The sequence below is a fragment of the Macaca mulatta genome, chromosome 17 (assembly GCF_049350105.2).
Source record: "Macaca mulatta isolate MMU2019108-1 chromosome 17, T2T-MMU8v2.0, whole genome shotgun sequence".
Classification (NCBI taxonomy): Eukaryota; Metazoa; Chordata; class Mammalia; order Primates; family Cercopithecidae; genus Macaca; species Macaca mulatta.
The window spans coordinates 104,956,850-105,244,593 of record NC_133422.1 but is presented as its reverse complement, the minus strand read 5'-3'; the positions used below and the strand labels follow the sequence as shown (position 1 = coordinate 105,244,593).

At 46.9% G+C, this 287,744-nt stretch overlaps 4 protein-coding genes and 2 long non-coding RNA genes across 55 annotated transcripts; 2 read left to right on the top strand and 4 right to left on the bottom strand.

The window, feature by feature from the left end:
• Positions 1–74,279: 74,279 nt before the first annotated feature.
• On the bottom strand, positions 74,280–100,678 carry LOC114673481 (uncharacterized). The gene is made up of 6 exons (XR_013407759.1): positions 99,051–100,678; positions 98,446–98,515; positions 98,151–98,208; positions 81,258–82,884; positions 76,482–78,193; positions 74,280–75,420 (listed from the first exon to the last, which is right to left on the bottom strand). It is a non-coding gene; the product is annotated as an uncharacterized LOC114673481 (long non-coding RNA).
• Positions 100,679–111,229: 10,551 nt separating this feature from the next.
• On the bottom strand, positions 111,230–118,508 carry ING1 (inhibitor of growth family member 1). 4 transcript variants are annotated; one of them, XM_015121334.3, is made up of 2 exons: positions 116,577–117,565; positions 111,230–113,064 (listed from the first exon to the last, which is right to left on the bottom strand). In XM_015121334.3, the coding sequence occupies exons 1-2, from the start codon at positions 116,722–116,724 to the stop codon at positions 112,361–112,363; spliced, it is 852 nt and encodes a 283-aa protein (XP_014976820.2). In that variant the 5' UTR covers positions 116,725–117,565; the 3' UTR covers positions 111,230–112,360.
• A 1,589-nt stretch (positions 118,509–120,097) lies between these two features.
• Positions 120,098–185,988, top strand: CARS2 (cysteinyl-tRNA synthetase 2, mitochondrial). Of its 28 annotated transcripts, XM_077974001.1 has the most exons (18): positions 126,437–126,680; positions 126,958–127,008; positions 131,092–131,209; positions 131,988–132,654; positions 132,807–133,035; positions 140,857–140,966; positions 142,057–142,128; positions 142,250–142,355; positions 147,265–147,348; positions 153,711–153,840; positions 163,274–163,407; positions 166,734–166,801; positions 176,013–176,079; positions 179,808–179,946; positions 180,959–181,082; positions 182,535–182,633; positions 184,882–185,088; positions 185,799–185,988. In XM_077974001.1, the coding sequence occupies exons 7-18, from the start codon at positions 142,057–142,059 to the stop codon at positions 185,868–185,870; spliced, it is 1,302 nt and encodes a 433-aa protein (XP_077830127.1). In that variant the 5' UTR covers positions 126,437–126,680; positions 126,958–127,008; positions 131,092–131,209; positions 131,988–132,654; positions 132,807–133,035; positions 140,857–140,966; the 3' UTR covers positions 185,871–185,988. The 28 variants fall into 28 exon arrangements, 26 of the variants coding, with proteins under 26 accessions (XP_077830126.1, XP_028693140.2, XP_077830120.1 ...); XM_077974000.1 differs by lacking the exons at positions 126,437–126,680; positions 131,988–132,654; positions 132,807–133,035 and adding exons at positions 120,098–120,402; positions 122,873–123,001 and having other exon boundaries at positions 140,857–140,954; XM_077974011.1 differs by lacking the exons at positions 131,988–132,654; positions 132,807–133,035 and adding an exon at positions 142,872–142,908.
• On the bottom strand, positions 184,265–184,529 carry LOC144336197 (uncharacterized). The gene is made up of 2 exons (XR_013407758.1): positions 184,388–184,529; positions 184,265–184,304 (listed from the first exon to the last, which is right to left on the bottom strand). It is a non-coding gene; the product is annotated as an uncharacterized LOC144336197 (long non-coding RNA).
• On the bottom strand, positions 185,915–250,529 carry NAXD (NAD(P)HX dehydratase). Of its 20 annotated transcripts, none has more exons than XR_013407737.1 (12): positions 211,974–212,171; positions 205,572–205,722; positions 203,672–203,717; positions 202,659–202,747; positions 202,319–202,381; positions 200,400–200,508; positions 193,261–193,311; positions 193,080–193,184; positions 192,244–192,364; positions 190,118–190,238; positions 187,452–189,053; positions 185,915–187,361 (listed from the first exon to the last, which is right to left on the bottom strand). XR_013407737.1 is itself a non-coding variant. In XM_015121446.3 (11 exons), exons 1-11 carry the CDS (start codon positions 212,144–212,146, stop codon positions 188,903–188,905), a joined length of 1,053 nt encoding a protein of 350 aa, XP_014976932.2. In that variant the 5' UTR covers positions 212,147–212,171; the 3' UTR covers positions 187,136–188,902. The 20 variants fall into 20 exon arrangements, 8 of the variants coding, with proteins under 8 accessions (XP_014976932.2, XP_077830143.1, XP_077830140.1 ...); XR_013407738.1 differs by having other exon boundaries at positions 185,915–186,815; positions 187,851–189,053; XR_013407744.1 differs by lacking the exon at positions 211,974–212,171 and adding an exon at positions 250,187–250,529 and having other exon boundaries at positions 187,136–187,361.
• RAB20 (RAB20, member RAS oncogene family) lies at positions 250,515–287,336 on the top strand. The gene is made up of 2 exons (XM_001082373.5): positions 250,515–250,965; positions 286,211–287,336. Exons 1-2 carry the CDS (start codon positions 250,794–250,796, stop codon positions 286,741–286,743), a joined length of 705 nt encoding a protein of 234 aa, XP_001082373.2. The 5' UTR covers positions 250,515–250,793; the 3' UTR covers positions 286,744–287,336.
• The last annotated feature ends 408 nt before the right edge of the window (positions 287,337–287,744 follow it).

Here is a 287,744-nt window from a genome sequence, read left to right as displayed (position 1 = left end):
GTAAAACAGGGACAAACAGGCCTCTTAGAGCTGGGAACACATGGTGTGTGGCATCTATAAATACATGTGTATGCAAATGTACACCATGTATGCATATATTTATTAAATAGATATTTTATATATAATAAAATATATATTAAAGATAAAAGACATTAAAATGCTAGCAGTGTTGTCTGGTGGTGGCAGTCGAAGTGATGTAGTAACTGCTTTTTTCCCTTATTTCACCGTGTTTCACTGTTTTCTACGTGGAGCTTACATTTCTTTTAGAGTAAGATTACTTTAAGAAACAACAATAACAAAGTAAAAACCACCTCCTGTAGAGTCAATACAATTTCATCTAAATCACAGTGAGGTTTCTTTCCTTATGGACCTTGAAAAGCTGATTCTCAAACTTACATGGAAATAAATGAAGGACCAGGTACAGCCAGGACCCTTGTTCTTCAGGAAGGACATGGTTGGGGATGTGCCCCCTCAAAGCTCAAGACAACTCCAAAAGCTAAGTCTTTAGAACAAGCAGCTGGGCAAGACCATGAATACACGGGTGGTGCCACAGAGCAGGCCAAGCCCACTGTCACCCAGAAAACAGACCTCCATTAAAGCAGGCCTGCCCTGTTTAATAATAGCATATGCATAAGTATGTAAGCAGCAAATAAACACTACTCAATAAGTAGCACTGAGGCAACACACTAAACAAAGGAAAATGAGATTACATCCCTACTTCACATTATATTTTTAAAAATCAATTCCACATGGATTAAAGACTTCCATGTGAAGAAAAAACCACTATGAAACTCTTACACGATGAGATAGAGGCTATCTCCTAAACCTCACAGCAGGGGGGCTCGTAATACACTCACACACACACACAATCATGAAAATAACCAATAAACTGAACTATGTTAAAATTGAGAACTTCTACTCATCAAAGGACACCATCCCACCAAGAGATTAAAAAGACAAGCCAGGAAGTAGAAAAGAATGCCTGGGCATGTACCTGACAAAACATTCATATTCAGCAGATGTGGAGAATTCATATCAGTCAACAAGGTAAATGACAAACAACCTAATAGACAAGTACTCAAAAATCCCCACCAGACGATTCACAGAAAAGGAAACAATAAGCTACCATTTTATACCTAAAAATCGGGCGACAGCGAATGCTGGCAGAAATTTGAATGTAGCAAAAAAGGGACTTGTGCTCAATTCTGAGGAAGATGGAAACTTGGGAGACCACCTTGGAAAGAACTGGGCATTATCTGGTAGATGTGAGCATGTCCGTTCCATGGCCCATAACAGCCCTTCTTTGTTGTATGCGTGGAAAAATTCTGGTCCTTCTGTAGTAGCATAGTAGGGATGTATAGAAGAATGTTCACACCAGCATTGTTTGTAATAGTAAAAACATGTAAGCAATACAAACAACTCCATCAGTAGTAAGCTAGATAAATAGATTGTGGTCTGTTCTGTGTTAGAACACTCTACAGCAGTGATGCAGAATGAAATAAAGCCACTTGAATTCACATGATGTATCTTGAGCAAAGAGAAGTCATAAAAGACTATGTAATGTAAGATTCCATTTGTGTAAGTTTCACAAACAACAAAACCGAGCAGGATGTTTCTACACTGAGACATACATAGTGGAAAACGCAAAGGAAAAGCACAGGAACGGTTGCATGCCCTGCAAGTGGTGCCTCCTGTCCAGGGGCAGGTCAGGGTACCCACAGGTAGGGGTGTGTCACCGGGGGTGCATATGCAGGTGTTTGTCCTTATTCTTTTTCCTTAAACAGATATGCAAATTTTATGTACTCTTTACATATGTATAATCTATTTTGCAACATAAGGGGAACAATAATAAAACATTTGGTAAGAAATATGTATTATTTTTCTTCAATGTTGAAACATTTTCTGTACAAGAAGAGGAAGAAGAGGCTGATGAAGACTATTTTTAAGGGGATTAATTGATATCCTTGAGGGCTTTGGGGTTTGGTGTTGCTGGTTGCTATTTTTATCTTTTCCAAGCCTATGGTCTCCGTTTGCCTTACTACACCTTAGCAATGACTGTGGACTTCAGGGCATGTGGTTGTGGGAAACAGCAGGAGGGGGAGCTGCCAGCCAGGCCACACTGGCAGGGACTCTTGTGGGACCTGCCAAGCCCATAAGGGCCTCCTCACAGTGCCACAGAAGCCTCGGTTCTTGTAGAGGGACCACTGCCATCAGAGTTGTCCAGCCTCAGCCCCACCTCCACCCAACTCACACCCAGCAAGCAAACTCCAATCCCACAGCAATGATCACTTGGCCCTGCGTACAGCTCTGCCTTTAAGGAAGGAGCATGGGAGCCCCGGCCGCTTCTGTCCTGTCCACTTGGTTACCACTCTTGCTGTAAATTAATACTCATCTCAGATTCTTGTGAGTTCTTTTAGCATCCATTCTTAAGTACTTGATCAATTATTCTGTACTATCTACTGACTTACTGGGCCTATAAAATTGAAGCCAAACCCTGAAATGTGGCAATATCACCCTGTCAAGGCAAACATCACAGTGGGAACCTGTGTGGTCCCACACAGGTTTGTACAGGTGACAACTGGCTTTGCTCCCTGCCTTTCCAACGTGTTGGAAGGAGCTGCTGCAACATTTCCATTTTGCAGATGAGAGTACTGAGGTGGCAGGGAGGTTGGGTAAACTGATCAAGGTCTTTCGAGCTGGAAGTGGCCACACAGACTGGTTCCAAAGTCAACATCAGAGTGAATGGCAGATGATGGGGCCCCTGCTGTTCGTGCACCAGGGTTGCCTGTGAATCAGAGCTTTGTGGTTTAGGGAGTGAGCCTGCCACACATTTTTGGTGAATTTGACAGTGGAAATGTTCCAGCGTAGACCCATCTTGTTTTTGCATGATTCCCCCTCTTGCCTTGATGAGACGATGCCCAGCTGGTCCAAAGGCCCCATGACCCCTGCTTCTGGGATACTATTTAGTCACTTCCCAGAGCAATATTTATTCCTTAAGTAAAGAGAAATGGATCCATTTACACATTTGTGACCACAGGGAAAGGCACCTGATGCTCAGGAATAGAGCTCTGCCCTCTCTTTTCACCAACAAGGACACAGAAGGGTCACGAGGCCATGAAATGCACTCACCCTTCTGTCACACTGTTCTGAAAAGCCTTCTTAACCGTAACCTACCCCATAGGCCTCTCAAAAGAAGTCGATGGAAAATCCCGTGCAGGACACGAGAAATTGACTAATGTTGCAAAAACACACCTACTTCTGAATGATCTGGTTACCAGAAGACTTTTCCCTCTGGAAATTCTCCGAGGCTGCCTGGCCCCAGGGCGGGGGTGAATCGTAAAGTACCAAGGAGCCCAAAGCCTTAGAGCACCTGGCTCAGTGACTAAAGAAAGCAAGATGGCGATGACAGGGTTGAGGCTGGGAAAAAGAGGGAGCAATTAAAACAAACAAACAAAAACGCAGAGGCCAGAAAGGTCAGAGACCTAGGAGCAGCTGGCAGAAAAGAAAGCTTCAGATGTGAGCAGCAGGGCAGATGCTGCCGCCAGGAAGCCCCTTCTCAGACACAAAGCCCTCCACAAAACGATGCTCTAGGTGGATTTTCTTCTGCAAACCTTACCCCATCCCCAATTAGAAGGATTCGAAGTACTGAATTAAGGGTTTTGAGCATAGAAATACATTGAATATTTGGAAGAAAACTAATAAAAGCTATCTCTTACTATATTACCCATCGCAGAACGGAATGCATATACACCACTGTCATAGCAGCTTCTCTAGAAACGAGCACAAACAAAAAACCAGAACCAACAGGATATGTGTATACGTATATATAGATTACTTTGAAGGAATTGGCTCAGGTGACTATGAAGGCTGGTAAATTTGAAATCTGCAGGCTGGGCCAGCAGGCTGGAGACCCTGGGAAGACCATGTCTGCAGCTCCCGCTTGCTCAGGGAGGTTAGTTTCTGTTCCATTCAGGCCTTCAGCTGACCTACTAGCAAGCCCACCCACTAGCAAGGGTCGCCTGCTTTACTCAAAGTGCACGGGTTTAAATGTTCATCTCATCCAAAAACATCCCGACAGGGATATCTAGAGTGAGGTTTGACTTCACATCTGGGCCCAGCCACGTGGACACATAAAATTAAGCATCAAAACCATGTAGACGTGTGTTGTTGACACTGAGAGGAAGGCAGGGCTTGGCGCACAGCTGTGACTGCTGTTCGTGGGTTTAGTGTGCTCCAATGTCATCAAAGCTTCATGAGGACAGAGATTTTTTTTTTCTTCACTATGTTTCCAGTGCCTAGCATTTAATAAATAAAACAAAATAAAATAAAACACTGTTGACCACATGACTGTGTTGCTGTTGTTTGGAATTAGTTCGGCTGTGCGTGCACTCATTTGGGAATTGGTCCCCCTGCTGGACAGACTAAGGTGGCACCAGGGTCCCCACCTCCTGGTGTGTTCGTGTCTTGCTGGAATTCTCTGTCCTTGATGTGGGGGGACCTGTGACTTGCTTCTGACCCACAGAATATGGTAGAGGGATAGCATGTCTCTCCCATGATCCAGGGACATTCCCTGGCCTCTGCCCACAGCTGACTTGCTCTGCTGGCTGATGTAAGAGGCCGCACTGGAAACTTCCGTGTGGAGAGAGACTGAGGGCGGCCACTGACAAGCAAGGACCTGGGGCCCTCAGAGAGAAAGTGAACTCTGCCAACGGCCTGTGGGAACTTCCAAAGAGGTGAATTCTTTTCCAGCCCATCCTCGGATCCTCCACATGAGAACGCAGCCCAGCCCACACTTGACCCTGCCTAGTGAGAGCCCGGGCAGTGCACCCAGCACAAGTGCCCGGAAACCATGAGTGAACGCATGTATGTCTGGCTCCAAGCTGCTCAGCTGGTTACTCAGCTACTGAAAATGGATGCAGCCCCCATACAGTTGCTCCTGTAGGAGTGGGAAGACAGCCAGTTGGTGAAAGAACCCAAAGAAGATCCATGTCTGAGGCCTGGGTTTGCCAATCCGTGTCACCTTGGGCAGTTCTCCGGCTGATTTCTCTGGAGATCTGGGCTCCAGTGGATCTGTCCGAAACGGCCCTCACTTAGCCGGGCAGGAGGCAGCAAGTGCGCACTGTGGGCAGGAGTGGTTTCTGCAGGAGGGAACCTGCCTGAGCGAAACACCCAGAAGAGGGCAGGAGGCAGGAGGCAGGAGGCGAGACGGGGAAAGGAAGATAATCCGGAAAGTTCCACTGCAGGAAAGACAGTCCTGGTGGCCAGATGGCCTCTCAGAGGCCCCTTAGTACACTGAAGACTTGAACCCTTACGGAAATGGAATTGAGACAAGCACAAAGCAGAGTGGAACGAAACAGAACAGGGCAGACGCGGGCACAGGGGACTGCAGACGAATCTCTGGGTGCTTAAGGAATGGAGACTGCGGCAGGCCAGCGGGGGCCAAGTCCCGGGGCCGCAGATGCCTGTGTGCGGGGACAGGTGCTTGCGTGCGGGGCTGACAGAGGCTGCTATCCCGGAGCTCCGTCTCCACGTGTGCTGACTCGTGGTTCAGGCGTAAGTGACCGCCCCAGCCCCTGCTTGGCAGAAAGGCCCAGCATCCAGGGGCCTCTGACCAGAGGAGGTTTCGTCATGTGTCAAAGGACCAAGGCGAGGGCGCTGGGCTTCCCTGTGCTTCTCTGCAGGCCTGGCCGTGGAGGGAAGGGCTCGGAGAGTAAGCGCATGCTCTGGGCACTGTCATGCGTGCAGTGGCCCCAGCACCCGTGAGTGTGTCGGCCAGGCCGTGCGGCAGCGGGGACCACACGTTTGCGGCTCTGGCTTCAACCGACCTGGGCTTCAATTCCGAGTTCCACCTCTTTGGAGCTGTGTGGCCATGAATAATGGCTCAACCTTCCCGAATGATTTTTTTCATCTGTAACTATGGAGAAAATTTTAACAGCCACATGAAAGGATTGTTGAGGGCTTGCAGTGAGTTTTTTGAAAGCACTAAGTAAACATCCTACACAGTTCTCAAACCCCGGCTAAATGGGAAAAGCCCCTTAAGGATGGGGCCGTGTTAGTAGGTTACTCTCAGTCCTCAGCACTTCCACATCCATCATTTCTCTTAATGAATATCTGTGAGGCAGGTGTTATATAAATAATATTCCCTAACTGCATTCAAAAGGAGGGCATCCCGGGAATTTCAGGCTTTTGAAGGAGTGTGGCCCTTGTCACCCCAGGTAGCAGGGCCGCTGCCGCCAGAGCTGTCAGCCAGGGTGAGGATCTCTTTTCTTTGAGATCAGGACTAAACTGACGAGCTGAAGCCAGCTTACCTTGGATGTGGATCATTTTGGCAGTGTTCAACTTGGAGACAAGGAAGTCTGCGACATATTGTCAGGGGAGGCTCCAGGCAGAAGGTCACTTCCTGAGATGTCTGGGGAGCACTGTGGCAGGAGACCCCCATTTCCCAGCAAATGCTTCCTTACTCAATCTTTCGGCTACCTGGACTTTACTACATCTACAGAGCCATCATTGGCTTCTAATGATGAGTCTGAGGCACTGGGGCACCTTCTGAATCATCAGAGCCAGACGAAATTGTGTGTTATTGAGATGTGCTGTTCCCATCTTTGTAAAGAGGCCATGGATGCATGCAATGAAAGCTTTTGCTGAGCCAAATACACTGTTAGCACGACCATCTTCCCAGCCCTGACATATTGCACCAGACAAACACGAGATGTCAACGACGCTGGGAAAGCACGGGCATGTTCAGCCAGGCAGTGTGGGGACAGACCCCCGGTCCCGAGATGAAAATCTCCAGCCAGCCCAGCGTTTCCCAGCAGGGAGCACAGAACACCATGAGGCCTCAAGATGTTGCTTTCCTAAAACAGACCAGCATGCCTCATGGATTTTGGGCTTTAAGTGCCCCCATTTCCCTTCTCCTAGACCTCATCCCCAGCACTGCGACGCTATTCGGGCTTGAGCACCCAGTTGGGAGGTTAAACTTTCCCAACCTGGGCTCAACCTTGGTTTCGTCTCTCAAGTCTTAATTTTGCTTCAGCTTGGTCTGTCTTGCTGGTTTATGCTGTCATCTAATAGATGGCCAGCAATGAAGATGCTTAGTAAAAGCTGTTGAAAAGATAAAGTTTTTAATTGTTTTATTTTACTATTTTATTCACTTCTTGAATATATAACATGCACTGGCACACCCCTCTATTCCTCCAGCACTTATTTCTACTATTCAGAGATGAGCGCGCTTACCAGTTTCTTGGCAATGCAAGTATTATATAATGCATTATCTGCATAAAAATGTCATATATACACATACATGTGTATACACATATATATTATATGAGCGACAGTATCCTAAATGTACTTCACATTGTTTTCATTGTTCTTTTTTTTTACTTCTTCACATTAGCTTTTTAAACTTTCTATATTGGAAATTGTTTCATTTCAGCACATACATTCTCACTCTTTGAAATGGTTTCATAGCATTTTATCGTATGGCAGTACCAATATTTGTTGAACCATCCCCACTAACAGACATTCAATTATTTCCATTCTCTTGCTTTGACAAATACCACCGTGCTCAGTGCACTTGTGCAGGAGTCGTTCTGCACCCTTGGGGTAGATCCATAGGCTAAACACGTAGAGTTGCCGGACTGAAGACTTCATGCATATTAAATTTTGTTAGCTGTCGTCAAAGAAACTTCCATGGAAATTTTACCTGTTTACAGTTCCAGCAGCAAAGATAAACTGCGATTCCCCTCCCCCTGCCCCAACCATCTTTACAAATACAGTGTGGGAACAAACTTTATTTGTACTATTCCTTGCCAATCTGATAAGCAAACAAAATTATATTTCAGTGTTGTTTTAGTTTGCATCCTTACTGTAAGGAGTTTGAGCACCAAGGAACTGGTTATGTATGTGTGTAGTCTTCAGGTACTTTTCCCATCTTTTTATTAAGTTCTTGTCCTTTTTAAATATTTTTAGGAATCAATATTTAAAACACACAACACAGTTAACCGTGTTGGCCATCTTCCTCTGATGTGAAATACATGTATTTTTCCTAATTTATTATAATTTAATTTTGTTTCTGGTGGTGTTTGCCATTCAGGAATACTCAGTTTGAGAGTTTGGGGAGTTGATCAAATTTCTCAATCTTTTTTCTGGCTTAAAGATTTTTGTGTCAGAATTAAAAAGGTCCTTTCTGAATCAGAGATCATTTAATAATTCTCCCAGTTTTTTCTGTTACTTTGGTTTCATTTTTTCATGTGTAAATTTTCCATCCATATGAAATTTACTTTGTAAATTTGAGTAGTTGGAATCCAGCTTTCTCTTTCAGATGATCACACACTTCTCCCACCAATTTCAAATGCCACTTTATTACATAATAATATGGCATCATTTTCTGGACTTCCTAGATAGTTCCATCCTTCTATTCACGAACTAATGCCACGTTATAATACGTTTTAATATATGGGATCTTTATTGTTTTAAGTATTTTCCTGGGTTTTCTTGATTGCTTAATATCTATACTACTATTTTAAATGATTTTCTATTTTCAAAAATTATATACTCATATAGTTCAAAACAAATCAAAATGAGAGCCAATGAAATAAATCTCCCAGTCTTTCCCCCAGTCATCCTATTTCATTCCCAGGGAGCAGCCAATGGACTGCATTTCTCCTGCATTTTTCCAGAGACAGTTCATGTAAATCTCATACTTATGTGCCTTATAAAGTTTATAATTGGTTTTTCTCATTTTAAAAAATCCTCAACACTTCTCATATTTCAAATGGGATCAAGCTTAACTTATAAATAAACTACAGAGAAGAGATTTCTGTATGATGAGGTAGATCCCTACCCGTGAACATACTATGGTTTTCCACTTGTTTTATCTTCTTTATCCTGAAGTACTGTGAAGTAGTAGCAGTATCCTGTAGTATCCCGAGTAGTTGTTGTTATTATAAAAGCTGTCCTTTATTCCATCAGGTCTTCTGTTTGTAGTTGGCATAAATGGTTATTAATTTTTGCATATTAATTACACAAATATATGAGATCCTAGCCACCTTATTAAATTCCCTCAATTGCATGAAATTCTAATTAAAACAAGCTGCCCTTCTAGGGCTCTGATGACTTCTGTGTGGGGTAGCAGGAACAAATAAACAAGGAATGATTACATCTTGGACAATGCAGCACTTTACTGACAGTCATCTTCTGAGAACCACACACCACACAAACCAGGAGACCCCTAGGGACCCCCTGAGATCAAGCCCTCTCCGGCACACATAGCCCACTGCCCACTGTATAACAGGATTTGGTTTCTGCAGTTTAACCATGGTGTGTCTAGATTTCTTTGTATTAAGGCTGCCTAGGTTTTGTGGAGTTTCTTAACAGACCTGCAGTGATTACAGCAAGGTTTGAGAAGAAACAGAAACGGGGACTCTGAGTCATTTTGGAAAAGCTTACCAAGATCCTCTAGTTCTTTCCCTAGAAAGGTCTTGAAAAATCAATATAAATTCTTGGCCACGTTTTTGGGTTATTTCCAACTGGAAAATCAGGTACTTTTTCTGGGCTCTACTGACGCTTTGCTTATTTTATGGCAGTTTTTTTGTCTCTCCATCTGAACCTGTGCCAAGCCACCAGGCACCACTGCTCTCCAATGTCCACTTAACGAACCCCCCACAGCTTGGACAAGATTCCACAACCATTTCTTGGAAAGCGTATCATGACTTCTGCCTAAAAGTAACTTTTTTTGTGGTGAAAACTTAAGCATATGGCTTGTCATTGGCACAGCTTTCCTTGGTCATGGTCTAATGCAGACCAAACTAGAAATAACCGAAGTTAATGATTCTATTTGGTCATCCTCAAATACTCAAGTGAATGAGGTCTTTTAGTGACAAAACTGCCCATGGAGGTAACAGCTACTCGCACATCCTTGACCAACACAGGCTTCCTCTGTCCCTGGCACCGTCATCCTCATTGACTGGTTCTCAGCTTCAGGAGAGACTTCAGTAGCAGAACAGGAGAGGGGGACCAGTCAAGCCAGGGCAGGGCATGGGTTGGCAAATGGAGTTGAACAACTTGGGCTGTCTGTGTGTGGACACTGGCCTCTCCCAGCCACATGTTCACAACTAGTGGCCCAATGCACCCACCTGCCTGGGCCTAGGTCCCAGGTTCCCCTTCAGGTCCTGATGTAGCCACTGTCCAGCACCACATGGGGCAGCCTCCCCAGATCTGGAGGGGGCTCCACATGCACTTGGGAGCCGCATACTCTGTCCTCCCGGACAGTGTGGGGTTTGTGTACAAAAGTGCCAGGGCAGGTATGCCTGTGCTTGTATTAGAGTTTCAGAACAGTCTTAAATATACTCCCTGAGCTGCTCGGAATGGTAGGCATTCATTTATTTATTTTTGTTTATTTTAATCTAGGACAGCTGCAGAAAAAAAAAATATATTCTCAATGCTAAATATACTCTTCCTGTTTAAATATGGGTTAAGTTACAGGAAGCAAACTAAAGTCCTCCTTTATCAGAAAGAAGGGAGAAGAAGAAATGAAAGAATCAAATGGAAATGGGCCCATGTGCTTTAAACACACATATGATCTCATTTAACTCTCTGGATGGCCAAATGAAAAAGGCATTTTACTCTATTTTATAAATAAAGAAACCAAGGTCTAGAGTAGTTTAGTGACTTGCCCAAGAAGGTAGGAGAACCAAGATATGAGGTCAGGTACATCCAATCACAAAAACTTCCCAAGACTCCGTGACAACTTTTTAATAAGTACTTTTGCATGTGGGCAGAGAGATAAAGAACAAAAACTTCCAAAGCAGAAGCAGTCCCAAGGCACCACTGAGAGTTCGGAAAGGGACCTCCGTCCACTTCCCAGGGGAAGTCTGGACCCTGACACCACTGCACAGGGAGGGTCTGAACCCTGGCTGTGCACCTTGGAGAGGGGGGCTCTGAGCGCCCTGCTGTGTTGTCTGTTGCTGAACCTGGGTGCAGCTTTACATTCTAGGCTCAAATACTCACAAGCACAAGGTCAAGTCATTCTGCATGAATGTCCAGCTGGCCTTTAGGAAGCTGGGCAGGTGCAAGGCAATTCTTCCTGTGTGGAGATGCCTGGCACATTCTAAAACCTCCATCACTTCTAGCCCTGCCCACCAGATATCCTACCTAGATACCAGCAGCACTGCCAATAATCAAGATGGCAAAAGTGTCCCCACAGACACCAAACAGCTCTAAGGAGGCAGAACTACCCCTAGTAAGAGCCACCGAAGTGAGGTATTAGCAACAGAAATGAAAAAGTAGACTGATGGCTGGGCACAGTAGCTCACGCCTATAATCCCAGCACTTTGGGAAGCTGGGGGATCACTTGAGCCTAGGAATTTGAGACCAGCCTGGGCAACATACTGAGACCCCATTTCTACAAAAAAAAAAAAAAAAAAAAAAAAAAAATTAGCTGGGTGTGGTGATGACGCCTGTGATCCCAGGTACCCAGGAGGCTGAAGCTGGAGGATGCCCTGAGCCCAGGAGGTCGAGGCTCCACTGAGCTGTTGTCACACCACTGCACTCCGGCCTGGGTGACAGAGTGAGACCCTGTTCCAAAAGAGAAAAGGGGAAAATAAAGTAGACTCAATGTTTGTAGGGACCTCTTAAGAGTTGTGTGACCTTGAGAAAGTTACATTAGGTTCCCTTCTGAGCCTCAGTTAATTTATCTGTGAAATGGCGGCTAAGAATCACCTCTTCTCCTCCTTCATTAGGTTGGTCTAAATACCAAGAGTGACTTTTGAACTTTAAACCCTGCTGCACCCTCCAAATCCCTGCAAGGCCCCTGAGCCCTGGCCCACTTTCCCTCTCTGCCCACAAGATCATAGGCATGGCTCCTGTCCCATTTTCTTTGGCACAAAATTCTATTCATTTGATGATTTGGAAAGCAACCTAATCGGTTAAATAATACTTAGGCATAAATGGATGATAGCCACCATCTCTTCCAAAGTGTACCTGCGTTCTAAGAGATGACTCCCAGAGGCAAATCTACTACACGCAGAAGGAGATTCTCTGAAGTGGCTGCGCAGAAGTAACTAGGTGTCTGCTGCACCTTGGGTTGGAGATACACCATCCAGTGGGCAGAGTTGAGATCAGGGACAGAGAGCTCTAGGATTGGCCACTCAATGGCAGTCAGCTTCTCTGTGCCTGGGTCTCCTCTCCTGTAAAATGAGGGTAAGCAACGTTCCATCTAAGAGCACCTGTGATGAGATGAGCCGGTCACATGAAGGTGCTCTACAAACGTGAAGCAGTAATTAGGATTCATAATGCTCTCCTGCATGAGGAATGAACTGCTTCGCATGCTAAGAAGAGTGGCCTTGCTTCTCTAGGGAATGGCTCAGAGGAGGATTGTGTGCTGTTTATTTGTTGATGTAAATTTACAAGTACAACTTCTATCTTTTGGACACTCAGCATGTGAAGGCGCATCGGCAAGCATTCCTTTAAGGGTCACTGCTGATTTTACAATTTCAGGCTGCATGTTAAGCAGAAAGTCCTTTTTAGAACACACCGTGAAGCCCTGAGGACGGTCTCCATTCTGAGTCACAACCATGACATGAAAAGAGCCACAAGCTTTGGTTTCCAGTCCTGGCAAATCCCTCACTGCTTTGAAAACACAAATACATTTCTTAACTTCTCTAGGTTTCAGGTTTCCTGAACTAAAAACTAGGCACAACTATTGCCTGAAAAATAGTACCTGCATCTCATTGTTGTGAGAATTAAATGAGATAATGCATGTAAAAATTCACTCTGCGATACAGTCAAGATAGTATTTGGTTTACCACCTTCAGTGCAGTCATTTATAATTTTTTTTTATCTTACACCCCCCCATCTGCGAAAATGCTTGAGCAAACCCACCCAATGCACACATAGGTATCTATAAACTATACGTCCCACCATGCTGGCATATGATGTATATTATAAAACAATAAAAGGTCTAAAGTATGATTTAAAAATTAAACAGTACTCTAAAGTAATTTTAGATTATTTGTCATATTAAAACCTTTTATGCTTACTAAAATAGTACTGTTGTTCATATTTTTAGTGGCAAGCAGTGTGATTGAACACACCTCACTATTTTTGAGAATCTTACTTTAACATTTTCTGATACAGCACCTGAAGGTCTGATTCTCAGTTCTGTTAATTTCAGTACTTGATTTTAGTGGCTGTCAAACTGATCTAAAGTACTTCTCGAAGAAGCACAGATCCAGATAGTAATGCATAATGGACTTATTGAATCGTGTTACTCATGTTTCAATTTCATCTTCCAATTATGTAAACATTTTTTGTTGAAACTCAGCTAGTAAATATTTTTCCTGATACCAATTAGCTGTTCTGGCAAACTAATCAGAAGGTTTACATTTCAATATGGTCATGTACCAGCTAATGATGTTCCAGTCAACAACAGACCACATATACCATGGTGGTCCCGTAAGATTATTAACACTCTATTTTTCTTATTCCTTTTTCTATGTTTAGGTATGTCTACATACAAACTTACCATTGTATTACAGTTGTCTACAGCATTCAATACAGTCACATGCTGAACAGGTTTGTAGCCTCGGAGCCATAGGCTGTACCATCCATACTATGTATGGTACATACTAGTGCAGTGATACACAGCCTACTGCACACCTGTTCAGGTTCGTGGCCTAGAAGCCATGGGGGCATACTAGGTGTGCAGTAAGCTGTATCACTAGGTTTTTGTAAGTACACTGTCATTTGCACAATGACAAAATCACCTAAGGACATATTTCCCAGAATGTATTTCCATCATTAAACAATGCATGGTTGTGTTTTTTAACAAATGGACTTAAACTCACCGTTGCTGGGAGGATTGTAAGATAAGATAGAAAATGATAACACTATTTTTTCAAGTATGCAGACAGGAACATTTTCACAGGTGACATCATTTTTGGCAATAATAAAAATTTTAGCCCATCTGCTTTCAAGAGGTTCTCTCGTTTTTTTCCCCAAAAGATGTTACTTTCTTACTCATTATTTTTTAAAATCACATATTTTGAAGGAACAAATTAACTGTTTATTGTGATTTTTTTTTGCATTTGCCAAGAAACATACTTTTAACAAACATTTGTTTTTCTAATAATACGTCACAAATTTTGAACAACTGGGTTTTTTGTAAAAGAAAACTGTGTAATTCATCTTTAAGTTCAACACCTTTCTAACTACCCTGCTACAATTTATCCAGAATAACTTTGCGTGTTACACAATATTTTCATGGTCATTCCCACCTCATTACAAAGTATTATAAATAGTTTTATATTTAAATGTCTGTTTTTTATCTTTAAATCAACATATTGGTGATGTGTGGCACCTGGCTCACTCTGCTTGCTGTAACTTCATGCAGCACACAATGGGTGAGTTTCACGTGTCTTGTAGCAACTGTGATCTCACCCCAGATTCATTGTTTTGTTAACTTCAGTCCATGAAGCTAATAGTTTTTTCATCAAAAACTTTTTGTTGTAATAAATACTGGTAAGAACATATGTTCTAGGCCGGGCGCGATGGCTCACGCCTGTAATCCCAGCACTTTGGGAGGCCGAGGCGGGCGGATCACAAGGTCAGGAGATCGAGACCACGGTGAAACCCCGTCTCTACTAAAAATACAAAAAATTAGCCGGGCGCAGTTGTGGGCGCCTGTAGTCCCAGCTACTCGGGAGGCTGAGGCAGGAGAATGGCGTGAACCCGGGAGGCGGAGCTTGCAGTGAGCCGAGATCGCGCCACTGCACTCCAGCCTGGGCTGGGCGACAGAGCGAGACTCCGTCTCAAAAAAAAAAAAAAAAAAAAAAAAAAAAAGAACATATGTTCTATGGCACATATAGGGATAAATATATCTTTTTAAAATTTTGCTTTTTAAACAGAATACAGCAAATATCATGAGTCAAGACACATTGGAGATATATATACACACACACACACACACACACACACACATATATATATACCTGGCCTTGATTAGAAACAAGATTATAAGATATTTGCAGTCTCAAAGTGTTTCCCCACAAGATACTTATTAATTACAAAAGGAAAAATATTAACTTTATAGGAGAAATCTGCCAGACAGGCCCTTACCCCAGAGATCAAGTTCAACATCACCAGCAGATCCTATCAACCTCATGTACCCGCCACCTCCATGAGAGGAGCTGAGAATGACTGTCCAAGTTGGAGAAGTCAAAGGAAGCCCCACAACCAAACACCACGTGGGATCCAGGATGGGGTCCGGTTGGAAAAGGACTTGAATGGGAACCTGTTAAACTTCAGATAAAGCCTGAAAATTCATTCATAGTGTGGTGTCAGTGTTAATTTCCTTGTTTCAATTGCTGTACTGTGGTTATGTAAGTGTTAACCATTAGGGGGACTGGCTGAAGGGTATGTGGGAACTCTCTGTACTCCTGCAATTTTCCTGTAAATCTGAAATTATTTTTAAAATAAGAAGTTAAAAAGGGAACATCTATACTTTGCTCCAAGCATGTGGCAAATCTCCCACACGATGTAGCCTGTTCTATCCTATTTCCTTCAGTCTTCAGCGACGTTTCCCACATGCGTTCCAACAGTATTTTATGACAAGGAAATGCATTTTGGTTTGCCACTCTGTTATTTTCTTTGTATTTCAGCAATTTGAACCACAGCTGGAAGTGTTTCCTCAATAGTATTCGACTAAAATTGCTACTAAGTCCAAAAACTCAAAAGAGGCTTCTGGAAATTTATCACACGCTTCCTGAATTTTTATCATGTACTGTAGTGAGGATCTTACAAATGATAAGAGTTTGTCTCCATCTCCAAGTGTCTAGTACTAGACTGTCTTGTTTATCTTGATTTGAGACTGTTAGTATTTTCAAGACACAGCATATAATTACGGAGTGGGTCACCCTTGGCGACCGGGCATGTAAATCCAGAACTCAAATAGTCTTGGTCATTGTGATCTGTGCGGCCTTCTTGTCAGACGTGATGAGATTGTCACTGTTGAAACCTGTAGAGCGGCCAACACCAGCTCGTGGGAGGGGTAGAAAGGCCATCTTTGTCGTCCAACATTGTTTGCTTAAGTTTGCATCTTCACAAACAGTGTCAGTCTGTGATTGTATGCAGGTTTCTGTTTAGCTTCCCTTAGCAATGATTAGTTTTCCTTAAAACCAGATAATTTGTAAATCCAGTAAAACAAGTACCCTTCAGCTATTTATGAGATCCCAAAAAAAGCCACTAAGGCACCACTGCCCCTCTGTGGCTGGGGACTTTTCCCAGGACACCCGCCCATCCGCATGGCAGTGACCACCGAGACACAAATGCAGCAAGGGTCCCAGTGTTGCTCTGGACATCACATATTGGTAACGTTAATTTCCCCATTTCTTAGATGAAAATAAACGTAAATAGTTCAATTTCTTTTCTTCCCATTCTCCAAAGCTGCACTTCCAATAAAGTAGCCATCAGACACATGTGGCTATGTAAATGTGACTGTAAACTAATCAAAAATAAATACAATTAGCATTCAGTTCTGCATCCACACAGGCCACATCATGAGTGCCCAACAGCACAGTCCCAACCTGAGGGCCACACGTTGCAGAGCAGATGCAAACCTCTCCACTGCTGCAGAATATCCTGCTGGAAACTGAAGCTCCAAAGCTTGTCCTGCGCATTGCCCTCTGAAGCTGTGACTTGATAGTAGCATCCCCTCAGTCGAACACTGGGGTGAGCTGGTGACCACCAAGCGCTAGTGCACAGGCTGTACCCAAAAGCCCCGGGCTGCGGAGTCTGCCATGGCAGAGGCACTCCTGTCAGCCTCCCTGGGCAAGGTTTTTCATGACTTTGCTTCTCCCCGCTGCTGGAGAACCCAGGCAGGCCCTAGGATGCCCTTTTCACCCTCTGCTGTGCTTAGCATCATCTGAGAAAATCATTACCTCAGGTCTAATTCCCCATAAAGGTAAATAATAGCTCAAACTGTCAAAACAGATACAGGATTATTATTTGCCCTGTGGTGTCTTCTGGGGCAGCTTATAAGAATGTCAAAGAAATACAATTTCTTGGTGAAAATCCTTTAGAAGGTGTAACTACGTCCACAAAATGGGGGGGGGGAGAGAGAGAGAGAGCGAGCGAGCGAGTGTGAACACCTTGAAGGAGAGGGGAGGGGCATCCTGGCAGGGGGGAGGAGGGCTGCCACTGCAGGGGAGCGGGACGCGAGGAGTGAGCAAAGCACTGCAGACAGATGCTGCCCACGGCACAGGCAGCCGCCCGGGTGGTTGAAAGCATCGCGTTAGCATCTGCACATCTGTATTTCCAGCGGCAACTCTTGTTTGCCTGGACAAAGAAGCAAATGCCACTTTCCAACACTGGACAAATTACATGGGTGGGAGCTGAGATACAATCAGTCAATCAATCAGCCAGCAGCCCTGATCCCCTCACACCTAATGACAAAGAAAGTCCTTCCATGAGGCCGGGTGCAGTGGCTCAAGCCTATAATCCCAGCACTTTCGGAGGCCGAGGCGGGTGGATCGTGAGTTCAGGAGTTTGAGACCAGCCTGATCAACATAGTGAAACCCTGTCTCTACTAAAACAAAATACAAAAATTAGCCGGTGTGGTGGTTCACACCTGTGATCCCAGCTACTCAGGAGGCTGAGGCAGGAGAATCACTTGAATCCGGGAGGCAGAGGTTGCAGTGATCTGAGATCGTGCTACTGCACTCCAGCCTGGGCAACAGAGCGAGACTCTGTCTCAAAAGAAAAAAAAAGAAAAAAAAGAAAGTCCTTTCGTGAACAGCCTCTGTGCTCTCTGAATGTATGGTGGAGAGGAGTCTTGGAGGGCACTGGCATGACATTTCCAGCTGCTATGGCGAAGGGAAGGGAAACAATGATGAAATATAGTGCAGTAGGAAAAACATGTTTTCTGTCCACTTCTCACAAGGCGAATGACAGAGAAGATGAAGTTGGAATTCTTTCCATTTGCTTTTGCCTCATGGATCGGATCCTGGAGGGAGAACGAAATGCGTGGGCTGCCAGTGTGTGTGTGGAAGATCTACAGCTCATTTCTGTAACAGGAAACAACATCTGTTTCTACTCAGGGACCAAATCATATTTTTCAAAGTCTGGCTGAGCAACTGGGTTTCCTTTTACTGGCAGACCCAGTGTGGCGCCTCATGCGCTGGAAGCTCAGCGCTTTTTCCTAACTTGCCCTGTCTGCTGACCTACCAGGAAACCGGAAGGCTTCTACCCTTCCATCCACTCATGGTCCCATAGTTTCCTCAGCCCTGGCCGGAACTGCAGTCAGCGCTGGGGGGGAGGACTGGGTGCCGTGCCCAGCCGGTCCGCCTCTCATGCTGAGCCCGACAGCGTGATCCACTCTCTGTTCTGACGCTAGGCTTCCCTTCCTTGGGTGCCCAAGCTGAAAGAAGTCTTTGTCCATCCAACAGGGAGAGAAAAGTGCGCTAAGTTAGTTTTCTAAACGGAGGGCCAGCACACATACCACCCAGTACAGAAGTGCACAAATCTTAAGTGCACAGCTCTGTGACCTTCCCATGTGTGCCTCAGGTCCAGACCCAGGACATGCCCAGGGCCGAGAGCTTCCTCTCATGCATCCCCCCAGCCCATGACCCATCCACCCAGAGGCAACGCAACTGCGATTCCCAGAAGAATCCATTCTTCCTACGCAATGTTTTGCATCTGGCCTCTCCATGGACCTCCCGGGCAGCCTGTGGTGTGGGGGACTTGTGAGGCTAAGGAACCTGCTCAATGGACCTCTAGGTGACCCCTGCCAGAGCTGACTAGGAAAACGCTACCAGCTGTCACTTACTGAGTGTCTCTATGCACTGGAAAGCGCACTGAGGGCTCTAATCTTTTTAACAGCCCCCCAAGTGGACACTGGCTATTTCTCGTGGCCAGGCTGCATAGCTAGTGCGTGATGGATTCTGACTTGACCCAGGTCTGTGGCTCTTTACTCTGCCCCACCAGCTCCTGCACTTGCTTTCTCCTTCCCGCCTTCTCCCCGTGCCAGGGCTGACCTGTCCACTGCACTTAGGGCTGACCTGTCCACTGCACTTCGATGGGTGCAGAGTGTTCCCAGGGAAGTGAGAGGTAGACTTGAGAGCCCAAACCCTGCCAGGGCACGCCAGCCACAGTTCCCAGGATGGCTAGAGCTGTTAGCCCCGCCTCCCTACTCCAAGTTCAGTGCCATCAGTTTGGCAGCTTGAAATCAACAAACACTATCCCACAAGGCTTCTACTTATCTCAGGACAAAGGTGAACTGAGGCTTCGGGATCCCGATGGCCACGAGGGGATGCCCAAGCTTTGTCTGAGGATTTGCAGTGGATGCCTGCTCAGCAGGACTACCCAATCGCAGATTCTTCTTTCTTCCATTTTAAGCCTCTGTTCTATGCTGGGCCACATCCATACAAATGCTTTTCTTCCCTCCACTGGGAAACGTACTAGTATTTGTTCCAGTGCAATCTGATCTCAAGACACGGCCCAGTGCTGCATCTTTCTCCAATCTCCTAGGCTGGCTCTGACGCCCCCACCCAAGTCCCAGCCTCGAGGCTCCTAGCGTGGCTCTGGGCCCATCGAATCCACTTTGGGCCCCTTCAGTTTTGCAACCCCTCTGGACTCACTTTCAAATGTTTTTCCATCTCAGCACCCACCTCACTCTTCTCATCCAAGAGGTTCCCTAGTCCTTAGAAGAGGACTTGGAAGCAGCTCTAGGACGACCCCCAAGCCAGTCTCTGAATCCCTGCCACGGCAAGAGGCCATAGGGCTTGGAACAGCAGAACAGAAAGTGAGTTTGGGAGGCTGGCATGTGACGAGAATAGGCTTGGGAGGCAAGTGCAGGTGGGCTGGGATCCAGGCTCTACCACTTTCTGGCTGTGAGACCATTGGCAACTTATGTAACCTCTCTGAGCTCCAGGGACTTTTTTTTTAATTTGTTAAAAAAAAAATTAGAATAACTGTTTCATTGGATTCTTGAGATGATTAAGATCATCATTAGGATATGTTTAATATATTCTGTATTTTTAGTAAAAGATAGCTATTTTTTCTACCACTGACTTCTCTAAATGTATGTATTTCCTTTCCTATAAGACAGGAATAATACTCTACAAAGTCGTCCCAGAGGAGGAGTGAAGTCAGTCTGCAGTGGGTGGACCGGGTTCTGTGGTGAAAAAGGGTATCTTCCTCCCCGTGTGGCTTTCACCGGCACGAGTTTAAACACTCGATCACAGCAACCGACTAGGAGCTAATCTCTCAGGGCAAGCACATGTTAACTAAGTCCATGAGGCAAGTGTATGAAACAGTGATGCCAGTTTACTCATTTGCAAATGCAGTTTCCATGAGAACTCGCTCTCCGCTGGCAAAGCCTCTCTCTTGCCTGGAGGACAAGAAGTACTCACAGCCCATTTCCTAAGCCGATTCCCCTGAGCAAGGTCAAGGTGAGCATCACTCACGTTTCTTCAATGATTCTCCTTGTTGTAAGCTTCCCTACCCCAACAGCTCTAAAAATGCAATAAACCCTAAACTAACATAAAAAAGACAGACAGTGCCAAGTGCTGGTGAGGAAGTGAATCAGCTGGAGCTGGCACACGCTGCTGGGGGAGTGCAGATTGGCAAAAGGACTTCGAGAAACTGCGTGGCAGTATCTATAAAACTGAACAAATGCCTATCTATGACAAGCAAACCAGTTCTCACATTTCTGGCTAACAAAAATGTCAGATGTTCACCAAAGAACATGGACTAGAATGTTCACAGCAGCTTCATTTGTGATAGCCAAATGCTGGAAATTGCCAAAAGCCCATCGGCAGAAGAATGGATAAATATAATAAAATACTATTCACCAGCGAAGCACCTAGATGACAGTGACACATCTAGCGAGTGGCAGGGCCAGGGTTTAAGCCCAGGCACAGCAGTGCCAGAACCTTGCTCTTAACTGTGAGATGACCCCCGCCTCTGGTGCAATGTGCCAGCCACAGTACTTACAGCAATGAGCAACAGAAACTGAAGCTGGCTCTAATCAGAGTACAATTTATTCTGAAGAGAAAAAAGATAGAAAAAGAAAAGAAAGAAGAAAATTTAAAAAAGAAAAGAACAGAAAGAAAAGAAAAAGAAAAAGAAAAGAAAAGAGAAAGCAGGCTGGACCTCCTGAGAACTTGGGTGTGGAAAACCATCCCAGGGACCAAAGAGGTTACTCTGACCACACTGGTCCTTTAGCTCTTCCCCGCTGGCCACTGCTCCCTTTGCCTCTCTCTAGATTCTGTCCCTCCCCTGGTCATATTTCCTGCTCCCTGCTCACAGGCTCCCAGCAATGCTGGCCCTGGCTCTGAACTTCCATTCATTCAACTAATGGCAGTTCTTAGGACTGACTGGTCTCAGTTATAGTAATTTGTAAATATTAATTTACCCACCTAAATAATTCATACATGCACATGATTTTCTTTAAATCAGAAAGGGATACATAAAAAGTTTCCTGACTGACCCCAAGACACACCTCCCTCCTCCAAGGTCACCCTTATGTTAATGCTTGTTATACCTTTCTACAGGCATTCTGTATATAAAGAGTATTTTTTTAAGCATCCAGGTCGGTGAATAGAAAAAAATCCAGAATAGCCAATGAAAATCCAAAGACGTGCCCAATCTCACCAGTAATCAGGGAATGGTAAATTTAAAATGTAAGAAACCAGGCTGGGTATGACGGCTTACACCTGAAATCCCAGCACTTTGGGAAGCCAAGATAGGAGGATCACTTGAGGCTGGGAGTTCAAAACCAGCCTGGGCAACATAGCAAGACTTCATCTCTATAAAACATTTAAAAATTAGTTGAGTGTGGGGGTACGCACATTCCTGGCTCAAGTGATCCTCCCATATTCAGCTTGGAGGCTGAGTATGAGAGTCTGGGAGGATCACCTGAGCCCAAGAGTTTAAGGCTTCAGTGAGCTGTGATCATACCACTGCACTCCAGCCTGGGTGACAGAGCAAGACCCTGTCTGTCTATATATACATACACATACACATATACACATACAAATACATATACATATAATGTCATGCATTAGATTTTTTAATGTCATGCATTTTTTAGTGCTTTGTCATAAAACCTAGAAGTTTGTCCACTAAGATATACTCTGACCAACACTCACAGTTTACACAAGACATGTGTGCAAGCGCAGTTGTAATAGAAAAAGGGGATAAACTATCACATAATTATAAGATAGAATGCCATATAGCCATTTAAAAATAGGTCTACAGGTATCTATTCAACATATAAACAGGTTTCTTTCTTGATCTACGAGTTCTACTCAAAAGCATAGGTAGATTTCAAAATCCAAACGCCATCCCAGTTTCTACTTGTGGATGTCGAGAGCTGGAAAGAATATTTATCGCTTTCACCCTTATAACAAGAAGAAAGGCGAACTACAAATTTATGACTCTTCTTGAACCCATGAGAACACTGAAGTCAAAGGACATGGCTTCACTAGGAATTGGAGGAGAAATGGGGGCCCAAGGCAGAGGCCAGAGACAAGACACAGGTACCTGCTTACCAAGGGCAGATGCAGCCAGACACCATGAGGAGAAGCCGCTGGGAGAGCACAAGCCCTTGGGGGCCAGATGTAGACTGTTCCTACCATTTTGTAGTTTTTCCTACATCAGACCAATCAGACACTCAGGAAGAACAAGAGGAGTCTTGAGCAAACTTCCCTCACAGCATAAGCCTAGAAAACTTGTACTGAAGCATCATCAGAACGTCAGCGAACACATGCTCTTGGCCAGCACAGGCTAAAAAAGCGCTAAGTAAAGGCCAACACTGGAATACTTCTGGGCAGCGGGGGAGCAGCCTCTGCAGGAGGAACACAAAACCCCACCCAGACCCTTCCTGTCTCCTTTGGAACAAAAGCCTTAATCTGGGGAGGGGAGCACCAAATTAGTTATATTTTAAAGCATTTGTCAAATCCACTGCACCTGGGGTTAGAGGGAGGGAAGAGAAACAAAACAATCTACCTTTGGGAGGACAGGTGTACATTCTGGGTCCAGAACGACACCTGCCGAAGGGCAGAAGCACGTCTGAAAGCCACACCCGTGAGACCCAGGCAGGCAGGGTCTGGATTCGGTCCAGCCTAACACTGAGCATGATGAGAACATTGCGGGGCACATTCTTTTTTTTTTTTTTTGAGACGGAGTCTCACTCTGTCGCCCAGGCTGGAGTGCAGTGGCCGGATCTCAGCTCACTGCAAGCTCCGCCTCCCGGGTTCACGCCATTCTCCTGCCTCAGCCTCCCGAGTAGCTGGGACTACAGGCGCCGCCACCACGCCCGGCTAGTTTTTTGTATTTTTAGTAGAGACGGGGTTTCACCGTGTTAGCCAGGATGGTCTCGATCTCCCGACCTCGTGATCCACCCGTCTCGGCCTCCCAAAGTGCTGGGATTACAGGCTTGAGCCACCGCGCCCGGCCGCGGGGCACATTCTTTTCCCTTTCACCAGGTAGCAGGCATCAAGTCAAAGTCACAGTGGGATACTTCTGAGGGAGCTGCAAAGACAGACTCTCACGGAGACCCAGGGCCAAGAAGCCCCACAGCTGAGGGTATAACAGACACAGAGAAGAACCTTCTGGAAAACCAGCCCTACTCTAAAGACAAGCTAATGTCACAAGATCTTTTGGGTGTCACTTTGCCAGCCGGAAACCTCTGTGGCCAGCAGCACCTCTGCTTGGGTTTTGCTCACACCAGCTGGGCTTGTCTTACCCACTCAGCCTAGCAGGCTGCGCTCAGCTCATGATACTGGCCCAGATTCCACACCTGCTAAAGGTGAGCCAGGCGCAGAGTGGCGAGGGGTGTGTGGGCGAGCACGCGCAGGGTCCAGCCACTGTACACAGCCTGGCATGTTGGCTGCTGTGGCAGGGCAGGCAGCCCCAGGCGCCGGCACAGATGCCAGCTCTGTGAGAGGCTGAAACTGGACCAGACGTATCACAAGCAGGTTCCATTGCAGGCACCAACATCTGGACAAGGGGGATGTGGTGGCACCTTAGCAGGGACACCAGGAACTCCAGAGCCCCAAAGAGGGTGTTACAGCATATCACAGCCCTCAGTCAGGGAGCCCTGAGGTCTGGGCTCCCAGAAGAGCCACAGCTCTTCTCACCTTCTCTTTGCAACATGGTAAGCCGGGGACATGTTTCAGCCCTGCTTGTGTTACAGCCCATTCAGTCCCGCCATTTGGTTGGTGCTGAGTTCTTGTCTTACATCCAGGAAGAATGAGGTATGAGAATAATTGGAGGGCGAACAAGGCAGGGAGGAGCTTCACTGAGCGACAGGACAGCTCTTAGGAGACCTGGAGTGGGTAGCTGCTATCTGCAGGCAGCTCATCGTGATGAGTATCCAGCTCTCAGTGGAGAGGAGACCCAGAGTGGACAGCTCCTTTCTGCAAGTGGGTCATCTCAACCAGTGTGTAGCCCTCAGCAGAGAGGAGGCCCACAGAGGTTAGCTCCTTCCCACAGGCCAGTTGTCCTGACTAGTTGAGGAGACCTGAAGTGGGTAGCTCCGTCCCACAGCTGGTAGTCCCAATGTCTCTGAGTCTGGCTGAATCCAGGGTCTTTATGGGCTTCAGAAGGGAGAAAGCGCATGCTGATTGGTCTATGGGTGGCCATGGGTGGGCAAGAAAAAGCACCATAAGTTCTCACTCCAGGCTGTGGACTCCACTCAGAACTGACAGCCAGCCCCCATGCTTCAGGCCATCCCTGGCTTGAAGGTAGGGCTTCACCAGGGACCCACCCCTTTCTGCCAAGGAGCCTGTCTGCCTCCTGCCACCATCAACATGTTGTCCACATGCTCACGCTGTTTGTGCTGAAGGAATGCCCAGAGGCCCATACTGAGGTGCCCTCAGCACCTCCTCAGCCTCCCTCCCATACTCGTTGGCACCCAAAGCTCAGAGGAAGCCAAGACAACAGGGGGCTGGCATGTCAGCACAGCCCTGAGTGTGTGCAAACCCAACCAGGTTGTAACAGCACCCAGGCTTGGCCACAACTATGCTCCAGCCCCAAATGGGTGCTGGGAGCAGGGACAAGCCAGGTGGCAGGAGCAGGAACCTTAGAGCCTGTGGAGAAAGGCGGCTTCCTGGGCCCCCAAGAGGTCAGCGATACCTGGGTCTGGAGCCATGGCTGGCAGGTGCAGTTGCGCCCAGGAGTGCAGGGCTCCCACCCTGCCAACTTGGTAGGGGGAAGGGCTCCCGCCAACTTCACAGAGCATGCAACCCTGGCCATGCTTACCCCTGTTGCAGGTGGTGGTATCTTTGCAGGAGCCACTCCAAATGGGCCACTACTGCCATCCCTAACACTAGACCAATTTGAAGCATGCAGCACACCATGGATAACCATAGCAATGACAAACCTCAACCCCAGCCGAACTGACTAGACTAACCCAAACCACCACCCTCAACACCTAGCCAAAGTAAAGACATCGTCATTTTCTAACTTTAAAGTACTTTCCTTAGTTTCTGACCTCCCGTTCAAGATGTCTAGCATTCAATACAAAATTATGAGGAATAGAAAAAGGCAAGAAAAACAATACACGCCTAAAAGACAAAGCAGTGAGCAAAACCAAATAATTCAGATATGAGTGTCATATGTTGGATGGATGTTGGAACTAAATGATGGGGAATGTAAAGTAACTGATTAACACGTTAAAGGCCCTGACGAAATAGGAAGACAATGCAAGTTCAGAGAGGTAATGTTATAATCCGGGTGTTTTCATTCCTCCCAAATTTGTATGTTGAAGCCCTAACCCTCAATGTGATGACATCTGGAGAGAAGGTTTGGGAGATAATTAGAGTGGGGCCCTTGTGAGGGATTATTGTCCTTATATGAAGGGAACAAGATCCCTCCCTCATTTCCTTCCTCTCTCTCCATGTGCATGCACCAAGGAAGGCAATGTGAGAGTGCAGTGAGAAGATGGCCACAGGCAAGCCAGGAAGAGAGCCTTCACCAGGAACAGAACCAGCTGGTATCCTAATCCTTGACTTCCCAGCCTCCTAAACTGTGAGAAATAAAGTTCTGTTGTTCAAGTCATCCAGTCTACGACATTTTGCTATGGCACCCTGAGATGACTAAGACAGGTAATTCTAGCAGAAATAAAGAGTGCTGAAAATTGAATAAGTGAAGGTAAAATAAAATTCATTTTTTCTTGTTTTTGAATGCTCCAAAAGATAATTGATTATCTAAACCAGAAATAGTAGTAGTGTATTGTGTGCTTATTTATGAAATATCATAGCACCAATGGTGGGAGAGAGGAATTTGGGACAAAGAATTACAGATTCTTACACTACACATGAAGTTGTAGACACTATAAGAAAGGATCAATTGGAAATGCTAGATATGAAAAGTGTCACAATAGTGATGATGAATGCCTTTGAGGACCTCAGTAGTAGAACTGACACAGTCAGGGAAAGAATCAGTGAGCTTAAAGACAGGTAGAATTACCCAAACTGAAACACAAAAGAAAAATGAGTAAAAGAAAAAATGGGACAATCTAAGAGCTGTAGGAAAATGTCTAACAAGTACATTATTGAAATAGCAGAAGGAAAAGAGAAAGAAAATGAGACAGAAGAAAATTCAAACAAATAATGCTGAATATTCTAAAATTACCAACTGACAGTAAGGCATACTTCCAAGAAGCTCAGAGATCACCAAAAAAGATTGAAAACAACAATAACTAGGCATATGCTATCCAAATAGCTGAAAACAAAAGGCAAAGAGAAATTTGCAAAGGCAGTGAGAGAAAAAAAGACCTCTAACATACAGAACAAGCAAAAATGCAGCAGACTTCTCATCAAAAGCCATGTAAGTCAGGAGACAATGGGTGATATTTTTAAGTGCTAAAAGAAAGAAAACTGTAAACCCAGAATTCTATACCCAGCAAAAATATCTTTCAAAATGCAGAATAAATAAACAAAAACTGAGAGAAATCATTGACAGTGATATACACCACAAGAAATGTTAAAGAAAGTTCTTGAGACAGAAGGACTATGATATCTGTGATTGACAGAATGTCCCCCCACCCAAGATGTTCAGGCCTTAATTCCTGAATCTGTGAAGAGGGTATGTTACATGGCAAAAGGGAGTTTGCATATACAGTTAAGATTATGAATTTTAAAATAGGAAGATTATACTGCATTATCAGGGTGGCCCAAATCTAATTACAAAAGCCTTTAAAAACAGAAAATGTGGCCAGGCATGGTGGCTCACACCTGTAATCCCAGCACTTTAGGAGGTTGAAGTGGGCCTACTGCTTGAGTTCGGGGGTTCCGAACCAGGCTTGGCAACATGGTGAAACCCTGTCTCTACAAACAGTACAAAAAATCAGCCAGACATGGTGGTGTATGTCTGTAGTCCCAGCTACTGGGAGGGCTAAGGTGGGAGGATCGCTAGAGCCCAGGAGGCGGAGGTTGCAGTGAGCTGAGATGGGGCCACTGCACTCCAACCTGGGTGACACAGCAAGACCCTGTCAAAAAAAAAAAAAACGTAACAGAGAACTCTCTTTAGTCGAGGGCAAAGAGATATGGCAAACAAAAAAAAAAAAAGAAAAAAAGGAAGTCAGAAATTCAAAGCATGGGAGGAGCTTGATCTTTTATTGCTGGACAGGCAACTCATGGCAAGCAGGAGAGAGAATGTGGGCAGCCTCCAGAAGCAAAGTCCAGCCCCTGGCTGACAGCCCACCGGGATCTGGAACCTCAGTCCTACAACCACAGAAATTACATTTGGCCTGCTACCTGAATGAGCTCAGAAGTGGATTCATGCGAACAGCAGCCTGTGAACCTGCATGGAAAGCTGTGAAATGTTACATGAAGCCACACTCTGAGTAACTAGGGATGTGCGTCGTAAGCCCTAGGGCAACCAACCACTAAAGATTTTCTTGAGGGTTTATAAATAATAAGTCAACAGTGAAGATATATTGAAATTATAAAAGAGTTAAGACAGAAAGAGAAAAGAAGAAAAGACAGATGGAATGAGTGAGTAGAAAATAGCTAACAAGATGGCGGATTTTAATTCAAACATATCAATAATGATATTCAACATGCACGGTCTAAGCGCACCCATTAAAAGACAGAGACTGCCAGCTTGGCTAAGAAGCAAAGCACACCTATATGCTGTTTACAAGGCCCATTTTAAATGTAAGAATGTAATGTTGAGGAGGAGAAAAGCTATTGGCAGAGACAAGATACACTTGTTGTAAATTTTTGTGAACACAAAAAGAAGACATATTGTGTGTAATGCTATACGGGCCTGTGTGTTTTTACGCAGTAAAATTATGATAATATTGACTGAACAGAGATACACATGAGGTTCATGATAGTGATTCCCTCCATGGAGAGGAGGAAAATGAGCTTGGAAAAAGTCACTAAGGAGATTTCAACTATATAATTACCAGTAATGTTTTATGTGTTTTATTTTTAAACCAAAGTAAATATGATTCATCATTAACATTTTTTAATATTCAGGGTAGTGAACACAAGAATATTTATTACATCTGTTGTAGGTTAAGTTGTGTTGATATCTTTTTTTTTTGTTTGTTTGTTTGTTTTTTTTTGAGACGGAATCTCGCTCTGTCGCCCAGGCTGGAGTGCAGTGGCCAGATCTCAGCTCACTGCAAGCTCCGCCTCCCGGGTTCACGCCATTCTCCTGCCTCAGCCTCCCAAGTAGCTGGGACTACAGGCGCCCGCCACCTCGCCCGGCTAGTTTTTTGTACTTTTTCATAGAGACGGGGTTTCACCGTATTAACCAGGATGGTCTTGATCTCCTGACCTCGTGATCCGCCCGTCTCGGCCTCCCAAAGTGCTGGGATTACAGGCTTGAGCCACCGCGCCCAGCCTGATATCTTTTATTCATACACATTTTAGTGTGTATTTCAAAAAGTAAGAACTCCTAAATATAAAAATATGATCACCAAACTTAAAGAATTGTTCCTTAGAATCATCAAATATCTAATTAGTGTTTGAATTTTCAGTTGCATCATAAATGTTATAACTTCTTTTAACAGTTTGTTGTTTGTTCGTATTAGGATCTTAATCAATTCCAGATATTCTGAATGGTTCTTAGTCTTTCAATATGTAAATCTTTCAATCTTACAATTTATTTTTTCCAGGAAACTAAGTTATGAGTTATAGTTTCGATGTATCTTCACTGCTGACTTATGATTTATAAACCTTCAAAGAAAGTTTTTTAGTGGTTGCCCTAGGACTTATAAAACACATATGAGGTTCTAACTCTTGGAACCTCAGAATGTGTCCTTATTTGGAAATAGGTCATTGCAGATAAAGTTAGTTAAGTGAAAATAAGGTCATACCAGAGTAGGGCTATGCCCAACCCAGTATGACTGATGCCCTTATGAGAAGAAACATGGAAACAGGCAGCACAGAGCAAAGGTTATATGAAGAGACAAGGGAGGAAGCCAAGTGACGGCACAGGCAGAGACTGGAGTGATGCATTTAAAGCCAAGGAATGCCAAGAGGTGCCATAGCCACAGAAGGTAAAAGAGGTGAAGACAGGGCCTCCGTAGAGCCTTCACAGGGAGCACAGTCCTGCAACGCTCTGACTTCAGACTCACGGATTCTAGAGCTGGGAGACAACCCATGTCTGCTGTTTAAATGTTTCTCTCCAAAATAAGAAAACAAGGAAAAACAAATGTTTCTTACTATACATGCTCTTTAGCACTTTTTAACATTTAAGAATGTATGTTGGAAATGTTTCGTAAGTGTGGCTAGAGCTCCATCACGTCCTACCATATGGAAGCACCATAATGATTTAGTCAGTTCCCTATTGGTAGACACATGATTGTTCCCTAGTTGTTGCCATGTAAAGTATTTTTGTACCTCTGGATGGAAGCATGGCTTATTCTTATGTAGCCTTGTCAAAAAATAAAAACCTGCATCTGAGTCTAGCTATCAATTTACAGAAAATCCCAGGGACAAAAGAATCCATCAAATGGAAGATGAAGATGCAATAAGCAAAATCTAAACTGTGGGAAACTCCATAGGGCAAATAACTTAGTTTCCTGAAAAAAGTAAAGATTTATGGATTGAAAGACTAAGAACCATTCCAAATATCTGGAACTGATTAGGATCCTGACACAAACAAACAAAAAACTGTTTAACAAGTTATAACATTTATGATGCAATTGAAAATTCAGAATCTGATTAGATATTTGATGATACTAAGGGATAACTGTCACTTTAAGTTTGATGATCATATTGTTGTTTTTAGGAGTTCCTACTTCTTTGAAATATATACAAAAACACATATGGATAAAAGATGTGAAGTCTGTGATTTGTTTCAAAATATTACGATGCACTAGGAGTAGTGAGGAAATCGACAAACCGAGATTGCCTGCAAGTTGATAATTGCTAAAGTTGGGATACAGACGCTCACAAATTCATTATTATTTTTTCTATTTTTGAGTAAGGTTAACATTTTCCATAATAAACAGGTTTTAATGTTGTTTCAGTGAACATCCTTGTGGTTCATACATCTGTTGCCATTTGTGTGATTAAATCTGTAAGATAAATTTCTGAAAGTGAAAATGACAGGTCACATTAATTTCAATGTTTATAGATTTTGTCAAATTGCCCTCCACAAGAATATACAAATATAAATTCCCACAAGGCACGAGCATGGGTGAGAATGGTAGGGCATGCAGGAAATCTTTATATATGAGAAACACTAAGCGTTTGTCTGTGACACTACCTTTGTTGTATAGGGGTAAACGCAAAACAAAAAATATTTAAAAATTAATTTTTCCTGCCGCAAAAAGGGATAAGAGATTCCTCTCTCCCTTTTCTTAAAGCATTCACTTTAGATAATTTGTTATTTTATATTCTGTTTCAGAAGTGTGTAGCTATTTTTTAAATCTGTGTTAGTCATTTTGCATTGCTATAAAGGAACACCTGAGGCTGGGTAATTTATAAAGAGGCTTATTTGGCTCACAGTTCTTCAGGCTGTACAGGAAGCATGGCTCCAGCACCTGCTTCTGGGGAGGCCTCAGCGAGCTTCCAGTCATGGCGGAAGGCAAAACGGAAGCAGCTCATCACCCGGTGAGAGCGAGGGCAAGAGAGATGCCAGGCTCTTTCAAACAACCAGCTATCATGTGAGCTACCACAGGGAGAACTCATTCATTACCACGGGGAGAGCACCAAGCCATTCATGAGGGATCTGCCCCTAAGACACAAACACCTCCCACTAGACCACACCTACAACATGGGGGACCATATTTCAGCATGAGATTTGGTGGGGACAAACATCCAAACTCTATCAAACCTAAATAAGCTTCTTGCCAGCATTACAACACAGGAATGTCTTTCCCAAGAACCTGGAAGCCATCTCTTTAAAATGCATCAAGGAAGAGAGCGGTCCCTCTCCCAGTTTCCATGGGAGAGCAGGAGCTGACTGGTGGGTGCCTGGCTCCCAGCTGCAAGCCTCTCTCCTGTCGTGAAGATAGTTTTCTTTTTCCTTTGGATAACTACAGTTAGCAAACAGTTGGCCACCCGGTTACCAGGTGAGCTGAAGATGAGCTAAGTGTGACAAGTGGTGCTGTCAAATCCTCCTACCTTGTCTCTCCTGTGAACATGAATGTGCAGGTGGTATCGCCTAGAAGGAAAGGGGGAAATTTCTTTCCATCTTTGCCATCTCTTGGCGAAAGCCTGTGATGCACATCACATTATGGTTTCATGCTTATTCAATTAAAAACAGTTTTTCTTCTCTTCTACTTTTGTGGCACAATCTTCTGGGTTGGCAGGACACTTTGTTTTTCATTACGTTTTCCCATAAGTTGATGATATTTTTCCATGAAGATCTTTTTAATTTTTTATGAAGTTGACTTATCAATCTATCAAAGCTCCTGCTATCAAATCTTATTTTTAAAGAGAAGTTTTTTTTCTTTCTCCCCTCAACAATTTTTTTCTACTTACAAAAGTAATATATACTCATGGAAAGTGCAATCAGCAGACATAATATATTGACGAATGATACAACGTATGAGGATAGAGGGCATCTGCCTCGTGTCTCAACCCTAGAACCACAATGACCAGCTCGGGGAGAGGCTTCCCATCCTCTGTCCTACACATTTTTGAAAAAAATTGACTGTACTCTTTGTATTATTTAATAGCTTTATTGCAATATGCTTTATTGCAATATTATTCACCTATGATAACGTTCATTTTCAAGTTTGAAATTCAGTAGCTTTTAGTGTATCCAGAGAGTTGCGTGATATCCCACTATCTAACTTCAGCACATTTTCACCCCACAAAGAATCCCTTACCCTGTAGCAGGCATGCCCACTCTCCCTCTCGCCGTCCCAAGTGCTAGGCAGCCCCTCATCTGCTTTCTGTGTCTAGGTATTTGCCTATTCTGGACATTTCATATGAATGGAGTCATACAACACGTGGGCTTTGGCCTCCGGCATCCCTCCCTGAACACAATGTTTTCCAAGCTCCTCCACACCATGGCACAGGTCAGTGCTCTATCCTTCTTTGTGGCAGGTAATAGTCACCAGATGGACAGACCACACTTCATTTATCCACTCACCAGTTGATATGGTTTGGCACTGTGTCCCCACCTAAATCTCATCTCGAATTGTAATCATGTGTCAAGCGAGGGAGGTGACTGGATCATGGGGGTGGTTTCCCCCATGCTGTTCTCATTATGAGTGAATTATCACAAGATCTGATGGTTTTATAAATGGCAGTTTTTCCTGTGCTGACACCAACTCACTTTCTTGCCTGCCGCCATGTAAGATGTGCCTGCTTCTCCTTCCATCATAAGTTTCCTGAGGCCTCCTGAGCCATGGAGAACTGCGAGTTAATGAAACCTCTTTCCTTTATAAATTACCCAGACTGGGGAAGCTCTTTACAGAGTGTGAGAAAGGGCTAATACACCAGTTAACAGGCATTTGGGTTGTTTCCACTGTTATGAATTGGGTTGTATTCCACTGTTACAAATAAGGTTGCTATAAACATTCATGTGCAGGCTTTTGTGGGGACATGTTTTCAATCCTTGTGGGTATGCACCTAGGAATGGAAATGCTGGGTCATATGCACTGTGAGTGTAGCTGTCTGAAAGCTGCCAGCCAGCTTTCACAGCAGCTGCAAACATAATCATCTCTAGCTTTTTCTCTTCTCACAACTGTTCATGTCAGGGCAGTAGATTCTCCTCACTCTTTTTGACAGCTGAGCTGTATGCCATAGTGTGAATATGCTGTACATTTTTCAACAGTCCTTGAGTCATAGTTTTTTAATTGCTTACTGCTATTAATGATGCCTCAGTGATTTGAATACACATTCTTGGACAGTGGTGCAATGGTTTCAGCAGGACAGAAACCTAGAATTACTGAGTTAAGGGTGCATTTACAATTTTGATAGCTACTGACAGATAGTTTTCAAGTTCCTTATGACTTAAAGTTTCAGATGGCTTGAAAATTCTCTCACTATGATACAGCCCAGGCTTTAATCCTGAGAGTGCATTCAGATTAATCAATTGTCATGATCTGACCACCACGGTTATTCAGAAACTTTGAATAAGTTCATGAGGAGATCATTCTGATCTGAATACAGGTTTCAAGAAACTCAACCAGAAGCTAAAATGTTATGCAATTCTAATATTTTGATATTAGGCTGTATATTAGGTGAGAAAATAGTTGTTTTTGAAGAGAAGTTACAGTGTTTTGATTCTGAGTTAAAAAGCTAGATAAACGGTGAGTCCATGATGATGATCCTCTCAGGCACGGAACATGTGCACCAACAAAACCTGGCTTGCAGGACAATGTCGCTTGTTGTCACACATCATCTGTCTGACAGGCAAGACAGTCACACAGCACTCTGCACTTACACACCCAACCTGCCTGAAGCACATTTGGGATTTTCCACCAGAAACTGTATTTTGGACCCATGAGGTATTCTAATAGTTATAAAGCTTCTTTCTTTGAAATTAACTTTTAATTTTTCAAAGACTCAAAATAACTAAAAACAAAGACTAATAAAGTGATTTATTGTACAGAATGAGGCATTTTCTTTGGGACAGGGGAGAGACTTTGATAATAGGGGAGGCTGTGCACACGTGTGGGGAGTAATATGGGAATTCTCATATACCCCCAAATACACCTCGATTTTGCTGTACACCCAAAGCGCTCTAAGAAACTAAATGTTTTTTTAGAAGAATAGTGTTCTGAAGACTGGCCAGAAAAAAATTTTCCAAGAAAGAACTCCCAAAGCATTGATCCTGGCAGCACCATGAGGTAAATATTCACCTTGCAAGCCAACCATCTGGACAAGAACACGGTGACTTGGATGGGTCTGTACCAGTACATTTGTTCAAAACCACCTGTACTTTGTGATATGGTTTGACTCTTGTGTCCCCATCCAAATCTCATCTTGAATTGTAATCCCCATGTGTCAAGGGAGGGACCTGGTGCAGGTGATTGAATCATGGGGGCGGTTTTCTTATCATAGTGAGTTCTCATGAAATGATTGCTTAAAGTGTGGTATTTTCCCCTATTCTCTCTCCCTCTCTCCCGCAACCATGTGAAGAAGGTCCTTACTTCCCCTTTGCCTTCCGCCATGATTGTAAGTTTCCCAAGACCACCTCCACCATATGGAATTCTGAGTCAATTAAACCTCTTTTCTTCTTAAATTACTCATTCTCTCGTAGTTCTTCACAGCAGTGTGAAAACAGACTAATACAGGAAATTGATACTGGGAGCTTGGGGAGCTACTACAAAGATATTTGAACGTGTGGAAGTCACTTTGGAACTGGGTAACTGAGGTTGGGACAGTCTGGAAGGCTCAGAAGACAGGAAGATGTGGGAAAGTCTGGAACTTCCTAGAGACTTGTTAGATGGTTTTGACAAAACTGACCATAGTGATATGAACAATAAGTCCAGGGAAGTGGTCTCAGATGGAGATGAGGACCTTCTTGGTAACTGGAGCATACGTCACTCTTGCCATGCTTCAGCAAAGAGACTGGCAGCATTTTGCCCCTGCCCTAGAGACTTGTGGAACTATGAACTTGAATGAGATGATTTAGGGTAAGCTGATACGTTTCAACTGTGTCTCCACCCAAATCTTATCTTGAATTTCCATGTGTTGTGGGAGGGACCCAGTGGGGGGTAGGTGAATCATGGGCAGGGGGGCAAGTCTTTCCCATGCTGTTCTCATGATAGTAAATAAGCCTCAGGAGATCTGCTGGTTTATAAAGATGAGTTCCCCTGCACAAGCTCTCTCTGCCTGCTGCCATCCATGTAAGACGTAACTTGCTCCTCCTTGCCTTCTGCCATGATTGTGAGGCCTCCCCAGCCATGTGGAACTGTAAGTCCATTAAACCTGTTTCTTTTGTAAATTGCCCAGTCTCAGGTCTGCCTCTATCAGCAGCATGAAAATGGACTAATACACTGGCAGAAGAAACTTTTAAGCGGCAAAGCCCTCAAGATGTTACCTGACTTTTTCTGAAAATATACAGTCATATACATTCAACAAAGCGATGATCTAAAATTGGAACTTACGTTTAAAAGGGAGGGAGACGATAAAAGTTTGAAAAATTTGTAGCCTGACCCTGTGGTGAAAAAGGAAAACCCACTTTCTGGGGAGAAATTCAAGCCACCAGCTATAGAAATTTGCGTAAGTAAACAGAAGCCAAATGTTAACAGCCAAGACAATGGCGGAAATGTGTCTAGGGCATTTCAAAAATCTTCAAGGCAGTCCCTCCTATCACAGGCCCAGAGGCCTAGGAGGTAAAAATGGTTTCATGTGCCAGGTCCAGGGCCCTACTGCTGATCTGTTCAGCCTCAGGATTTGGTGCCTGTGTCCCAGCCACTCCAGCTACAGCCATGGCTAAAAGGGGCCAAGGTACAGCTTGGGCCATTGCTTTGGAGGGTGCAAGTCCCAAGCCTTAGCAGCTTCCACATGGTGTTGGGCCTGCAGGTGCACAGAAGGCAAGAGTTGAGGTTTGGGAGCCTGATGCATGGAAACACCTGGATTTCCAGGAAGAATTCTGCTGCTGGAGTGGAGCCCTCATGGAGAACCTCTACTAGTTTCCCACTTTTGGAATGGAAGCATTTATTCAATACCTGTACCCTCATTGTATCTTAAAGTAACTAGTTTTTTTATTTTACAGGCTCCTAGGCAGGAAGGACTTGTCTTGTTTCAGATGAGACTTTGAAGTTTTGAGTTAACGCTGGAATGAGTTAAGGCTCTGGGGGACTGTTGGGAAGGCATGGTTGGTTTTGCAATGTAAGACATGAAATTTGGAAGGGGCCAGGGGTGACATGATATGGTTTGGCTCTGTGTCCCCACCCAAATTTCATCTTGAATTGTAATCCCTGGCCAGGCACAGTGGCTCACACCTGTAATCCTAGCACTTTGGGAAGCCGAAGCAGGTAGATTGCCTGAGCTGAGAAGTTTGAGACCAGCCTGGGGAACATGGTGAAACCCCATCTCTACAAAAAATACAAAAAATTAGCCAGGCGTGGCAGCATGTACCTGTAATCCCAGTTACTCGGGAGGCTAAGACAGGAGAATTACTTGAACCCAGGAGGTGGAGGGTGCAGTGAGCTGAGATCGTGCCACTGTACGCCAGCCTGGGCAACAAGAGTGAGACTCTTTCTCAAAATAAATAAATAAATAATTTAAAAAATAGAATTGTAATCCCCATATGTTGAGGGAGGGACCTGGTGGGAGGTGATTGCATCATGGGGGCAGTTTCCCCATGCTGTTCTCATGATAGTAAGTGAATTCTCATGAGCTCTGATGGCTTCAGTGTGGCACTTTCCCCTTCATCCTCTCTCTCCCTCCTGCCACCATGTGAAGAAGGTCCTCACTTCCCCTTTGCCTTCCACTATGACTGTAAATTTCCTGAGGCCTCCCCAGCCATGTGGAACTATGAATCAATTAAACCTTTTTGTTCATAAATTACCCAGTCTCAGGTAGTTCTTTATAGCAATACAAAAATGGACTGACACACTTTGTTCCTTTTTTTATATTGAATATGGACAGTAAACTCCTAAATAATGGGGATTTAAAATGTGTAAATGAGTAATTTCTGCTTCCAGTAATGACTGAATGGGTAATTTGGACCAGGCTGTCTGTGGAACACAACTAGAAAAGCTGGCAAAACATGCAAACATCTGCTTTATGGTTCGAGAGAGGTAACAAGGTGTGTAGAATGGCCAGGCCAATGAGTAGGCCTAGGAAGGGGAAACTGGGGCTCAGGAAGTCGAAAAAACAAACACAGAGAAGCTAGATGGAAGAACATAATAAAGACCTTAATAAAAATTAGTAAAATATTAATACACAATAAAGAGAACCAAGAAAACTAAAACTTGGTTCTTGCAGAAATCTAGTAAAATAAATAATCCTCTGGCAAAAGTGACCAAGAAACAAGTGGCAGGCAAGTAGGGTGGACAGGGCACAAAAAAATATTCAACGCCAAGAATGAAAAGGGAGTATTTCTACAAAGCCTGCAGAATCAAACATGGCAACAAGAGGATGTCGTGTGTAATTTTATAATTATTTGAAAATTAAATGAAGTAGACAAGCTCCTATAAAGTTACAAACTACTGTTGGTACAACTTAATCCTTTACCGTTCGTCTGAGAATACTCGCTGGCTATGCTTGCAGATGCAGCATTTACCCCGAGATAACTCTCCACAAAATATCTCACTTTTACTATGATCTTTGCACACCTCAAATACATCAACTTTGGAAACAAAATACATCATTCTATTTATAGCATTCTGCTTTTAGTAGTGGTATTTTCCATTTACAAAATACAGTAATTCTCAATTGCTGAAAATGTCAAATCCTAGAAAATGTAGCATTCCTACACATGATGTTAACATCGTTCTCAAACAGTTGTTGCTGAAGATTCATTTGATACATCCGATTTCTCTGAAATAGATTATCCTGATGATTCAGATGATTCTGATGTTAGTTCTGTTTAGAAATAACTCCAAGAAGAGTTTTTATATTTTCACATTGAAAATCAATCAGATTTGCTCCAGCTTCAAAGAGCATGTTTATGTAAAAGCAAATGAGTGCTGGCAGTGAGCTGGACTTCATTTTTCTAAATGGGAAAGGGGTTAACTTACTTATGACTTCTATTGAACATTTCAGGAAGAAGCTAAAGCCAATGCTAGGAAAAGAGGGGCCCGATCTCAGCTCATTTTACGAAGCCACAATAGCTTTGTTACTTAGTTCTTACCGTAAACTAAACGTTTGTGTTCCCCCAAAATTCATGTGTTAAACTTAATCACCAGTGTGAGAGATAATGTTCAGAGGTAGGGCTTTTGGGAGGTCCTGAGCTCATGGGGCAGATTCCTCATGAATGGGATGAATGTCCTTATAAAAGAGACCCCAAAGAGCTCCCTCACCCCTTCCACCACGTGAGCACACAGCAGGAAGGCTCCATCTATGAACCAAGAAACCCTCACCAGACACCAACTCTGCCAAAATAATTAAACCTCGATTGGGACTTTCCAGCCTCCAGAACCGTGAGAAATAAGTTTCTGTTGTAAAAAGACCCAGTCCATGGTATTTTGTTACAGCATCTGGGAGACATTTAGACAGTCCCATAAACAGTATTAACAAATTTAACTCAGCAATAAATAAAAAGCATAACACACTGTGATCAACCGTTGCCTATAGCAGGAATGCAAGGTTGTTATAGTATTCGGCGATCCAGCTGGGCACAGCGGCTCATGCCTGTAATCCCAAAACTTTGGGAGGCCAAGGTGGGAGCATCGCTTGATGTCAGGAATTCGAGACCAGCCCGGGCAACATAGCAAGACCTCATCTCTACAAAATGTTTTTGAAATTAGCCAGGTTCAGGCCCGGTGCTTGGCTCAGCCCTGTAATCCCAGCATTTTGAAAGGTCGAGGTGGCCGGGCGCGGTGGCTCAAGCCTGTAATCCCAGCACTTTGGGAGGCCGAGGCGGGCGGATCACAAGGTCAGGAGATCGAGACCACAGTGAAACCCCGTCTCTACTAAAAATACAAAAAATTAGCCGGGCGCGGTGGCGGCGCCTGTAGTCCCAGCTACTCAGGAGGCTGAGGCAGGAGAATGGCGTGAACCCGGGAGGCGGAGCTTGCAGTGAGCCGAGATCGCGCCACTGCACTCCAGCCTGGGCGACAGCGTGAGACTCCGTCTCAAAAAAAAAAAAAAAAAAAAAAAAAGAAAGGTCGAGGTGAGAAGATCACCTGAGGTCAGGAGTTCAAGACCAGCCTGACCAACACAGTGAAATCCCGTCTCTACTAAAAATACGAAAATTAGTCAGGCATAGTGGCAGGCACCTGTAATCCCAGCTACTTGGGAGCCTGAGGCAGGAGAATCGCTTGAGTGTGGGAGGCGGAGGTTGCAGTGAGCCAAGATCACGCCATTGTACTTCAGCCTGGGCAACAAATACAAAACTTCATTTTGAAAAAAAAAATAGTAATAATAATAATAATAATAAAAATATAAAATTAGCCAGGTTCAGTGGCATGTGCCTGTAGTCCTAGCTACTCAGGACACTGAGGTGGGAGGATTGCTTGAGCCCATGAGTTCAAGGCTGCAATGAGCCAGAGAGCTATGACTGCACCACTGCACTATAGCCTGGGTGACAGAGTGAGACTCTGTCTCCAAAAATAAAACAGACAGTAACAGAATAAAGGAAAAATATCATATGATTAGCTTAATAGATGTATATATAAATAGATGCCTTTATTAAAAGTCAACATTTATTAACGATTTTTAGAAAATCTCTCAGTAAACTCAAACTGGAAAGAAACTTTTATAATATGACAGTAAGTATTTACAGAAAGCAAGCCTACTGCAGACGTACTCAACTGTGAAATGCTGAGAGCTTTCCCTTGGAGACCGCGAGAAGGTAAGAATGCCTTTTCTCTCTCTTTTCAGCCTTGTTCTGAATGTCCTGCTGGTGCAGAAAGGTGTGAAAAAGATGCTAAATGTATAAGTATTGGAAAGGAAGAAATAAAACTGCCTTTTTCTCAGGAAATATAATTGTGTGTGTAGACCATCCAAAATAATCTATGAATACATCATCAGAACCAATAAATTGGTTTATTAGATGTAAGACCAACAGGCAAAAATCAACTATATTTCAGTACATCAATAACAAACAGTAAGAAAATCAGTTTTAGAATAGCTAAAACAAGCTAAAATAGTCTTGAAAGAACATCAAAAAGTTAGAAATAAATCTGACTGACACACAGTATCTCTGGACAGAAAACCATAAACTACAAGTGTGACAAATGGAAGAAAACCTAATAAAATGGAGAGTTCAACAAGAGGAAGCCTCATTTTTGTAAAGCTATCAACACTCGCTCAAGTGTTCTACAGATCACTGAAATCCCACAATTCAAACAGATCTGTTTGTGGAATGTGACAAGCTGTTTCAGAAAGCTTATGTGACTCACCGTGCTTGGCTTTCGAACATCATTCTTCTCTCTCAGGAGCCTGGGCTCTGTGGGAAAGGGGCTGACTTTAGGCCAGGTATGGAGAGAGAATAACGTGGACCTGACACACCCTGAACAAAAACAACAACAAGGCAGGTCCAGAGGACACGGCACCAGCGTGTGGGATCTCCTGCCCCATCTAGGACAATGCAAGCAGCAAAGTCCCCTAAGTTCACACCGATCAAAGTAACTCAACCAATAAGGGAGGCCGAAGAGCTCTTCCTTATCGTAGAAAACTGTTTCCTAGGACAGCTGTGACAAGAGATCACAAACCTAGTGGCCTCAACAACAAAAATGTATTGTCTCACAGCTCTGGAGGCTGGAAGTCCCAGATCAAGGTGTCCATAGGGTTGACTCCTTCTGAGGCTAAGAGATTGTCTGTTCAAGCCTCTCTCCTTGGCTTGTAGATGGCTGCTTTCTCCTGGGTCTTCCTATCATCCTCCGTGTGTGTGTCTCTCCACCTAAATCTTCCCTTATTATAAGGACACCTGTCTTATTGGATTGGGGCCCACCCTAATAACCTTATTTTATCTTGATCACCTCTGTAAAGACCAAACTCCAAATAAGGTCACATGTTGAGGTGCTAAGAGTTACGAACTTGGGTGCTGGGGTTATGAACACACAATTCAACCCATAACAGCAACAAATAAATGTAGCAACAATGGGGTTAGAAAAATCATCATTTGAAAACCACCATGTTAACAATCAACTCAGATTAGAATCATCAACAAATGCTAAAACTAATGGATTAAAGAACGATGTGTAACAGGGTATTTACATAGTATCAAAGTATCTCCCTCTCAGAATAAATACTAATTTACAAAAGGAAAAAAATATTACCTGTACAGGAAAGAGGACTGTCAGACATCTCCTTAACTGTGTGGCGCTGGGAAGCATGTGTTCCATAGTACAAAATTCTTTGTACTATTCTCGCCAATTTTCTGTCAGATTGAAATTATTTCAAAGTAAAAATTTACCAACTTTTTTTAAGTAAGTTATTCAAAAATGCAAAAGGACTGGAAGAGCCTTGCAAGATCCAGGCAGGAGCTTGCTCTGCTGGGCAGTCACACCGCTCAGAGCTGAAGGTCACAGATGCCGTGGAGGTGGCAGACCGTCTCAGTGTGTCCTAGCTGTTATAACACACCACCACGTCTCAGTGTGTCCTAGCTGTTACAACACACCACCACGTCTCAGTGTGTCCTAGCTGTTACAACACACCACCACGTCTCAGTGTGTCCTAGCTGTTACAACACACCACCACGTCTCAGTGTGTCCTAGCTGTTACAACACACCACCACGTCTCAGTGTGTCCTAGCTGTTACAACACACCACCACGTCTCAGTGTGTCCTAGCTGTTATAACACACCACCACGTCTCAGTGTGTCCTAGCTGTTATAACACACCACCACGTCTCAGTGTGTCCTAGCTGTTGTAACACACCACCACGTCTCAGTGTGTCCTAGCTGTTGTAACACACCACCACGTCTCAGTGTGTCCTAGCTGTTGTAACACACCACCACGTCTCAGTGTGTCCTAGCTGTTGTAACACACCACCACGTCTCAGTGTGTCCTAGCTGTTGTAACCCACCACCACGTCTCAGTGTGTCCTAGCTGTTATAACACACCACCACGTCTCAGTGTGTCCTAGCTGTTATAACACACCACCACAAACCGGGTGGCTTCCAACAACAGAAATGTGTTTCTCACAGTTCTGGGGACTGGGAAGTGGAAGATCAAGGTGCTAGCAGACTTGGTGTTGAAGCCTGGTTCCTGGTTCAGAGAAGCCATCTCTTTGCTGCAACCTCACATGGCAAAAGGGATGTGGGAGCTCTCTGGGGCCTCATTTACAAGGGCACTAATCCCATTTGTGAGGATCTACCCCCATGAGCTCCTCCCTCCCAAAGGCCCCAGCTCCTCATTCTATCACATTGGGAATTAGATTTCAACATATGAAATTTGGGAGGACACAAACATTCAGACCATAGGGCAGACAAACAAAACACTGAAACAGAACAGACTCAAGAAACCCACTGCATGGATGGCCTCCTGCATTGTGACAAAGGAACAGACTCAAGAAACCCACTGCACGGATGGCCTCCTGCGTTGTGACAAAGGTGGCCCCACAGAGCGCAGGTAACGCAGGATTTCTAACACGTGAGATGGGAAAATTAAGTATTTATATGAGGAGAAAGAAAGGAGGAGAGAAGGCCGGGCGCGGTGGCTCAAGCCTGTAATCCCAGCACTTTGGGAGGCCGAGACGGGCGGATCACGAGGTCAGGAGATCGAGACCATCCTGGCTAACACGGTGAAACCCCGTCTCTACTAAAAAATACAAAAAAAAAACTAGCCAGGCGAGGTGGTGGGCGCCTGTAGTCCCAGCTACTCGGGAGGCTGAGGCGGGAGAATGGCGTGAACCCGGGAGGCGGAGCTTGCAGTGAGCCGAGATCCGGCCACCGCACTCCAGCCTGGGTGACAGAGCGAGACTCCGTCTCAAAAAAAAAAAAAAAAAAAAAAAAAAAAAAGAAAGGAGGAGAGAAAGAGAGGAAAGAGGAAGGACGGGCGGAAGGACGGGCGGAAGGACGGGCGGAAGGACGGGCGGAAGGACGGGCGGAAGGAAAAGAGGAGGAAGGGAGAAAGATGTAACCTCCACTTACCACCATATACAAAAATCAATACCAGCTTACCAAAATGTGAAAAGTGAAACAACAATGCTTTGGTAAGAAAACACAGCAAAATACCTTCATGACTTCAGAGTAGGGAAAGACACTTAAAGCAGACACAAAAAACTCTACCATAAATGAAAAAGAGTATGTTTTGGATGACATTTTAATGAACAACTCTGTCCATTATAAGAAACCTTAAATGAGCCAAAATCCAAGCCATAGAGTGGGAGAAGATATTTAACTGACAAAGAGATTGTATCTCAATGATACAAACAACACCTACAGGTAAGAAAAAAACAGACAACCCCATAGAAAACCAAGGACCTTAACAGGTGCTTTGCCGAAGAGAGTATCAAAGTTGCCAATAGCATATAAAAAAGTTCTCACCCTCATTAAGATGAAAATGATTACTTTGAGATACTACAACACACAGAATGGAAAACATTAAAAAGAATGACAGTAGTACATTGCTGTGGTCCAAATGTATTTCCCACCAAGTTCGTATGTTGAAATCCTAACCACCAATTTGATGGCATCTGGAGGTAGGGCCTTTGGAAGGTGGCTAGGTCATGAGGGTGGAGCCCTCGTGAGTGAGACTAGTGTCCTTATGTAAGGGCTGAGGGCCAGGCACAGTGGCTCACGCCTGCAATCCCAGCACTTTGGGAAGCTAGTGGGTGGATTGCCTGAGCTCAGGAGTTCGAGGCCAGCCTGGACAACATGGCGAAACCCTGTCTCTACTAAAAATACAAAAATCATCCAGGTATGGTGCCACATGCCTATAATCCCAGCTACTCAGGAGGCTGAGGCGGGAGGATCACTGGAACCCAAGAGGTAGCGGTTGCAGTAAGCAAAGATCATGCTACTGCACTCCAGCTTGGGCAACAGAGCGAGACCCTGTCTCAAACAAAAAAAAAGGTGGGGGGGGGGGGCCTTGAGGGAGCCTGTTTGGCCCTTTATCGCTCATGCCATGTGAGGACACAGCAGTGAGGCACCATCTGTGGAGCAGAGATCAGCCCTCACCAAATGGCCTGCTGGTGCCTTGATCTTAGACTTCCCAACCCTCCAGAACTGTGAGCAATGTTTCCATGGTTATAAATTACCCAGTCCAAGATCCTTTGTGATAGCAGCTTGAATGAGCTGTGACACACCTATGGTGAGGTTGGAGGGAAACAGAAGCTTTCAGACACTGCTGGTGGCCTATAAATTGGACTACCGCCTTGGAAACTGTTTGACTCTATCTACAGAAGTTAAAGATACACACACGCACTTTCACAGCCATTTCCCTGCTAGGTAAATGCACAGCCAAGATTCATGAACGTGTGTACCAGAGAAGGACACTTCACCTCTATTGTGTTATTTCCAAGAGCCCAGAACCCCACTTCAGTGGTGAGAAAACAGACAAACCCAGACTGAGGGACATCCTGCAAAATACTGACCTGTTCTCCAAACTGTCAAGGTCACTTAAAAGCAAAGAACATCTAGAAAACTGTCACAGACCAGAGGCGGCTGGGGAGACATGGTAACTACACACGAGGTTTCTGAATGGGACTGTGACACAGATAAAGGGTATTTGTGAGAAGCTGACAAAACCCATGTAACGTGCAGAGTGCATAGTCCATAGCAAGGTGCCATTGCCGGTTTCTCGATGCACGATGATAACATAAGATGTTGGCCGTAGGGGAAATGGGGTGTGGGCTCTCCATGCGGGAGCGCTCTGTACTATCTTTGCATTCTCTCTGCAAATCTAAATTCATTCAAAACCTAAAAATTTATTTTAAAAACAGGTTAGTGAGCATCCGCCTGTGTATAATTGGCCGTTCTCTTTGGGTCTAACTTAAGGAGATATTTTCTTTTCTCTCTCCACCTCCACCAATGTTGTGTGTTATCTATTCAACGAAATTTCATGGAAATATATTCCTCATCTCACATAAGGATCCATCCTAAAAGTATGAATCTATAGAAGGGATTTCCTACAGGCTCACATTGAGCTGCCATTTCTGTTTCTCTCACCCTGGTGAACCTTCGTAACTTGAAGGAAAGGGGCAGAAACATTTATGGTGAGACTAGTCGAGCGTGTGGGGATTAGAGAAAGAGTTTTCCAAATGGAAAAGGTCTGAGAATTGATCAGTAAGAAAAAAAAGTAGAATTAAGGATGTGGACTATAAAGAAAGCTATAGCAATCTGAAGGTTGAAGCCATCTACATTATAATTATTTCCCAAAGCAAAAAATGTAATAGACAGCCCCATCTGTCTGAATCGACTTTTACAAAACCCAGGGAAGGATTTCCGGTCTGTTTTTTTCTGTATGGAATCTCATCCACAGATGCTCAAATAATTGCAGCTCCCAATATTGTAATCCTGCAGGGGGCCATTTGGGAAGTCCCTTCCAGTCACAGAAACAACAAATCAGGCTATATATTGAATCCGATTTGCTTTAATATGTGGTCATTTCCCAAAGGGATCAATCAGGCTCAGAAACGGCCATAGCTGACTGGGCCATGCTGAGGTCTGACCGGTCGGTCATCAGCACAAGAAAGGCTCCCTGTGCTCCATCCCCGACCTTGAGTCCCAATCCCCCTGTCTGGTCCAGCAGGCCCTGTTGGAGGTTTAATAATCAAATCCAACAGATACTGCACCTGAGCAAGCTGGGCAAAGGCGCTATCCCCAGCTCACTTCAGAATGAGGAAACTGAGCTCAATTTTCAGTTCGGGGCCAGACAGAGCAAAGCATAGCCAAGAGGGGCGGAATTCTCTTTCCACTGTTACTGGAACTTTTTCACCCAACGAGGAGAATCTGGTAAATTAATTTGCATCACGTGCCCTTGCAGGGGTACAGAAGTGAAGGATTTTCCTTGATTTCTGTCGCCATTGAGATACCTTTCATTAAGTGCTGCTTACAGAGTCACAAATCTTTTACAGTCACACGACAGTGGGTGAGGAGCCTTCTGTGGCTGATGGGACACCTGCACATTCCCTGAGAGGGCAGCTGCAAACTTGAAACTGGACTTGCTCCAGTGGTTCCCAACTGTGTGCTAAGGAACAGTGGTGGGACCACAGATTCCCAGGAGTCCCACAGGACACTTTCTGCTTTCAGAACACACAATCACATTCCCGGAAACTAGTAGATGATGCCATATCTTTGTGGAGCTGGGTTTTCTTTAGCTGCTACAAAAAAAGCGAGACTCAAACAAAAGTCAAGGTGGACCAAGAAATGAGGGTGACTGTGTCCAACGATTCCAGAGATAGGGAATTGTGCGTGACCAGCAGCTGTGCTCACTCATGAGCAAGTGGCCCTCGCTATTTAAGGATGAAATGAAATATTTTCTTATTTTGATTTACGTGTTATTTTCGTAAATTATACCTAGTTGTGAGGACATGGATATTTATTGTCTGAGCATTACTACTTAGTAAACAAAACTGTTAGGTATTACTTTTATCCAAGGGGTGCCACGATAAAAGCTGCCATGCACTAAAAGGGTGCCCTGACTTAAGTAACCTCGGGAACCTCTGGAGCAAGCAATGTTGTCCTCAAACAAAGAGGTGAAATGACTTATTTCCTTTTGAAATTCTTCCTATTATTTTCTACAAGTTGAATGGCTCATTGAGCTTTAGCCGTCTGTATCAAAACCTCAAAAACATACTTTAAAATGTTATTACAGAAAAACATTTTTTTAAAATGGAAAACATTCCCCATGACTAAAGAACGATATTCAGTATCAGATTTGCAATTTCAATTTCCCAGTTCTCTATTAACTGATGGGTGCCTTGGCTGGCCACTTAACCGGAAGTTCCTTTTGCCACAGATCAGCACATCCTTCTCCTTGTCACATTAACACTCTCTTAGATGTCAGGGGCAGCCGGAAACTCCCCTGTACGGGCAAGGTTATAAATGAAAAGCAGGCACACACACACACACACACACAAAAAGCAGTCCAATGGCTGGGCATGGTGGCTCATGCCTGTAATCCCAGCACTTTGGGAGGCTGGGGTGGGTGGATCGCTTAAGGCCACCTTGGGCAACACGGCAAAAGTCATCTCTACCAAAGTTCAAGACCAGCTTGGGCAACACAGCAAAACCCATCTCTACCAAAAATATACAAATTAGCCAGGTGTGGTATCGCGCACCTGTAGTCCCAGCTGCTCAGTAGGCTGAGGCAGGGGGATCGCTTGGGACCAGGAGTTTGAGGCTGCAGTGAGCCGAGATTGTGCCACTGCACTCCAGCCTGGGTGACAGAGAAAGATACTGTCACAAAAAAAAATTAAAAATAAAAAATAAAAAAGCAGCCAGAAACCATTTAGTGACAACTCAATTAATGAATTGTTTGGGGACAAAAATCTACATGAAAACACTGTCTCCGATTAAACAAAAAGAACCAGAGAGGGCAGCAGACACCTCATGTCACGTCCAAAGTCCTGCAAGTCATGAGAGCTGGGGCTGAGCAGGGGACTGACAGCTCCTCTCCCACCTCTAGCCTCCACACACCCCAAACATGAATGCGAGCAAGACTGTTGCCTCACCTGCTGAGCCCGTCCCCGTCAAACTCACACACACATCTGCGCCAATGACAAGAACCTCAATTTTCAGTACATTCTACTCTACACCACGACTGCCGACTAAAAGCACTAAAAGCCATCTGAATTCAGCCATGCAGGCTGAGAGATTCTCTCCAGTTTTCTAGGCTCTGTGTTTTTCTTGCCAGAGACATAAGTCAAACTTCTCAACACCCGAGCCGCTCCTCAAAGCATCCCAGGAAGGGATGGGAAGCTTCCACAGCCTACCCCTTACCCCTGAGCAGCTCCCCTAACCACCCCCCAATTCCTGAACAGCTCCCCTAACCACCCCCTAATTCCTGAACAGCTCCCCTAACCACCCCCTTATTCCTGAACTGCTCCCCTCTAACCACCCCCTAATTCCTGAACAGCTCCCTAACCACCCCCCAATTCCTGAACAGCTCCCCTCTAACCACCCCTTATTCCTGAACAGCTCCCCTAACCACCCCCTAATTCCTGAACAGCTCCCCTAACCACCCCCTAATTCCTGAACAGCTCCCCTAACCACCCCCTTATTCCTGAACTGCTCCCCTCTAACCACCCCCTAATTCCTGAACAGCTCCCCTCTAACCACCCCTTATTCCTGAACAGCTCTCCTAACCACCCCCTAATTCCTGAAAAGCTCCCCTAACCACCCCCTAATTCCTGAACAGCTCCCCTAACCACCCCCTAATTCCTGAACAGCTCCCCTAACCACCCCCTAATTCCTGAACAGCTCCCCTCTAACCACCCCCTATTCCTGAGCAGCTCCCCTCTAACCACCCCCTTATTCCTGAACAGCTCCCCTAACCACCCCCTAATTCCTGAACAGCTCCCCTAACCACCCCCTAATTCCTGAACAGCTCCCCTAACCACCCCCTTATTCCTGAACTGCTCCCCTCTAAACACCCCCTAATTCCTGAACAGCTCCCTAACCACCCAATTCCTGAACAGCTCCCCTAACCACCCCCTAATTCCTGAACAGCTCCCCTCTAACCACCCCCTATTCCTGAGCAGCTCCCCTCTAACCACCCCCTTATTCCTGAACAGCTCCCCTAACCACCCCCTAATTCCTGACAGCTCCCCTCTAACCACCCCCTAATTCCTGACAGCTCCCCTCTAACCACCCCTAATTCCTGAACAGCTCCCCTAACCACTCCCTAATTCCTGAACAGCTCCCCTAACCACCCCCTAATTCCTGAACAGCTCCCCTCTAACCACCCCCTATTCCTGAAAAGCTCCCCTCTAACCACCCCCTATTCCTGAGCAGCTCCCCTCTAACCACCCCTTATTCCTGAGCAGCTCCCCTCTAACCATCCCCTATTCCTGAACAGCTCCCCTCTAACAACCCCTTATTCCTGAACCGATCCCCTCTAACCACCCCCTAATTCCTGAACAGCTCCCTAACCACCCCCCAATTCCTGAACAGCTCCCCTCTAACCACCCCTTATTCCTGAACAGCTCCCCTAACCACCCCCTAATTCCTGAACAGCTCCCCTAACCACCCCCTAATTCCTGAACAGCTCCCCTAACCACCCCCTTATTCCTGAACTGCTCCCCTCTAACCACCCCCTAATTCCTGAACAGCTCCCTAACCACCCCCAATTCCTGAACAGCTCCCCTCTAACCACCCCTTATTCCTGAACAGCTCCCCTAACCACCCCCTAATTCCTGAACAGCTCCCCTAACCACCCCCTAATTCCTGAACAGCTCCCCTAACCACCCCCTAATTCCTGAACAGCTCCCCTAACCACCCCCTTATTCCTGAACTGCTCCCCTCTAACCACCCCCTAATTCCTGAACAGCTCCCTAACCACCCCCCAATTCCTGAACAGCTCCCCTCTAACCACCCCTTATTCCTGAACAGCTCCCCTAACCACCCCCTAATTCCTGAACAGCTCCCCTAACCACCCCCTAATTCCTGAACAGCTCCCCTAACCACCCCCTTATTCCTGAACTGCTCCCCTCTAACCACCCCCTAATTCCTGAACAGCTCCCTAACCACCCAATTCCTGAACAGCTCCCCTCTAACCACCCCTTATTCCGGAACAGCTCCCCTAACCACCCCCTAATTCCTGAACAGCTCCCCTAACCACCCCCTAATTCCTGAACAGCTCCCCTAACCACCCCCTAATTCCGGAACAGCTCCCCTAACCACCCCCTAATTCCTGAACAGCTCCCCTAACCACCCCCTAATTCCTGAACAGCTCCCCTCTAACCACCCCCTATTCCTGAGCAGCTCCCCTCTAACCACCCCCTTATTCCTGAACAGCTCCCCTAACCACCCCCTAATTCCTGAACAGCTCCCCTCTAACCACCCCTAATTCCAGAACAGCTCCCCTAACCACCCCCTAATTCCTGAACAGCTCCCCTAACCACTCCCTAATTCCTGAACAGCTCCCCTCTAACCACCCCCTATTCCTGAACAGCTCCCCTCTAACCACCCCCTATTCCTGAGCAGCTCCCCTCTAACCATCCCCTATTCCTGAACAGCTCCCCTCTAACAACCCCTTATTCCTGAACCGCTCCCCTCTAACCACCCCCTAATTCCTGAACAGCTCCCTAACCACCCCCCAATTCCTGAACAGCTCCCCTCTAACCACCCCTTATTCCTGAACAGCTCCCCTAACCACCCCCTAATTCCTGAACAGCTCCCCTAACCACCCCCTAATTCCTGAACAGCTCCCCTAACCACCCCCTTATTCCTGAACTGCTCCCCTCTAACCACCCCCTAATTCCTGAACAGCTCCCCTCTAACCACCCCCTATTCCTGAGCAGCTCCCCTCTAACCACCCCCTTATTCCTGAACAGCTCCCCTAACCACCCCCTAATTCCTGAAGAGCTCCCCTGTAACCACCCCTAATTCCTGAACAGCTCCCCTAACCACCCCCTAATTCCTGAACAGCTCCCCTAACCACTCCCTAATTCCTGAACAGCTCCCCTCTAACCACCCCCTATTCCTGAACAGCTCCCCTCTAACCACCCCCTATTCCTGAGCAGCTCCCCTCTAACCACCCCTTATTCCTGAGCAGCTCCCCTCTAACCATCCCCTATTCCTGAACAGCTCCCCTCTAACAACCCCTTATTCCTGAACCGCTCCCCTCTAACCACCCCCTAATTCCTGAACAGCTTCCTAACCACCCCCCAATTCCTGAACAGCTCCCCTCTAACCACCCCTTATTCCTGAACAGCTCCCCTAACCACCCCCTAATTCCTGAACAGCTCCCCTAACCACCCCCTAATTCCTGAACAGCTCCCCTAACCACCCCCTTATTCCTGAACTGCTCCCCTCTAACCACCCCCTAATTCCTGAACAGCTCCCTAACCAGCCCCCAATTCCTGAACAGCTCCCCTCTAACCACCCCTTATTCCTGAACAGCTCCCCTAACCACCCCCTAATTCCTGAACAGCTCCCCTAACCACCCCCTAATTCCTGAACAGCTCCCCTAACCACCCCCTTATTCCTGAACTGCTCCCCTCTAACCACCCCCTAATTCCTGAACAGCTCCCTAACCACCCAATTCCTGAACAGCTCCCCTCTAACCACCCCTTATTCCTGAACAGCTCCCCTAACCACCCCCTAATTCCTGAACAGCTCCCCTAACCACCCCCTAATTCCTGAACAGCTCCCCTAACCACCCCCTAATTCCTGAACAGCTCCCCTCTAACCACCCCCTATTCCTGAGCAGCTCCCCTCTAACCATCCCCTATTCCTGAACAGCTCCCCTAACCACCCCCTAATTCCTGAACAGCTCCCCTCTAACCACCCCTAATTCCTGAACAGCTCCCCTAACCACCCCCTAATTCCTGAACAGCTCCCCTAACCACCCCCTAATTCCTGAACAGCTCCCCTAACCACCCCCTAATTCCTGAACAGCTCCCCTCTAACCACCCCCTATTCCTGAACAGCTCCCCTCTAACCACCCCCTATTCCTGAGCAGCTCCCCTCTAACCACCCCTTATTCCTGAGCAGCTCCCCTCTAACCATCCCCTATTCCTGAACAGCTCCCCTCTAACAACCCCTTATTCCTGAACCGCTCCCCTCTAACCACCCCCTAATTCCTGAACAGCTCCCTAACCACCCCCCAATTCCTGAACAGCTCCCCTCTAACCACCCCTTATTCCTGAACAGCTCCCCTAACCACCCCCTAATTCCTGAACAGCTCCCCTAACCACCCCCTAATTCCTGAACAGCTCCCCTAACCACCCCCTTATTCCTGAACTGCTCCCCTCTAACCACCCCCTAATTCCTGAACAGCTCCCTAACCACCCAATTCCTGAACAGCTCCCCTCTAACCACCCCCTATTCCTGGACAGCCCCCCTCTAACCACCCCTTATTCCTGAACAGCTCCCCTAACCACCCCCTAATTCCTGAACAGCTCCCCTAACCACCCCCTAATTCCTGAACAGCTCCCCTAACCACCCCCTAATTCCTGAACAGCTCCCCTCTAACCACCCCCTATTCCTGAGCAGCTCCCCTCTAACCACCCCCTTATTCCTGAGCAGCTCCTCTAACCACCCCCTTATACCTGAACAGCTCCCCTAACCACCCCCTATTCCTGAACAGCTCCCCTCTAACCACCCCTTATTCCTGAGCAGCTCTCCTCTAACCACCCCCTATTCCTGAACAGCTCCCCTCTAACCACCCCCTATTCCTGAACAGCTCCCCTCTAACCACCCCTTATTCCTGAGCAGCTCCCCTCTAACCACCCCCTATTCCTGAGCAGCTCTCCTCTAACCACCCCCTATTCCTGAACAGCTCCCCCTCTAACCACCTCTTATTCCTGAACAGCTCCCCTAACCACCCCTTACCCCTAAGCAGCTCCTGTAACCAACCCTTACCCCGATCAGCTCCCCTAATCCAACCCTTACCTCCTGGGCAGTTCCCCAACCTGCTCTCTTAACCCTTGTGTAGGAGTGGCACCTCTTTAATTGTGAAAGGTAAGCAATCTCCCAAAATGAGATTTTCTTTTCCCTAGGGAGATAGACTCTTAGAAGTTTGCAAAGACAGGTATAAAAGATGGAAGTCAACTACAGAGCAAGGAAAATGTTAAAGCAGCAAGACCAGAAAAAAAAAAAAAAAAGAAGTGATTTGGTAGGCCAGGTATAGTGGGGCTCAACGCCTTAATCCCAGTTGTTTGGGAGGCTTGAACAAGAGTTCAAGGCTGCAGTGAGCTATGGTCACACCACTGCACTCCAGCCTGGGTGAGAGAGCTAGACCCTGTTTCTATTTTTATAAAAAGAAGTATAGGGGCCTAAGCTATGAGGATGCAAACCATGATGTAATGGACTTTGGGTAATAGGGTGGAAGGGCGGGAGCAAGGCGAGGGCAAAAGACTACACATGGGGTATAATCTACTCTGCTCGGGTGATGGGTGCACCAAAATCTCAGAAATCACCGCTAAAGAACTTTTCCATGCAACCAAACACCACCTGTTCCCTAAAAACTATTGAAATAATAATAATAATAAATGTTTTGTTTTAAGCAAAAAAAAAATTTCAAAGATGAGAAGTTATTAGTCCCTCCCAAATATAGTATTTACCAAGGGGAAATGAACAACTATGTTCATACAGTAAGTTTTACATGACTGTTCACAGCAGTTTTGTAATACTTATCTCAAATAAATACTTGAAAACAACCCAAATATCCAACACCAGGTGGTGGATTCAGACAATGGAATACTATTCCACTATATAAAAAAAAAAAGAAATGGACTAGGATGCATGCAGTAACATCGATGGATCGCTGGAGAATCATACTCAGTGAAAACAGCAAAAACGAAGGGCTATGTATGATTCCATTGATGAGAACTCCTAGGTAGGCAGAATTGTAGTGACAAAGTGGATGAGTGATTGCCCACGGCCAGGTGTTGGGGAGAGGGACTCTACCACGGAGGAGTTAACAGGAATTGCTCAGAGGCATAGAACCGTTCTTTATCTTCACTGTGATGATGGGGACATGACTGTATCCAGCTGCCAAAATTCATTAAACTATTCACCTAAAATAAGTCCATTTTAATGTGTGTAAATTATGCTTCCAAAAGTCATTTTTAAAGTAATTGGCTAACATTTGTTAAAAGAAAAACCTTTTTATTTAAGATGATATTTATTATTTTAATTAATAAGCTTTATTTTTAGATTGGCTTTAGGCTCAAGGGTGAACTGAGTGGAAAGTACAGAGTTCCCATATGCCCGCCATCTCCGCACACACCCCACCTCCCTGGCATGGTCAAGATCTCGCATCTCCGTGGCATATTTGTTACGATCCATAAATCCACACATCATTAGCACCTAAAGTCCATGGCTTACATTCGGTTTCACTCTTGATGATGTACCTCTATAGGTTTGGACAAATGTACAATGACATGTACCCACCATTGCGTATCATGCAGAACAGTTTCACTGCCCTAAAAGGCATCTGTGCTCAGTCTGCTCACCCCTCTCTCCCCCATAACACCTGGTAACCACAGATCACTTTATTATCTCCGTATTTTTCTTTTGCAGAATGTCATATAATTGGCATCATACAGTCTGCAGCCTCTTCAAATGGGCTTCCTTTTCTTAGTATGCATTTAACTTTCCTCCATGTCTTTTCAGGGCTTGTCAACTCATTTCCCTTTGGTGCTGAATAGCATCCCACTGCCTAGATGTACTACAGTTTATTCACTCACCTACTGAAGGACATCTTGGTAGCTTCGAAGGTTTGGCAATTATAGATAAAGTTCTATAAACGTAATGTGCAGGTTTTTGTTTGGACATAAGCTGTCAATTCATTTGAGTAAATACTAATGAGCATGACTACTGGATCCTGTGGTAAGAAATGTTTAGTTTTGTAAAAAGTGTCAAAGTGTCTTCCAAAGTGGCAGCACCATTTTGCATTTCCACCAGCAATAAATAAGACTTCCTGTGGCTCCATGTCCTTGCCAATAAAACATAAATAAATATATAAATATATTAAAAATTAAAAAAACAAAATAAAAAAAGAGAAAGCTGAACTGGCAATTTTAAACAGAGAAAAAATGTGTCTTAGAGAAAGACATCAAATTTAATTAAAATTAAAAGGAGAAAGTCAAGATAAAACAGATGTCATGAAATTTATATAAATAGAAAATGAGCCCCTTTGTGTATGCATTTAAAAAAGAATTACATGTAATAGATGAAGAAATGCTGGCATGTAAAGTGAAAAAAAAAATAAAGTCACTTATAAAGTATTTTAACATTTTATCCCAGATGGTATTATGGAAAAAAGCTGAGGGGAAAGAGGCTTAACCTAAAGAACAAAATCAAAATATACAAGGATTGAGCGAAAACCACCAGTGTCCAGGAGGTGCAACGGACGCTCACCATCGGCTAGCATTTTGTTGAGGGTTTTTATGTCCCTGCTCATAAGAGATACTGGTTTGGAATTTTCTCTCTTTGTAAAATATGTGTTCATTTGGTATCAGGGTAATGCTGGCCTCAGAAAACGAGTGGCGAGGCATGCCTCTCTTCTATTTTCTGGAAGTGAGTGAAGAATTCATACTAACTCTTCTTTGAATATTAGTACAAGTAAAGGGTGAGCCATGTGAGCTTTTCTTGGGAAGTTCTTAGATTCCTGCTTCCATCTCTTCCTTTGTCCCCTGAAAACCCCCGGACCTTGCCCTCCCCAACCCTCCTGTCCTCCATCAGCCAGCCCTGCCCCAGCTCTTCATCCCAGCTTGGGCTATGTCCTTCTCCATTTGTGATGGAAAGCCAGTAATCTGAGCGCTCACGTAAGCAGGACTCCATGCCTTGCTGTCACTCACATTTGCATGCTGCTGTTTCTGGACCCCATACACATAGGGAAAAATTTAGACATCAACGCAGAACAGTCCCCAGGGGCATATGCTCCCTGGCTTTTACCAATGTGCTTATCTGTCAGTGGGCCTGGGACATGCCACTTTTTGGTTTGAAAAAGCCAGATGGGCCTTTTCACAAGAACCTTCAAGAAATCAGAACATCCCTGAGGCTGAAACCATAGAATCAGTGGTTCCAGAATCACTGGAGAAACTTAGAATCAGTTCCCATTGTCATCCCTCAAAAACTGATTAGTCAAAGAGACAAAAGACTGCAGGCAACAGAGATGAATGTCTCTCCCTAAAGACACAAACTAGACAGTATCTAGAAGGACTGCTCTGGTCTCATTCTGGACATCCAGATGGCTCCTGCTTTGGTCACTAGGTTCATAAATGGCTTACGCCAGTAATTAGGATGTTAGCCAAAAACACTATGTAAATTAGCAAAATGTTCCTCTCTCTGAAATGCGTGCACTAGGCCAAAAACATGAGGATTCCATTGCAGAAAAAGTCAAGTAAACACAGTGCAAACTAATGGTTTCAAAACTTAAACACTTCAAAGAAAACAAGCCAGGGCAATCTGTTCCCTCCAAACCCCCCCAGATAGGGATTCTTCAAGATACTGTAAAGAATTGTAGATATTGTAAAGAAAGACTCTGGATTGCCTAGCCTTAAGATGCAAAAAGGAGTAAGTGTCCATCTCCCCACACTATTTTTTCCATGGGAACTTCCCCTGTGTGTCCACACTAACCAGATGCATGAAAGGAATTCATCAGCCCACTCATGGCCACACACCACCTTCCTCGTGGACTCAAGGGCAATGTTCCACCATGAGCGCCTCTTACTTTCCAACCATGCTTAGAGCACAGAAACCACACTTGGTCACCTCCTACTTTACCTAAACCTCTTCCTTTCTGACTAGGACCTCTGAGTGCCCACCACAGCTTCATGCTCAGCTTCACGATCCTGAGCAAACCTTCTGGGAGGAAAGCTACTCCCCAACCTGAATTCCAGTATTCTTGGCGCTGCCAAGGGCCCGCCTCTGAAGTCCCTGACTCCATGTCTGTGCGCCTTTGTCCTTGTGTAACTCTCATTGACCACCTACATTTTCTTGCTCCTGTTCAAAACCCCTGAACCCCCTTTAAACTCTCAAATACAGATTATATTCACTACAGATTATATTCACTACAGACCATATTCACTACAGACCATATTCACTACAGATTATATTCACTACAGATTATATTCACTACAGATTATATTCACTACAGATTATATTCACGACGACACCTGACTTCCTTTGGGCTACTTACTCACCTGATATAGGCCAAATTCGAGAGGCCAAAATAGATCTTTCCATGCCCTCCCAACATGTTTGCATAATTCAAGGCTTTGAATTATGGGCTCTTTGTCCCCACGCCCAATCCCTATAATAACACCATCTTGGTGAGGGAAACTACCTATTCCCAAACAAAAACAATAAGCAAAATAGTCAAACCCAGAACTCCTCCAGTTCCTAACTTCAACACCATCCTGGCCTCTAGCTCACCTGGCCACTCACTTCAGTCAGTGATACTCTTCTGACTTTTTGGTATACTTCTTCACCTCAGCTTACAAGACTTGCTGTCTTCACATGGAAAAATCAACAACGCAGATGGACTTTCGTGTCTCAGGGGCTTACTGAGCCCTACTTATTTCTCTTGAACCCTAGATGCAAACCTGAGGGATTTAACCTTTCTCTAAAGCCCTGTCCTCATTCAGTGTGTAGATGTCTTAGTCCATTTTGCATTGCTGTAGAGGAATACCTGAGCCTGGGTAATTGATTAAGAAAAGAGGTTTATTTGGCTCACAGTCCTGCAGCCTGCACAAGAAGTATGGCACCAGCATCAGCTTCTGGGGAGGCCTTGGGAAGCTTCCACTCAAGGTGGAAGGTAAAGGGAACAAGCATCACATGACAAGAGGAAGGGAGCAAGAGAGGGGGAAGAAAGGACCAGGTTCTTTTCAATAGCCAGATGTCATGTGAACTAAGAGTGAGCACTCACTCACTACCGGGAGAATGCAACTAGCCATTCATGAGGCATCCACCTTCATGACCCAAACACCTCCCCATAGGTCCTGCCTCCAACATTGGGGATCACATTTTAACATGATATTTGGAGGCGATAAACATCCAAACTGTATCAGTAGATGACTATCTTCTCTGCTTTCCTGATTTTGGCAGTTTGCAGTTGACACCCAGCATTTACTCCAAGCTCTCACCCACAAGGACCACAAGGTCTCTAAAGACAAAATGCAATCATGCAGCATCCACTGCATTACCTGGGACACGATATCTTCCCTTCAGGGGAGAGTGTATTCCCTAAAGAAATTAACACTACCACCCACTCCCCTCTTCCTGAGACCGAACAATGACACAGGGGGGTTCTAAAATTGGCTACTGCCAGAATTGGATCCCTGACTTTCCCCCATCTTATCTTCCTTGGATGCCATGACTAAGGAGACTGTCACTGAATCCTATACCTGGGACTCTCCTTCCATGTCTACATTTCAGACCTCAAATCTTCTCTTTACTAGTCTGTTCTTGCAATGATACAAAGAAATACCTGAGACTGGATGATTTATAAAGAAAAGAGGTTTAGTTGGCTCATGGTTTCACAGGCTGTACAGGAAGATGATGCTGGCATCTCCTCGGCTTCTGGGGAGACCTCAGGAAACACAATCATGGTGGAAGATGGAGGAGGAGCAGGCACATGACACGGCCAGAGTAGGAGCAAAATAAAGAGAGCAGAAAGGAACTATACACTTTTAAATGACCAGATCTCACAAGAACTCATTCGTTATCGCAAGAACAAAGCCAAGAGGATGATGCTAAACCATTCATGAGAAACCCACCCCCATGATCCAATCACCTCCCACCAGGCCCCACTCCAACATCAAGGATTACAATTGCATGTGAGATTTGGTGGGGACACAGATCCAAACCATGTCACTCTCCAGACTTTCTTCCCCCAGTTAGACTTCCCATTACCCATGGCCAATCTCCCTTTCTACACATGAAAGGGCAGGACCTGCCTCAGTGGTCCTCACTGAAGAATGCAATGGCGGCCAAGGGCCGATTAATCAGGCACTTCAGCCTTGGAGTCTGTGGCTCTGGCATCAGCCTCTTGGCTGTGTGCAGTTACCACTGCCCCAAAGTCAGTCCAAGCCACTGCTGACCAAGTTCTGAGCCATTTACTTGGCCTCAGCGTTCCCCATACGGTTCAGACCTGGGAACACCCAACACTTCTGCTTCCAGACTCACTTGCTATGAAATCCCAGTATGCCCCCCTCCTATTGCTGTTCACCACCTTCCCAACCTCAGTGCAGCCCCTCCCTGTCCCCTGAGGGATGGCCTCCCCATGCCTCACCATCCGTCTTCCACTCATCCTCACCCCAGCCTTGCCAGACTCCTCTCAAACACCACAAGTCACCCTCTTAGCAGAAGACTCCAACCTCAGGAACACAAAGAGGGAGTGTCAGACAGGACACACCCCACAGCTCCCCACACCCACAGAGGGCCAGTTCCTGAGGCTACATTAGCCTGAGTGGCCACACAGACACAAGCTCACACCTAGGCATAAGGTGAGAGGGCCAACAGTTACTCAGAGGGCAGGCAGACGCCTGGGCTCCAACTTGATTTGGTATGCTATGGAAACAAAGAAAGTTCAGGACAGTGCCAGGGAGTCCTCAACACAGAGCCCAAAAGGAACCGAGAACAGGACTCAAGCAGGTAACTGCACCCCCACGTCCATAGCAGCATTGTTCACAAGAGCCAATATTACTCAGCCTTAAAAAGGAAGAAAATTCTAGTACCTGCTACAACCTGGGTGAAGCTTGAGGACGTTATGCTATGTGAAATAAGTCAGTCACAAAAGAACAAATACTGTCTGATCCCACTTATATGACATCCCTTATGTTGTCAATTCGTAGAGAGAGGAAGTAGAATGGGGCTGCCAGGGGCTGGGGTCAGGGGAGGGAGACAGGAAGTGAGTGTTTCATGGGCACAGAGTTTCACTTTGGAATGATGGAGAGGTTCTAGACATGAATGTTGGTGCTGGTGGCACAGCAATGTGAATACATTTAATGCCACTGAAGTATACACTTAAAAATGGTTAAAATCATCAATTTTGGCCTTTATAGCCAGGACCGCCATCTTTCAGTAATTCGCCAAAATGACAAATGCAAAGGGAAAGAGGAGAGGCACCCGATATATGTTCTCAAGGCCTTTTAGAAAACATGGAGTTGTTCCTTTGGCCAAGTATATACGAATCTGTAAGAGAGACGATATTGTAGACATCAAGGGAATGGGAACTGTTCAAAAAGGAAGCCCCACAAGTGTTACCATGGCAAAGTTGGAAGAGTCTTTAATGTTCCCCAGCATGCTGTTGGCATTGTTGTAAACCAACAAGTTAAGGGCAAGATTCTTGCCAAGAGAATTAATGTGTGTATTGAGCACATGAAGCACTCTAAGAGCCAAGATAGAGATAGCTTCCTGAAACGTGTGAGGAAAGTAATCAGAAAAAGAAATGAGCCAAAGAGAAAGGTACCTGGGTTCAACTGAAGTGTCAGCCTGCTCCACCCAGAGAAGCACACTTTATGAGAACCAATGGGAAGGGCCAGTGCTTCTGGAACCTCTTCCCTATGAATTCATGGCATAATAGGTGTTAAAAAAAAAAAGATCTGTGGACTGTAAAAATGTTTCTTTTCATTGAGTAGAAGTGTGGTGTCCTCTCCCCCAAATTAATATCTAAAGCAAATTTTAATTGTGTCCTAATTCATAGGTAATGTCTTTACTATTCACATTTAATGTATCTCTTGCTGAAAGATGTGATGTAGCTTATCGTGCAACAAATTACTCAATTGGTTAGAAAAAGGCCAGATACTATTTATGAAATATTTGTACTGGTTTGAAGATAATCCTGTAAATCATCATGGAAGCAATGAAATAATTTATAAAAATTAAAAATAATAAATTTTCTGTTATATGTATTTCCCCACAATAAAAAACAATTTTAAAAATGGAACCCAAGAGGCTAATTTACAAGAGGCTTTACTGTTACTCAAGAAATTAGCTATTCTCAAATGAAAGTTCACACTAACACCCTGAAGCACAAGGAAAGTCCTCGGCTGACAAATATGCTAAGACAGCCAATTGCTAAGATGACTCTTCCTCAATTCACCACTGACTCTGGTGGTGACTCTGCCCCCACTGCCCAGTCTCCTCTAGGGACGGTGGCCTGGCTTAGGAGACTCAAGGCATAGTGGTCGCTGGCACTGAGGCTGAAAGAGGTCCTGGAAACCAGACTAGGTATTTTATCCACTCAGCTGGGGCTTGGAGATACCCAGATGACTGCTCGGTCTCCCAGGTCCCTCCCCTGAAATACGGTTGTATCAGGTCAGTCTTGCATTGCTATAAATAAATACCTGGGACTGGGTAATTTATACAGAAAAGAAGTTTAGTCCTGGTATGGTGGCTTAAGCCTCTAAATCTACCAATTTGGGAGGCCGAGGCAGGCGGATCACTTGAGGTCAGGAGTTTGAGACCAGCCTGGCCAACATGGTGAAACCCCGTATCTACTAAAAATACGAAAATCAGCCAGGTATGGTGGCACATGCCTGTAGCTCCAGCTACTCGGGATGCTGAGGCACAAGAATCACTTGAACCCAGGAGGAGGAGGCTGCAGTGAGCCAAGATCACGCCACTGCACTCCAGCCTGGGCAACAGAGTGAGACTCTGTCTCAAAAAAATAAATAAAAACAAAAAAGAAAAGAGGTTGAATTGGCTCATGGTTCCACAGGCTCTACTACAGGAAGCATGATGTCGGCATCTGCCTGGCTTCTGAGGAGGCCTCAGGAATTGTACAATCATGGTAAAAGGCTAAGGGGGAGCAGGCTCGTCACATGACCAGAACAGGAGCAAGATGCTGGGTTGGGGAGGTGCAGGAGTGCCACACACTTAAACCAGCAGATCTCCCAAGAAGTCATAATCACAGAGACAGCATCAAGCCATGAGGGATCCACTCCCCGGATCCAAACACCTCCCACCAGACCCAGCCTCCACCATCGGGGATGAAAATTCAACAAGAGATTTGGGTGGGGACAACATCCGAACTGTATCAGCAGTCCAATGGCCTCCACAACATTATACATCCCAGCAAAGGAAATCCACAAGTACTGGTGGGTCCAGGGAACCTCAACTTGCCCCGACTGCCAGAAACAGTCCTGGTCACAAGCAGAGATGGGGCAAGGGTGAGGGGGACGACAGCCAGTTCTCCGGTCCCTTTCCACTGGCAAATGGATTTGTTCACCTCCCGAAGTTTCCTGGGCATGAACACATTCCAATCTCAGCCTGCACGTTTTCAGATGAGAGGAGCTCTTCCCGGCAAACAAGCTACTGCCATCACTGAAGCCAAGCTGTTGCTGGAGATAATTATCTCCACCGGGGGAATCTCTCCGTTCCTCTCCAGCAAGAGACTCGCGTCTCCAATACGGCCATTTGAGTGCTACCACTCACAAGAGCAGCACTGGCCTCACCCACTCAACCCTCTGGAAGCACAGAATGAGCCAAGGGAGCTCTTCAGCTCCAAACAACCAAACTCCCAGGACCTTAGCCTGCCTTAGCCCTCGGTCTGCCTCTAGTCCTGAAGATCCCCCAATCCTCCCCTCAGTCAACGCTGACGATCCTCTTATGAAGTAACCGCCACCCACCAGTGCAAGTCTGACTCCTCCTGGACCTTAGGAGACCTGAATCTGAACCAGTCGCACCCTCAGTACCAAGTTCTCATACAGTGCACTCATGCTTGTCCCCCCATGGTCCAGGCTGCCTCTCCCCAGATGTCCCACCACAGCCTTCATACATCTCAAGGTTAGAGACCTGGCCTTCCAGAAAAGACACCAATCAAAGACGAACCTTGAACCCAAATGGAAGGGACCCAGTGCTGTCCTGCTGTACTGGCTTCCTGTGGCTGCTCTCACACAGTCCCACACGCTCTGGCTTAAAACAACTCGTTTATTTTCGGACACTTCTGCAGGGCAGAAGACTGAGGCCATTTCATTGGGTGAATGTAAAGGTGCTGGTTCCTCCTGGCGGTTCTGGGAGGAGCTTCTCCTTGCCTCTCTCCAACCATCACTTCCTCCTGCCTGCTGCTTCCTCCTCTGATCTCCCCCTGTCCCTCCCTTGAGGACCCTGATGACTAGGGCCCACCCAGATAATTCATGACAGCCTCCCCATCTCAAGACCTTTAATTTAATCATATCTGCAAGGCCTTTAACAATGAGTACAGAAACATCCAGTTAAAGGGGATTTGAACTCCCAAGGTTTCCTGGGAATCAATTTATTTCAATCCTAGTCTGCACATTTTCAGAATGGGGAGAGTTTTCCCTGCCGTTGGTAGGAGGCATTACTCAGCCTACTGAGTCACTAATGACACAGCAAAGCTACAAGAAGTGCAACCTTGGGCTCATGTTTCACAATATTAAAAATGCAAGTCTTCCTCCAAGTGGAAATCCACCCCCAGCAGAAAACCTTAAACTGAGGTTCTTGCAAGAGCCTCCAGACACAGATGACAATACGAAGTAAACTGACCTCCAAAGACCGGCAGAAGCCTCAGATGACACGAAGTGGTCAGCTTCCACCCAAGACACTGAAACAAGGCCCTCCAAGATTCCCTACTTAATCCCCAGGTCTCCTTTCCAGTCCTTCAGCCTCTGACCCCAACTTCCCTCAACATCCTGCACCCTAAAATAATGTTGCCCTGTACGGGCCTCGGTGTCCTATATCCCAGGCAACCCCACCACGCAAAGAGGAAACAGGCCAGGTGCAGTGGCTCACGCCTGTAATTCCAGCACTTTAGGAGGCCCAGGAAGGCACATCACCTGAGGTCATTTGAGTTTGAGATCAACCTGGCCAACTTGGTGAAACCCCGCCTCTACTAAAAATACAAGAATCAGCCGGGTTTGGTGGCAGGTGCCTGCAATCCCAGCTACGTGGGAGGCTGAGGCAGCAGAGTCGCTTGCAGCCGAGAAGTAGAGGTTGCAGCGAGCCAAGATGATGCCACTGCACTCCAGGTAGGGCAACAAGAGTGAAACTGCGTCTCAAAAAAAAAAAAAAAAGTAAAACCCCCGGCTTCAGATTCGCGGAAGTTGCGCCTCTCATCTCCTGTCGCTGGATGCACTCCCCATCCTCCTTAGCGTCCCCCACTGGCTTCTAAACTACCCCAGATCATCAAGCCTAACACTCACGGAGCCTGAAGTCCAACATAATTCACTTCTCTTGAAGTCCGCAGGGTCCCCGACCCCACATCCTCCGGATTGGGTGTAGAAGGCAGGGGCGCTTTGATGCCTGATAACCACCACTTTCTCCTCCACAATTCTCTGCCCCGCTCATAGACTAAGTCCACACACAGACTCTGCCCTCCAAAGGGTCCACCTTCGGGCCTGCCTTCCACCGTGGTGGGCCGGGTGGAATCATAAGTCTAGGAAGAAAAAGGCAGGGACCTTCCGCCTCCTTTTGCCCGTCCTGAGGCCTCGGCGGTGACAGCAGCAGGTCATCACAAGAAACCGTGGCCCAGGAGTGCCAGGAAGCAAGGTGCAGGGGGCTGGACGCTGGGGGGTGGGGGAGTCTGGCGCATGGGTGAGACAGCCCTCCTAGCTCCACAGGTACCCTGGGGAGAGGCGATTTAGCATAGGTGGGAGAATATCGATATTGGAGTAATGACAAAATAAGACCGAGACTTACCATTTTTTCATCCCTCCAGGCTGTGGGAGACCAATTAGCTGGTGGTGATGTGTCCGGAATGGGTGGGTTCTTGGTCTCACTGATTTCAAGAATGAAGCCGCGGGCTCTCGTGGTGTTACAGTTCTTAAAGATGGTGTGTCTGGAGTTTGTTCCTTCAGACTTTCAGATGTGTCTGGAGCTTCTTCCTCCTGGTGGGTTCGTGGTCTCAATATCAGGAGTGAAGCTACAGACCTTCATGGTGTGTTACAGCTCTTAAAGACAGCGCGTCTAGAGTTGTTCTTTCTTCCCAGTGGGTTTGTGGTCTTGCTGGCTCCAGGAGTGAAGCTTGCAGACCTTCGCGGTGAGGGTTACAGCTTATAAAGGGAGTCTGGACCCAAACAGTGAGTAGCAACAAGACTTATTGCAAAGAGCAAAAGAACAAAGCTCCACAGGGTGAAAGCGCACCCGCTCAGTTTACCGCTGGCTCGGGCAGCCTGCTTTTATTCCCTTACCGGGCCCCACCCATATCCTGCTGATTGGTCCATTTTACAGAGAGCTGATCGGTCCGTGTTGACAGAGTGCTGATTGGTGCGTTTACAATCTTTCAGCTAGAGATAGAGTCACAGAGTGGTAGTTAGCTAGATGCAGAGTACCAAGTGAGTGTATTCACAAACCTTGAGCTAGACACAGAGTGCTGATTGGTGTATTTACAAACGCTGAGCTAGACACAGAGTGCTGATTGGTGCACGTAGGATCCTCCAGCTAGATATAAAAGTTCTCCAAGTCCCGTCCAGTTCAGGAGCCCAGCTGGCTTCACCCAGTGGATCCTGCACGAGGGCTGCAGGCGGAGCTGCCCGTCAGTTCCGAGCCGTGACTGCACTCCTCAGCCCTCTGGCTGTCGATGAGACCCGGCGCCACGGAGCAGGGGGCGGCGCCCGTCGGGGAGGCTCAGGCCGCGCGGGAGCCCACCGCAGGGGGAGGAGCTGCAGGTCCCAAGTCCTGCCCCCGCCGGGAGGCAGCTAAACCCGGCAAGAACTTGAGTGCTGCGCCGCCGCGGGCCGGCACTGCTAGGGGACCCGGCGCAACCTCCGCAGCTGCTGGCCCGGGTGCTAAGCCCCTCACTGCCCTGGGCCGGCGGTGCCTGCCGGCCGCTCCGTGTGCGGGGCCCGCCGAGCCGCGCCCGCGCCCGCCGTAACTCACACGGGCCCACGAGCGCAGCCCCGGTTCCCGCCCGCGCCTCTCCCGCCACACCTCCCTGTAAGCAGAGGGAGGAGGCTCCGGCCTCAGCCAGCCCAGACAGGGGCTCCCACAGTGCCGTGGCGGGCTGAAGGGCTCCTCAAGCCCTCGGCCAGAGTGGACGCCGAGGCCGAGGAGGCGCTGAGAGTGAGGGCTGCTAGCACTTTGTCACCTCTCAGTGAGATCAATCAAGTTCCCTGAGTGCCAGGGCTTAGTGGGCACATGTGCATTCCAACAAGGCCACTGTCAGCCAAAGGCGGGAGCAAGCTTGGACCGCCCCAGAGGGACTCTCTCCCTTGCTGTCCTAGTGCATGAGCAGGGCTCTATGAGAAGGAGATTAGGCCACCTGAGGAGCTCCGTGTTTCCTGAGGAAAGGTGATCAATACAGAAGCATCAGAGGGGACTGGGCTACTAGGTGAAGGCCAGTAGTCACAACCCCTCCTGCTGAGCTGACCTTCAGGTCTTGGGGTCTAGTTATGCATGGACAGTCTGCCTCTGGTTTTCAGGGGTATGTGTCCATTCATTTCTCCTCTGTCGTGTTCAGCATGTTTCATGGCACCCAAGGAACACAGAGGGTCTCCCACGGCGACATTCTTATCTCTGAGCTTGGACTGCTGCTAACCTAAGACTCTGTGGTCTTAAGGGAAAAGGCTTTGCGTCAAAATTCAAAGCCATTGAGTTCCAATCCCGTCAAAGTCAAATTTTTCATTAAAAGTTCTAGTAATCTTTTCCCGTAAGAGTAACTTTAAATTGATTCTTAACCCATTTTGAAATATTGAAAAAGTACTAATTTGATCCAAGGTGTTTCACGTACGTGAGGCCATCCCTGCTACTCTCAAACCCTATCCTAAGGAGCAGTTTCCCCTGCAGAGAAGCCTGCAAGGGCGTTTTAAGAAATGGGAGGTCGGGCGCGGTGGCTCACGCCTGTAATCCCAGCACTTTGGGAGGCCGAGGCGGGCGGATCACGAGGTCAGGAGATCGAGACCATCCTGGCTAACACGGTGAAACCCCGTCTCTACTAAAAATGCAAAAAAAAATTAGCCGGGCGAGGCGGCGGGCGCCTGTATTCCCAGCTACTCGGGAGGCTGAGGCAGGAGAATGGCGTGAACCTGGGAGGCGGAGCTTGCAGTGAGCCGAGATCGCGCCATTGCACTCCAGCCTGGGCGACTAAGCGAGACTCTGTCTCAAAAAAAAAAAAAAAAAAAAAAAAAAAAAAAAAAAAAAAAGAAATGGGAAGCAACTGTGAGCGTGGAGGAGCAACAAGGGTCAGAAAGATCACTCGTACTTCTACTACTTACAAGAAAAATCTTGCTTACAAAACCGATTTTGTTCAAATCATTTCATCTCACTGTCCCTGAGGTTTTCTGCAAATTGCGTTGTACTGATGGACTTACAAAAGGTTAAGGTAATAACTGCAAAATATAATATTGATTGTTTCGCTCTGATTATAAAAGCAACATACATTTATTTTATAGGCAATTTACCTGTAGAAATGACAAGGAAGACTTTTACTTTTTATAGAAAATTTGTCAATATTGTATTTAAATTTTTTAAGCTGAAAGAACCGCTAATACACCTTTTAAAAACTCATAAAAGCAGCCACAATTGAAACATTAACACACAAATGCAAATGAAAACGAATGATAGTTAGATTTGCCAGCATGGTGGCATGGTACTTAATGTGACATTTTCTCTGAGAACAATCTGACACTTTATACCAACAAAAATCTGAAGAGCAGCTTGAAATAAAATGACTTTTGGATAAATATGTGGCTACCCATCTCCGCATTATTTCAGAGACAAAATATGTTTCATTATTTCAGAGGCAAAAACGTCTGTAGCCCAGAAACAAGTTGCCCAAACTGGCTGGTAGAACGGATCTTGTATGTGTATGCTGACTCATGGGTTAGTCTACACACCGATGTTTCCTGGCTTTGCTTGCTAAGGGGGCCTGGAAACAGTGATCACCAACAGCAACAGGCACACCCAGCACCCAGATCTTGGTTTCTAAACATCACTCTCAAATAAAAGGAAGCAGGCCCACAAAGTGAGGCTCCGCGCGCCCAGGACACCAGAGTGGGAGAATGTGAGAGGAGCACTGGCGCCAGCCCCCAGGAGCAATGGATGGTCAACACGGGAGCGATTTGAGCAGTAAATAAACAGCATAGTCTTGGGTTACAACCGGGAGTATACAATATTTACGTGCTAACATCTCTAGACTTCCAGTTTTTTCTCTGCACACATACACTTCCATGACACACAAACACAAACATACACACACCACAGATTGGTTTTTATAGATTTGGAATAACACACAATATTCTGCACTTGCTTTACTTCATTTTGCAATATATCTTTGAGATCTTTCCATATCAGTAAACAAAGATTTCCTGCATTCTTTTAATGTGTCTGCATATTATTTCAATGTATGGACATTTATATTGCATTAAATATTTTGTTATTGCAAATAATGTATGTGTACATCTACATGATAAATTCCTAGAAGTGAGATTGCTGGCTCATATTTCGAAAATTTGTGACTCTGATGGTGAATTTTTTTTTTTTGTAACTACTTGCTTTTGTTAAATTTAGCATAAAAAGGCTGGGCACGGTGGCACACACCTATGGTTCCAGCACTTTGGGAGGCCAAGGCGGGAGGATCACTTGAGCCCAGGAGTTTCAGACTAGCCTGTGTGACATGGCAAAACCTCGTGTTTTCCAAAAGTACAAAAATTAGCCAGGCGTGGTGGCTTGCCCCTATAATCCCAGCTACTCGGGAGGCTGAGGTGGGAAGATCGCTTGAGCCTGGGAGTCAGAGGTTGCAGTGAGCCAAGATTGCGCCACTGCACTCCAGCCCATACGACAGAGTCAGACTCTGTTTCAAAAATAAATAAATAAACAAACGAACAGCATTAAAACAAATCTTCTCCTGTGTCCCTGAAAATACTAATTTGAGCTTGTACAGATTCTCTGCTGGATTAATGCTTCACGCGGCTGTGGCCTCTGCTCGCTTGCCTGTTCCCTGAATGTCTGCCTGATGGCTCATCTCACACAGCCAGCACTCTCTCATTGTCCGGTCACTTTCACATATGAAGGCTACAATTTTATTTTAATTTTTCTTTGGTCATTTAAATTGGTTTTCCAGAGAAAAGAAAGAGATATACAAACCAAAAATTCCATCTTGGAACTGAAATGTTTACATATACTTTTGCCATTAAAAAATCCTGTAAACATGGCCAGGCGCGGTGGCTCAAGCCTGTAATCCCAGCACTTTGGGAGGCCAAGACAGGTGGATCATGAGGTCAGGAGATCGAGACCATCCTGGCTAACACGGTGAAACCCTGTCTCTACTAAAAATACAAAAAAAAAAAAAAAAAAAAAAAAGCCGGGCGAGGTGGCGGGCGCCTGTAGTCCCAGCTACTCGGGAGGCTGAGGCAGGAGAATGGCATAAACCCGGGAGGCGGAGCTTGCAGTGAGCTGAGATTGCACCACTGCACTCTAGCCTGGGCGACAGAGCGAGACTCCGTCTCAAAAAAAAAAAACAAAAACCTGTAAATTATGTATATTTGCGTATGTATAGTATTCCCATTATCCTGCTAAGCATAAATTTTTACATCATTTTCCTATTATTATTTAGTTGCTAATTTTTATTTAAAATAATTATCAATAGTAGTATAAATTATTTAAAAAACTACAATGTAAACATCTCTGATTATTTTCCTATGAAAAACTTTTGGAAGTGATATTGTAGGCACAAACAGGAAGTGCATCCTAAGGGTTTGAAACACAACGGCAAATCGTCTTCTCCATTGATTACATCCATTTACAGCCCACCCCGCTCCATCAGAGCAGAAGGTGGAACCTAGAGGTTTCTCTAAGCTTGTTAAAATAGGATTCTAGCAAAAGATTTGGCTAACAATGGGTCCTGGTGATCCAGAGGGGCTTCTCGGAGTCCAAGGTCTAAGGAAGCTGACGTAGAGCCACTGAAAGGCCAATGAAAGGTCACACTCTCTCCCTCACGCTCATCTGTCTTTCCTGATCTGGAACTCCATTGCATTTAAGCTATGCTTTGGGTGAAAAATCTGAAAATAAGACTAGAGGGGAAAGATACTGAGAATGACAAGTTTCTCGGGGTGGGGAGGTGCTAGTTGGGAGGAGGAAGAGGGTCTGTGGGGTGGACCTTGCTACTTGGAGACGGCAGATTTGGGTGAACAACAACACAGTGACCCAGGAACTTGGAATTCCCTGCTGAGGGAATTCCCTGGGAAAACTAGGAGATAGTGAGGAAATGAGAGCTCTGAGGCTTGTCAGCTTCACGAAACTGCCTGAGGTTAGGTGCCACCCAAGCAACTGAGCATTAGAATTTTTTTTTTTTTTAATGATCTCAATGTTTTAGAATTATTTGTGCTTGATTGTGATCCAGCACACAACTGATTTTCATAAACATTTCACACATACTTGAAAGGAATCCAATGCCTGTAATCTCACTATTTTCGGAGGCCAAGGTGGGGGGATTGCTTGGAACCAGTAGTTCGAGACCAGCCTGGGCAACATAGCAAGACCCCTGTCTCTACAAAAAAATGAAAATATTAGCCTGACATTGCAGCATGTGGCTGTGGTCCTATCTACTCGGGAGGCTGAGGTGGGAGGATCATTTGAGCCCAGGAGGTTGAAGCTGCAGTGAGCTGTGATCGTGCCACTGCACTCCAGCCTGGGTGTCAAAGACCCTATCTTAAAAAATATATACGTACGTATGAATTTGTCGTTGTTGAGTATAGTTTTCTATGAATGTCAGGTCAAATTAGTTAATTATCATACTATGATCTTCTATTTTTTTTAGATTTTAGGGGTACATGTGCACATTTGTTACATGAATATATTGCTGATGCTGAATTTTGGGCCAAGTGTTCGAATTTAACAAAAAATTAGCTGGGAAAAGGCATCTAACTTGAAGTACAATAAATAGCAACTTGAGATTATAAACTTTATAATGTACAAAGTATGTTTGTTCACACCTTTGTCATTTAGTTTTCATAACAACCCCACTAGATTAAGCGTGGTGGGTATTCTTAGTCATTCTTTAACCCATTGTCAGGTTAAAACACGAAGTCTTTGGTAAGAAGCCCCTCTGGGAAGTGGCGGAGACCCAATCCCATCAGTTGGTTTCAGACTTCACGCTGTAATTCTTCACAGAAGGGCGACTGCTTCAGAAAACCATTCTGTGTGGATCTGATGGAGACTCACAGCCTGACTAGTCACAGCGACTGGTGGCCAGCATCTCCAGGCTCCTGCGTCCCACTGTCAGGACCAGCCCCTCCTACCCAAAGGTCAGGCCTCATGGCTGAGCCATAAAGAGACACTCATGGGTTGGCTGGAAAACTGCTCTGGCTTCACTGAAGGACCTAGCAATGGCGAAATGAGAGCGGAGAGATTCACAGGCGATGAAAGCCAAGGAGCCCCTTCCTGGAGGCGCACTAGCACCTGCGGGTGTTAGCAAGGAGTTGGGGATCAGGCAAGAAGATGAAGGGGCATGGGGCAGAGGAACCAGGCAGTCACTGGGCCCATACAGTTTGCCACGTCCTAGGGTGGCCACACTTTCTTACCTGTAAAATAAAAAATGTGGAAATATGCAAGTTACGTTTGAAAGATCAAAAACCTTATTCAGGAATGACTTGTGTTAGAAAGGCACCTGAACCTAGCTAACTTTCCTTAATTTGACGCAGATTCCAAATCGTAAATGATCAAAGGGCCAAGATTCCAAGACGTCTTTTCCTCGGAACAGCAGTGTAATGGGCTTCAGCAGACGCTTGAGTGTTTAGCCCATTTTAAAATGTGATGAAGAGAACTTCACAAGAAACGCAAGAGACCTGTGACCCTTTGGATGAAGTGAGCCTCCATCGCCCATGCTGGAATGTATAAGGAGTCACAAAACTCATTCTGAATTCTGAATAAGGTACATGTAACACAAAAAATTCAACTTGACATTAAACTTGTAAAATGTAGTTCATTTCCCACTGAATTGGCAAAGAAAAGCAAAGTAGGCTTTAAAATTGTTCAAACATTTTTTTAAGTAGAGGTGGGATTTTAAAACTTCTAAGCCCATGAAACGATGGTGTAGGCATTTGTGAGGTTTTCAAAGAGGCACTTGATTAACTCGAACTAATTATCAGGGCAGAAAAAGGCTTCACCCCTGAGGTCTGTCAGTCAGGAAAGACCCTTCAGTTCCAAGGCCACAAGGAGTCCACGTCAATAAATGCTCAGATGACGTGATTTGAGGGAGGAACTGCCAATTCATGCTTTTCTCAAAGTGTCTCCCCCACCACCTCCCAGGAACCTCCATCCTTACTAAGCAGCTCCGAAATTCTTGGCGTTAGAAAACACGTTCAGAAAGACAGCAAAACTCTTATCACTGAACAAAACGTTAGCAAGATAAGGCTATGTTTATGATTCAGATTTTTCACCCCTTTAAATCTTATGTTAGGCAGAGCTGCTGAGAGGATTACGAAATGGGGGCAGTTGCCTGGTGGAATAGTCTCTAAAACCAGAAGCATTTGGCCTGAGAACAGGATTCAACAAACCAGTCCACCCCACAGCAAGTAATGTCTGGGCACGCACCCTAGCTTAGCATATTCGCTTATAAATTATGCCCATGAAATATACTAACATGTATCACAAAACGTGCACAATAGCCATTCTAAAAGGATAAGATTAAAAAACTACTTTATAAATATTAGTTCTAATATTTTCTTCCTGCACGCAAATGTATAATTTTGGAGAGTCTACCAAAATACTATAGGAATTAATGGAAACCTGCGTTTTAATTCAGAATATAAGAAATGCAAGTTGAAGAGAGGATGGATAAGTGAAAACAAGAAGCATGCTCTTGAGGGACTAGAAACATGTTTCTAGTTGGGGACACTGTAGACTGGACATTCGTATTGTGTTTTCTCTTGGTTTGTATTAAATTTTATCCCTTATGTTTCTAAATTGAGACGGCAATTTGAATTTACATTTATTTAAAATATTACATTTCAACTTAGCTCTCATAAGAAGAGAGCTATAGCAAAGAATAAATTAAAATTCCATATGATATTAAGAGAGAAACGGAGGGAGGAAGAAGAAGTAGGAGAAGAAAGGACACCAAGGCCAGAGGTATGTGAAAATGCACACTGTCTAGGAAGAGCGAAGACAGGAGGCAGGCCATCTGTTAAGCAACTGTCACCTTAGAAGAGCCAATGAACATAGTCCTGGGAAATTTTCAAGAAAAATTAGGACTTCTTGAGTGGTCAAGAACATCAGAGCACTGGCCGGGCACAGTCATGCCTGTAATTCCAGCACTTTGGGAGGCTGAGGCGAGCCGATCACTTGAGCTCAGGAGTTCAAGACCAGCGTGGGCAACATAGTGAAACCCCATCTCTACTAAAAATACAAAAATTTGGTGAGTGTGGTAGCATACACCTGTGGTCCCAGCTACTTGAGAGGCTGAGATAGGAAGATTGCTTGAGCCTGGGAGGCAGAGGGTGCAGTGAGCCAAGATCACACCACTGCACTCCAGCCTCGGTGACAAAGTGAGACCCCCATCTCAAATAAATTTTAAAAAAGAACATCTGGGCATGCATGAGCATTCAGCAGCCTTGTCCGTCACAGGAAGGCAACCTGGGACCCCTAATGGGGAGACCGGGCCAGACACTGCTTCCTGCCTCCCTGGTTTCACATTTCTCCAGCTTCAACAAAGGACTGTCTTCTCCAGGGAAACCTTCCCAGCTGCTCCTAAATATAGTAGCCCACTCTCTCCTTTGTGCCACTGTTGTGCCCCATATGTACTTCTACTGTTGTGTTTTTAATGGTATTGCGATTATTAACATGAGCCTCTGACTGGAAGAACATTGAAGGCAGGGAATATGCATGACCTTCGTAGGCCCAGTGTTTAGCACAGTACATGTGATGCACACTCCATAAAAGTTGATTGAAGAAATGAACACTGAATTATGAAGGAATGGACCAATGGGATAATCCAATGATCATGGCAAATATCAACACCAAGGATGAAATGTAAAATATCATTGGAAAGTAGAAGAAGTTAAAAAAAAAATTATGCCACGAATACTTTTCTAACCTTTGCAACCTGATTCATGTAATTAGGCAATTTAGCTACAACATAAACTTTTCTACTGTCCTAATGGAGTGAATCCATGTGATTCAAATTAAAGTACAAATTGGGCATATTCCCAGTTAATTTAACTAAAACAGATAGCTCATAAGGATAACCAACTTCCCAAGGAATTCTGTAATCTACATTATGGTGTTGAGTTAAAGCCTTGAGAGTTTTCAGAAAGGAAATTGCCTTGATTGTGTTTAGAATTTCAAACCAATGGCCAGGTGTGGTGGCTCACACCTGTAATCCCAGCACTTTGGGAGGCCAGGGCGGGTGGATCACCTGAGGTCAGGAGTTCGAGACCAGCCTGACCAACATGGTGAAACCCAGTCTCTACTAAAAATGCAAAAATTAGCCAGGAGTGGTGGCACATGCCTGTAATCCTAGCTACTTGGGAGGCTGAGGCAGGAGAATCGCCTGAACCTGGGAGGCAGACGTTGCAGTGAGCCAAGAACATGCCATCGTATTCCAGCCTGGGCAACAAGAGCGAAACTCTGTGTCGGAAAAATAAAATAAAATAAAATAATTCAAACCAATTTCTTGAACTTGAAATGATTGGTTTTGGCATTTATTCAAATAATACCTGTGCATCCACTAATGTGTGTCAGGTCCTAGGGTATAAAGATGAATCAATCACAGTCCCTCATCTCTAGGAACTCAACATTTATTGGGCAGGAGGGAGTTGATAAAAGACTTCTATATACAGCAATATAGCAGGCTACATATCCTGAACAACTCTCAGACTAAAGTGCTTAATATGCTAAAATATGTTTTCTTCATGCATTGCTGAAACGGCAGGTTAAAAAAATCCATAAGGCTGAAACTTTAATGAAAACAGAAATTCTTGTTTGTTAGTACCAAAAGTATCTTTCATCTTAGGCCAAAGCCAGAGCTCCTGGGCTTCTTCCTGGATGGCTGTGCAGGGCCCAAGGTGCCAAGGGGAATGGGGAAGAGGTCGAACCCCAGGCAGAGCTTCTCACCCTTTCTCATGGCTCACAAAGGCTGAGCAACATCACTTGCAAGGCTCTGGCCCAGATCCTGCATCAGTTGGAAAGTCTATGGTAGCCCATGCTCACAAAGCTAGAACTTTACTCTAATATAAGGAAAATGAGAATAAATTTGCCATGCAGAAAAGAACAATAAGGAAGCTTTGTCTTTTTCAACCTCGTCACAACATACTGTGTGATGTGGGAAATTTTAAGACACAGCCAACTTTTATGTGTGTTTACAGTCTGCATTTATACTACTCACTGAAAAACCCCAAGCTAAGATTTTAACTTGGTTTCCAGATTGTTAGTGACCTCAATCAGTTGGTAGAATAAAAGCAAATCCCCAGGGAAGAAATTCACTTTCAACTGAGACAATAATAATCCCTACAGGTGAAATTGCAAAGATATTGGCTTCTCACAATACAAAGAAATAAGTAAATACATTTTAAAAATTGCAAAGCATACAAGGGAACAAGGTACTACAGCTGAGAACCAGATAGACAGTAAAGTAAAATCCTCAAAGACTTCAGAAATTAGAACTAGCAAGGATTATAGAATAACATTTTTAATAGGATTTTTAAATACTAGAAGCTCAACAATACGATCAAAGAAGCAGGAAATCTTAAAAATAACCAAGTAAGCTTTAGAAATAAAAACATAATTGAAAATTTTAAATTGATCGGGCCCAGTGGCTCACGCCTGTAGTCTCAGCACTTTGGGAGGCCAAGGCAGGTGGATGAGTATTTTCTAATGCTGTTGACAGCTTCCAATCTTCAGATCAATGAAGCTCAGTGGATCCTTAGAAAAATTTAAAAACAAAATAGACCAATCAAAGTAAAATTACAGAATTCAAAAGGTAAATAGTTCTCAAAAGCTGGCAGAAAGAAAAAAAATAGATCAGCATAAAGGAAGGGCAATTGAATGAACTATTGACTTCTGTACAGTGGCAATGGAAGTCAAAAGCCAGTGGACGAGTCCCTCAAAGTATAGAAAGAAATAAAATATGTCACTCTGGAAATCTTTGCCACAAGCAACTGCCTTATAAAAATGAGGGTTTTATATATATATATATATATAAATATATATATATTTATATATATTATATATATATATATATATATATACATTTTTTTTTTAGACTGAATCTTAAAGGGTAAACTGATAGAATTTCATTAAAGAAAATCCTGAAGTCAGTACTTAAGGCAAAAAAAGCACTTCTGAGATGCAAGAAGGCATGCTAAACAAAGATATTATTATTATAAGTTTTAATGAAAGCCAAAAAAGTTGACTCTATAAAACAATGTCTGATTTATGAGAAAAAAAAATATCAAAATACTGGATAACAATGCATATAAATTGCTCTTTATATTATTGGGAAGGGTAAAGATATTAATTTCAGGTCTTGCAAGGTCAATGGCTACAGTAACTTCCAGAAAAACAAAGAGTATGTATAACTTCTAAACAATAAAAATTGAATAATAAAATATTTTTAATTTTTTGAAAGAAAGCAGGAGTGATGGATAATATTTGTTTAGCAACATTTTTTCTTCTATACTCCTCTCTGAGTATAGAAGTGGGAAGCCAGGCTCCTTGCTATCTGGCTTGCTGCTAAATTTTGCCAGAGGAAAGCACTTTTGGGGATTGAAGAGTAGGAGGGAAAATTCATTTTCCCTCTAGTGTTTGGTGGCAACAAGAGTGGCAACTGTCAGCTGGGTGGCTCACACCTGTAATTCAAGCACTTTGGGAGGCCAAGGTGGGTGGATCACCAGAGGTTAGGAGTTTGAGACCAGCCTGGCCAACATGGTGGAACCCCATCTCTACTAAAAACGCAAAAATTAGCCAGGTATGGTGGTGCATACCTGTAGTCCCAGCTACTTTGGAGGCTGAGGTGGGAGAATCACTTGAACACAGGAGAAGGTTGGAGTGAGGAGATCGCGCCACTGTACTCCAGCCTTGGCAACAGAACAAGACTTCATCTAAAAAAAAAAAAAAAAAGTGGCAACTGTCAAGTGTAGCAGGCAGCATGGTTTCAACTTCATTTTCTCTTTGGCCTCTTTAGCTCTAGGAATAACAATAATCATTTTTAGTTACTAATTTTGGGGTAACCTCATACTCCCTTTCTGCTCCAGTACTTCTAATACTTTTATAATAATTTCCCTTTATGTGAAATATGTATGGTATTTTCTGTTTTCCTGACTGGACATTTAAATGATATAGTAAGAAAGAAAAAAAAAAAAAAAAAAAAAACAGAACAGAAAGAGCAGGATAAATAGCACATAAGCAGATGGCATACATAAATACAAATCAGAAATCACAACAAATATAAATGGACTAAACTCTCAAGTTAAAAGACAATGTTAGACTGGATTTTTAAAAAGTAAAGAACATGTAGCTATATGCTGTTAAGCAGAGACATACCTAAAACAAGAAAAGGCTGGGTGTGGTGGCTCACACCTGTAATCCCAGCACTTTGGGAGGCCAAAATGGGAGGATCACTGGAGCCCAGGAGGTCAAGACCAGCCTGGGCAACATAGTGAGAGCCTGTCTCTACAAAAAAAAAAATTATTTAAAAAATTAACCAGGCATGGTGGTGCATGCTTACAGTCTCAGCCACTCAGGAAGCTGAGGTGGGAGGTTCACCTGAGTTCCAGAGGTCAAGGCTGCAGTGAGCCATGATTGTGCCACTGCACTCCAGCCTGGGAGACAAAGCAAGATCCTATCTCAAAAAATAAATAAGTCTCAAAAACTAAAACAAGAAGATAGAGAAATATTAATAAGTATAGGATGGTAAATCATATAATAGAAAAGCAGAAATTGAAAGAAAGTCAGCTACTTGTATTAATATCAGAGAAAATTGATTTCAAGGCAATAAAAGTACGGAGATGGATAGGGTTGACACCTAATGATAAAAGTTTCCATTGAGGCTGGGCGCAGTGACTCATGCCTGTAATCCCAGCACTTTGGGAGGCCAAAGCGGGTGGACCACGAGATCAGGAGATCGAGACCATTCTGGCTAACACGGTGAAACCCCATCTCTACTAAAAACACAAAAAAATTAGCCAGGCATGGTGGCACACTCCTGTAATTCCAGCTACTCAGGAGGCTGAGGCAGGAGAATTGCTTGAACCCAGGAGGCGGAGGTTGCAGTGAGCCAAGATCACACCACTGCACTCCAGCCTGGGTGACAAAGCGAGACTCCATCTCAAAAACAACAACAACAACAACAACAACAAAAAGTAAAAAGCATAATTTAAAAACAAAATAGAAATAAACAAATCCACAAACATAGCGAGGAATTTTTATATCTATTAGTAAATGATAAGCCCCCCCCAAAAATAGTAATGATATAAAATAACTGAACAGCTTAAATAACAAATTTAATCCAGTGGATTTATGAGAAAGTTGTGCACTTGCTGGTTATTCTGTGTTCTTCGATCTCAGATCTGTTGTCTGCCCTTCCTTCCATGCTCTGTGTCCTGGGGGGTGCTAACTCCACAGACGGCATCACCCTGATTTCATTAAGCTCCGCTTCCATATTGAAATCCATGTTGAAATCAGCCAAGGGGAGTCACTAGTAGATGGTCAGAGAATGGAGAAATAGAAAGGTCAGAATACATCCTCCATTTCCGGCCTACTTTAGCAACACAATTCTGGCAATGTAATGTCTCTATAACAATGGCTCCATCCTTTCACCTCCACCTTGCAAGTAGCTGGGACCACAAGCGTGTGCCACCATACCTGGCTAATTTTTGTGTTTTGTGGTTTTTGTTTTTGTGTGTGTGTGTGTGGAGATGGGTTTTTGCCATGTTGCACAGGCTGGTCTTGAACTCCTGAGCTCAAGCGATCCACCTATCTCGGCCTCCCAAAGTGCTGGGATTACAGGCATGAGTCACCACTCCATGTATTAATTTTGAAAAGGCAAAAATTTTCAAAAAAATTTTGAAAACGTAAGACTCTAGGAACAAAGCTAACAAAATATGTACTAGTCTATTGCAGGGGTGGGGGAGGGGGGAACTAGAAAATTAATAGAGGACCAAAGTAAATTGACAAACATTATATGTTAAGAATGTTTGTCCAATTTATGTATACACTGAATGCAATTGCAAGTAAAATCTCGACAGGGCATTTCATGGACTATAAGAGATTCAAAAATATATATAAAACAGTCAATAGCCAGGTGACATAGCAAGCCCTGAAAGAAAGAAAAGAAAAGAGAGAAAGAAAGGAAAGGAAGAAATGAAGGAAGGAAGGAAAGAAAGAAAAGACAATAAAATATCTAAATATCAAGATTTTTTTTTTGAATGTGGAAAAAAAACATTTCTCATGTAAGACAAAAGAGAAGAAACTATAAATAAATTTGACCACATTAAATCTGTAAACTTGTATTTCTGAGTTAGGTGGAAGACATATGCTGTTTTAATACATTACTTCCTCTACCTCTGATATGTTTCAATTAATTCATAGAAAAAAGTGAGGCACCTGTATGCAGAGACGCGTAGTGTGGGTGTAGGATCTTAACAGAGAACAAATAAAGCCTGTTAACTTCAAGCACCTACAAAGGAACATAGCCAAGGCAAGATCAGAAAGACACCAGATTTCTCCCCAAAACTCCTCAAATACATCTCTCATTACATTTATAATGTAATATATAATAATAAATCCCTCATTACATTTACATCATTAAAAATGTAAAAGCTAGCCAGGTGCAGCCATTTTACATTTTGCATTAAAAATGTAAAAGCTGCCGGGCATGGTGGCTCATGCCTATAATCCCAGCACTTTGGGAAGCCGAGGCTGGCAGATCACTTGAGGTCAGGGGTTCGAGACCAGCCTGGTCAACATGGCGAAACCCTGTCTACTAAAAATAGAAAAATTAGTGGGCGTGGTGGCACATGCCTGTAGTCTCAGCTACTTGGGAGGCTGAGGCAGGAAAATCGCTTGAACCCAGGGAGTAAAGATTGCAGTGAGCCAAGACTGGCCACTGCACTCCAGCCTGAGTGACAGAGCAAGACTCCATTAAAAAATAAAATAAAATAAAAGTAAAAGTTGGCCAGGTGCAGCGGCTCATGCCTGTAATATCAGAATTTTGGGAGGCCAAGGTGGAAAGATCACCTGAGGCCAAGAGTTTGAGACCAGTCTGGGCAACATAGTGAAACCCTGTCTCTACAAAAGATTTAAAAATAAAAAATTGGCCGAGCATGGTGGCGTACGCCAGCTACTTGGGAGGCTGAGGTGGAAGGACTGCTTAAGCCCAGGAGTTCAAGGCTGCAATGAGCTATGATCACACCATTGCACTCTAGCCTGGACAAAAGAGCGAGATCCTGTCTCTATTTATTATTTTAAAAAAATTTTTTGGCCGGGCACGGTGGCTCAAGCCTGTAATCCCAGCACTTTGGGAGGCCGAGACGGGCGGATCACGAGGTCAGGAGATCGAGACCATCCTGGCTAACCCGGTGAAACCCCGTCTCTACTAAAAAATACAAAAAACTAGCCGGGCGAGGTGGCGGGCGCCTGTAGTCCCAGCTACTCCGGAGGCTGAGGCAGGAGAATGGCGTGAACCCGGGAGGCAGAGCTTGCAGTGAGCTGAGATCCGGCCACTGTACTCCAACCTGGGCGACAGAGCGAGACTCTGTCTCAAAAAAAAAAAAAAAAAAAAAAAAATTTTTTAAGTTACAATATTACAGTAGGTAATGGTAAAGAACAAGTAGGGGATATGGAAAATATAATTGGAGAAATCTTCCAGAATATATAGAGCAGAAATAAGAGAAAATATAAAAGATAAGTTAAACAAAAAAGAATTATCATTATTATTATTATTGGCTTCTGATAACAGTAGATTAGGTAATGCAGATCAGGTCTCCAACTCCTAGGCTGGACGAAATATAAAACAATATCCACTCGAAGCCTTGAGAGAGGCCTAAAGAATTACGGGACCAACCTGGAAGAAGTAAAAAAAAAAACAAAAAACAAAAAACATAAAATATATATGAAACAGTAAATAACCGGGTAACACAGCAAGCCCTGAAAGAAAGAAAATAGGAATTAAACAGGAAAATAGGAACAGGAATTCCAGAAGGAATAATTTTTTTTTTTAAATGCAGGAGAATAAACAATTTCAGACATGCAAGAAACTGAACCACCCAGCAATCATCTATTCTGAATTAACAGATGTAACTGGGAAAGTCGATCGTATGAATTGGGTCATTCTTGTCATGCCCAACTAACCCAGAGTCAAGAAGCCCAGGGTGGGCAGCTCTAAGCACACATGACATTGTTCCAAGAACTGAACTCTTCTCACGCCTGGCAGCTGAACTTCTGCTGTAACCTGAAACCAGTTTTACCTAATAGCTTCTGAAACAACATGCTGCCCCTCTAAGACTGGTTTTACCCACTTCTGTCACTAACCAATCAGAACTTGCCAGCTCCCCAAAGCTTAACTAGTGACAATAATCGAAGGTAATACATAGCATTTCTCCTTTTCATAAAATCTCCAACCTCAACTTTATTCTTCGTGTATGCCCCAAATTGCAATTCCCATATCCCAAATAAAATGTTAAATTTAGAGATTTTTCTCTACCTGTTTTATCTGACTTTATCATACACAGCGTCATCAGTAAAATCCAAAGCTGACTCACCTCAGGAAGAATTACTGGTTCTTGGAACAGCGGCGTGAGGTACCCACAGTGGAGCCTTTTGAACCCTGCTGCATCTGCAGGTGGCCTCTTCTCCCCCGCGATTTTGTTTGAGTTCCGTTTTCTTCGTGATTTGCTTGAGAAGGTTTGTCCCACTCCTGTTTGAAAGATCTCCTGTTGGGGAAAGTTATTTTCTTCCTTGACCTAAGCTCCAAAGTTTGGATGAGGGAATTTTCTCCTTCATTTGGAGAAGGCCTATCGTCCTTCCTGGGAAGTACATACTTTATTTTCCATCTGCACTTGCATTTATTTGGCCTCTGCATATTCAGTGCTTGCATTTAATTGGCTTTGTGTATTTGGCATTAAACTAGAGCACCCATAAAATGAGCTCTCAAAGTGCAAAGGCATGCCAAGATATTTTCTGAGGTTCCAGCTGGTAACATGTTCAAACATTATAGGGATCATTCAAACAGTCTGTTGATCTTAAAATTAAACTAAAAGACTATGGCTATATGATCATACGCTACAAATAGGATATGCATATTTCATTGATATCTTGAGGCTAAAAAAAATTATTCAGGACTCAAAGATTCCCTTGCTACAAAATACTATCAAAGCTAGCTGAGGCTCTTTCCAGAGCTGTCTTTTTCCCTTATAATTCCTCCTCTTAGAGAATTTACCTTCTCTAACCTAAAAGCTTTTCTTTTTTTTTTTTCAAAATTCCTCAGCTATTCTGGCATATTGACTATTTAAGTAAAAACACTTAAAAATCTGCAGATATAAAAGAAAATCATTTTGACCTTCATGCTGTTTCTTAAAAGCAAAAGATGAAATTCCCTTCTAAAAGACACCTTCCCTACACTAACATGATTGTCAACATTCTTATCTTCAAGGACAGGGAATTTACTCCAAGAAAACACTGTACAAACCTTGTTAGAATTAATCTTATCTTGTGGGCCTCCTTACACAACTCAGTCACATTTTCTCAGTTAACTATTCTTTCTCCAAATCAGTATATTGGTAACTGACTCAAACTGCTTTACCTAAATTTGGTCACAGCCTTTATAAGATTGCCTATTTTGAAAAATCTTAAACTGAGAATCAGTTGAGACCAGGAGTTTCAGACCAGTCTGGGCAACATAGCAAGTCCTCCCTTCTATAAAAAAATAAATAAATAAAAATAAAAATCTTAACATTTAGCCTTATCTCATTTTGTTAGAAAAATAATTTGGGTCCAATTGTCTTTTATAAACTGATAGGCTTATATGTTTTACTATCTCACGATTAAAATTCTAAAATAAAAACTACAAAATCTTCATGTGTGTTTAGACATGTTTATGCATATATATGTATTATATTGCATGTTGTGTCTATGTAATAAAATATGGGTCAGATGCAGTAGCTCATGCCTGTAATCCCAACACTTTGGGAGGCCAAGGTGAGAAGATGGCTTGAGCCCAGGAGTTCAAGAGCAGCCTGGGCAAGATCTCTACAAAAATTGTTTTTAAATACCTGGGCATGGTGGCGTTTGCCTGTAGTCCCAGCAACTTGGGAGGATGAGGCAGGAGGATCACTTGAGCACAGGAGTTCAAGGTTGCAGTGAGCTGTGATCATGCCACTGTACTCAAGCCTGGGCAAGAGAGGGAGACCTTGTCTTTATAATTAATTAATTAATAAAAATCTGTTGTCAGAAATGTCTCAACAAATGTTATTCTGATTAGTTTAAGGAAATGAGCACTCATATAAAACATATAGTAATTAACCCAAATGGTTTTCTTTTTTTTCATTCATGTGACTTAAGTAAATATTTGATAGATTAATTGGTTTTAAAATTGTCAGTAAAATAAGATTAGAAATGTCTTCAAAATTGTCAACATACATTTTTTGCTTGGGTTTATTAATCAGACAGTTTTACATTTGCCTCTACTAGGTGTTTTAAGGTTAAAAAGCTATAAACTCAGCCTAAAATAAATGGTCTTTGTTTATATAATTATTTAATAAGTAAGATTAATTTAATATTGTTGATATGATTAAAATGGCTGCAGTTGTCAACAGGATACCCTTATTTATTTATTTATTTTTGAGACGGAGTCTTGCTCTGTCGCCCAGGCTGGAGTGCAGTGGCCGGATCTCAGCTCACTGCAAGCTCCACCTCCCGGGTTCACACCATTCTCCTGCCTCAGCCTCCCGAGTAGCTGGGACTACAGGCGCCGCCACCTCACCCGGCTAGTTTTTTTGTATTTTTTAGTAGAGACGGGGTTTCACCGAGTTAGCCAGGATGGTCTCGATCTCCTGACCTCGTGATCCGCCTGCCTCGGCCTCACAAAGTGCTGGGATTGCAGGCTTGAGCCACCGCGCCCGGCCTGGATACCCTTATTTTTAATCTTAAGGTTTTTATCTAGGTAAACACCTGATATTAACAGGTAATCTAGGTGTAACTGTTAAAAAATAAAGAAATTAGATAATTATAAATAAAAATAAATAGTTATAAATAAACTTTTCACGTAAATGTTAAAATTATGTTATATGAAATTAAATAATACTCATTAAATATCTGGATTATAGCTAAACAAGATTTTTAAAAATGGAAACAAATTGCTAAAGAAACATAACGTCATTTTTGGCTTCTTAAATTTTATAAAAAGAGTAAATATATTTAGATCTGTTAATTAAAATATGAATTTAGGAAAAAATAATTTTGCATGAGAATTTTATGTAGTAAATCTTTGTCCTATGACAAAATAATTTGTTGTTTAAAAATAAAATTATGGGAACAAGACTGGAAGTTTTAAGAAAATGATAAATAGTCTAAACAAGTCAGAGGATTTATAAAAGATGGGCCTAATGAAGTAAGTTACATGTATAATCAGGTTGTCTGGGATTGGAAATAAATTATTTTTATAAAAATTAAACATTGGTGTCAGTGGTACAGTGACACAGGACCAGAGTCTAAACCTCTATATTTAAAATGAAAGTTTTCTTAAAGTATTGATCTGCTCTGAATTAAATTTCAAGATATTTTGATTTTTAATTTTAAAAATCTGTTTCTTTAACAGCCATCTGCTTTTTGAGATTAATTTCCCTAGTTTTAGATTTAAAAGGCTGTCCTCTTCATTTAACATAATTTTTTCATGAGCTAGAGTTTTGTTTTTGAAATTTTTCAAATTTGTATCTCAGAAGTCTAACTTTTGCTGTATTTGCTACACATAATTTGCAGTCACACATCATTGCCTCCAACTTACTCTCCTCTTGAAAAGTCCTAGGATTATAACTCTTTCCTTCAACTTTCTTGCCAACTCCTGTAACTTTTCCCCCTCTGTTCTAACTCTGTTGCTATGGCCTGACACTGAAATGTTTATCCTGAAGACCCAGAAAAGCAATGTTTTGTTTAGCATAACTTGATTCTGTACTCCTGGCTTTTCTTGATATGTCTGAATTGTTCCATTCAACCAAGAAACTTCCCATGCTGTTACTAAAAGCCTTATATTCCTCTGCTTAAGCTGCTGGTTTTCTTGTTTACATTCCTGCATGATGTAGTGTACACTCATAATCTTGGACACATTTTTCCTCTGTCTAATTAAATTCAAGTACCCTTTTTTTTTTTCTTTTTTTAGTCAAGTTTGACTTCCAGGTTATCTAAATGAGCTTTCCACAAGGAGAAATCATCACACTGTACGAGGTTCTTTGTCTTTTTGGTAGCTGACCTAAGAAACAAAGACTTTATGCTTTACCAAGATAATTTCCTGTGTTGCCTTTAGTAGGTTTTTGATTACTTAGGAAAAGTAAGCTTGGAAGGGTTAATATTTTTACATTCATGTAACTTTCCATATTGCTTTTGAAGTCTTTCAATTGTCACTCTGGTTAAATGAATGACTATTATTTTATAGTGACCTCTGATTCTGTTTTGATCAAGTGTTTTGAGCCTTTTTTTTTTTTTTTTTTTTTTTCCTTTTTGAGACAGGGTCCCACTTTGTCGCCCAGGCCAGAGTGCAATGGCACAATCATGGCTCAATGTAGCCTCAAATTCCTGGGCTCAAGTGATCCTCCCCCTTCGGCCTCCCTAGTAGCTGGGACCACAGGTATGTACCACCACACCAGGCTAATTTTTTAGTTACTTGTAGAGACAGGGTTTCATTATGTTGCCCCAGCTGGTCTCAAACTCCTAGGCTCAAGTGATCTGCCCGCCTTGGCCTCCCAAAATGCTTGGATTATAGGCGTGAGCCACTACACATGACCTGTTTTGCACCTTTCGACATCTTTGACAAATGTCCCTAATATCAAATGCTAAATTAAGGTTTTTTTCACCTTGAATTAACTCTGATATTTTCCAGTCAGACCTGTGGAAAGCTTCAAAAGATATACTTCTCATCTTCTAGAGATATTAAATGATTAGGCTTATTTGGGAAATTGTGTGAAAAACATTGTCAAATGATAAATGATACTAGATCTTTTAGTTACATTTATGGGTATGCTATTTATATGTTTCTAAAATTATATAGTCATAGAAATCTAATATGCTATCAGTCAGAATTCTGGTTATCTTAAAATACTATATGTAATAGAAATAACTAAATTTCCTTGTTGATTATAAATGTTTATCAGATTTTTAACCATGACTACTCTAAGTTTTTGTCATCCACAGTTATTCTTTAAAATTCTTCTCGGCCAGGCAAGGTGGCTCACACCTGTAATCCCAGCACTTTGGGAGGCCAAGGTGGGCGGATCACCTGAGGTCAGGAGTTCAAGACCAACCTGGCCAACATGGCAAAACCCCATCTCTACTAAAAATAGAAAAGTTAGCCAGGTGTGGTGCTACTCAAGAGGCTGAGGCTGGAGAATCGCTTGAACCCAGGAGGCAAAAGTTGCAGTGAACTGATATCATGCTGCTGCACTCTAGCCTGGGAGACAGAGCAAGACTCTGTCTCAAAAAAAATAAAATAATACAATTCTTCTCAAAAAATATTTATAATCAGATTCGCGGAAAAGACTCCAGCAAGTACTGTTAAATACAGGTTTCTGACACACCTAAGATGAGGATTTCCAGAACTTTAATAAAGAGATGGAGAACTCACGGAACTTTAATAAAGACATGGAGAACTCACGGAACTTTAATAAAGAGATGGAGAACTCACGGAACTACTAATGGAGATCAAGCAGAACGAAAGTTGACTACATGAGATTGAATAACTGATGAAGATAATGCTTTTATGACTGTTATTTGAAACATCGTTCTCTACTTAAATGTTTTCATTTACGGATTTAAGAAAATGTTCTCTCTTAAACCATCTATAATTTATAGCAATTTGGTGAAGTATGGATATGATTTGGCTGTGTCCCCACTCGAATTTCATCTTGAATTTTAGTTTCCATAATCCCCACATGTCATGGGAGGGACCCAGTGGAAGGTAATTGAATCATGGGGGCAGTTACCCTCATGCTGTTCTCATGATAGTGAGTTATCACAAGATCTGATGGTTTTATAAGGGGCTTTTTCCCCACTTCGCTCTGCGCTGCTTCTTGCCACCACATAAAGAAGGGTGTATTAGTTTCCCCTTCACCGTGATTGTGTTTTCTGAGGCCTCCCCAGCCATGCTGAACTGTGAGTCAATTAAACCTCTTTCTTTTATAAATTACCCCATCTCAGGCATGTCTTTATTAGCAGCATGAGAATGGACTAATACAGTAAATTGGTGCTGGGTAGTGGGGCACTGCTATAAAGATACCCGAAAATATGGAAATGACTTCAAAACTGGGTAACAGGCAGAGGCTGGAACAGTTTGGATGGCTCAGATGAAGAAAAGAAGATATGGAAAAGTTTAGAACTTCCTAGAGACTTGATGGATGGCTTTGACCAAAATGCTGATAGTGATATGGCAATAAAGTCCAGACTAAGGTGGTCTCTAATGGAGATGAGGAACTTTTTGGGAACTGAAATAAAGGTGACTCATGCTATGTTTGAGCAAAGAGACTGGCAGCATTTTGCCCCCGCCATAGAGATCTGTGGAACTTTGAACTTGAGAGAGATGATTTAGGGTATCTGGCAGAAGAAATTCCTAAGTAGCAAAGCACCCAAAAGGAAGCAGAGCATAAAAGTTTGGAAAATTTGCAGCCTGATGATGTGCTGGAAAAGAAAAACCGATTTTCTGGGGCGAAATTCAAGCCAGCTGCAGAAATTTGCATAAGTAATGAGGAGCTGAATGTTAATCACCAAGACAATGTGGAAAATGCTTCCATGGCATGTCAGAGACATTCACAGCAGTCCCTCTCATCACAGGCCTCAAGGCCTAGGAGGGAAAAATGGTTTCATGGGCTGGGCCCAGGGCCCGTCTGCTCTGTGCAGCCTAGGGACTTGGTGCCCTGAGTCCCAGCTGCTTCAGCTCCTGCCATGGCTAAAAGGGGACAATGTACAGCTTGGGCCATTGCTTCAGAGGATGTAAGCTCCAAGCCTGGGTGGCTCACATATGGTGTTGGGCCTGTGGATACACAAAAGTCAAGAACTGAGGTTTGGGAACCTCCACCTAGATGTCAGAGGATGTATGGAGACACCTTAATGTCCAGGCAGAAGTTTGCTGCAGGAGTGGAGCTCTCATAGAGAACCTCTGCTAGAGCAGTGCAGATGGGAAATGTGAAGCTGGAGCCCCCACACAGAGTCCCCACTGGGGCACTGCCTAATGGAGCTGTGAGAAGAGGGCCACTGTCCTCCAGACCCCGGAATAGTAGATCCACCAACAGTTTGCACCATGCACCTGGAAAAGCCACAGACACTCAACATCAGCTCATGAAAGCAGCTAGGAGGGGAGCTGTACCCTGTGAAGCCACCGAGGCAGAGTCACCCAAGGCCATTGGAGCCTACCTCTTGCATCAGCGGGGTCTGGATATGAGACATGGAATCAAAGGAGATCATTTTGGACTTTAAGGTTTAATGACTGCCCAATTAGATTTCGGACTTCCATGGGGCCTGTAGCCCCTTTGTTTTGGCCAATTTCTCCCTTTGGAATGGATGTATCTTCCTAATGCGTATACCCTCATTGTGTCTAGGAAGTAACTAAATTGCTTTTGATTTTACAAGCTCATAGGTAGAAGGGACATGCCTTGTCTTAGATGAGACTGGACTTGGACTTTTGGGGTAATGCTGGAATGAGCTAAGACTTTGGGGGACTGTTGGAAAGGCATGATTGTGTTTTGAAATGTGAGGACATGAGATTTGGGAGGCGCAAGGAGCAGAATGATATGGTTTGGCTATGTCCCCACCCAAATCTCATTTTGTAGTTCCCATAATTCCCATGTGTAGTGGGAGGGACCTGCTGAGAGGTAATTGAATCATGAGGGTTGTTACCCTCATGCTGTTCTTGTGAAAGTGAGTGAGTTCTCATGAGCTCTGATGGTTTTTATAAGGGGCTTTCCCCCAACCTTGGCTCTGCATTTCTCCATCCTGCTAGAAGGGCATGTTTGCTTCCCCTTCTGCCATGATTGTAAGTTTCCTGAGGCCTCCCCAGCAATGTGGAACTATGAGTCAATAAAATCCTTTCCTTTATAAATTACCCAGTCTCAGGTATGACTTTATTAGCAACATAAGAATGGACTAATACATGTGTACTTTTGTAAACACAGATAAAAGCATTTGTTTTTGTTTCCTTCTTACTTGATTCCCAGAATTCAAAAACTATTTCTGGGTATTTTTATGGCAATATGATTATTTACCTAACTCCAAGAAAAATCTGCTCTCTCATTATAGCAGAATACAATAAAGAATATTTGTTATATTGCCAAGGCTTCAACTGAAATGTCATATTTGAAAATATAGGTCAGTTGTGGTGGCTTATACCTGTAATCCCAGCATTTTGGGAAACTGAAGTGGGAGGATAACTTGAAGCCTGGAGTTCAAGACCAGCCTGAGCAACACAGCTAGATACTGTCTCTAAATAATAATAATAATAATAAGCTAGGCGTGGTGGCGCACACCTATAATCTTATCTACTTCAGATTCTGAGGTGGCAGGATCACTTGAGCACAGGAATTCAAAGCTTCAGTGAGCTATGACTGTGTCACTGTACTCCATCCTAGGTGACAGAGTGAGCCTCTGTCTCTAAAAAAATAAATAAAAACAAAATATGCATACACCATCTGACTTCGATGGTTCTCAGCCCCACAGTGAGCAAATAAAAACAATCACTCACTTCCCGGCAGGCCCAGGAACCTTAAGACTATAAGTAAAATCTAAAGTTTGCCTCTGTTTGGCTTCCTAATTTCAAGATGTTTTTAAATCTGAGGTTCCCATAAGATCAATGTGGGGGGGGAAAAGTCATGTCTCTAAAGGAGAGCTATAATACAACTGTGATTAAATTGTAGCTCTGAACATTTTCCAAATTCTGTTATGTTCATCTATTCCAACTTTCTTCTATAAAAATAGTAAAATGGGAACTTCTCTGTTCCTAAAGCCCTATTAGCTAAAACAAGATGAATTTTAAGGAACAAGTCTCATGCCTAATATATGAGCCACGAAGAAAGTTCACCAAACTGTCAATGCTATACCAAGAGACATTCAAACTGCAAATCAGAGTGAGAAGTTGACATTTTCCACACTGCAAACAGCTCTTCCTAAAACTTCAGAACAAGACTCTGTATCATAATGAGACTTTTACCCACCTTAATACTATCTTTCTCATTTGACAGGATAATGGTATAATTAAAATTTCACAATCAGTAGCTTCTGCTGTTAACTTGACAAAATCTGACCTAAAAAATTATTATGCTCGGTGTGGTGGCTCATGCCTGTAATCCCAGGACTTTAGGACGCCAAAGCAGACAGATCACTTGAGGCCAGGAGTTAGAGACCAGCCTGCCCAATATGGCGAAACCCCACCTCTACCAAAACACATCAGTTACCTGGGTGTGGTGGCACACACCTGTAATCCCAGCTACTTGGGAGGCTGAGGCACAAGAATTGCTTGAACCTAGGAGGTAGGGGTTGCAGTGAGCCGAGCTTGCACCACTGCACCCTAGTCTGGGTGACTGAGCAAGACTAAGACTCTATCTCCAAAATATATATATATACACACACACATACATATATATACACACACACACACACACACACACACACATATATATATACACACACACACACACACACACATATATATATATATGTCCATATAGTGAGAAACTTTAAAAATATTCCTAACACAACTTTTTGTTCTAATTGTACTAGTGGTCTCTTTTGTAATTTGGCATTCTCTGCATTGATTCAACCCAGTCATAAAATGCTACTGAGTAGCTACAGCAAGTCTCACCAGATATGCCTGGACTTTTTAATCTTTACAGTTGGTTACCTTCAAAATTAAGATTCATGACTTTGAACCATTATACAAACTGGATTTGTTATATAGTTGCTGATTATTTTTTGTAGCATAGTCTTTAAGCTTTGCTCTTATAGCCTGTCTAATCCTTGTAAAGCCAACTCTCTTAATAGAATAACATTGGCCCAGTGCTTCAAGATGATTGCTGATGCCTATGGAACTGACCATATGGAACTTGATGCTGGATTCCAAACAAACCTGTCCTGACAGTTTTCCTTCTGGCCTCTTTGCTATTCAAATGTGGCCTGGGACCCTCATATAGACCTCCCTATGTTCCCCCTGACATGGGACAGAGACAATTGTGACAGGTCCATCCTGGCACTGAAGGAAAATTAAGCCTAACTTCAAAATGCTTGATCAGAGCTGCGTTCAGAGAAAGATTTTGATCAAAAGGGGGAAGTGTTAAAGTTGATCATATGAATTGGGTCATTCTTGTCATAACCAAGTAAAACAAATCAAGAAGCCAGAGGAAAAGACACCCAGGGCACATAACATTGCTCCAAGAATGTAATTTTCTGCAAGCTTGCCTGCCGAAACTGCCTGCTATGGGCTGAGACCGGTCTTATCTAACTGCTACTGAAACAACCTGCTACAACTGTAAGGCTAATGACTACCATTTTCGCTCACCAATCAGAGCTTGCCAGCTGCCCCAAACTTTGGTAGCGCCAATGAACTTTCTCAAAGAGGAATACACAACATTTCTCCTTTTTATAAAACCTCCAATCTCCTTTTTATTCTTCAGATATGCGGAGGACCACCCATCTGTGTGTATATCCCAAATTGCAATGCTTGTATCCCAAGTAAAACATTAAATAAGATTTGTCACTATACATTTTATTTAACTTCAACAGAACCCAGAACAGAGTGACCATTTAGAATGAAGTCTAAATAATTTTTATGGATATTTGCGTATGGAGAAAAAGTTACAATCTCCCAAAAAGATAAAACAATAATGAGCAGTTAAGCATCTTGCACACACACACACACACACTTTACATTTTATAAATATATGTGTGTGTGTACACCATATACATATATACACCATTGTATTAGTCCATTTTCACACTGCTGTAGAGAACTACCTGAGATTGGGTAATTTATGAAGAAAAGAGGTTTAATTGACTCACAGTTCCACAGGCTTAACAGAAAGCACGGCTAGGAGGCCTCAGGAAACTCACAATCATGGCAAAAGACAAAGAGGAGGCAGGCACGTCTTACCATGGCAGAGCAAGAGAGAGAAAGAGAACAAAGAGTGAAGTGCCACACACTTTCAAACAACTAAATCTTGTGAGAACTCAGTCACTATCATGAGAACAGCAAGGAGGAGGAAATCTACCCCCATGATCCAATCTCCTCCCACCAGACCCCTCTCCTGACACATGGAGATTAAAATTCAAGATGAGATTTGGGTGGTGACACAGAGGCAAACCATATCGTTCTGCCCCTTGCCCCTCCCAAATCTCATGTCCTTGTCACATTTCAAAACCAATTATGTCTCCCCAACAGTTCCCTAAAAAGTCTTAATTCATTCCATTGTTCACTTCATAGTCCAAGTCCAAAGTCTCATCTGAGACAAGGCAAGTCTCTTCTGTTTATGAGCCTGTGAAATCAAAAGCAAGTTAGTACTTCCAAGATAGAATGCGGGTACAGGCATTGCATCGATGCTCCTATTCCAAAAGGGAGAAATTGGCCAAAACAAAGGGGCTACAGGCCCCATACAAGTCTGAAATCCAGCAGGATAGTCATTAAATCTCAAAGCTCCAAAATAATCTCCTTTGACTCCATGTCTCACATTCAGGGCATGCTGATGCAACAGGTGGGCTCCAAAGACCTTGGGCAGCTCCTCCCCTGTGGCTCTGTAGGATACAGCCCCCTTGGCTGCCTTCACAGGCTGGTGTGGAATGCCTGTGGCTTTTCCAGGCACATGGTGCAAACTGTTGGTGGATCTACCATTCTGGGGTCTGGAGGACAGTGTCCTTCTTCTCACAGCTCCACTAGACAGTGTCCCAGTGGGGACTTTTTGTGGGGATTCCAGCCCCACGTTTCCCCTCAAAGTTCTCCATGAGGGCTCTGTCCCTGCAGCAGACTTCTGCCTGGACATGCAGACATTTCCATACATCCTCTGAAATCTAAACAGAGATTCCCAAGCCTCAATTCTTGCCTTCTTCTCACCCGCAGGGCCAACATCACATAGAAACCACCAAGGCTTGGGACTTGCACCCTCTGAAGCCACAGCCCAAGCTGTACCTTGGCCCCTTTTAGCCACAGATGGAGCTAGAGAGGCTGGGACACAGGGTGCTATGCCCCAAGGCTGCACAGATCAGTGGGACCCTGGTCTCAGCCCATGAAATCATTTTTCCTTCTAGGTCTCTGGACCTGTGATGGGAGGTGCTGCCATGAAGCTCTCTGAAATCCCTTGCAGACATTTTCCCCATTGTCTTCGCTATTAACATTTGGCTTCTCTTTACTTACGTAAATTTCTGCAGCTGGCTTGAATTTCTCCCCAGAAAATTGATTTTTCTTTTCTACCACATTGCACAGGCTGCAAATTTTCCAAACATTTTATGCTTTGCTTCCCTTTTAAACAAAATTCCAATTTCAGACCATCTCTCTGTGAACACATATGACTACTGTTAGAAGCAGCCAGGTTATTTCTTGAATGCTTTGCTGCTTAGGAATTTCTTCTGCCAGATACCCTAAATCATCTCTCTCAAGTTCAAAGTTCTACAGATCTCTAAGGCAGAGGCACAATGCCACCAGTCTCTACTAAAGCATAGCAAGAGTGAGCTGTACTCCAGTTCCCAACAAGTTCCTCATCTCCATCTGAGACTACCTCAGTCTGGACTTCATTATCCATATCACTATCAGCGTTTTGGTCAAAAACATTCAATGAGTCTCTAGGAAGTTCTAAACTTACCTACATCTTTCTGTCTTCTTCTGAGCCCTCCAAACTATTCAAACTGCCCATTACCCAGTTCCAAAGTAACCTCCACATTTTCAAGTGTCTTTATAGCAGTACCCCACTCTGGGTACCATAATCCGTATTAGTCCATTTTCACAGGGTTATAAAGAATTACCTGAGGCTGGGTAATATATGAAGAAAGAGGTTTAGTTGACTCACAGGTCAGCACGACTGAGGAGGTCTCAGGAAACTTACAATCATGGCAGAAGGTGAAGGGGAACCAAGCATGTCTTACATGAGGGAGCAGGAGAGAGAGTGAGCAATGGGGGAAATGCCACACATTTTCAAACGACCTGATCTTGTGAGAACTCACTATCATGAGAAGAGCAAGGGGAAGTCTGCCCCATTATTCAATCACCTCCCACCAGGCCCCTTCCCAAACACATGGGGATTACAATTAGAGATAAGATTTGGGTGGGTACACAGAGCCAAACTATATCCACCATATACATATAGCATATACATATATACACATATATACACACCATATACCATATATATACACAGATGCATACACATATATACATGTATAAAATGTGGGTATATATGCATATGTATATATACATATATATGTATATGCATATAGCACATATATACACATAGAGTAATACATATGTACATGTATATATATAGGACACACACAAAAGTGAAAACTTGTAGAAATAAAAGAAACAAATCCACAACCATAGTAAATTACATGAATATACTTTTCTTAGAAATTGACAGATTAAATAAATGTGGCTACACAATGTCTAAATAATAGGAGATTGACCACGTGCAAGAATATCAGAGGAACAAAAAGATTTCTAAAAAGCAGAAATCAAGCCAGGTATGGTGGCTTATGCCTGTAATCCCAGCACTTTGGGAGGCCAAGGGGGGCAGATCACGAGGTCAAGAGATCGAGACCATCCTGGCCAACATGGTGAAACCCCGTCTCTACTAAAAATACAAAAATTAGATGGGTGTGGTGGCACGTGCCTGTAGTCCCAGCTACTCTGGAGGCTGAGGTAGGAGAATCACTTGAACCCAGGAGGCGGAGGTTGCATTGAGCTGAGATCGTGCCACTGCACTCCAGCCTGGTGACAGAGTGAGACTCCATCCCAGAAAAAAAAAAAAAAAAAGCAGAAATCATGAGGACCAGAGAATGTCTGGCCACAGCATCATAAAATCAGCGATAAAATTAATAAGATAGCTAGAGGAGAGTATTATACCTATGAAAAATTTAAAACGTGCTTCTAAGCAACTTCTGAATCACAGAAAATATAAAATTAAAAATATAGGCTATTAGAAACAAATGACATTATAAATATGCAGGATGCAAACAAAGGAGTATTTGGATGAAATTTTATGGTGTTAAATTCATGTATTGGAAAACCAGAAAGATTGAAAATACAAGAGGCTTTTAACTCAAGAAGCTATGAAAAAAACTGAAAGAAAGATAAAAATCAGGCTGATGATATAATAAATCAGTAAAAGAAAAACAATAACAAGCCAGGCACAGTGGCTCACGCCTGTAATCCCAGCACTTTGGAGGCCAAGGCAGGTGGATCACCTCAGGTCAGGAGTTCGAGACCAACCTGGCCAACATGGTGAAATCCCATCTCTACTAAAAATACAAAAATTAGCCAGGGGTGGTGGCATGTGCCTATAATCCCAGCTACTTGGGAGGCTGAGGCAGGGGAATTGCTTGAGCCGGAGCAATTGCATGAGGCGGAGGCTGCAGTAAGCCAAGAGCTCACCATCACACTCCAGCCTGGGCGACAGAGCAAGACTCTGTCTCCAAAAAAAAAAAAAGAAAAGAAAAGAAAAAGAATAGATTTAATCAATAAAACCAAATACTGGTTTATTGTAAAGATCAGTTAAATGGACTAGTATGTGACAAGCCAATTTAAGAAATAAGAGAGAAGGCCGGGCGCGGTGGCTCAAGCCTGTAATCCCAGCACTTTGGGAGGCCGAGACGGGCGGATCACGAGGTCAGGAGATCGAGACCATCCTGGCTGACACGGTGAAACCCCGTCTCTACTAAAAAATACAAAAAACTAGCCAGGCGAGGTGGCGGGCGCCTGTAGTCCCAGCTACTTGGGAGGCTGAGGCAGGAGAATGGCGTGAACCCAGGAGGCGGAGCTTGCAGTGAGCTGAGATCCGGCCACTGCACTCCAGCCTGGGTGGCAGAGCGAGACTCCATCTCAAAAAAAAAAAAAAAAAAAAAGAAATAAGAGAGAAGATACAATCGATAATATTAGAAATGAGAAAGGTGATACAACCAGAGTCATCAAGGTGATGAAAAAGTAAGTGATATGTTCAATAGTATGCCAATGCATTTTAAGACCAGATGGAATAGAACATTTTCATGAAAAATATAATACGGAATAAAGAAAATAGAAAGTGATAACACTGAGTCAAGAAGAGATAGAGGCCAGGCACAGTGGCTCATACCTGTAATCCCAGCACTTTGGGAGGCCGAGGCAGGCGGATCATCTGAGGCCAGGAGTTCAAGACCAGCCTGGTCAACCTGGCGAAACTGTGTCTCTACTAAAAATACAAACATTTTCTGGGTGCACTGGCACACACCTGTAATCCCAGCTACAGGGGAGGCTGAGGCAGGAGAATCATTTGAACCTGGGAGGTGGAGGTTGCAGTGAGCTGAGATCGAGCCACTGTACTCCAGCCTGGGCGACAGAGCAAGACTCTTGTCTCGAAAAAAAAAAAAAGAGATAGATAGAGACCCTGAAGAGAAGAAATTGAAAAGGTAGTCAAAGACTTACTGCTAAAGTTATTGTTTGCCTGTTATTTCCAACAAATCTTCAAGGGACAAATAATTCCTTGAAGAGGAATTTGCCCTTGAAGGATAAATAAATGCTTCCAGGGCATTTAAAAAAAAAAAAAAAAAAGGTAAACCTCCTACATTCATTCCATAAGGTTAATATACTCCTGCCGGGCGCGGTGGCTCACGCCTGTAATCCCAGCACTTTGGGAGGCCGAGGCGGGCGGATCACAAGGTCAGGAGATCGAGACCACGGTGAAACCCCGTCTCTACTAAAAATACAAAAAATTAGCCGGGCGCGGTTGTGGGCGCCTGTAGTCCCAGCTACTCGGGAGGCTGAGGCAGGAGAATGGCGTGAACCCGGGAGGCGGAGCTTGCAGTGAGCCGAGATCGCGCCACTGCACTCCAGCCTGGGCGACAGAGGGAGACTCCGTCTCAAAAAAAAAAAAAAAAAAAAAGGTTAATATACTCCTGACACTGACACACACACACACACACACACACTACAAGAATAGTTTTTTTAAAAGCCCCATCTCAGAGACACAAACTTACTAATAAAATATCAAATCAGGCCGGGTATGGTGGCTCATGCCTGTCATACCAGCACTTTGGGAGGCCGAGGCGGGGCAGATCACTTGAGGTCAGGAGTTTGAGATCAGCCTGGCCAACATGGCGAAACCTCGTCTCTACTAAAAATACAAAAATTAGCCGGGTATGGTGGTGGGCAACTACAATCCCAGTTACTTGGGAGACTGAGGCAGAAGAATCACTTGAACCCGGGAGGTGGAGGTTGCAGTGAGTCAAGATCGTGTCACTGCACTCCAGCCTGGGTGACAGAGAAGACTCCGTCTCGAAAAATTATCAATTCAAATACAGTAGTGACTAAAAAAAAAATCTATTACAGCCATGAAGAGTCCATCCCAATAATGCCAAGATTTTTCAAAATTCATTTATTATTATTATTTTTTTAAGCTACACCTGCTGGAATGCAATCAAAATTTATTGAATTGAAAAAAAAAAAAAAAAAAAAAAGGCCAGTATGGTGTCCCACGTCTGTAATCCCAACTACTCAGGAGGCTGAGGCAGGAGGATTGCTTAAGTCCAGGAGCTCAAGGCTGCCGTGAGTTTTGATCGTAACACTGCACTCCAGCCTGGGTGACACAATGAGACCCTGTCTCTAAAATAAATAAATAGAGAAGATCTGCACACGTAGCTATCCTCAGCCTCAACCCCAAAAAAGTATTTGATAGAATCCAGCATTAACTTCTGGCAATACTCCAAAAATACCAAAAACAATAAAAGAAACTTGCCTGTACCTGACAAAGCAATATTTATTGGAAATACCTGGCACATCAGAATAATAGTGACATATTCAAAGCATTTCCATGTGAATCAGAACAAGACTCTGATGCCTGCTATTGCCAACTGTACTTAACTTTTCATTGAAGTCCCAGCTCATTCAGTAAGAGGGAATTAAAGGAGGAAAGGAAAGGAAGCAGGAATGGCCACTATCGGTCATGGGTATGGCACTGGCAGTGTTGTACTGACAGTCTTCTACCTGGAAACTCTACAAGAGTCAACTGACAAACTTCTAGAACAAATGAGAAATATCAGCAAGGGGGCCAGATCTGAGATCAACCTACAAAAATTAGCTTGTTATTACATGTAAATAGGAACCAATAGAACAAAGTCATGGAAAAAATGATCCGTGTGTGGTAGCAACTAAAACACAATACGCCAGAAAGAAATGTGAAGAAAACTGTAAAATATAACTGAAGGCTATCATAGATAGCATGAATAAATGGAAATACCTCATATCTTGCATGAGAAGATTCATCTTCCAAATGTATAGGTGTTCTCCAAGTTAATCTATAAATGTTAATGAAAGTGATATTGTTAGGATCTGTGTCCCTGCCCAAATCACAGGTCAAATTGTAATCTCCATTGTTGGAGGAGGGGCCTGGTAGGAGGTGACTGGATCACGGGGGTGGATTTCCCCCCTTGCTGTTCTTGTGATAGTGAATTCTCACAAGATCTGGTTGTTTAAAAGTGTGTAGCACCTCCCCCTTCACTCTCTTTCTCCTTCTCCGGCCATGTAGGACATACCTGCTTCGCCTTTGACTTTCGCCATGATTGTAAGTTTCCTGAGGCCTCCCAGCCATGCTTACTGTACAGCCTGCAGAACAATAGGCCAATTAAACCTCTTTTCACAAATTACCCAGTCTCATGTTGTTCTTTATAGCAATCCAAAAATGAATACAGGAAGCAAACAGAGTGCTTGCCTTATCAAATATTATAAAATACTATAAAGCTAGTAAAATGAAAACAGCGAAGATTTTTCACTGGAATAAATGAATAAATCAGTGGAAACTAATTGAGACGCCCATGTGTCTATGAAAATTTAATATATCATAGAGTTGACATTCCATGAGTGAGAAGGTAATGGAGTATTCAATATAGGGTTGAGACAATGACCATCTATTTGAGGAAATAGAGGAGTTAATATACATCATTAAGTTACGGCCATTTTTACATATGTTATCTGATATGGTTTGGCTCTGTGTCCCCACCCAAATCTCATCTCTAATTGTAATCCCCGCATGTCAAGGGAGGGACCTGGGTGAGTCATGGGGGTGGATTTTCCCCATGCTGTTCTTGTTATAGTAAGTGAGTTCTGATGAGCTCTGATGGTTTAAAAGTGTGGCACTTACCCTTTGCTCTCTCTTTCTCTCTCCTGCCACCAAATAAGATGTGCCTTGCTTCCCCTTCATCTTCTGCCATGACGCCATGATTGTAAGTTTCCTGAGGCCTCCCCAGTCATGCAGAACTGTGAGTCAACTGACTCTCTTTTCTTCATGAATTACCCAGTCTCAGGCAGTTCTTTCTAGCAGTGTGAAAATGAACTAATACATTATCTTATTTGAACTTCATATGAATTAACACTCTGAGGGGTAGGCATCATTACTCATTTTATAAATGAGGAACTGAGGGTCAAAGAAATGAAGAAATTCCACCCAGATCACACAGCTGGTACACGCCAGAGACTGAAACCAGGTCCTCTGGCTTCAGGGCCAGCACTCTTTCCTTACACCACACGGCATCCCTCACATTCTTCCATTTTGTCAAAGAATTTCAGTGACTTCCCACCCTAAAAAACAAAATAAATTCCAGATAGATAAAAGAGATATTTGAAAAACTGTAAAGACTGTAAGAGAATATTTTATAATTTTGGGGGTGGGGATGACTTTCTTAAGTAAAATATAAATTCTATAAAGAAGAGAGCTCAGAGATGATGATCCCAAAATGTAAAGCTTTGTTATGACAAAGATGCCATAAACAAATATAAAATAACAATAACAGACTTGGAGAAAATATCTCTGTAATAAATAGAAAAATGAATCATTTTAGAATAAATACAAATGGCCAATACACATCTGAAAAGTTGTACAAAGGCAACAGAAACAAGGGAAGTGCAAATTATATATTCTTAATACATATGTTTATATACCTAAAATATACAATATGAGCCAGCTGTGGTGGCTCACACCTGTAATCCAGCACTTTGGGAGGCTGAGGCAGGTGGGTCACCTGAGGTCAGGAGTTCGAGACCAGCCTGGCCAAAATGGTGAAACCCTGTCTCTGCTAAAAATATATATATACACACGAAATTTAGCCGGGCATGGTGGTGGGCACCCGTAGTCACAGCTACTCAGGAGGCTGAGGCAAGGGAATTGCTTGAACCTGGGAGGGAGAGGTTGCAACGAGCCAAGGTTGTGCCACTGCACTCCAGCCTGGGCGACAGAGGGAGACTCTGTCTCAAAAAATGACAAAAATAAAAATAAAATAAAATATACAACATGGATATATATGTACTATATATGTAATTTTTTATTATAAATATAATGTATTATATAACTGTGTATAAATGTTTTTTTCTCAAGATAGGAAAAATTCTATTTGGTTAATATCCAATGACAGCAAAGGTAAGGAGAAGTAAGTACTCACAGATGCTGGTGGGATGTATCTTAAAGTAGATAACATAGAAATCTTAGAACTGGGCTTAATCAGATGTCAACATGGTGGATTAGCGTCTAAGAATAGAGTTGCCTTAGCCTCTACAGATGGTGTGAAAACCTTTTTTGCTAAAATTTTATTTCTATGTATCAATCATAGAGAAATATTCTTGTGCAGGATGGAACCAATACACAGATATTTATCTCAGAATGGTTTGCCATCAAGAAAAATTTGAAACACTCTAATCATTAATCAATAAAGGAATGTTTCAGTTACGGCATATCCATAGGACATAATTGTTTGTAATAGTTAATAACATGTCAGTTAATTTTTATGTATTGATATGGAATGACCAACAGGGCAAAGTGTTACACAGGAAAAAAAATTGCTTATTGCAAATCAATACATAGGGTATGATCTCATTTCTGTAAAACAAAAAGTAAAGCAAAACTGTATCCTTACGTAGGTATTGTTCTGGTTATCTACTGCAACATAACAATTCACCCCACAATGTAATGGCTTAACATGATGACATTTAATTTGCTCATGAATCTGACATTTGGGCGTGGCTGGGAAGGGACAGCTTGTTTCTGCTCCACTGGGTGTCAGCTGGAAGCTGGGGCTGGTAGCGCCTTCAAGCTGGCGTGCCCATGTATCTGATGGTTGGCACTAGCTACCACTTGGGACCTCAGCTGAAGAAGTGGCTGGACCACCTGTGTGCAGCCCTTCCAGAAGGCAGAGTCCCAAGTGTGAGCATCCACAAGAGGAAAGGATCAGTCAGAAACTGTGTCTGATTGTTACCGTGCCTTAGAAGTCTCACGGTGTCATGTCCCATGCATTCTCCAGGTCAAAGCAGGCATACAGGCTCATCTGCAGTTAAGGGCGGGAAACCAGGCTCTACTCTTTCATGGGAGAGGTGTGAGGTTTGTGCACATTTCAAAACCACCCTAAAAGTGTGTGTATCATTTTGTAGAAAAAGAGCTATAGGTGTGGTGGCTCAAGCCTGTAATCCCAGCATTTTGGGAGGCCAAGGTGGGCTGATCACCTGAGGTCAGGAGTTCGAGACCAGCCTGACCAATATGGTGAAATCCCGTTTCTACTAAAAATACAAAAATTAGCTGGGCATGGTGGTGCACGCCCATAATCCCAGCTACTAAGGAGGCTGAGGCAGTAGAAGTGCTTGAACCCAGGAGGCAGAGCTTGCAGTGAGCTGAGATCCAGTCTGGGCAATAGAGTGAGACTCTGCCTCAAAAAAAAAAAAAAGAAAAGAAAAAGAAAAGGAGCTCTAGAGATAGATGCCCACCAACCGCTGATGATTGTTGACTTGGTGAAGTTGGGAGGATTGGGAAGTAGAGGTGGTGGGTGAATTGGTTAGTATGCAAACCCAGCTTGAACTAGCTTAAGAACAAAAGGATTTATTGACCTCCATAACTGGCAGTTCCAGGGTTCAAGTGACTTCAGGGGTTTCAACAATGCCATCAGGACACTGTATTTCTTTCCATTTTCCAGACTGACTCTCTGTGTGCTGGGTAAGATACCACGAGAAGTCCAGGCATATATCCTCACGGTTTAGCAGCAACAGTGAAAAGACAAAAGGTATTTTTGCTGGTGGCTCCAGAAGAAAAGTCCCAGGAAAGATAGGTAGTGATGGATGTGAGCTAACTGCCCATTCATACGCTGGGCACTGTGGTCAGCAGGGTAGGGCACCTTGATGGACACACCTTGGTCACGTGCCCACCTCTTCAGCAACTACTTGCCATTTTTGCTCTGATTTCTTTTGTTTTGACACACGGAGAATTCTCTTGTGTTTCCTCTTGGGTATGTATTTAAAACCTTTCCCTTCCCCCATATTTCATACAAAATTTGTATGTGTTTGGGGACTAGTGCAGTCCACCATATTGAAAAGACGCCCTTCATGGCTTCTATAAAATTGAGCAGACCAGGCTGGGTAACATGGTAAAACCCTGTCTCTACAAAAAATGCAAAAAGACTAATTAGCTTGGCAGGGTGGTGCACGCCTGTGGTGCCAGCTACCAGGGAAGCTGAGGTGAGAGGATCGCCTGAGCCTGGGAAGTGGAAGCTGCAGTGAGCTGAGATCTTGTCACCGTTTTGCAGCTTGGGCGACAGAGCGAGACCCTGTCTCCAAAAAAGAAAAAAAAAAGATTGATCATCCCAACTGACTTCCTGCTGTCTCATAGCCATCGCTCTCCAGATCTTCGTTTCTAGGGTTGACACTCTGCTTTCTCTGCACTAGAAGAATGTTCGCCTGGTACCCTAAAAAAGATTTCAAGTCGCCCCATCACTGAAGAGAGGAACACAACGCCTTTGGTAATGGAACAATATTTTACCCCATGAACACACTCCAGTGACGTAATTTCACAGTAAAGCCAGAAATGCCATTCATTAACTTCTTCCCTATGCTGGATATTAAGAGTACAAATAAAACTGTCGCAAGAGTCATTCTACAAAATAACATTATAGAAATATAAGAGGAAATAAAATGAGTACATCTGTCCATGTATTTTGATTCCTCAAAACACAGTAATCCTGGTATTATTCAATTTGTTCTTCTATGGTCTGGTCTTATATTTTTTAAAAATTAGGTTGCACTGCAACCTCAGTGGCAGGAGTTATAACCTCATGTAAGATCTGCCTCACACCAGTGTCCTGTGAGAGCTTGTTACAGTCCTCCTGTGCTGCTTTCCTTTGACCTTTCTAGATCATTCCTGAAATGTGGAGCCACGTGCAGTAAGCCTCACAAGCTGTTTCCTGATTATCTTTACATATTCTATTCCCATTCCTCCCCCTGCAGTGCAATCTAGTTTTCGCTTCTGTAGACTGGGTTCTCAGCGGCTCATCTTTTCATTCTCCACATCCGGCCTGGCACTTTCTAAAGAATTAAACATCTTGGCCAGGCACAGTGGCTCACGCCTGTAATCCCAGCACTTTGGGAGGCTGAGGTGGGTGGATTACCTGAGGTCAGGAGTTCGAGACCAACCTGATCAACATGGCGAAACCCCGTCTCTACTAAAAATACAAAAATTAGCTGGGCGGGGTGGCAGGCACTTGTAATCCCAGCTACTCGGGAGGCTGAGACATGAGAATAGCTTGAATCCAGGAGGTGGAGGTTGCAGCGAGCCGAGATCATGCCATTGCACTCCAGCCTGGGTGACAGAGCAAGACTCCATCTCAAAAAAAAAAAAAAAAAAAAAAAAAAGAATTAAACTTTTTGGTCAAGTATAGAAGGTTTCAAAATTTGCAAAGTGAAATGGTCCTTACCAGCCTTCCAAGATGGCAGGAAGGTCATCCTCATATATCTTGACTTTCAACTACCTCATATTATTGAAGATCTTTGTGTCATAAAAGTATTTCATTGTTAGTTGACTTCTAATTTCTCATGTTTATGGAACAGACTGATGGTGCAAAGAGTCATAAATATTTTGAAAATTGTGTATATTGGCCATGGATAACTATAATTTCCCCTCTTCCATCTAACTTTTACTTACCTTAAAATACAAAAATTAGGCTGGGCGCGGTGGCTCACGCCTGTAATCCCAGCACTTTGGGAGGCCAAGGCGGGTGGATCACAAGGTCGGGAGATCTAGACCATCCTGGCTAACACGGTGAAACCCCGTGTCTACTAAAAATACACAAATTAGCGGGGCGCGGCGGCATGCACCTGTAGTCCCAGCTGCTGGGGAGGCTGATGCAGGAGAATGGCATGAACCCGGGAGGCGGAGCTTGCAGTGAGCCAAGATCACGCCACTGCACTCCAGCCTGGGTGACAGAGAGAGACTCCATCTCAAAAAAAAAAAAAATTAATTTCCATTCCCTGAGCACCTCCCAATTAAAGGGAAAAGAATGAAGCCAGAGCCAGTATTGGTCGTGGTGGCATAACTGTCCATTCAAACACAGCATCTATCAGGGCAAGTGTTTTTTTTGTTTTTGTTTTTGAGATGGAGACTCTGTGGCCCAGGGTGGAGTGCAGTGGTGTGATCTTGGCTCACTGCAACCTCCGCCTCCCAGGTTCAAGTGATTCTCCTGCCTCAGCCTCCCGAGTAGCTGGGACTACAGGTGCGTGCCACCACGCCCGGCTAATTTTTTGTATTTTTAGTAGAGATGGGGTTTCACCATGTTGGCCAGGATGGTCTCGATCTCCTGACCTCGCGATCCGCCGCGCCTGGCCGGGCAAGTGTTTTTAAAATGGAAACATTCGCTCTAACATAGCACCTGACTGTCCACGACAGGCTCCAGCAATTTAGTGTCCACCACACTATCTACCCCTTGGCCACTGCGTGCCTCACGGATCGATCTCCACCTGGTCCACACTTTCTGAACATATCTGTGCTGCACAGAAAAATCCTTGCTGCGGTGCCGTCATTGCTCTTCTGATTCCTGAATTTTCTGACACTTCTGTTATCTTTCTTATCTTTGCTTGAGACAGAGTCAATTATTGTTACTTGTAACCAAAAGATGCTCAAATAATATAGAAAATAAGTATTTATCAAACAATTTCTTATGTTAAACACTTTGGGAGACAGCAAACTGTTTCCAGGCATCTTTGTAAATGGATACATTGCTAAACTCTGTGAATGATTATTTACATTTGTTTTTATAAAATTTTATAATAAAAATATTACATTAATTGGGCGATTAACACCTAACCACATTAACGTCTTAAATATTAATCATTTAGAAATACTGCATTTCCAATGGCATACACATTTATCCAAAAATATTCCCTTCACACAAATCAAACTGAAATTCTCTTTTAGGTGTGTTTTTAGAACTGGTTTCCAAGTTAGAAAAGAAAATGTTTCATGTTTAAATGTCAGTTCTTGGATTCAGTCTTTACTCTACACGTCTTTATTAAAGGCCGGTGGCTTAACACGAGAGACCCACAGTTCCTAACGTCTGCGTAAATGAGAACAGGTGCACCCACGAAACGGCAGGGCTGATGGAGCGGGGCAGTGGCGCCGGCCTGAGGTAACAGCACTTTATCCTGCTGGCAGCCCCGCCGCCAACCCAGGGAGCGCCTTTGAGGAAGTGGCTTCATCACCCGTGAGCCTCAGTTTCCTCACCCACACAGTGAAGAGACTGAATGAGATTTTCTGCCTACTCTGAATTCAATCAAGAGGTGAGTCAAAATGAAGTTTAATAGGCTCTGATTGCTGCTAAAAAATAAAAATTTGATGTATTTACTTCTGTGTTCTACAAAGAGAAATGGAATTGTTTACGGAAAAGCAGCCATGGAGGGCTTCCTCCTCGTGCAGCAGGGACCTGGCAGTGACCACTAGAAGCTAAGGGCGGACTTGATTCTCTTCAGCTGTAAGGAATCGCAAGTCCATTTTTTAATAATACATGTGGTAAAATAGAATAATTTGACCAAAAATATTACTCAAATTATTATCTGTACGGTGCTCTAGCATTTCCAAAGTATTTTCAGACATTAACAAGTCTGGGCCTCCACTCATGGGATGGGCATTATCACTGTCCTTATTTTGCTTCTGAGGACACTGGGCTGAGAAGAGTGACTTCCTTGAGGTCAGCCTGTGATAAACTAGTCCTGATTCAAATCTGACTTTGACTCTCATGCTGATTCTAGCACCATGCATGGCTCCTAGTGAACTGCTTAAAACCTTGCAGGTAGGCTGGTCACGGTGGCTCACACCTGTAATCCCAGCACTTTGGGAGGCCGAGGCAGGCGGATCACCTGAGGTCAGGAGTTTGAGACCAGCCTCGCCAACATGGAGAAATCCCGTACTACTAAAAATACAAAATTAGCCAGGTGTGGCGGCACATGCCTGTAATCCCAGCTACTCCGGTGGCTAAGGTAGGAGAATTGCTTGAACCTGGGAGGCGGAGGTTGCGGTGAGCAGAGATCATACCATTGCACTCCAGCCTGGGCGAAACTCAATCTCAAAAAAACAAAACAAAACAAACAAACAAATAAAACCTTGCAGGTAAATTACCATCCTAAAATTCACTGTAAAGCAAAACAAGAAACTTGAAGTTAGCATCCTGGTTTACCTGGAGGAAAATCAGAAGCATGAGAACTTGGTAGTGCAAACATCCATGGCTCCTGCAGACCCCTTCAGGAAAAGAAGCCCAGCAATTACGACTTTTTCGCTCTCTCCTCCCGTGAGATCATGAGCGTTTCTTTCACCTTCTACACCTTTCTCAGTTGTAAGACCTCCGCAGAGCTGGGAGGACAGCACGCTCCTGGCATGTTAGGCGTTCAGGAAACACCAGCAGCAACATCAGGTCCTGACCATGAGGAGGCCTCTGGGTGCTGGGTGGTGGTCGAGGATGCCGGTTTTGGAGCCAGATGAAGGACGTTGGCCTTGTGCAAGTCAGGTCCCTGACCTGAGTCTTGGCACCTTCATCAGGAAAAGCGTCCATTTTTTGGCAGGGTTGTCATAAAATATAAAGTGTGCAGTGCTAGCAGTGTCTAGCATATAGAAGGCAATAAATGGTGGCTATATTGATATACGTACACCGTGACACTGAGTACCTTAAAGTTGCTTGCTGAAACAAGCATTTTCTTGTTTCGTAGAAAATTCTACTTTAATATAAAATATTGTAGCATTGAAGAGTTTGGATGTGTAACTTGCAATGCCTTAGAAAAATATCCTAAGGGGCTAGGTGCTCATGCCTGTAATCTCAGCACTTTGGGAGACTGAGGCGGGTGGATCACCTGAGGTCGGGAGTTCGAGACCAGCCTGACCAACATGGAGAAATCCCGTCTCTACTAAAAATACAAAATTAGTTGGGTGTGGTGTGGTGGCGCGTGCCTGTAATCCCAGCTACTCGGGAGGCTGAGGCAGGAAAATCTCTTGAACCCAGGAGGCGGAGGCTGCAGTGAGCCAAGATTGCACCATTACACTCCAGCCTGGGCAACAAGAGCAAAACTCCATCTCAAAAAAAAAAGAAAAAGAAAAAGAAAAAGAAAAAAAAATCCGAAGCACAACATAAACTTTTCTAACCACTTCAAAAAAAAAAAAGAAAATTTCTACTTTAGCCAGGCACGGTGGCTCACTCATGCCTGTAGTCCCAGCACTTTGGGAGGCTGAGGCAGGTGGATCACCAGAGGTCAGGAGTTCGAGACCAGCCTGGCCAACATGGTAAAACCCTGTCTCTACTAAAAATACAAAAATTAGCCGGGCGTGGTGATGCACGCCTGTAATCCCAGCTACTTGGGAGGCTGCGGCAGGAGAATAGCTTCAACCCAGGAGGCGAAGGTTGCAGTGAGCCGAGATCGTGCCATTGCACTCCAGCCTGAGCAACAAGAGCAAGATTCCATCTCAAAAAAAAAAAAAAAAGAGAGAAAATAAAGAAAAAGAAAAAGAAAAAAATTGCTTTAATGGAGCATTGACTGGCTGCAGTCAAGATTTAACCTAGGCTGGGCATGGCGGCTCACACCTGTAATCCCAGCACTTTAGGAGGCCAAGGCAGGCGAATCATGAGGTCAGGAGTTCATGACCGCCTGGCCAACATGGTGCAACCCTATCTCTACCAAAAATACAAAAAAATTAGCTGGGCATAGTGGTGTGTACCAGTAATCCCAGCAACTCGGGAGGCTGAGGCAAGAGAATCGCTGAACCTGGGAAGCAGAGGTTGCAGTCAGTTGAGATCAGGCTACTGCACTCCAGCCTGGGTGACAGAGCAAGACACCATCTCAGGAAAAAAAAAAAAAAAAAAAAAGATTTAACCTGTTATTCAGTTTGTAGTGACTTCTTTTCAGATTGGGGGTTTTAATTGGAAAAATACCAACCCCATCTTTATGAAAAAAATCAGGTAATACATAGTATTGAGGTAAGGAAAGAGAACTGACTTAATGATTTTCTTCATTCCAGTTATAGAATTCCTGTCATTCTTTTGGTGGCACAGGCGGCACAGCTCACTAATGTTTGGTTTGTGAGGAAAAAAAATGTAATAGTTGGATTCTCATTGATGAGCTGCTTAAAAAACAAAGACAAAATAGTTAAAATAAATACTCTGAAACAAAGCCCCTCATAAAAAAACCTCAGGAGGCAATTTTGACTTAGCAACATAACACACATTTGCTCTCCCACCTCCTTCCCATTAGCCGTGTCTTCCTAAGCCCTCCACATAAATTCAGAATGAGAGCCTGTGCAGAGAACACGAGTGCCTCAAGAAATGCAGTCACGGACTAGCAATTTTTCCAGATTAAAAAAAACCCAGAAATCTAGCCCCCAAAGTTCTGAGAACTGCCTGGATCTGCGATGAAGAGGTACATTCTACATGCTAAAACAGAGAGGGAGGCGGACAGTATCAATAAAACCTTGCTCCATATATGCCAAGGATTCCAGAGCCACAAATTATGTTAGATAGAAGGAAAAAAGCTAGATGTCCTCGAGAGCACATCATGCCTTTAGATGTGCACAGATGAAGCTCCTAATCATTATGCCTAATAAAAAGATTTAATACTTTAATGAAATATTAAAAGGTTCAGGTAAGTTCCAGGTAACTTATTTTACCTGGGACACTACATGAACGTGAACTACAAAAGGATGTCACAACTAAATGTGTACTTGTTCCAAAATAATATATAACAGGAAATGGCTTTTACTTTGATAAATGCTTTATTCAGCATTGGCAACCACCGATAGTCTCAAATATTGAGACAACTCGCATAGCTGTAACCACACCAAAAGAAAACCACCAGCCGACATCCCAGTCACCGGCAAGTAAGTGCCTGTAGGTCTGTGACTCCTGAAGCACCTCTCTCAGCACCTGGGGAGCCTGTCCCAGGAACAGTATGGTTGCTCAACACTTCCTTGAACATACAACATTTCCTTAGTCCAGTTTACAATACTAAGTATTACATCATAATGAAAACACTTTTTGGACCCTTTATCCGAACTGTAAATAACCTGGTTATTATACAACAAATATGCATTGAACATCTAAGTAAAAGCAACTGTTCTACATTAGATCGCTTTTCACTAATCTGCTCTTCAAAAAGAATTCAGTACCATTTTTGGTCCTCATGTCGGAATTCCAGGATCTTTCTACTGTAGCTAATCATGATCTAAATCCCAAATCTTGAGTGTTTTAAGTACTTATCTGTGATTTTTTTATGTCCACTGGAAATAACAAGAGTGATTTAAGACTGCCAATCCAACAAAACATGACTCTGTATTGTATCTAATTTTTAAAAAGAGTAAGTGGCTACCCACCTGTCCTTACGAGAAACTTGAAGAAAGCTAGAGAAAAAATATCCAACATTTGAATATGCCAGTGCCTTACTCACTTAACCTCATGTATTTCTCAGAACCACCGTCTGTGAAACGTATTTTAAAAGTGTAGAACTACAGACCAAGTGTTAAGCAATTTATTCAAGATCAAGCCCTTAAGGACAGGGCTGGGTTCCTAGATTGCAAGGCTTGGCCTCCGAGCTGTCTCTCTTCACCAGTTGCCCACACCAAAACTGAATATGAAGAAATCCAGTATTAGCAACTGCATTTCATTGAATCTTCATTTCTATAACTTAATTTCCATTATTACCTCCAATTAATATAGAAGTGAAAAATTAGCATAAAATGTTATATAAGCAAAGACTCCAGCTATTTTTATTGTCACTGGATTTTTATTATTTTAATTCTATAACTTATTTTCATAAACTCTTTTTGTTCACTATTTGGGTAAGTCTCAACAAATTTAAACACCCAAGACTCTTAAATGTTCTGGAGTTTTACAGGAAAGTAAACACCTATTTGTAGATATTGATATGTAAAAAGTTCAAATTTCAGTGTATGACCAACTACAGTTTGCATTTCTCTACAGAGTACCCCTCTGTGATGGAATTTCACTGGAAAATAGTCAGCCACTTATGTCCAGCACAAATAAAGTTCACAATAATTGTTTATCCCAAGTAAACAATCAGCAAACTTAATGTTTTACTTACAATAAATATATGCCGTATACTTAGCTTCTATAATGTCATCACTCATTGCTTCTTCATGGCAGCTTCACAGAGACTGTGAAACAGATCATGGAAAGAAACTGATTTTACCACGTACGAAGTTAAAGTGAACCATGCGTCACTTAGGGTGTGGTGGCTCACGCCTGTCATCCCAGCACTTTGGGAGGCCGAGGCGTGTGGATCACGGTCAAGAGATCGAGACCATACTGGCCAACATGGTGAAACCCCATCTCTACTAAAAATACAAAAATTAGCTGGGCATGGTGGCACGCACCTGTAGTCCCAGCTACTCAGGAGACTGAGGCAGGAGAATCGCTTGAGCCCGAGAGGCGGAGGTTGCAGAGAGCCAATATCACGCCATTGCACTCCAGGTTGGAGACAGGGCGAGACTCTATCTCAAAAAAAAAAAAAGAAAGAAATTAAAACTCCGGCCAGGCGTGGTGGCTCACACCTGTAATCTCAGCACTTTGGAAGGCCGAGGTGAGTGGATCACCTGAGGTCGGGAGTTCGAGACCAGCCATGACCACCATGGAGAAACTGTGTTCTCTACTAAAAATACAAAATTAGCCGGGCGTAGCGGCAGGTGCCTGTAGTCCCAGCTACTCAGGAGGCTGAGGCAGGACAATCACTTGAACCTGGGAGGCGGAGGTTGCAGTGAGCGAAGATCGCGCTATTGCACTCCAGCCTGGAACAAGAGCGAAACTCCGTCTCAAAAAAATAAAAAACAAATGAAAACTCCACTGACCCTTTCAATATGTGGGCAGATCAATGTTAGATGCCAGTTTAAATCAGAGGTCAGCAAACTCTTTCTGCAGAGGGCCTGAAAATAGTTTTGGCTTGTCAACTCAAAAGGTCTCAGTTGCAACTAATGAACTCTGCCATTTTGCAAAAGCATCCACAGACAATACATACGCACATAAGCACAGCTCTGTTCCACCGAAACTTTATTTATGGACACTAGAATTTAAACTCCATATAATGTTCAAACAAGTGGTGGACTGGACTTGACAAGTGGGCAGTAATTTCCTGACCCAGGGTCTGAATACAGATTCTGTTTTGACACATATTTATTTGCTGGCAATTAGGTAACTTCATTATTAATAAGTGAGAACAATAATACAAAATTTACTTAAGGCTTCGTCTAAACTGCTGGTGTATAAATTTTTAAGACAAATTTTAAAAGTTACTTATGTCAAAATTAAATATACTACTAGAGGAACAAACTGGCCAAGTTTCATTTATTTCTTCACGTAACATTTTTACAGCTCACATACAGCAGGAAGCACACCTTTGCACATAATTGTGACATTAGCTTCACAACAGCATCTGCTGACTGCACTTCCAATCATAATATAGCAAGTGCAAGTTCACTTGGAAATGTACATTTATACACCTGATATAAATTAAAGATGGCTACACTATGATTCGTGATAGCAAAAGCATGACTTGAGGTTCCTTGACTAGACCGCTTGTTTAAGAGAAGTGTACCCAAGCATTTTAAAATGGCCATTTGGGGAACAGGCCAAAATATAAAATATCTATCATGTAAAATTTAACCATTTACCTTTTTAAAAAATAATCTTCAAACTTGAAACCTTTGTTACTGAATTGTTATATGGATATACATCATGGCAGCAAGAACCACATTTACTATAGGCTGTATTTTTGGCGACCGGCCAATTAAAAAAATTTGTTCATAAAGTAATATTACTTTTATTAAAAAAAAGCTAAATGAAGTATTTTCCTTCCACATTTAATGTGTTAGGTTGAGTTTAGTCCCCCTCCTCCCACAAGAAATCAGTCTGAGACTTAAGTGTTTAATCAAACCTATATTTGTAGTTTCTAAAATGCTGATCCACAGACCACTTTCTTGTTACACGTGTACCAATGAAAACAAAAGGCAAACAGAATCACTGCCATCCCTATGAAAGGAATGGTTCCTTTTCTAACATTCTTTAAAAATATACATTTTACACTCCCTGCACCTCAACAAAGGCGGCAATGTAATAAATACACGGTTTATTTTGTCCTCCTCACTACCAGGCGCCTGTCCACAAACTACCTGTTGTAAGCCCTCTCTTTTTTGGATTTCTCCAGGGCTTTGTCCATGGTCTTCTCGTTCTCCCCCCGGCACTTGGGACAGTACCACTTGCCCTTGGGTTTATGATTGAGCCCCACGCACGAGAAGTGGAACCACTCGATGGGACACTCGTCGTTGTCACAGCCGATCATCTCCCCGTAGGAGACCTGGTTGCACAGACAATACGTGGGTTCGTTGGGGTCGATGGGGAGGTCGGCAGGGGACGCCTCCCGCTCCGCCTTGGCCTTGGAGCGCTTCTTCTTCTTGGAGGTCTTGGCCTTCTTCTCCTTGGGTGTGCCCGAGGCGCTGTCCTCGTGGTCGTGGTTGCTGGACGCGTTCTCGCGGTTCTCGTTGTTGCGCTGCCTTCGCGAGCGCTTACTGTTGGGCTTCTCAGCCTGCGCTGCCGCCTCGCCTTTGGGCCTGTCCGCGCCAGCCTTGCCGCTGTTGCCCGCTGTGTCGCCCAGCTCCTGCTGCGCCTCGAACAGCTCCACGTGGCTGTCCACTTGCCGCGTGCGGTTCTCCACCAGCTCCACCATCTGGCTCACGATCTGGATCTTCTCATCGCCCAGCTCCTGGCTGCGGATCAGCGCGCGCTGTACACAGTGCAGCATCCGCCGCTTCTGCGCCCCGTCCGTCTCGCGGCTAAAGCGCTCGTAGTACTCGTCCAGCTCCTTCAAGATCTCTGGGGGCAAGAAGGACAGGCATCACTCGCGAGCAGGACATCGGGACAACCCACACGGCCCCGGACCCGGGTCTACGGAGAGGGCTGGCAGGGGGCCCAGGGGCCAGCGCACGGCTTGCCCAGCCCACCAGCCACAGGCCCTCCAGGGCCTCTCTGTTCCTGTGCCCTGGAACTAAATGCAAATGCCAGAAGAGCTCCCACAGGAAGAGGAGCCGCTCCAGCCATCCCAGAGAGAACCACAGAACAGTTCCTACGCACGGGTGACAATGCCCGAAGCCATTAAGAGGAAACATTTAAATGAAGTGCAGTGCTCGGGACCCAACCTGTATTAATACTTTCTATTAATGATTATGTCCTATACTGCCATCATTTTTACTCAAATGTTTCTATTTGAATGCAATTATTAATATACATATAACGTTATATATAAACATGGTATTTATTACATTATACACAATATACAAACGATAAAATATAAATTATTTGAATATTTCAAATAAAAAAGGTCTCTATTTTAACATACCAACATCTAGAATATCCTGTTAAATTAGAGAACGTGTATAAATTTATATAATAGCTCTCTATGATTTAAAGAACCGGGTTAACAGCAAAGGTCCAGGCTACTTTGTGTTAGGTCCTCAGTTTCAGTCCCCACATTTATTCTAGCATGTTATTCCTCTGTATTAGTGAAAGCAAGAACAGTTCTGCCACAATAATCCAGAAAAACCTAGCTTTGCTTTATTATTATTATGACTGTTGTTATTATTATTTTAGGGGCAAGGTCTGTCTCTGTCGCCCAGGCTGGAGTGCAGTGGTGCAATCTCGGCTCACTGCAGCCTCGACCTCCCAGGCTCAAGTGACCCTCCCACCTCAGCCTCCTGAGTAGCTAGGACTACAGGAGCACAACTGTAATGGGTCATTATTATTATTTTTTAACTGCAGTGAATGTACTAGCCTTGCTTTAAAACAAAGCTGGTAGATTTTACTTTTGCATCTACTGCTTAAACAAAAACATCTTCACATCTATTAAAGTCAATGGACTTTAAAATGCCATCAAAAAGAAAAGAAAACCTCTTCAGTATTTAAATATAAAACTTCTTGGGCATGTTAGAGGACAGTGCATATGATTTTAAAGTGTAATTAGGCAATTTCTCAAGAAACAAAAGCTGTTAAAAAAATCTAGTTGAGGCCGGGCGCGGTGGCTCAAGCCTGTAATCCCAGCACTTTGGGAGGCCGAGACGGGCGGATCACGAGGTCAGGAGATCGAGACCATCCTGGCTAACACAATGAAACCCCGTCTCCACTAAAAATACAAAAAAAATTAGCCGGGCGTGGTGGCGGCGCCTGTAGTCCCAGCTACTCGGGAGGCTGAGGCAGGAGAATGGCGGGAACCCGGGAGGCGGAGCTTGCAGTGAGCCAAGATCGCGCCACTGCACTCCAGCCTGGGCGACAGAGCGAGACTCCGTCTCAAAAAAAAAAAAAAAAAAAAAAAAAAAAAAAAAAAAAATCTAGTTGAAATAAGGGCAGTAAACAGTCTTGCCAAAAGGCTACTCACAAAGAAATTCCAGAGCTCTTTTTCCTCAAACAATAACCATTAAATTAAACAGTACCAGATTATTCTCCTAAAACCTTTTTGCAGTCTCTTTAAACAAGGCAACAATACTACTTTTTTTGTTGAGACGGAGTTTTGCTCTTGTTGCCCAGGCTGGAGTGCAATGGCGCGATCTCGGCTCACTGCAACCTTGGCCTCCCAGGTTCAAGCGATTCTCCTGCCTCAGCCTCCCGAGTAGCTGGGATTACAGGCATGCAACACCACGCCCAGTATTTTCAGTAGACAGGGTTTTCTCCATGTTGGTCAGGCTGGTCTCCCAACTCTCGACCTCGTGATCCGCCTGCCTCAGCTTCGGAAAGTGCTGGGATTACAGGAGTGAGCCACCGTGCCAGGCCAACAATACTACTTGTAAACTAGGAAGGGTATGGGGAGGGGCTGGGAGTGGGAGGGATTGTCTAAAATGGTACCCCCTCCCTTTCCAGATCTTATCTCCAAATAGTTATAAGATATATACCTAACACTAGAGTAAACATAAGAAGTTGGGCCAACGCTGAAGCTTCTCTAAATGGTATTATTTTCCAGAGTATATTCTCAAACTAAAGACAGCTCTGAAGACATTTCCTAGAAGAACAATGCAGGCTGCCTGCCACCAGGAGGAATGCCCTAGTCTCATATAGTCACTAATTATAAAAATAAATAGCTGTGTTCAACGTATCCAAGTAATACCAATTTATCCAACTTATTTATCATAGATGTTAAAATATGAGTGTGTACCATTTATTTTTAAATGGATTTAGGCTTATAAAATGGTATCACTTCTTTTCATCAGTAATCAAAGTTCTAAAGACAGTATTGTCATTTGATGGAAAAGAAAACCATCATATAAATTTAAAATTTAATAACATAGAGGTTATTTGGCATCACAAGCAAGCTTCCATCCAGACGAAGCCTAATTTGTGGGGAAGAGAAACAGATATCCCATTGCAAAATTACCAAGAAGTATTTCTGTTACCTAATAGTTCTTTGATACCCCAAACAAAGTATTTTATCAACAAAACCACTAAGTACAAATATTTATAGACAGGAACACCACCACTGCGAAATAGGAAGCCATCCTTCCAGACACTCTGCTCCTTGAATGCCAGCAACTCAGCTTCAGACACACTGCTACCTTTCTTCCAAACATACTCCACACCAACATTACCATGGAAAGCAGCAACACATGGAATTTACAGATTAAATGAGATTGTAGCAACATTGAAATTGGTTTGTCCAATTATTTTAAATGTATTTTAATTTTACGTAAGGGTTGCCCTGAAATTCTTTATGAAGCGGACTTCCCAGGGGGTGGGTAGGTATTTTTATAATAATGTTTGAAAAATAATTCAAGCAATCTCAAACACCATTTTAAATCGATAAACTAATTATAATCCATGTTTACGAATTAACAGACAACCGATGCCTACTAAGCAAAAGACGTCTGACTTCCTGTAGAGTAGATCTGTGAAAACAAGCTTCGTCTTTCAGAACTACGCGGCAGAGCTCAGCATTTACAGCGAAGTCCAAGGAGCTGTGACCCTTGCGACAGATTCTCGCGCTTCTCAGCGCTACCAGTTGCACGGCTCCAGTACTCCCCCAGGGGCGGGACTGTGATCTTTCCTGAAGCCAAAAAGTTCATCATCCTAGGTGAACCTGAAGCAAGCAGCAAGCCAGGCTCTCCCCAGCAACGACAGGAGAACAAAGTGGCTCCGTGAACTTTGCTGTCTTGACGGCTGGGACCCTGCACCCCGCCCCGCGCTTTTTTCTATCGTTGAACGATCAGAGTGGTCTCAGCCCCTGCCTCCCTTCCGTCCGGAGCCCCAGGGTCACTCCACGGAGCCCGCCCGCCCCGAGGACAGCACCTTCCAGGAAAGTTCCCGCGCCGAGGGTCCCGCTCGTGGACGCAGCCCCAGTCACTCACGTTTCCCCGGCCACGCGCGGCCCCTCCCTCGGGTCAGCAAAGATGCGGCCTGGGACTGTCTGCGGGCCGGTCTCGCGGGTCGCGGGAGGCGGCCCGAACTGCAGCCCCGGCCCCGAGCCCCCAGCCCTGGGGTCCCCGTTACTGCCATAACTCCGCGCCCAAAAGTGGCAGTGCTGAGTGGAGAGAGGGGCCTGGGCGACACCAGCCGGCCCTCCAGCCAATGGGGAGGAGGCCAGCAGGAGACTCGCCGCGCCCCCCGAGAGCCGCCGCATATGGGAATCGCCGATTTGGAGGGCGGAGGCCAGGAGGAGAACCAACCACACCGCAAGGCGGAAGAGCACAGCCCGCCCCAGCAGCGACAAGGCCCAATCCGAGGCTGGAGGCCGAGCGACCCGAAGACGTTCAAATCAACCACACTCCACCCCGCTCCTCCCCGAAAAAGAAAAAAGAAGACAGCGGAAACACAGACCCATGCCAGTTATTGCGCTACACCCGCCTTCATCCGCCTCAGCGACCAATCGTTCCGCAGGGGAATGATAAGGACATTCCACGAAGGACGTCACAGCCAACCACCGGAAGGCTGAGGCGGGACGTTCCACAATATGCTAATGAGATTCCTATAAAAGAAGCTGCGAAGCTACGTCTTGGATAGAGCGCGCAGGGGCGCCTTCCCGGTAGGGGTATCTGGTGCTTTCGGGCATGGCGATGGATTTTTTTTGCCCCCACCTAACTCTTCCGTTTCCCTACTGCGTAGCTTTGTAAACATTAGTAAACTCGGAGTGGTGATCCACATTCAAAACAGAGCCCCCAAAGCCTTGACTGACCTCGCAGAAAACTTTCCCCAACAGCCAACAATTCCCGGCGGACACGAACTCGCCACCTCTCTCTGACACCCTGGGCGGCCAGGTCTGTAGAGAACGACCCACAGGTCCTCTCATCTGCCACAATCCTCTCCAACCCAGCGATCTGCCCGCGCCCCCCCGAGCGCAGCGCTGCGCAGATGGGCGCCTTCCCCGCCTCCGCTCCTCCCCTTCCCTTCCCCACGGCACACAGAGAAAAACCCTCGTCCTCCGCAAACTACAACCGGCGGCGTCTCCCCTCGCAGTCGGCCCTTACTCGGTGTCCAGTGCCAAGTGAGGGCCGGAGGGGACTGGGCGGGGGCGACCGAGCTACCCCGAACGGAGTACTACCCGGTACTTTATGTAACACTCGGATTGGGGACTGGGTGGGGGGCGGCGAAGAAGGGCCAGGGGAGCGGCGTTGCTCCGGACCGAGGCACCGGGTCCGCGGGAACCCCGGCCCACAGCCGCCCTCCTCCTTCAGCCACATCTCGGCGTCCTACAGCCCCAGGCGCCGGCACATCCCTCCATCTCGCGCCGTAATCTGCACCCCCTCCTAGAGGACGCGGCTTGGACCCGCCGCCCCCTCCCCCGCAGCACCCGCCTCATCACTTCACTACAAAGAGCGCTTTGGTCGCGCAGCCTTGCAGCGAGACCTCTCGCGCCTCCTTCCTCCTCCGTGTCCCGGGCTTTGCACACAAGGACCTTGGCGAATCAAAGGCGCTCCAGACCTTTTGTTCCTGCCCCTGCCGAGGGCCGCCGCTGCGGAGCCGGCCGCTTCCTCCGCTCCACGGCAGGACCGGGCCGGCTCCGCGGCGCGCCCGGACCCGCCGGGATGGAGGCGGCCGCCCCCGCCCATCCATCACCCGGCCGTACCTTGGTATTTCGCGTCGATCTCCCGCATCAGCGAGACATTTCTCTGCAAGTCGAAAGGCAGGGACTCGATGGAGTCCAGGTAGTCCTCCACATAGTTCACCAGGTGGAGCTGCTCCCCGTTGGCAGGACTCAACATGGTTCACCCCGGAGGTCCCCGGCGACTCGGCGCGGCTTTCCGCTTCCTCCACCCCCCGCCCCCCTGAAAAAATAGCACTGCAAAATGCAAAGCCCTCGCTCTCCCGGCGCCCCCCGCCGGCTCCTGCTCCGGACCGGCGGCTACATCTGCCGAGCCCGTCCGCCGCCTCCGGGTCCGCGGGTACCCCAGCGCCTGGGGGCGCGGGCCGCGGTGGCGGTGGCTCCCGGGCGCACGCCCCGGCCGGCGGCGCAGGCCCCCTCTCAGGCGGCGGGGCTGGCGCTGGGGGCCGCGCGTACGAGCGCGCACACACCGGCGGGAGAGGGCCCAGCGCAGCGGCCGCCGCCGCCCACCCGCCCACTGGGCTGAGGAGAAGAGAGGAGCTGAGCGGGCAGCAGGAAGGGGCGCGCTCCGCCGGCCGCCGAGCCGCACTTGTCCAACGTGGAAAACCCAAATACCAGTTTCAAACACTTGGGAAACATTCAGCCCCGCTGCGCAGCGCGCATGCGCCTCGGCCCCCTCCCCCGGCGACGGCCCCGCCCCCCGCCGCATTCACGCCCCTCACCGTCCCGGGCCCCGGGGGCTGCGGGCCCGAGGCCGGCCCGCGAGGGGGCGTGGCCTTGCCTGTCACTTCTGCCAGGGGCGAGGGTCGCGTAGGGGACAGCGTCAGGGCCGCTGGGGCGGGGACGGCGGGCGAGGCGCAAACTTTACTAGGAGTTTTTGGCACTTGGAGGCAGAGCCCGTTGGGTGGCGCAGCACGCCCGCCGGGAAACGCAGGGGAGCTGCCTGTTTCGCTGAAAACCCGACCAGGACCTAACGGGCCGCGGGACAGCAGCCTCCGAGACCATGGCACGCAGCGACTAACAGCACCCGCTCCTCAGCCCCTGACTCTCTTCGTCCCCGCCCCACAGCGCGGTATAAGTATGGCCCGAAACAGAACTGGCAACCACAGTAGCCAATCCACTTGCCAACCTCACTTTGACAGCCCAATCAAGATGAAGAGGAGGCGGGGAGACCGTGAGTAATGCCCCCCGGACTCTTACTACTAGAAACCCAAGTCCTCCGGGAGGCGGAAGGAAAAGAAGGGCCGGGCACGGACGGAAGTGGCGGCGCATGCGCACTGGCACCCTCTCGGTGTCCTCCGAGCTGAGGCCTCGGAGTGCGCGAGAGACCTACCAATTCCTCGGCGGGACCACCACTCCCAGCAGCCTAGGCGGCTCCCGCGCCTGCGCCATCCGTCACCGCCCTCCCTTTGTGTCGCCTCCCCGTACTCAGTTTGGAACGGCTTGGAGACAAAGGGGCACAAGAGGGAAGCTGCTTCCTAGTGCCGAGCCCCATAAGAGGTGGATAGGCCCGAGGGGCGCCTTCCCTAGCCCTTATCTCTTCCCGCCCTGTGCCACGAACACCGCTCTCGGAGGCTGCTCCCCACATTTGGAAAGGCCGCCAACAGAATGCAGACATCCGGTCGGCCGGCGTCCTGAGGCCATTCGGCTCCCCAACCGCCCCTCCCCGCACCCCGTCCCCATCGCCTCTCTGCCCTCCCGAAGCTCCCGGATTTTGGGCTTTCTGAGAAGCCCGGACGCCACGCGAGCCCGTTGCCTAGGCGACCGGCCCCGCGCGCCGCCCCGCCCCCTTCCGGTCAAAGGGCCGGCCCCTCCTGGGCGTGGCCTCGCGTCTTTGTGCGCTGCCCGCCAGCGCTGCGGTTCCTAAGCGGCCTCGGCCTCGGCCTCGGCTTCCGCCTCCGCACGGCTGCAGTCGCCGCGGGTCCACTCCGGGGTGGACCCGAGAGCTGTGCTCGCCACGCTTGGCTGCCTGGTTTTCGCTAGTTTTCTTCCGCTCTGAACCCTGGTCTGTTTGCATTGGGTGTTTTTCACCAAGTCGGAGAACGGTGCCTTGTCATTTTTCACCTTTCTCACCGGACTTTCTCTTTTCCGGAGAGCCGGGTTGGTGGTGCTGCCTGTGTATTCCACGAACCTAAGTAAGCCCTGTCCCCAGCCCTTGCAGTGTTTCTGTGTCAACTCCACGCCAGCGCGCTTCTCCACTTTTTCTTAGCCTTTTAATTTGGACAGGGTCGGATTTCAGCTTTTATCCACCGGGTTTATCCTGTTGCAAAGCAGAGTGCACAGCTTTAGACACAAAATAACTGCAGTTGAAATGGATACACATTCTCGTGGTAAGATTTGGAAACGTGGTATTTGATGGAACCCTGTTGTGACATCTAAAACTATTTGCATTTTTTTAAAAAAGTATTCTGTGTAATCCAGTAAAAATTTGGATTCGTCCAGTATTTATAGAGTAGATTATTAACTGCAGTGGTGCTCATTCAAGCGCCCTGCAGGGTATTTTGTGCTATGGATGTGAGTACGGCAAAGAGACTGAATTTAGTTGTTTTGTACTTGGAATCGGATTGTTCACGTTGGAACGTTGCTGCAATGATAAATGGATGGATACTCTTTACACTTTGAAGTGGGTTTAATCTTCACTTTTAAGCCCCTTCATCTCACCTACACATCAGGAGAGCTTTTGCTTTGATATGTGGGGAAATGGCTGTTATTTTACTTACAGATCACGCTATTCTAGTCTTGGCCCAGTTAAAAGCAAATGAGTACTTTCGTTTCTACAAGATTTATTGGCCACTACTTGGTCTGCACTAAAGACTGTAACACTTGGCCGGACGCGGTGGCTCACGCCTGTAATCCTACCAGTTTGGGAGGCCGGGGTGCGGATTACCTGAGCTCAGGAGTTCGGGACCAGCTTGGGCAACATGGTGAAACCCTGTCTCTACTAAAAATACAAAAAAATTAGCAGGGCATGGTGGCGCGTGCCTGTAGTCCTAGCTATTCTGGAGGCTGAGACAGGAGAATCACTTGAACCCAGGAGGTGGAGGTGGCAGTGAGCCGAGATTGCGCCACTGCACTTCAGCCTGAGTGACAGAGCAAGACTCATCTCCAGAAAAAAAGAAAAAAAAAGACTACGACAAGATAACATTATGTGGAAACAAACATTATGTCGAATAGAGAGTACAGAGGGAGTACAAAGTTGAATAAGGAAAATTACGCCTTTCCCTCTAAAAGCATATAAGTAATTTAAAAGTACAATAGTAAGAAATAGACTGGTTCTTCTATTCCTAGTAATCATTGGCTCTAGAATGAATAGTGTTTATCTGAACTCAAGAATAAAGTTGGAAGTAATTTACCCCTTACAAAGATAAGATGGAGTTTAACCTAGGTTATCGTTTTTTTTAAAAAAATCACAATACAGTACAATCTGAATAATGAATTTGTTCCTCTCGTTATGTATTCTCTTCACATACATATAAACCAAAAAGGCATCTTATGCATTCAGTGTGCCAACTACTGGTCCGTGTGCTGGGGATACAGTAGTAAAAAGTTTTTTGGAGCTTTACATTCCATAAAACTTTTAGCCCACCCCTTGGGATAAAAAGTCAAAAAATATTTTGTCTTCTTTGGAACAAACTTAGAAGACCAAGCAATAAGACATAATTAACTGTGATAACGAATTTTAAATGTCATTGAAGAAAGGTGCTTAATTTTGAAGATACGTTGTAGAATCTTGTCTGTTTCAGTTTTGTTTCCTGTGGAGTATTGCAAAAATGGATGCTAAAACTTTTCTGTAGAACAGAAATTTCAAATGGATTTAAAAAATAAACATTTAAAAATGAAATTTTTTTCTAAAATTATATTTCCAGACTAATTGAAAAAGCTCAAACCTATGAGAGTCAGATATAAGAGATGAACATACAATTCTTTTTCTTTTTTTGAGACGGAGTCTTGCTCTTGTCAGGCTGGAGTGCAGTGGCGTGATCTCAGGCTCACTGCAACCTCTGCCTCCCAGGTTCAAGCGAGTCTCCTGCCTCAGCCTCCTGAGTAGCTGGGATTACAGGTGCCCGACACCATGCCTAGCTAATTTTTGTATTTTTAGTAGAGATGCAGTTTCGTTATGTTGGCCAGGCTGGTCTCGAACTCCTGACCTCAGGTGATCCACCCACCTTGGCCTCCCAAAGTGCTGGGATTACAGGTGTGAGCCCCCGCGCCTGGCCAAGCATAGAATTCTTAAGTTTCAAAGTGCTTAAAAAAAATGCAAACTCATTTATCTTAAACTTGAAAACCCCTAAACCATATGCTACCATAATCAACTCTACTTCAGATTTACAAGATTTTGCCTTGAAATAAAATGTAATACCGAGAACTCGATTTTGTTATTGTTGTCATTAAAGACTAAGAAATGGCATTAATGATATTTTGGAATCATTAACACACTTCCTTGTTCTAAGCTAGATTGGAGAGGGAGGTGACTTCAATTAAACGGATCCTCTTTTTAGGTATATATGGTGTATTAGTCACGGTTCTCTAGAGGGACAGAACTAATAGGATGGAGATATATATATATATATATGTCTATTAAGTACTAACTTACATGATCACAAGGTCCCACAATAGACTGTCTGCAAGCTGAGGAGCAAGGAGAGCCAGTCCGAGTCCCAAAACTGAAGAACTTGGAGTCCGATGTTCAAGGACAGGAAGCACCCAGCACGGGAGAAAGATGTAGGCTGGGAGGTATGGTAATGAAGACCATTAGCAATCTATTTTACTTTACCTTAATATTCAACTTGCAAATATTCAATATGCAAAAAGATCACATTTCTAGCCATCATTAGGTATTGAGTTATGTTTATCCGTGTTTTGATGATCCCCAAAAGCCTTAAGAAAACAGAATTGGCTGCCGGGCACGGTGGCTCATGCCTATAATCCCAGCACTTTGGGAGGCCAAGGTGGGTGGATCACCTGGGGTCGGGAGTTCGAGACCAGCCTGACCAACATGGAGAAACCCCATCTGTACTAAAAGTACAAAATTAGCTGGGGGTGGTGGCACATGCCTGTAATCCCAGCTACTTGGGGAGACTGAGGCAGGAGAACTGCTTGAACCTGGGAGGCGTGAGAGAGAGGCAAGAGAATCGCTTGAACCAAGGAGATCACGCCATTGCACTCCAAGAAAAAAAAAAAAAAAACACAATTGGCCAGGTGTGGTGGCTTAGGCCGGTAATCCCACCACTTTGGGAGGCTGAGGTGGGTGGATCACTTGAGGTAAGAAGTTCCAGAGTCCCAGACCAGCCTGGCCAACATGGTGAAACCCCGTCTCTACTAAAAATACAAAAATTAGCCGAGTGTGGTGGCACGCCGCTGTAATTCCAGCCACGCGGGAGTCTGAGGCGGGAGAATTGTTTGAACCTGGGAGGTGGAGGTTGCAGTGAGCCGAGATTGCGCCACTGCACTCCAGCCTGGGTGACAGAGCGAGACTCCGTCTCAAAAATAAATAGATAAATACATAAAAATAAAAATGCAAAAATTAGCTGGGCAGGGTGGCGCACGCTTGTAATCTCAGCTACTGTGGACGCTGAAGCAAGAGGACTGCTTGAACCAGGAGGCAGACGTTGCAGTGAACCCAGATCAGGCCACTGCACTCCAGCCTTGGTGACAGAGCAAGACTGTCTCAAAAAACAAAAAAACAAAAAGGAAAGAAAACATAATAGAATCACTGCCAGTGAGGGGCTAAAAACATTACATGAATTTTATGAAGACAGAAGATACTATTGTTAATTTAAAAATTATGATCTATGAACAATTGAAATATGCCAGATGTCCAGATTCATGTGCAGATTTGATCTTCAGTGTTACTAAGCTGCTTTCAGAATCTGTGCTCCAGTTATTTCCTTGAATCCATGCGTTCTCACAGATTGCAGCTGAGCTTTTGTTAATTTGCTTTATTTACTGGCACATCTAATATCTGAATCAGCTTTATCAGGTATTTTACTATTCAGATTTCTTCCCACCTGCTCAAGTAATCCCTTGTGTAAGGGATTAATTCATCAACATTCAACAAGCCCTTTTCTTTCTTTTTAAATTTTTTTTCCAGCCACAGCAAAACAAAACAACAACAACAACAAAATAAAACCCAAGTCCTTTTCTGAACTTAGTGCAGGGCACAGTGAGAAGTTCAAAATAATGTACAATTTAAGATACTCAGGGAGATAAATATACACACAGCACTAGAAAGTTACAAAATAACAAAGCAGTAAAGAAGTGATAATATTCAGGAGAATTTAGAGTAGTTAGGTAAGATGAGTGGTTAACATTGATGTAGACAATATGGTCTCTTAATTCTAACATTTTAACCTTGTTAAATTAGACCATAGATTACATTAGACTACAGTTAGCTTGAAACAGAATTGCAGAGTTGGACTCCAGGATATTGAGAAACTACTCTAGGTACATACTTGTTTGTCTCTACTTAAACCTTTGCTTTTCGATAAAACACCAAAGCAAACTAAAAAAAACAAACAAAACAACAACAACAACAACAATAAAAAGCAGGAACCTCTCCTGTTTTGACAACTGGAAAAGCAAAGGGGACTTTTTCTTTTTTTGAGACATTGTATTGCAAGACACCCATAGAGGCACCTTTTTTTTTTTTTTTTTTTTCAGATGGAGTCTCCCTCTGTTGCCCAGGTTGGAGTACAGTGGCGTGATCTCAGCTCACTGCAACCTCCACCTCCCGGCTTCAAGCGATTCTCCTGTCTCAGCCTCCCCAGTAGCTGGGACTACAGGTGCACGCCACCACACCCGGCTAATTTGTGTGTTTTTAGTAGAGACAGGGGTTTCCCTGTATTGGTCAGGCTGGTCTCGAACTCCTGACCTCAGGTGATCCGCCCACCTCAGCCTCCCAAAGTGCTGGGATTACAGGCTTGAGCCACTGCGCCGTGCCCAATAGAGGCACATTTGTCAAGGTAATGTGAGTAACTTTCAGAATGTTTTTGTTCTCAAGATACCTGATCATGGAACTTTTAACCTTAAGATGAATCACAACCAGACATTTCTGCTATACATATCTGATGAATGTAGTTTCCTAGCTTTGGTCATTTCATCCAGAGACCCCAGGAGAGTGTTGAAGTGCAGACATGGTATGTGTGGTGGGGGGGATACACGCTGTGTATTGGAGTGCAGGTGTAGTGTGTGTTGGAGTACACACTGTGTATTGGGGTGCACACTGTATTGGGGTGTAGATGTGTGGGGGCCCACACTATATTGAGGTGCACATTGCATTGGGATGCAGATGTGTTTGCTGGGATGCACACGTGCTGTGTTGGGGTGCACACTGTACTGGGGTGCAGACATGGTGTTAGAGTGCACAGTTTATTGGGGTACACACTGTGTATTGGTGTGTATACTGTACTGGGGTACAGACATGGTGTGTGCTGGGGTGCACACTATTGGAATGCTGACGTGGTGTGTGCTGGGGTGCATCCTGTGTATTGGGGTGCACACTTATTGGGATGCAGACTGTGCTGGGTTGCACACTGTGTATCGGGGTGCACTGTGTTGGGATGCTGACGGTGTGCTGTAGTGCACACTATATTGGGGTGCAGATGTGTGCTGAGGTGCACACTGTATTGGGGTGCAGATGTGTGTGCTGGGGTGCACACTGTATTGGGGTGCAGATGTGTGTGCTGGGGTGCACACTGTATTGGGGTGCTCATGTGTGTTATGGGGTGGACACTGTGTATTAGCGTGTTGACCTGGGGTGTGCTGGGACGCACACGTGCTTCGCTAACAGGCCGGGGCCCAGCAGCAGAAGCTTGCACTGTAAACGCTCCCCCGGGCGCCGCGCACACAGGTCCAGGCTGGTACGGGGCGCACACGGACGCCTCGCAGGACCTGGGCTAATAAGGAGAGGAGATCGGCCCGGTCCCGCCTCTTCCTACGGCCTCCCGGCGCGGCACCGCCCTCCTCCCTCCACCCCTGGCCTTCCCCGCCCCCACCCCTTCGGGCCCAGGTTCTCCACCCTGGCGGCGGGCGACTCGAGCCAGGCCAGAGGCAGGCGCTACCTGAGGACCGCTTCCGGGAGTGGGCGTGGCCCCAAGGGCGTGGGAGGGGCGGGGCCGTGCTGCTTTTGCGCGCCGGGCCGCGTCCCCGGTGTGGCTCCTGTCTCCGCCCAGTCGTAGGCTGTGGCCGCTGACATGCTGAGGACGCGCGGCCGAGTCCTGGGCGCCCCGCTGCTCCAGGCCGCGCTGGGCCTCGGGCCGGCTGGGTGGCACTGGCCTGCGGGCCGGGCGGCGAGCGGGGGACGCGGGCGGGCCTGGCTGCAGCCCACGGGCCGGGAGACGGGCGTGCAGGTGTACAACAGCCTCACTGGAAGGAAGGAACCCCTAATCGTGGCGCACGCCGAAGCCGCCTCCTGGTGGGCCGCGCGGGACTGGGGCACGGGCGGGGGCCGAGCGTGGTGGAGACTTCCCACAGCTGAACGGGATCTGGGCTCGGGGAGGGCGTCGTTCTAGAAGCTGGGAATGCGCAGTGCATTTGCAGGTTTGGGTATGAATTGAGCAAGTATGATAAACCCCGGCTATTCATCCCCCAGAAGTGGTTACTTTAAAAATTATATGATAATTATAACTGAGAATCGAAAGTCCTTTCTTGCAAGTATGTTTCACACGATGGATTTTAACTTTTTTTTTCAGGTATAGCTGCGGACCAACTGTATATGATCATGCGCACCTTGGCCATGCTTGGTGAGTTTCCTGGATTTGAATTTTCAAAGGACCATTTATTTTTGAAAGCCTTTTGCTGATTTATTTTATCTCTTAAGTGGCAACTTAGGGATGTAGAATAATTCCTACATTGCAGGCATTGTGGGAGATGTTACAACCTCGTTTGGTTCTTACAGTGATTCTGAGCACTTACGCTCATTTTACAGGTGAGGAAACTCAGGGAGGCAATGTGGAGCGCTGTAAAATGACCTGTTTTGAAACTAGATGTTTTTTGCTGGGTTTGGTGACATCAAGAGGCCTTTGCGGGGTCCCAGGGTCCTGCTGGTCAGTCATTCCTGGGCCCTACCACTTCTTAGCTTTTCAGCACTGGGCAAGTCACTTTATTGCTTTGAGTCCTGGTTTCTTCATCTTTGTGATGGGAATGATAATTTGGATCTTATAACAATTTTAGTAAATAATGCCCATAAAATGCTGCTTAACACAGTACCTCACATGTGAGATGTCACAGGGCTCGATAGTGATTAACTTTCCTAAGAGTACACATTGAGGAGGTATTGGAACTGGGGTGAGGCTTGGTTTACCTGACTGCCAAGTAGTTGCTCTCTTAACCTCTTAACCATAAGATGTACTGCCTCCTACATTTGCCAAAATTACCACTTTTCCTAATATTTTGTATATTTACAAATATAGTGTACAAAAATTACATATTGTAGATTTTTTAAAACTTAGTATTGTTCAGTCCTAGACTAAAAGTAAAAAGTTACATTTACTCTGTATACTTTTGTTTTTCTTTTTTTGAGACAGAGTCTCTCTCTGTTGCCCAGGCTGGAGTGCTGTGGTGCAATCTCGGCTCACTGCAGCCTCCGCCTCCCAGGTCCAATTGCCGCCTCCTGGCAGCAATTCTCTTGCCTCAGCCTCCGGAGTTGCTGGGATTACAGTCATGTACCACCATGCCCAGCTAATTTTTGTGTTTTTAGTAGAGATGGGGTTTCAGCATGTCAGCCAGGCTGGTCTTGAACTCCCGACCTCAAATGATTGACGTGCCTTGGCCTCAAAGTGTTGGGATTACAGGCATGAAACCCCGTGCCCAGCTTACTCTGTATACTTTATATATGTGTGTGTGTGTGTGTGTGTGTGTGTATATATATATATATATATATATATATCACGGAGCAAGATCGGAGCCTTTTTTTGTGTTTTCTTATAACAAAAATAAAATCATCTAGGAGTCATTTTTCCCCTTTACTTTGGGCTAACATACTGTTAATTATCAAAAGCATATTTTGACATCTTTCTTGAATTATAAAATATGTTGGGGAAATGTTAAAAACAAAACCCCCATCCTGGAAAACCTCTCCACAAAGGTAGAAGAGAAAGAAAAGAGGAAGAAAACAGTTCTGTTACTTGAATAAGCCTTAAACCAGAAGGAGATGAGCTAAAATAACTGCAGAGACAGAAAGAAATCTCATCCTTCTATAGAGCTTTGAGGACACAACCTGTCTCAGTCTATGAGTCTGCTATAACAAAATATCCTAAAATGGGACTTATAAATAATAGAAATTTCTTTCTTTCTGGGGCTGTGAAGTCCAAGATGAAGGCACCAGCAAATTTGGTGTCTGGTGAGGGTCTGCCTGCTGTGTCCTCACATGGTAGAAGGTAGAGGGAATTCTCTGAGGTCCCTTCTGTAAGCGAATTAACCCCTGTCAGGAGCTCTCTGCTGCCATGACTTCATCACTCCCAGAAGCTCCACCTCCTCAAACCATCACCTTGGGGGTTAGGGGTTCAACCATGAATTTGGAGTGAAGACAAACATTCAGACCACAGCATAACCCATTGCTTCAGGTGAGTTACAGTGTGGAGTCAGATGACAAGGTAGGCCCATCTCCTCCCAGGACACTGGGAAATGGGGCATTATTTTCCTTGATTACATTTCAGAGGTGGGTCCCAGGTTTTGAAATTTTCTTGGGTTGTAAAACTGCCAAGAGGTTTATTTAGCCATTTAAAAGACTGACATGCATTTGAAGAGGACTGAGGAAGAAATCCTAAAAGTTGTTAGGGAGGGAATCTCTTCTCATTTCCAACTAGGATAATCAAGTCTTGCAGTTTTAATTTGTATAACATTTACCTTTATGAATACAGAAATGAATACGCATCTCAAGTGCGCAGCTGAATACCTGTTACAAGCTGTGTCCACACAGGGCCTTCCCAGGGGCTGGTGGGAGCTGGGACTCTCCCCTTGACCACCTTCCTGTCAGCCTGGCCAACCCCTCCAGGCCTTCGCTGGGCTGGCCTGCCCCACCTCCCTCTCCCCGTCTCAGCTCTCCTAGCATTGTACTCCTTCAGTGGTTATTTATGCAACCATCTGACGTCGCTAGCATGATCTAATTATTTCAGCTCCAGCAGGGCAGGAATCCACACGGTGCCTGCGGCAGAAAGGTAGTATTTGAGCAATGGGTAGGACTCAGTTCACTGGAAAGAGACACCCTGAAAAATAGTCTCCACCGTTTCCAGAAGAGGTCAGAGGGATGGAAACCCTGTTTGGGGAAAACAAATAGACCAGTTTGGTGCTGGTGGGAAGGAGCAGGGGAAGGGATGGGGCGTCAGCTGCAGCCGGACTGGGGAGGGTGCTGCGTGGTCTGGCCCAGAGAGTTTGGATTTCACGCCATGGTAGATGGAGTCACCCTGGAGCATTTTGAGGGAAGACTCTTAGCAAATGAATCATTTCAGCAATCACCCAGATGAGCGCACTGGGTTCACCCAGTGGATGGAAAAAACGGGGCAGAAAGAGTCGGGCTAATGGTCTCATGGTTCATGGTGGAGTCACAGAAGCAAGTAGAGGTCTCCTGATGCCATGTTCTTCTGACTCGGCTGCCCGGCACTTGCAAGGGGTGTGTGTGCGTGTTTGTGTATAGAGTGGCCCCTGTGGTCACAGCCTGCCTGCACGTCTCAGGGTCTCAAGTTGCTCATGGCCCTGCATTCTGCCAGCTCTGCCAAGCTGTGGAGCCTCTGCTGTCTCCAGGGGCAGTTCCGGGACTCAGCCTGGGCTCCTCTGGGCCAAGCAAGGGACTTGACTCTTGTTTTCATTTGCTTTAGGTTCCTGTAATTTTTTTCTTGTAAATCTCACATCTTTAAGAGTCTTTCCCAACTTGAGGGGAATGAAGAGCATGGTGATGAGAATGGTAATAATAGCTTGTGCTTTTAGAATTCATGCTGCACAGGCAGTAAGACTAGACAGCAGTCCTGTGGGGTGGTGGGACTTTGCCCAATTTATAAGCAAGCAGACTGAGCTGTCAGAGGTTAATTATCTTGTTGAGGAGTTTTGGAGATAGTTTTGTCCCTGGAATCAAGATTTGGTCTCAGCTGTGTTTGGGGAGGGGGCGTGTGGGAGGTGAAAGTGATACAATAACATGGCTAGGATTCCCGCACACCACCCTAAGAGAAAACAATTTTATGAACTAAAATTTAGAGAGGCCACATGGGTAGCAGAGGTGAGTGTGACATTAGGTAACCTTGAGTTTTAAGGTTACTTTTACGGGAAAACAGATGCTTGTGATGCTGAGTAGATTTTAAACCCTTTTAGTTTTACAAGTCTGAGTTACCCCAGTGTAGTATATAAATAAGCTGGCATTTTAAAATACCCTACACTAGTGTATGCATTCTTAGGAGTAATCTTATATGGTTTCAGTGGAATTGTACTTGTTTTGATTTGGTATTTGCTTCTGTCTGTTTTGTCATAGTGACAAATTAGAATTACTCTAGAACATGAACAAGAATGGTGAAAACACTATCTTAACTGAGAGATTGTATTATGAGTGGATTTTTATACAATTAAATAGACGAACTCACTTAACTCCAAAATTAAAAATGCTAATATTGTGTCCTGAAATGGATGCAATACCTTTGTCAGTTTCTCCTGAGAACCCTTGCAGCCCAGGCCCTGGTGTCATCAGTGAGACAGAGTTTCCTTGTACCTGCTCTGCTGAGCTGTCCATCGTGTTACACAGTGGAAGTTACGGAGCAGCATGTTAAAATGTAATGGATTTTTTACAAAGATAACTGAGGACTTTGTGTATGAAAGACATCCTGACACTTTTTTTCTTTCAGCTCGTATGTTAGATTTGATATCATTCGAAGGATCCTAACCAAGGTTTTTGGATGCAACATAGTCATGGTGATGGGTATTACAGATGTAGATGATAAAATCATCAAAAGAGCCAATGAGGTAAGTGGAGAAGAGCTACGTTTATTGATAATGCCATTGGTTAGTGTTCTGAGCCCTTCCTGAAAGTGGTTCTTGGCTGGGAGCGGTGGCTCACGCCTGTGATCCCAGCACTTTGGGAGGCCAAGACAGGTGGATCACTTGAGGTCAGGAGTTTGAGACCAGCCTGACCAACATGGTGAAACGCTGTCTCTACTAAAAATACAAAAATTAGCCAGGTGTGGTGGCAGGCTCCTGTGATCCCAGCCCCTCAGGAGGCTGAGGCAGGAGAATCACTTGACCCTGGGAGACGAGGGTTGCAGTGAGCAGAGATTATGCCTCTGCACTCCAGCCTGGGTGACAGAGACTCTGTCAAAAAAAAAAAAAAAAAAAAGAAGATGGTTCTTGTTTGCGTTTTACAAGTAGTTCTCACATCTTACTGTCCATGTGTGGCCAGCGGGTGTAATCTGAGACATGAAAGAGTGGTGGCTCACCAGGGCATCTTTGGTGTCCTAGTAAAGGAAGTTAACGTCTATCGTATTGTGTATTGTGATAGTGTTGTGTATTGTGATCGCTGAAGCCTTTTCTGTGGCCTTGTGTCATTACCTCCTTCTGTGGTCACCTGGCTCGAATCTTACTCCCTCCCCTGGCCCCTCAGCCTCCAAGGGAAATGACTTGACTTTCTCTTTACTGAGGGAACCAGGACCACTGTTTGGACATATTCATATTTGTGCTAATGATGCCTTTCATGTCTGTGTCTTTATAGTTTAAAAAGTACTTTTTGTATCTATTTCTATTTCAGTCTCAGAACGACCCTGTGTGCTGCGCAGAGCAGACCTTACTGTGCTTTTTTAAACACATTTTATTCCGTGTTAAAAAAGTATTTGAAGTGATTTGAGATCTACAGAAGAATGACAAGAATAGTACAGAGATCTCCTGCCGCCACCCTGGGTTTCCTCGTGGCCATTGTTGCGCTGCGTTGGGCCATCATCTCCCTGTTCTAGACTTTTCCCACCAGGCCGCCCTGCCTCTCTGCACACGCCATGCAGGCCTTCAGAGCAAGGTCACTGGCTCTCGAGGCCCGCACAGCCCTCCCAGCCCTCCCAGTCAGGAACCGGACATCGATGCAGTGTGCTGGTGTGGGTAACATGGATGTCAACCCACGGGTGTTGTCCCTGTCCCCCAGCGCCTCTTTCTTTTCTGTCCCAGAACCCATTCCAGAGTCCTGTTGTCTCCTCGGTCTCCTTCAGTCTTCCGTGGTTCCCTGTCTCATGTCCTTGGCAGTGTCAAGGATTATAGGACTTTGATTTTGTAGGTGGCCCTCCACTCAGGTTCACTGGATGTGTCCCCATCTTGAAGAAGAGTCAAGAGGTTAAGGTGATCGCATCTTGAGGTTGCACAGACCTTCAGGGGCAGGACTGCTCCCAGGGCTCTGACGTCAGCTATCTCCGGGCAAGTCCCCCTGCCAGGTGGGAATGGCCTGCGCGTTTGTGGCAGGTAGCAGGGCTCTGACGTCAGCTATCTCCGGGCAAGTCCACCTGCCAGGTGGGAATGGCCTGCGCGTTTGTGGCGGGTAGCAGGGCTCTGACGTCAGCTATCTCCGGGCAAGTCCCCCTGCCAGGTGGGAATGGCCTGCGCGTTTGTGGCGGGTAGCAGAAGTCTCTTTCCCGTGCAGGCCGAGGCCCCACTGGAGTGTGGCCCGCACCTGGAGTGTGGCCCGCACCTGGAGTGTGGCCCCCACCTGGAGTCTGGCCCGCACCTGGAGTGTGGCCCCCACCTGGAGTCTGGCCCGCACCTGGAGTGTGGCGCCCGGCAGGCTTTGGGAAGACACAGTGGATGAAGTTGTACAGGTAGGTGAGACATTGGAGGCGCCTCCTCAGGCTCTCCCTGATGGCCGGGGGCCAGTGCCCCGCACATCACTTCTACCGGAAGAGCTTTGGTGGGTCCTTTGGCTTTACCTGCTGGTGAGGAAGACTTTTCCTAAAGAAGCCGTTCTGATGAAACGCTGTCGCTATTTGCCGCACGTACTGTCTTGCGTCGGCTGTCTCCATTGTGGGTGCTTCTAATCACCATTCTCTCTGGACATTTTTGCCCATTTTCACAACTCACTGTGGTTTAGCATACAAGACAGTCTATTCATTTGTGTGTGTGTTAGGATGACTGGCTGTTTCCTTTTCCTGAATCTGATGAAGGAATTTAAGTAAAGCTGACCTAATTTTGATGTGAACAGTTATCCTAGACGAATTGTAGTCTTGTGATAACCTTTGCCAGTTAGCACTGCTTTTACCAGCATTTGTTACAGTGGAAATGTTCTAACATACGTGAAGTAGAGAGAAGAGCATATGAACCATGCACCTGTCTCCGGCGTCCATGGTCAGCACCTGTTCCACCCCCGTTCTCTCTGCTTTTTGTGCAGATCACCTGTGGAGTGTCCCGTGGTGGGCTGCTGTTTGGCAGTTTAACACTCCAAGAGCAGATTTTTCTATTTCGTTTTCCAATGTGGTGCTTTTCTGAAGTCTGGCTAATTAGACGGTGTTTGTCTTAGTCTGTTTCGTGCTGCTATAACAGAACACCACAGACTGGGTAGTTTATAATGAATAGAAATATATTTGCTCACTATGCTGGAGGCTGGAACACTAAGATCAAGGTGCCAGCATCTGGCAAGGGCCCTCTTACTGCATCTTCCCATGGTGGAGGGCAGGAGGTCAAGGGGAGAGAAAGAACCCCTGCCAAAGCCCCCTGCCCCCACCCCTCCTTTGTTTTTTCTTTTTTTTTTTTTTGGAGACAGGGTCACACTGTCGCCTAGGCTGGAGTGCAGTGGTGTGGTCATAGCAGAGTGCGGCCTTGATCTCCTGGGCTCAAGCAATTCTCCCATCTCAGCCCTCCTAGTGGCTGGGACTCAGCTGTGCACCACCACACCTGACTAGTGTTTTTTTCTTTTTTTTTTTTTTCTATTTTTAGTAGAGATGAGGTTTCTCTGTGTTGCCCAGGCTGGTCTCAAACTCCTGAGCTCAAGCAATCCTCCTGCCTCTGCCTCCCAAAGTGCTAGAATTACAGATGTGAGCCACTGCACCTGGCCGGAAAGCCCTTTTAAGAAGGCATTAAGCCCATCCAAGAGGGTGGGGCCCTCAGGCCTAATCACTTCTTCAAGTTCTCACCTCTTAATACTGTTACAAGGGCAAATCAATTTCAACATGAATGTTTGACAAACATTCAAACCATAGCAGTATTTCTGGTGGTTTTTAAAAAGAACTTGCTGGGTTTTTTTTTTTTTTTTTTGAGACAGAATTTTACTCTTGTCGCACAAGCTGGAGTCCAGTGGTGTGATCTCGTCTCACTGCAACCTCCACCTCCTGGGGTCAAGTGACTCTCCTGCCTCAGCCTCCTGAGTAGCTGGGATTACAGACACCCACCACCGTGCCTGGCTAATTTTTGTATTTTTAGTAGAATGGGGTTTCGTTGGCCAAGCTGGTATCGAACTCCTGACCTCAGGTGATCCGCCCTCTTTGGCCTCCCAAAGTACTGGGATTATAGGTGTGAGCCACCACACCCGGCCTGGATTTCTTTTTTTGAAAAAAAATTTACATATACATACTTTTTAAGTCAATGAGATATGAATTATAGCATTTGTCTGTCATTGTGGCTTCCCTTCCTCTTTAACCTCCTGTCACACCCATGCATCTTCCTTTTGTGAAATGGAATGGAACTAGTGACTAAAGATTTGGATTGGAAGTCAGAAGCCACCTTTGGGCTGGGGCGTTTATCTGAAAAGAGGCTGAACTTTGTCATTTGTTGAGTGAACAGAGCCTTCCCTTGTCTCTTAGGCATGAGTCAGAGGAATGGTGTGAGGTCCTTGGGAAACATTTTCACTGAGGTCGCTGTCTTCCTATTTTCTACTGATGTGTCCTTCTCATCATTGGGTAGTCTCCCACCGTGTGGGACTGTTTAGCAGTTCCAGCCTTTTCCCAGTTGTTATTTGTATTGCTTTTGGCTGTTAAAAAGAGTGCTGCTATGAACATACATGCTTTTGTTTCGTTTTCTTATATTTCCTGTGGCTGGGCGCAGTGGCTCACGCCTGTAATCCCTGTACTTTGGGAGGCTGGATCACTTAAGCCCAGGAGTTTGAGACCAGTCTGGCCAACATGGCAAAACCCTGTCTCTACTAAAATACAAAAAATTAGTTGGGTGTGGAGGTGTGCACCTGTAATGCCAGCTACTCGAGAGGCTGAGACACGAGAATCGCTTGAACCCGGGAGGTGGAGGTTGCAGTGAGCTGAGATCATGCCACTGCACTCCAGCCTGGGCCACAGGGTGAGACTCTGTCTTTAAATAAAAAGTTAATTTTCCAAAGCGGAATTGCTAGGTCAAAGGGGAAACAGTTTATTTGATATCTTGCAACTGAGAGTCAGATCATTTGAGAGACTGGCAGTGCTGGAAGTCGGCTCCCACTTTAAACATATTTCTTCACATCCTTACCCCCAGCCTGTAAGAGTCTGGTAGGCTGCATTTAGAAGGCAAGTGCGTGATGTCTAAGGCTGTGCGTGAATGCATAGTCACCAGGTAACCCTCAGCAGAGGTGGTGTTTGGAAATGCCCCGCTGGTAAAGAAGGAAGGTCAGCGGTTCAGGGCTTTCACCTGCCGTCCGTCGGGGCAGCCAGAGCCTGAAACAAAGGCACTTGGTAGCTTCGTGCCTCTCATGCACCTTCAAGATCGGAAAGATTGTGTCAGTCCCCATGTCCTGGTGGCAGGGAGCTGGTAGAGGCTGAGACACCGGCTGAGTTCTGGAGGGAGCCCCGTGGGACAGAGAGGGGGCCCCGCAGGGGATGGGAGGAGAGGTGAGGACTCAGTGTACTCGAAGGGTGTCATGGGAGCGATGGGGAAGGTGAGGCAGGAACATTGCCATCAGAGAAGTGGGACAAGAGCCCTGAATCCAGGGAGGAGAGAACTGCAGGAAGGAGGAGGTGACCAGCATGGTAAAGGGAGGAAGAAGCAAGAATTAATTTTACAGATGCCCTGAAGAAGGATTGGTTGTTAACTTTTTAAAAAATGTTATGATTAGAATATGAAAAACTTGGTAGAATTGGTGTAAACATTCTAACTGTAGAGAGTATTTAATTTTTGAACCAGAGAATTTCCATACTTGGTACACAGCAAGATCCTAAGATGGTATTGAATAGTTTCTTTCCTTAAAATAATATCTGACTTCAGTGTGATAAAACATGTATCTGAAACCCATAGTTGTGAAAACCTCTGTTTTTTACTATTTAGTGAAAAGGTAATTCTTTAAGAAATGCAAATCAAAACCACAATGAGATAACACCTCATGCCAGTTAGAATGGCGATCATTAAAAAGTCAGGAAACAACAGGTGCTGGAGACGATGTGGAGAAATAGGAACGCTTTTACACTGTTGGTGGGAATGTAAATTAGTTCAACCATTGTGGAAGACAGTGTGGCGATTCCTCAGGGATCTAGAACCAGAAATACCATTTAACCCAACAATCCCATTACTGGGTATACCCAAAGGATTATGAATCATTCTACTATAAGGACACATACACATGTATGTTTACTGCAGCACTGTCCACAATAGCAAAGACTTGGAACCAACCCAGATGCCCATCAATGATAGACTGGATGAAGAAAATGTGACACATGGAATACTATGCAGCCATAAAAAAGGATGGGTTCATGTCCTTTGCAAATAAATAAAGCAAGAATAGGAAAAGTCTATAAAAGAAGAATATTGAGAGGTACTAGCCCTATCAAATATGAAAACTTTTATTTCATTTTATTTATTTATTTTTTTTGAGACGGAGTTTTGCTCTTGTTGCCCAGGCTGGAGTGCAATGGCACGATCTCGGCTCACCGCAACCTCCGCCTCCTGGGTTCAAGCGATTCTCTGCCTCAGCCTCCCGAGTAGCTGGGATTACAGGCATGTGCCACCACACCCGGCTAATTTTTTGTATTTTTAGTAGAGACAGGGTTTCTGCATGTTGGTCAGGCTGGTCTTGAGCTCCTGACCTCAGATGATCCATCCATCTCGGCCTCCCAAAGTGCTGGGATTAGAGGCGTGAGCCACTGCACCCAGCCACCAAATATGAAAATATTTTAAAAGCTATAGAAGGTTTTTGTTTTCATATATATATGTATATACACATATATGTATATTATATATGATATACTAGGATATATAATATATAACATGTATCATATTACATCATAATATACATCACATATATTATATATTATGCATTATAATATATTACATATATTGCATATATTATATATAATATATATTTTCTGCACAGCTATATGTGGTAGGATATTATATATTATAATATATAAGGCATATTATATATTTTATGTTATATACTATATATCATATATTATGCCTATTATAAAATTAATTATATAATTATTATATAATTTGTATTATACTATATAACATATATACTATATATTACACACTATATAAGGTATAATATATGATATATATCATATAATGTTATACATTATACATTATATTATAATATATTATGCATACAATATATTATGTATTTTATATATTATATAATACATAGTATATGTTATGTATTCTATGTGTTATATATGTAATATATATTTTATATATGTATATATTTTCTGCACAGCTTTATGTGGTAGGATTGACCTACAATAGATTGCATGTATTATTCAGAAAAGTGCAGTTTGCCAAATGTTGACCTAGGGGTGCCCCTGTGGACGCATCCATCGTCCCTGTGTCTGTGCCCTTCGTGATTCCTGCCTGCACCCTGTAACCCCTGGTGCCCAAAAGCCTGCAGAAATTAAGCTCCTGTACAGAGCGTGCATAAACAGACGATGGAAAACACCAAGAAGTCCAGAACCAGCCTCGATAATTAACGGGAGTTTGTTTTATGATAAAAGATGGCATTTCAAATCAGTGGGGGTGGGAGGTGGATTATTCCATAGCGTGTTGGCAGCTAGGGGTCATCTGGAGAAAAACAAGCCAGAGGCGGATAGAGGCCTCACAGCCACATTCGTGGCAGGTCGGAGATTTAAATATAAAAGAGACCCCAAGGCAAATTTGATAGCCTTATATTGGGGAAGGCTTTGTAAGTTTATTTCCAGATCTAGAAGCCATTTATGAGAAAAGATTCAGAAATATGAAAGATTGCTAAGTATAAGAATGGCAGTTTCTACATTTCATGAAATAACCATAAAGTTGAAAAAAACTGTGGAAAAATGGAAATTATATCAGCGATAAAAAGTTAATTTATTTAATATAAAAATACTTCCGGCCTGGCATGGTGGCTCACACGTGTAATTCCAGCACTTTGGGAGGCTGAGGCAGGTGGATCACCTGAGGTCAGGAGTTTGAAACCGGCCTGGCCAACATGGCGAAACCCCGTCTCTACTAAAAATACATAAATTAGCCAGGCATGGTGGTGTGTACCCGTAGTCCCAGCTACTTGGGAGGCTGAGACAGGAGAATCGCTTGAGCCTGGGAGGCAGAGGTTGCAGTGAGCTGAGATCGTGCCATTGCACTCCAGCCTGGACAACAAGAACAAAATTCTGTCTCAAAAAAAAAGAATTCCTAGCATCCAGTAAGAAAAAGACCTACACCACTCAATAGAAACACAGGCATGGATAACTACAAGTCATTTAATGCAGACGGTTCCTAAACATGTGAGATGTTCAGATTTACTCAAAAGAAAAGAGTTTAGCTTAGAGCAAAGCACTTCTCAGCTGTCACGCTGACACCATCTGAAAGTTGGCTGACCCTGCGGGTGAGGGCAGAGGAAGACAGACACCTCCAGGTGTTGCTGGTCGGGTGTAGCTGGCACAGCTTGGAAGGCAGCTTACATGAGTGGCCCAGTCCATGAGCCTCTGCCCTCTGTCTCCCACCTAGGACTGTAGCTCAGAAGTGCACTTGGGCTGCTGCGAAGTGACCTGTACACGCTCGTGTTTGTCATGGTGAGGATGGGATGTGCATTGGGACAGGACTGGGTAAGCACGTAGCGACACATCTGGAAGGGGGAGTAGTGGCCACTTTGGAAGGAGCGAGGCAGCTCAGTGTGTCCAGCACGACGGACGTCCCGGGCTTCTGTGTGCTGCGAGGGAGAGAAGCCAGCAGTGCAGAGCAGAGTGTGGAATGGGCTGCATTTGGGGATTCCAAGAAAAAGATGCAAATGTATCTGTAACCACGTTCGTGCTTGTGAGAAAACTGGTCACAGTATTTTCCTTCTGGGAGGGAAGCCAAGTCTGGGCACCCCTTTATGCCATTGACTTCTCCTGGCAATAAATTACCTCTGCAGAAAAATATAGATGAAGCAACCCGCTGATTTTTATTAGTTTATTTTTTATTTTTTTGAGACAGAGTCTCGCTCTGTCGCCTAGGCTAGAGTGCAGTGGCGCAGTCTTGGCTCACTGCAACCTCCACCTCCTGGGTTCAAGCGATTCTCCTGCCTCAGCCTCCTGATTAGCTGGGATTACAGGCGCCTGCTACCACACCCAGCTGATTGCATTTGCAGTAGAGATGGGGTTTCACCATGTTAGCCAGGATGATCTCCATCTCCTGACCTCATGATCCGCCCACCTCGGCCTCCCAAAGTGCGGGGATTACAGGCGTGAGCCACCGCGCCCAGCCAATCCACTGATCTTTAGGCCCAAAATTGTGTGGAATTTGAGACTTCTGAAGCGGCAAGAAGACACAGTATTTTTGGGCTTTTTCCTTTGATCTTTTGTCCCCTGGATAGACGTATATTAACTCATTTATTGTTGTAAAGGTCTGCTTTGCCACAAAGCTGTACCTCAAGATAGGGGCTGAAGTGTTTTGGAGTACCCACTATGTGCTGGGTGCTGTGTATTTTCTCTCTTTAATGTGGTGTTTATGTAATGTTTTCTTTTACAAAGCTGTCCTGTCCATATATACACACAGTGGTTCTTCTAGCAGTCTAAGGGGGTTATTAGGTAGAATATCTCCATGCTGTAAAGAAATTGAAGGCTAAGAGGTTTGATTATTGATTTGCCCAAGACCCCAAAGCTTAGCACCTGGGTAGCAATGCAGAGTTTACCAGCTTGCTTTCTTCAGTGAGTATTCATTGGCAGGGGTTTCTGGGTTGACTGTGCCACTCAGAGCCCTGGGCCTCAGGGTGACATGGTTGGGACCTGGCCCCACGTGTGGCATTGTGCTTGAGAAAGTTTCTCAGTATTCTGGAGTGGTAATTCCTTCACCTGTGAAATGGGGAGACTTGGTTCCTGAGGCTGCACGGAGCGGCTCAGGGAGACTAGCAGGTGGCAGGTGCTGGGCTTGGGGGGGCCACTTGAGCAGGACCAGCAGTTATGATGCCCAGTTCCATTCCAGAGCTTCACAGCGTCTTGTGCATCAGTTCATGTAGAGTTTTTCATTGAAATTATGAAATAACATGAGCACACCTCGTCTTGTGTCCCAGCCTCCTTGGATAATGTGGCAGGGGCTGCAGATGCGTGCCCCCAAGGCACCCACATTCAGAATTGATTGTACTGATTTGGTGGTCTATCTCCAGAAACCCAGCCATGGGACCCGAGGGAATGAATATTCCATTAAATCCCAGTTGTAGTGTGTTAAATTACTTCCAAAATATTTCTTTAGAGGTTCCTTTTTAATCTTTCTCTCTTTTTTTGGAACAGAGTCTTGCTCTGTCACCCAGGCTGGAGTGTCATCTTGGCTGACTGCAACCTCCGCCTCCCAGGTTCAAGCGATTCTCCTGCCTCAGCCACCTGAGTAGGTGGGATTACAGGTGTGCACCACCACGCCTGGCTAATTTTTATATTTTAAGCAGAGATGGGGTTTCACCATGTTGGCCAGGCTGGTCTCGAACTCCTGGCCTCGTGTCATCCGCCTGCCTCAGTCTCCCAAAGTGCTGGGATTGCAGGCGTGACCCACGGTGCCCAGCCGCCTCTTTAGTATATTTTTGACTATTTTTTTTCTCCTGAGGATTAAGGGATAAAATAGGAACCCAGTTTCTTATCATACAGACTAGACTAAGATGATTTTGCCCTTGTCTTAGAAAAGTGGAGGATCCTTGGTATGTTTTGTTTTCTGTTTTACTGTATTTTTATTTTTGTTTTGGAGATGGGGTCTTGCTCTGTCGCCAAGGGTGGGATTGCAGTGGCGCGATCATGGCCGTTTGCAACTTCAACCTCATGGGCCCAAACAATCCTCCTGTCTTGGCCTCCCAAAGTGTTGGGATTACAGGCGTGAGCCACTGCACCCAGCTGGTTTGTTTTTTTTTTTTTTTTTTTGAGACGGAGTCTCACGCTGTTGCCCAGGCTGGAGTGCAGTGGCGCGATCTCGGCTCACTGCAAGCTCCGCCTCCTGGGTTCACGCCATTCTCCTGCCTCAGCCTCCTGAGTAGCTGGGACTACAGGCGCCCGCCACCGCGCCCGGCTAATTTTTTGTTTTTTTTTTTTAGTAGAGACGGGGTTTCACTGTGGTCTCGATCTCCTGACCTTGTGATCCGCCCGCCTCGGCCTCCCAGAGTGCTGGGATTACAGGCGTGAGCCACCGCGCCCGGCGCTGGTTTGTTTTTTACTATGTTATGGAAATTGTGACATTATTTCTTCTCTAACCAGACGACAAGGTCAATAAGCCTTTTTTCCTAGCTAAGCTACTAGTGTAAATTCAGTACCTAAAATGAGTGCCCCCGCTTTGGTGAGTGGGCAGGGGCAAACTGAGGCCGAGGCACAGTGGGGCCACGGCCAGCCCATTCACTGGAGGTGGCCGGGGTACGTTTGCTGTTGTGTTGCGCAGGTGGGCATTCTTGTGTCTGGGTGGTTCTGTTGCGAATGCCCCAGCCTCATTAACGTGCACATCTAATCCTTCTGCAGATGAATATTTCCCCCGCTTCCCTCGCCAGTCTTTATGAGGAAGACTTCAAGCAGGACATGGCAGCCCTGAAGGTGAAGTGTGGGGCTGGTTGTTCCTACCATGAGGGTGACAGGGGTGAGCAGTGACAGCTGGTGCTGGCTGACCTGTGCTTCTGCACAACGGAAACACGGTCATGTCTCCACTTTCTTGCAGGTTCTCCCACCCACGGTGTACTTGAGGGTAACCGAAAATATTCCTCAGATAATTTCTTTCATTGAAGGAATCATTGCTCGTGGGCACGCTTATTCAACGGCAAAAGGTAGGGTTTATGTTCCTTTTTTTTTTTTTTTTCCTGAGACAGTCTCACTCTGTCACCCAGGCTGGAGTACAGTGGTGCGATCTCAGCTCACTGCAGCCTCTGCCTTCCTGGTTCCAGCGATTCTCCTGTCTCAACCTCCTGAGTAGCTGGACTACAGGTGTGCACCACCATGCCCGGCTACATTTTTTTTTTTTTTTTTTGTATTTTTAGTAGAGATGAGGTTTCACCATGTTGGCCAAGCTGGTCTTGAACTCCTGACCTTGTGATCCGCCCACCTTGGCCTCCCAAAGTGTTGGGATTACAAGTGTGAGCCACTGTGCCCGGCCAGTTTATGTTCTTAAAACTAAAACATTACTAGGATTTGGAGAAACTGGACATATTTATGAGTTGCAGGAACATACTGAAATTTACTGTCTGTCTTGATAGAATTCCAACAGCAGAGCTATTGTGGGGTTTTCTACGATATTGTGTCTCTGCAAAATGGTTGAATTAATTCTTTCTAAAAATCTTTTGCAGTCACAGGGAGAGGCGAACATCTGGACAGCTAGTCTTGGTAAGAGTCATGGAATCTAGGTGATAGGTATACAGGTGTTCAATGTGTTATTTCATCTTTGTTTAGATATTTTCCTCGCAAAAAGTTGGGGACAAACACAGTACCTCCAGAGACCTGCTCCCTTCTTGTTAAAAGTCAGCCCAGGTTATCCCCCTCTGTTTGGCTATCATTTTTTTCACAGGCCATTAAGAGTGAGTCGCGGGAGTCGGAGGTTGCAGTGAGCCGAGATCACGCCACTGTACTCCAGCCTGGCGACACAGCAAGACTCCGTCCCCTCTCCCCCTGCAAAAAAAAGAAAAAAAGAGTGAGTTGCAGGGTCAGGCTTGGTGGCTGACGCCTGTAATCCCAGTACTTTAGGAGATGGAGGCAGGTGGATCACTTGAGGCTAAGAATTTAAGACCAGCCTGGGCAACATGTTAAAACCTTGTTTCTACTAAGAAGACAAAAAATCAGCCGGGCCTGGTATCACATGCCTGTGGTCCCAGCTGCTCCGGAGGCTGAGGCATGAGAATTGCTTGAACCCAGAAGGCATAGTTTGCAGTGAGCTGAGATCACATCACTGTACTCCCGCCTGGGTGACATTGTGACACTCTGTCTCAAAAAATAAAAATAAAAAAGTGAGTTGCAGGGCTGGGCATGGTGGCTGATGCCTGTAATCCCAACACTTTGGGAGGCTAAGGCAGGTGGATCACTTGAGTCCAGGAGCTCAGGACTGGCCTGGGCAACATGGAGAGATCCCTTCTCTACAAAAATAAAGTATAAAAATTAGCTAAGCATGGTGGCATGCTCCTGTGGTCTCAGCTACTCAGCTACTCAGGAGGCTGAGGTGAGAGGATAGACTGAGCCCAGGAAGTTCGAGGCTGCAGTGAACCGTGATTGTCCCACTGCACACCAGCCTGGGAGACAGAAAAGAAAAAAAAAAAAGCGTGAATTGCAGATGTTCTGACGCATCAGTCTTGACACTTCAACATGCATCTCTGCATAAAAGGAGTTCAAATGTCATGGTCAGACCTAAGACAGTGAAGAATTTGCAGCTAGCTTCGCGTGTCCTCTCCATATTAAATGTACTCACTTGTCCCCAGGTTTCTTTTATGCTTGACACCCGCCTCCCCCACCGTCATCTAATGAAGGGCATGTGCTGCGTATGCATTTGTTGGTTGAGTCTCCTCACTTTTAACCCTCCTCATAGACTCTTTCTTTTTTCTATTTTTCTCTTTTTCATTTTTCCTGGGTAAGCACATGTAGACTCTTTTCGAGACTCCGACAGGTCAGTTTTCCTGCGCAGCGGTCTGTGTTTAGATTGGCATGTTGCTCACTGCCGGTGCTTTCCTCAGATGGCGGATACTAATCTGTCTGGTGGCCCCCAGGCAAGGCTGGCGTCCTGCTGTTTTGCTGCTTCCATGATGAAGCATCTCCATAAATCTGAACTAATCCCACCCATCCCGGCCACAAACCCTGACCACGGTCTCATCTCTCCATGAAGTTCTCCTTCCACCAGCACAGCTGAAAGTGAACTTACTTTCTCAGCCTTGATATTTCTGCTGTACCATTTGGCAGCCAGTTCCGCGCTGCCATAGTTTACTGTTTAATGTATTCGTATTTTGTCCCCGTCTAGATCATAAATTCTCAGACCATAAAAATCTTTTGCTTTATTGAATGACGCCTTAGACTATCCAGCCTACGGCTGAAGATACGCGGGTATTGAATGTTTGTTGCAGTGAGTCAGAAAACATGAAGTACTGCCCTGGACGTTCCTGTCCTTCCTGAGTCCTGCCTGGGGGCATAAGATGAGCACCTGAGGCCCCGAGGACCCGTTCAGTGTGCTCTGCGTATGGAAGTAGCTTTTTACTTGTTCTAATGTGGTATATTTAGAGTTTGTTTCCAAGAAAAACTTTTTTTTTTTTTTTGAGACGGAGTCTTACTCTGTCACCTAGGCTGCAGTGCAGTGGCACAATCTTGGCTCACTGCAACCTCCGCCTCCCGGGTTCAAGCAATTCTCCTGCCTCAGCCTCCCAAGAACAACTTTTTTAAGGACTTAGGTGGTTGAATTAGATTTTGCATCAGAAAACACAGGAATTAGTTTTTTGCTTTCGTGTAACTTGGAATAAGATATGTGGGCCTGTGCTTCTATTTTAGGAATAAACTGATAAATGTTCATGGGTCTTTAGGGATTCTCGTCTTCACAGGCTTGAGGAATGAATGCTATTCGTTGTTTTATTATTGTGTTTTATTATAAACATTTAATAATAGCATAAATATAATTAATTCAAAATACACTTACATTCACTCAAACCCCAGTAATTTGGACTTTGTGACAATTCCACAAGGGCTTGGTTGTAATTTGATCTTTGAACTCTTGCTGAAAAACAATTTGTTCAGCAAACTGATAACATAAACCAAAGTGAAGGGGGAGTGTTTCCCCTGTTTAAGGGAGTGGATTCTCTCCAGTGAAGCCCTCTCAAAGCACTGTTTGTATTCTGACTTTATAGAAAGCAGCTACCAGGGCCTGGATGTCTCCGTACTGTCCTCTGGTTCATCCCCAGCACCGAGCGCCAGCTTAGTGGTCAGCCCTGAATGACCAGGGAGGACGCTGCAGAGACAGGGCAGCATTTTCTGTTGAAACATCTCCTGGCTTTGTTTGCCCAAGCCACCCTGCCCTTTCCTCCCACCAGTGACCGCTGTGCTCAGGGGGCCTGTCCTGTTCCTGTGCGCCTAGGACTGGAGGCAGGTCCTGAGTGCAGCTTGTGTTTGCCAGTTGCAAAGTTTCCTTGACCTTACCAAGACCAGTGTCTGCAGTAAGAAGGACAGTACTGATGCAAAATAGTAGCTGCATTAGTAAAGAAGAACGTGAAGGCTCAGACTGTGTAAAGGCTAAAAGTTGCACCCACACCTGGGCCCTGAGGACAGCTACATGCTGCTGTGTGGTTCGAGGGTGCTGGATGGTGACTGCAGATCTGTGGTACTGAGAGTGGCCATAGTCGCAGCCCAGGTGAGCATTGCCTCCTTCCCAGGGAGACACGTGGCCTGGAACACACAGCGGCTGCAGCCTGGCAGCTTTGGAGCATGGGTTGGTGGCGCTGGCTTCCTGACAAAGCTCCCACTCTGAGCGCCTCCTCCCCAGCTCTGCTTTCCAAGGCTTTGTGGTGGAAGTGGCAAGGGCAGCCCAGGCTTGCAGGAGGCTCTGGCGAAGGTTTCTGACCTCAGTCTGCAGAGTGGACCTTGGCGTTCAGCCTCACAGATGCTTCAGTATGCAGATGATTTTGTTTTGTTTTGTTTTGTTTTGTTTTTTGGTAGAGATGGGGTCTCATTATGTTGCCCAGGCTGGTCTTGAACTCGTCAGCTCAAACAGTCCTCCTGCCTCGGACTCCCAGAGTTTTGGGATTGGAGGCACGAGCCACCGTGCCCAGCCAGGCGCTGTTTTCAGTCTGAGTGAAAAGGTGGTTTTAGAAGATGACTGGGGAAAGCAGGCGTGTCTTTGCCAGCTGGTGTGTGACATAAAGAGAGAGTGTCTTTGTTACCTGGCAGGGAACACAAAGCCCAAGCTCTAAATGAAGGTCAGTGATGACACTTCCTTTTTTCTAATTAAATAATTGTCTCAGCAGTTTCCAGAGAACTTACATTTCTGTTTTCACTTTCATATCTGTGTACTCATGATGTGTCCAAATCGTGCATTTATCGTATAGTATTGTTTTTAATTCTGGTTAAAAAATATATTAAGCCAGGCCGGGCGCGGTGGCTCACGCCTGTAATCCCAGCACTTTGGGAGGCCGAGGCGGGCGGATCACGAGGTCAGGAGATCGAGACCATCCTGGCTAACACGGTGAAACCCCATCTCTACTAAAAAATACAAAAAACTAGCCGGGCGAGGTGGCGGGCGCCTGTAGTCCCAGCTACTCGGGAGGCTGAGGCAGGAGAATGGCGTGAACCCGGGAGGCGAAGCTTGCGGTGAGCTGAGATCCAGCCACTGCACTCCAGCCTGGGCGAGAGCGAGACTCTGTCTCAAAAAAAAAAAAAAAAAAAATATATATATATATATATATAAATATATATATATATATATATATAAAGCCAGGCATGGTGTCCTGCCTGTAGTTCCACCTACTGGGAAGGTTGAGGTGGGAAGACTGCCTGAGCCCAGGAGTTCAAGGCTATAGTGAGCTATGATTGTACCGCTGCACTCCAGGCTGAGCAACATAGCAAGACCCTGTCTATAAAAATATAAATACTATATATGTATATTGGGGCCAAATGCTATGTTCTGTATTTACATTCTAATTACTTGTTAGATGTTAAGCTTGTCTATATGCTGATATTTAGACTGAGAAGTGATGGATTCATAATTGCCTTTATAAACAGGCAATGTCTACTTCGATCTGAAGTCTAGAGGAGACAAGTATGGCAAACTGGTCGGCGTGGTCCCTGGTCCAGTCGGAGAGCCAGGTGGGTTGGCCGGGCTCAGCCCTGTGGGTCCCTGACCTCTGCCTCGGGTCCCAGTTCTGGGGAGATGAGATCTGGAGCGCAGATCCCTCCATTTGCTCAGACACTGGCGGTACCCAGGTGCCACCTGTGTTTTAAATTTAATTCGGTTTCTCTGGATGACTCCAGCTTGTGAGGCATAAAGTTCAAATGGCAAGTAGAGCATCGTCCACCTCCGCCACCAGTGCGCCTGGCTGCACTCCCTGGAGACAGTGCTGGTCTCCTGTTTCCTTCCCAGGATGCAAACCTCATACACGTACACATGCAACATACACATACACATACACATGCAAACCTCATACACGTCCGTCATATTTCCGCATTCTGTGTTTTGCTGTTACCGTACGTTTAATTCCCATATGTGTCTTAACCATGTGTTAAACTTCCAATCTATTTGAATCTCTTCCTTGCTCTATTCTATTCCAGGGAGTTATTAGGTCAAAACCATTTTTATGGAGAAGAAATAGTAAGTGTAGTATATGGAACTAAATTTAAAATAATTTGAAAAGCGTAGTGTTTAACGGAACCAAACAAGAATAACAGGGACAAACCCCAAAGATTGTTCAAGGTGTTTCTGGTTGTAGGCACTGTCTTTCTGCCCCATAAACTGTGCTGATGAATCCTGATCATCCACAGCACTGACCCCTCCGGTTCGTTCCTTCACCCTTTGTGCTGTCCTGTCCCACTCCCTGCACGGGCCGGAACACGGAAGCTCATGTCTTCCACGTGTGAGGTGTGGCTACCAGCAGGCCATGTGGGCTGTGCTTAACACATGTGGAGAAGTTTCTGAGAGTTGTACATTCTGGCATCAGGAAGGTTTTTAAAAATTATTTATTTAATAGATTTGTTTTTTAGAGCCATTTTAGCTTCACAGCAAATTTGAGAGTAAGGTACGGAGAATTCTTCTCTACCTGCTACCCTCCACATCGTCCCCCACACTGTCAGCATCCCCCCCGCATTGACACATCAGGTTCGCCCAGAGACCGGAGTTGGCGTCAGGGTTCACTCTCGGCGCTGTGTGCTCTGGGTTTGGGTGAATGTGTAGTGACATGTTTCCACCGTTACAGCATCATACAGGATACTTGCACTGCCCTGAAAAATCCTCTGTGGTCCGTCTGCTCATCCCTCCCTCTTTCCCATCCCTGGAAATCCCTCGTCTTCCCACAGTCTCTAGTTTTGCCTTTTCTAGATTGTCGTATAGTTGGAGTCATATACTGTGCACCCTTCTCAGAACGGCTTCTCTCACTTAGGAATACACAGTAATTTTCCTCCATGTCTTTTCATGGCTGAGAGCTCGTTTCTCTTTAACACTGAGTCACATCCCAGTGTCTGAATTTACAGCAGCTTACCCACTCACCTACTGAAGGGCATCTTCACTGCTTCTGAGTTTTGGCAATTATGAATAAAGCTGCTGTAAACATCCATGTGCAGGTTTTCAGCTCATTTGGGCAAATACCAAGGAGCACAATTGCTGGGTCCTCTGGGAAGAGCCTTATTTGTGTAAGAAACTGCCCAGCTTCTTCCAGAGTGGCTGCACCATTTTGCATCCCCACCAGTGAGGAATGATTCCGTCATTCCACATCTTCACAGCCGTGCTTTTTAAAATAAATATTTTCTTATGCAAAAGCAACATATTTATATAATTTATAATGGTACAAAATTAGGAAATAGACTTATACAAAACAAAGATAATAAAACCACCATTTTTACATATGGTGAAAAAAGATTTTAATGCGTTAGTGTATGTTATTTCCAAAGCAATGGTGTTTTCTTTTTAATTTTAAATTTAAATTGTTATAATAACACAATAGAAAACACTATTAAAAAATGTCCAGCTTGGTTGAGCATGGTGGCTCACACCTGTAATCCCAGCACTTTAGGAGGCCAAGGTGGGAGGATCACTTGAGCCCGGGAGTTCAAGACCAGCCTGGGCAATGTAGTGAGACCCCTTGCTGTCTCTACCAAACAAACAAAAATGCCCAGCTCAGTGAATTTGTGTTCAGTGGAGACCCTGCGGTCACCCCCTAGTGGAAAGAGACAACAATGGCAAGGGAGTGAAGGCACCTGGGTCCTCCGGGTCCCACGCCCTGGCCACCAGCCTCCCTGCCCTGCTTTGGGGGCAACTACTGCCCTAACTGACAGCGGCTACCTCCTCATCTTTCTGAGTGGGTTTAATTGCTCAAACACGTGTCCCTAAACACGACACTTAGCCTTAGCTGTTTCTTATTTGTGTCTTCTTCTTTTTAGTCCTTACGTCCCTCCCCTGGCTTTTCCTCCTTGCTGCTCATTTGCGGGAGAAACATCATGTGTCTCACGGTTCCTGCAGTGGGATTTCACCTGCTCTGAGTTTTGGAGTGTCTGTAACATTGCCCTCTGTCCTGTGTGTTTTTTGCAAATTGGTAGTTGAATCTAGAGGCTTAATCCAGTTCTAAATTTCTGGAGAAGGCTACTTTGTAGTTGGTGTATTCCTCACTGGGAGACACCTAAGGGCTGTACCTCTCTGTGTGTGAGCAGCCCTGGCCGCTCTAGGCTTAGATCCTTCACTGCAAAAAAGAGGTTGCACGGTGGCGCGACTCCCATTCTATCATTTCTGCTTTATTTGCTGGAATGCCTTTTTTGTTTGTTTGTTTGTTTGTTTTTTGAGATGGAATCTCTCTCTGTTGCCCAGGCTGGAGTGCAGTGGCATGATCTCGGTTCACTGCAACCTCCACCTCCCAGGTTCAAGCAATTCTCCCTGCCTCAGCCTCCAAAGTAGTTGGGATTATAGGGGCATGCCATCACACCCAGCTAATGTTTGTATTTTTAGTAGAGATGGGGTTTCGCCATGTTGGCCAGGGTGGTCTTGAACTCCTGACCTCAGGTGATCACTCCCCTTGGCCTCCCAAAGTACTGGGGTTATAGCTGTGAGCCACCGCGCCTGGCCCATTTGCTGGAATACTTTTATACAGGCAGACTGTCATCTGCTTACTCAGTGGTACAGTTTGTATAAGAAAGGTAGGACCTTTTCCTTAATTGACCAGTTTTCAAAATAAGGAGTTGGCTTTCATATCTTCCTGTGGCGGTGACCAGTTCCTGTTCTTTCATTGTTAAGAGCTCGTGGGCTTCACTACACGTGCTGTTTTAATCCATTGCTGCCGTCACCTTATTGAGCCTCGGCTTGCCCCCGCTTTTGCTGATGGGAGCAACTCTCAGGTCCCTAACACTCAGCCCTGTTGTAGTTGATAGTTTTGTGGCTGTCCGATAAGATATTCGTGGCTCATCTTGAAATAAGCTGTTTTTCCTGGGAGCCCCATTTTTCTCTTTTCTTTCTTTCCTTTTCTTCCTTTCCCTTTCCCTTTTCCCTTTCCCCTTCCCCCTTTCCCCTTTCCCCTTTCCCCTTTCCCTTTCTTTTTCCTTTTCCTTTCCTTTCCTTTCCTTTCCTTTTTTTTTGAGACAGAGTGTCACTGTTGTTCAGGCTGGAGTGCAATGGCGTGATCTCGGCTCACTGCAACCCCTGCCTCCCGGGCTCAAGCGATTCTCCTGCTTCAGCCTCCAGAGTAGCTGGGATTACAGGTGCCTGCCACCATGCCCGGCTAATTTTTGTATTTTTAGTAGAGACGCGGTTTCGTCATATTGGTCTGGCTGGTCTCGAACTCCTGACCTCAGGTGATCCACCCGCCTCGGCCTCCCAAAGTCGTCCTGAGTTTCTAGGCGTGAGCCACCGCGCCCGGCTCCTGTTTTTCTTTTGATGGGAAGCGGTGTTTTGAGAACACAGCGTGGGCACCACGGATGCTCGTTGCTGCCGTCTGTCGTTGTTTCCTGGCCTCTCCCGTAGACTGAGGTGATGAACACATGTGCTCCGTAGGTCGCACTGATACTCAAATTCCGGGCCACGGGGTTTCATTAATCCCTCTGTCTGTTCACATGTGTGGTTCCCTTTTCCCCTATGGCAAATCCTGGCCTTTTTTTTTTTTTTTTTTTTTTTTTTTTAGACGGAGTCTCGCTCAGTCGTCCAGGCTGGGGTGCAGTGGCCGGATCTCAGCTCACTGCAAGCTCCGCCTCCCGGGTTCACGCCGTTCTCCTGCCTCAGCCTCCCGTGTAGCGGGGACTACAGGTGCCCGCCACCGCGCCCAGCTAAGTTTTGTATTTTTAGTAGAGACGGGGTTTCACCGTGTTAGTCAGGATGGTCTCGATCTCCTGACCTCGTGATCCGCCCATCTCGGCCTCCCAAAGTGCTGGGATTACAGGTGTGAGCCACCGCGCCCGGCCGTAATCCTGGCCTTGAAGGACACCAGGCGTGACAGGATACCCAATGGGCATCCACCTGCTTTAGTCCATCATGGACCAGCCGTGCCCTAGGCTTGACCACGATTATAAGGTTCCCATGCACGTGCCTCCTCCCCACCCCCACGTGTCTGTGTGTCGGAGTGCCCAGCCTCTGCCTGCGCTGCCACCTGCAGCCCCGTCCACTCTCCCCCATTCCTGCCGTCTCCAGGTCTGCGTTCTCCCTGTTGTTTTTGAAGCTCATTCCCCAGCACTTTCTGAAGAAAGAGCCCTTTCTTGGGAACAGTCTTCCCTGAATTTGTGCCTGTGGATGACAGTGTGCTGCCTTCCACCTCAAAGTCAGTTTGGCTGGAAATACAATCCTTGGCCACATTTTCTGTCCTTAAGTATTTTCCTTCAGCATAGGGTGTTCCTGATGCTCTCATTTTCCATGCACTGTGTAGGAATTGTTCTGTTTGCTCGGGTGCCCACAGGATGTTATCCTTACTGAAATGACTAGCCATGAAAACATAGCCCGTCCAGTCCGACCCAGAAAAAGCATCCGTGTCCACCAAAACGGTTCAACCTCTTTAAATGCATCAAAGGTGTGGACGCCTGTGTCAGCGCTCCCGGGTGGAAAGGGTGATGTCAGGATGTTGTGCACATGGGGCATGCCTGTCCTGGGCAGATGGGACAGTGGGTTTTGGTGAGCATGCACCCCTGGCAGCCTCGCCACACGGTGACGGGCACGTCGCTCAGAGTCTCGGGTCCACCAGCCGCGTTACCTGACATGATCACACGCTTTTCACTCTGTGTGATTAGTATCTTTTTGGAAAAAAACAGCCCTGAAACTCAGTTACTGATAAACAGAGCATTTCTCGTCAGACAGAATAAGGAAAAATGGGAAAACCCCACCCAGTCCACAGTACACTCCTGAGAAATGAGCCTCTGTGGGTTCCCGGCCGCCCACCTCTCCCTGTGCGCTGGGGCATCTGAGATGAAAGCGTTGCCAGTGCTCCTGTTCCTCACGTGGGTGGAACAGGAGTGAGCAAGAAGTGCAGGGCTCCTTCAAAGAGAAGCAACCCGGGGCGCGCTGCCCACCAGCAGCTGGAGGGGCTTCCGTCGGGGTGGCTGGCTGGGTTTCCCTGGTGAGGGTGACTGGCTGGGTTTCTGTGGTGGGGGGTGACTGGCTGGGCTTCTCTGGTGGGGGGTGACTGGCTGGGCTTCTCTGGTGGGGGTGACTATCTGGGCTTCTCTGGTGGGGGTGACTATCCGGGCTTCTCTGGTGGGGGTGACTATCCGGGCTTCTCTGGTGGGGGTGACTATCCGGGCTTCTCTGGTGGGGGTGACTATCCGGGCTTCTCTGGTGGGGGTGACTATCGGGCTTCTCTGGTGGGGGTGAGGTGGTGGTGACAGCCTCGGCTTCCCTGGTGGGGTGACAGTCTGGGCTTCCATGGTAGGGGTGACTGGGTTTCCCTAGTGGGGTGACTGTCGGGCTTCCATGGTAGGGGTGACAGTCTGGGCGTCTGTGGTGGGGTGACTGTCTGGGTTTCCGTGGTGGGAGTGACTGTCTGGGTTTCCGTGGTGGGAGTGACTGTCTGGGTTTCCGTGGTTGGGGTGACTGTCTGGGTTTCCGTGGTGGGGTGACTGTCTGGGTTTCCGTGGTGGGGGTGACTGCCTGGGTTTCCGTGGTGGGGGTGACTGACTGGGTTTCCGTGGTGGGGTGACTGACTGGGTTTCCGTGGTGGGAGTGACTGTCTGGGTTTCCGTGGTGGGGGTGACTGACTGGGTTTCCGTGGTTGGGGTGACTGTCTGGGTTTCCGTGGTGGGGGTGACTGACTGGGTTTCTGTAGTGGGATGATTGAGTTTCCGTGGTGGGGTGACTGGGTTTCTGTGCTGGGGGTGACTGTCTGGGCTCCTGTGGTGGGGTGACTGGGTTTCTGTGGTGGGGTAACTGTCTAGATTCCCATGGTGGGGTGACTAGGTTTCCGTGGTGGGGTAGCTGGAGGTGTGGTAGGGGTGAAGATTATCCATGGTGGGGTGACTGAGCTTCCTTCCGCTGATGCACTGTTTGTCATCTGCAGCGGACTCTGACAAGCGTCATGCCAGTGACTTTGCCCTGTGGAAGGCAGCCAAACCCCAGGAGGTGTTCTGGGCCTCTCCCTGGGGACCCGGGAGGCCGGGCTGGCACATCGAGTGCTCTGCCATCGCTAGGTAAGGTGCCTGCCGCTTCGTGGGGGTTGGGGCTCACGTTTCCCTGGTGCCTGCTCAGGGCAGCAGAGGATGTGCATGGGAACAGGTGCAGCCTGGCATGTGTGCCCACAGGTGGTTTTTTGGGAAGAGATTTTCCTGGAGTGTGACAGGCCATGGGAGGCGGTGAACCAAACCCATGACACATCAAGCTTTCCTGACCTCAGCACTCCCCATTTAGTGGAGGGGCTGCTTTTTGGTTCAAACTTGCAGCTGCCCTGTGCCCTTACCCTTCTCTGCAGTTGCTGGTCTTCGGGGCCCTGGAGGAGAGTGCTCGCACCTACATCCCCCCTCGCTCTGCACTTCTCTAGCCCCCAAATCCCTCTCCGCCTTCCCGCCAGCTCTTCTAGTTCAGGCAACTCATACGCCAGGGTGCTCTCCCACAACACTGCTCTCCTGACCCACTGTGGCATCCCCTGCTCTGGAAACACCCTCTCTGTCCCTATTTCTGCCTCTCACCGGAGCCTTCTCCGCCTTCTCTCTGGTCCCCTTTGGACATGCCTCAGGTGTCCACACCCTATGGCTCTGCCCGCAGCCAGGGGCCCCTTAGGTGGGGCCTGTGAAAGGCAGCATACCACCCGTGCCCTGTGTCACGCAGCTGCCCATGGGGCTTGCCACGGTTAGTTTTCTTTCTTTTCTTTTTTGAGATGGAGTTTCGCTCTTTTTGCCCAGGCTGGAGTGCAATGGCGCGATCTTAGCTCACCGCAACCTCCACCTCCCGGGTTCAAGTGAATCTTCTACCTCAGCCTCCTGAGTAGCTGGGATTACAGGCATGCGCCACCACCCCGGCTAATTTTGTATTTTTAGTAGAGATGGGTTTCTCCATGTTGGTCAGGCTGGTCTTGAACTCCCGACCTCAGGTGATCTGCCTGCCTCAGCCTCCCAAAGTGCTGGAATTACAGGCGTGAGCCACCGCACCTGGCACACGATTAGTTTGTTACCGTGGTGCTGGTTTGTCTGGCCTGACCCTCTGCAGGCAGCAGGGTACCCGGCCGCACGTTTAGACTGTTCCCAGTGTTTCACTGTTACAGATCTCCCTAGTGAATAACTGCGCGTATGTTTCCTATTTGTAGAAATGGGGTTGGTTTGTTTTGTTTTTCCATTATACTTTAACTTATAGGGTACAGGTGCACAATGTGCAGGTTTGTTACATTTGTATACATGTGCCATGTTGGTGTGCTGCATCCATTAACTCGTCATTTACGTTAGCTATATCTCCTAATGCTATCTCTCCCCGCTCCCCCAACCCCATGACAGGCCCCGGTGTATGATGTTCCCCACCCTGTGTCCAAGTGTTCTCATTGTTCAATTCCCACCTATAAGTGAGAACATGCAGTGTTTAGTTTTTTGTCCTTGTGATAGTTTGCTGAGAATGATGGCTTCCAGCTTCATCCATGTCCCTACAAAGGACATGAACTCATCCTTTTTTTATGGCTGCATAGTATTCCATGGTGTATATGTGCCACATTTTCTTAATCCAGTCTATCATTGGTGGACATTTGGGTTGGTTCCAAGTCTTTGCTATTGTGAATAGTGCTGCAGTAAACATACGTGTGCATGTGTCTTTGTAGCAGCATGATTTATAATCCTTTGGGTATATATCCAGTAATGGGATGGCTGGGTCAAATGGTATTTCTAGTTCTAGATCCTTGAGGAATCGCCACACTGTCTTCCACAATGGTTGAACTAGTTTTCAGTCCCACCGACAGTGTAAAAGCATTCCTATTTCTCCACATCCTCTCCAGCACCTGTTGTTTCCTGACTTTTTAATGATCGCCATTCTAACTGGTGTGAGATGGTATATCGTTGTGGTTTTGCTTTGCATTTCTCTGATGGCCATTGATGATGAGCATTTTTTCATGTGTCTGTTGGCTGCATAAATGTCTTCTTTTGAGAAGTGTCGTCTCTTCATATGCTTCACCCACTTTTTGATGGGGTTGTTTGATTTTTTCTTGTAAATTTGTTTAAATTCTTTGTAGATTCTGGATATTAGCCCTTTGTCAGTTGGGTAGATTGTAAAAATTTTCTCCTGTTCTGTAGGTTGCCTGTTCACTCTGATGGTTGTTTCTTTTGCTATGCAGAAGCTCTTTAGTTTAATTAGATCCCATATGTCAATTTTGGCTTTTGTTGCCATTGCTTTTGGTGTTTTAGTCATGAAGTCCTTGCCCATGCCTATGGCCTGAATGGTATTGCCTAGGTTTTCTTCTAGAGTTTTTATGGTTTTAGGTCTAACATTTAAGTCTTTAATCCATCTTGAATTAATTTTTGTATAAGGTGTAAGGAAGGGATCTAGTTTCAGCTTTCCACATATGGCTAGCCAGTTTTCCCAGCACCATTTATTAAATAGGGAATCCTTTCCCCATTTTTTTGTCAGGTTTGTCAAAGTTCAGATGGTTGTAGATGTGTGGTATTATTTCTGAGGGCTCTGTTCTGTTCCATTGTTCTATATCTCTGTTTTGGTACCAGTACCATGCTGTTTTGGTTACTGTAACCTTGTAGTATAGTTTGAAGTCAGGTAGCTTGATGCCTCCAGCTTTGTTCTTTTGGCTTAGGATTGTCTTGGCAATGCAGGCTCTTTTTTGAACTTTAAACCGTATGAACTTTAAAGTAGTTTTTTCCAATTCTGTGAAAAAAGTCATTGGTAGCTTAATGGGGATGGCATTGAATCTATAAATTACCTTGGGCAGTATGGCCATTTTCACGATATTGATTCTTCCTATCCATGAGCATGGAATGTTCTTCCATTTGTTTGTGTCCTCTTTTATTTCATTGAGCAATGGTTTGTAGTTCTCCTTGAAGAGGTCCTTCACATCCCTTGTAAGTTGGATTCCAAGATATTTTATTCTCTTTGAAGCAATTGTGAATGGGAGTTCACTGATGATTTGACTCTCTGATTGTCTGTTATTGGTGTATAGGAATGCTTGTGATTTTTGCACATTGATTTTGTATCCTGAGACTTTGCTGAAGTTGCTTATTAGCTTAAGGAGATTTTGAGCTGAGACGATGGGGTTTTCTAAATATACAATCATGTCATCTGCAAACAGGGACAATTTGACTTCCTCTTTTCCTAATTGAATACCCTTTATTTCTTTCTCCTGCCTGATTTCCCTGGCCAGAACTTCCAACACTATGTTGAATAGGAGTGGTGAGAGAGGGCATCCCTGTCTTGTGCCAGTTTTCAAACGGAATGCTTCTAGTTTTTGCCCATTCAGTATGATTTTGGCTGTGGGTTTGTCATAAATAGCTCTTACTATTTTGAGATATGTCCCATCAATATGTAGTTTATTGAGAGTTTTTAGCATGAAGGGCTGCTGAATTTTGTTGAAGGCCTTTTCTGCATCTATTGAGATAATCATGTGGTTTTTGTCTTTGGTTCTGTTTATGTGATGGATTACGTTTATTGATTTGCATGAGTTGAACCAGCCTTGCATTCCAGGGATGAAGCCCACTTGATCATGGTGGATAAGCTTTTTGATGTGCTGCTGGATTCGGTTTGCCAGTATTTTATTGAAGATTTTTACATTGATGTTCATCAGGGATATTGGTCTAAAATTCTCCTTTTTTATAGTGTCTCTGCCAGGTTTGGGATCAGGATGATGCTGGCATCATAAAATATGTTAGCGACGATTCCCTCGTTTTCTGTTGATTGGAATAGTTTCAGAAGGAATGGTACCCAGCTCCTCTCTGTACCTCTGTTAGAATTTGACTGTGAATCTGTCTGGTCCTGGTGTTTTTTTGGTTGGTAGGCTATTATTGCCTCAATTTCAGAGCCTATTATTGGTCCATTCAGGGATTCAACTTCTTCCTGGTTTAGTCTTGGAATAGTGTATGTGTCCAGGAATTTATCTATTTCTTCTAGGTTTTCTAGTTTATTTGTGTAGAGGTGTTTATAGTATTCTTTGATGGTAGTTTGTATTTCTGTGGGGTCGGTGGTGACATCCGCTTTATCATTTTTTATTGCGTCTATTTGATTCTTCTCTCTTGTCTTCTTTATTAGTCTTGCTAGCAGTCTATCAATTTTGTTGAGCTTTTCAAAAAACTAGCTCCTGGATTCATTGATTTTTTGGAGGGTTTTTTGTGTCTCTATCTCCTTCAGTTCTGCTCTGATCTTAGTTATTTCTTGCCTTCTGCTAGCTTTTGAATGTGTTTGCTCTTGCTTCTCTAGTTCTTTGAATTGTGATGTTAGGGTGTCAATTTTAGATCTTTCCTGCTTTCTCTTGTGGGCATTTAGTGCTATAAATTTCCCTGTACACACTGCTTTAAATGTGTCCCAGAGATTCTGGTATGTTGTGCCTTTGTTCTCATTGGTTTCAAAGAACATCTTATTTCTGTCTTCATTTCGTTATGTACCCAGTAGTGATTCAGGAGCAGGTTGTTAAGTTTCCAAGTAGTTGAGTGATTTTGAGTGAGTTTCTTAATCCTGAGTTCTAGTTTGATTGCACTGTGGTCTGAGAGACAGTTTGTTATAATTTCTGTTCTTGTACATTTACTGAGGAGTGCTTTATTTCCAACTATGTGGTCAATTTTGGAATAAGTGTGATGTGGTGCTGAGAAGAATGTATATTTTGTTGATTTGGGGTGGAGATTTCTGTAGATGTCTATTAGGTCTGCTTGGTGCAGAGCTGAGTTCAATTCCTGAATATCCTTGTTAACTTTCTGTCTTGTTGATCTGTTTAATGTTGACAGTGGGGTGAGTCTCCCATTATTATTGTGTGGAAGTCTAAGTCCCTTTGTAGGTCTCTAAGGACTTGCTTTATGAATCTGGGTGCTCCTGTATTGGGTGCATATGTATTTAGGATAGTTAGCTCTTCTTGTTGAATTGATCCCTTTACCATTGTGTAATGGCTTTCTTTGTCTCTTTTGATCGTTGTTGGTTTAAAGTCTGTTTTATCAGAGACTAGGTTTGCAACCCCTGCTTTTTTTTTGTTTTCCATTTGCTTGGTAGATCTTCCTCCATCCCTTTATTTTGAGCCTATGTGTGTGTCTGCATGTGAGATGGGTCTCCTGAATACAGCACACTGATGGGTCTTGACTCTTTATCCAGTTTGCCAGTCTGTGTCTTTTAATTGAAGCATTTAGTCCATTTACATTTAAGGTTAATATTGTTATGTGTGAATCTGATCCTGTCATTATGATGTTAACTGGTTACTTTGCTCATTAGTTGATACAGTTTCTTCCTAGCAAGGATCGTCTTTACAATTTGGCATGTTTTTGCAGTGGCTGGTACTGGTTTTTCCTTTCCGTGTTCAGTGCTTCCTTCAGGAGCTCTTGTAAGGCAGGCCTTGTGGTGACAGAATCTCTCAGCATTTGCTTGTCTGTAAAGGATTTTATTTTTCCTTCACTTATGAAGCTTAGTTTGGCTGGATATGAAATTCCGGGTTGAAAATTCTTTTCTTTAAGAATGTTGAATATTGGCCCCCACCCTCTTCTGGCTTGTAGAGTTTCTGCTGAGAGATCCGCTGTTAGTCTGATGGGCTTCCCTTTGTGGGTAACCCAACCTTTCTTTCTGGCTGCCCTTAACATTTTTTCCTTAATTTCAACTTTGGTGAATCTGACAGTTACGTGTTTTGGAGTTGCTCTTCTTGAGGAGTATCTCTTCTCGAGGAGTATCTCTGTGACGTTCTCTGTATTTCCTGATTGTGAATGTTGGCCTGCCTTGCTAGGTTGGGGAAGTTCTCCTGGATAATATCCTGAAGAGTGTTTTTCAACTTGGTTCCATTCTCCCCGTCACCTTCAGGTACACCAATCAGATGTAGATTTGGTCTTTTCACATAGTCCCATATTTCTTGGAGGCTTTGTTCATTTCTTTTTCCTCTTTTTCCTGTCAACTTCTCTTCTTGCTTCATTTCATTCATTTGATCTTCGATCACTGATACCCTTTCTTCCACTTGATCAAATTGGCTACTGAAGCTTGTGCATGCGTCATGTAGGTCTTGTGCCATGGTTTTCAGCTCCATCAGGTCATTTAAGGTCTTCTCTATGCTGTTTATTCTAGTTAGCCATTCATCTGATCTGTTTTCAAGGTTTTTAGCTTCTTTGCGATGGGTTCGAACATCCTCCTTTAGCTCGGAGAAGTTTGTTATTACCGATCGTCTGAAAACTTCTTCTCTCAACTCGTCAAAGTCTTTCTCCGTCTAGCTTTGTTCCATTGCTGGCGAGGAGCTGCATTCCTTTTGAGGAGAAGAGGTGCTCTGATTTTTAGAATTTTCAGCTTTTCTGCTCTGTTTTCTCCCCACGTTTGTGGTTTTATCTACCTTTGGTCTTTGATGATGGTGAGGTACACATGGGGTTTTGGTGTGGATGTCCTTTGTGTTTGTTAGTTTTTCTTCTAACAGTCAGGGCCCTCAACTGCAGGTCTGTTGGAGTTTTCTGGATCCACTCCAGACCCTGTTTGCCTGGGTATCACCACCGGGGGCTACAGAGCAGAAAATATTGCAGAACAGCAAATGTTGCTGCCTGATCATTCCACTAGAAGCTTTGTCTCAGAGGGGCACCTGGCTATATGAGGTGTCAGTTGGCACCCAATGGGAGGTGTCTCCCAGTTAGGCTACTCGGGGGTCAGGGACCCACTTGAGGAGGCAGTCTGTCCGTTCTCAGATCTCAAACTCGGTGCTGGGAGAACCACTGCTGTCTTCAAAGCTGTCAGGCAGGAACGTTTAAGTCTGCAGAAGTTTCTGTTGCCTTTTGTTCAGCTATGCCCTGCCTCCAGAGGTGGAGTCTACAGAGGCATGCAGGCCTCCGTGAGCTGTGGTGGGTTCCACCCAGTTCGAGCTTCCTGGCTGCTTTGTTTACCTACTCAAGTCTCAGCAATGGCAGACGCTGAGCCTCCCCCAGCCTCACTGTTGCCTTGCAGTCAGACTGCTGTGCTAGCAGTGAGTGAGGCTCCATGTTCATGGGACCCTCCAAGCTAGGCATGGGATATAATCTCCTGGTGTGCCGTTTGCTAAGACCATTAGAAAAGCGCAGTATTAGGGTGGGAGTATCCCGATTTTCCAAGTACCGTCTGTCATGGCTTCCCTTGGGTAGGAAAGGGAATTCCCTGACCCCTTCTGCTTCCTAGGTGAGGCGATGCCCCACCCTGCTTCAGCTCACACTCCATAGGCTGCACCCACTGTCCAACAAGCCCCAGTGAGATGAACCTGGTACCTCAGTTGGAAATGCAGAAATCACTCTTCTTCTGCGTTGCTCACGCTGGGAGCTGTAGACTGGAGCTGTTCCTATTTGGCCATCTTGGAAACAACACCAGAAACGGGGTTTAAACAAAAATCACTGTTAACTCATGGATTTTAGTATACTTGATAGCAAATATTTATTTTAATGAACAGTTTTAAAAAACTTACAAACACAGGAAAGGATGATTAAGGTAAACATTTTAAGCTATTAGCTACATCAAAGATTTTCAGATGGATAAATCCAGTCACCCCGAAACCTGTGGGCATCGTATCAGGGATGTGTTTCCTGGCTGGGTGTAGAGGGGCTTGGGTGGGGATAATTATCTCCCATGCGAGGACTTTGCTCCATTCATGGACTCCCAGACTGCTTGAGTGAGTATTCAGCCCTGAGTGGGGTCTCTGCATTCCACCAGGAGGGAAGCCTTGTCCCCCACGACCTGCCTGTCTGAATTTTGGTGGGTCTTCTTTAAGACCCAGAAAGAGATTCCCTTTGCTGCTAAGCCCCCACCACTTGCACTGTGGTTATGCAGCTCATCTGGAAATGCTTCTGTCATTCCTCAGACCTCAAGCTCTGTTGTTAGTAGGAAGCATGGGCCTGACTTTTGATTAAAAAAAAAATTAAAAATGTCCAGTCACCAGTCACACTTTTCTTCTGTGTGTTTATCAATACTTAATAGCAGACCGTGGCATATAAACTGGGTTGTAGATTCGTTTTTTAGATTCAAATAATTTCTCTAAAGCAGGTAGAAAACATTTTGTGAGTTTGACGTGTAATGTTACTGTGAAATTCCTTATTTTTGTAGAAAGATTAAATAATGAAGAGACCATTGTTGTTCCTTCTGAGCCTTCTCTGATTTTAAAATAGGTATTAATGTAGATATCAGGAGCGAGACTAACATCGTGAAGGCTGTGGCCCCATCGTTCAGCTTATGAAACTTTCACGTCGTTGTGTTGGCTTCAGATCTTCGTAAAGGAGAATTGCCCATCCAGATACAAATGAGGCCCCTCCCATCTCCTCCCCAGTCCTGGTCCCACGGTCTCCTTCCCAGCATTTGAACTGCAGGGAATGTTAGAGTTACCCTGAGACGACCCATCGCTAAGATGTAAAAATCTTAGAACGTCACGCTACAACATGTGTTTCTGTGATGCCCGTTTCCTCAGGCTTTAGACCTGCGTGTGCAGTCCTTCCCCGAGCACGGGGAGCCAGACCAGTGGGAGCAGGAAGGACCTCCACGGGGTGCTGGCACCTTAGAAACTTCTATATCTATCATCTTAAGAAACTCCACCAGACTGCCGCATCGCCATGCTTCTGCAGCTGGTCCAGGGACACAGCTTCGACTGGCCTGGCCCAGCCTCATTTCCCCCATCAACCCCATTAATTTTAGTGTGTGGGTTTGCAAAAATGCGGTTTTTGTGGATGCATAGCGCAGTGCTGTAGGAGAAATGGCAACATGTGTTGCTTTGAACTCTCTTACCTTGTTATTCCCGTGTGACTGTTAGTTACCTTTGCAAAAGCCAGATGAAACATTGTCACGATTTTATAGTTCCATCTCTTGTTAAAGTTGGAAAGTCACTAAACTCTACCTATTGAAAGGAAGTAAAGGTGGGCCAGGTGCCGTGGCTCACGCCTGTAATCCCAACACTTTGGGAGGCCAAGGCGGGCGGATCATGAGGTCAGGAGATTGAGACCACAGTGAAACCCCGTCTCTACTAAAAATACAAAAAATTAGCCGGGCGCGGTGGCGGGCTCCTGTAGTCTCAGCTACTAGGGAGACTGAGGCAGGAGAATGGCATGAACCCAGGAGGTGGAGCTTGCAGTGAGCCAAGATCACACCACTGCACTCCAGCCTGGGCAAGAGAGCGAGACTCCGTCTCAAAAATAAATAAATAAGTAAAATAAAGAAAGTAAGTAAAGGTAACTTTTTGAGTTAAAAAAATAGAGAAAGAAAGCAAGCAAAGAAAAGAAAGAAAGAAAACAAAAGAAATGAACAAACCTGGAGCCAAAAGAATGTCCCTTTACTAGGATGAAAAGTCCTGAATTATGGGTTTGTGATGACAGGATTTCAGTTTTCATTTGAATCAGTTAAATTATCATGCAAATTGCTTTAAAATTGCGATTCATTTATTCATTGAATTAAAAAGGTTGGAAGGAGTAAATAGTTGAGGTTAGAAGAAAATATGCTGCTTGATTGAATGAATTCACTACTTTGTACTGTGTCTTGCAGTATGGTATTTGGAAGTCAACTGGATATCCATTCAGGTGGGATAGATTTAGCTTTTCCACATCATGAAAACGAAATTGCACAGTGTGAAGTCTTTCATCAGTGCGAGCAGTGGGGAAATTATTTTCTGCATTCTGGTAAGTACTAACTTCAGATTTAATTTGTTCTGTTTCAATGCTGGCAGTTCTGCCTTTGCCGGCGGAACAGCTACATTTGGAAATACATAATAGATCAGCTAATAGGTCAAGAAATGGATTTGCCTCTTAAATTATTTTTGAGTTTCAATCATTTGGACATGAAATTCCTTGGATTGCAGCAATGATTATACCTTTTTGGAACTGACTAGAATATGGAAAATGTTTGGCAATGCTGTTCTATATATATTTCTTTCAAGTAAAACTATTAGGAAGGAACTTCAAGTAGTACAATGTAGTGATAATTATGAACACTCCTTTCTGAAGCTATAATATTGTCACTAGACATCTCTGCCATCTTCTAAAAATATTGCCCTTTCTTCCACTGTTCAAACCCCTCATTGATGAACCCCAGCTGTCTGCTCTCAGAAGTGGATGCTACACCATGAGTTAAGCAACACCTCGAACCCAGCAGTTTTGGAATTCACCTGGATGCACTGGAAGAGTCATTTCCAAGTTTACAGGGCCAGAATTAGCTAGTCTTACTACGTTTTGGGAATGGCCAGCTAAGGTATTTGAGACGAAGAAATATAAAGAGTGATAGGATTTGGAGATGCAAACTTCGACATCTAAAATACAGAAAATTAACAAGTACTAGTTTTTGAAATCCTTGAAAGGGAAACTAGGATGTCACAGTGAGGTGACATTAAATGCAGAAGTGCTCCGGTTTTCTGGTCCGCAGCAGGGTTCACTTGGGTTTCTTCATGAAAGTAAATAGATGAGGCTGATTGCCCCAAAGTCACTTCCTCAGTGACTTCGTTCAGGGCTCAGTTCAGCACCCGCTGAACTGTCTGAGGAGCTGGCGTTGCTCCCTCCGCAGGCGCGTTTCTGTCTGCAGATTTATCCTCTTCAGTGGGTCAGGGTTTGTCATTGACACCACGACCTGCCATGAGCCCTTCAGCGAGTGTGGAGCTGGGGGCAGAAAGGGCAGCCTTAGCTGTGTGACGCTTGGCCCTGTCAGGTAATGAGGAGGGCGGGGGTCTAGAAACGGAGGTCGTCTTCACCTTCTTTTTTTTTTTTTTTTTTTTTTTTTTGTGACGGAGTCTCGCTCTGTAGCCCAGGCTGGAGTGCAGTGGCACAATCTCAGCTCACTGCAAGCTCCACCTCCCGGGTTCACGCCATTCTCCGGCCTCAGCCTCCCGAGTAGCTGGGACTACAGGCGCTGCCACCTCGCCCGGCTATTTTTTGTATTTCTTAGTAGAGACGGGGTTTCACCGTGTTAGCCAGGATGGTCTCGATCTCCTGACCTCGTGATCCGCCCATCTCGGCCTCCCAAAGTGCTGGGATTACAGGCTTGAGCCACCGCGCCCGGCCCATCTTCACCTTCTAATGTGGGAATGGGAAAGCATTTGCTGTTGTTGTTGTTGTTGTTGTTGAGACAGTCTCGCTGCATCCCCCAGGCTGGGAGTGCAGTGGCACTATCTGAGCTCACTGCAACCTCTGCCTCCTGGGTTCAAGCAATTCTCCTGCCTCTGCTGTCGTAGTAGCTGGGACTACAGGTGCACACTACCACACCCGGCTAATTTTTGTATTTTTAGTAGAAGCGGGGTTTCACCATGTTGGCCACGTTGGTCTCGAACCCCTGACCTCAAGTGATCCACCACCTCTGCCTCCCAAAGTGCTGGGATTGTAGGCGTGAGCCACCGCTCCCTGTGGGAAAGTTTTGTTGCTATCTTTCCAGTGATTTTTGTTTTGTTTTGTTTTTTACCACCTATTAAGGTACCAGGAATCTTTTTCATCCTAGTTTGGCCCCAAACAAAACATCAGTGTCTCCTGACACAGGAGAAGTTACACTTGTTCTCCTGTACCTAGTGGATGGAAGAGCTACGTGGGCAGACGCTATCCGAGCCTGTTAGGGCTGCTATAGCCAAATACTAAAAGCGGGCATCTTATGAACAGCAGCAATGAATTCCTTCCGGTTCTGCTGGCTGGAAGTCCTGCGTCCGCGCACTGGCAGATTCGGTGTCCTGGAAGGGCCTGCTTCCCATTCATAGATGGCTGTCAGCTCTCCAGGGGCCTCTGTTATAAGAGCACTGATTCCATTCACACTGGCTCTGCCCCCTGTGACCTTATCACCTCCCACAGGCCCTGCCTTCAGTTACCATCACCTGAGGGCTGAGGGTTTAGACAGGAATATGGGAGGACATAAACATTCAGGCCTTAGCAAATGTGTTTCGTTTTCCAAATACCAATTTTGGTGTAATCACGTTATATAGAATTACATATTCAAAGTTATATATGTTTTTTGGAAATCACAATCTAATCAGTTTGTTTGTTTGTTTGTTTTTGAGGCAGAGTGTCGCTCTGTGGCCCAGGCTGGAGTGCAGTGGCATGAACGTAGCTCACTGTAGGCCCAACCTCCTGGGCTCAAGCAATCCTCCCACCTCAGCCTCCTGAGTTGCTGGGATGTTGGAACTGCAGGTGTGCCCCACCACGCCCAGCTAATTTTTAATTTTTTTGTAGAGACCGGGTGTTGCCATGTTGCCCAGACTGGTCTCCAAACTCCTGGGCTCAAGCGGTCCTTCTGCCTTAGCCTCCCAAAGGGCTGGGATTACGGGTGTGAGCCACCATGTCTGGCCTGGAGCACTGCTATTTGTGTCAGAAAAAGAGGAACAGTCTTCTGTTAGAAACAGAAAGCACTTCTCTTGGAGATGAGCCTTGTAAAGCTACAGGCCAGGGAGAATTTCAGGGTCAGATTTAGGAATTCCTTAAATGGGTTTGGTTTTCCTCCTGTCTTTCACATACATAGGGGATGAAATAATACCCGTGTCATCAAAGTCTGTGAAAACAACTGCACAGAACCTCTGATTCTTCCCACTCAGAGACCCACAAGCACCACTCTGTTTTTGGACAACGGTCAACAAGCTTCACCGCCAAGTGCCTGATTTGCCAAATGAGAGCTTTGTCTTTTCTTCGGATGCTGTCCGTTAAATCAGTATCTCTGAATTACAGGAAAGGGGAAAATAGATGAAATACTGCTGTCGGCACCACGGTTGCTGGTTCTTGTTTAGCTTCTGAGTCAGCTGGGACACCCCTGCCATCCGCCCTTGGTGTGGGGCTGTGTCCCTGAACCATGGAACAAGGGCAGGTCGTGTCTTCCCAGAAGGCCCAGCATGGGTGAAGATTTGGGGGCAGGTTTATACCAACATACACCGGTCTGTACATTGGATACGTGCAGGTTCCCATTCGTTTCCCGGGAAGCCATGTGTCCCTGAGGCCAGAGAGCCTCCTCACCCAGCTCACACTGAATGCTTTTGTTTTTGTTTCAGGGCATTTGCACGTGAAAGGCAAAGAAGAAAAAATGTCCAAATCGTTAAAAAACTACATTACTATTAAGGTAACGTGCTTTTTGTACAGTATCTCTGAGGTGCTGATAGCTTGTGGAACCCATCTCAGAGGCTTCTGTGTCATTTGAGAACCACAGAAACCCATTCCCAGTGCCCTCTGGCCCCTTTCCTAGGACGAGACCTGCCTCACCTCCCTCCCACGTTACGTGGCTCTCCGCCTAATCGCTCTCTCAGCTGTGCGCCTCCTGCGGGTTTCCTCAGGCTCTTCTCGGTAGAGCTTACCTTTCTCTTTCCGGGTTTCAAGGCCGGTGCCTTCTTCCTTGTCTTTTCCTTTTATAATGGTTGTTTCTCTCTTGGCACATCTGCTAACTTCCTTCCCTCCCTCATCCACTGCCTCCTACTAGTGTGGCTTTGGGATTTGTTTGGGTTTTGCTGTTTGCCTTTAATAGGCTCAGAGCTGGCTGGATCCTTAACCAACCTGAACAATGTCATCGTGCTGTGGTGCTGACACATGGAATGGGAATTTCCGTGTGTGAATGAAAAACAGGCGCACACACAGAGGGCTCTGGCTGACATAGTTTGAGCTCCTCCTTTGTCTTCTGGCCTGTCTTTAAAGCCAGATTTAATTTAATTGCAAAATAAATGGAGAAGAATAGTATCCAGATCTCACCACCTAAACAGCAAACCAGTGAAAGCTGTACCCGTCAGATTTAGGATAAACCAACAGGGACTGCTCCTCACAAAATAATTTGTATATAGTTTCCTTACGTAGACTTTTTCCACTTTATCCCGGGCAAAATTTCAAACCTACAGAAAAGTGGAAAGAAACGTCACTACGGCTGCACCCAGATTCAATGGTTGTGATTATTTTGCTGTATTTGCTGTGTAGGATCTTTTCCTCCTACCCAGCTTAGATTCTCTCGCCTAAATTAATTAGTAAATTAGACTGGCCAAAGACAGATTATCAAGAGAAGAGAAATGTATTAGCGCATGCACAGCACACGTAGAAGTGGAGCAAGGCAGTTGCATGACGCAGAGGGGGGTCGGAGCCCGGCCACAGGGTTGCATGATGCAGAGTGGGGTCGGAGCCCGGCCACGGGGTTGCATGACGCAGAGGGAGTCCCAAACCAGCCACGGGGTTGCATGATGCAGAGGGGGGTCGGAGCCCGGCCACGGGGTTGCATGACACAGAGGGGGGTCAGAGCCCTGCCACGGGGTTGCATGACGCAGAGGGGGTCCCAAACCGGCCACGGGGTTACATGACGTAGAGTGGGGTCGGAGCCCGGCCACAGGGCTGCATTACGCAGAGGGGGTGGGAGCCCGGCCATGGGGTTGCATGGCGCAGAGAGGGTCGGAGCCCGGCCACAGGGATGCATGGCGCAGAGGGAGTCAGAGCCCAGCCACTGCAGGGACCTTGCTTTATTGAGCTTCACTTTACCACACTTCGCAGATGCCGTGTCTTTACAGATTGAAGGTTTGTGGCAGCCCTGCACCAAGCAAGTCTGTTGGCATGATTTTGCCAACAGCATGTTCTCACTTCATTTCTGTGTGTCATATTTGGGTAATTCTTGCAATGTTTCAAAGTTTCTCATTATTAAATCTGTTATGGTGATCTGTGATCAGTGATCTCTGATGTTACTGTTGTAATTGTTTTAGGGCTCCGTGAACCACACCCATGGAACTTAGTATGTGTTGTGCGTGTTCTTACTGCTCCACCAACTGTCTGTTCCCTTAAATCTGCCCCTCCTTGAGCTCCCCTGAGACACAAGGTTCATGTTTTTCATTTGTATGTTGTGTCTTTTTAGTTGTTTTTTTAATGTGGTTAAAGAAACCACGTAGTATAAAAGTTATCGTCTTAACCATTCAGTTCAGTAGTGTTAATATGTTCACATTGTTATGCAACAGATCTCTAGAATTTTTTCATCTTGTAAAACCAAAACTGTGGACTCATTGAACAACTTCCCATTTCCCCTTTCCCCAGGCGTTGGCAACAACCCTTCTACTTTCTGTTTCCATGATTTTGGCTGCTCTAGATCTCATGTAAGTGGAATCATATAGTAATTGTCCTTTTGTGACTGGCTTATTTCACTTAGCATGGTGTTCTCAAGATTTACCTATGTTATATTCCATGTCAAAATTTCCTTCCTTTAGGCTGAATTATATTTCATTGTTCTTTCTAGGTTTCTAATCTAATCTACAGCAGTATCCACTTTTGTTTTCCCTGTGGTGTTGACTTTTTGAAGAGATTGGGCCACTTGTCTTGTTGAACATCCCACATTTTGGATTTGTCTGTTTCGCTGTGGTGTCATTTAGCTTGTTCTTCTATCTCCTGTAGTTCCTTTCACTGGAAGTGAGGGTTAAAGGGTCAGTTTGACCCAGAGAGAAGCTTTTTGGCAGGAATACCTTGTAGTTGATGCTGTGAACTCACAGTGCATTCCCTGGGGGCTGCAAGGTCAGGTTGTCCTATGATTCATGATGGTGAGTTTTACCATTTGTTAAGGAATGACTACCAGATCCCTGTACTGCAGAGTTTATTTTCTTCTTATGAATATTAAGCATCTGAGCAGTGGCATGCTGTGTGGTATTTTGTACCCTAATAAGCTTCCACCCTATGGTTTTAGAGGCTTCACTTTGATCATGTATTTCATTGGTTATTGCAAAGTCATGGCTGTCTTATTGTTCCCTCTTTTACATTTATTAGTTGGCATTCCTCTTAAAGAAAAGAGTTTTGTCTTTCTTTTTGTAGTAGACAGAGTCAATGATTTATATTTATTCAGTGTATTGTCAATTCAGTCGTTATCTTTTTGGTGTTGAAATCATCCTGGATTTAGCCAGGGAAGGTTCTTCTGATTGGCTCCGGCCCCCCAGGGACAGGCCCCTTGGCCTCTCTTGTGCCCTCCTGCACCTGCCTGCCTTTTGCTTTCCTACCTAGACCTGCTGTTTCTCCAAGCAGCCTCCCTGCCTTTAAGGGGAAATGGGATTTTGAAGGCAAGATTTGGGCACTGCGATGTTGATCGCTACCAGAGTGACACTGCATCTAGGCTTTGTCAGGGGTCAGAGCTAGGGGAGAGGAAGATAAACCTATACATACAAAATAGATTCATTATTTGGGTTACTTTTGATATATCCAAATAAAATTTAATATCACAGGGCTTTTTAGTTTTAGCTCTTTATTTTCCTCTCTTACAGTAAACATCTTATAAGAGCATATCAACTTTTTGTTTTATCTTAAAATACACACAAAATAAATTTAAAAACTTAATACCAATATTACTGTTAAAAGTAAAACTATTGAGTAAAACTTAAGGCTTCTTTTTATTTCTTTTTAAACTAATAGCTTTATTGAAATACAACACACATACTACATAAGTCACCCTTTTAAATTGTGCTGCTTAGTGGTTTGTAGGATATTCACAGTTGTGAAACCATCACCACTATGTAAGAACGTTTTTATCACCTCAAAAGAAATGCCACACCCATGGGCTGTCACTTTTCACTCCCACCTCCTCCTAGCCCCTGACAACTTTCTGTTTCTGTGATTTGCCTATTTTGGACTTAAATTTCTTTTTCTTGTAGACTGCATCCCACTAAAGCTCTGTGGTCTGAACATATACTCACAGTGTGTAATGATCTCCTTTCATTAACACAAGAGGTTCACTTGTTCTGTTTGTTTCTGGTGTGATGGTCTCTCTCTTCCCCTTTCCAATTTACTTTTTGTTTTGTTTTGTCTTTTTTTGAGAGAGAGTGTTGCTCTGTCACCCAGGCTGTAGTCCATTAGTGTGATCTCAACTGACTGCAACCTCCGCCTCCCAGATTCAAGCGATTCTTGTGCCTCAGCCTCCCAAGTAGCTGGGATTACAGGCCCATACCACCACACCCAGCTAATTTTTGTATTTGTAGTAGAGATGGGGTTTCACTATGTTGGCCAGGCTGGTCTTGAACTGCTGACCTCAGGTCCACCTGCCTCGGCCTCCCAAAGTGCTGGGATTACATAGGTGTGAGCCACTGCATCCGACCCCAATTTACTTTTCTTTGTCATATCTGTGAAACATTTGCAGGGTTCAGCATTAACACTAAAGAGAGCATGGAGAAGGCCGGCCTGGAGCCTGCCCGCACCCATTCCCTCCCCAGCAGCCACAGTTGTGTTCTCTGTTTTGGATTCACTTTCCTGTGTTCCATTGTAGGAATATGATAGGCCAATATGCATAAACCTTTCTCCTCCGTCTCATTCATGAGGCAGTGTCATATGCGTGCCGCCTTTTCCCTAACAATTTAAGTGAGGTTTTAATTTGATTAGTGACGTGATGGGTTTAATTGCAGAAAGTTTGGAAACTGCAGACAAGACAGAGAAGCAAACGGTAGAAAAATTCAAAGGTACTAAGGAAGGAAAGCGGGCCTCCTGCCCGACCGCATTCCCTGTTGCCCGGCTTCTCTCCTGAAGCAGCGGTTGGTTGGTTTCTTCGGAGCAGGTGTGTGTTCACACATCTCCCCATAGCTGTGCTTCTCATTTTCTCTTCACACACAGCGGTGTCGCTTTGCGCTTGCTTGATTCACCTCTTGGCCTCTGTCGGTTTTCTACCATGTGGAGTTGGTTCATTCTTTCAAATGGCTGAGTAGTCCAGTGTGTGGGTGCCGCTTAATTTAAAGAATCCCCTACTAATGGTCATTTAAATCCCACTGCATTTTCCACTAGGGTATGTGCATTTTAAATTTTCACAGACATTGCCATGTCTCCATTATTTTTAATCTAGCGGCCACTTAGTGGCTCGTGGCAGTGAGGCACCACGATTTTATTTCCCCGTTGTTGGACTTGTTTGTGAGACCTGTACTCTGCAGGCTACAGTGCTGTGATGAATATCCTTTAGCTAAATATCTGTGCACATCTAATGATGAGTGACTTGAGAAAAGTGCCTTGAGGTAGAAATCCCACATCAGAAGATACAGGCACATTCAGAATGTTCTGGACACAGCCCCTGGTGATTTTATCGAGTGTCATTTACATTCCCACTGGCAGTAGATGAAAATAATCTGTTTCCCAGGTCTCTCCAGCATCAAATTAGAATTGTAATCAGGTTACCTTTTGTCATTTTTTTTTTTTTTTTTTTTTGAGAGAGGGTTTTACTGTCACCCAGGCACCAGGTGCAGTCCCAGCTCACTGCAACCTGAAACTTGTGGGCTCCAGCAAACCTCTCACTTCAGCCTCCCAAGGAGCTGGGACCACAAGCGTGCACTACTGCACGTGCTAATTTTGTATTTTTTGTAGAGACGAAGTCTCACTGTGTTGCCCAGGCTGGTCTCAAACTCCTGGGTTCAGGCAATCCTCCTGCCTTAGCTTCACAAAGTGCTGGGATTACAGGGGTGACCCACGGCACCTGGCCCATTTTTCTTGTTAATTTGTGAAGAACGACAACTGGATTTTAAATTTCCATGCCTTTGTCTATTTGCTGTGTTGATTTGTCTGTATGTATTTACTGATGATTTTTCTTTTATATTTTTGGTAGCTCGCACCTACCCTCAGCCCATAGTTCCTTGGGAATGTTAAGGTATTGCCTATATCTGAAAAACACACGCCAAATTCCTGGTTTCTAGCGTAAGACCCTTTTCCTGCCGGTCCTCTTTGTCTTGGAGATAGACTTTAGAGTAGCCTGGGTGGAAACCCAGTGCTTTCTGCGTAATCGAGGCCACGGTCCACGTAGAAGGAGCTCAACCCTGGAGCTCAGATGATGGTTTAAAACCTGCTTTCTGGTTACTGTACCTCTCAAAGCAAGCTAGGGCCTAGCCCAGAAGAGAGGCTCTGGCGCCCGCTTCTGCCCAGGGGCTCCAGGGGTGTGTGCAGCGCTGGCATCATACGAAGTCCCTCGGCAGCTGGCATGTGCACCCAGCGGGCTCCCTGGGAGTGTGCATCCTGTTACCTCGTGAGCTCACTGGGGCTCACATGGCTTGTTACCGTCCCCACCCAAAGGCCTCTGGCCTGGGCTCTGGGAGTTTGCTTACCTCCTGGAGAGTTCCAGCGTGAGCTTACCCTGCCGTAGCCACATTTTGCCTCTCAGGTAGCCGTGGCAGGTTGCACGGTGGAACCAGAGTAGTGCAGAAACTTGCTGATATCAGCTGGCACAGAGCAGGAACACGCTAAAAAATTAATGTCCATGAGCACCCACAGTATTCAAGAGTTTTCACATCATTGTCAGAATACTGGGTAATGAAGAAGTTATGTTTCCCCTTTCTGTATTATTAGGAAACAGTCCATAGAAACTCAATGCTCTAGAAAGATTAGATTCCAGATTTCTGTTAGAACTACTGTAGCTCGCTGCAGTAGCTCCCGCCCCCCCAAGAGCGGGGAAGATAAACCTTTAATGTTGTTGGGGTTTCAAAGAACTATTAGATTTGTAAAGCACATTGAGGCTAATTCTGCATATGTTTCCATTCTGAATGAGAGGAAAACGCCTTTGAAAGAAGGCCAGGTGGAATCTCTTTGGAATGAAGTAGAGAGCATTGGAGCCTGTATGCGGAGTGGTGTTTCCACACCGAAACGTGGAGACCTAAATAGGGCGCAGCCTGAACTGAAACCAGCAGGACGTGGCTGTGTGTGTTAATTGGAACCACAACACCTTGGGTGAGGGAGGGTCTTGAGTGAGCCTGCGAGTTGCGAATTAGAGGACCCAGGAATAATACCGCTTTTTTCACAAGTTGGGAAGGAGCACCCAGGAGATGGACAGACGGAAATTGAATTCCAGTGTGATTACTGATGAATTACTGTTGGATTGGACAGGGGCTCTTCACACACACGCACACACACACATACCCCCCAGCCCCCCTCCCCACCCCGGGCCCCTGTGGCTACCTGGTGAAGTCTGTGGACCCAGCCTTACAATTTGCTTTAAATACATAAAATAAAATACATAGGATCCCAAAGGCCGTCGATACTGAAGTAGAGGAGCATGTGCTCTGCTTGACTCAGTGGTTAGCTCAGCGTGGGTGGGGTCTGATTGCTGCCGTCCTCTCATATTTGTGGCGTGTGGTGTCATCCCTGAGGGGTCACCTGTGACGGCTGTGGCCACCGCGCCAGGCTCTGTGCTTCGTGATTCGTGGCGTGTGGTGTCATCCCTGAGGGGTCACCTGTGACGGCTGTGGCCACCGCGCCAGGCTCTGTGCTTCGTGATTCGTGGCGTGTGGTGTCATCCCTGAGGGGTCACCTGTGACGGCTGTGGCCACCGCGCCAGGCTCTGTGCTTCGTGATTCGTGGCGTGTGGTGTCATCCCTGAGGGGTCACCTGTGACGGCTGTGGCCACCGTGCCAGGCTCTGTGCTTCCCGATGTGTTTGCTGCCTGCACTGACCATCGAAGGAAATGCCCATTTTAGTGCAAGGCCGGCAGAAATAAACACATAACTGTTTAACCATCCCAGTTCACAGATCTCCCCGCCCTCCCACCTTCTCTCTGTGGGCCCCTAGGAGGTCTGTGGACCCCAGGTTGAGCACCCCTGTGTTAGGGGATTGGCCCAGCAGCTTTCTCATTATGCCACCCCACATGAGAATGCCTCTCACTGCCTCAGGCACAGGCAGACAGGGGTTGGGCTGTGCGGTGGGGGCTGACCTCCTTGGTGGAAAGCAGACCAGACCCGCTCAGTCCTCTGAAGGGAATGAGCCCCGGAGGCAGGTGGAGCAGTGTCCTCCTTCTTCCTGCTCAGCAGCCCAGGGAGTCTCCTCCTTCCTACCGGGTGGGTGGGTGAGGCCGCGGCAGCCTGCCGCAGGGACAGCCCCTTCTACCCCAAGACGCTCTTCAGTTGCATTTGTTTTGCTCTCAGTACGGTTGTTGAGCAGCATGGCCTTAGGCCAGTCTTTTATGCCTTATAAAATACCATGCGTTGAGATACAGTATTTTGAGCTGGACTCCGCCGTCTCCAGCTCACTCTCCCCGGCAGCTCTGTGCTCCCACGACCACGCTGCGGAGGACGCGGGTGTCCGAGCTCTGGCGAGCGGGTGCAGATTGCAGGCTGGAGTCAGCCCCTGTGCTGTGGGCTTGTGTCGCTGCCCATCAGCCTAGAGATGAGGGGATCAGGTTTACCCGAGGGAGACGGAAACGCAGTCCTCACTCCAGCAAGGCCGGCGACAGCTTCCTGCACAGAGGACAGGCAAGGGGTGAGCCAGTTCTGTCTTCTGAGGTGGTGGCAGGAAAGGGGGCTTTGGTCAGAGCTGGCAGCATGTGCTGCTGATCCAGGCAGGGAGCCACGCGGGCTCCCGTTGGAGCGCGTCCCTCGCCGGGGGTGCAGCCGGAGCTCAGCTTGCTTTCTTGGGGCCACGCTGGAAGCCCAAGCTGGGCAGAGCCCTCTTCCTTCTCTCCCCCGCCCTGAGTCTCATCTCATCTCTTGAAAGTAGCTGCCAGAGCGGAGCCCTGAGCGCCCCACAGGAGGCTTTGCCGAGTGCCGTGCTGCTTTTGCAGTGCCTCTAATGACCTCTCCTAAGCCTCCTCATGCAGAAAGCTCCACTTCTTTCTGGACAGACGTTTTCTAAATGATCTACAGGACCATACTGGTTGGGTTCTGAGTTTTACTTATGTTTAATCAGAGGCAGGGCGGTTTAGTCTTCAAGAGACAGACTTAGCACATGCTTTAAACTCAGTGTTTACGAGAACTGTGCCACCAAATAGGATGAGTGAGGCTGTCGCCCCTTGGCTGGACTGAGCCGGAGGTCAGCTGGGTCTGAGGTTAACCGCAAGCTTCTCCTGGGGGCCTGCAGGCAGCCAGAGCTGGTGTGCCTCCCGCCGCCTACCTGGTCTCTTCCTGAGCATAGCATCCCTCCATGCGGTCTGTCCCACGTCCCTGTCCTGTAGAGAGAGAGCCCAGGCTGAGCACAGCATCCCTCCATGCGGTCTGTCCCACGTCCCTGTCCTGTAGAAAGAGAGCCCAGGCTGAGCACAGCATCCCTCCATGCGGTCTGTCCCACGTCCCTGTCATGTAGAGAGAGAGTCCAGGCTGAGCACAGGACACTCCTCCCGGAGCCTGCGCAGGTGGGGAATTTCAGGCAAACCGGCTTTCTCCTCTTGCTCTTTCCACAAATACTGAGATCGAACATGGAAAGTTCAGTGAGGAAGGAAATCACCAGGAAACAGGTGGTAATTGTGTTTGGAGGGCTCATTTTCATCAAGATTCCTGATTTCTTGATAAGTAGAGATAAGTCATGTAATTGTAGTAAATAACATATTCTCTGAACAGTGCAAAGCGTAAACGCAAAGCCTCGTGACTGCCTGTCTCTCGCTTTACCAGGACTTTCTGAAGACCTTTTCCCCTGACGTCTTCCGGTTCTTCTGCCTGCGGAGCAGCTACCGCTCAGGTGAGCCGGGCGCACGTGGAGTGGACTCCTCCCCAGCTCGGAGACCGTCATTCCGACAGGACTGAGAACAGCAAAATGCAGGCCAGAGAATAGGCAGAACCTTGTGAGTGCAGCTGCTGGGGCCTGGAGGTTCAGGTTGAGAGTGAACCCAGAGGACGAGGGATCCCAGCGCTGGTCCAGGCTCAGCCCGTAGTGGATGTGGGCTTCCTCGTCAAGCTCGAGTCCTCTCCACCCCTTCTCTGTGGGTCTGGACAAGTCGTGAACCCGCAGCACGTCGGCTTCCTGCTCTGTGAACTGGGAAATTGGAAGGGGCCAGCCTGGCACGGCCCCTGAACATGGGAGCCCTCAAACGTGACCCTGCCTGTCCCGCCCAGGGACAGCGCTTCCCTGAACAGTGTGTAGCAGAGCCAGGTCTCCTGGATGGGTGATGACGGTTCCTCCCATGCTGCACAATTTTGTTGCTGCCCCAGGCTAGGCTTTTGGCCAGGAGTTGTCTAGCACTGGCCTGGCATGGTGGCTCACGTGTATGATCCCAGCACTTTGGGAGGCCAAGGCTGGCAGATGTTTTGAGTTCAGGAGTTTGAGACCCGCCTGGGCAACATAGCGAGATCTCGTCACTACAAAAAATACAAAAGGCCTGGTGCGATGGCTCGTGCCTCTAATCTCAACACTTTGGGAGGCTGAGGCAGGTGGATCACTTGACGTCAGGAGTTCGAGACCAGTTTGGCCAACATGGTAAAACCCCATCTCTACTAAAAATACAAAAATTAGCCAGGCATGGCGATGTGTGCCTATAATTCCAGCTATTCAGGAGGGTGAGGCAAGAGAATTGCTTGAGCCTGGGAGGCAGAGCTGCAGTGAGCCATGATCATGCCACTGCACTCTAGTCTGGGCGGCTGAGCAAGACTCTATCTGAAAAAAATACAAAAAATTGGCTTGGTGGCAGGCATCTATAATCTCAGCTACTTGGGAGGCTGAGGCAGGAGAATCACTTGAACCCAGGAGGTGGAGGTTACAGTGAGCCGAGAAAGCACCACTGCATTCCAGCCTGGGTGACAGAGCAAGATTCTGTCTCAAAAAAAAAAAAAAGTTGTTATCCAGAGCTGGATCCCTGGTGACGGGTGAGGGCTGGGGACAGTAGCACTGCCTGCCTGGCTTGACCACCTAACTGGCAGTAAGGTCCCAGTGTATGGCTAGTGCTGCAGGAGCAGGGCCGGTGTCCTCTGGAGATGGTGACAGTTCCTTGCTGGTGAGCGAGGGTTGCTGCTCTTCTGGCCTCTGGTGTCCCCTCTGCTCCGTTGACACTGGCGTGTCCCTGGGCCACTGCTGTTGCCACACCACCTCACTCTCCCGCTTCTTGTTCTCCTACATAGCACTCTTGCTCTCAATTGATGATTTCACCTTTTTAATGAAGACGATGGGGGTGGGGACATGCAGCCAAAACAGTGGATTCTCATTCCCCCACGGGGTGAGTCTATCTGGCCAGATAGATTTTATCTTTATGTCACACACAAAGCTTTGGCGGGTTTGGGTGAGCCCCTGGGCTGGTCCCATCCGTCTCCCTTCACTGTGCTGTGCCTGCAGAATCTCACCTGGGCCACGGCCTGGCACAGGCTCCCCGGCCTGCGGCTCTTGTCAGCTTGAGTGGGGCACACAGACACCTGCATGTTTGACCACTGAAAGGCTACCTTGGGCCATGTCTTTATCCTGGCTTCGACACCATGTTGGCTTTCTACTGCAAGTTCAGGGTTTCTGAGATGGGGTCTGAACCTGTCCCCTGGGTGGAACTGCAGTGCATCAGCCTAGGGGACCTGTGCTCACAGGCGCGCCAGCCCGAGACGGAAGTGTCACCAGCCTCGTGCTCACCTGACCTTGTGCAGCATCTGTGTGTGGTGTGCACTTATACACAGTGAACACAGACCAACCACGCCGTGAGAGGAAGAGTCGGGAGGCGAATGGGCTGGAGAAACTGTTTCTGCCTGGCTCCGTGTTGCTGGAAACGGGCAGAGGCGGTGGGGATGAATCCCGTGTGCAAGTGCAGAGCTTTCTCCCCGGCTCGTGCTTGTTCCCCTTGTGGCTGGGGGCTGTGGTCCTTTCAAAGCTGTTCCCCGTGGATCCCTTCCCAGGGGCTCTTTGCCCTCAGAGGCCCCTGCCCCCCTTCTTCTCGCAGATTGTGGCAGGATTAGGGGCAGCGCCTTGCATGACTGTCCTAATCGTGTGCAGTTCCTTTCGAGCTTTGAATATGAAGTTTGGTCTGAAAAGCAGCTTTCTCAAGCCTGGGCAGCTCTTTCCGGAACACATTCCCAGTGGGAATTGCGGGTGGGATTCAGGAGGCACCGATCTGCCGGTGAGGGATTTCTAGGAACACAGGGTTAGCGGGACGTGGATCCCCACGGTGGGCACGACACCCCCTCGAGGTCAGAGGTGGCCATGAGGCGCTGGGCCGTCGCTTGCTGTCTGAGCTTCCTGCGCAAGTGGTGTGGGAGTTCAGGATCCTCCCAGACATGCTTTCTTCACCTTTGGGAAGACGGAGGGTGACAGTGGTGGCATTCCCGTGCCGTCTGTGCTGTGCTGACACTTTGGGGAGGCGTCTCCCGTCTGTAGAGCAATCCTTGTTGGAGGAGTGCAGCTGTCCTTGACTTTGAGGCACAAGGCGTCTCCGTGCTGGACATCTGTCTGCCCCGCCCCTCTGATGCCCCATCGTGCTGTGTCGTTAATGGTAATCTTATTCTAACAGCCTCCCATGTGTTTTAAATGTTGTCAGATCGCTTTGTGGGTTTCTGGCTTTTTCTCTTCTGTCAAGCTATTCAAAGCAAAAACTGAAAGTGAATTTGGAAAAAAAGGAAAAATGTTAAGTGAGATATTAAACAACCCTGGGGGAGATTTTCACTGTGTTGCTTCCCGCTTGAAGCCGTGTCTGACTTTGGAATTCTCGTTTTGAAATCAGGACTTGTGGGCATGTTAGGATGTAATTTTCGGCATATGTGTCCAGATAGGCTCTTTTTATTCCTGTGGTTTTCAAAGAGCTTTTTGAAGCAGCGCTCCTCAAAAGCACGGACTGTGGCCTCAGACAGTCTGGGAAGCAGAGTAGGCACAGAAACGAGAAGAAGGTTTTAGAAATGTGTGGCTGGCTCTGCTGATACGCAAGGATGTGTGATCACTGTGAAGCGATTCATTCCTGTTGTGTCTCACTCATCAGAATGCAGTAGACTAGAAACCACCAGAAATGAACAGATGTAAACAGAAACACTGGCCCCTCATCCAGGTGGCCTAAGCAACACCCACAGACTCTAAAGCTAGGTCTGGGGACTGCTCCTCCCTCCCGCTATGGGCCGTCCCATCACACACGGGCACTTTCCAGGGGGCGCCTTCCCTAGAGGTGCCTCTGACCCCAGGGTGGGGCTCCCTCCATCCAGAGCCAGCTGTTGATCCGCACCTCCATCCATCCGTCAGCGGAAACGCGCCTCTCAGCTGGAAGCCCCGGGAGCATTTCTCCACCACCACCTTGTTCTCCTAGGGCAGGTGACACTGAGCTGGGACAGACCCTGTGGTCTGTGTCCAGTGGGCCTAGGGACTCGCGGTCACTGGAGGGCAGTGAGGGCCGCATGTCCCGCTCTCCGTGTGGTCCCCGGGTGGCAGTGCCCTCAGAGAACACTGTGATTCTGCTGGACGAGGGCAGGGGCACAGCATGGTGGGCACCGCCTCAGGGACCATCTCTTCCTCCTCAGCCATCGACTACAGTGACAGCGCCATGCTCCATGCCCAGCAGCAGCTCCTGGCGCTGGGCTCTTTCCTGGAGGACGCACGTGCCTACATGAAGGGGCAGCTGGCCTGCGGTTCTGTCAGAGAAGTGATGCTGTGGGAGAGGTAAGAGACCCGCCCAGCACGCGGCGTGGCGCCCCTCCTGCGGCCTGCTAGGCGCTGCTGGTGGGCTCCTGAAGGGGAAGAGCGGCCCCAGGAGACAGGGCGCTGGACAGGTTTAGGGTCAGGGACTTTGCGGAGCGGCCCCAGGAGACAGGGCGCTGGACAGGAGGTTTAGGGTCAGGGACTTTGCGGAGCGGCCCCAGGAGACAGGGCGCTGGACAGGTTTAGGGTCAGGGACTTTGCAGAGAGGCCCCAGGAGACAGGGCGCTGGACAGGAGGTTTAGGGTCAGGGGCTCCCGAGACGTCCCAGGGAGACAGGGTACTGGGCAGGAAGTGTGCCTGGGGCCCTCGGGCTCTGAGCCCCCTGCTCAGAGTGGCTTTGGGCTTGGATTCCCTGTGCGAGGAGCAGAGCTGCTCATCCCTCCCGGTCCTGACCGTGAGGAGCCAAAAGCTGTGAAACACACAGGACTGGGCCCACAGCATCGCCTCCACTCCCCACCCACGGGTGTCCTGGGCAGTGCTGCACATTCATCCCAGTGTGCAGAGTCTTCCAGATGGTCTTGGGGACAACCCACCCCTGCCGCTTCAGCAGGGCAGGCTGCCAGTGGCCACGGGAGGCGGAGATCCAGGAGCCCTGGGCCGGGCCTCCCCAACCTCTCTTTGTGAGTGGTCAGCCGTGCTGTCTATCCCCCACTGAGTCTTCCCTGCCACTCCCCTCAGTGTCTATTGATTTTTAAAACCATCATGGAAATGCCCACGTGTATCTTGTGTGTTAAAATACAAGTGTCACAGGTGACTCTGCTCTGGGACTTTTTCCTGGGGTAACATGACAGTTTGCAGTTGATGTTACGTAATTTTCTGCTACTCAGGAACTCACAAGTCTGGGAATATGACCTAGACAGAGTCCCCAAATTAAGAGCCCCCAGCGTGTCTGCCTGGGGAAGGACTGGCACGGGGGCCTCCTGGGGAGGGTGGGGCTCCCTCTGCCGCAACTGTTCCTCTCCTCTTCCCTCAGGCTCGCCAGCACCAGGAGCGCCGTGAAGGAGGCCCTGGCAGATGACTTTGACACACCCAGGGTAGTTGATGCCATCCTGGGCCTTGCGCACCACGGGAACAGACAGCTCAGGGCGGCCTCGAAGGTAGCTCAACGAGCAGGTGGCCTCGCGGTCCCGCTGCCAGGGGCATGGGTCGGGTCCTCTGGTGGGTTTTTCTCATGTCGGCTGGGCGGGCTCTCTGCTGATTTCGCCTCCCGCAGCAGCTTCTGTGGAGGAACTCGTGGAACCCGAGTCTGCGGCTGACACAGGATGGCACCCAGCTCGGGGCTTGACCCTCCCAGGCCTCAGGGCCACCTGGAGAACAAGCTCTCGGGAGCCCCTGAAGCTAAGAAATTATGTGTGCGTGATCCTCAGGGGACACATTTCATGTCCCCACTGCGTCCATGGCACTTTCCCAGAGAGCTTTTGTGGGGAACTTTTAAAGGAAAGACCCATTTACCCCAATGCACTGTTATGCAGTCTGCACCCCAGTGTGACGACCACACCAAGCACCCCGGGGTCTCAGCCTGGACCTGAGAGTCACTGAAAGCGTTTGGGGGGGTGGGACAAAGACCGTGGAGGCGGCGGCAGGCTTTGGTTCCTGCACTTCTCAGGGTTTCCCCTGCCAGGCTCTGGGAGGCGCAGCGTCAGGAGCCCTGTGACCTTTCATGACCTGGGAAGCCGAGGCCATCCGTGCCTCTCCCATCTCTGGAAACACCTGTGAGCTCTGGCCACGTGCTCTGCTAGCTGGGCATCTCTGTGGGGGTCTCCATCCCTGGCTGCCTGCAGTGTTGGGTTTCAGAGCATCAGCAGGTGGGGCAGGGTGCCATGTGCCTGTGCCAGGTGCCTTTGGTCCAAATACTGCAGACGTGTAGGGCTCACCTCTGAGGGGAGCGGGCATTTGAGTCACAGCTGGGTGCAGGAACAGGCTGCCGCACACTGAAGGCAGCCAGGCCAGGCTGGGGCAGGTCCCGGCCAAGCTGCTCCTGCACGGGAGCTCCTCCTCCTCAGCCGTCCGCCCGCACACTGCGGGCACTACCAGGCTGGCCCAGGTCTAGGGCAACAGGGGCCTCTTGTGGCAAGGGGTGGGGACAAGTAAAGAGGCTGGCGCCTGCGCTTTTCCTTCCCAACCTTTGCAATTTTGGGGCACCTGCGAACTAAGGCTAGTGGGGGTCTCTGTGCTTGGTGACTGACGTGAGCCACATGCCAGGATTTCCTTGTTTTCTGAGAAACCCAGCCCAGTGCCCACTCAGCCTCCACCTACCATGCGCCGCCTGCCATACTCCACGGTCATGCTTTACCTGCAAAGCCTCATGGGCTAGTCACCACCCACATGACTGGTGGGTAAAGTGAGGCACAAGAGATTCCTCATGCACCTATAGTTGTATGGTCTGCAGTGAGGTAGCCGATGCCAGAGCTGTGTCCTCCCTCCATAGAAGCCAGGAGAAAGGCCAGACTGGTGACCTGTTGAAGCCTTTGTCTTTTGACGTTGAATTCCATTCGCCCACTGCCATCAAGACCGCTTTTCAGGAGATTCCGCTGCATGGTCTCTTACAGGAACCTGGAGTGCCGAGAAGTCCTGCTGTGTTTGGTGCCATCATCTCTTACTTTGAACAGTTTTTTGAAACTGTTGGAATTTCTCTGGGCAATCAACAGGTAGGTCGTATTATTTTAAATGCTTAATTCTGGAATTTTCTCCATTTTTGTCCTAAAAGGGTAAAGGGACAATAACCCTTTTAACTTGGAATAGATCACGATGATGCCACACTAATTTATTTACCTGTTTAAAAACATGTTATTTTCCTGGAAAAATAAACACACTCAGAGCCAATCCTTATTAATTGGAATTGTGCAGTTCTACTTCTGCAGTTGGCAAACTCTCGTGCGCAGAACCAGAGATGAGTCCCTCTCAGCAGCGGTGTCGCCAGCTCTGCACACACGCTTATGTTGAAAGACTCTCAGAATGTGCAGAAGTCACAGGCACACCGGTCACATTTCTTCCTGACCCATTTGAGGGCAAGTTGGCGGCCTGAGCCCCCTTGCCTGTCGCATGCTTCCTATGGACAGGACAAGCCCCCTGACAGGTACGAGTTGCACCTGCACCTTCCCAGCGAGGCTCACCCTGGCTGCGCAGTGAAGGTGGACATTGCCAGGCTTCTCCACATTCCTCCTCTTCCCTTGTAACTGGAGCATTTTTGCAGAGAGACTTGGATCCTATGAAAATACCCCCTTCCTTACCAGGCTCACCTGGAACTTGATTATTGCATCAGTACGGATTTGAGGTTTCCTGCCTTATTCTTGAAGTCCCCCCCAATCACTTTTTATGAGTATATGGCTGAGGAGGCCCCTTGGAACTGGTGCTGTATCCCTGAACGTCCCTGTCATTCTCTGGACGCCCTTGGAGAATTCTCAGCACAAGGCGCTCTGGCTCTGTTGGGGTGTGGCTTGGCGGCTGCTGCCTGGACGGAGGCTGCCACTCTAGACCAGCTGCCCAGCACCCCAGGGTCCCGCTGCTTGGGACTGGGGCCCGAGCAGGTGTGCTGGAGGCCTGGCTCTGGGCTGGACACGTCTCGCTGGCTCTCAACAGAGAACGATAGTGTCTTTTCCAAGTTTGGCTCATTTATATACCTGTTGATCACCTGGTAGTTTCTCTTTCTGGCAGTCCAGCGTCTGTTGCCAATCACCTAAGAGTCTACTGGTGTGAGATGACCAAGTCTTTGCAATGTACATGTTCATTTTTAGGGTGGCTTTCCAGAGTCTGTATTAAGAAAAGTGGGATCTGGCCAAGCTCTGCCTAGTCCTTGTCAAAGATACCTCATTCACCTTCCTCCGGCCACAAGGGCTAACGTCTGGGCCCACTCTGGGCTCATATTTTTGTAATAACAAAAATCGTCTTTTATCCTGGAAGCACTAACTGAGGGGTGTATGCACTTAAGTAGTTTGACACCAAAGTATAAGGTTGTCTGTCCGTTTATTTATTTATTTATTTATTTATTGAGACTGAGTCTGGCTCTGTCGCCCAGGCTGGAGTGCAGTAGCCGGATCTCAGCTCACTGCAAGCTCCGCCTCCCGGGTTTACGCCATTCTCCTGCCTCAGCCTCCCGAGTAGCTGGGACCACAGGCGCCCGCCACTTCGCCCGGCTAGTTTTTTGTATTTTTTAGTAGAGATGGGGTTTCACCGTGTTAGCCAGGATGGTCTCGATCTCCTGACCTCGTGATCCGCCCGTCTCGGCCTCCCAAAGTGCTGGGATTACAGGCTTGAGCCACCGCGCCCGGCCGTCTGTCCGTTTCTTATTTTACACACATGAATTTAACAAACAGGTACAGCTGCCCCTTCCATACTGCCCCAGGATCCCTTCTCAGTGGGAGGACAGCGCACAGGCCTTCCGCCCCAATCCCGTCCTCAGCACCTGCCCCTTCCACACTGCCCCAGGATCCCTTCTCAGTGGGAGGACAGCGCACAGGCCTTCCGCCCCAATCCCGTCCTCAGCATCTGAGGCTGTGACTCTCAGACCATTTGCCGAAACACATCTGCAAGCGCTCAGCCGCTGCCCCCAGCCTCATCCTCAGGTTGCTCCTGATACCTCGGCCACACTTGTGTGGGGTCTGGAACCCAGGGAGCACTTGTGTTCAGGGCAGGGTGGTGTGCAGCCCCCAGCCCATCCTTCTAACTCCCAAGTGAGCATCAGTCAGCCTTGCTTGGATGACAGATACTCAGAGTTGAGAGTGGAGACTTGCCCAGAGCCCAGCGCTTGCGGGCTATACCCAGCCCTGCCAGGCCCAGAAAGAGGCCCAGCTGTAGGCAATCAGGGAAGCCCAGGGCTGGGTGGGTCTCAGCCCAGAGCCCAACCACCTGGGGTGTCCACAGTCTCCAGGGGATGTAACCGTGCCCTGCCGGCTTCAGTGTGTTTCAGGAGACGGCAGCGAGGCCACCTTGCGTGGTGTGGTGGAGGAGCTGGTGCGGTTCCGGCAGAAGGTCCGGCAGTTTGCGCTGGCCAAGGCCGAGGCCACGGGGGAGGCCCGACGGCAGCAGCTCCTAGAGAGGCAGCCCCTGCTGGAGGCATGCGACACCCTGCGCCAGGACCTGACTGCCCATGGCATCAGCATCAAGGTGAGTGCTGCACCCAGGTCAGGGACATCACCTCAGGAGCTAGGTAGATCAACAGGTATCACACAGACATGGAGCCATCGGAGGCCCAGACATCCCCCGTGACCATGCTTGTTTTTCTTTTTTTTTGAGACAGTTTTACTCTTGTCACCCAGGCTGGAGTGCAATGGCACGAACTCGGCTCACTGCAACCTGTGCCTCCCAGGTTCAAGCGATTCTCCTGCCTCAGCCTCCCGAGTAGCTGGGACTACAGGCGTGCGCCACCATGCCCGGCTAATGTTTTTTAGAGATGGGGTTTTCTCCATGTTGGTCAGGCTGTTCTCAAACTCCTGACCTCAGGTGATCCTCCTGCCTCAGCCTCCCAAAGTGCTGGGATGACAGGTGTGAGCCACCGTACCTGGCCCATGCTTCTTTCTGAGAAACCCATCCCTGTGATAAATGAGGTGGGAGGGCCGTGACGGAGGGGCCAAGTTGGCTGGAGGGGACGCTGAGCACGGGCACGTGGGTCCTGCTCAGCCCCCGCCACCTCCTACAGGTGCTGCACAGCTCCTGGCCTTCTGCTGGAGGCAGTGGGGCCCTTTCTAAGCGCCCGGCCAGCTTTTTAGGACAGGCCGGTGAGGGAACAGGCATCCTGAACCTGGTCACGCTCGTCAGCCCCCTGTGCCACGTGACGTGGTGTCTGCTCAGAGTTGGACCTCACTTTTCTTCTCCAGGACAGAAACAGTACAACGTCCACGTGGGAACTGCTGGATCAAAGGACAAAAGACCAAAAACCAGTGGGCTGAGGATGCAGCACAGCCATGAACCTGCTCACGACAAGACGCACCTGTGCTTTATGTTAAAGGCTTTATGTTAAAGCTTCCTGTCGGGGCTGCTAGATCAGCATTAAAGTAAGGGAACCAACAGTGTCCCTCTGGCATCTGTTAGTAATTAGGCCTAAACATTCACTGCGTTCTGTGGCTACAGACTGTCGACTGAGTGAAGTGGTGTCAAACATTCAGTAGCATCCAGCAGCACATGTGCCTGTGCGTGAGACCCACTGGCCCTGTGCCCAGGGAACAGACAACACAGGAACAGAAGAGCAGGGACCCAGGGAGGCGGCAGGACGCAGCCTGTCTCCTCCTGAGGGAGGGGCTGGGGATGGGTGAGGTGGGTGGGCCACGCAGCAGCACAGTCAGGCAGAGCAGGGACGCCAGGCCATGCTAACTCTGGGAACCCCTCCCCCAGCAAGAACACAATCTTAGTTTGTTTCTGTGGTTACAAAAGTATCACATTCACCATAGAAAAAGTGCAGCTGAGAACCTGTCTGCAGTCCCGCTGCCGTCCTGACAGCTGCAGGCCATCTGGGTCGTCATGGTCTAAGCACAGCAGTGACGGGTCGAGCTGGGCCTGGGAAGGGTGGTTCCGGAGGAGTCCGGGCAGCCAGGCTGACAGCCAGCTGGCGAGGTGTGACAGACAGGATTCCTGAGCGGGAGGTGGTGGCCAGTGCACAGCAGGCTGCCTGGGCTGCAGGTGGCCTCCTAAGCACTCGCCTTTCTGTAGTAAGCCCAGCACCACAGCTGTCAGTGACTCAGCAGGGCGACCCTCTCCACTCTTCCCGCTCGCAGAGCCTGGGCCAGGCCTCTCCCTGTCGCACTGGCATCTCAATCCCACGGGCACAGGCAGCAGCAGGACCTGTGACTGGGGGTACAGCCTTGCTCATCGTTTAACCTGAGGCACAGGTCTCCTGTCTACAGAGAAGAACGCCAGTTCAGAAGTCACTCACCTAGAAAATCGCCCTAGTAAAGCTACCCACATAGAAAAAGTCCCCAGAGGGCTCCTTACAATGAGGCATCTCGACAGAGCTGCTCAGTACTGGGGCACTCTGTCCCCCACAGCCAGGCCACTGCCTCACGGGCTGCCCACCCACCCGCACACACTTCCCCGTTGGCTCTCCTGGTCCAGGGAAGCTCCTGGGAGCCTGTCTGGCTGGAGTGAGTGCATGAAATACGTGGGTTTGAGAAAGAACAGGGAAGCAATGAGCTGATCGTAAAAAGAACCCATTCTCTCCTTTAGGTAAAGGGATGTTTTACTTAGAACAAAAATTTAGTCATAAAAACCATACAAATAGTTCCTGTGACTGCTGAATCCTATTTCCTAAGGAAAGAAGGGGCTGCCCTGGGCTTATCCTTCAAGGCGCTTTATCGAAGCCATCATGGGGGGGAGGCGCTGGCAGTGAGGGCAGTCACAGACAGGCTTGTATACTTTTATCTCCTGGTAGCTCACCATATCCTCACCTAAGAAAGTTGAAAGGTGAGCTTTAGCTGTTTAAGGAAAAAAATACAACGCTCAATTTAAATTAACCAGATCTGTCTTTTAATAGTTACCAGAATCTGGATGTTAATTCCCCAAAGGAAAAATGTCCATAGCACAGTTTTTCTGGAAAAGTTCACATTAGACATGAAGCTTCTTAGGTGTCAGGTTAGTAGTGACAATCTATTTTTTAATCTTCAAAGTTCCTAGTTTTAAAGAAAGTAGAATCCATTTGGGGCGTGCCTACATCGCAGGGTATCACTCAAGAGTCATCATCAGGCCAAAAAGACTCTGAAGGGAACCAGGAGGGTTTGGCCCTTGCAGTGAAAGGCGTTCCAGAAAGTATAAGAGAACACCCTAATGCACGCGTCAGGCACAAAACTGTACCAAGCCCCACTAAGACATGGGACCAGAGAACATGTCAATGTCAGGCCGCGCCAGGAAAACCACCCATACAGACAACAGAAGCTAACCCGAGGTTGACACTGCCATGAAGCGTATTAGCTGAAGTGCAGTTACTACTGTCTTTACTGGACGCAACCATCCCTGAGGACACGGCCGCGCTGCTTCCTAAGCACACAGGACCACGACACTGTCTCTCCCCGGGTCTCCTTAGTGCCATCGCTGCACCAGGCCCAGCATGCCCCAAGTCCTCCAGAGCCTTCTCCTGAGACAGCGCTAGGGGCCATGTCAGATTCCAGGCTGCAGCCCTCCATGGTGCCCGTCCCCGGTCAAGTCTGCTCTGCTGGGGCTGGTGGGTGTCATGGGGACCTCTGTGCAGACATGGACACTGGAGAGCGTGGGAGAGGAGGCATCTAAGCTCCCCGCCCACCCACTCAAGGGTCAGCGTCACTCATGTTTCCTTCTGTTCCCATGGTGCCTCCAAAACGGTTTCCAAACAAAGTGATCACTGATTACCCTGGAGGATGTCAATAAGCCAACCAAATACCAGCAGCCAGATACCACCACGCTAATCACCACTTGAAAAGACGACGAGCTGGAGAACGAAGAGCCCTCTGATGGGCCAGTCAGAGGAGACGCAGTCAGTGCAGTCAGGACTCGGAGACACCCGGGGACCTGTGCCCGGCTCCCTGCCGGAGGAAAGACTAGGGGAGGGAAGCAGGAGAGAAATGAAGGGCGTTGGCAGAGAGAGAAACAAGTAGAAACTTCGCTGATTTGGGAGCACGTTCGAGAAATAAAGAATTCTCTAGCACGTTGAGCTGCTAAAGAATTCTTCATTCTCACGTGATTTTCTTCATTTGTCTTCTCAGTTACTACCACGGAGCTAAGGAGAGTTCAGGAATACTTTGTTTAGTGTCACCATAACATCTCCAACCACGCATTAAGTTTAGCCCAAAACTGCAATATTCCAAATTCTTAAATTCTCAACAGCAACCAATTTATGCTCGAGTTGAAACTCTGGCAAGCACTGTGCGCCTTCAGCACACACGTGGCTCCGGATTTTCCCATCACACACACGCTCTCCCCCGTCCGAGGTGCCTGCTTCCTTCTGGTCTGCGTGGGCTCAGGTTTCGAAGAGCTTGCGGAAGGCGGCCCCCACCTCGGCGATCATGTCGGAGGTGGTGGTGGAGCGACCGTGCTTCTGGAAGGCTTGGTGGTTGCACTGCCTGGTGAGAGAGCAGGCGCCGAATGCAGCCACCAGGAGAGGGCTGGACCTGCGGAGAGGGCGACAGCGGGAGGTGTGGGGAAGTGGGCGCCGTGGTCCGGGGGCCACAGCCACCCTGGGCTCTGGTTTTGATTCCTGTTTCAATCTTGGGACCCCAAATTGTCAATTTCAAGTCTAACATGCCTCTGAGGAGAAAGCAGCTTTATCACAGCGAAAACCACCATTAACCCTCCACTACTCCCTGGCAGGAGGCACACGGGAAGTGTCCATGTCCTCAGAGACGGGGCCAGGGCCCGCGGCGCGCCAGCTGTTCCTGGGGAGAGCCAGGCGGCACATGCTGCTCAGCCCTGTTTGTGCTCTCAGCGCCTGGGTGTGGAGGGCATCTGAGGTCTGAGAACGTGGATTCCTGCTACCAGGGCTCCATCTCCCGGGAGAGGGGTGGAGGGAACCAGAGTGAACCCAGCAGAACGAACGGGAAGACTCCTGCCCTGCCCACGCCCCGACCTCCTCAGCTCTCAAGTTCATGTGGGCACACCTAGTTTGGGGGCTGGTCCCAGACTCTGCCATCCCGGCAGTGAGGACAGACGGGGCCACTGGATGACAGGCCTGCCCACCCTCCAGAAGCCCAGGCCTGCCGCACTCAGCGCCTGCAGCCGCCGCCCTGACGGGCTCACACCAGAGCGACAGAGGCGCCCAGAGGCGTGGGGACTGCTCACATTCATAAAGTCCTAGAGTTCTGCCGTCTCTTAAAGAAAATTCACATCTTTAAGAACAAGTGTCTAAGCCAGCCTTGACCCTGTTTTCTATGTAAACCACTCAGCTTCCTAGAACAGCGTGCTGCTGGGCCTTGATTGCACCTCGGAACTCTCTGGAGCACTCTGAAGACCACCTCTGCCCCGGGCCCCATCCACAGTGAATGAGGGACAGGCCCAGGCCAAGTGTGGGGTGGAAATTCTGCCAAGAGGGTTCGCCTGTGCCCTGAGATCTCTCCAGTGAAGCCTAGAGTTCGTTCTCAGTGTTTCCAGAGCTACTTATTCAACACGTGAGCTACTGAAATAGCTTAGAAAAATCAGACGGCTTCAAAGTAGAATAAATGAAGACATGTGGCCTTACCCATTTGTTTTCTCCGGTCCAGCAAGGAGCGCCCAGTGTACCAGGACACCCAGGGAGCCCGACAGGAGGTCTCCTTGCCCTCCACACCTGCGGCTGCTGCCTTCCTGGCTGCACACAAGCACTGCACAGGGCAGAAGTGAGAGCAGGTGTCAGCATGGCCATGTGGATGAATGTGACAGTAGCCATGCGTGTGGAAGGCCACACGGCAGGCAGAGCCACACCCTCCAGGAGCAGCCGGAGGCTCCACTCACATCCTGCCCGCTACGGCTTTTCCCTGTTTGTTCCAAGGGTTGGAGGCAGCCTCTGTTTTACAAAAGAGGAAATCAAGGCACACAGTGGTGAGGCTGCCCCAGACCCGGCTGTGTAGCACAGCAGGTTGGTGGAGACACCTGCAGCTCAGAACCGCCTCAGACAAGCCCAAGCAGGCGGCTCTGAGCAGGGCGGCACCAGCCTCCAGCTCCTCCTACCGGCTCCTGGAGGACGAGCCCTCGCCTGCAGCCCACACTCCAGAGCGCACCTTAAACCACAGCTCAGTCATAAAGCGCAACACCAAGCAAGGCCTCCACTGGCCTCATAACGTCACCTGTGCCTGTGTATGTGGGAATTCTCTGTTTCTTTGGAAAATGTTTTGAAAACCAGGTGTTACACTGTCTGAACCTGTCAGACCCAAGAGAGCCTTCCAGTGATTAAAAAACCCTCATCTCAAAGGTGTCAAGAGTCCCTCTGAGAACATCTGCCCTGTGTTCCTCGTGCACAGCTGTGTGTGAATGTGTGTGTGAATGTGTGTGAATGTGTGTGTGAATGTGTGTGTGAATGTGTGAATGTGTGTGAATGTGTGTGAATGTGTGTGTGAGTGTGTGTGAATGTGTGTGTGAATGTGTGTGAGTGTGTGAATGTGTGTGTGTGTGTGAATGTGTGTGTGAATGTGTGTGAATGTGTGTGAGTGTGTGTGAATGTGTGTGTGAATGTATGTGTGTGAATGTGTGTGAATGTGTGTGAATGTGTGTGTGAATGTGTGTGTGAATGTGTGTGAATGTGTGTGTGAATGTGTGTGTGAATGTGTGAATGTGTGTGTGAATGTGTGTGAATGTGTGTGTGAATGTGTGTGTGAATGTGTGAATGTGTGTGTGAATGTGTGTGAATGTGTGTGTGAATGTGTGTGTGAATGTGTGTGAATGTGTGTGTGAATGTGTGTGAATGTGTGTGAATGTGTGTGAATGTGTGTGTAAGGACGTGTGCGAGGCTGCGAGCACGACCGTGCGTGTGTGGAAGTGCATGAGTGTACAAGGGCGTGTGTGAGGCTGCGAGCACGACCGTGCATGTGTGGAAGTGCATGAGTGTGCGAGGGCGTGTGTGAGGCTGTGTGAGCACGACTGCATGTGTATGAATAAGTGCATGAGTGTGTGCAAATTGTGCATGTGAACGTGAATGTACAAATGTGGATTGGGCACACCCGCCCACAGATGCCTCAGTGTTCTACCCTGATTTTGGTACCTACTCAGCAGCCTCACAGCTCAACAGGTGAGTACATTCGCTATTCATCATCTCTTCAGGCCTGAATGGAGGGGGGCTTCCATTTTCAGAGCTAACAAGGGCATGGCTCCCCAGATGCCTCGCTGACGCTGGGCCCGGCCTCCGCCCCGCTCTCACTTGGCTCTTGCGGAAGCCTCCCCAGGCTCTGGCTGAGACTCGCCACACTCAGCGCCTGAGATTCCACTACCAGCAGCCCCAGGGCTTTCTGCACTTTCCAGTCACTTTGATAAAAGAAAATGAAATGCAATACAATACAGAATAACTGCAGGGATCATGGATGCCACAGGTGAGACGAAGGTGGCAGCTAGGGAATGCCCTGCTGTTGCACGCACCCTCCCGCCACACTGCCTCTCATAACTGAGGCATGGGAATTCAGCCGGCGGGTAAGGCCCATGGCTTTCACCACGGTCACCTCCCCCGGCAAAACAGTGAGAAGTCAAAACATGGACTCCGGAGAAGGTGTGGGTGACAGCAGGAATCCCTTTGTGCGAATGCGCGTGAACACGTGTGCACGGGAGAGGTCTTCCAGGGCTCGCACTCAGCACGGCCACGCTGACTGACCTGGCACCAGCCCATGCACAGCCGCCACTCACCCTGCTGGCCATTGGAGAGGATGTCGCGCTCTCCTTTCTGGACCACCGTCACATTGCCCAGGGCCTGGCTGAGTCTCAGCACAGATCCATGGCGGTCATCGCTGTCCACAGGGCCTCTGAGCTATGACAACACAGGAAGACACAGAAAAAGCAAAGTCTTCCTCAGACACACGACACACGACGTGACGGATGGCCCTGTCCCGTCCGCCATGAGACGCACGCTCTCGTGCCTAAAGGGATCACCCAGGCACCTGCTAAAGGCCACGTAGGTGGAAGGAAGCCCAGAATGTCGCCTGCAGCGAGTCCTCCGGGCAGACGCCGACACGGTGCCTGCTGCAGTGCCCGTCCTCTACCTGGTCAGAGCAGGCTGAAGGAGGACCGCCCAAGGCTGGGTTCTGAGAGCTTTGTAGGAGTAATACGAATTCCAGTTGTACTGGACGCTAACACTGACGGGACACTCACCGTGTGGGACTCACGGCTTCACACAGGTTTCCTCATCTCATCCTCACAACCCCGTGAAGTAGATGCCATCATCACATTATAGACGAGGCACTCAAGACACAGAAAGTGATCTGTCCACAGTGTGCTGCAGGAGGGGCTGGCTGACCCGAGTCCCTGCCTGTCCCAAGCCCACTACACCATCATTCATCCAATCCAAGAGCACTAATGCGAAGACGGGCCATCCACCGGGAGAGGCACAGCGATTACTTGCAGGTCTGCATCCCTGCAGAGATGTGCCCACAGGGACAGGCTGGGCAGAAGCATGGAGCACGTCCTTCACCCTCTTCAGGACGAATGGGGCTTGCATCCACCCTCCAGGGAGTCCACTGACTCACCACAGCATCATACAGTCTGCTGAACTCCATGTGGTTGGGGGTGAGGACCGCCTTCTGGTAGCCTTGGATGAGGGCTGGCTGCTGAGCGACCAGCCACAGGCCGTCCTGCACAGAACAAGGAGCCGTGCTCACTGCACAGGCCTTCCGGGAGTCCGAGCCAGGAGGAGAGAGGTCAACTCACCGCGTCAATGACGACAGGGATGTCCCTGGCCTTTGATGCTTCCAAAATGCCCTGCCAGAAGAGAAAACCAGGCTGAGTACCACGCCTGCTGCCTCTGCTATGGTGTGGATGGTGTCTCCTGAAAACTCACGGTGAAACTTAATTGCCAATGGAAGGGTCCTGGGAGATGGAGCCTTTAAAAGGTGATGTGGCAGTGCCCTCATGGGTGGGTTTAATGACCTTTAAAAGGGGCATAAAGGGTCTCTCTCCTGCCCTTCTGCCCTCGCCAGGTGGACATCCACCTCCAGAACTACGAGCCAGTAAGCGCCTGTTCATTGTCAGTTACGCAGTCGGTGGCACTGCTATAGCAGCACGAAACAGACTAAGACGCTTTTGCCAACAGCAGTGAAAGAACATTGAGCAGACTCTTAATTAAATGCAACATCAGGTCATCAAACAATAAATGGAAAATAATCAAGTAAATGAATAAAATAGAGAAGCAGAAAGACCCAATGAACTAGCAGAGCCCCTAAATAAGGCAGGACACTGGGAACTCTGAAAGGCAAAGCCCAGTGGAAATGCTATAAACAACAGCTGGGCTCTTAGGCTAACTCATGAAGACACACCCCCCGCCCCAGCAAGGGCTTCCAGTTCTCCAACAGATACTAATCCGCAGCATTCGGAGGCAAGAAATCTGAATTCCTGAGAATTCCCCAAATCATTAGTCATGATGTATTTTTCATATCACTTTACTTACATATTTTAAAGTAGTAAGTGACAATAATAAACAGAATCATTTTTCCCTGATAGGATTACAGTGAAGGTGTCAAAGGTTTTCTATTAAAAAAAAAAAAAATAGATGTATAGATACATACACGTATATGTAATCAATATTTGGTGGCTTTTATTATTATGAACCAATATATTGTGATAAGATTATATGCCGCAGTAGCATGTAAAGTGATCTTGACTTGATAGACACCTGATAGTAGAAAACATTAAGATAGAGAGCATTAAACAAAATACATGCCAAGTCATAATAATTTAAGGTATTGAAAACTAACGTCAGGTATGTGAAATGAAAGTTGAAAGCTGACAAAGCGTTAGCTGCTCGCCTAACGAAGCGCTCGTTCCAGCTTGTTTGTGACGCCCATTCCAGCTGTGGGGAAGCGTATACCTGGCTCTGACACGGGTCGGAGCATTAGCAGTGTGTCCTGAAGCCCGTTCCCAGGAGGTGGGTACCTGAGACTTCCTGAAGCTGATTTCCTTTATTAACAATAAAAATTCTCTGCTTGCCCTGAGTTTGGCTTCACCGGTAAAGCCGGCAGGCTTCTGCTAGTTCAGATTTTAGATCAGCTTCTGATTTCGTGTTGCAGGATTTGGCAACAATCTGACATTTTCATCTGTTTCTGTGTTTTCTTTTAATGTATTCGCAAAGAGTAGTCAAAAGTGAACATTCAAACCCTGGAAAATGCAGTGTTACATGGGTCTCCTAGAAAGATACGCGCATCAGAGCACCCAGCGCAGCAGGGTGTCCCCACCCGTGGGAAAGCAAACCACGGTATGCTAGGGAGAAATCTGGAGGCATCTCTCCAAAACTGAAACGTCCATACTCTTCGATTCAGCAACGGAACTTCTAAAAATTTATCTTCTAACACCCAAAAGAGTGGACAAAATACATAGGTTCAGGACACCACTGATGTTAACACGAAAAAAGCGGAAAACAGTGTGAATGAACTAGTTAAACACACTGCAGTAGATCCGTAGTAAATTCTGATGTAGCTGTTAAAAATAATGAGGAATATCACATACCCTGCCGTGAAAGTCCCCAGGACACACTGTTAATGTGTGTGAAAAGAGCACAGTGTGAGGACCAGGACACACCGTTAATGCGTGTGAAAAGAGCACAGTGTGAGGACCAGGACACACCGTTAATGCGTGTGAAAAGAGCACAGTGTGAGGACCAGGACACACCGTTAATGCGTGTGAAAAGTGCACAGTGTGAGGACCAGGACACACCGTTAATGCGTGTGAAAAGTGCACAGTGTGAGGACCAGGACACACCGTTAATGCGTGTGAAAAGTGCACAGTGTGAGGAGCAGGACACACCGTTAATGCGTGTGAAAAGTGCACAGTGTGAGGAGCAGGACACACCGTTAATGCGTGTGAAAAGTGCACAGTGTGAGGACCAGGACACACCGTTAATGCGTGTGAAAAGTTCACAGTGTGAGGACCAGGACACACCGTTAATGCGTGTGAAAAGTGCACAGTGTGAGGACCAGGACACACTGTTAATGCGTGTGAAAAGAGCACAGTGTGAGGACCAGGACACACCGTTAATGCGTGTGAAAAGTTCACAGTGTGAGGACCAGGACACACCGTTAATGCGTGTGAAAAGTGCACAGTGTGAGGACCAGGACACACTGTTAATGCGTGTGAAAAGAGCACAGTGTGAGGACCAGGACACACTGTTAATGCGTGTGAAAAGAGCACAGTGTGAGGACAGGTGCATTGGTCAAGAGCCTGCGCTCTAGATTCAGACAACGTGGGTTCAAAGTCAGCCCAGGAGCCAGAAGACTTAATGTTGTTAGACATTCCCCAACTGATCTTCCGTTTCAACATCATCCCTACCAAAATCCCAGCTGCCTGCTCCACCAATCAGCAAGCTGATCCAAAACTGGAACGCACAGGGCGCGGGAGAGCCGAAACAACCTTGAAAAGAACGAATGTGGAGGACGCGGGCTTTCTGATGTCCAGGCTTCCTATGCAGCCACAGCAGTCAAGACTGGGCAGCTGCAGGACAGCTATACAGACCAACAGAACAGAAACAAGAGTCCAGAAATAAGCCCTCACATTTAGGGTCAACGGATTCTCAGGTAGGATGACAAGACAAGTCGGGAGGAAAGAAGAGTCTCTCCAACACAGGGTGCTGCAACAATGGGACACCCACAAGCAAAAGCCTGATGCCGCAGCCTTCCTTCTACCACACCATCAGCTCAGCACGCACCACAGAGCTAAATGTAACAGCCAAAACAATAAGGCTCTTAAAATGTAGGAGTAAACCTTGGGTTAGGCATATGCTTCTTAGATAAGACACCAACAGCACAAGGGACAAAAGAAAAAACAGCTAAATTGGACTTCAAAATTAAAAATCTGTGTGTAAACAAAACCATCAAGGAAGTGAAGAGACAACCTACAGAATGAGAGGATATCAGCAAATAGTCTGATAAGGAACCTGTGTCTAGAATGTATATGAAGAACTCCTAAAAGTCAATAATAAAAAGGCAGTGTTCAAAATGGGGAAAGGGTATGAGAACAGACACTTCTCCAAAGAAGATACCCAAAGAGGCCACGCATGGTGGCTCATGCCTGTAATCCCAGCACTTTGGGAGGTTGAGGCGGGCAGACACCTGAGGTCAGGAGTTCAAGACCAGCCTGGCTAACATGGTGAAACCCCATCTCTACTAAAAATACAAAAATTAGCTGGGTGTGATGGTGGGTGCCTGTAGTCCAAGCTACTCGGGAGGCCGAGGCAAAGGAATCACTTGAACCCAGGAGGCAGAGATTGCAGTGAGCCAAGATCATGCCATTGTATTCCAGCCTGGGTGACAGAATGAGAATCTGTCTCAAAAAAAAGAAAACAAAAAAAGATACCCAAACAGCCAATGAGCCCATGCGAAGATGCTCAACAGTATCAGCGGCCAGGAAAACGCAAACCAAACCACAGTGAGGTCACTCCACGCCCACTAGAGTGGCTGCTAATAGACAACAACAGTAACGAGTGCTGGGGACAATGTGGCGAATCAGAGCCTTGCACACTGCTGGAGGGAATGGAAAATAGCGCAGCCGCTATGGGAGACAGTGGCAGGGCCTCAAATTGTGAAACACTGACACCCAGGAGAGTGAAAACACATCCACACAAAAAGTGGAAACCAATTTTCCATAAATTAGTGAACAGATAAAGCAAAGGTGGTGTATCCATGCAATGAAATGTTAGAGGTAGAAAAAGGAATGAAGTACTGATACATGCTACTGCACAGGTAACTCTAAATATAAAATTATGCAGAGTGACGTAACTAGTCACTAAACAGCACACGTTGCGTAATTCCATTCATATGAAATGTCCTAACAGGCGAATCCAGAGAGGCAGACAGCGTACTAGCTGAGTGGCTGCCAGGAACTGGGGAGACTGGGGAGCAGGGAGCAGATGCTAACGGGGATGGGCTGCTTCTGAAGGCAATAAACATATTCTAAGGCTGATCATGGTGATGGTTGCACAACTGTGAATATACTTGAAGCTACCGAACAGTTCACTTTAAATGGGTGAAGGGTATGGTAGGTAAATCATCTAAATAAAGTCGCTTTTAAAAAACCACCTCTGCAATTTCCTTGCTATGAGACCCTGCGGGCGTCTTGAACCCTTGCCAGGACTCAATTTGTCATCAGAAGAATGGGGATATGAATAGAAATCGACCTAATTGGGTTGTTTTCAGGCCTACACCAGATGACGACCTCATTCAGGAATGTCGACGAAGTAGGAAGCCTCTGCTCCGCCCCAGGCACGAGCTGGAAGCTGACGAGGCGGCGGCGGCCCACACTAGATGACCACGGTGAGTGTGTGCGGGAACCCGAAGGCAAGGTCCGGAGTCTGGGCAGCAGGGGCAGCGATGGACGCCCTCACCTCCCACCTTTCACACTTCCGCGCTGCAGAGTGGCTTTCTAAGACACCAGTTTTTAAATTATGAACTAAATTCACAAAGAAAAGAACCTGAAGCAGAGAACTCTGGCTTTTTCACCTTTAATTCATCCGCACCCCCAGGATGCAGAGCTGGACAGGGAGCAGCAGCCGTGCACCGCAGACCCACAGCTTGCAGATGGGACTCCCCACTGACAGCCTCTCCCCGGGGATGACAGAGGGTTCTCCTGCTCCTAAACACGGCCACCTCCTACTTCTCGGTGAGCGGGTGAGACCTTAAAGCTCAAAGTCGGGCTCCGGTGCTAACTCCATGCTGCTTTCCCTGGTCTGTGCAGTGCCAGCCTGCGTCTGCCTGCCTCTCAGATGACTCATTCTGCACTGCTTGGCTCCGTCACTCGCCGCCTTCAAGCCCCGCAGCCTCAGAGACCCCTCCGTTAACTAAGCACTCAAGAGAGTGCCATGAGGATGGTTGGCATTTTCAGGGTGACTGCTGATCTGGGGAACACAGAATGGCCAGGCACTTTCTAAGGGCTTTAAGCACAGTCCCTCACTAATGCCCGGCCTCTGATCCCCATGCAAGCACCACGCCTTGCACATGTGAGCGCCCTGCGGCACCAGGCTGTCTGGCACACTGTGTCTTCCCCCAGGAGCTCTAACAGGGGTCCCCTGGAACTCGAGAAAGGGCCTCAGAGGGCAGTCCCTGAGATGCATCCCCACAGGAGCACAACCCCTAGCAGAGACACACACCAGCCCAGGGAGCATCAGAGGATGCAGGGAACACACAGCTGACAGCCATCCCATGTTTTTCCTGCCCCTGATCCCAGGTGGTATTTATTTACAGCAGACACAAAGTGATCAGAATAATTTTCATCTTTTTGGATTCAGGTGGGCATAAGATGAACTTGAAGAAATAAACAGCAGCATCAATGAAAGTACATGTGCATGCATGTGGACACGGACAAGCTGGCCGTGTCACCTCACAGCCTGATGTCAGCAGAGCATGGCACCAGGGCTGTGCGGGGAGGAGGCTGAGGGAACCCCACGGTCCCCAGCGAGAAGGGGGTGGCCTGGGAGGTACACTCAGGCCTGACCCCAAACATCTGTCAGCTCCTCAATGCTGCTCACCCTCTCCTCACATCAGGCATAAAACATCAGAGCAACTCCACACACACCTGCAGCTGCTCCGTGAGAAGCAGTTGGGCCCGGAGGGAAGCAGATGTCAGCACAGCTTCTCACCACCTTTGCACTGTTTCTCCTCCGTCCCTCAAATCTTATCGCAATCATGCCATGAAGAGGCGCACAGAACACTGTTGCGGGAAGTCAGGGACCCCGAACGGAGGGACCGGCTGAAGCCGCGGCAGAAGAACATAAATTGTGAAGATTTCATGGACATTTATTAGTTCCCCAAATTAATACTTTTGTAGTTTCTTAAACCTGTCTTTACTGTAATCTATGAACATAAATTGTAAAGATTTCATGAACATTTGTCACTTCCCCAATCAATACCCCTGTGATTTCCTATGCCTGTCTTTACTTCAATCTCTTAATCTCGTTTAATCTCTTAATCCTGTCATCTTCTTTGTAAGCTGAAGAGGATGAATGTCGCCTCAGGACCCTGTGATTGTGTCAACTGCAAAAACTGTTTGTAGAGCATGTGTGTTTGAATATGAAATCTGGGCATCTTAAAAAAAGAACAGGCTAACAGCGATGTTCAGGGAACAAGAGAGGTAACTTTGAACTGGCCGCCGGTGAGCCGGACGGAACAGAGCTATATTCCTCCTCTTTCATAAGCAAATAAGAGAAATATCGCTGAATTCTTTTTCTCAGCAAGTAACATCCCTGAGAAAGAGAATGCGCCCTGAAGGTAGGCCTATAGACAGGCCCTTAAATAAGCCCTGGTCTCCTATAGTGCTCCCAGGCTTACTAGGACGGGAAAATTCCCACCTAATAAATTGTGGTCAGACAGGTTGTCTGCTCTCAAACACTGTTTCCTGATAAGATGTTATCAATGACAATGTGTACCTGAAACTTCATTAGCAATTTTAATTTCTCCTCATCCGGTGGTCCTGTGATCTCGCCCTGCCTCCATCTGCTTTGTGATATTTTATTAGCTTGTGAAGTATGTGATCTCTGTGACCCACACCCTATTCGTGCACTCCCTCCCCTTTTTGAAAATCGTTAATAAAGACTTGCTGGTTTTACGGCTGGGGGAACATCACGGATCCTGCCGACATGTGATGTCTCCCCTGGACACCCAGCTTTAAATTTCTCTCTCTTGTGCTCTTTCCCTTTATTTCTCAACCCAGCCGAGACACTTAGGAAATAGAAAAGAACCCGCGTTAAACATCGGGAGCGGGTTCTCCCGATAGAACACTACACAAAAAGGAAGAGAAATGCCTCTGTTCCAACTTCACGCCTACGGGCTAAGCCTGTCATGAGGAAAGTGAGTGAGTATACACATTACCTGGACATTTCTGAGAAGCACATCATCTCTACCCAAGCCAGGTCCTACGACAAGAGCGTGCAGCCGGGGGAGCCACTTCTCCACCTCATCAACAGCACTGGGGCTGTCGCTAAAGAAGGAAAGGAAGGCCAGGATGGTTACCCACAACTCCTCATTTATTTACTGTCATGTATTTGTTTACATTTTATTTTGAAAAAATAACTTACAAATACTAATGACTTTTAAATAATTTCTGTAATTTAGATTTATTATTTAATCAGTACAGAAGGCTCCCATGTACCCTTTGCCCAGCCTCCCCTGAGGTTAACGCCTCACACACCCACATTCCAGATCAGCATAACTAACTTCACATTGGTTCAATACCATTCATTAAACCATGGCATTTTCCAAATTTCCCGTTTCCTCTTGATGTCCACTTCCCGTTTCAGGACCCAAACCAGCCCCACACTGCATGTGGCCATTGCCTCTCCCTGATCTATCTTTTAATGCCCAGATTTAGATGCCCAGCTTTCAACAGTTAAGTCAGAAAAAGAGTGATGGCTATTTTCAAAATAGCCAGTTTGTTTCTATCACATACACGTGTGGCTGTAAAGCCTATGTTGTGTGCTTACACACCAGGCCCCACACAATGCACTGATCCTGCTGCAGTTTCTCATTCAGAACAAGGCAGGGTTTTGCTTTTTCTGACCTCCTTCCTGTTTGGTGTGTCCTCTCCTTGAGCCCACTGTTAAGGCTTCTGTCCCCTTTCCTCCCTGACAAGCTCCCTTCTCAGGGTCACCAAGAACCCTACACTGTGAGATGCATCATCTGTTCTCAGGCCTCATCTCAAACTGACCCAGAGTGGCACACATAGGCCCTTCTAGTACTGTCTGGAAACAGCGGCTTCACTGACTCCTGAAGCCCCTGCTGCCTCCTCCCCAGCCCATGCTCCCAGCATCTGAGTGCCAAGCCCCCTACCCAGCACCCCTCTGCCTCTTACTCCCTCATCTTCCAGTTTTAAGCACCGTCCACATGTGCATGACTCCCAAGTCCATGTCCCCACTGTCCAATGCCCACTAGCCACATCCCTTGGATGTCTGACTGGCAGCCAAACTGCACCCCACACCCAATGCCTCATCTTCATCCCACCCAAGCCCGTTTTTCCACCACGTGGAGTGACACCTCGCTCAGACCAAAACCCTTGGTGGAGTCCGTGCCACCTGCCTTTTCCAATCCAATATGTCAGCAAATTCCGCCCCCAAACTTTCCAAACATACCCAGAATCTGACCCCTCTCACCATCTAACTGCACCCTTCCCTCCCACAGGCCCTTAACACAGCCTCCACCCCGGCCCCAGGGGCCCAGCCCAACAGCCGCCAAGGAGCCTTTATGAGCCACAATGGCCCTGCCCTGCCCACTCAGTGCCACAGCCACAGCCCTAACAGCAGCCCCACACCCTGTGGGGCCCAGCCCTGCACCTCTTGGTCACCCGACACATCACAGCGCCCCACCTGGAGCTCTGCGCCAGCTCCTCCCCGGTGTGGAGAGGCCGGGCTCTACCCAGGCGCCATCACACTGTGCTGCCGCCCCAACCACCCCTCTGCCCACTCTCACAACCCCCTCCCTGCTGCCGCTCTCTGCGGTTCCTTCACCACCTGACATCCTGCTCTCCCTTGTCTGTCTCCAGAGCAGCGCAGCCCAATGCAGTCTATGTGAACACACACAATTAAAAGCAAACAAGAGCAAACGCTCCGATCCTGCACCTCCCAGCTACATTTCAAGCACTCAGTGGCCACAATCCTGGACGGCAGAGAGAACACCTCCACGCAGCAAGCTCTACAGCACAGGCTGTCTGGAGGAGCCTCACGGGGGCAGGTGTTTGCCTGCCCAGTTTGACGCTGACCCATGGAACGCAGGCTACGGCCTGGCACCAGACATACCTGCTGAGTGCACGAAAGGTCTTGTTACTGCTCAGCGGCCCTTCGTTTCCACCTTCTGCAAACCTGTCAGACACAGCCCACAGGACCTCACTGCCTCTGGAGCTGGGCCCCGGCCATTTCCAACAGGCCCAAGTCCCCCCAACCCACCTCTCACCCCTCCGTGTTTGTCTTATTCTGACCACAGAAGAATGGGCTCTTTTGTTCCCTACTTCCTTTACAGCACCTGCTGACAAACTCAGAGGATGGAAAATCCATCAGACACTTCTGGTGTCAGTGCAAAAACCCCAAATGGTGCAGGAGGGAAAGAGAACCCACGAGAACCCGGCGCAGAGCGACTCACAGAACTGGGTGGACGATCAGCTCCGGGCTGTAGGCCTTAATCACAGGCGCGGCTGCACTGGCGCAGAACACGTGGGACAAATCTGCGCCCTGAAGAAGGAGCACAAGAGGCTGACTCAGGAACCTGGTCCACAGGCCCCGGAAGGCTCCGGCATCGCTGCCCACCCACCAGACACAGGTGTCCAGTGCCCTGGTGACATGCGCGAGAAACGTACTAGTTCGGGTTACACCCAGCCAGGTGGCTTAGCAAAGGGCCAGGGCGCATAGCACAATACAAGAAAGACTTTTGCCTCCGCCACAGAGGCAGGGTCAGAGCCACACACACCAGCACAGCCCAGCTCAGCCTGGTCACCCTCCAGGAGGAAGGGTCACAGAAAGAGGCCGGTCATTAGCACTTGCTTCGTGCATGGGAAACTGCAGGATCAACTGCTTCAGCTGGGACCTACAAAGGCATCCCAGGTTCACTTTGGTGGAGTACAATACAAATCACACTTTAGGTTTTAAAAATGGGCTTCAATTGAGGCCAGGTGAAGTGGATCATGCCTGTAATCCCAGCATTTTGGGAGGCCAAGGCGGGCAGATCACGTGAGGTCAGGAGTTTGAGACCAGCCTGACCAACACAGAGAAAACCCATCTCTACTAAAAATACAAAAAAAATTAGCCGGGCTTGGTGGCAGGTGCCTGTAATCCCAGCTACTCGGGAGGCTGAGGCAGGAGAATGGCTTGAACCCAGGAGGCGGAGGTTGCTGTGAGCTGAGATCGTGCCACTGCACTCCAGCCTGGGCGACAAGAGCAAAACTCCATCTCAGAAAAAAGAAAAAAACAAAAATGGGCTTCAATTGAAGTGATCTTGTTCATGCACAGGATGTCAGGATAGACTTAAGGGTGTTTCTATTATCTATGATTACCTTAAGAAGTTATTTAGATTTCTATCAGAAAACATTTGCTTTAATCATTATTTAATCAAACTCTCCACCAGAAAAATCCCAATGAAGAACTTTTAAGTAAACATACCACTTTGAGAGCTGAGATTGCTGCAAAATATGGGGCTCCAGTGTACCTAAAAAGAAGGTATTTAGAGTCAAAAACTTCTCAGAATAAGGTAAGCATACCTTGATCAATAAATAGTTTATCAATAAAAAATAGGCATAAATAATATAGACATGGTTTATCAATAAATAACAGACATGAAGCACAGAGCACAAACCCAACGCCTAGAAGATGCTCAGTAAATGTTCAACGAACATGAACTGGGTTAGACTAGAAATGTCTATCTTTTCTTTTTTTTTTTTTTTGAGACGGAGTTTTACTCTAGTTGCCCAGACTGGAGTGCAATGGCGCAATCTCGGCTCATTGCAACCTCTGCCTCCTGGGTTCAAGCGATTCTCCTGCCTCAGCCTCCCAAGTAGCTGGGATTACAGGCATGTGCCACCACCCCCAGCTAATTTTGTATTTTTAGTAGAGACAGGGTTTCTCCATGTTGGTCAGGCTGGTCTCAAACTCCCGACCTCAGGTGATCTACCCGCCTTGGCCTCCCAAAGTGCTAGGATGACAGGCATGAGCCACAGCGCCCAGCCAGCAATGTCGATCTTTTACATAAAACCTTCATGCATTTCAGGAGAGGGAATCTCTGGCTTACGTAATGCCTGCAGTCTCTCTGCAACGTGAATGTTCAAGGTAAGGAGCTGACCGCAGGCTTCTGCCCAGAGAGAAGAAAGTGACAACCACATGTTCAGAGCAGTCGGGCATGGAGAGGGTCCCAGATCGGGCAGACCCCGTCCTCCCAGAGTAACAGTCAGCAGAGGCCGGACGGGGGCCACTTAGGACAAACAAGAAACAGCACCCACACCCAGCTGCCTCCACCTCACTGTTCTGGACTCGCTGCACTCCAGGTCTAAGGGCACTTCAGGCACAGAAAGGAAGAGCCTTGTCCTGGCATCAGATGGGCAAATGCAACCTTTATGCCCATTCCGAGCAGTGAAATGTTTTGCTAACTCAAGAAAAACAGACCTGGGCAAATGCTGACACAGGTCACCTTACATGGCCTTCTCCTGCAAAGCGGTGTCAACAGAAAGTGTTGTAAATGCAAAAGAAAGGACAGACCAGGCAACATACATGCACACCCTCTCACATCATGTGAAAACGAGCCTCACTAATAAGAGAAATGCATGAACACAAGAAGTCTGTCGACTTGACTAGCAAAGGTTGTCCTCCAAGGGCTGCAGGGCAGGTGCTCTTGGGAAGCAGCACACAGTAACACAACGGAGGTCCGATTCAGCAGCGGCACCAGCATGTAAATGCATGCACACCTGATCCAGTCACAACTCTCAACACACCCGATGGCACGACCAACAGCTGCAAATGGAGGGATGGGCAAAGAGAGATTCCACACACATGCAAACAGAAAGCAAGCAGCAAGAGATTTCCGTCAGAGGCAGAAGGTATCCTTCACACCCAAGGACAACTTACAAACAGCTACGCACCAAACACAGCAGCAAAACAGAACGGAGGCAAGCTGGGGATTTGTCAAATTTCGTAAATGACTTTCAGTAACATCTTTAAATTGACAAAGTAAACCCACAGGCTGCTGAGCGTTTCTATCCTAAACACAAAAAACATGCTTGTGGTATGAAGTCCGGTTAAATACGGAAAAGCAAAAAGTGGAAAAACAGGCTCATTCCCCCACTACAAGCAAAACTTAACACTGACACACACGAGGGAACACTTCAGGCAGAGCTCCTCAGAGTTGTTTCCTAGTTAATGAAAAAGTGGATCACTGAAAAATACTGAGTGTCCTATCAGGCTGCACTTGGAAATGATTACTGAGGTCAAACTAGACGGCGTGAATGACAGGCAGGTAAGCAGCCAGCCAGCAGCTGACTTTAAACACCAACGTTGCACATCAGTTACTTACTCCTGACAGCCTCCAACTACGCCTATTCTTCCATCTTGTCCTTTGTGCTTTGTGGAAGACAGAGGAGGGATAATATTTCTCACCAGCTGCAAAGTATTTTCCATATCCTTTATTGAATGTACTTTACGTAGCGAAAACGCTCTCTCTAAAACTGAAAGACAAGAAAGATGAATAATTCAGAAAGGTAAACAGATACTGTTAGTACACATCATAGCCCATTAGCCAAAACTCTCTCCAAAGTTAGTATGAATGCTATAGATTTTTACCCAGTGGTTTTATTTCTGTAAGCAAATACGATGTTCAAAATTATATTAACACATGTCATTTTTTTTTCCCTTTTTTGAGATGAACTCTTGACTCCGTCACCTGGGCTGGAGTGTAGTGGCGTGATCTCAGCTCACTGCAACCTCTGCCTCCCAGGTTCAAGCAATTCTCCTGCCTCAGCCTCCTGAGTAGCTGGGATTATAGGCGTCCGCTACCACACCTGGCTAATTTCTGTATTTTCAGTAGAGATAGGGTTTCACCATGTTGGCCATACTGGTCTAGAACTCCTGACCTCAAGTGATCTGCCAGCTGCAGCCTCTCAAAGTGCTGGGATTACAGGCGTGAACCACTGTGCCCAGCCTGAACACATGTAATTAACACATATAGTAACATATGCTATTTATTTATTTATTTGAGACAGAGTCTAGCTCTGTCACCTAAGCTGGAGTGCGGTGGCACGATCCTGCTCACTGCAACCTCCGCCTCCTAGGTTCAAGCGATTCTCCTGCCTCAGCCTCCCGAATAGCTGGGATTACAGGTGCCCACCACTACGCCCAATTAATTTTTTGTATTTTTAGTAAGGACGGGGTTTCACTATGTTGGCCAGGCTGGTCTTGAACTCTTGACCTCATGATTCGTCTACCTCAGCCTCCCAAAGTGCTGGGATTACAGGCATGAGCCACCATGCCAGGACAACATATGCTATTTCGATCAGGTTTATTTTTCAAATGTATGAGAAATTTTGGAAGACCATTTAATTTTCCAGAAAGTTTTACCATTTTATCAAGTCAAAAATGCATTATTACTTAATAAACTATCTTACTTCATTTCAATTTCCCTTTAGGATTATTAGGTCTTTGCTCTCCTCACAAACTGGAAAGCAAGTTCCCACCTGTAATCCACTGGGATGCTCAGAAGCCTGCCAGATTCCTCATATTACTCCCAACTGTATTCCAATACTCCACTGGATATTAATTAAATAACCTAAAAATTGCATTCTAAATATGGCACACTTCTTAAATTGGGTTCAAAGTGGCACTTAAAGTAATTTCATCATCTTGAGTTGTCTCTAAACGGCTACACTTTAATTGGCCTTTCTTGAAGAGCTTCCTGTGTTGTATATTTTACCTTAATATTTAAAACAGCTCAGCTATGAGAGAAATGCTGGTATGTTCTATAGAGCTCAATGAATAGATAATAAAGCATACATTCTCCCTAGAATGAAAGGATCTTTGCAAATATAAACAGTATTTTTTCAAACAAGGCGCTCAATATTTTTATCCTTCCAATTATCTCAGCAGCAGAGAGAAACCAGATGTGTCACAAGTTCCACTGACGGCAGCCCAAAGCTGACTGAGCGCCTCATGGCAAAGAGCTTCGTCTTTTAACTCTTACAGTTTTACTTTTTACTCAACACAATTTTTAAAGGAATTTTCTTTCTGAGTAGATGTAACTGCCTTAGCTGACAGAGCAGATGCGGAGATCCCCCAAGATAAAAAGATCCTATGAATCCCCATCAACCCAAAACCCTCAATCTCCTGACCTTGTGATCTGCCCATCTCGGCCTCCCAAAGTGCTGGGATTACAGGTGTGAGCCACCGCACCCAGCCCAACCCCAAACCTTTTCACCTTCTTCCAGACCAACACACGCTAAGACCCGGCACAGAATCACTATAATCTGTGGACCTAGAAGAGACACAATGAGGCTTTCTGTGCTACCTGCAGGGGACTGATGCGCCCATCCTTGAAATTCCTCCAGGCAGGCTAAATTATGGTTTTAAAATAATACACTTGTCTAGAAGAGACATTAATGGGGTCGGGTGTGGTGGCTCACAGCTATAATCCCAGCACTTTGGGAGGCGGAGGTGGGTGGATTACCTGAGGTCAGGAGTTCGAGACCAGCCTGGCCAACATGGTGAAACCCCATCTCTACTAAAAATACAAAAATTAGCTGGGTATGGTGGTGCACGCCTGTAATTCTAGCTACTCAGGAGGCTGAGGCAGGAGAACTGTTTGAACCTGGAAGGTGGAGGTTGCAGTGAGCCAAGATTATGCCTGGGTGATACAGCGAGACATTGTCTAAAAAAAAAAAAAAGAAAAAAGAAAAAGACATTCATGGATATCGATCAGCACCCTGTCTCTGTCATGGGGAGCTGTTCTATGCACTGAAGGATGCTAAGCAGCATCCTTGACCTCTACCCAGTCAGCAGTGCATGCACACACACCCAGTGGTGACAACCAAAAATATCTCAACACTCCCAAACGTCTTCTGCGGGGGGGCAAAATGAGCCTGAGTTAAGAACCACAGTAGAGATGCACGTGTGTAGTTTTAGCACCTTTAAATATACCAGTACTTCAAATTAAATCATATTTAAGCTCATATAAAATATAAATTGTGACTTATCACAGAGAAAAACAATTTAGTCAGACTTCAACTTACAGATATTAAAAATTAACATCTATATCAACGCACCCTGCCTGATGAAACCAACTCCGAAATGGTAATACTCAATAAATGTGTGTTTCTCACAATAAGGAAAGGAATAAAATGGTTACACCAGATAATACTGTACATTTTCCAGGAAGCTTCTTTCTTCCAATATGCAAGATTCATATCTTATGAACATCTGTATCTTAAATTTCAGATTTAAGTCTTAAAAAAAGTACTAGAGGTGAGGTATGAAATATTTAATGTTTATATCAAAAAGGGCAAATATCATAAACCGAGATTTAACTACTCATTTGCACTTTGCCTCATAGTTGAAACAACCCACACATTACCAAAAAGGATTTGACACAAGATTAGGCTGCATCCGCGAGTCGAGGTGGAGCACCTGTCGGGTGGAGGAGAGCACTGCTGCCCCCGTGCAACCAGTGTCGCCCAACACCCCCCCAGGAGGGCAGGGCCGGGCCGCCTCAGGGCCACAGCTGCAGCGCCAGAGCCCCCAGGTGTGCTGTGTTCCAAGTGCTTGTCCTCTCCACACCTGCTCCTCAGAGCGGAACAGCTTCCCTTCTGCACCACACTTTGCTGAAAGTCCTCCCAGTGCTTTGGCACAGGGGTACTGGGATAGTACCTTTTTGATCTTTTTGGTTATGAAAGAGGAGATGTGCTAGTCCAGGCATGGATATGCTTAAAGCCTACAGGTTTTAAAGCAAATAATGATTTTTATTGTTATTCAAATAATGACAAGAACACATACAATTTTTCTTCCACTTCAAGGTAAGCCTTATTAAAATGGCAAGATATCAGGGGACTTAACATCAAATACCATATACAAATATGGGCCACTTTCTAAGGCAGATTTACAGTAGGTTAAGCATTAAAGTCCCATTTAACACAAGCCAAAAATGTCAACTCTGATTTTGTGAAAACACACTACATCCACATAGCAATCTTTATAATACCTAGAAAGAAAACATGGGGGTAAATCCTGTTTTGAGCTATTCTTTCATCTTATATAGAAGGTAGTGTTTTGGAGCCCAAAATGTGCAAATCACCTTCATAGCAACTTGATTAACCCATCAGCGGGAGTCGCCTCCTCCTCCTGTTACGTTGTGAAATCTGAAGACTTTGTCAGATTCCCAGTTCCCTGGCCATGATGCTACTGTAAGGGCTGGGTCTAAGAACCTGGAGAACAAGCAGCATCATCCAGAAACTGAATATTTAAAGACTTACACATGAGAACAATGGTTCTCAAATGTAAGCTAGCTTAAAATTATTTTAAAACCATAACATAATTGATAGTAACTTTTTTGCTATATAATTTTAAAAATTCAAAGTGATACCAAAAGTAACTTTTATTACATGTGGGGTTCTGAAACCTTTCAAGCACACAGACAACCTACATGGTAGGGGTTGACCTGGACATAAGAAGGAAGTTCTTACGTCTGGACTGGTGGAGAATCACCACCCTACTGTGTGCCCGCAGGAAATGTGGCACCTTCCGCACACTGCAACACTGACTGCTTCCATATGGGACTCTATCGCCTCGAACACAGCCTGGCACAGAACAAGACACTTGATAACTATTCGATGAAGTAAAGACATCGCGATTCACTCTCCTCACTAACAGCCAGTTTATCTTTCTTTTACAGAGAAGGAAACTGGGGCCCAGAGAGAAATCTGTGCAGATGCTATGGGTAGTAACAAGCCAGGCCACGAGACACTATTTTACCAAAGTGCTGCCATGTTTTTGTTTTTATTTTTGTGGGCACATAATAGGTGTAAAATGCTGCCATTTTAAGGCAAAATAAGAAGTACAGCATTTTCACTTAACTAGAATTGTATTAACGCCAAGTAAAATCCAGGCTGCTCACCAGCGTTCACCTAAGATAAACAGCTTCCGTTAGCAAAAGGGCCAAAGCAGGTCAACTACACTTCCCAGCATTTGGCAGTGAGGCAAGTTCCAGCTGGCTTACTGACGTCACCATTTGAACTTATCCACAGAAACATTTACATATAAACATCAAAGCTCTGAAGGATAAAAAGGCCTTGACAATGGGTGGCTTCAGATTTATCCCATTCAGTAACTCTTCAGCACAATTCTGAGTCTGGAAGAACAGGTCATATCTGTTTGGCTTTTGTTTTAAGGAAGCATGTCTGGGGAAGACTATCATTGCTGCTTTGTGCTAAAAGTGCTTTTAGTACTAGAAAATTCTACCTAAAAAAAAAAGTACTTTAAATTAATGTGAATTATAACTAATTCAGAGCATCTAACAACAATTCCTAAGGTAACTGAAATATTCCCTAAAGCCTGGATGGGAAGTCAGTAATATACAGCTCTACATGGCTTTTCGTAAATGTTTAGCAAATCAGTCTGATAATAAATGCTCAACCAAGTGCAATGAAAAATCTTGCTACTAATCATGGTGTGTGAATTTAAGGTAAAGAGCTACAAATAAATCTCTAATTAAAGTGGTGTTAACAAGCCTCCCTGCTGGTGTGACTGAGGTACAGTGTAGAGTACCCTCTCAGCGCCACCCAGTGCATTCGGAGTGTGTGATGAAAACAAAAAGCCAAAACTCTGACGATTCCCAACATATACACAAGGTAAAATCTGTCTAACGACTACAGCAACAAATGGTGCATTTAACCATTTCGGCCACTTACTGGCTGGAGAATCCTGGCTAAGTCACTTTCTCTGAGCTTCTATTTATCTTCTATACCAAGATGGATAACACCAATCTGTCCTTATGAGAAATGAGATATACAAGAGCTACTTCCTATATAAAATACGTTAGATACACCAATACCCACAAGGCAAACAGAAAGAGAAAAAACCCTATGAAGAGATGGGGCTCCAAGCACTTGCTCAGCTCCTGCTTACATTCTGTCTACATAATCCGTTCTATTTGAAAAGGCATCTCAGCGTGCAAGGACCAGCCAAGGCCAGGGCAGAGCCCTCGGGGGCATCTGGTCAGCGCTCCAGGTTCTGGGGATGACTCAGGTGAGCCTCCCTCCCCAAGGGACCTCCTGCACGCACATACACACCCTGGCACGGGGCGGGCGAAGGAGGCCTGGCTGGTCGAGTCCTTTTCTGCGGTCCTAGCGTCGTAGTATCCAGTCCCTCTCGTCCAAGGACGTGGAGGGTCTGTACTTGGACAGTGGCACTGGGGCTTCAAGCTGGGGATGTTGACGCAGCCCTGCTCCTGGTGTGCGCGAAGCCCGCTCAGCCGGGCAGCTCGCCTGCACGCCCGCCGCGTCCCTGGACCCCAGGAGGGCCCCCGTCTCCACCTCGGACCAAACAGCAAGTCCGGAGTTGGCGAGCATCTTTCCCAGACCGGGAGCGGGGACACAGCAGAGCAGACGGATCCGACCAGCGCCCCACGGCGCCCCAGGGTCCTCCTACCGGCCCTCGGCCCCCCGTTCCCCGGCCGCCGCGCGGGCTCCGCCGCTCACGCCCGCTCCCGGGACGGGCACGGGCTCCAGCCCCGGTGCCACCTTCTGCCCGTCTGTCACCCCGCGCAGAGGCTCCCGTCACCCCAAGCCGCGCCCAGCCGTCACAGCGCCGTTCCAGGAGGCCTCCCGCCTTTCCCTACCCCGCCCCGCAGGCCACACGGCGCCCTGCCCCAGCGCGCGGGCTGCCCCCCGGCGACGCCTCCCCACCGAGCCAGCAGAGGCGGTCTGCGGTCGGGTACCTGCGTCCAGTGGTGGCCTGTACAGTGCGAGTGCGGCCGAGAGCAACGCGACAACAGCCGTGGCGGCGACTGCAGCCCCGGCCCCCGCCCGTGTGACCATCCCCGGGCCAAATGGAGTCGACCTTACCTCGCCTGCAAGCCCGGATTGCCCCACAGCGAGGACTCAGGGCCATCGGGCAGCATTCCGGGTTCCCAGCTGCCCCCGCGCCGCCGCCGGAAACACAGTCATTGGAAGCTTTTTCCGGTTTCCCGACCGCCCCCGCGCCGCTGTCGGAAGTGGGATCCCAACTCGCTCAATCACACCCGGTTCTAGATGATTGACAAGCGCGACGCCCAAACCGGCCTGGCCCCAGCTCTGGCCTAAGAGAGTTCGGCTGGAAGGCAGGTTGAAGAGTTAACAAGGGTTTGGGTCTGGTTTGTGTTTATTGGCCCATTTTCAGGCATGCGGCGTTATAGAAAATGATTTTGCCGGCAGGTGGAGTGCCGAGGCCCACTATTTGCCCCCAGCGTGGCAGTCAGGTGCCTTTCTGCTCCAGGCGCGGCCTCTGCCTTGAACCGCAAACCAGCTCACCGTGAGGCCCCCTCAAAGACTTACAGCCATTTAAATAGTCTAAGCCAATGGAATGGAAGTGAGCAGGCACTCATTAGCCTTCAAATCTCTTTTAAGCAACATAAGAGCCAAAAACCAAAAGTCAAAAGACAAGGTAACAAAATTGACTTATTTATAAATTATGTGCATTGAGCCACCATAATCTGTTCGTAGCAATTAGCTATACAAAACACAAGCATTTTGTTAAGCTGCTGAGGCATCTCTGTGCCCATCCTTGCTTTGGAGGATCTGAATTAATTTTATTCCTCAGAATTGGCCCTTACAATCTCATGCTGGGCCTGGAGGGATTGTATAGTTCAAATTCTGGAAGTACAACAAACACAAGGAACTAACAATATTTTAAATAAAAAGGTCACAAGCCCTGCCTAGTTTTGCAGATGATAGAAAAAAATTAAACCTTCAAATTATTTAGTATCTAGGCATAGAATAAATTACATTATTTCAAATAAAGGCAAAATTATTAAATGAACCTTAATGTTTTTGAATATAGGCCTGTCCCTGTGTTTTATGAAAGCAGTTTACTTTGAGTGTCACCTTTGCCCGGATCTAAAGGTGAGGCTTTGGTCAACTTCAGTTTGGTGCCAGTTTCTGGTAGGAGTCAGTGCCTTCTTTAGATGTGATATGTGTACCCAGGAGTCAAGGCCCTGCAACTTAACAGCACGAAAATTAGTTAATAGACCCTGATAAGTACTCTCTCAAGGGGCTAAGGGAGTTCTTCAGCTGATTTGCTTCCAGTAAATGTAATTATCAGGCCAGAAGTCGTGATATTGGAGTTCATGGTCTGACTGGAAGCTGTGAAAAGGTTCTACAGCCGGGCTCTGCGGCTCGTGCCTGTAATCCCAGCACTTTGGGGGCCGAGGTGGGCGGATCATAGGTCAGGAGTTCAAGACCAGCCTGGCCAATATGGTGAAACCCTGTCTCTACTAAAGATACAAAAAATTAGCCAGAACATGGTGGCACGTGCCTGTAATCCCAGCTACTCGGGAGGCTAAGGCAGGAGAATCACTTAAACCTGGGAGCCGGAGGTTGCAATGAGCCGGGATCTTGCCATTGCACTCCAGGCTGAGCAACAGGGTGAGACTCCATCTCAAAAACAACAACAAAAAAAGGCCGGGCGCGGTGGCTCAAGTCTGTAATCCCAGCACTTTGGGAGGCCGAGACGGGCGGATCACGAGGTCAGGAGATCGAGACCATCCTGGCTAACACGGTGAAACCTCGTCTCTACTAAAAAATACAAAAAACTAGCCGGGCGAGGTGGTGGGCGCCTGTAGTCCAAGCTACTCGGGAGGCTGGGGCAGGAGAATGGCGGGAACCCGGGAGGCGGAGCTTGCAGTGAGCTGAGATCCGGCCACTGCACTCCAGCCTGGGCGACAGAGCGAGACTCCGTCTCAAAAAAAAAAAAAAGGTTCTACAACCTTGCAGCAATTAATTTTTATAGTTTTAATAAGCCCAGCAATAAGACTACCTCAGAGACTTAATTTAGGATTTTGATTATGAGGACGTTTATTAAAGATGTTAAAAGGCTCAAAACATCTGATCCAAACAGAAGCACAGGTTATTGTAAAATAACAGTTACTTACTTAACAAAAGTAATAATCAAAAGACTTGAAAGACAATACAGAAGGTAATATGGATGTAAAAACCTTGACCCTTTTACATTTCAGTTTGTGCATTCAAAAACCTAATAAAGACAGCATCAGAATTATAAAATCTTGTCTCTTAAGCCAGTTACCAAAAAAGCAAAGAAAAATCTTCTGCAGTGACTGCTTCTCCTTATGAGAAGCCCACTTAGATAACCTGGAAGTCAAGTTTGATGAAAAAGTACTGGAATTTAATCAGACACAGGAAGAGTGTGTTCAAGGTTATGAGTATACCAGGGGAATACATGACTCTTAGGAACAGCATGAGAAGTTTCTTGATTACACTGAAAATTTAGACATATCAAAAAAAGCCTAGAGTACAGAATGGAGGAAAACAATGTTTTCTGTTTTGACCTTCAAGATAAAACATTTCAGCCTTAGGCCATAACAGTCAAATTGAAACCAGAGGAAAAAAGTTACAAGAGCTGACAAAAAAGCTGAAGGAGAGAGTTATCATCTCAGGCCTTCTCAAGAGAGAAAAGTCAGAAACATTATAGAATTATTATAAAAAGCAAAAGTTCAATTAATTTTATTGAAAGCAAATCGATACTTCAAGGAAGCTTTGTTTTAACATACAGGACTATTATAAATGATTTCCTTTTTTAAAACTTCCATTAAAAACAATTTTTAAAAAAATTTTTTTCTAAGACAGAGCCTGACTCTGTCACCCAGGCTGGAATGCAGTGGCACAATCTTGGCTTACTGCAACCTTCGTCTCCCAGGTTGAAGCGATCCTCCTGCCTCAGCTTCCTGAGTAGCTACAATTGCAGGCATGTGCCACCATGCCTGGTTAATTTTTAACTGCTTTTTTTTTTTTAGAGACAAGGGGCTTGCTATGCTTCCCAGGCTGGTCTCAAACTCCTGGCCTCAAAGGATCGTCCTGCCTCAGCCTCCCAAAGTGCTGAGATTTCAGGCATGAGCTACCACTCCCGGCTGCAAGTTTGATTTTGAGGTAAAAACAAAACGAACCCAAAGCAACAAAGCAACAGGGAAATACTTGCATGTGCTGCAGTTTCATAGCTACTGTTTCTGAAGCTGTATTTTAAAATCTTGCTCTTCTCTCAAAGTGCACCGACTCCTGGGAGGGGAGCGCTTTTCCCCTCTGCAAAGCCAGCTATTGCTGGGGCAAAGGACACAGGAGGGTAAAAGCCCTGGGGCTGGCTGGGTGGGAGGGAAGGAGGGCTTCCTGCTGTAATGGTTAATCCTATGGTCAATTTGTCTGGGACACAGCAACCAGATATTTGGTCAGACACATATGAAAATTGCTGTGAAGGCATTTTTAAGATGAGATTAACATTTAAATCAGTTGACTTTGAGTAAAGCAAATTATCCTTCACAATGGGGGTGGGCCTCATCCAATCCGCTGAAGGTCTTAAGAGAAAAGAACCACCTTTCCTTAGAAGCAGGGAGCTCTGGCTGCAGACTGCTTCAGGCTCCCTGGCCCCCAGCCTGGCCCCTGCCCTACAGACTGTGCATCTGCCAGCCTGCATGATTGCGTGAGCCAATTCCTTAAATCTTTCTCAACACATGCACACACACATGCACTTGCATGCACACACACCCTACTGGTTCTGTTGTTCTGGAGAAGCCTCTCCAATACAGCCACCAAGCGTGAAAAAGGGATAAAAAGGCAGAAGGCTGAGTACAGTGGCTCATGCCTGTAATCTCAGCACTTTGGGAGGCCGAGGCAGGTGGATCAGCTGAGGTCAGGAGTTTGAAACCACCCTGGCCAACATGCTGAAACCCATATCTACTAAAAACACAAAAATTAGCCAGGCATGGTGGCGGATGCCTGTAGTCCCGGCTACTCAGGAGGCTGAGGCGGGAGAATCGCTTAAACCTGGGAGGTGGAGGCTGCAGTGAGCTGAGATCATGCCACTGCACTCCAACCTGGTCGACCGAGTGAGACTCTGTCTCAAAAAAAAAGAAAGAATAAAGAAAAAGTAGATAGGCAGATAGCACCCCAAACAAAAATCCGACAGGTGAGGTCTGGGGTAGAGGAAAGAAGGTCCAACTAGGAATTGGGGGCTGTGGGTTTTAGTTTACGCTCTGCTAACAAAAGGGATATGTGATTATTTTTCTTATTTTTTCTTTCTTTTTTGAGACAGGGTCTCACTCTGTCACCCCTGGCTGGAGTCCAGAGGGGAAATCAAAGCTCACTGTAACCTCAAACTCCTGGGCTCAAGCGATCCTCCCCTCTCAGCCTCCCTCTGCTTTCTCATGTGTAAAGTTAGGAGGTGGGGTTTGGTATCCGTGGCCTTTCTTGCTCTGAATGTTGTGACTCAAGCTCTCATTGTTCCTCCTGTGGCCAGTCCTGTGTGTGGCTTCCGCCTGCTCCGGGCAGTGAGGTAGGTCTGGTGCTGGTTGGCCCCTCAGCTTCAGTCTCCGTGTGAAAGGCCTGGCACCTCATTCTTCAGCAACAATATTCAGAAACAGATGGTAGAACTTACATTTTCTTTGTGATTGAAACTTGATCTTGCTATATCCAAGCGGAGGTCACATAGACTAAAGATTAGCCATTCGATCATAGATAAGAGAGGACATGTGTGACCAGGCATAACACAAAATTAAAAGCAAAAGAGCATCTTCTCATCCCAGGGAGTGGGTAGCTGGTGGTGAGGTCCATGGGTTCGTGATGGAAGTCCAGCTCTGTCTCCAGAACCTTCTCCTAATCCCAGCCCAGTCTCCCCCCTAGCTGTGCTCTGTGTACCCGGCCTGAGGCCACATTCTCAAAGTTCCTGAGCACGCTGGCCCTAAAACCCTGGCCCCTCTGGGGACTCTGCTTACGTTTTCCGTTTTCCCGCGGTGCTCAGGAGTTCCTCTCAGTACTTTCCCATGGCCTGTGGGAAGATGCCCTCCACAGAAATGGTTCAGGCCAAGTTCCCAAAATTGATCTCTGGGGCCGAGTTTATGGGGAGACATGGCATGCCAGGAGCCTGCTCAGGAAGGGGGACCCTGAGCGACCTCTTTCTGGCCTTGCTTTGCTCCTTTTGTCCAAGCCGGGGGTGTCCGATCTTTTGGCTCTGGAGGCCCCATTGGAAGAATTGTCTTGGGCCACACATAAAATGCACTAACACAAAAGACAGCTGATGAGCTAAAAAACTCAGAACGTTTTAAGAAAGTTTACGAATTTGTGTTGGGCCTCATTCAAAGCCCTCCTGGGCCACATGTGGCCCGTGGGCCTCGGGCTGGACAAGCTTGGTCTAAGCGTTTTGGTTCTCGACAGAATTTCTCTGCATTTTCCCTGTCCACGTTTCTGCCAGGCCACCTCTCCTGTCACGTGGGACGCCTCCTACGTATTTATTTGCAGGCCCATGATCCCCAGGTTTCTCGTAGTTTTAGACAAGGACAAATCTGGGGAAACCCTTGGCTGCAGCTTGATTCAGCAGAACCGCGGAGCATGTGCCCTGGCAGGTGTTGGCTCCCCGGGTGGAGAGCCGCAAACCAGATCTGCCCCACCTGGTTCTCAGGGCCTGGCAGGGAAGGCACCCGGACCTGCTCAATTTCTTTTGAGCGCATTTTCTTGTACAAAATAGCCTTTCGGTGTATTTAGTGCAGTTTGATTTTTTTTTTTTTTTTTTTTAATTTAGAGACAGGGTCTTGCTATGTTGACTGGACCGGTCTTGAACTCTTGGCCTCAAGCAATCCTCCCACCTCAGCCTCCCAAAGTTCTAGGATTACAGGCATGAGCCACTGCACCCAGACTGATTTTTAAAAATTATTTTATTATTGTGGTAAAATATACATAAGATAAATGTTAGCATTTTAATCAGTTTTAAGTGTACATACAGTTCAGTGGCATGAACTGCCTTCACACTGTTGTGCAACCATCACCACCGTCCACCTCTAGAACTTTTCATTATTTTAATCAGAAACCCTGTACCCATAAAACGCCGACTCCCTGGTTCTTCCCTCCCCCAGTCCCTGGTCCCACAATTTCACTCTCTGTCTCTATGAGCATGACTGTAATTTTTCAGAATTAAGGGGAATTACTGAAGAAAAGAAACCAAACATTGAGTAAGCACAAAGGGACTGGAATTAGCAAAACACTGACAAATAATTGCATTCTTATTAATTTAATTACGTTCGTGGGAGGTGCTGCTTTTCCTGCCTAGTGAAAACCGGGAGACAGTGTCTTTGTTGTCACACCTTACCCATCATTTTCAGCTTTATGATGAAGGAGAATATGGTTACTGGATACAGCCAGAGGAAAAAACAAAATTTATTTCCAGGATCAGGCAAACTTTATCTTTCAGACTTAAGGAAAAACCGGTCTGGCTTGGGTAGACTTCGTTCCCCTGGGGGCTTTTTTGAAAGGCAGAAGCACAAAGGTACATGTTGTTACCCATAAAAATTAAGTCGTCTATTTTCTGAGTGATTGCCATGATTCATCATCTATTTCAAAAGCACAAATGATCAGCGAAAATGTTGATGCAGTTATGGATCTGCTTGGCCGCGACTGGGATGCTTCTCTCTCAGCTGTCAGTTGCAGCAGAGGCAGCACCCTCAGGGGCGGTGGGGGAGACACAGGCAGGGCCCCTGGAGGAGCACAGAGCTGCCTCTGCAACTGCACTCCCACTGCAGCTCCACACGTCACTGTCACCGTGCTGGGGCCGGGGAGCGATTCGTTATCAGCATCTCAGACGACCACGGCCCTTCCCATGTTCCTCACACGTGTATGTGGTGCTGTCGGGGTATTCTTATTCATTTTCTCCTACATCAGACTGCCACTGCACCTGACCTTCATGTTAATATTTTAATATGTTTTAATTTTTTGTGTGCATGGAGGACTTCACAGGAAAGAAATGAGGATGCACAGGAGCAGTTAAACATGGGGCTGGGAGCCGGGGGCGGTGGCTCACACCTGTAATCCCAGCACTTTGTGAGTCTGAGGAGGGCAGATCACCTGAGGTCACGAGCTTGAGACCAGCCTGGCCAACGTGGTGAAACCCCATCTCCACTGAAAATACCAAAATCAGCCAGGCGTGGTGGCATACACCTGTAATCCCAGCTACTCAGGAGACTGAGGCAGGAGAATTGCTCGAACCCAGGAGGCAGAGGTTGCAATGAGCCAAGATTGTGCCACTGCACTCCAGCCTGGGCGACAGAGCAAGACTCTGTCTCAAAAAAACACAAAAACCAAAAACCAAAACAAACCCAAAAAACAAAAAAACAAACAACAAAAACCATGGGGCTGGGGTTCTATGCCCTTTTAACAAAGGGCTATAAATTGTGGAGACATGACAAGACAAAGGAAAAAGAGTTTGGGCTTCTAGAGGTGGTAAACTGTGGAAAGGTGAGCATATGAGGAAAACGAACAGAAGGGAAGGGTTATTTAGTAAAGCTAGTTCACGCAGATGCATCCTGGTGCTCTCTCCATCGTCACGGATAATGCTGTTCTTCTCTTCCTGGTATGAGAGATGGGGACACCCTCATGAGAGAAATTTACGCCCAGCTTTTAGGCAGAGGGGGGAGGGCAAAGAGCCTTCCTGGTGTCTACTTTTTCTCAATTGCCTTCCAGTTCAAAATCATCTTTACGCCAAAGTGGCATATCTTGAGCTGGCATATTCTAATCCCCTTCTATTGTAATATATAATGGAAACTGAGACTTCAGCAGTGCTACTAGAACTTTCTGTGATGACAGAAATGTTCTATGCCCGCACCGCCCTATATGGTAGCCACTAGCCACGTATCTATTGAGCACGAGAAATGTGGCTTACAACTGAAGAGCTGAATTTTAAATTTTACTACATTTTCGTTCATTTAAATGTAAATACACATATGTGGTTGGTGTCTGCCATTTGAATAGTAGAGCTCTACAACATTAAGAACTTAATCAAAAAACACTCACTTAGCTCTGAGCATGAGAAATTTTACAGCGTTGTGTTACCTACGACACCTAATACTCCAGGTTAAGTTTCCTGATGGGACATTTACTTTTTAGTTTAATATTTGCCTGTAGTGCCCTCTACTGTCTCTAGGATCACTGTGTTGGGAAACGTCCCCAACTTGAGTTCCTTCAGATGACATTCGGTTCCGCAAGCCCTGCAGTTTAGCCCAGAGCTATCATTATCAGATGGTTTGTATTTAGGTCTGATCCTTCAAACATAACTTCTGATGAAGATAACATTTAAACCAATAAAGAATTATGGGATTCTATCTTATTAATGAAAGGATCACAGACCTTTGGGGATTTTTTTTTTTGGAAGGAGTTTCACTCTGTCACCCAGGCTGGAGTGCAGGGGTGCGATCTTGGCTCACTGCAACCTCCACCTCCCGGGGTTCAAGCAATTCTCCTGTCTCAGCTTCCTGAGTAGCTGGGATTACAGGCATGAGCCACCACACCCAGCTGATTTTTGTATTTTTTAATAGAGATGGGGTTTTGTCATGTTGGCCAGGCTGGTCTTGAACTCCTGACCTCAGGTGATCTGCCCGCCTCAGCCTCCCAGAGTGGTGGGATTACAGGTGTGAGCCACCACGCCCAACCTGGGATTATTGATTCTCCATTGTTTCGTTCAATCTTTCCTTCTTGACAGAAGTAATAACACTAGGCATTGTTAAGGGCTTATGTCTAACATGCACGTTTATATTCTGTGTTAGAGTAAAAACAGCCAGGAAATCTAGGACTTGATTTGCACGGGTCTGAGGCATATGTGGGGCAAAACCGCAGGAGGCTCTGAAAATGATGTCAAGGAAATCAAGTCCAATCCAAAAAGTGTGGAAACCCAAGGAGTCATCTTCAGGAGGGGGTTACAACTGCCATTTGTTTTATAGATATATTAATTTTATGAGTCAGAATCATTTCTCATAGTTGACTCAGAGGCAGGGGAAAAAAAGAGAGAGAAGTCAGACTGGGTTCTGCTTAGGGGATATGGAACTATGAAATTCAAAACAGTATTTGGCATAGTTAAACTTTCATGGAGAGAAAAAATGATGGATTTTAGGGAGGAAGATCATTTTCATACTCAGTATGCCACATGAATCATTAAGTAAAAATTCAAATATCAAAGTTTTATTAACTTCCCTCTAGAAGACGGGAGGACAATTGGAAACATGAATAAACTGAGCATGATGGCTCATGCCTGTAATCCCAGCACTTTGGGAGGCCAAGGCAGGAGGATCGCTCAAGGCCAGGATTTAGAGACCAGCCTAGGCAATATAGTGAGATCCCATCACTACAAGAAAATTTAAAAAGTGGCCGGGCGCGGTGGCTCAAGCCTGTAATCCCAGCACTTTGGGAGGCCGAGACGGGCGGATCACGAGGTCAGGAGATCGAGACCATCCTGGCTAACACGGTGAAACCCCGTCTCTACTAAAAAGTACAAAAAAAAAAACTAGCCGGGCGCGGTGGCGGGCGCGGGAGGCTGAGGCAGGAGAATGGCGTTAACCCGGGAGGCGGAGCTTGCAGTGAGCTGAGATCCGGCCACTGCACTCCAGCCTGGGTGGCAGAGCGAGACTCCGTCTCAAAAAAAAAAAAAAAAAAAAAAAAAAGAAAATTTAAAAAGTTAGCTGAGTGTGGTAGCATGTGCCTTAGTCCCAGCTACTCCGGAGGTTGAAACTGTAGGATTGCCTGCACCCAGGAGTTTGAAGCTGCAGTGACTGCACTCCAGCCTGGGCGACAGAATGAGGCCTCGTTTTTAAAAATAAATAAATAAATAAATACACAAAAGTAAAAACAAAAGAAAACATAAATAAGAGTACAGAAATTCATATAGGTTTAGATGGATCACAAATAAATATTTTTATTTTATTTGTTGTTTTGAGAAATAGGATCTCACTATGTCACCCAGGCTGGAGTGCAGTGGTGTGATCTTGGCTCACTGCAGCCTTGACCTCCAGGGCTCAGGCGATCCTCCCACTGAGCCTCCCAAGTAGCTGGGACCACAGATGGCACTCCACCACGCCTCGCTATTTTATTTTACTTGTTTGTTTATTTTATTTATTTATTTTTTTGAGACAGAGTATCACTCTTGTTGCCCAGGCTGGAGTGCAATGGCATGATCTCGGCTCACCGCAGCCTCTGCCTCCCAGGTTCAAGCGATTCTCCTGCCTCAGCCTCCCAAGTAGCTGGGATTATAGGCATATACTACCACACCTGGCTAATTTTTGTATTTTTAGTAGAGATGGGGTTTCTCCACGTTGGTCAGGCTGGTCTCGAACTCATAACTTCAGGTGATCTGCCTGCCTCGGCCTCCCAAGGTGCTGGGATTACAGACATGAGCCACGGCATCCGACCTATTTTATTTGATTTGTAGAGATAGGGTCTCACTATGTTGCCCAGACTGGTCTTGAACTCCTGACCTCAAGCAAGCCTGCCTGGGCCTTCCAAAGTGCTGTGATGACAGGCATGAACCACCACACCCAGCCAGCAAAGAAACATTTTAAAGAAAAGCACAAAGAGCAAACAATAACACTGTCTTGTCTTCACCCCAAAATGCCAGATGAATAAATCAAACGTAGGAGTGCTCAGTAGAGCAAGAAAAATTTGCAGCTCTGCATCTGCGGAAATTAAGAGACACTCTAGGTAGCAGACATGGCGCCTGATGACGTTTCTAATCTGGACCATCATGATATGGTTATGGGTATAGATTTAATTAGACATCTGAGAGGCAGAATCAATATAATGAAGGCTATTGAATTCAGTTCAACAAATATGTAACTATGCTTCATATGCACAGATCATCTGCAAGATGCTGAGGATAAATACATGAACAAGCACAGTTTCTGATGTTGACCCGCTTAGATCTGGTGGGTCCAGGAAACACAACTCAGGTGCCCAGAGCCATGCACGTTAGCCCTGTGGAGTCCTGAGAAAGGAGGAAGAACAGCTTCGGGGGGCCACCCAGAACCTTCACACTGGCTGACATGGATAGAATTCTGCCACTTGAAGCAGGAAGGCTAGTTCTGCCTCCAGGTCTGGAGGTAAATCCATTCGGACCCAACCTAAGCACTGAGCTCACTTGAGCTCAGGAGTTTGAGACCAGCCTATGCAACATGGTGAAACCCCATCTCTGCAAAGAATACGAAAACTAACTGAACATGGGAGCGCACACCTGTGGTCCCAGCTGCTAGGGAGGCTGAGGTGGGAGGATCACTTCAGCCCTGGAGGCAGAGGTTGCAGTGAGCCGAGATCGCGCCACTGCATTCAAGCATATGCAACAGAGGAAAACCCTGTCTCAAAAACAACAACAACGAAGAAGTACTTTCATATGCTACAACACGGATGACCCCTGGAAGCATTATGCTACGTGGAAGAAGCGTGACACAAAAGTCACATGTTGGTTCAGTTGTTGTGAAGTATCCAGAATAGGTAATGTATGGAAACAACGCTGATTAGTTGTTGCCTAGGGCTGGGAGGCAGTCGCTGCTCACAGTTTCTTTTAGGAGTGATGAAAATGTTCTAAAATTGAGAAAACAGTATGAGTGGACTTGCCCTACTTGCCGCTAAGAGCTGTTATCAAGCTATAGCCATTAAAAGAGTGTGTCATTGCCGAGAAGACAGGTATACAAACGGAACTGAATAGAGAGCCCTACACAGACCCATACACCTACAGGAACTCGGTGTCTTCCCTTTCACTCCACGACTTACTTCTTGCCTTTCTAACTGCCTGCCTAAACAGGGCTAGGGGCTTCTCAGACATCTTCCAAGTGGTGCCATGATGATGAATTTGACCCTTATGAAAGCTGTATTAGCCTGTGCTTACGTTGCTATAAAGAAATACCTGAGGCTGGATAATTTATAAGAAAAGAGGTTTAATTGGCTCATGGTTCTGCAAGCTGTACAAGAAGCATAGAGCCCATATCTGCTTCTAGGGAGGCCTGAGGAAGCTTCCAATCATGGTGGAAGGTGAAGAGAAAGCAGACATGACACATGTGGAAAAGCAGGAGCAAGAGAGAGAGAGAGCGAGCCAGGGTCAGGGGCGGGTGGGCGGAGTGGGGGGGCACTCACACAGTTTGCAACAGCCAGATATTGAGAGCATGCTATCACGAGGACAGCACCAAGCCATGAGCGCTCTGCTTTGTAACCCAAACACCTCCCACCAGGCCCCACCTCCCACACTGGGGATTACATCTCAACATGAGATTTGCGGGGGACATCCAAACCATATCAGAGGCGTTTTACTTTTGCAAGGAGAATCAACACTTTGTTCCAGCCACAGATTCTGCAGCTAGCTCACAAATTCTTACTTTTCTCATCTCTACTGAAGAGTGTCCTAACACTGTTGAAGCCTTTCACCGCAACTGCAAACATAATTTGAGAGCCTGGAAGATGTGTGAATTGCATTGTTCTCATACTTGAGAAAGGTGCCAGATGCCTGTGTGTGTGTGTGTGTGTGTGTGTGTGTGTGTACACGTTTTCTTTACAAATTTAGAACCAACATGTGACCTTTGTGTCACACTTCTTCCATGTAGCATAATGCTTCCAGGGGTCATCCATGTTGTAGCTTATGAAAGTACTTCTTCGTTGTTGTTGCTGTTTTTGAGAGAGGGTTTTGCTCTGTTGCATATGCTTGAGTGCAGTGGCGTGATCTCGCCTCACTGCAACCTCTGCCTCCAGGGCTGAAGTGATCCTCCCACCTACACACCCAGAGGTTGGCTGAACCCAAACATGATAAATCAAAAAGAAAAAAAGAAAAAAAAAACCACGGGCCGTAAGACAATGGTGCGATGAGAGGTGGATGGAGAAGGTCTCATCACAATGAATCTTCCCACCCGGTCCACGCGTGTGCTGTGGCTTGGGGTTTGCAAACTCCTGCAGTGAAATGTTGATCCTTGACCTAACTAAATCGCTGTGGTAAATCAGCTCTGAAGTGCATACAAAACGGAGTTAACCAAAAGAAAGAAACATCAGTCTGTAATACTCATCCATTGGTGTGGCCTCCAAAACCTCCCTTCGCTTAATTAATATTTTAGAAAATTATTTGGTTGAGGAAGGGGAGTCCCAGAGGTGTTGAGTGGGATAAACTAACTGGAGCAGGAGCAAGTCCCAGAGGTGTTGAGTGGGATAAACTAACTGGAGCAGGAGCAGGGAAGGTCTGTCCTCAGATCCCAGCTCTACCGCTTCTTAGCATGATGCGTGATATCCACGCCTCTAGGACCTCCGAATGTGGCCTTGTTTGGAGATTAGCTCGTTGCAGATGTGACTGGTGAAGCTGAGGTCATGCTGGGGTGGGTGAGCCCCTGACCCCACGTGTCCTTACAGGAGGAGTTGGTGAGAGGATGCAGACAGGGGAGAAGCAGGCGTGGAGACGTGCGAGAAGGCAGATGTGAAGGTGGACAGCGGAGGAGTGTGCTACAGGCTGGGAGCATGACCAGGAGCCACCAGGACTAGAAAGAGGCGTGGAATTCCCCTGCAGGCTTCAGAGGGAGCACGGCCCTGCTGGTGCCTTGATTTCAGACCTGCGGGACAATAGATTTCTTGGTTTTAAGTCACGCAGCCTATGGGACTTTGTCACAGTGGCCCCAGCACACATAGATAATAGCATCTATCTCAAAAAGTCACTGTGGCCGAAGATGAAGTGGTTCCACCGAGTCCACCTGCAAGCTTCCTCTGCAAGGCATTCCACAGACAACCAGCCTGAGGAGGCCCTGGAAGCTGGAAAGGAGAAGGCAGCTGCCAGCACTTTGGGGCCGGTCCAGGATGTGCTGGCGACTGCTTGGGTTTTCTCTTTGCTCCTTGAATCCCAGACTTGGTGTTGAAGCAGCAGCAATCCAGAGAGGCCAAGGGACACAGTCAATAAGAGCCCCTGAAAGCCAGCTCTGAAACCAAAGCCCCAGGAAAAGGGCACTAGCGGGACCGAAAACGCAGACAATTATTGTTCTCTCGCAGCCAAACACCGCGGAAACTGCGTGGCCACACCTCCACCTGCGCCAGAGAAGGCCAAGAGGCGGGCCGAGGCTTCGAGACCTCCACCCTCACCAGGCTGCGGTGAGGCCCCCAGACCCCCACCCAACCCCTGACCTGCTGGGGTGGCATCAGAGAAGGCCAAGTGGGGAGCCGGGACTGTCACCTCTGTCAGGCAGTCATGAGCCAACCCACTGCACTGTCAGTGGAGACCATGCTGGGAGCTGCCACCCACTGAACAGTAATAGGGAGCTGTTTCTTGGGTGTCAGTAGAGCGCAGGTGAGGACCTTGGATTTGTAATCCCCCCCTTGGGAGGCACCTGTGTGCCCTCCCTTAGCTCTGAGGGAGCAGCATCAGGGGAAGCCACAAGACAAGGCTTCATTAACATCCAGACTCTCGTAACATGACGTGCAAGCATACGGCATTTGCCAGACAGCCACGTACCACACCCAGACCAGGAAGCACAGCATGTTAATGAAGAAAACCATGAACAGGTGCCTGCTCTGGAAGGACAGAGGTGGGACTCCCTGAAAAGGATTTTTTGAAATAAATGAAACATTCGGCTCAGCAAAGAAATAGAAGTTATAAAGAAGAAGCAGATAGAAATTTTAGAACTGAAAGATCCAGTAACCAAAATTCAAAATGTAATTTATGAACTCAATAGCAGAACAGAGGGGCTGGGGGTAGAGGAAAGAATCAGTGAACTTAAAGACAGAAAAATAGAAATTGCCCCATCTGAAAAAAGGAGAAAACCTACTGGGGGAAAAAAAGAGAGAGGGAGAGAGAGAGAGAGAGAAATGAATAGCACCTTGGAAACCTGCGGGACTATAAAAAAAGATGACATTTGAGTGATCAGAGTCCTGGGAGGAGACAGAGGGGCGGGGCTTAAAAGCTACTTGAAAAGTGACTGAAAACATCCCAAATTTGGCTAAAAACATCAACCTACACACCCAGAGGTTGGCTGAACCCAAACATGATAAATCAAAAAAAAAAACCCCATGCAAGACACATCGTAATTAAACTTCTGGAAACTTAAGACAAGGGAACAATCTTGAAATCAATGAGAGGGAAACGAGAAAAACAGTTCCAATAACAGCAGAATTCTCCCCAGAAACCTGGGAAGCCAGAAGGAAATGGTGCAACAGGTTTCAAGTGCTGGAAGAAAAGAATCCAGTGTCCTAGACCCAGTAAAAATACCCTCCAGGAATGAAAGAGAAATCAAAACATTCTCACATGAAGGCAGGAGAGTTTGTTAGTGGCCAAGCGACCCTAAGTAATGGCTAAAGGAAGTTCTCTCCACAGAAACAGTTGTTCAATAAAAGGAATCCTGGAACACCCACAAGGAAACAAGAACACACTGGGCAAAAATCAAGGCAAATGTGACAGACCTGCCTTCCCTTTTTGAGTTTTCTAAACTACATTGGATGTTTGAAGCAAAAATCATAACACAGTCTGATGTGGTTCTAATTGTATATGTAATTTTAAAGGACATTGCTGGCTGGGCTTGGTGGCTCACGCCTACAATCCCAGTTCTTTGGGAGGCTAAGGTGGGAGGACTGCTTGAGCCCAGAAGTTGGAGACCAGCCTGGGAAGCGTAGTGAGATCCCACCTCTACAAAAAATAAAAAAAATTTAGCTGGGCATGGTGGCACATGCCTGTAGTCCCAGCTACTTGTGAGGCTGACACAGGGAATTGTTTGAGCCTAGGAGGTTGAGGCTTCAGTGAGCTGTGATTGTATTACTGTACTCTAGCCTGGGTGACAGAGCAAGACCCTTTCTCAAAAAAAGAAGAAGAAGAAGAAGAAGAAAATTACTCAAGGTGGATAGGAGGACATTATATAATAATAAGACGGTCAATAAATCAAGAAGACATAGTAATTCTAAAAGTATATGCAGCAAACCACAGAGTTGCAAAATATGGGAAGCAATGCCTGAAGGAGCTGAAAGGTGAAATATTCAAATCCATAATTATAGTAGACTTCAATACCCCTCTCTCAACAATTGATAGGACAATTACACAGAAATAAGCAAGGGTACAATAAAAGAATTAAACAACACCGTCAACCAACAGGATCTAACGGACATTTACAGAATAACAACAGCAGAACACACATTCTTTTCAATCGTCCATGGATAGACTATATCCTGGACCATAAAAGAAGCTGCAACAATTTAAAATAATCTAAAACATACCGGCTATATTTCTTTGACCATAATGAAATCAAACTAGAAATCAAAAGCAAAAAGATAATAGGAACATCTCCAAACACTTGGAAACTAAACAGTACACTTCTAAATAACGCATGGGTCAAGCAGGGAGTCTCAAAGGAAACTAAAAAAGACATTAAATGGCTGGGCAGGGTGTCTCACGCCTGTAATTCCAATATTTTGGGAGGCCGAGGTGGGTGGATCACTTGAGGTCAGGAGTTCGAGACCAGCCTGGACCACCCAGTGTGGCAAAACCCCAACTCTACAAAACATGCAAAAATTAGTTGGGCATGGTGGTGCGCACCTGTAGTCCCAGCTACTTGGGAAGCTGAGGCAGGGAATCATTTGAGCCTGGGAGGTCAAGGCTGCAGTGAGCCAAGATCATGCCACTGCACTCCAGCCTGGGTGACAGAGTTAGAGCAAGACACTGTCTCAAAAAAATACAAAAAATAAATTTCCTGTTTTATACCAAGCATGTTGGACTTAGGGCCCATACTACTCAAGTATCTTAACTATCACATCTGTAATCCCAGCACTTTGGGAGGGCAAGGTGGGCGGATCACTTGAGATCAGGAGTTCAAGACCAGCCTGAACAACATGACAAAATCGTCTCTCTACTAAAAATACAAAAATTAGCCAAGTATGCTGGCATGTGCCTGTAATCCCAGCTACTCAGGAGGCTGAGGCAGGAGAATCACTTGAACCTGGAAGGTGGAGGTTGTAGTGAGCTGAGATGGCACCACTGCACTCCAGCCTGGGTGAAAGAGCGACACTACATCTCAAAAACAAAACAAAACGAAACAAAACAAAATAAATTAGTTATATCTGCAACAACTCTCTTTCCAAATGAGGCCACAATCTGAGGCACTAGGATTAGGACTTCATTGTATCTTCTGAGGGACACGAGCCAGCCCATGGCAGGCGGCCTGAGTATGTGTCCCACTCTCACTTCTGCCAGGGCAGGGATGAGCAGCTGCCCACGTTGCTCTTCCTTCCTTCACCCTACTGGCCCCATCTCCATGTGCTCCAAACTCCCAGTGTCTATTTCCATGGCTGGTCTACAGCAGCGGGCTGCGGTTATCATGAACTCATGCCCACGAGTGGCTGTAACTCAGACCCAGGGGACCTGGAGTACACAGCGCCCAAACATCCAACCTGGAGGAAGAGGTTGGAATCTTCACCGCAGAGTGACCTGAAGGAACCCCCTCCCATTCATTCCTTCAGAGATGATGGTTGCTGACAGTTTAGTATTCACATCCCATACTTTTTCTTTGCGTATCCAAATATACGCCATGTAGAATTAAGAAAAGATTTTACTGAATCATCATTGCACAACTTTGGAGAAAATAAAGAATTCAAAAGTTTTCTTTTCTTTTCTTTTTTGAGACGGAGTCTTGCTCTGTCGCCCAGGCTGGAGTGCAGTGGCCTGATCTTGGCTCACTACAACCTCCGCCTCCCGGGTTCACGCCATTCTCCTGCCTCAACCTCCCGAGTAGCTGGGACTACAGGCGCTTGCCACCACGCCCAGCTAATTTTTCGTATTTTTAGTAGAGACGAGGTTTCACCGTGTTAGCCAGGATGGTCTCGATCTCTTGACCTCGTGATCCACCCGCCTTGGCCTCCCAATGAGCTGGGATTACAGGCGTGAGCCACAGCGCCCAGCCCAAAAGTTTTCTTTTAAGTGAAAGAAGCCGATCAGAAAAGGCTACATACTGTATGATTCCAACTATACGATATTCTGGAAAAGGTAAAACTATGGAGACAGTAAAAGGATCAGGGGTTGGGGGAGGGAGGGAAGGATAGGAAGAGCACAGAGGATTTTTAGGGCAAACTATCCTTCATGAGGGCCGGGTGTGGTGGCTCATGCCTGTAATCCCAGTACTTTGGGAAGTCGAGGCAGTTGGATCGCTTGAGCTCAGGAGTTTGAAACCAGCCTGGACAACACAGAAACCTCATGTCTACAAGAAATAAAAAAATTGGTTGGGTGCGGTGGCTCACAACTGTAATCCCAGTACTTTGGGAAGCCAAGGCGGGCAGATCACGAGGTCAGGAGATTGAGGCCATCCTGGCCAACATGGTGAAACCTGTCTCTACTAAAAATGCAAAAATTAGCTGGGTGTGATGGCGCGCACCTGTAATCCCAGTTACTCGGGAGGCTGAGGCAGGAGAATTACTTGAACCCGGGAGGCAGAGTTGCAGTGAGCCGAGATCACGACACTGCACTCCAGCCTGGTGACAGAGTGAGACTCTGTCTCAAAAAAAAAAAAAAAAAAAAATTAGCCAGGCGTGGTGGGCACATGCCCCTGGTCCCAGCTACTTGGGCGGCTGGGGTGGGAGGATCGCTTGAGCCCAGGAGGCAGAGATTGCAGTGAACCAAGATGTCACCACCGCACTTTAGCCTGCACGGCAGAATGAGACTCTGCCTCAAAAAGAAAAAAAAAAAAAAGGAAAAAAGCGGCAGAGTGAGACTCTGCCTCAAAAGAAAAACAAAAAGGAAAAAAAGAGAAGAAAAAAACAAATTATCCTGCGTGAGACTATAATGGTGGATACAAGTCATTATACAGTTGTCCATACTCATAGAAAATACAACGTGAAGAATGAACCCTAACTTAAACTGAGGACTTTAGTTTACAATTATGTATCAATATCAATTCTGCCATTGTAATATCTGTGCCAATAGTAATGCAATATTGACTCATCCACTGTAACAACTGTACCACACTAATGCCACGCTGTTACTCACAGGGAAAACCGCGACAGAGGGAGTGTGAGGGGGACATGGGAAGGCTGTATTTTCCACTCGATTTTTTTGCAAACCTAAAACTGCTAAAAATCTATTTATTTAAAAAAATTTTAGGCCGGGCGTGGTGGCTCAAGCCTGTAATCCCAGCACTTTGGGAGGCCGAGACGGGCGGATCACAAGGTCAGGAGATCGAGACCAGCCTGGCTAAATACGGTGAAACCCCGTCTCTACTAAAAAAAAATATACAAAAAACTAGCCGGGTGAGGTGGCGGGCGCCTGTAGTCCCAGCTACTCGGGAGGCTGAGGCAGGAGAATGGCATAGACCCGGGAGGCGGAGCTTGCAGTGAGCTGAGATGCGGCCACTGCACTCCAGCCTGGGCGACAGAGCGAGACTCCGTCTCAAGAAAAAAAAAAAAAAAAAAAATTTTTAGTGGCTGTGCATGGTGGCTCATGCCTGTAATCCCAGCACTTTGGGAGGCCAAGGTGGGAGGATCACATGAGGTCAAGAGTTCGAGACCAGCCTGGCCAACATGGCGAAACCCAATCTCTACTAAAAATACAAAAAATTAGCTGGGCGTGGTGGTGCACACCTGTAGTCCCAGCAACTTGGGAGGCTGAGGCAAGAGAATTGCTTGAACCCGGGAGGTGGAGATTGCAGTGGGCTGAGATCACGACATTGCAGTGGTGCAATGTTGGTTCACTGCAGCCTCAAACTCAAGGGCTCAAGTGACCGTCCTGCCTCAGCCTCTGGAGTAGCTGGGACCACAGGCATATGCTACCATGCCTGGCTAGTTTTTAAATTTTTTGTGGAGACTGCATCTTGCTATGTTGCCCAGGCTAGTTTCAAGTGATTCTCCCCCTTCAGCCTCCTGAATCACTGGGGGGAAATGTGGACAACTTTCTATGTAACCAGCACAGAGATGAAACTAGCAAGGCACCTGGCAGGTGTCTGCGGAGTTTATTTAAAAAGCAAACCCACTTGATCAACGGGAGATCCCTCGGGAGGTAAAGGATCCTGTGGTCAGGTGGGTTGGGAAGGCCCAGGATCAATTTTCAAAAAGAAGGAAGTGGGGAACAGGGTGCAAGACAAGTAGATTGAAAGGCTAAAGCGACTGCGAGACTGGTCCCTGCCAAGGTCGCAGGTGACGTTGGTTTCAGTGTCTGCTGTGTAGGAGCAGGTCCCCCAGAGTGGGTGGGGGGATGGACAAATGGGCAGCGGGACGCCCAGCTGCTGTGATGACCTCTGGGGCACGTGGGAGGGAGGGAAGGAGAGAGGTGGTTGTGTTGGGGAAGAGGGACCTCTGTCTGCGAGCCCACAAGTCGCCCTGTGGTGGTTTCGTCCCCACCGTTTCCTTCTGGGTGAACTTTTCTATTTCACGTTTGGTGACATTGGGGAACTGACATTGGCCTCCCTGCTCTCATCTGACTCAGCTCTCCCCTGCGGTGAGGGCAGGGCTCAGCTTGGCCGTCTCTGCACAAGTTCTCCATCCAGCAAGAGAAACTGACCTGCTAACCAACGAAGGCTGAAAGAGGAGCCAGGGCCAGGTGATCCTGCCAGCGGAGGTCACCACGGAGCTTCCCCAGAGGCTGCACAGAATGAAGCGGCTTGCTGGGCAACAAGGCTCTGAGGTCAGGGCTGACATCGGGGGCAGGAGGGTGAGGATCAGAATCAGCATCCGGTGACATCAGCCTGCATTTGGGAGCCACCCAGAAGTTCCATGAGTGTCAGAGAGAGGCTGGAAGAACAGATGGTAGCCCCTGGGGAAGGCATCCTGTCCAGCGAAGAAATGCGTTCCTTCTCCTGCAGGTTGTGAAGAGCAGCAGCAGATTTAAATTTAGTAGGAGCAGATGCATTGCTTCAAACTCTGGTTTTGAGTCGTGTTGAAGCCAGATATACTTTTTGCTCAAAAGTAGAAAAAATGCCCCTAAGTCCAGCATAACGAATTTGCTGAGTGCACTGCAGCCATCTGAAGATACACGGATGTGTGAAGCACAACCACATTGCACATCTTAGAATGTGGAATGATTTTGCACACCAATTCCTGGTGATTCCACTAAGGAAGTAAAAATAAAGGACTGTGCTCTTTCATCTCTGGACTGCGGGGGTCTTTGTCCAGGTACTGGTGGGCAGCTTGGACCAGTGGAGCCTGTGGGAACTGCCGCTCAGCTCTGTGGCTCCTGCCTGATGTCCTTGGTGGGGGACGTCACCTCTCATGATCGGTTTCTTCCGTAAAGTTGGAAGACAAAGCTTGCTTCCCAAGTCTATTGTGAGGATTAGCCTGATAAATGTATCTTCCAATGCTATTGTTGAGTCTTTTTTTTTTTCCTAATGTGTAAGTAGTCACTTCAGATCTTGATTAAGGAGTGGTTCCTGTCTGCAGGTTTTGGGGGGGGTCTCTGTGCAGTGTGAGCTAGTCTGTGACCTGTGTGGCTCTACCTAGAAGGGAGTAGATCCCCTCTGCTAAAATTGATTGAAAAATCACAGTGGCTGATTGTTTAGCATCCTTGAAATTTGTAAAATCTACAGCAAACCTAACTCTGATGTGTCATACTTCACATTGTCAATATGCTCTTCTATTGCCTTCTCAGAGTCCACGTACTGTTAGTGAGGGATTTTGGCTTTTCCAACAGGTAAGACTAATTTTGGTGCACATTGAGTATGCCACAGTGCTTTACTAAATCCTCTGGATCTTTAACGGTATGTTAGTTCTCAGAGGCTGCTGAAACACATACCACCAACTGGGTGGCTTAGAACAATGTCAGCGCCTTGTCTCCCAGCCTTGGAGGACAGAAGTCTGAGGTGTCAGCAGGGAGCCAATCTCCTGAGGCCGCGTAGGAGCCTCTGCCCAGCCTCTCTCCCGCTCCCAGCACCTCCGGTGTGCTGGGGCTGGTAGATGGCGTCTTCCTCTCAGTGTGGCTGTGTCCAAATCCCTCCCTTTAATCAGGGTGCCCACCTATTGGATTGAAGCCCACCCTAATGACCTCATTTTAACTTGATTGCCCTGTAAAAACCTTATTTCCAAGTAAGGTCACATTCTGAAGTACGGGGGGTAGGATTTCAAAGCGTCTTTTTTTTTGGGGGGGGCACAATTTTACCCATAATAAAAGGCATCTTTGCTTCTGAACCATTAGCTGATTGTCTTGCTACCATTTAATGAAAATTCATTTGTAGTTACAGTTGTGCCATCATTTCATTTTAGTGTTTATCTCTAAAGAAACTAAGTTTGGCCGGGCGCGGTGGCTCAAGCCTGTAATCCCAGCACTTTGGGAGGCCGAGACGGGCGGATCACGAGGTCAGGAGATCGAGACCATCCTGGCTAACACGGTGAAACCCCGTCTCTACTAAAAAATACAAAAAACTAGCCGGGCGAGGTGGCGGCGCCTGTAGTCCCAGCTACTCGGGAGGCTGAGGCAGGAGAATGGTCTAAACCCGGGAGGCGGAGCTTGCAGTGAGCTGAGATCCGGCCACTGCACCCCAGCCTGGGCGACAGAGCAAGACTCTGTCTCAAAAAAAAAAAAAAAAAAAAGAAACTAAGTTTGGTTCTTTATTTTCTTTATTCTTTTGTGATGTGAACATATCATCATTTAATTTTTATATGGCTTTTTAAGTGGATGTGACTCTTGGTTCTTTTCTTCCAGCACTAGATTCACTCTAGAAAATGACACAGAGTGCATCGCACAGAAGTGGGTACAATCCTAACTGCAGAAGAAGTTTTTCTTAGTAAAGTGCTGTATTTTAAAAATAAATGATTAGATCTCGCATAGAGGAATCCTCCCTTACATTCTGGAAAGAGCTTGCAGTCTATCCAGTTGAACTGACCTTCACTGATGAAATTAAAGTGTAATTCAGCTGGAGAGCAAGTACTCAAACGGAGAAGAAGAAAGGCAACCCCTCTGGGCGGGTTTGTGTTTTTCAGCTGAGTGTGGGGATTGTGAACAACGGATATGTCCTTGTGTGGAACATCGGGCCTCTGTTTCTTAGGAGTTACAGATGTGGGGAGAATTCATCCATCTTTCACCCAATTATCTATTGTTTGTCTTCAAAAGGTTTCTCTTTTCTCTTTTCCTTTTGTTCACTTGAGGTAAAAGTGTCTCTTGTCCGCCGGGCGCAGTGGCTCACCCCCGTAATCCCAGAACTTTGAGAGACCGAGGTGGACCTATTACTTAAGGTCAGGATTCCAGACCAGCCTGGCCAACTTGATGAAGCCCTGTCTCTACTGAAAATACAAAAATTAGCTGGGCATGGTGGTGCATGCCTGTAGTCCCAGCTACTCTGGAGGCTGAGGCAGGAGAATCACTTGAACCTGGGAGGTGGAGGTTGCCGTGAGCCGAGATTGCGCCACTTCACTCCAACCTGGGCGACAGAGCCAGACTCTGTGTCAACAAGAACAAAAAGTGCCTCTTGTCGAAGATTAGGGTCATAAAATCAGACCTGTTTCAATAATTTAGTTATTCAACTGCCTTAAACTAAAAAAGACAGAATCCCTTAGGACCTAGGTTAAGGCCCTGGACAGCTAATAGGAAGTTGTCTCGGATGTCTCGGCATTGCTGTGTTACCCTTTTGGGTTTACATCTGACATCGATCACCTTTTCACTTTTTTTTTTTTTTTTGATGGCTCTTAAGTTAGCTTATCCCTTACTATAGCATGGTCCAGACAGTTAAAGTTCTCAGGGGCTACTTTGAATTCTTCAGCTACTCTGGTAACAAAACCATGAGTGTGCCTTTGAGTGAAGGGCTCTCCACCCTACCTCCCCGCACTTGGGAGAACTTCCTCCGTCTCTGCTGTCCATGCTGCAGGAGTAGATCCTGCAGTGCAGGGACACCTGGAGGCTTTGCCATCAGCACCCTGCCTGATGCAGGCGACGTGGACTCACAGAACACGGGCAGGGGGTCAGCTCTGTTGGGCATCACCGTGCACTGCGGCTGGGTAGGGACCCTCTTGCCATCTGCCCTGTCTTTTGCCTGCAGCATCCCTCACTGGTGCAGACGACCTGGTGCAGACACGTGGACATCTTCCTACCCTCTTTTGTACAACGTCTTTGGTTCCATCTCTTTAACTGCAGTGATCAGCTCACTCCTTGCCTTGCTTCTTGACTGATTTGCAAGTCCCAAGATCCTCCAGGGTGTGCCTTGGGAGGGGATGTGTCTCAGGAAGGACTTTGAGGGGCTTCAAGAGACAAAGAAAGAAGGATGCTGGTGTCAGCGTGGCAGCCGGGCATGCTCCTGGTCAGAGGCAGGGTCCAACCTCGGGTTCAGGTTTGGGGGCTGCCCCGGCCTCTCCCTGCTCCTCGCTCTTTGCCCTCCCGGTACAAACACCAGGCGTCACCGGGGTGTCCCTGAACTCACAGGACACCTCTTCAGTTTTCCTCGAAGACTTTGGGTCCTTAGGGTGTGGGCCATTTCTTTCAGAAATCTTCAGGTCCTTATAACCTAGTAATCAGGATGCTTTTCCTCTGGGTTCCTCAGTCCGAGAACATCTTAGAAACGTGAGTTCTCTGACCACAGCCCAGGCCTGCTGAGGAAGTGCTGGGTGGAGCTGGGCTGCCTCTGTTTTAAGGTCAGCTGGGAGCCTCTGCCCTGGGCCAATACCTGGGTTTATCTCACAAATGGTCCCTGGTCCCATCCCCCAGGCTGGGGGCCCTGTTATCCATCCATCTCACATCGGCTCCCTCACCAGACATCTTTGCTCTTGTTCTAAGCAGGGCAGGTGTGCTCAGCAGGGGAACCCAGCAATTTCGCTCCCTCAGCCTCACTTATTTCCAATGTCTGAGATGCCCATCGTCCGCATGATGTTTGCCCAGGCTGTGTTCCTGTTTCTGCTTCTCTATCCACGGGCCCTCAGCAAATTTCTTCCAGGAGGCCTGGCTTCCCCTAGTTCTAAGCATCACCGCATCTACAGTGCTTTTGAAAACATTCACAAAGCATAACAGAGTGAGAGAAGGGTCCTCCCCTCACACAAGTCCCAGGTTTCTAGGATTTGAAAGACTTATGTTAAGAAGGTTTTAAAATAGTTACATATTTTCCTCTTTTTGTTCTTCTACCTCCCCTCCAAATGTAGGCAATTCCTTCTTTATTCTTCCCCACAGTTTATTTTTATTTTCTTTTTTTTGAGTCGGAGTCTTGCTGTGCCACCCAGCCTGGAGTGCAGTGGCGCGATCTCGGCTCCGAAGGAAATGAATGAAGGAAAGGAAAAGCATGAAGGGAAGATTATGCTTATCTACATGGATATCTGTGTTTAATAAGGAGAATAACAGCTACCAGATATGAATTGCTGGATAGTGGAAAGTCAAAGGACTCAAACAGCTTTCCTAACGGCTTGCTAACTGCAACTTCTGTCTCCTGGATTCAAGCGATTCTCCTGCCTCAGCCTCCAGAGTAACTGGTATTATAGGTGTGCCTTGGTAATCCGCCCGCCGTGGCCTTCCAAAATTCTGGGATTACCGGTATGAGCCACTGCACCTGGCCCTTCCCCATAGTTTAATACTTTAGGCTTAGGTTTTTCTTTTAACAGTTCAAATTCCCCTTGCTAAGCCCTGTGAATAGTCCTTTGCAGATGCAATAAGGAACTATTCCAAAGTACTTGCTGGCCGGACACACTGGTGCACGACTGTAATCCCAGTACTTTGGGAGACCGAGGCAGGAAGATCTCTTGAGCTCAGGAGTTCGAGACCAGCCTGGGTAACATGATGAAATCCCATCTTTACAAAAATACAAAACTTAGTCAGGCGTGGGGGTGCACACCCGTAGTCCACCCCACTTGTGAGGCTGAGGTGCGAGGATGGTTTCAGCCTGGGAGGCAGAGGTTTCAGAGAGCGGAGATCATACCTCTGCACTCCAGCCTCGCCACAGAGCTAGACCTTGTCTCAAAAAAAAAAAAAAAAAAAAAAAAACTTGTTGAGAGCTGCGGTCTCACTGTGTTGCCCAGGCTGGAGTGCAGTGGCTATTCACTGGTATGATCATAACTCACTGCAGCTGAACTCCTGGGCTCAAGCAATCCTTTCACCTCAGCCTCCAGAGTAGCTCAGGCCACCACGCCGGGCTGAATGTTTTTAACATTATACCTACAGGTCTTTTTTAAGTTGTGCAAATTCATCCACTGTTACCTCCTTGACTTACTTGTCTTACCAGTACTGCAGCCACTGGCTAGAGCATCAGATTGTCTCTGACCGAGGAGAGAAGAGATGATGGTTTGTCTTCTCTGTGAAAGCACTGCCTTCTCTGGTGTTTTGTGGATGTGCCCATGTTGAAATATTTCACTCCTTACTTTGTTTTTGAGACGGAGTCTAACTCTGTCTCACCCAGGCTGGATCGCAGTGGCGTGATCTCAGCTTAGTCAGCCTCTGCCTCCCGGGTTCAAGCGATTCTCCTGTCTCAGCCTCCTGAGTAGCTGGGACTACAGCCACCCACAACCACGCCTGGCTAATTTTTGTATTTTTAGTAGAGACAGGGTTTCACCATGTTGGCCAGTCTGGTCTTGAACTCCTGACCTCAGATGATCCACCAACCTTGGCCTCCCAAAGTGCTGGGATTTCAGGCGTGAGCCAAGGTGCTTGAACACTTCTTCCTTTTTACATCTCTTGATTTTATATTCCTCACTGACTCCAGCTCGAGTTTTCAGACTCATTCAGTCCACAGATATTTATTGAGCATAAGTGAGTGCTGAGAATGTTGTCCACCCCCTCTCCCTTTTCCCTGACTTCAGCCCCTGGCAGTGTGGACCACACGTGATGCCCATTATGTCTCGACGCTCGTCCACACATCTGTCTCATGATGCATGTGGGTCTTTATGTTTGATTTCCCCCAAATGGACGGCCACCTCCTTGGGAACAAGGACAGAGGCCTCTTTTCCCCCTAGTGTGCCTGCGCTGCCACAACAAAGCATCCAGACCTGGTGGCTTTGAAGCATCTACATTGTTGTCTGGGGTATATACCCTGGGGTTCGCTGTCACACACCAGGAAAATTTAGGACATGGATGCACAGCAGGAGTTTAGGAGGGGAAGTTTACTAGGCAGAAGAGAAAGAGAAACAGTTCTTTCCATAGAGAAAGGGGTCTCCAATCGGAAAAGACTGGCTGGTGGTGAATGCGCTGGTTTTATAGTCCAGTTTGAGGAGGCAGTGTCTGATTTACATAGGGCTCACAAAATGGTTTGATCACGTATGGCGTTTACATAGCATACCAGGAAGGCTGGTCACCCCACCCTAATCTTATTATGCAAATAGGCTTTCCAGTTGATGGGCGATCGGTGCCATTTTGTCTGCTCCTTTACCTTACACGTGGCTGGCAGAGAAGGGAAGATGGAGCCGCCATCTTCAACATTTCTAGTCCCTAGTTCCTGCTAGCATTCACCTGTGCACGCTCCCAGCCTGCTTGTCCATGTCTGCAGCTCCACTTTACAGGCTGCTCTTTGTTAGAAAATGATTTGGGGCTGCTTTTCATTAAAAAGAAAAGCCTTATTGAGGACTCTCATACCCTTACTATCTGCCTAAGTGATTTCTTAACTCTTATATCAGCTTCCACAACAGACCTTTGTTTTCTCACAGTTCTGGAGGCTGGAAGTCCAAGATCAAAGTGTCGGCCGGGCTGGGTTCACCTTCCCACCCATGTGAGGCCTCACATGGCTGCCCCTTGGTCCATGTGTCTGTGTCCTAATTACTTCTTATAAAGACACCAGTCACATTAGACTAGGACTCTCTCCAGTGACCTAATTTTAACTTAATCACCCTTTCAAGGCCCCCTCTTCAAGCTCAGGCTCAGTCTGTGGTGCTGAGGGTTAGGGATTCAGCGTGAATCTCAGGGGGACTCAATTCCACCCTCAACACCTGTATTCTCTAAGACACTCGTGCCGTGAACAATAACATGGGCATTTAATTGATTATGCTCTCTCCGTTTTTCACTATTTTTAAAAGATGTGTTTATTTATTATAGTATTCCAAGCCCTGTGCTCAGTGCTGGTGCCATAACGAAAAGACAGACGTGCTTCCTCCCACAGAGGGGCTCAGAATTCCTTCAGGCACCGCTCACTTTTGGGATGGGCAGAGCAGGCTAGTGCTGCAGAAGAAAAGATTTTCTAAAACTGTTAAGCAATATACAAACATACGATTAAACATTATTCACGTCCCACTGAAATACTGAGGGTCACTGCTGTCTCACTATCCATCATTACGGCTTTGGTGATTTTTAAGCAGGGGAAGTGGTTTCCACATGGTCTCCGTTGATTTTCTCCCACCTGTGAGTGGATGTTTATGGCTCTGTGAGTCAGTGTGCCCAGCAACCCCGTAAAGAGGACAGAGTCCTGGATCCCCCATTTTGATGATTTAATATAAGTTCTTATATAAAATTATAGTTAAAATGTCAGCAAACCCAAAAATATTTTCTTCGCTCCAAGCTGTCCTTGAGGCCATTATCAAGTCCCAGTTCCTAGTGCGGGACCCTCTCTCAGACCCCAGATGTGGGCTCACGCCTCTAGCACTCGACCGGAAATAATAGCAGATGCTTTCCCCCCACCTCATTCCAGCACCCCTTTGAATAAGACAGAATGTGCGGGCAACCTCCATGAACGAACGTCAGAGGGGGCCATGGCGTCAGGACTGCACTAACGAGTGCTTTCCTTATCTGTGGTTGTCACGCGTTCTACACAGTTTGCTGTGCCTCATTATTGAACAGAGGTGCAGAGAGGAATGTTTCTGTTATCAAGAGAGGAATGTCTCTGTTGTCGGTTCAGTTTAACCTTTTTTGGGGGCGAAATATACATATGGAGGCTAAAGCATCTCCACCTGGGATGCGATCTGCCAGGTTCACTTCTGACTAACCCCAGTTCTGGGAAGGCCTCTAGGATTTCCAGTTTATCTTGTGCTCCTTGAGTAAGAGCAGGTCCTCATTGTAAATCCTGCCCCTAGGCTGAAACAACCTTGATGTTATCATCCTTCAGTTGCCTTGTACATCCCCTCTGAGTCACCCTTTTGCTTTAGTACAGAAGGCCTGTGTCTGGCAGGTAAGGGCACCCAAGACACAGACACGGTTTCTGTTTGTCAATCTTGATTAAATGTTTCTTTTCTCTTCTCTCCTCTCCTCTCTTCTTTCTGTCTCTCTCTCTCCCTCCCTCCCTCCTTCCTTCCTTCCTTCCTTTTCTTTCTTTCTCCTCCCTTCCTCCCTTCCTCTCTTTCTCTCTTTCTTTTCTTTCTTTCTTTCCTTACATGGAGTTTCACTCTTGTCACCCAGGCTGGAGTGCAATGGTGCAATCTGGGCTCACTGGAACCTCCACCTCCCAGGTTCAAGCAATTCTCCTGCCTCAGCCTCCTGAGTAGCTGGGGTTACAGGTGTGCGCCACCAGGCCCAGCTAATTTTTGTATTTTTAGTAGAGATGGGGTTTCACCATGTTGGCCAGGCTGGTCTTGAACTACTGACTTCAGGTGATCCACCCACCTCAACCTCCCAAAGTGCTGGGATACAGGCGTGAGCCTTCCCGCCTGGCCTTAAATGTTTATTTCTAGGAAACTGGGTATGTCAGCTCTTTCTTCAGCCTGTCAGTTTCCTCGGACTTCAAGGGTAGGTTTGCACAGACCTAGCCACTGCAAAACAACACTGATCTAAAATCCACCACTTTGGCCGGGCGTGGCAGCTCATGCCTGGAATCCCAGCACTTTGGGAGGCCAAGACAGGTGGATCACTTGGTGCCAGTAGTCATGGCAAAACCCCATCTCTACTAAAAATACAAAAATGAGTCAGGCGTGGTGCTGCACACTCGTGGTCCCAGCTACTCAAAAGGCTGAGACACAAGAATCGCTTGAACCTGGGAGGTGGAGGTTGCAGTGAGCCTAGATCGTGCCACTGCACTCCAGCCTGGGGTGACCACATGAGACTCTGTCTCTAAGAAGAAAAAAAATAAGATTGTCTTTATACCCGAAATCCACCTTTTTGAAGCTCATAGTCACTTTATTTCCATTTCTATAAAATTCCATTAAATTAGCTTTGAAGACCTAGGATAATTTTTATGATAAACAGAAAATGAACTGAAGGAAGGCACCAGTGTTAAATCAAATGAAAACAATTTCTGAAATCTAAGAAAAAATGGTGCGGGCAGATTGTTGATGTAAGTCCTTACCTCATTCTAGCACTCACTGAAATTCTATCTTTGTCGACATCCTGTTTAAAATGGAACCCCCTGCCACCGCCTCAGCCTGTATTCCTCCCGTCTCCTCCTCCCTTTTCTTCATCTAGCGTTTAATCAACACCAAGGGTGCTATATCCTGTGTGTTGCTGTGTATTTTGCTGGCTGTCTTTCTCCCAGCAGGTGCTGAGGCCCAGGATGCTGTCAGTTTCCCTCACTGCTCTATTTCTGGGTTGGGACTTAGAGTAGAATGGGTGCTTTTGCTCCTATCTGCTGAATGAGTACATAATAAATGGGCAATACATTTTTTGGTTTTTTTTTTTGAGCCGAAGTCTCGCTCTGTCCTCCAGGCTGGAGTGCAGTGGTGTGACCTCGACTCACTTTACAGGCTGAGGTAAAGTAACCTCTGCCTCCTGGATTCAAGCGATTCTCATGCCTCAGCCTCCCAAGTAGCTGGGATTACAGGTATCCACCATCACGCCCAGCTAATTTTTGTATTTTTAGCACAGATGGGGTTTCATCATGTTGGCCGGGCTGGTCTTGAACTCCTGACCTCAGGTGATCCACTTGCCTTAGCCTCCCACAGTGCTGGGATTACAGGCGTGAGCCACCGTGCCCGACCTACATTTTGTTTTTAAGAAAGAAGAAAAGTAGCTTAAAAGATAGTTGTTCTACAACAAAGTACCTAAAAATGCTCCTTAGCCATTTTGCAAAATCTAACAGAAACAATCATATTTTCTTATTTCTTTTATGAGACTATTAATGGTCACAGAATTTCTCAGTTTGCATCTATTTACAAAAAATGAACTACATAATTTTCTTGGCCTCACAGCACATTTCACTGATGAAACTGGAAAATTAATTACCCTGTTAAGCCAGTGGTTTAAACCAGACAGAATAAACATCTAACTTGGTGCTAAACAGCTGGTTTAAATAGACCCTTAACCCTGTACTACCTCCTTCCTCAACACTGCTTCCTGCATGTGAATACGGTGATTTAGTCTTTAAGGCATTTTTGTAAGGAGTGGCTGAAATTCGACACGGAGACATTCTCTTGGTTTAGTTTTTCAAACTGCTGGAAAATTCCTTTAACGTTTTCAACAAACTTGCTCGGTGAATTCCAGGTGCCAGGCACTGGGGTAGGTGCAGGGAACAGTCCCTCCCTCCACAAACTCTAAAAGCAGCAGTGAGTGTTTCACGTGGTGTTTCAGTTCACTAGTGAATTTATTAAAATGTGTATTGATTGAGCATCAATTGCCTTCCAGGGCCAGGCACTTGGGAGACATCAGAGAAACAAAACACAAAGATTCCTGCCCTCATGAGGCTTCTTCAAACATTTACTGAGTGGCAGAATGTGCTGAGAAAGGGACAATGCACTCGGTGAGGTGTCGAATGAGGTTAGGACCTGCTCCCTGACCCGAGAGAAGTTTTAAACTGCTAGAGATGATGACAGTCAAATGAGTCCGTGAGTCATTGTCAGGGGCTAAACTGCATGGAAGAGGCTAGCAGGGTGGTAGAAACTCAGATGAAGGAGCAGGAAAGGGCTCCCCAGAGGGAGAGGATTAGAAGGGGGTGTGCCTGGGCTGCACCTCATGGAATTCCTGAGTCCTGCACAGAATTCCAAACCTGCACAGATGAGGGGTTGGAGGGCTTTTCAAGTGGGCAAACTCAGTGAGCAATGAAGTGGAGAAATAGCTGGTCATGATATGCTTATGGGATGTTGCTTCTGGCCTCACCAGGGAGGGGAATTCATTCATTCTTCTGCGACTCAGTGCTTTCTTCAGTGCCCATTGTGTGCTGGGTGCAGTGGTGTTCACCAGGCACAGTGGTGAACAACACAGAGGTTTCTCCCCCATGGAGCTAACACCCTAGAGAAGGAAACGGCACCATCAAACCTGTAAATGAGCCACATACAGGGCAACAGGGGGTAAAGTAGGTGGGAGAGCAACTGTAAAAAAGGGTGGTAAGTGTGAGTGCGTGTATGGAGGGGGGCAGGATTTGAACTTGTGGAGATAGAAAGTAGGGAGCTGTGGCAGGTCTCTGGGCAGAGAAAGCAGTGGTTATGAAAGGTTAGTGTGACAGTGATTGGGACGGCAGGAGCTTGGCGTTAAGGAGACCAAATAGGAGTGGATTCTAACTATTTCGGTGTAAGAAGGTTCCAGACAAGTGGGTGTCTGTGGGAAAAGAGAGAGAAGATGTTAGAGGGATTTATTTAGAAGGGAAAATCCATTGGGCTTGGTGATGAATTGGATATGGTTATAAAGATGGTGAATGAATGAATGAATGACTCTGCATTTAGAGAAGGGCAGATGAATGATATGGTGGGTTGCCATATTGAGAGATCCATGTGGAAAGGCTTAGTAGGTGGATGAAGAAATGGACAAAGAGCTCAGGTGAGAGAAGCAGACGGGGGGTAACATTTGGAGAATCAAAAATCATGCTCCAGGAAGTGATTCAACTTCCTGATGGTAAAAAAGTAGAAAGAAGTGTAAAAATTCTAGGCGAGCCTTGAACACCTGCTGAATAAATGGAGAGGTATACCATGTCCATAAATGGGACATTTTCATATTATAAAGATATCCACTCTTCCTAAATTTAACTATACATGTCATTAATGTGTTTCCTAAGGTTAGATACATTGATTTCAGAATTCAGATGGAAGAGTAAAGGTTCCAGAATAGTCAAAGGGACTTTGTTAAAGAAGGATGAGGGGAACCCGCCCTAAGACAGTGTGGTGCTGTCCAAGGTTAGAAAAATATAGGAGTTGGGGCTGGGCGCGGTGGCTCAAGCCTGTAATCCCAGCACTTTGGGAGGCCGAGGCGGGCGGATCACAAGGTCAGGAGATCGAGACCACAGTGAAACCCCGTCTCTACTAAAAATACAAAAAATTAGCCGGGCGCGGTGGCGGGCGCCTGTAGTCCTAGCTACTCAGGAGGCTGAGGCAGGAGAATGGCGTGAACCCAGGAGGCGGAGCTTGCAGTGAGCCGAGATCGCGCCACTGCACTCCAGCCTGGGCAACAGCGTGAGACTCCGTCTCAAAAAAAAAAAAAAGAAAAATATAGGAGTTGGACAGATAGAGGGTCCAGAAATTGATACTTATGTAACTGACTTTAGCTGATGGTTTAAAAATCAGTGAGAAAGGATGAGCTGTTTAATAAATGGTAACAGGTCAATTTGCTTTCCAAATCCATAACATAAAAATAAACTTAAGTCCCTACCTCCTGCCATAGAATAAATTAAAGATGGGTTAAAGCTTCACATATGAACATTAAAACCTCTCATAGAATAAAGAGGGCTACAATTCTTTATCATTCCTCCCATGCAGACATAGAGTGGACTTCCCTGGCCCTTGAAGCTGGACCAGCACTACACTTTCTTGACCCACATGGAGAAGTCATGCTGAGACTTCTGACTAGGCTGTAAGAGGCCTCGTCTCTTCCACTTCATCTCTTGGTACATGCTCTTTGGAGCCCTGAGCTGCCTAGCAAATAGTTCAGCTGCCCTGCTGGAGAGGACATGTAGAGGGTCCCGGGAGCACGGTCTTGTGGGGATGACGACCACATGAAGGAGCACTGGAACAGCAAGTGTGTGAGTGAAGAGTCCACTGGGGTCCTCCAGCTCCACTCACCTCCAGAGACTCAGTCCCAGCTGCTGTCTGCTTGCAGCTACATGAGAGGCCCGAGTGAGATCAGCCGAGCTGCCCAGCCAGACCTCGTTACCAGCGGAACCACAGACAGAAGAATTGTTTTAAGTGACTCCATTTGGTGGTGGTTTGTTATGCAGCAATGGGCAACTGAGATGACGCCATACATTGTCTATAACTGCTGTTGTGTGCTGAACTGTGACCCCAGAAACACGCTGAAGACCTCACCTCCGATGCTGTGTTTGGAATATATGTGCACCTCCAAAATTAAGTTGTGTTGGAACTTAAACAACAAGGTGATGGTATTGAGTGGTCTTCTGTCTCTTCTGCCATAAGAGGACACATGGACAGCATCATCTATGAGGAACAGGCCCTCACCAGACACTAAGCCTGCCAGTGCCTTCATCTTGGACTTCTAGCCTCCAGAACTGAATACATTTCTATAAAGTATCCAGTCTCAGGTATTTTATAATAGCAGCACAAATGGACTAAGACACTCAATGTTTCAGAATATGATCTTATTTGGAAACAGGGTCAATGCAGACGTAACTAGTTAAGACGGGGTCATACTGCAGTAGGGCAAGCCTTAATCAAATACAATTCATGACCTTATAAGAAGACAGAAACTTGGACATAGAGAAGAGACACACAGAAAGAAGACAGCTACATGAGAACAGAGGCAGAGGCTGGAGCCACAAGCCAAGGAGCTCCTGTGGCTCCTAGAAGCTGGCAAAGGCAGGAAGGACTCTCTGTTCGAGTCTTCAGAAACAGCATGGCCCTGCCGAGGCTTTGATTTGGATGCCTAGCCTCCGAACCGTGAGACAATAAACTTTAGTCGTTTAAGCCATCCAGCTCATGGTACTTTGTTATGGCAGCCCCAGGAAATGAATAAAGCTATGAGCATACATGGTAAATTACCTTTCAAATGGAACTGAAAGGCATGTACCGAAATCAGGAACATGATTACCTTTGGAGGAGGAGAATGTTAACCTTTTGACAAAATCAGTTCTTGGAAGTAGGGACACAGCTGGCATCTTTCATATTATTCTCTACTTTAAATATATTTTCCAAAACAAACAAACAAACAAACAAATCTCCAGGTGAAAGGATGAGAGGATTGAAGCTATGTGAGAACATGGAGGGATGTGAATCCCAAGAGGGAATGCCAGAGGAACACTGGAGACCCGGAGGGCACAAAAGCACATGAGGCTGGAAGGAGCTCGCTGGATTTAGAAACAAGCCAGTCCCGGCTGGTGCAGTGGTTCGTGTCTGTAATCCCAGCACTCTGGGAGGCCGAGGCAGGAGGATCACTTGAGGTCAAGAGTTTGAGATTAGCCTGGGCAACATAGCAAGACCTCATCTACACAGAAAAAAAATAGCCAGGTATGGTGGCACACACCTGCAGTCCCAACTACTCAGGAGGCTGAGGTGGGACGATCACTTAAGCCTGGGAGGTCGAGGCTGCAGCGAGCCATGATTGCACCACTGCACTCCAGCCTGGGTGACAGATGAGACTCTGTCTCAAAAAAAGGAAACAAGCCAGTCATTGGCGGCCTTAGGAGGCAGCTTCTTTAGAGAGAGGTGGGCACAGAAGTGAGATGGCGCAGGCGCAGGAGAAGAGGGTGCTGAGGGAAGTCTGGCCCTGAATGAAAGGTGACAGGGAAGATGGTAGTGAGAGGAGGCTGCAGCAGTAAACACAGGTGCCTCAGCTCCCAGAAGGAACAAGGAGGCAAGGGAGCCGCCAGCTGCACTCCTCAGCGTGTAATGAGCACAGGGCCCCGTGCAAAGGAGAAATCAGCTCCACTTGGAATCCAAGTGATTCCAGACCATTATTACCAGTCATACAAGCATGAGAACCCTCTCCCCTCCTCCTGTCACAGACCATCCCTGATGTTTGTTTGGTGCTTTTTACCCTTCCAGCACTTTCCTGGGCAGGACTGCGCTTGCACCTCCAAACACAGGATTGGGCAGGATCGATGGGATGACTGGCAGATGAAGAAACAAAGTCAGAGCTCCAGCCTTCATACCCGCTTCCCTCTCTTGGTCTCAACATTCAAAAAGATGTGTGCGCTTCATGAAATTCCAGGGCTTTGCTTCCTCGCTTTGTGGCCAGTGACTCTGTGGGGCTGGGGGTAGTGCACATTGATCCGTGTTGGATCACCTGGTCTCCAAGCTCGAGTCCCAGCCCATCCTCATTGTCCCTGTGCAGTGGGCCATTTAGACCTACTCACAACCTTGTGGCCTTGGTTTAGTTTGTTTAAACAAAGCTATTCACGTTCTATTTCATTGTGACCCTCTCCAGGGCAGAAACGAAACTTTTTTTTTTTTTTTTGAGACAGGGTCTTATTGTCTCCCAGGCTGAAGTGCAGTAGTGGCACAATCACGGCTCACCGCACTCTTGACCTCCTGGGCTAACGTGATCCTCCCATTTCAGCTTCCTGAATAGCTAGGACTGCAGGTGCACACCACCATGCATGGCGAATTTTTTCTGTCTTTTTTGTAGAGACAGGGGTCTGCCCATGTTGCCCAGGCTAATCTTGAACACCTGGGCTCAAAGGATCCATCTGCCTCAGCCTCTCAAAGTGCTGGGATTACAGGTGTGTGCCACTGCGCCTGGCCAACAGGAACCAAACCTGATTCATGTTTGTGTCACCCCAGGCCAGGCACTGTAGCTTGTGTGAAAATTGTCAGAATCGAAATGGAGTCACTAATGTTAAGAAAACCCTGACAAATAGAGCCAGGGAAGGCCATGAAGAGAGGGTTCTTTTTTTTTTTTTTTTTTTTTTGAGACGGAGTCTCGCTCTGTCACTCAGACTGGAGTGCAGTGGCGCAATCTTGGCTCACTGCAAGCTCCGCCTCCCGGTTCATGCCATTCTCCTGCCTCAGCCTCCCGAGTAGCTGGGATTACAGGTGCCCAGTAGAGACGGGGTTTCACTGTGTAAGCCAGGATGGTCTCCATCTCCTGACCTCGTGATCCACTTGCCTCAGCCTCCCAAAGTGCTGGGATTACAGACGTGAGCCACCGTGCTCGGCAAAGAGAGGGTCCTTGTGCCTGGTAACAAAAAGGACTCTCTGGAAAAACCGCAACCTTGCACAAAGGTCACTGCAATCTCCCACAAAAAACAAGTCCTGCAAGGACATGGCCCAGCCACTGGCTGTCCTACTTCGAACTGACATTGCCTTCGTTATGGATCTTTGTAGCCACAGATAATTATTTTCAAACAATTGTGCAGTCCGCCTTATTTTTTAAAAAACCTTTGCTTTCTTTGCCTCCCTGAATATGCACAAGTTTACTATGGCATGCATATTTCTATTGCAATGCTCTATTGCAAAATAAGTATCTTTTTCTTTTAGACATCCTCTCTGTTATTTAGGTTGTCACTTGCATGCAACAGGCATTGAATAAATGCCGAATTGACTGAAATTTGTTCTGAGGATGAAGCAGTGCTGGCTGAGAAGGAGCCGGGGTCTCCTGGTGCATTTTCCATGCCCCAGAAGGTCCACTTCCACCTCAGCCCCACACTGCTCAGTCTCAGCAACCTGACGTGCCAGGGCTGAGCAGGTATGATAGGCCTTGGCATTCCTGCCTTGTCGGAGTCTCAGGGCACCTACCGAAGGAGGCAACGGGCCTATTTCCCTTTACAGGACACCGGTTTTAACCTGCTCAGGGTCTCACCGCCTTTCTCAGCCAGGCCAGCGGCCAGAGCGACACTGTCCCCAGGGTTCAACTTAAAGTCCATTCTACCTCTCATTTTCTCTAAAAAACCCCAACCAACCAACCAACCAACAAACCAAATTCCACACGCTGCATATTTTAAAAGCATTTCAAGGTTTACTCTAAAAAGTAAGGAGGACTTGAGAGGCCGGGGCGGGTGGATCACGAGGTCAGGAGTTCGAGACCAGCCTGGCCAACATGGTGAAACCCTGTCTCTACTAAAAATACAAAAATCAGCCGGGCATGGTGGCTCATGCCTGTAATCCCGCCTACTCGGGAGGCTAAGGCAGGAGAATCACTTGAAACCGGAAGGCGGAGGTTGCAGTGAGCCGAGATCGCGCACTGCTCTCCAGCCAGGGCAACAAGAGCAAAACTCCGTGTCAAAAAAAAAAAAAAAAAAAAAAAAAAAAAAAAAAAAAAAAAAGGAGGAAATATTTCTCAAGTAGCGATTGCAACTTCCATAGTCAAATTTTCATTCCAAGCCATAAATGGAGATGACTGTCCACTTTTCAGGTACAAAATAGGATAAAAGGCTTCTTGCAAAAGTCAAAGAGCAAAACCAAAATCCTCCACAAGCAAAACCCTCCACTAGAAAGCGCCCCCATCTCTAATCTCTAACAGTGAGAGCCTCAGGACGGGCTCCGCAGACGCTCATTTAAAGCAAACTTTTTCAATGACCTTGAGGGTGGTTGCACTTACACGCACGCGGAGAAGCAAATCGACCGCAGCTGGAAAGGCGCTGGGTCGAGCGTGAGAGGAACACGCTCTCACGTGTTCCTCTCCTAAAGGAGCGTGGAAGAGAGAAGGGGGTTCCCCAAGGGCCCCGGCCCTTCCACCTCGCTCGGCCCCGCGGCCAGGCTCCTCGCACCGCAGCCCCGACCGTGCAGAAGCGGAGACGCGGAAGGTGCTCCCAGAACTTTCATTTTCCATCCTGCAGCAGTCCGGAGCCTCGGCTGGAGAACTCCCGTTCTTGCGAAAGCGCGAGGTCCGGCAGGGGCGGGGTGGGGGCGGTGGGGGGAAGGGGATGGGGCGGGGCCGGGGCGGTGAAAGGGCCCGGGGGGCGGGGCGAGGCCGCCGCGGTCCGGGCCCCCGACGTGCGCTCCGGGCTCCGTAGCCAGCTCCTGCCCGGGCGCGCACACGCGCTTCCTCTCTTGCGCTCCCGGGCGTCCGGAGGCGAAGGTCCCGGAGCGTTCCCGAGAACCGGGTCGCGGCGAGTCCAGGGTCCGCTCCACCAGCTGCGCGCGGGGCGCACGAGCCGGCCAGCCTCCGGGAAAGGGTGCGGGGCGCCGGGGGTTCCTGCGGGAAGATGAGGAAGCCCGACAGCAAGATTGTGCTGCTGGGGGACATGAACGTGGGGAAGACGTCGCTGCTGCAGCGGTATATGGAGCGGCGCTTCCCGGACACGGTCAGCACGGTGGGCGGCGCCTTCTACCTGAAGCAGTGGCGCTCCTACAACATCTCCATCTGGGACACCGCAGGTGAGGCCGGCGCCGCCTGAGCCACGCCGCTCTGGGGCTCCGCCGGGGACCGGGGGCGCGGGGCTTCCAGCAGGGCACCCGGCCGCGCACAGGGTCCCGGCCTCGGACAGCAGATGCCTTCTTCTCGGGGTTTCCCCCTCGTCCTCCCTTGCTGGTTGGGCTGAGCTCTGCCTGCTGAGCCACTCAGTGACCTCAGCGACAATCCAGTTTGCAGAGAACCCGCTGGTCACTTGTGTACCTGAGCGGCCTTTGCTCCCGAGCCCCGCGTTCCTGCTCTGCTGCCCTGGGAACCAGAGACGCTCCTCGGTGGCTGCTTTGTTGAGTATTTTCAGTTTTTACGTACCCGTAGGAACATGATCTCCTTTAAGATTCACTTGAGGGAGGCCGGGCGCGGTGGCTCAAGCCTGTAATCCCAGCACTTTGGGAGGCCGAGACGGGCGGATCACGAGGTCAGGAGATCGAGACCATCCTGGCTAACACCGTGAAACCCCGTCTCTACTAAAAAATACAAAAAACTAGCCGGGCGAGGTGGCGGGCGCCTGTAGTCCCAGCTACTCGGGAGGCTGAGGCAGGAGAATGGCGTAAACCCGGGGGGCGGAGCTTGCAGTGAGCTGAGATCCGGCCACTGCACTCCAGCCTGGGCGACAGAGCAGACTCCGTCTCAAAAAAAAAAAAAAAAAGATTCACTTGAGGGGTGAGCAGAGCTGGTGTTATTAGCCCCTTTTTAAGAAAGAGTAAAATGAGGCACAGAGTGGTCCCCTGCTGGGTTTACTCAGGAGAGAGGAAATAGAACTGGAGCCTCCGGACCTCTCAGCCCGGAGCATATCTGCCTTTTACAGTTAATCTTCTGCTTGATCTTGGCTCAGATACGTCATATGGGTTTGGAGTGACTTCCGGTGGAAGCATTTGTAAGATAGGTAATGAGTTATTTTTAGTGTGTAGTATTTGTGACTTTTCAAAAGTACAACTTAGAAGATCTCAATTCAAGCTTTCTGTTTAACATTGGAAAATAACACTGGTGATTGTAGCATTGCAATGGAATATATTTCCTTCTCCTTACAAAAGAATAAGATATTGTAAGTGAAGAAACTGGATTCGTGTGACACATTTTCAATGAGTGTGAGTTTTTAGAAGCCTGAAACTCTGAAAGTTCTGACTTCTTTTATGTCAGCATTTTAAAAAGTCATATACCCAAAGGCCCCGTCCAGAGTTCTTAAATTGCCATCTTGGGTGCGACAGTATGCTGAATAAACAAGATGATAATTAATTCTCTCTTTAAAACTGAATTAACGAAGCTCACAGAGGTACTTCCAGTTCTCCCCCTCCCTTTTGCCTTCTTTGATGCTTGCTTTTTCATTATTATTATCCCAGTTAACATCGTGACTAGTTTATTGGCAATCATCTTGTGAAAACAATGTCCCCGGGTAAAGAGGTGCATTTCCCGGATCTTTGCTCCAATTCTGTCTTCCGCCCCAGGCTGCAGGGTGAGGTTCACTGAGCTGACTCCCTCACACTGAGCATTTGTTAACGATGGAACGCATGCTCTAGAAGTCAAATCGAACCCACTTCACGAACCCAATTTGCTTTTCTACAAAGTCAAATGGAACCTAATTTGCTTTTGTACAAAGATTTGCCCCTCTGCTGCTTTCGCTGGCTGGCTGGGATTTACTGCTGCCCTTGGTTTACAAGTAGCAAGGTTAATGTAGGAGTGCTATTGGGGGACCCAAACCGAAACCCCTGTAGTGGCTGCCGTTGGAGGCAGACTCTTACCACACGGGGTGTTTCTGGAACAAGAGCTGCCCTGCAGTGCTAGAACAGCCCCTGCATTGGAGGGAATGAAGTAGCAGTTTTGTTTCGACTGGCCTCTTGCTTCTTCAGCACCAAGGACATGATGCAGCTGGAATCTTGATCACCAGAGGATTTTGCAATTGTGCTGATGTGATGCCCTAGATGTCTTGAAGCGTTCCTGGGGGCAGCAGCTCATTTCCTGGCATCCGAGGCTGCTGCTGCTTGTTCGAAAGATCCTAAGGGTGAATTACTAGAACTCCTCAGAACAGAGGGTGACCAGGCCCCTTCTCCACATTCCTGACTTCCTGTGTACTCAGGCGGCCCTGGCCCAGAGTTGGCAGGGACACAGGCCACCCTTGCCTGCCTCCTCAGTGGTCTGTGGCCTGACTGGGTACTTGCAGGAAAAAGAGAGGTAGGAACAGATACCTTTTCTATAATTATTGGAAATTCAGAATTTAACTTTTAGGGGACCTTATTCTTTTCCTTCTTTTGTTTAGCTCCTAAACTTTCTCTCCATCACACAGACATTGCTTTTCAAGTTGTCTTTGTTGTAATTGTCATAACCGAGGCAGAACGATAAGGACCAGCCGGAGGAGGAACCATTTTCAAAGTTGCTTTTAGCAACACAAGGCAGGGTGGGCTGGGGTGGAGGCGCAGGTGTGCGGAGGGTGACAGGATGTTTAATAGTAAAAACGATTGCACGGGGGTCGGTGTATACCCAGTGCCTGGCTGCTTGTAGCCTGTAAGGCAGGATGGAGCTGAAGAGGGAGAAGAGAGTTGGCAGGGTAGACGTACATTACCCTATTCCATTGACACAACAGCCCTCCAGAGGGAGGTGTGATTATTTGCATGTTAAAGATGGGGCCGGGCGTGGTGGCTCACACCTGTAATCCCAGCACTTTGGGAGGCTGAGGTGGGTAGATCATGGGGTCAAGAGATCAAGACCATCCTGGCTAACATGGTGAAATGTTAGCATAAACATAAAAAATTATTAACATAAATAATTATTATATCCTAAACATACAAAAATTATCTGGGTGTGGTGGCACACACCTGTAGTCCCAGCTACTCGGGAGTCTGAGGCAAGAGAATCACTTGAACCAGGGAGGCGGAGGTTGTGGTGAGCCAAGATCGCGCCACTGCACTCCAGCCTGGCGACAGAGCGAGACTCTATCTCAAAAAAAAAAAAAAAAGAAAAAAAAGATGGGAAGACAGGGCCACATGGTGGCTCCTGCCTGTAATCCCAGCACTTTGGGAGGCTGAGGCGGGCAGATCACCTAAGGTCAGGAGTTCAAGACCAGCCTGGCCAATGTGGTGAACCCCTGTGTCTGCTAAAAATACAAAAATTAGCTGGGTGTGGTGGCTGGCGCCTGTAATCCTAGCTACTTGGGAGGCTGTGGCAAGAGAATCGCTTGAATCCTGGAGGAGGAGGTTGCAGTGAGCCAAGATCGCGCCATTGCACTCCAGCCTGGGTGACAAGAGTAAGACTCTGTCTCAAAAAAAAAAAAAAAAAAAAAAAAAAAAGATGGGAAGACAGCAGAAGTTAAGTGGGATTTAGACCTTGGTTCAGCCAACTCCAACTCACTTATCTCATTATGCCGTTTTAGGGGGCACTTGTCACTCCCAGCCCTCGTCTAATTGGGCACACACATGTGGAGTGGTTGCTGTGCATGGGTGGGCGCATCCGGGAAGCAAAAGGAGGTTGCCCAGCGAGGAGGCAGAGCCCTCGAAAACATACCCCTGTGCTCCTCTGTGTCTGCTGGTTGCTCAGGACAGTCTAAAGTGTTGCCTGTTGTTGGCAAATATAAACTGAGCTTCCCTGGTGCCAGATACTTGTTCCACAGCAGTGAGCAGGCCGGCTGGCTGCTGCTCTGCAGGCTCTGGATTCCAGAGGAGGGGGAAAGGCAGGCAAGAAGTGAGTGGTACAGCTTCACATCTGATCATTACTTTGAAGAAAATACGACAGGCTGATGAGAAAGCGGCTGGTGTGCCCAGCACAGACCTGGTCCCCAGAGCCCTGGAGACAGAATGCCCTCCGCGTTTGTTTTCCTTCCCTTCTCAAGGCCGTGGCCTGGTGGGTGGTGGGAGTGGGGGCACTACCTGACTCACGTTTGCATCCCCAGCACTTGGCCCCTGAAGAGCCAGCTTGGAAGGCAGCGGGGAGCCCAGACTTGAGCCGCTTCCCTATGCTGGCATCCAACTCCAGCTGTGTCTCTGGGGACTGGGTGTTGGAGAGGGTGAGTGCGTTTTGCATGTGGAATGGAGGCATGTCTGTGGGAGCCTGAAGCCAGGCTGTGACAGACAGAATAGTGGCCACTGCAAAGGTGAGACATCCTGGTCTCTTGAGAGTCCTCTGGCCTTTGAGTCCTTCTGAGGCACCAGCAGAAGGTTATGTGGCCACACCAGGGCCTCCTCTCCAGCACAGGCATTCTGGATGGTGGACCTCTTAGTGTGAGCCTCCCAGCAATCTGCCTGAGGACTTCCCACATCACCAAGTCCTGCTCTCTTCCCTCATCCTATCTGTTCTTCCTCATCTTAATATAAACAGCCAGAAAAATCCATACCTTCAACACTTTGCTTGGAAATCTCCTCAGCTAAATATCCAACTTCATCACACATGGTTATGCTTCCCTCACAGCTGTGGGGCACGACTCAGCTGAGCTCTCTGGCACCCCATCCTCACTCCTCCACTTCCGATAACGCAGTCCTCATTCCGACCCCAGGCTTCCACCTGTAATTGGCTCCTCCTGGTGGAGGTGTTCACTCTGAGGATGCAGGTTTTCTCTGCCATGCTTCTCGCTTCCTTCTGATTCCTCACCAGCAGGGCTGTTCATGTGCATCTTCCTGCCAACCATCTGTTTAGGCCAATCCAGGCTGCCTTCTCATGATCCTCAAATCCTCCCAGATCTGCCATTGCCCAGTTCTAAAACCACTTCCATGTTCGTAACAGCCTCTCTCTGCTCCCAGTTCCAAAATCTGTGTCAGTTTCCTATTGCTGCTATAACAAATTAGTTACTTAAAACAACACAAATTTGCCTGGCATGGTAGCTCCTGCCTGTAATCCTAGCACTTTAGGAGGCTGAGGTGAAAGGATCGCTTGAACCCAGGAATTGAAGACCAGCCTGGGCAACACAGGGAGACTGTCTCTACAAAGAATAAAAATGTTAGCCAGGTGTAGTGGGGCGCACCTGTAGTCCCAGCTACGTGGGAGGCTGAGGTAAGAGGATTTCTTGAGCCTGGGAGCTTGAGACTGCAGTGAGCCATGATCATACCACTGCACTCCAGCCTGGGCAATGGAGCAAGACCCTGTCTCAAATAAATAAATAAAAATTAAAACCATAGATTTATTGTCTTTAAGTAGTCCAGAGGTCAGAAGTCCCAAATGAGTCTCTCACTGGGCTCAAGTCAAAGCTTGCAGGATTGCATTCCTTTCTGGAGGCTGAGGGAGGAACCTGTTTCTTAGACTTGCCTGGCTTCTGGAGCCTGCCTGATTTCCTGGCTTTATCCTCTCTCCGAAAAGGCAGTCCGGTTAGGTCTGTCCTCTACAGCATCCCTCTTCTAAGGGTTTAAAGGACCCCTGTGATTTTGTGGGATCCATCCTGGTCCTTGTTTTCAGGGTGGCTGACTGGCAGGCTCAGCGTCCCTCACCCACGTGACGTGTGCACAGGTTCTGGAGATCAGGGCATCTGCTGACCACAGCCGTGGCCGTGGCTGTGTCACCTCCTTTTGCATCAGACTCCTCCTGTATAATAAGGGGAGAAAGGGGCACCTGTCTGAGCATTATTAGGAGTCAGCAAGTTAAGACTGGCAAAGTTCTCAGAACAGCGGCCAGAATGAGGAAGCACCATGTGAGTTTTGCTAAACAAACATTTGTCTCCTGGCCTTGGGTGCCTGTCACTGAGATTATACCAGCAGGCATGTTACAAAGGGAGGAGGGAGGCTCAGCTGGGCCCCCAGCAAACAAGTCTCTAATAAATGGGGAGGCCATGGCGAGGGGAGGGAAGGTGGGGGACACTCGCGGTGACCATGGTAAAGAGTGAGAATAAAAGTCGTCGTCCGCCATCCGAGGGCTCAGCAACCTGGGAGACCCGGCCATACTGAATTTCTTCCTTCGCTGTTTGCAGTCGAGCAGGGGGTTGGTGTTGATGACTGGTTTCACCCACAGAAGGCAAAGGCTGATTCACGTTTGCACTTCCCTGGCATCCTCTGCCCGAGCTGCGAGGAAACAATTCCTCTATCTGTCTCAGCTGAGCTTTGGCGTGAGCCTTGCAGACCCCAGCGTTCTTGGTGCCAGAACCCAAGGATGGGTGGACGGCAAAGATGTGGAAGAGAGATGGGCCCAGCCTCTGGCCTCTTTAGAGGATGCTGATGGCTGACCCACCTGAGAAGGGATCAGGGTGCAATGGCCCTGGAATCTGTGTCACAGAAGGCAGGACTGAGAAAATGGGGGGGTTCTGTGGTGTGGAATAGAGAGGACTGGAGTCGCAGTCCCAGGAACTGTTTGCTGGAAGGTTGTCATATGGAAGAGGAATTCAAGCCTCATTTGAGTTCTACTGGGGCATGTTAGAGTAGTGGGGGGATTTGTGGCGGGAGAGCAGGTGTGGCCTGTGTGTAACGGCTGCCTCCGAAACTCGCGCTTCCAACACTTACAGTAATTGCCACTGTATGCGGCTTCCTGCCACGTGCCAGGCCCTGTGCAGGCTCCATACTCCTGGGCTACATCCTTTTCTCACATCTCTGCCTGGGAGGCATCAACGTTGCCGTCCTACAGACTGGGAAACAGCATCTTACAGAGGGGAGGCGGCTCCCACAGTCGATCCCTGACAGTGCCAGGGCCGCTCAGCTTCACAGCCTGGTCTTCCTGCCCTTGGGAACCCAAGGTCTCGATGCTGCTTGGCTCAGGACCTAGAGTACGGGTTTCTCCGTGGATCAGGTCCCTCCCTCCCAAGCCGAAATGCAAGGATTTTTCAAGGAAAGGCTCATGATGGATTTAGGGTCTCAGGTTCTCCAGGTCCTCTCTGGCCTCAGAGATGCCGTGAACCCAGGCTGGGCTCTGCAGCGAATGAAGATGCTGCTTTGCTCATGCAGGCTCTTTCCTAAGCCCCGGGCGAGATTCTGAGCAATTGGTTTAAGAACTTTCTCTTTACTTGAACAACTGCAGTGCAGCCCAGGAGAGGATGCTGGAGTTTGTGGTTATGGAATCTTGGTGCCTGGAGGAGGGAGAATGTGAGTGCTCATTCAGGTGAAGTTAGCTAAGAGATTGGCCTGCATCCTGTGAATGCAGACTGCTGTCTGCCCAAGGCAGAGCCCAGGTGGCTTTTGTGAAGGACAAAGGTGGCTTGTGGGTGAAGGTGCCGAATGAGAGGGACAGTTCAGCTCTGAGGACCGCGAGCCCCCACCTCTCTCCTTCCAGTCCACATAGAAGCCTCAGCCCCCAGCCCCATGACAGCTGCTCCTTAGGGAATGGGTGGAGGCTGTGTCATACGTGTTGCTGCTTCAGGTTGGAATTGTGGTGATGCTGTGGGTGGGCCTGGAGAACAGCTCTCTTTGGCAGGGACCACAGGGGTGGCTGAGGGTCCACACTTTTGACTGACCTGCGAGGACTGCACATTTTTTAAAAGCCTTAAGAGATTGGTGCAGAAGTGAATGCACAGCCTGCAAAACACGTGGAGCCAGGGGGATTTTATTTATTTATATAATTATTTAATGTTTTTGAGACAAGGTCTCAGTCTGTTGTCCAGGCTGGAGTGCAGTGGGGTAACCACAGCTCACTGTAACTTCAACCTCCCAGGCTCAAGCAGTCCTCCCACCTCGGCCTCCTAAGTAGGTGGGACCACAGGTGTGCACCACCATGCCTGGTCAATATTTAAATTTTTTTTTTTTGTAGAGACAGGGTCTTGCTACATTGCCCAAGCTGGCCTTGAACTCCTTGGCTAAAGCGATCCTCCTACCTTGGCCTCCCAGAGTGCTGGCATTACAGGGTGAGCCCCTGTGCCCAGTCAGGAGTCAGATTTTAGCTGGCTTTCCTATTATATTAGTTCCTGTTTTAGCCTCACTCAGGAGAGGCTTCTGAGTGGTTTTTGGGGTCTTAATATGGTGACCCTCAACCTGACAATTAGTGTTTGTGTGACTGGAGACCATTTGGTCAATTACATGGTCTTTCTACAGATCCGGGGGCTGACGCAGGCCTGCTGCTGGTTGTTGTAAATAAAGTTTTATTGGCACAGCCACATGCATATGCATACAGTTAAATGCATTGTCTATGGCTGCTTTCACCTTGAAATGGCAGAGTTGAGCCATTGCAACAGAGACCAGACAGCACTGAAAGCCAAACATATTTACTGTCTGGCCCTTTGCAGAAAACATTTGCTGATCCCTGGTTTAGGTTGTGTAAAGGAGATAATGCTTCTCTAGAAGTCTGTTCCCATAGGTATAGACACTTCTAAAAAGGTTTACCATTCAGCAATTGTAGGACCCCAAGATTCAGTTCAACTCAACAAGCAGCTCTCAAGTTTCCACTGTGTGTGTGTGCTGAGCTAGAGTGGAGTGAGGGTGGATTTAAGATGAACATCAGCTCCTACTGAACGAAAGATCTTGGGAGAAATGCCAGTTAAGGTTTGTATCTGGAAGGTCAACCTGCAAAACCCCAGGTGCATGTGGGTCCACATGGTCACCTCTACGGAGGACTCTGAATGGGTGCCTCCTGGGTGCAAGGCTTCATTTGTAGAGTTCCTCTGCTTTATTGGCCAGCAACAGTGGCCTGAATATGAATGTGGGTATTAAGATAGGGGAAAGAGAATTAATTGATTGTCCTGGCCTCAGCAGGAGTGGACAAAGCGACATTATACTCGGAGATTGCAGAGCACAGTGGCCGCTTGCGAGCAGTGTGCACTGGGAGGCTCGGCCCACAGCCTCCTGGAGTGGCGCCTGGGAATCCCGGGGTGCCAGGGGACCTTGCGGGCTCTTCAGTGCGCTGTGGTTCAGGGGAAACTTAATGAAGGTCAACTGTGTTTGTTAACGAGCACCTGAGTCGCATTGAATGCCTTTGGGAGACACTTTCACGCTTTGTTATCTTTAAGTTCTCTGGAGAAATAGAAAATTTTATTTATTTATTTATTTATTTATTTAAGATGGAGTCTCCGTCTTTCATCCAGGCTGGAGTGCAGGTCTCGGCTCACTGCAAGCTCCGCCTCCCGGGTTCATACCATTCTCCCGCCTCAGCATCCCGAGTAGCTGGGATTACAGGCGCCCGCCACCACGCCCGGCTAATTTTTTGTATTTTTAGTAGAGACGGGGTTTCGCTGTGTTAGCCAGGATGGTCTCGATCTCCTGACCTCGTGATCCGCCTGCCTCAGCCTCCCAAAGTGCTGGGATTACAGGCGTGAGCCACTGCGCCCTGCCCTATTTATTTATTTTTAATTTAAATTTTTTTTTTTTTTTTGAGACGGAGTCTCACTCTGTTGCCCAGGCGAGAGTGCACTGGTGTGATCTTGGCTCACTGCAAGCTCCGCCTCCCAGGTTCAAGCGATTCTCCTGCCTCAGCTTCCCGAGTAGCTGGGATTATGGGCTCCCACCATCATGCCCGGCTAATTTTTGTATTTTTAGTAGAGACAGGGTTTCACCATGTTGGTCAGGCTAGTCTTGAACTCCTGACCTCAAGCAATCCACCCACCTTGGCCTCCCAAATCCCACCTTGTTGGGATTACAGGTATGAGCCACCGCGGCCATCTTATTTATTTATTATTTTGAGACAGGGTCTTCTTCTGTCACCCAGACTGGAATGCAGTGGTGTGATCTTGGCTCACTGCAGCTTTGACCTCATGGGCTCAAGCAATCCTCCCACCTCTCAGCTGGGACTACAGCACCACCACCTCTGGCTAATTTTTGTATTTTATTTTATTTTTTATTTTTGTAGAGACACGGGTCTCAGTATGTTGCCCAGGCTGGTCTTGAACTCCTGGGCTCAAGAGATCCTCCCTGCTTGGTCTCCCCAAGTGCTGAGATTACAGACATGAGCTACCATGCCTGGCTGAAAATTTATGATGCCAGATCAAGATTGCTCTTCTTTCTGTATTGAGATTTCATATAACATCCCTCTCCAAGAAAAAGAAATTTTGTACAAACATACACACATGTACACACACACACACACACACACACACACACGCCTAAACAGCTGTTGATTCTTAGGATAATGGATTCATCACTGCAGTGACAGAGTTCCGTGGTCCAGCTGGCTGCGAACGCTGGCCCAGGCAGGTTCCAGCTTCGTTTCAACCCTGGCTTCCCTGGTGCTGTCTCTGTACCTCACTGAGGGGTCTTTCTGCCAGGCCTCCTGGATCTGGTCAGCTTCCCTGCCCAGAGCCCCTCCAGCACTCCTCAGCTTATCACTCCTCTTGTCTGGCTGCTGGCACCTGAGCCCTGATGCAAGATTTGTAGTTCGTCCTGTGTGCTCTTTTCTCTGTTCTCACAGGGGCTTACAGCGTTTCTGTCTCCGGGACTGTCCCCGCTCCTAGCAATTCCCAGCTTGAATTTTATCCCATCTTTCAGTGAAGTATTTCTTGGTCTTTGTAGCAGAGGGAAGAATTCCTCCTTTCACCAAACTGCTACAAAGTGACCTTGCACCCATAGTACATACTGCTGGTTGTCTGTTTTTCTGATCTCTTTTTCTTTCCTTGGATTTATAAACTCCTTGGGTTTTACTCACTTCACGTTTTCCATAGAATGTAACATTTTGCTCTGTGATATTTTTGAAACTAAGTTTTTGCTGAAGGAAACTTTTGAAAACGGTGGGAAAAATTCAGAGAGTGACATTAGCAGTTTCATTTTCTTAGCGATGTATTGACCTTGAATGATAAAATTAGTGTGGAAATATAATTGTCCTGAGTGCTGTGACACAATAGGCCATTGTGTGCGTGGTAGGGAACTGTTGGTCCAGGGCATTAATTATATGGTATCCTAAAAAACTTCTTTAGTAGCTCTTGATTTCTTTTGAGTTCAGTATCATTATAAATCTATTGAAAAGACTAACACACCAGGACCGTGCTTCTGGGAAGATGGAAAAGATGTATTTTCCCCTACTATTCCCTCTAATTACAGCCAGAAACCTTGGATTTTATATTAAAAGCAAATGTAAGACTCTGGCAGGTGGCAAGGAGAAGGCAGATCCACTAGGGACCTCGGGAATGTGTTTCAGGAAAAACTCTAAACCCAAGTTTCTCCTTTGCTCTCAAAGCGCCACAGTAATCATTGACCAGGAAACTCCTGTGACCGAAGGTGCAGGGTTTTCCCCAACACCACGCAGTGGACGCCAGCTGGGTGTCCTCCAGTTTAATTCCAACACTATCCACCTGGAGGTAGCGTCTCATACCACGGGGTGAGGGCTCAGTCCCACAAGACGGCCCCTTCCTTCCCCTCAGTCTCAATTCCAGGCCTCTGGAATTTCTGATCCACCGGCTTCAGGTGAGGGTTCCCACGACCCCCTCTTTGGGTTCAATTACTTTGCTGGGAAGTGGTTGCTTATGTTTGTTTACTGGTTATTAGACAGGATATTGCAAAGGATACAAATGAACAGCCACATGAAGAGACACATGGAGCAAGGTGTGGAAGGGGTGCCACGGAGTTGGGGTCCACGGAGTTGGGGTGCCACAGAGTTGGGGTGCCCTCGTGGCATGGGGGTGAGTTCTTCTTCACCTTCCTGTCGGCCTCCACGTGCTCGGCTTTCCGGGAGCTCCCTGAATCCTGTTTTCAGGGCCTCTTATGGAGACTTCATTGGTTGTCTGTCATTGAGGCATGGGCATCATGTCAAAATGTGATTGGAAAGGCCGGGTGTGGTGGCTCAGGCCTGTCATCCCAGCAGCTTGGGAGGCTGAGGAGGGTAGATCACTTGAGGTCAGGAGTTCGAGACCAGCCTGGCCAACATGGCGAGACTCTGTCTCTACTAAAAATACAAAAATTAGCTGCGCATGGTGGCGCGCGCCTGTAGTCCTAGCTACTCAGGAGGCTGAGGCGAGAGGGTTGTTTGAACCCAGGAGGCAGAGATAGCAGAGGTAGTAGTGAGCTGAGATTGTGCCACTGCACTCCAGCCTGGGCAGCAGAGCAAGACTCCATCTCAATTAAAAAAATTAAATTAAAAAATGAATTTAAAAAAGCGTGACTGGATAAAAAGGGTGCAATCTAAGCCCAGCAAGGCCTGTTTAGGTTCCTCAAGGCTCTCTGCAGCATTCCTTCCTCTAGGGTATGGGGCAGGCCCTCTCTGGAGGGAGGGTCTAATGACCCCCTGTCAGATTAGAGTCCTGCCTGGGCCAGGTGAAAGGAGGGCAGGGGAAGGTCAGAGAGAAAGATTTTGTTCCTGAGGCCTAAGGCACCCAACATTATAACAAAAGACCGTAACAATGGCTGTAAGAATCCTGAGCTAGGTGAGTTCCCTGGATTCCAGATTCAGGGCTGAAGAAGCTAGAAATTCAGAAATGCCAAAGGGCACAGGCAAAATGAATCTGCATTCAGGAATTCAGCTTTTGTCTGAAATATTCCTTCCTGCTTAACCCAAGCTGATACAAATCAACACACTTAACTTTTAGTAACTTATATTCTAACACAGACCAAGCTAAGCTTGTAGTTCCAAGCAAAGCATGTCGTAAATGTCAGGCCTCTGAGCCCAAGCCAAGCCATTGCATCCCCTGTGACTTGCACGTATATGCCCAGATGGCCTGAAGTAACTGAGGAATCACAAAAGAAGTGAAAATGCCCTGCCTCCCTAACCGATGACATTCCACCACAAAAGAAGTGAAAATGGCCGGTCCTTGCCTTAAGTGATGACATTATCTTGTGAAAGTCCTTTTCCTGGCTCATCCTGGCTCAAAAAGCTCCCCCACTGAGCACCTTGTGACTCCCACTCCTGCCCGCCAGAGAACAACCCCCCTTTGACTGTAATTTTCCTTTACCCACCCAAATCCTATAAAACGGCCCCACCCTTATCTCCCTGCATTGACTCTCTTTTCAGACTCAGCCTGCCTGCGCCCAGGTGATTAAAAAGCTGTCTTGCCCTGTAATCCCAGCACTTCAGGAGGCCGAGACGGGCGGATCACGAGGTCAGGAGATCAAGACCATCCTGGCTAACACGATGAAACCCTGTCTCTACTCAAAAATACAAAAAACTAGCCGGGCGAGGTGGCCTGTAGTCCCAACTACTTGGGAGGCTGAGGCAGGAGAATGGCGTAAACCCGGGAGGCGGAGCTTGCAGTGAGCTGAGATCCGGCCACTGCACTCCAGCCTGGGTGACAGAGCGAGACTCCGTCTCAAAAAAAAAAAAAAAAAAAAGCTGTCTTGCTCACACAAAGCCTGTTTGGTGGTCTCTTCACACGGACGCGCATGACAGTAAATATTTGCTGATTTGTTTTGTGGACTCACAAGATGCTGATGGCAACGGATGTCTTTCCTCCCTCTGGGCTGGCCGCTGTCCACACACTGGTCTGAAGCCTCCGCTACCTAGTGCTAGGGTTCTGCAAGGAAGTCAGGGCAGTGTCCTGTGAAAAACTGGCCTGGAAGGTTTTGAATCATCACACACATGTTCAGGCCTCTGGGTTCTGTAGGGACCCAGCCCTTACCTTGCTGGGGCCCCTGGGCTGTGAGAGTAACAGGCATTTATCGTGCTTCTGGGTGCCAGACATCACACTCAGTGCCTTCTGGCATCGTCTGTTGTTCCGGCATCCACTTTGTGTGCTTGGTGTTATCCTCACCTCTCGGTGCACATGAGGAAGCTGAGGCCCAGTGAGCCTAGGGAGCTTGCCCCAGTTGCACTCCAGGTTGGGGAGTGCAGATTTGAGGTGGGTTTTTGTCAAAGTCCACCCTTCCTGGCACTGAGCTGGTTAAGAGGCTGCGATGGAGCCAGGACCCCTCACATTGGAGCAGTGCACACAGACACACCCCGCATAAAACAGGAACAGACCTAACCAAGAAATCAGGTGTGCCCACCGTGCTCCCCTGGTGCCTTCATGAGGATGGAGGCGGGTGAGACTGAATTGCGGACATTTCTAGAATGACAGGAGTTTTTTGCGGTTTTTTTGTTTTTGTTTTTGTGTTTTTTTGAGACAGAGTTTCATTCTGTTGCCTAGGCTGGAGTACAGTGGTGTGATCTCAGCTCACTGCAACCTCCACCTCCCAGCTTCAAGCAATTCTCCTGCCTCAGCCTCCCGAGTAGCTGGGACTACAGGTGCGCACCACCACACCCGGCTAATTTTTGTATTTTTTGTAGAGATGGAGTTTCACCATGTTGGCCAGGCTGGTCTTGAACTCCTGACCTCAAGTGATCTGCCCACCTGGGCCTCCCAAAGTGCTGGAATGACAGGCGCGAGCCACCGTACCCAGCCGAATCATGGTGTTTTCTAATCTATCATTCTGCCTTGCATTATTTAAAATTAAAAAAAAAAATTGTTGGATCAAAAAGATGTAGCATTCTAACTGAAGTTGCTTTGAGGATACAGCGTCTTTTATTTTTGTACTCTGTTGACCAGGTTTCCTATTTATATTTTGAAAGTTCTTAATTTTATTACTAAGAGCCTTCACGGGCATAAAGAGTTGCTCTGGTGGTAGATACACAGTTATAGAATACCTGCTACAGGAAACTGTTTTTGCTCCAGGTTATATCTGAAATGCTTACCTATATTTGAAAGTAAGTGTTTAGATACAAAGAATAAATGGGACGGCCTATTTGCAATATTGTTGTGTGGGCTGATTAGCCAGCATTAGCCTGTGGGGTCACGCAGTCTTCCCAAGACTGAGGTTCCAGTCTGCAGACTTTGGCCTTATATTATAGCTTTGGCCTTAAATTATAGCCGATGCTTCCACAACACTTAGTATGTGCCAGAGGCTATGCAAAACGCTTCCCCATTTTAGCTCCTTTAATCCTCTCTGGGACTGTAGTAGGTAGCAAGATTTTTCTCCAGGAAGTGGTGGAATGGGATCTGATCTGGGCAGACCTGCCCGAGGGCTTATGTACTTAATCTCACCACGCCTGCTGTGTCCTTCATAGAAGTGACTTCTATCCTAAAGTGAGAGTGAAACTGGAAAAGAATTGCTCCAGATATGCAGTTACTCACACAATGTAATAAATGTACGTCGGGCTACATTCTGTTTTGTGCATGGGGTGCCTGTGAACTAGAAAAGTCCTGCTGCACCCAACGGTGGTAAATGAAAAATAGTTTCAACCTGTGGCCTGTCTCATCACTAACAAGATTAATGTATTAAGATTCCTGTTAACACTTTCCCCAGGTGGAATTACATGCACTTCATTCACGTAGGAAGCTTGCTGCACCTCGTGTCTGAGATGCGCTTTCTCATTTATGCAGAGCCAGCTGGTTCAGTGTGTTCGAGGCAGGGGTCCGTTCCCTTGCCTGACCTTGGCTGCTCTAGCTCAGGACAGTCTGGTTAGAGGAGGCGCCATGTAGACCGCTGTGATTTGGCACAGCAGTCAGCTTCCTGGCCTTGACTGGTGGCATTCCAGGTTTCTGACATATGAGTCCTTGAGGAGGAAGAACACTTTCTATTGTTTGTGGTACAAAAGTTCAGCTTGGCCAGGCGTGATGACTCACGCCTGGAATCCCAGCGCTGGGGGAGACTCAGACGGGAGGATCCCTTGAGGCCAGATGATAGATACCAGCCAAGGCAACATAGCGAGACCCTGTCCCTACTAAAAATTGAAAAAAAATTGCCAGGCATGGTGGTGCACGCCTGTATGTTCAGCTACTGGGGAGACTGAGGTGGGAGGATCACTTGAATCTGGGAGTTTGAAACTGCACCACTGCACTCCAGCCTGGGCAACAGAGTGAGACCCTGTCTCAAAAACAAATAGACAGACAAACAACCCAAAGAACAAAAAACAGAAGTTCAGCTTGTACTGTTCACAAATGCTCCAGGTCGGTTAAGATTTGTGAGCCTGTGTGTCACCCAATGCCATGCCATGACACACGCTTAGTGGCCCTGTCACACAGACCAAGGGTGGCCTGCAGAGCTGCTGAGTGCATCAATAAAAAATGAGGCATATCTACTTAGAAATGGAAGACTCGTGTAACCGTGCTTCCCTGTGGGTTGGAACTGCCTTTCGGGACGCTACCATGTCATGGCATAACTTGAAATGGCTTACGTTGCCCAGATAGATGAATTCAGGGGTCGTACCTTTCCCTCACAGCTGTATTTGGCATCAGCAGGTTTTCCTTTTAGATGAATCAGTTGGAGCACTTGTAGAAAACATGATGAAGATATGATCCTGTCTCTGAGTCTCAGTGATCTCGTCTTAAAACTGCAGTAGTAAACTTTATTTCCAGGGACAGCTTAAATAAGATGACAGATGTACAGGGGCCTAGCATGGTTCTCGGCTCTCAGTAATACAATGTCATCTTCTTTCTCCTGGCACATCGTAGGTTCCCTTAACCTTTGTAAAGGGTGATAAGGATTAAATGGCTGAGGCTTTTTTTTTTTTGGTGCCTGTCTCATGGGGTTTCTCTGCTATGTGAAGGAATCACTTTCAGAATTATGGATTGGAACGGCTCTGGTTGGACATTGACGTTTCGTCTGCCTTACTGTATGCTTGGTCCTGGTTTCCGAGTGAAGACTACGGGATCCACGGTGTTTCTGTGGAGTCAGATCATGAAACAGGAATGTAGAGCTCAGAAGTAAATGCAACATTTTTCCCCACGTCAAGGCTCTGTAGTGATTAATTGCTTAATAATAGAGAATGAAGGACTGTAAAGAGGTCCTTAACATTACAGGGCGTATTTTATAGACTCCTATTGTGTCCTTTTTATATGTTGCTTTGTATTTCCTTCTTTTTGAGGGGGAGTGCAGGAATTTTATCCTCTTCCCGAGGCGGCACTGATGCACTTCTCTGGACTTGTCCAAGCTCCGGGGGGCCCATGTGTCCACCTCAGTCACCACCTCAGCACAAGGAACTTCAAGCTCCTTCTAGTTTTAATATCCTGATGTGTGTAGAGTGAACACTCAGTGAGTGTGAACTTGCTCATTCGTTTATTCAGCACTTTTTGGAGGACTGCCCATAAATCAGATGCTCTGCTAAGCGTGGGCAAGTGGCAGCAGATAGAATACACAGTCCAGTTGGGGAGACGGACCACAGACAAAGAGCATTCACAATACAATTTCCAACACGGGCTGTGACGAAGAGTAGGGGGTGCTAGGATGGGCACTAATTTGGGAGATCTAATTTATTTATTTAATAATTTTTAAATTTTTGTGAGTACATAATAGGTGTATATATTTATGGGGTACATGAGATGTGTTGATATAGGCATGCAATGCATGATAACTGCATTGTGGAAAATGGGGTATCCATCCCTCAAACATTTATCGCTTGTGTTACAAACAACCCAGTTACACTCCTAGGTATTTTTTAATGGAAACTGTGTTAGTCCGTTTTCATGCTGCTGATAAAGACATACCTAAGACTGGGAAGAAAAAGAGGTTTAATTGGACTTACAGTTCCACATGGCTGGGGAGGCCTCAGAATCATGGCGGGAGGCAAAAGGCACTTCTTACATGGTGGCGGCAAGAGAAAATGAGGAAGAGGCAAAAGCAGAAACCCCTGATAAAACCATCAGATCTCATGAGACGTATTCACTACCACAAGAGTAGTGTGGAAAAGACTATGCCCCCATGATTCAGTTGCCTCCCCCTGGGTCCCTCCCACAACATGTGGGAATTCTGGGAGATACAATTCAAGTTGAGATTTGAATGGAGACACAGCCAAACCATATCTAAGACCTACTTGAGATTTGAGGGTGTGTGGTGCGTCACTTTCCCTCAGTGAGGCGCTTTGCCTGTGTTTCCACTCTCACTGTGGCACTCCTCTCTGGTTCTGCATGTGTCTTCCTAGATGTCACCCTCCACAGGCTCTGGTATTCCTGTTTGTCTATGCCACACGTCTCCATGCCTTCTTGACTTCTTTGAGCTGGTTATGACCTAGGCCTGGCTCCTGCATTGAATGAGTTAAATGAGATCTTTAATGTGTCTTTATTTTTACATCTGTATTAGAGTCATGATTTTGCCCTCTTTGGAAAATTATTTTTTAACATGTGTTAGTGTAGACTTGCTTTAAAATCCCACTCATAGATTCAATGCAATCACTATCATCATTCCAATGGCATTTTTTACAGAAATGGAAAAAAAATTCTAAAATTTATGTGAAACACAAAAGACCCAAAATAGCCAGCAAAATTCTTGCTCAATTTTGAGCAATAATAAAGCTGGCAGCATCACACTGCCTGACTTCAAAATATGCTACAAAGCTATAGTAATCAAAACAGCATGACCTCAGCATGAAAACAGACACATTGACCAATGGAACAGGGTAGAGTGCCCAGAAACAAATCCACATGTTTACTGTCAGTTGATCTTTGACAAAGATGCCAAGAACCTTTGGGGAAAGGACAGCCTCTTCAATAAATGGTACCAGGGAAACTGGATATCCATATGCACAACGAAACCAGACCCTTGTCTTACACCATATACAAAAATCAGGCTGGGTGCCTGTAATCCCAGCACTTTGGGAGGCTGAGGCAGGTGGATCACTTGAGGTCAGGAGTTTGAGACCAGCCTGGCCAACATGGTGAAACCGCATCTCTACTAAAAATTAAGAAATTGGCCTGGTGTGGTGGCAGGTGCCTGTAATAGTAGTTATTTAGGAGGCCAAGGCAGGAGAATCACTTGAACCTGGGAGGCGGAGGTTGCAGTGAGCTGAGGTCGCACCACTGTACTCCAGCCTGGGTGACAGAGTAAGGCTCCATCTCAAAAAAAAAAAAAAAAAACAACAAAAATCAACCACGTTTGATTAAAGATTCAAGCATAAGACCTGAAACTATAAAACTATTAGAAGAAAACATAAGAAAAAAGCTTTGCAGTATTGGAGTATTGGTCTGGCTAATGATCCTTTTTTATGTGACTCCAGAAAGTACAGAGAACAAAAGCAAAAATAGACAAATGGGATTGCATCAAACCAAAAAGCTTCTGCAGAACAGAAGAAACAATCAACAGAATAAAGAGAGAACATCCAGAATGGGAGGAGATATTTGGAAAGCATATAGCTGATAAGGGATTAATATCCAAAATATATAAGGAACTCAAACAACTGAGTAACAAGAAAACAACCAGATTAAACAACGAGCAAAGGGCCAGGCGCCGTGGCTCACACCTGTAATCCCAGCACTTTGGGAGGCTGAGGTGTCAGAGGATCACTTGAGGCCAGGAGTTCAAGAACAGACTGGGCAACATAGCAAGACCCTGTCTCTACAAAAAAATAAGAAAAAATAGCCAGGTGAGGTGGTGCACGCCTGTAGTCCCACCTACTTGAGAGGCTGAGGCAGGAGGATCGCTCGAGCCCAGGAGTTTGAGGTTACAGTGAGCCGAGATCACACTACCGCACTCCAGCCTGGGTGACAGAGTGAGACTTTGTCTCTAAAATAAAAATTAAAAAAAAGTAAAATGAGTAAAGGTCCTGAACTAAATAGACATTTCTCAAAAGAAGACATACAAATGGACAACAGGTATAGGAAAAACATGTTCAATATGACTAATCACAGAGAAAGCCAGGTTAGAAGTACAATGAGCTGTCAGGTCACATCTGTTAGAATAGCTGTCATCAGAAAGGCAAAGGGTAAGTGCTAGTGAGGATGTGGAGAAAAGAGAACCCCGCACGCTGCCGGTGGGAACGTGAATGGGTATGGCATGGTGGAAGACATGATGGTTCCTCAAAAAATTAAAACTAGAACTAACAAGCGATCCAGCAGTCCTACTGCTGGGTATCTATCTAGAAGAAAGGAAATCAGTATTTCTCAGAGACATGTGCACTCCCGTGTTCACAGTAGCCAAGATACAGAATCAGCCTAAGCTTCCATTGATGTGCACGGATCAAGAAAATGTGGTAAATATACACCGTGCAGTACTATTCAAGCTTAAAAAGGGGGGAAATCCTGTGGTTTGTGAACCTGGAGGACATCATGTAAGTGAAATAAGCCAGATACAGAAAGATGAATACCACGTGGTCTCACTGATGCCTGGCATCTGAACAAGTTGAACTCACTGAGGCAGAGTGGAATGGTGGTTACAAGAGGCTGGCAGGTGGGTGGAGAAAGGGAATTGGGGAGCTTTTAATCAAAGGCTACAGAGATTCAGTTCTGCAGGCTGAATCAGTTCTTCAGGTCTAACACAGAGCCCCAGGCAGGTGACTGTAGTTAACAGTACCATGTCATAGGCTTGAAATTGGCTGAGAGTGTGGAGTTGAAATGTTCTCACTGGACACGCATGGTAACTATGTGCAGTGATAGATGTGTTAATTAGCTTAATGGGGTAATCATTTCATAATACATCAAAATATGTTGTACATTTTAAATATGTACCAATTTTGCTTGTCATTTATACCCCAGTAAAGCTGAGAAGAAAATACAGCAAGTGTTCTGATTAAAAACAACAACAACAACAACAAAAAAAAACCAACGAACACCCTTATTATTTGGCAGTTCCTTCCCCAGGCTGATTGCACCCTGTTCCTGTTGGTGGTGATCACTGGTTACTGTCTCTGTGGGTGAGCATCTGGGGTCTCTCATTCCAGATGTGTAAAATGTGGACACAGATAGTGGGGAGAAAGAAATGCAACTGTGAGTACGTGTATGTGTGCATGGCATGTACGTGCATGTGTGTGAGTGTGTGTGTGTCTTGACACTCTGCCTGACCCATGAAGTAAACTTGCAATCAGCTCTTAGGGAAGTCTGTGGAAGGAACACTGACTTGGTTAAAGGAATCAGATCCAGTTGATTCAGGGACACTGAGGAAGCTGAGCCCCAGGCAGGCGAAGGGCTCAGGCCCAGATAATTCCACTTATACCAAGATTAGGGCAGGCAGTTCCCTGCTAACCTGGCTGCTTGTCCTGGAAAATGAGAAGTCAGAAGGAATGGAGGAAGTTTTAAATACTTTCCAAGTTGACATTGTCACTGGAACTCTTCTGGTGAATCTTGTGTGAATGAGAAGATAAGAACAAGGTGAGCTTTCAGTGTGGCAGTTGTATTGCTATTGTGCCTGGGCTGATAACAATTTCTGGATTGTTTGAAGACACTTTGTTCCCATTTGCTAAAGCTGTTGCCCTATTGTTTACTTAGCCAGGCACTTTTCTACAGCAGTTGCAAAAGCACATTCTAAACCTAATTAATTCCAAATCTGATTAACTCTGGCCCTACCCTGTGCCACAGCCCCAGGCGGAAGGGATGTTCCTAAGGCCTGGGGTCAGCTTTCACTGCTTGAGGAATCTGTTGCTGTGCTGTGACCTGCTGTGACCTGTGACCGTGACCAGGTGGACAGTATCAGAGGAAGGCAGGAGAGTGGTGAGGTGTGAAAAGATCAACTGTCAGGTTTTATTTAGAGTGAGGGGGGTGGTCGACTCTCACCTTGGGTTGATGAGAGGCTGAAGCGTGGCTGTCTCCTCCTCTGCAACGTCCTCAGGCTGGCAGCAGCAGAACCCAGGACCCAACCAGGCCTCCTGAGCCAGATTCTGCACTTTAACCCGATGGCCAGGTGACTCCCATTCCAGGGGTGTAGGCAGCTGCGCAGGGCTTGCTGCAGCCCAGCAGAGACGAGCCCCGTGAGGGTTGGGCAGCGGAGAGCATGCTGTTCCAGCTCCTCGCCTTCTTCGTAGACACTATTTTGCATGAGAGAGAGAGATACGTACATATTCCATATATAATGTGGAGGTTTGTTTTTTTTTTTTTTTTTTGAGGCGGAGTCTCGCTCTGTCGCCCAGGCTGGAGTGCAGTGGCGCGATCTCGGCTCACTGCAAGCTCCGAATGTGGAGGTTTTTATTGTGGTGTAATATACATAACAAAATGTACCATTTTAACTTTTTTTTTTTTTTTTTTTTTGAGACGGAGTTTCACTCTTGTTGCCCAGGCTGGAGTGCAATGGTGCGATCTCAGCTCACTGCAACCTCCGCCTCCTGGGTTCAAGAGATTCTCTTGCCTCAACCTCCCGAGTAGCTGGGATTAGAGGCACCCACCACTCCGCCTGGCTAATTTTGTATTTTTAGTAGAGACAGGGTTTCACCATGTCGGCCAGGCTGGTCTCGAACTTCTGGTCTCAGGTGATCCACCTGCCTCGGCCTCCCAAAGTGCTGGGATTACAGGCGTGAGCCACTGCACCTGGTCTCCCTGTTTAGATTTAAAAAGTTTTCTTAATATGATATTTATAATTAAGTCTTGACTTTGAAACAGGTTAGAACGTGCTTTGAAAAGAGCTGAAATCATTTTAGTTTTACTTTATTTGGAGATGTTAGCAAATACCTGCACGTTTGATAATCTCATTCTAAAAATTCATTGTTACAGGATAACAGAGTATCTATTGAAAGTAAAGGAGATTGGATTAGATATGCTGGCATGTGCCAGTGTGTATTGTAAAGCTAAATCTGTTATATAAGTGTATTTTTTGGGACTTGCCTGTTTTTGTTAATATCGGAGTATTAAAGAACATGTCTTTGAGTAATTTGGTTTTGTCATTGAACTATTTTTAGTAAATTCATGTCTGAAGAGTGACATGATTTGAGAACTAAGCATCTTATTGCTTTACATTAGTCATTTTTCCAGAAGCCAAGTAATGAGCCACAGGATTGGAACTACTTTATCGGCAGGTAGTGATTTGAGTGGTTCATATGGCCTAGGACACTTGCTTTGTTTTTAGTTTATCCTTCAAATCATTGAGCAGAGACAGCAGAAATGACACATGCAGGTTTGGGTAAAAATGCATTGATGTGGCCAGGCGCAGGTGCTTGATTGAGCCGCTCGTTACGTCTAGGACATGGTGTTGGTCCCACCCTGAGGTTGGTCTGTCCATGACGAGACATTTTCCTCCTCATGAGTTTAATGGCAGCTTCCTCTTCAAGGCGTGGACAATTGATGGCTTCTTTGGCTGGACAAATCATTCGTTTTTCTTTGATAACTTTTTCAGTCATTACCGCCTCTTCTTATATTTCTGAAGGACAGTGAACTGGACAACTTCTTGTTGTGTAAATTGGGTTAGAGGGCATTGCTTATTCTTATACTAGTGGCATGCGGTTGATGTACAACAGTGAAGCTGCCAGGCGTGGTCGCTCACGCCTGTAATCCCAGCACTTTGGGAGGCCGATGTGGGAGGACTGCTTGAGTACTGGAGTTCCAGACCAGCCTGGGCAATAATAGTGAGACCCCATCTGTACCAAAAAAAGTAAGAATAAAAATTACCCAGGTGTAGTGGCGCCAGCCTGTAGTCCCAGCTACTTGGGAGTCTAAGGCAGAGGATTGAACCTGGGAGGTCACAGCGGCAATGAGCTATGACTGCACCACTGCACTCCAGCCTGGGTGACAGAGCGAGACCCTGTGTCAAAAAAAAAAAAAAAAAAGTACAAGTAAAATAAACATAAAAACAACCCCCCACCCCGAAAAAAAAAAGCCATTTTAGATATTCCTGTGCATGTGATTTCTGTGAGCTGTAACTTGTTTCCGGAAGCGAGCAGTTCTGCTGATGGGCCTGGAGGTGACCCTGCCTCCTCCTCTCTGAGCTTTGGTTGTCTGAGTTCAGTGTTCTCTGGCCCATCCTCACTGACTTCTCCTTTAGTGGAGTTCACTGAAGTTCATCATCATCTTGGTTTTCCCCCCGCTTTCCTCGGGGAGAGGAAGTGGGGAGGCAACGGAAGCAGAAGCTTGTCTTGGCTGCCTGACTCTCACATGGACCTTGGTGAGAGGAGACGTCATTCTTCCTGACTTTCGGTGCCTGTCTAGGGGGAGGCCATCCACCTGCCGCCCAGTCCATGCTTTAGTAGGGGTCTGAGTCACCAAGCCCCACAAAGTGGGGGGCTTCAAACAGCAGAAGCTTATCCTCTCCCCATCCTGGAGGTGGGGTCTGAACTGGCATCAGCAGGGCCGTGCGCCTCGGGAACCTCCAGGGAGAGGCTGTCCCCGCCACTCTGCAGCTCCTGACTCGTGCTGGCCGTCCTTGCCTGCGGAGCTGTGGCTCTCATCTCTGCCTCTGTTTCCCTGTGGTCTCATCCCTGGGGGTCAGCCTTCACCTCATCTTCGCCCGTGTGTCTCTGTGTGTCTTCTCTAATAAGGACACCAGTTAGATTGGATTAAGGGTCTGCCATACTCCATGGGGTCACATTTTAGCTCATCACTTCTGCAGAGACCCTGTTTCCAAATGAGGCCACATTCACGGGCCTTCATCAGAGATGAAGACTTGAACATATATTTTTGGAACCCATAGTAATACATTTATGATTTCATTTTTAAACAAAAGTGGTGTTTCCTGCCCTCTGGCTCACCTTCAAGGAGAGAAATGAAATCCATTTCTGTGTTCGAAGGTCCTGCGCAGCTTCAAACAGGACCCGGAGCCTCGGGCACTGCTGCTGGGCCGAGAGCTCGGTGTGGTCCGTGGGCGCTTAGCAGCGCGGGTCCAGCCCCTGCGTGGAAGGCCTGGGCCCGGCGTGCGGGTGCGTGCGGTGCTTCACGGCTGCCTGTGAAAAGTTAGTCACTGCACGGGCGTTTTATGGAAGGGCCCAAGCTGTGAGGCGCTCAGAGCAGGCAGGAGGAGGAGAGGTGGAATCGAGAGAATGGGCTCTAATCCCGCCAGCAGAGTCTCTGAGCCTCGACTTGCTGATCTGCGAAAATAGCAAACAGAGACTTCCCAGGGTGATCTGAGGATCCACGAAGACGCGACCCACGCAGTGGCTGTATGAATTAGCCCCGTGCGTTATTTATTCATTTCTGTAACTTCACGTCTCCGTCATGCCTGTTCCGAGTAGCCCGTGAGTGTCTGCTGTGGTCCAGGAGCTGTACCTGGCGTTCGGGGTGGGTTCCGGTCGGGGGTCTCCGGCTCTGAGCAGAGTCTGCTCTGTGCTGTCCAGCATGGTAGCCACTGGCCACACGTGGCTTGGACTTAGAGATGTGGCTAGTTCTAGGTGAGATGTGTGCTTTTCACGAGGAAGAATTCTGAATTTAAATTCCTCATTACATTCTCCGTTTCCCTGCCAATAAAAGATGTTCCTGGGCTGGGCACGGTGGCTCAGGCCTGTAATCCCAGCACTTTAGAAGGGTGAAGCGGGTGGATCACTTGAGCTCAGGAGTTTGAGACCAGGCTGGGCAACTTAGTGAGACTGCATCTCTACTAAAAATTAAAAAAATTAGCCAGGTGTGGTAGTACATGCCTGTAGTCCCAGCTGCTTGGGGGGGCTGAGGTGGAAGGATTGCTCGAGCCCAGGAGGATGAGGTTGCAGTGAGCCATGATTGTGCCGCTGCACTCCAGCCTGGGTGACAGAGCGAGACCCTGTCTCTATTTAAAAAAAAAAAAAAAAGATGTTGCTGGATATGTCTTCTGCTGTTCGTTTTGGAAATCACATTTTTCCGATTTTACTGTGTCGTTGTTGAACAGCTGGCAGGAGAGGACTTGTGCATTTATGGTGAGGTCCGGTTTTGTGGAGCTCACACTCTTTTTGAAACCTGCTAGGAAGTCCCCCGGGGTGCACAGTAGGGGAGGTTCCTATTGGATCAGCGTTTAGAAAGATAACTGCCCGGGCAAGGAACCCTCAATGAAGAAGTGGCCAGTTTGGGTCAAAGTGATCCTTGCAGTTTTCTGAAAAGCCCCTCTCATGCCACTTCCCCTGCCCTGGACATTTGGCTGAGGGGCAAGGCAGGCATCAGGGCGTGGTCGGCACCCTTGGCCGGCACACCCGTACATCGTGGTGGCAGCACCTCTTTGCTTGTGGGGGGCTTGGCCTTAGGAGACAGCCTGAAAAGGGGGGAGCTGCACGGGCCTCTCTGGAGAGCGTCAGCTTTGCAGACAGCCTCCATCCCAGGGAAGCAGCCAGGCTTCCCCAGAGAAACAGACCCAACAGGGTGTGTGTGAACTGAGGCAAGGTTGCTGTGTCGCTGTCTGGGGGCTGAATTCCTTCCTCTCTGGAAGAGCTCAGTCTTTGCTTCTTGGGCCATCAGCTGATTAGACACGGCCCACCACATCACAGAGGGCCATCTGCTTTCTCACGTCCACTGATGGAAATGCTGATCCCACCTAAAAAACACCTTCCCGGCCATGTCCAGGCTAGTGCGGGACCAAACTGCTGGGCACCGGGGCCCAAACACATACAGTTCCCCATCACGGTGGGTGGAGACTGGCAAGCCCGTTGGCTCTCTGGAGGCGCTGGTGCATGTGCGTTCTTGGGGGAGGGCCTGCCCACTGCATGGGGCCTCTGCCTGCTGGCTCTCCACTTTCCACATACTGGCGGGGACAGGTGTGTCCAACCAGGCCCTGTGCTGGCTCCAGGCAGCCCAGCTCCATTCATGCACCTGGGGACTCTCGTGGGCCCTCCTTATTGCACTAAAATCAACAAGCAGGTGAATACAGTGTTGGTTATAGTAATCAATTATTCTTTTCTAATGCTTCTGAGGGGATGGTTACTTCCATATCCCATTCTCTCTTTTTGAGGTAGGGTCTTGCTCTGCTGCCCAGGCTAGAGTGCAGTGGCACTATCACAGCTCACTGCAGCCTCAGCCTCCTGGGCTTAAGCGATCCTCCTGCCTCGGCCTCCCTGAGTAGCTGGGACTACAGGCACATACCACCATACCCAGCTAATTAAAAAAATTTTTTTGTAGAGACAGGGACTCACTGTGTCACCCAGGCTGGTCTCTAAAACTCAGGGACTCAAGGGGTCCTCCCACCTTGGCCTTCTGAAGTGCTAGGATTACAGGTATGAACCACTGTGCCTGGCCTCAACACACCATTATTTAACCAAGTTCACTATCAGATAGTTTAAAACAACAAGCCTAGAGGGAATGTAGATCATGCCTGTGGAGATGGCCCCATGACTCTAAACTTTAGCCAAAACTCATCAACTTTACAAAATAGAACTAAAATAACCTTTTGGCTTGTGTTTGTGGATGCAACCTGCAAACACGCGAAAAAACATGTATTTTTGAACAATGTCTGATGAGAAGTACGTCACAGCTGCTCTAGGCTGTGTTGCTGCTGGTGCCATTGCTGGAGTTGCTTATTTTGCTCCCATCTCTGGTCTGAAAGGAAAAGATTCACTTTTCCTTTCCTCAGGCTGTCACATTGATGTTTTGTGAGCTCCCTGCCAGGGGGCTGTCCGATCTGGCAAGGCAGAGAACTCATCTTAAAAGTTTCTATTCTCTGCTGGGCACAGTGGCTCATGCCTGTGACCCCAGCACTTTGGGAGGCCAAGTTGGGAATATAGCATGAGCCCAGGAGGTCAAGATTAGCCTGAGCAGCATAGCAGGTCCCCATCTCTACACAAACATAAAACAAATTAGCTGGGTGTGGTATGCACCTGTGGTCCCAGCTACTGGGGAGGCTGAGGTGGGAGGAACACTTGAGCCCAGAAGATGGAGGCTGCATTGAGCCATGATTGTACCACTGCACTTCAGCCTGGGTGACAGAGCAAGACTCTGTCTCAAAAAAATAATAATTAAATAAAATAGGCCGGGCGCAGTGACTCACGCCTGTAATCCCAGCATTTTGGGAGGCCAAGGTGGGTGGATCACTTGAGGTCAGGAGTTCGAGACCAGCCTGGCCAACGTGGTGAAACCCTGTCCCTACTAATAATACAAAAATTAGCTGGGCATGGTGGTGTGTGCCTGTAATCCCAGCTACTAGGGAGGCTTAGGCAGGAGAATTGCTTGAACCCGGGAGGTGGAGTTTGCAGTGAGATCGCATCGCTGCACTCCAGCCTGGGCAACAGAGGAAGACTCTGTCTCAAAAAAAAAAAAAAAAAAAAAAAAAAGTAAATAAATAAATAATAAAAGTTCTGTTGTCTCAGTGTTTGCATTTCCTGGTAGGGCTCACTTTTCAATGAATTGGAATACCAAGCTTTCTAATTCTCACATTTCAATAGCTGCCCTTTGATTTCCCACTTGCATTGGCTAAATTGCTGATTTTCACTCCTGGTGCACATGGTACTCACCTGGGGAGCTTTTAAAGCTGATACCAATGCCAGCCCCGCTTCTGATCCTGGCAGCTGGGTCAGGGTCTGAGCATCAGCATATTTTAAGTCTCCCCACCCCATGCTTAAGATGTGAGCCAAGGGTGTCTGTGGTTTCTGATGGCTGTCTCAACCCACTCTCTTATTTACACCATTAGTACAAGTGACACAACCCTTGGGGTAGAAGCGTGGCTGTGTTTGGCTTTGGGAAGGCTGAAGAGTGAAATGGAAAGCACTTGCGCAGTTTTCAGTTCCCCAACAGCAGATCGGGATTACTGTGGCTGCTGACTTCCCTTCCTCTTGTGCCTGAACCCTGGGCCACGTCCGCTCCACTGATCTGGCAACATCCGGAGCACCCCCAGGACCAGAGAGAAGGTCATCATCTGAGAATAAGAAACGTAGAAGACTGGTACACTGCAAACGTGCCCAGTCGGCCCCAGGAGGTAGTGTGTAAATGGAGGGATGACGAGACCCGGGACATGGGCAGCCCTGGGATGGTGGCGTCTATCCTTAGGTTTGGGAAGAATCTCACGATTTATGGAACAAACATTTCTATTATAGGGCCTAATATGCTGGGCACAGCTCCAGGCAGTTTACCTGTGTGCAGATTCTGGTTTCTCAGCCACCCTTTGGCAGGTGCGACCCACAGTTTAGTGACGGGGAAACTGAGGTACCGCTTGTCTAAGTGACTTGCCCAAGGTCACGTGGTGCGGATTTGAATGTAGTCTGTCTCTAGAGTGGGGGCCCTTTACCGGAATGCTCTACGGTTCCTGCGCAGTGAATTAGCCGGCACTTCCAGGATAGTTCTCTGCGTAAAATGTGGAGCTCCCGGGAAGGCGGCTGCGCTCTGCAAATGCCTGTGCTCTGTGGGATCACAGGGTGGAGGGAGGCTTTTCTCCTGCCAGGCAGCCCACCTTCCTCTGCTTCCAGGGGTGGTTAGACCAGACTCCCTGGGGTGCCTGTCGCCAGTGTGCTTGTCAGGGCTCCACCCCTCCTGTGTCCGTTGCCTACTTCCTTCTCCATCTGTGCCTCAGTTTCTCCTGTGAAACATGGGAAGGGGAAGCCTGCATGAGCATCATAAACCCTGAGGACTCACACTGTGCTGGCCATGCTTCTTCCCATCGCTGATGCAGCGCTTCCTGTCCTTGATACGGGGACGGGATCGTGGAAGTTAACAGCTCATTCCCTGCTATAAATTACCAAGTCCTGTTCTGGCTTCCATTTCTCTTGTTTAGACAGAACGTAAACCTCATAAAGTGAGTGGAATTAGCTCTTCAGGTGAACAGACACAATTGTGTTTTTAGATCTGTAAATTCCAGAAACAAACCTGGTGGGACCTGCCTCCCCAGGACCTGTGTCTGTGTAGAGGTGGGGCAAGTGGGACCTGCCTCCCCAGGGCCCTGTCTGCAGTTGGGGGCGGGGCGTCTTCAACTCTGGCCGCTCTGGACTCGCCAGTTAAAATCCTGGTCAGTTTTGCTGCGTTGCAATGGTTTGTCTAACAGTGTGGCTGATCAGACACTGGAGGCGTTATTACAGATTCAGGCTTCCCTCACCACCAGGGGTAACTGACGTCTTTGTCTGTATGTGCTGGTGACATAAAGCTTAGCAGATCACTTATGGATTTGCTACACAGACGAGTAAATAATTCCTGCACAGGTCGAACCTAGAGCCCCAGGCTCCTGTCACTCACCCATCTTCCCATCTGCTTGGCCCGAAGACAGCCCAGGCTAAAAGGCGGGAGAGTCTGGCGGAAGGCTGGGCTCCCTCCTTGGGCTCAAACCCCTGCCCCTAGCCCTGATGATGTGCTGGAGCAGCAGGCCGGTGTTGGTAGTGGCCACGCAGGCTCGGCAGCCTGGCTCCGTTCACCAGACCAGGGTTGGCGGCTCACTGATCCTTGGCTGCACTGGTTGAATTTGAACCCATTTGTGATTTTTCTCTTTTGCCCTGTTTCTGGGGCAGCCTGAGGCTCTGGCATCCCCAGAATTGGATGTGAGGCGGTTTATTTCTCCAGGAAAGTCCAAGTAAACTATCAGAATTCTTAGCGCTTTGGCTTCAGGATTGGTACTGAGGGACTCCAGTCTGGGGGAGAAGGCAAGAGAGAAAGAGATGCCTGATCCTGTTTCCAGGGAGAGGGACTTTGAAGTAGCCAGTTTAAGCCCATACTTGTAGACAGGAAATCAACACTCTGAGAGATACAGGGGCTGACATATGTATGGGGTGGGCAGCAGGGGCTGACGGCCCAGCTCAGAGCACGTTCACAAACTACCAGAAAACGCATGAGGGTCCTTGGATTCAAATACACTGTAAATCCATCAAAGCCAAGTGCAAAAGGTCAAGTTGTAGTGACACTATCTTATCTTCATTGTCTTATGTTCACTGTCATGCCTTAAATACCAGAGCCCCTACTCAAATTCAATTAGGATTAAATTCAGAACTTCTGTTCCCCGCGGGACTGGCCCTTCTTGGTGTGGACAATGCGCTCATTGACAGCAGCCTGAATATTCCATTAGCAATCCTAAAAGCTATACATTATCTCCAAAGCAGTATTTTAGAATTTCAGATATGAAAACTGCTTGCTTGTAAATTCTTTAGCTGGGGCAACTGCATTTAATTGTTTTGCATTCATTAATGGGGAGATAACAGATTATAGAGTTCAAGCAACAGTTCTTACTTTTTTCTGGCTAGCATTTGTGATTCTTCAGTGGCCACTTCCTTTCATTACTAAGATCTTTCCTTTTGTATTATTATTTCTTTTTTTAGTTTCTTAAAGGCGAAGCAGACATTTTTATGCGGAATGAAAAACTATTTTCGGCATAGGCATCAACAGTTCTCCCTTTGGTCCTAGTGAACTATGTAACAGAGACTTGAAAAAAATTCTTCTGGGGTAGCTGGAATGTCCCTCACTCCGCGTTCCCATAGTCATACTCTTGTGAAATCTGGTAGGTAGAAGCTGATGACATTTTTAGCTCACGTAAAAACCTCGTGATGCCTGGACTGTTATCTATGGGATTAGTGTGCCTGAAACAAAAGTCTTAGTACTGTGGCAATTATGGAGAAGCATTTTTCTTTCTTTTCTGTTTTTTTTTTTTTTTTTTTTGAGATGGAGTTTCACTCTTGTTGTCCAGGCTGGAGTGCAGTGGCGCTATCTCAGCTCACCGCAACCTCTGCCTCCCAGGTTCAAGCAATTCTCCTGCCTCAGCCTCCCAAGTAGCTGGGATTACAGGCATGCACCACCACGCCCCGCTAATTTTGTATTTTTAGGAGAGACGGGGTTTCTCCATGTTGGTCAGGCTGGTATCAAACTCCCGATCTCAGGTGATCCACCCGCCCTGGCGTCCCAAAGTGCTGGGATTACGGGCATGAGTCTCTGCCCCCGGCCTTTTTCTTCTCTTTATTATTACCATTTCAAATTTATTTTAGAGATGGGGTCTCACTCTGTTGCTCAGGCTGTAGTGCAGTGGCATGATCGTAGCTCACTGCAGCCTCAAACTCCTTGGCTTAAGTGATCTTCCCTCCTCAGCCTCCCGAGTAGCTGGGATTACAGGCATGTGTCCCCATGCCTGGTTAATTTAAAAAAAAAAAAATATATATATATATATGTACATATATATATATATATAGAGAGAGAGAGAGAGAGAGAGAGAGAGAGAGAGAGAGAGGAGTACAGGCATGTGTCCCCATGCCTGGTTAATTTAAAAAAAATATATATATATATATACCTATATATATACACACACACACATATATATAAATTTTATATATATATAGAGAGAGAGAGAGAGAGGAAGAGAGAGAGAGAAGAGCCTTGCTGTGTTGCCCAAGCTGGTCTCCAACTCCTGGCTTCAAGTAATCCTCCTGCCCTAGCCTTTTCTTTTTTAAGCTAATGCCTGCTATATTGGGGTTTAAAGGCTCTTGATCATCATCTTCTGTAGTGGGAGAATGACTGGATCTGGGGGACACTGTTTGGTTTCTGCCTGCTGGGGTCCAGGCCAGCTTGACCGGAAACGGACTGACTTCTCAGTCTGAAGCTGACCCCGGTAGGCATGCGGAAGGGAGGAATGTCGCCCTTCAGGTGCTGAATTCCAGCGCACAAGCTGCTTGCCAACAGGGTGGCTCTGTCGCCCAAACCACAGCATTCCCAGGCTGGCTTTTCCCAGAAGAGGGAGGTGACCCGGCTAGCTCTGGCACTTTGACCCTCAGACTGGCAGCAGGGCACATTCTTCTGCCTCCTACCAGAGCTGGTCTGGGCTCAGCTCCCAGCTCACTTTCCCTCCCATCCCCGAAGGGCACACTGTCGGCTTTGCTGAAGGGGAGCTGGAACCCACGCTCGGGGCCTGGGAGACCACAGTGGTCAGTAGTCAGGTCCGTCTGGCTCTTCTCGCAGGACATGAGTGTGTGTCTCTGTGGGATCCTCTCCCCAGGGTTGCCCAAAGGGTGACCAGCCTGCCTCACAATTCAGGCAGCATCGCCTAGCAAGGTTTGAGGACTTGGTGTCATCAGAATGTGGCCATTTCAGGAGACTGGGGATGGAAATGGGATGAAATTGGGTTGTGTTTCTTGGCTATTTGGCTCTGAGTGGTGGTTTATTGGCAAAGGACAGTCTGCCTTAGGGAGCCACATATGTGTAGGTGTTGTGCGTTCAGTCCATGCTCCAAAGCCCCACAGACCAAGCGTCCTTAACTTCATTTGTGTCAAGATCCCCTTGGCCCCCGAGGCATATGAGCCAAGGACCCCTTCTCAGAACGCTGTGCCCAAGTACGTGTAGCCACATACAAAGGTAACCAGCTGTCCTTAAGTACAGCCATCCAGAGCCTTTTAAAATTACGATTGGTATGTGGTCCATGGTCCACATATTAATGAATGAAGGCGTGGCAGGCCTGAAGGGTCGTCAGCATCGCACTGGAGTGTCTGAGGCGGCTGGCATGCGGATGGAGGCACCTGCTGGCCTTGTTGGTGATGAGTGCCCCTTACCGCCATTTCTGCCGTTTGCTGCCAATATTTATAGTGGAAGGAAGTGGTAAATTTCAGGTAGAGCGTGGTGAAAACAAAGATGACATTTTCTCCCACATTCAAGGTCATGGACCCTATGAATTTGGTTTATGACCCCAGTGGTTAAGAGCCCTTGCTACTGGTCGATGCTGTCCACACACTCAGGGGAAGTTGCCCTCAGAGTGACATGGGACTTCTATAATTTAGAAGCTGCCGATGATGGGCCAGTGTTGCATTTTGGTTTGCCTAAATGTGATCTTTAGAACATTTTGAATTAGTTTTGAATGCTTAAAACTTGGGAGATTAAAATCCACATTGTTAGCTTCTTTTTAAAAAATCAAAATCAGGCTTACTTTTCCCAGGGAAGGGATTGGAATGGGGCCTGGACACTCCCTGGGTGCCACCTCTCTCTGCCCCAGCGCCCCAGCAGCCTCATCCTTGTTCAGAGGCACTTGACCTTGCGTTCTGAGCTTGAGAGTGGAGGCCAGTGCTGTTGTCAGTCGTTCCCAGCTCTCCCTCCTCTTGGTCTAAGGGCATGGCCCGGGAGGCCACACATGCCCCGGGGAGGAGGGGAGGAGCTGGCCTGCAGCTTCCAGGGCTGTCTGCAGAGGCTCCTTGGGATGGCGTCTGAGCACAGGTCTCAGTCTCATTCCTCTTCGAAAGCGTGCCCCTGGCAGGTGTGGTGGGGAGCAGGTGCTTTGTGGTTGGAAGATCTCACTTAGGGTTTGCTCGTTGGTGATTGAAACAGATTCATCACCAGGAGCGCCTGTGAAGCCCCTTCCTGCCAGCAGGGAGGCCCATGCCACACACAGCCTGCTCGGTCCGCCAGAGGCAGGTGGGGGCCATAGTGCATGCTGCCGCCTCTCCCACAGCTGCTTCCTGAGAGCTCATCGCCCCATCGCGGCAGATGTGCCCAACGATGAAAAGCATGCCGAGGCCTGGAGGACATACCAGCAGGCGTGCTCGGCTGGGCCCTCCCTGCTGGGGACTGTCACCTGCTGTGTGCACTGCACCTGTCCCAGGAACACCTCCGCTTGTGGGAGTCTGTCCTCCAAATCTGAGTATGCAGAAAGCTTGTGCTACAGGCAGGAGTGTAGAATTCTGCCAGAAAGTTCCTGGGTAGCCCTTGAGTGGACTGGCAGGGAGCTGCCTGCCGGTGGGGAGGTGAGCAGGCCCCCTTGGGGATCTGTGCACTGCTGGTGGGATAGAAAGGTGGCCCTGGGGCAGATGTCGGGAACAGGACACCATGGATGTGCAGGTGTTACCTGTGGGGAGTGTATTCTGACCCGGGTTGGTTTGGTTAGATGATTGCATTGTAAAAGTACACAGAGACCAGGACCTTTTAATCCCCCTTTTTAGCCATCAATTTGGGGGCCTCTGCATTTATATACAGGGTGCTGGCGGGTGTTCCAGTGCCCTGGCCCAGCCTCCCTCGAGCGCTGCTGTGCCTGACTCCCCCACACTTCAGTCTCCTCGTGGAAGGCGTGTGTGCCCTCACCGACCTTGTGAGGCCGAAGTGCTGGGGGCACGGGGAGAGCGGAGGCCCACGCTCCAGGCACTGCAGGGTGTGTGCCAGCTGGTCCCGTTCCCTGCCAGACCCAGCGACAGACAGCACCTTGTCAGCAGCCAATGTGTTGGCGTTGAGCCGTGTCCCGAGGGTTTGATCTCGACCTGGAAATGTTTTGGGAGCAGGCTCCCAACTTGCCTGCAATTGCGCGCACCTCTGTCTGTTTTAAAGCCTGGAGGGCAGGTGGGGCTGCGGCACCCGCAAGAAGTGCAAACGCTGAGGCCTGGCTCCTCAGGGATTCAGATTCCAGTGAGGGAGAGAAGAGGTCCGCTGTGTCCTAAAAATACTGTGAACACTGCAAGGTGCTGTGTGACTCTGGCAGGTAAGTGCAGGTGTGGTTTACAACCCCTGTTGCGAACTCAGAAGCTCTCCCCGCAGCGCCTCCTGGGCAGGGCAGCACGGGGCAGCTGGGAGCACCCACGGGCTGTAGGAGGAGGAGGGTGAAGGGACATGAGCACACTTAGCTTCCAGAGCCTGCGTTCCTGAGTCAGTTTCTATCTCAGCAAGGGCCTTGGCCGTCGCTGCCTTTTTCTGGATATCGGTTCTTGATTCCTTCCATCTCCAGCCACGGCTGGGGCCATAGCTCCATTGGAGTTGGTACTTGAAGGCAGGGAGGGCTGTGTGAATGCCTGAGGCCTGTTCTTCCTGAACATTCTTAGATTCGATTTCCCATCTACTCTGGGCACCCAACAGCTTGTTTTCTCGAGGGGCTTCCTGCTCTGGGGATGGTGCCCATGGGGGGCACGTTCTCCATCAACTATGTTTAAGCGTTTCATCCTGTATGTATTACCCTAAAAATAAACATCCCTGTGGGACGCTCCCTTGCAGTGTGGCTGGTGGCTGTGTTCTGAGATGAGAGATAACCAGTCTTTCTGTCCCTCTTCTCCCACCAGGGCGGGAGCAGTTCCATGGTCTGGGCTCCATGTACTGCCGGGGGGCAGCCGCCATCATCCTCACCTATGATGTGAATCACCCGCAGAGCCTGGTGGAGCTGGAGGACCGGTTCCTGGGCCTGACAGACACGGCCAGCAAAGACTGCCTCTTCGCCATCGTGGGGAACAAAGTGGACCTCACTGAGGAGGGGGCCTTGGCGGGCCAGGAGAAGGAAAAGTGCAGTCCAGATACGGATGCCGGGGACTGTGTCTCCCCCAGGGTGCCTAAGCAGGTGCAGCTGGAGGACGCCGTGGCCCTTTATAAAAAGATCCTCAAGTACAAGATGCTGGATGAGCAGGACGTGCCGGCCGCTGAGCAGATGTGCTTTGAGACCAGCGCCAAGACCGGCTACAATGTGGACCTCCTGTTCGAGACCCTGTTTGACCTGGTGGTGCCAATGATCTTACAGCAGAGAGCCGAGAGGCCGTCACACACAGTGGATATATCTAGTCAGAAGCCGTCCAAGAGGACCAGATCTGGGTGTTGTGCCTGACTTTCCAGGGCCTCCTGGACTCAGACTGTGCATGTGGGAAGGGGACTGACCAGGCAGGCTGTGATCTGAAAGGAGCAAGCAACACCAAGGAATTATTTTTCCAGAGTGACACACGCAGCAGAACGTTGGAGTGGAAACGATGGCTGGCTATGAAGAGGAGGGCAATGTGCGTGGTCTCCTCGGTCTCTGTCAGAGGGGTGGGGAGGTGGGGAAACAGGAATCTTCTGCAAAGCCCAATCTGCAGAGTCGAGAGCCCTGGCACTCTCTGCCTCACTGCCTGGCACTGGTCCTTTGCAGCCAGCCTGCGACGGCCCCTCACCCTTGCACAGGCAGAAACCTGCAACTGCACCTGCACCTCTGACCCTTTCGGCACCCTGGCTTGTTACCACGTCCTGCAGCTTCGACATTTCTTGTTCCCAAGCGTTTCTCTTCACTGTGAGTTGCCTTTGGTCCTCCCACTTGGTACTTGTATCTTGATGCTTGATAATCCTGACTCTAGACATGCTCATTTGTACAAAATCAGGAATAACTGTTTTTATACTGATTGCGGCAATGTGGGTTTCATGTATTATTAAAGAGGATTTTGGGAAACACTTGAGTATTGAGACTGAACTGACTTCATTTGCACCCCCAGTCCCAGGGACTCTTTTTGGGGTAGGGTGGGGGGCGCTGGGGAGATGGCTGCGAACTTGAGATACGTCTCTCTTTCTGCGGAAGCTGTGTGAAATCCTTACCAATTGCAGAATATTTAGATTGGCCCATCTGCCTAGTTTTCTTGATGACTTGAATTCCAATAATAGTAGCAAAGCTAAAAGCTCTGGTTCTGCTGAAGTGTGGGGCACCCGAGCACCCAGGTCTCTGAATCAGAAACCCCCCTCGGGTCTGCTGCTGCTGGCCATGGGGTGGCTACTTTATTGGAAGATGCCAGACAGAGACGCCGGGAGACAGTAGATTTGTTTTCCCAGAAATGTGACTGAACGAAAGCAGGCCGGGGTCGGGGC

Bases quoted from the DNA above. Each gene is read 5' to 3' on its own strand.
- NAXD (XM_077974017.1), bottom strand. From the start codon at position 212,073: ATGGTCACACGGGCGGGGGCCGGGGCTGCAGTCGCCGCCACGGCTGTT. The intron at 202,748-203,671 runs GTATGTTTACTT...CTCCTTCTTCAG, and splicing joins CAATCTCAGCTCTCAAAGTG to GGCGCAGATTTGTCCCACGT. The intron at 192,365-193,079 runs GTGAGTCAGTGG...GTGTTGTCATAG, and splicing joins GCAGACTGTATGATGCTGTG to CTCAGAGGCCCTGTGGACAG.
- RAB20 (XM_001082373.5), top strand. From the start codon at position 250,794: ATGAGGAAGCCCGACAGCAAGATTGTGCTGCTGGGGGACATGAACGTG. The intron at 250,966-286,210 runs GTGAGGCCGGCG...TTCTCCCACCAG, and splicing joins CTCCATCTGGGACACCGCAG to GGCGGGAGCAGTTCCATGGT.
- CARS2 (XM_028837301.2), top strand. From the start codon at position 126,460: ATGCTGAGGACGCGCGGCCGAGTCCTGGGCGCCCCGCTGCTCCAGGCC. The intron at 163,408-166,733 runs GTAAGTACTAAC...TTTTTGTTTCAG, and splicing joins AAATTATTTTCTGCATTCTG to GGCATTTGCACGTGAAAGGC. The intron at 179,947-180,958 runs GTAAGAGACCCG...CTCTTCCCTCAG, and splicing joins GAAGTGATGCTGTGGGAGAG to GCTCGCCAGCACCAGGAGCG.
- ING1 (XM_015121334.3), bottom strand. From the start codon at position 116,724: ATGGCAGTAACGGGGACCCCAGGGCTGGGGGCTCGGGGCCGGGGCTGC. The intron at 113,065-116,576 runs GTGAGTGACTGG...TCTTGCCCCCAG, and splicing joins CCGCGCGTGGCCGGGGAAAC to AGATCTTGAAGGAGCTGGAC.